The 261339-nt window shown below is 43.9% G+C and overlaps 6 protein-coding genes and 3 long non-coding RNA genes across 28 annotated transcripts in view; 6 read left to right on the forward strand and 3 right to left on the reverse strand.

Annotated features, from left to right (window-relative positions):
- The window catches only part of SERTAD1 (SERTA domain containing 1), a 9464-nt gene extending 1586 nt beyond the window's left edge, over positions 1-7878 (forward strand). For all 4 annotated transcript variants that reach the window (XM_029571103.1, XM_029571104.1, XM_029571105.1 and 1 more), the window contains exon 2: positions 2177-7878. In XM_029571103.1, coding sequence (XP_029426963.1) covers positions 2181-2969 — 789 coding nt within the window. In that variant the 5' untranslated portion in view covers positions 2177-2180 and the 3' untranslated portion in view covers positions 2970-7878. The remainder of the gene's footprint in view (positions 1-2176) is intronic.
- A 12131-nt stretch (positions 7879-20009) lies between these two features.
- LOC115073425 lies at positions 20010-40461 on the reverse strand. The gene is made up of 6 exons (XM_029571837.1): positions 40124-40461; positions 38655-38839; positions 38144-38286; positions 30858-30984; positions 28494-28610; positions 20010-20599 (listed from the first exon to the last, which is right to left on the reverse strand). Exons 1-6 carry the CDS (start codon positions 40374-40376, stop codon positions 20462-20464), a joined length of 963 nt encoding a protein of 320 aa, XP_029427697.1. The 5' UTR covers positions 40377-40461; the 3' UTR covers positions 20010-20461.
- An 8043-nt stretch (positions 40462-48504) lies between these two features.
- On the forward strand, positions 48505-64570 carry LOC115072947. 8 transcript variants are annotated; one of them, XR_003851894.1, is made up of 8 exons: positions 48505-48688; positions 49084-49138; positions 49213-49297; positions 58480-58556; positions 58925-59206; positions 59754-59802; positions 63350-63465; positions 64324-64570. It is a non-coding gene; the product is annotated as an uncharacterized LOC115072947 (long non-coding RNA). The 8 variants fall into 8 exon arrangements; XR_003851898.1 differs by having other exon boundaries at positions 49084-49087; XR_003851895.1 differs by lacking the exon at positions 48505-48688 and adding an exon at positions 48695-48908.
- Positions 64571-70070: 5500 nt separating this feature from the next.
- Positions 70071-118614, forward strand: PRX (periaxin). Of its 4 annotated transcripts, none has more exons than XM_029571668.1 (6): positions 70071-70293; positions 90792-90847; positions 92641-92758; positions 94904-95063; positions 100080-100273; positions 107665-118614. In XM_029571668.1, exons 3-6 carry the CDS (start codon positions 92735-92737, stop codon positions 114562-114564), a joined length of 7278 nt encoding a protein of 2425 aa, XP_029427528.1. In that variant the 5' UTR covers positions 70071-70293; positions 90792-90847; positions 92641-92734; the 3' UTR covers positions 114565-118614. The 4 variants fall into 4 exon arrangements, with proteins under 4 accessions (XP_029427528.1, XP_029427530.1, XP_029427529.1 ...); XM_029571670.1 differs by lacking the exon at positions 70071-70293 and adding an exon at positions 88007-88181; XM_029571669.1 differs by lacking the exon at positions 70071-70293 and adding an exon at positions 89643-89802.
- LOC115073337 lies at positions 81190-124524 on the reverse strand. The gene is made up of 3 exons (XR_003851991.1): positions 124314-124524; positions 122973-123159; positions 81190-82392 (listed from the first exon to the last, which is right to left on the reverse strand). It is a non-coding gene; the product is annotated as an uncharacterized LOC115073337 (long non-coding RNA).
- HIPK4 (homeodomain interacting protein kinase 4) lies at positions 119950-124165 on the forward strand. The gene is made up of 2 exons (XM_029571673.1): positions 119950-121661; positions 123846-124165. The coding sequence occupies exons 1-2, from the start codon at positions 119985-119987 to the stop codon at positions 124014-124016; spliced, it is 1848 nt and encodes a 615-aa protein (XP_029427533.1). The 5' UTR covers positions 119950-119984; the 3' UTR covers positions 124017-124165.
- A 457-nt stretch (positions 124525-124981) lies between the features above and the next one.
- Positions 124982-187159, reverse strand: PLD3 (phospholipase D family member 3). 5 transcript variants are annotated; one of them, XM_029571525.1, is made up of 12 exons: positions 187046-187159; positions 158828-158908; positions 158036-158104; positions 154537-154691; positions 153104-153287; positions 152097-152217; positions 151436-151563; positions 143661-143861; positions 142646-142785; positions 142292-142457; positions 127612-127711; positions 124982-125975 (listed from the first exon to the last, which is right to left on the reverse strand). In XM_029571525.1, exons 2-12 carry the CDS (start codon positions 158852-158854, stop codon positions 125776-125778), a joined length of 1491 nt encoding a protein of 496 aa, XP_029427385.1. In that variant the 5' UTR covers positions 158855-158908; positions 187046-187159; the 3' UTR covers positions 124982-125775. The 5 variants fall into 5 exon arrangements, with proteins under 5 accessions (XP_029427385.1, XP_029427383.1, XP_029427381.1 ...); XM_029571523.1 differs by lacking the exon at positions 187046-187159 and adding an exon at positions 171853-171915; XM_029571521.1 differs by lacking the exon at positions 187046-187159 and adding an exon at positions 171334-171487.
- Positions 174381-177631, forward strand: LOC115073245. Its single transcript, XR_003851955.1, has 2 exons — positions 174381-174439; positions 176431-177631. It is a non-coding gene; the product is annotated as an uncharacterized LOC115073245 (long non-coding RNA).
- C11H19orf47 (chromosome 11 C19orf47 homolog) lies at positions 187156-232696 on the forward strand. Of its 3 annotated transcripts, none has more exons than XM_029571526.1 (10): positions 187156-187431; positions 201398-201483; positions 201763-201845; positions 203407-203494; positions 209787-209901; positions 223040-223121; positions 225085-225219; positions 226154-226300; positions 226390-226460; positions 231929-232696. In XM_029571526.1, exons 3-10 carry the CDS (start codon positions 201827-201829, stop codon positions 232421-232423), a joined length of 1152 nt encoding a protein of 383 aa, XP_029427386.1. In that variant the 5' UTR covers positions 187156-187431; positions 201398-201483; positions 201763-201826; the 3' UTR covers positions 232424-232696. The 3 variants fall into 3 exon arrangements, with proteins under 3 accessions (XP_029427386.1, XP_029427387.1, XP_029427388.1); XM_029571527.1 differs by lacking the exon at positions 187156-187431 and adding an exon at positions 187571-187602; XM_029571528.1 differs by lacking the exon at positions 187156-187431 and adding an exon at positions 188677-188697.
- Positions 232697-261339: the final 28643 nt, after the last annotated feature.

Below are 261339 nucleotides of genomic sequence, written 5' to 3' on the forward strand. Positions count from 1 at the left end.
AGAGGAAGACAAATGGATAGAATGGATGGGCAAATTGGTCCTTTTCTACCATCATCTGTGTTAGGTATGTGAGGTATCCTGGAAGTAGTTACTAGAGGCTGCTAGGAAGCACTTAAATAATCTAGCAACATGTAGAATATGTGAAAATGACCACATTCTGTCTAATCTAGGTGCAATTAATAGTTGCTTTATGATTGAATATCTGTTTGGCGGGTCCTGCTGTTTCCTGACTGCAACATTTGGATGTTGCATTTTGTTACTAAAATCCTGCTTGATGCCAAATACAAAATTCCTGGTTAAACATAAAAACAAAAATGTAGTTGTGCAATTTGATTGTATCCAGTGAGCTGAGATCCCTCGACACATGGGCTGTCCTGTAGTATCCTTCCCCTGAGGACAATCCCTTGGTGGTATAATAAGATCTTGTACAAAATATATGCAGAATCTTGTCAGCCATGTTTTAGAATGGGGTAGGCAAGACCAGTTCTCAAATGCTACAAAAGGGTCTTATTTTCAGGATATCCAGTATGAATATGCATGAGGTTTGCATACACTGCTTCCATCTTAGAACATATTTTTTTCTTGATCAATATCAATATTGTCCCTTTCTAAATACATGAGATAATTCAATATCTTGCTATCTCAGAGTCCAATTTAAGCCAGCAAAATCTAGCACACAAGAATGTGGGTCTCCTGAGAGAGAATACACAGTAACTCTGCTAGCAACACAGCGTAGCCTAGAGATCAGAGCACAGAGATGGGGGAATCTAAAGACCTAGATTCCAATCCCACCGCTGTCACCAATGCATACTGTCACCTTCAGGGAATTGTATAGCTGTCCTGTATTCCAGCCTAGGACTGCAAGCTTCAGGGAGAAGGTACTTTGCGTCTTTATAATTTTGTCCTATTCATCTAGCTCAAAATGAATTGGAATGTCATACAAACTACTGGTTCAATTATTGGACCAGCCTGGTGGCTCAGTGTTAGTGGGCAACCTGGGTTCAATTTCTAGATCAGGTTTCTGACTCCCTGGGTTAGCCGGAGCTGTGGATCCTGGTGGGGAGGGGAGGGAGGGTATCAGTCATGGTTCAATGGTCAGATATAGGGCCCATGAATGCAGGGCTAAAGAAGTCAGAGCTGTTGGTGCATGGTCCCTGACTGAGGACTGCGCGGCAATGATTGGACTAAAGTAAACTGAGAGAGGATATAAAATAGGAGAGGAAGTCCCCGGGTAGTTACAAATGAAGGTTCTTGGCGCCAGATCCCAACCCTTGTTCCAAATGAGATGAAAGCACAAAAGCTAAACTTCCGGGTCAAAAATCACCAAAAACTACAAACCCATTTTGAAAATTGAAAGAAACCTGTCTCCAGTTTTCTGGAGGTGAGATATGGAGCTAATATACTCAAGTGCTGGGTAGTAGTCTTGTGACTATAGCATCCTGGGCCTGAGCACATCATGGATCTCTGAAGAGGAAAGGAATTGTGGTTAGCAAAATATACCACACAATCTTCTGACCTCCAGATTCCCAAGGCTTCCGTTTGCAGCGTCATTATTACTATGTTATTCCATTGTTGTAAAGCTTAGAATGATAGGTGCTTTACAGTTTCTTGTGCTAGGAGTACATCTCTTTACAATGCAGAGCTGAAGGGTTGGACACCTATTGATACAGTTCCATTCTCATTAGTTGAGAACAAACCATGCATCTGTGTCTTATGGTTTGGCAGGCTGGCTATGTTTAATAGCCCTAGAGAGAACGCTTGGCCAAGTGTAACTTGGAGAATCGAGGAGGGGAAAGCAAGGTGAACAAGTCAGTCCTTCCAATGAAAATCTTTGTATGCAGATGGAAATTCAGATTTTCTCCAGAACCATGCAGAACTATTTGTACAGCACAAGGCTGCCTAACTCGTGAAACATTATCACACTTACTTTCATAGCAATGGTGGCTGCAGTGGGATTCTGTCTTATTATATTCAGCAGTACACAGCCAGTCTGCTTTTATTAATATATATATAACTTTTTTAATGAATACATATACTTACTTGAAAATGAATTATACCTTACCTAGCACATTTTCAGATGCTTTTGTAAAAAACATGGAGAACTCTTATTGTATGTGCAACATGAAACTTTTTTTTTTTTTTTAATTTTCTAAATTTCTTTTTTTTCCCCCCCTAGATTCATGTTGGCCAAAGGCATCAAACGGAAGTACGGTGAGCTAAGCGGCAGGATGGATTTTCCTCCAGATGCACTGGGAGTTTGTCGGGACCCAGTGGCCGCTGTGCCTTCACCGTCCTTACTAAACCTTTCCCTACTGAAGCTGCACCGGAGTTTGGGACACGTGGAGCCCAATTTGCGGCACCTGGTCCTGGTGGCAAACACATTGCGCCGCCTGCAAGATGACGTGCGAGTGGAGCAGAATGGCCAGGGGCCCAGCTGGAGAGCAGCCAGTAGCCCAGCACCACTGGGAACCTCACCCAGGGAGGATTCTGATGTCTGCAGGAGGCAAATCCAAGGGGATGACCTCCTGCTGTCCAGCTGTGATACATCCTGGTACGCTTCTGTTTCTACCATGCTGGAAGACTTAAATCAAGTAGAGGGTCTGAGCAGTGATCCTCACCCCATACCACTGGCAGACGACCCCACTGACTCTTTGAGGGTTGGTGGAGGGTGCCTGGAAGAAGCAAAGGAGGGTCCTGTGCCACCTGCTCCTGCCTCACCTGCACCTCTGGACATACTCAGCTCCAGCAGCTATTTGCTGGAGGACAGCTTCCAGGACATTTTTGAGGACATTGACACTTCCATGTACGACTGTGAGCCCTGGTCTCCCACTAGCTTAGTGAATTTTAAAGCATTCTCCAATGCGGAGGACAGTGAAGTAAAGTCTTTGACCAGCGGACAGAATGGGAAACTGGAGCTGACAGAACTGGATTATTTAATGGATGTACTGGTAGGAACCCAGGCCTGCTGATGGGATTAGCAGAGCTGGGAAGCCTCAGGAACAAGAGGGCTAGCAGTATTAAAAGCAGCTTCTTTCACCACCATGCTCTAGACGGTTGTAAATAACAGGGATGGGGGCGGTGGGAGAACTACCCCTAGAGCCTCGTTCTGTAGCTTTTCTTTTTTTGTTTTGTACTGGAAGGGCTGAGCGAACAGTGGTGTTCTTAACCTTGCCACCGTGTTCCTGGAGGCTAACTTGGACTGCACTAGTATAACCATAAGAGAGCCTGGTTTTAGTTATGGCACCCCTTGCACACAACTGTAAACCTGTATGACATTATCATTTTGGATGACACTGAGATTCCACTGGCATCTCAAGAGTATAAATGGTAGCCAAGAATCTGGATCGCCCAGTTCAGCACTGGTGCTACCACCTCTATGGAAAAAGGGTCCAAAATGTTCTTGTGTGCATTTCTCACAGACTGTAATGTTTTTGTTATACATTACCATAAAGAGATTATCAAACCACATGGAAAAGCCATTGCAAGGAATAATCCCATATGATGGATGTATATCACAGATTGCTATATTTTTTAATATATATAACTTATTTAAAGCTTAGTGAATCAAGAATGCCTTAGACACGGTTAGAGGCATAGGTAGCAGTGCACGTTGTCTTGGTTTGATTACAGCAGCTTGTGAAAAATCTTCCAGCTTCCTCACTTTGTACTCTGCAGCAAACTGGGGTCGGAAAGACTTTGTTGCTACAGTAGGAGCTATGTGGACTTTTATCATGTTTGCTAAAATTAGAATTGCAGGCATCCAGCAATGCTTTCTCTGAATTTTTTTTTTTTTTTAATATATATTATGACCTGTAATTTCCTGGTGCAGGAGTCTTGTGGGTCTGCAGTCTCTCTCTATATTAGGAGCGATTATCAATAACTCAGAAACATACAGAAGATGGACCGGGGTGCTGCAGTGGTACAAAAGAGATGGATCAGGACCCCCTCTTCCCTCCCCAGATGTTCTGCATCCAAGGGTGGTGGTGGTGACTTTAAAGTCACTGTAAGGAGGAAGGAAGGCAGGACATAGCGGGCCCGGTGAAGGTAGTGCTTAGCGCTGAGCCGCAGGCCTTGTGCGATTCAATTCAGTATAGTGAAAAGTTTCCCACATCCTGTTCAGGATGTAGAGCTCCTTCATTGTAGAAATTTTGTTCCTATTTGCTGTCTGAAAGGCTCCTCACTGATAATAAATACCAATCCCTGCCTGGCAGAGGCGGGGGCTGCATTTCCAGTGTTCACAAGCAACGTGAGCTGTTTTTGCATGTAACAGCTCCGTAGCCAAAGGCCCAGCCCTTCAAGCTTTAGGATGTAGCATGAAGGGCTGCAGCTGAGAGTGGGATTCAGTCTTGGCTCACCTCCTGTCGCTGTGGGTAAGACTCTTACAAATGCACATTGCACAGTAAGCACTGCTTCGGTGACTGTATAACAAAATCTGTCCCATTGCTTTTACCAGCAGTTCTGCAGCCGGTGCGAGACCGTAGATTGCACTGATATGATTGAAGCAGGGGAAGACACTAAATGCTCTTTGCTTGATGTATTTTCCACTGTTTGCACCATTTCCATAGCTGATATTGGAAGAACAGGTCCACTTGGTCCACCCATTTGTGCAGGTCCTACTCTCTGTACTCCTCTCCTCCTCCCACCACGGCCGTCCCTTTGGGTCTATCCTAGCCAGGCTTGCATGCTGCCATGGTTATGGCTGTTAAAACCTCCACTGGACGTCTTTCAGCTGTCCACCATGCTCTCTGTGGAAAAAGTATTGTCAATTCCTTTTGAGCTTCCCTGCCTTCAGCCTTATCTACTGCTCTTGTGTCCTTCAGCTTTTCTCTCTGTGTAAGCTGCTTCCTTTTGGTGCTTTCATGAAGCCTGCTAGCTATTTGAATGTTTGTACCATATCCCCTCTTTCCCTTTCTTCTGGAGAGTGCAGCTGTAGCTCTTTCTGCCTCTCTGTGCAGGCCAGCCACCATTTTTCTGCCCCCTCCCCCTCTTTTGAATTGGTTTCCTCTTGCCCATGTCATTTTGTGTAATGTTTTTAGAGCTGAACACTGTCCTCAAGGTTGGGGGTCTCACCAGAGCCTTAGAGCTTGGTCGCCAGTCTTCGGTGTGGAATGGGATCGGAGGCTTTACTGAAATTCAGATAGGCCACAGCTACTGCCCCTGCTGTGGTTTCTTCATTGGCTAGCTAAGTTGGATCAACCGCTGTTGTATTGGCTTTATGGCATAGCAGATCCGGTACCTGGGGCCAGAGTGAAGAGGGGGACCGATGTGAAGACTCCCAGGGAACTGCCCAGCTCCTCCTCTAGAAGGTAATGGGAGAAGCTTGGCCGAGGGCTGGGTCGCTAGGTGCACAGATGCTTTTGCCTCTGAACACAGATGGCCGCCTCACTAAGATGAATGCCTGATGTCTGCCCTCTGCCCCTCTGCATGTTTCAGCTTTAGTGGCCTGCTTTTCTTGTTCTGTGCTGGAACATTTTGTCCTAGTTCATACCACATACACATGAGTGCTTTTATTCTCTGATTGCTGTATGATCTGTGGTGCTGATGGACTTTTTTCTTAGTGGAGCTGGGTCATCTCCTGTTCTTACTCTGTCTTTGTCACACCCAAAAACTGCAGATGAGATCCTCCCTCTGCTCCAGTCTGAGTAAGAGCTGGTTCTCAAACTCCACTGGCTATATCCTGCCGAGGCGCACACAGTGCCTTTCTTCCCCAGTGCTCCCCTCCCAATGTGTTGGGGGAGGGAAGGTTAGGTTTATTTCATGCTGATCTTGTCACTGTCCTAGCTGTGTTCCTCTCCACGTCGGGTACTTGGTTCTTCTGCCTGAGTTGTGCCTTTTGCATGCGCCCTTGTGTCCAGGAGTGACAGTCATTAATTGCTAAGTTAACTCAGTGCTGCTTGTATATCTGCCATTTTTACTCCCTGGAGGTAACCATAGTGCAGTACAGTAGTATAGCGTGAATGACAGCAGAAAACAATCAGTGGTTCATGCAATCTGCCCAATTCCCCCCCTTCACATCGGGGCTGAGCACGCTCATAGTCTGCCAGAGTGATGACCTCCACTGTTTGTGCAGGTAGGCCAGTCCATGTCCCTGTCATCTTCAACTTTTGCTTTTCACAAAACCCATTCTCTGGTCTTCCTTTCTATTACCAAGGTTTGCAAGAATCCCCCCAGCCACCAAGGTTAGTGGTGCTGTACTAAAAAAAAGCTCCCAGCTCCGCAGCCTCTTTTGGGGGATTATAACCATAGCCCTTCGGCCTGCTTTCAGGCCCAGTCCTATTCCAGTGCTGTTTAGGGGTGTAATGGCAGCTTCTCATTGGGAAGAAGCTGTTTCTAAAATTGAAAATACGGAGCAGCTAGGAAGCCTGTTTCGGCTGCTGTCATGCAGCACAGTGCTAGATGTTACTGGGCTGGCTCAGGGTTGCTATTTCCATAAGGAAAAGCTGCACCAGGGTGGTGACTTGAGGCTAGCAGAGATCCCAGCCAGTCTTCCTCTCCCCCTCTCCTCCCCCCCCTAAAAAAAAAAAAGAGGAGGATCTCATTTTAGCTTCCTCCCCCAGCCCTTGTATATTTGCCAGGGAGGTACTGGGCTGCTAAAAGCATGGGAGGGGTTCCTTGTGCAGAATGCAGCTGCTGCTACAAACTTTATTTTTCCTTAGTTGGGCAGGGCTCCTGGGAGGCGTGCCTAGGATCAACCAATCATGCTATGCTTCTTAGTGGGAGGCAAACTTATAGTCAAAATGAGACCCAGGCCAGTGCTGGGAAGCAGGAGCGTTGGAGGCCAGCAGTCCACTTTGTCAGATGCAGCCAGTGTTGTGTTCTCTCTACGGACACAGATTCATCTGACAAAGCAAACTCTTATGTTTCAGCTTTAACAAATCAGCTGGCCTGTAAGCTGTCGCCGGCGTCTTTGCTGTTCCAGACTAACCTCTTGGAAGTGTTAGCAGTTTAGGAAATAACTAAGCACCGCGTGGCAGTCGCCTATAAAATGGATTTCTGTATAGCTTTCTGGCTGGTTACTCGCAGTCTGCTTAACAGCAAAACAAGTATTCCAAAGTCTCTTGAAGACTGCACTTTTTATCACTTCCTTTTCCAAGCGGCAGAGTTTGGTCTGGTTCTGGTACAGGGAAGATGAACCACAATGGGAAAAATAATTCCAGCTGAAACCAGGACACGCTGTGGTGTAGCGAGGGAGGGGGTTTTCAAAGCCCCTGCGCACTGGGCTGTAGGCGGTGCGTGGAGGCCTTTTTGCATTTCTTTTTTCAGCCGCACGCAGGTAGAAGGCGAAAAGATGTTGTTTTGAAATGTCCTCTGTTTCTGTGACCTTGAGCATTTCTACAAGGAGGATGGTGGTAAGAAGGTGGGAGGCAACCCCAATGTATTGGGCCCCAGGTGCCAGAGACCCTTGCTGCACCACAGAGGACAACTGCACTTTTAATAATAATAATTTAAGGATTATTCTACAATGTGGAATCCTGGTGCTTTGTCTGGATTTTAAAGTTTTATGGTGCCACATGCTCACCCCCAGACCTTGTGCTTCTGGTCAGTTTCATCACCACTTTATTAAGTAAAAATGACACAAATATTTAATGCACTCCCTACACTTTAGAAATAAAATGGTGAATGCGATACAGGGCCTTATCCAAACCATTCTGTGCCTGCAGGGGAGAAAACTGAGTGAAGCCCACATCCATGAGGTAGGAGTGGCTCATAGGCTGCTGTCAGCGTTATCTCAATGCCAGTGGCCAGAGACTAAAGACAGAAGCTTCACAATTAGGCACGTGGGCTCTGAAATCCCTTTCTCAGGGGTTTGGTTTTATTTTGTAGGTTCTTGGCTTACAAAATCGGTCATTTTGCTTTCAGATGTTTGTGTGTTCAGTCCAAGACTTGTGTTCGTTTAATATTACATACATCAAGTTGTACCATTTTTTTAGATCTTATGCTGTATATTTGATTTTTTTTTTTTTTTTTTAATGATCAAACCTATTTATCCTTTATGATTATTTATAATTAAAAGAAAAAAAAAAGATTCCTGAAATGCAACATCTTGGAGTAAGTTTGTATGCCTCCTTCCCCAGACTGTCAGACCAGCTCCGTTTCCAGCTCTGGTTTTTCTCACATACAGGAAGGTGTCGTTCCCGCTTTTTCTTTAGATGAATGAGAACTAAAAGTCAACAGGACAAAACCAGGAGTGGATCAGTATGACTTGAATAAAACAAAGCCGGCAACCTTTTTGTTAGTGGGGATGGCTAGCAAAACTGCCTTTCACCTTAAAATGCCAGGCTTTTGCTAATTTTCAAAATTAAATTAAACTGAACGGTGGCTACTGGGCTGCGGGGAATAGGACTTCAAACAAAATAACTTGTAGCTAGCACAGTACATGCATTTGGTTCCTTTGTGTTTGTGGAGACTAGGCATGTGGTAGAATTGGAACCAGAGTCCCTCGGTGCTGTACTCCATCCCTTTTAATAGGTAGAACATACCTTAAGGCGAAAGGGCTGGTGCCTGTTCAGTACCAAAGTGTGCTTGGACCTTCTGTCACTGTGCATAATGTTCCTGGAGAATGCTGTGGGCGGCAATGCTGTGATGCCTTGAGGAGGAAGAGGAAACAGCTGTTGGGGTGGGAGAGCACAAACCAAACTGCAAACATGATTTAAAAAATGTGGCTGCAGTTTTTCCACAAATCGCTCTTCTGCTTTTTAAACCTGATGTTGTGTAAAAAAAAAAAAAAAGACTGCTGCTAGGAAGTTGGTGTAATTCTTTTATGGCAAAGAATTAGTTTAGCAGCGGAGCATGAGAGAAGCGTGCGTGGGTGGTTTTCTGTTTTTCATAAGAGTCATGCTTTTGGCACAAGACCTCGATGTGTCTGCAGTTCTTGTGGGAACGTCATTAGCTGTAGGTTGCCATATTCCTGTACAACTGAGCTTCCTTCTGCACAGATGGGCTGAACCCATCCGGCCTGGTCAACTTGATGAGGCCGATGCTCTCTCCCCATAATACAGTAACCCATTCCTTGATTTTTACCAATAAGGCTGAGCTTGGAGTATTATGGCATTCGAAAGCCCCAAACAGCCTACTGCTCCCCCACCCAGGCTCTGCTCATCACCCAATAGGAATGCAGCAGGTTGGCAAACAGTAATTTTCTGCAATTATCCTCTGAATAAGCTCATGTTCTGATTGGCAGCAGAGCAACGCAGGGTGATAATTATCTTCAGCGGCTGTGCCACTGAGAGGAATGGCTCATCCATACAGTGAGACCAGTTTTCATGACTTATAGGGTAATTAATTCCTGTCTCTCTGCCCTAGTGCAGCGGCAGCCTGGGAGCGGGTAGAACATTCAGGGCCTGATTTATCCCAGGCAGGAAGCATTTCTCTTCCATTTTCTAACTTAGCTTTGAACTTCCCGCAGCCTGATTGTGTGTTTGGAAACAGATGTGAGCCAACCAGCCACAGTAGGTGGGAGCCCAAAATCACTGGTATACGTTCGGAGGCAATAATAGTGATTGGGACAAAACTCCATAAGGTCCACAAGAACTCAAAAAGCTGTTCAAAACATGTCTTATTCATATTATAGAATCTAACATAATGAATCATGTACACGGACTGTGTTTCGATTAACCGTGGCGCGAGGGACCAAATCACAGTATAAATTAGTGCAGGGCCTTAGTGGTGAGGGCAGAGCACAGATTACTGACAGCAAAGAAGTTTGATGGGCAGATGCTGTACTGTTCTCATATAACAGTACTGTTAAAACCTTGTTGCAGTCATTGCCTCCCTGAATTTATACGAGAACAGTATAGCACCTGCCCATCAAAGTTCTTTGCTGTCAGTTAGCTGTGCTCTGACCTCACCCATAAGGCCCTGCACTGATTTATACTGTGATCTGGTCCCGACCGACGCAGTTAATCGAAACACGGTTGTATCAAGGGGCTGTGAGCATGATTCATTATGATGTTAGTTTCTATAAATGAGTAAGACAGTTCGTGAACAGCTTTTTTGAGTTCTTGTGGACCTTATGAGTTTTGTCCCAATCACATTGGTTTCCTCCCAAAATGGCACCCTTCTCTGGAACATTCACGGTTCTAGAAGGGGCAGTGAAAGAGAAGTGCAGGACATGAACTTAAAAAGGTGCAGTAATTCCAGCTGAAAGGGAAACCATGTAGTGGGGGTGATTTGAGTGCTTTCCTGTGTGCTTCCCTCCAATTTTTTCCCCCTATTTAAACCCCTCTTTCCTAACTGTATGCCTGGCTCACCACACGATCCCTCCCTGAGGAGCAGAGCGAAGCTTCTTCCAAGACCAAATGTATCTGTATTGCTCTTATGCCAGCAGGTGTTCAGGACAGAATTTAAGGTTACTACATTCGGAGACAGGGGAGTGGAGAGAGGAAGCAGTCGTTCCCCCCACCTCCCTCAGCGGTTGGTGAGCAGGGGCCTCCGGTTTTTTTCAGTGCTTTCAGAATTTGGCACTTACATATAAGATCTATGCCTAATCTGGCCCTGTAAGTGTTGCCATAGTAGCAGTAATCACCGTCTCTTCCACAAGGAGTTGATGTTGCATCCCTTGGTCTCAGACGGCTTTGACCTCTGTGCCTCACCTTTCTTCCTTCTCTCTCCTCAAGCCTTGGGAAGATGGCTGCTGCCACGTCTTCATGCCGCTCTCTCCGATATCCCTGGAACGGCAACGGTGTTCGCCATGAGTTTCCTGAGGGCCTCCTAGGGTGCGCACGCACGCCACCCACGTCAGGGCGGGAACCTCGGGGCCGTCCCCTCCGAGTGACGTCACGACCTCCTAGAATTTAGCCTGCCCTTCGTTTGCTAACAAATAGAGTTAGCAAGGATTGGACTGCCTCCGGTCTAAGCTGTTCTGCCGCTTCCAGCTGCCGCAGGAAGTTCTCTCTGTGCCCTTCGGGGTAATTCATTGCTAACCTGGGTACCCGCACCTTGGGAGCCCTTATGCTCTCTTTCAGGTACCTATCTGGGATATTGGGTACTCGCTTCTCGAGGGCCTGCTCTCCCTACGCTGGTGCCTACTACTTCTGCCTGCCAGGATCTTCATCAACCCAGCTATCTACTTCAGTGAGTACTAACCCTGTCAGTCTGTCTCAGCTTCAGCGCTGCGAGTCTGCATCCAGGACTTCTCTACTACCTTGCGCAGTCTACCAACTACTGGAGCGTGGGACTGGTCTCCTCTGCTGAGGACCCCTGGACTACTTCTACTGGGTTACCTGACTGCTGCCGCTCCTCGGACAGTACCATCAAGCTGTATAATGAATACAAATTCTCTGTGTCTGCGTGTATAGAGTCTAGCCTAGTCCTGCGGTGCCTCACTGGGCTCCTCCCCGTGGGAGTGGCCATCACCGCAGTACCCAAGAATCCACTCCAACACCTCAAAACCATAACACTTGAGTCTTGTTGGACAACATATGTGAACCTCCATCACCTAATCTATGGTCTAAGCACTAGAGAGACACCTGTGTAGAAACAACAGCTGGGCCAATCGGGTGGTACAGCGGTGCTGCATCCTACCTCGCTTTGATTCATGGGCCAAATCTTCTGTAATTGGGGTTGTTTAGGAGTATTAGGCCTGGCTTCAGGGTGATTAACAGCATTTGTTGTAGTGAACCAATGGCTATACAAGGCTGATCAGACCCCTCTTGTAAGACACAACCTGAAATTTTCTTTGGGAATGCTATAATATTCTCCCTTAATGACAAGCAAGATCCCAGTAAAAATAAAATAAAATACATCCCGTATTTGTAGTTCCAAACAAAGGTCTGTTTAGTTAACAGAAGAAAAAGATTTACAGCTCACGCCACAGATCATGTTCCATCAAGACGGTGAGACTAGCAGGGAGCTTCAACCTTAAATCTCACAAGGCATAGTTCTGAGTAAAGTTATGACCAATTACAGACTCAATAGTCCATGGATAATTAACAGTGTAGGCTGAAGCCCTTGACATCTTGATGAACTAATGGACTCTCTCCCTCGCTCTCTAACTTCTTAGCAATTCCAGAAAATGTCACATTCCAGCTTTGGAAGTCTGAACTCTCAGTTCCCATTGCACAGATACCACAGTTCTCATAAATAGGGCACCAACAATGGCTTCTGGAAAGAGGAGATTTCACTGGATGTACAACATCATTCTCCTAGGAGCAAAGAAATGGCCCATTGGGAGACTAAAGTATGAGGCTACAGTCTGCCATGATGTTACAGGAGCTACTGCAGATCACTATTGTGTTTAGGATCTTTTTAAACTCTTTAACATCTTTTATACATGTTCAGTCTCTCATACACTCTCTTTCTCATACACATGCCCATGCTCTCTCATACACACTCCCTTTCTATCTTTCATACACATACAAGCTCTCTCTCCCTCACACACAAACACATACATGCACACTCACAGGTTCACACAGAATGACCTCCACTCACGGTGAAGAAGGAGCAAGCCCAGGTATGCCGCGAATGGCGAAGATGAAGCAGGCCTCGGTGATCCTGATCTGTTAAGATTGGCCAGGGCAGATGAGTTCTGAGTACTACTGTGTTTTTGAATATTTGTGTATAGGGTGCATAAATTACTAATGTCCATTCCAGAGAAGGGCGACCAAAAAGGTGGAAGGTCTTCATCAAATGACTTATGAGGAGAGATTGAAGAATCTAAATATGTACACCCTGGAGGAAAGGAGGAGCAGAGGTGATATGATACAGACTTTCAAATACTTGAAAGGTTTTAATGATCCAAAGACAACGACAAACCTTTTCCGTAGGAAAAAAATCAGCAGAACCAGGGGTCACGATTTGAAGCTCCAGGGAGGAAGATTCAGAACCAATGTCAGGAAGTATTTCTTCACGGAGAGGGTGGTGAATGCCTGGAATGTCCTTCCGGAGGAAGTGGTGAAGACCAGAACTGTGAAGGACTTCAAAGGGGCGTGGGATAAACACTGTGGATCCATAAAATCAAGAGGCCGTCAATAAAGAGTGGGTGGCTCGCCAGAATGACGGCTACTGCCTGGAGATAATACCCTTATTCAATAAACATACACATGGTTACTGTGACTCCAACATCGCTCTAAGCTACAACAGCAAGAGGAAATTTGGAAAAAAGGATTCGCACTCACAAAGCGGGGAGTAGCTGGCTTGTTACGGCGGTTACTACCCCAAACCAAATAAGCCTGATACTTCACTTTCAATGCATATCCAGCATAGCTCTCTGCTTCAACGGCAGGGGAGAAGAAAAACTGATACTTCACGCATATCCAGCATAGCTCTCTGCTTCAACGGCAGGGGAGAAGAAAAACTGATACTTCACGCATATCCAGCATAGCTCTCTGCTTCAACGGCAGGGGAGAAGAAAAACTGATACTTCACGCATATCAAGCATAGCTCTCTGCTTCAATGGCAGGGGAGAAGAAAAACTGATACTTCACACATATCCAGCATAGCTCTCTGCTTCAAAGGCAGGGGAGAAGAAAAAAGGATTTGCACTCACAAAGCGGGGAGTAGCTGGCTTGTTACGGCGGTTATTACCCCAAACCAAATAAGCCTGATACTTCACTTTCAATGCATTTCCAGCATAGCTCTCTGCTTTAATGGCAGGGGAGAAGAAAAACTGATACTTCACGCATATCCAGCATAGCTCTCTGCTTCAACGGCAGGGGAGAAGAAAAAAGGATTCGCACTCACAAAGCGGGGAGTAGCTGGCTTGTTACGGCGGTTATTACCCCAAACCAAATAAGCCTGATACTTCACTTTCAATGCATTTCCAGCATAGCTCTCTGCTTCAACGGCAGGGGAGAAGAAAAACTGATACTACACGCATATCCAGCATAGCTCTCTGCTTCAACGGCAGGGGAGAAGAAAAACTGATACTTCACGCATATCCAGCATAGCTCTCTGCTTAAACGGCAGGGGAGAAGAAAAACTGATACTTCACGCATATCCAGCATAGCTTTCTGCTTCAACGGCAGGGGAGAAGAAAAACTGATACTACACGCATATCCAGCATAGCTCCCTGCTTCAATGGCAGGGGAGAAGAAAAACAACCAATAAGGGCTGAATAACATATTCTGGGTAAAACAAATAAGCATGGGTGTAGCTTGCTTATTGCGGGGTTACTTCCCCTACTACCCCTAACTAATCAAGCTTGATATTTCACTTGGATGCAGCTCCATCACTGCTCTCTACATTAATGGTGGGGGTGGAAGGGAAACATAACCAAAGAGCTAAGAGAAACAGATAAGTATGAGAGAAAAAATGTGTGAAGCTTGCTGGGCAGACTGGATGGGCCGTTTGGTCTCTTCTGCCGTCATTTCTATGTTTCTATGTTTCTATGTTTGCAACTCATTTATTCTTCTGGCTGATGTGACTGCTATCAGAAATAAAGTTATCTATGCCAGGAATTGAATTTCTGTAATAGCCATTGGCTCATATGGCAGCTTCAAAAGCCGTGTCAACATAATATTTAAATCCCATTGAGGTGCTGTTTCCTTTAGCGGAGGTTTAAGGTTGTATAGTCCTTTAATTAATCCAGCTATTAATCATTGCTGAGAAATTGGAAACACAAGAACAGCGGGACGATGGAAACCATGGACAGAAGACACGGACGCAGGAACCACAGCAAGGCAGGAAGCGAAGACAGGAACGCAGGCAATACACTACGCCCCTATGAGTCGACCCATTGCCAAGGAGTCTGTGAAGTGCAGGAGGGAGCCTTAAATACTGCTCCACCTTTGATATCACCAGGATGCGTCCTTGTAGGATTTCCGCCACTGGCCCTTTAAGAGTAGGCATGTGCTCCTAGGGAAGTGGGATCAAGCGCGGTGGTGTCCTGCACCTCTGCTGAGTGCCGGACTGTGCCGGCATTCGGCCGCTACTGCAGAGACTGGGCTGCGGCATGAATGAAAGACTGGAGGTAAGAGCAGCAGTCCGCGGGAGGAACCCGTGGACCAACGAGCACAACAAGCCATTTCTGATTTGTGCTTCTTTTCTATTTTCCTCTCCTCAAAATAAGATGGGCGTTTTAGGTGCTCTCACAACTTCTCTAGTATGGATTGATTTTTTTTTTTTTTTAACAAGGTACAATTATAATTTACATAAACTTTATAACATTCACATATAAAGTATTCCATGCCTTATGAAAACAGTATTAAATGTACAAATGCTGCTTTTCAAAAACATATTAGAAAACATGAGGAATAATCATATAGAAACCGGATAATATCAAAGGAATGCCAGGACTTCTTATAATGAAACTTGAGAAGCTCCTGGAACTCTGCTTTAATATTCATTTTTATTTAAGGTATGTGCCTGTGGCAATATAGTTTGTTTAAAAGTGAAAGCGCTATAAAATGCAATCTAACCAACATAGTAAAAGGTAGAAAATATAAAATAAGAGTAGGACTATGTTGCTCAAATTATAAATCTGAACTCAGATGCAACTTTTACTCTTAAGTAGGATAGAGCCAGAAACAAAAAACACATCCTACCCCATTCATGGTATCTCCCAGGTATTTCCATTTCTTACATATTTAGAGGAAGTGCTAAAAAACAAAAAAAAACAACCCATCCGACAAGTTTATATGAGACTTGCCTCACATAGTCTGTGCCATGATTCACCTTCAGGTAACATTAAGACTCTCAGTGCGGAGCACTTAAAGCCATCCCAGCTTTAATTAGGTACATCCAAATAGGTGGTGGGGCTTGAACTGCACTTCTGCAGGTGGGAAAACTATGGTGTGTCCAAATAAGCTGGAAGTAAAAAAGGAAGGGCATGGAAAACGTCAGCAGGCCCCAGGCTTTAGCAATATTAGTCCATTCCCTAGTAACGCAGTCCCGTCCCCCCAGGGTAAAAGGGAAAGGGGAAAAAAACACTTTTCCCCAGGCCCAGCCTTTAATAGCAATCCCTGGGCGTGGTGCTGGTCCGGGGGCAGGACCGAGGCCTCCGGCACAGCGGCTGTGCCGGGGGATGGCGCGCTGGCAGCTGGCCATGCGCGCAAGATACACCTGCCAGAGGCAGGTGTAAAAAGTGAAACAAGGTAGGGGGTGGGTTAGATAGGGGAAGGGAGAGGAAGGTGGGAGGGAGCGGAAGAAAAGTTCCCTCCTAGGGAACGGGGAAAGCCATTGGGGCTCCCCTAGGGCTCGGCGCACGCAAGGTGCACAAGTGTGCACCCGCTTGTGTGCGCCGACCCTGGATTTTATAACATGCGCGCGGCAGCTCGTGCATGTTATAAAATCGGGTGTACATTTGTGCGTGCCGGGTAGCGCGCATAAATGTACCCTGCGCGTGCCGATTTGAAAATCTGCCTCTTAGTGTATAAGGACAAATGAGAGGGAAAGAGCACGTCTGGATGTGTCAGCACTGACTGAACCTTTATATATATATATATATATATATATATATATATATATATATAGCAATTATCCACAACTAATTCTTCTGTATGATCTGATTCTATTTGTTCTAATCTCTTTTTACTCAAATAAACTTACTTTCTTAAATACCTGGAACCATGATGAACTAAATCAAAGTTTGTGTGCGTGGCTATTTGTGAGGGGAATAAGCTCCTGGGTTCAAGCCCCCAGGTATAATCCCAGTAATTGTGTGTGTTTACATTGGGTGTGCCCCAGAGACATTCCTGTGTGCATGCAGGTGACAAGCCTCTCAGGTAACTCCAGGTGTACACCCCAGTGAGATTAGCCCCTGGGCAGAATGCGTGTGCACGGTCTGAACCCAGAACAAAACTGGTCATGAGGATGGGTTCCAGATGTACTTTAGGTACATTTCTTGAAGGGCAGATTTGTTTATTTTGGGATAATATAGTTTGTGTTAATGATTTTTTTGTAATCTTCAGAATACAAGATAGAACATAAGAAAACCTATTGAGTATAGAATACTGTGTGTATTTAACTTTGCATCATGTGGTCACAGAAGGTGTCATTTGTTAAGAGTCAAAAGGACAGTAAGGTAGAATTAAAAGCAGAAACGAAGGGTAAGCACCTTTTGGAGAGTGCAGCAGCATGAGGGAAGAACCCGTGGGGTCCTAATGTCCCTCCCTGCCCAGACCATGCCCCCCCCCCCTGCCCCTTTCTTTAGGTGCGTATCGGTGGTTACACGCATGGCAGGGCCCTTTAGCCATGTGCGAAACCCCCAAACTTTTACGCGTACAAGGCCTTGCTTAAATTAGCATCCTCGGGCATTTGTCTGCCAAGGCCACAGCTAGAAGAGTCCAGATCAGGCCCTAGGCATTTCAAACAAAGGGAATGTACATCTAGTATGGACCTTGTGTCCACAATGACATTTTCTTAATAGGCTTTTCCCTTTCTTCTCCATAGACATCCTGAAAATTAGCAGGGATGCTTTCCGACTATTTGCTGTAGCAGATGAAAATCAAAATTAGCATAGGAAGGCCCATGCATGCTCAGAAAGCAAAATTGAACTTTCTGGGTTTTGAGAGAAAAGGATCTAACTTGGTGCCGTTGGATGATGTCACCCAACTTGCATGGCAGTTTGTTATGCTTGTCCACGGAGAAAGTATTATTTTTTCACATAATTAAGTAATGGAATTTGTTGCTGGAGGATGCGGTCAAGGCATGTGGCATAGTGAGGATTAAAATGGGTTTGGATAAGTTCCCTGGAAGAGAAGTTTATAAATCTTTATTAGCTAGGCAGACCTGAGAAAGCTACTGCTTATTCCTGAGAGTGAGCAACAAGGAATGACGCTAACGTTAGGTACTTGTGACCTGAATTGGCCATGATCGGAGATAGGATGCTGAGCTTGATGGACCTTTTGTCTGATTCAGCTTGGCACATATTATGTTCTTATGTCTAAATTCTGCCATCATTTTTGCCCTTATTACCTCTGCTGGAAGTCTGCTCCAGGTTCCCTCAGTGAAAAAATATTTTCTCACATTCTTTTGGAGTTTCCCTCCCTTCAGTTTCATACAATGACCCTTGTCCTTGATCCTTTAATTTTATGAAAATTACTACTGCTTATCATTTTTATAACACTACTGGATGTATGTGTTGTACATTGGTGAAGGGCATTCACATATGATGAGTACCTGCCTTAAGGAGCTTATAATTTAGGTGGGTGCATGGGACAATGGGGGATGGAGTGGCTTGTTTAGGGTGATGGAGGATGTTTATAGAAGGGGGGAAATTTGAGCTCTGGCTTTTTTGATTTTCAACCTATTGTGCTAACCATTAAGCTCCTCCTCCTCCTTTATAATACTGTCTTCTTGGACTTTCTCAGAGCCTGTAGATATTTCTGCATCATATCTCCCTTTTTCTTTTTGAGTACATCTTTACGTCCCTCAGTATTTCTGTGTATAGCTTACAGTGCAGTCCATGCACCACTTAGGCGGCCTTGCTTTGAATTGCCTCTATGTAGTCAATGCCCTTTTGTGATGTGGTCTCCAGAACTGAACACAATACGTAAATCAGGGTCTTGCCTCCGACCTCTAGAGAGGTAATATTAATTCTCTTTTTCTACTAATTGCACTTTTAAAACACAGCACAGTAGGACAGGTACAGAGTACCATAATCCAGATCTAAAAAATGTAACAAAAAAAGGCAACAAACCATTCCATATCTTTCATGATATGCAATTACACTAAAGATGAACAATTGCAATTACACTAAAGATGAACAATTGTGTTAAAAAGCAACTTAACCAGAGTGAGTTAAGGCATTCTTGGGAATAATGGCAGCAATTTTATACTCACTTGCAATGAAACATGCCTTTTTAAATGAATGCTTTAGCTCGCTGCCAAACCGACCCTAGTAGGCCTGAATTCTGACCACCTCACCTTTACCTTTTCCCAGAGCTGCATGCATGGATCCAAGACATAGCATTCTTTAAAGGGAAACACTGTGCCAGGTAGTTTGTTGTCCATTCAAGTAAAAGGAGTCTCTGTGTGGTTGAACCCAAGCAGATTCTGCAGTCAGTTGCCTTAAAGAGGGCTCTTTACTGCTGCAGAAGGAATTCATTTTATTCCAGCATCACAGAACAGTCAGTAACACAGAGAGAGTTTCTGACATCACTGTGCTGTGGCTATTAATACAAAAATGGCTGTTCCCTGCCACAGCACAGCACCCTTTAATTCCAGGAGAGCTAGCTCACAATTGCTTCAGTCTGACTATGCAATGTATCTTTCAGGTTGGAATGGATAATGTTTTGAATTGGGTTCTCCATTTAACAGTTCATACTTTCCAGCCTACAGCATCATCTAAAAGATGAAGAAGTACAAATTTAAATCTTAAAATAATAAATGATCATATGGGTATACAAAGAGAGAGTGAGAGAGAACTTTCAGGATTTGTGTCTTTGTGCCTAGGCTACATCAACATCTGTGATCGTAGCCAACCATCTGAAATTGTTTACTGGAAAAGGCAATAGTAATATAAAAAGGTATTCAGACTGAAGTTATTTTTCAAGGTTTCCTCAATATTTTAATATTGAAGCAGGTTAACTTGGAGATAGACATTTTAATAGTGACATCATCCATTGATGCACATCAGGTCTCCCTGAAAGAGGAACCTATCACTTTCTGATGTTTGTGGAACATAATTACAGCTTATAAATGAGAAGGAGCAACATTCTGTGTAGCCTCAGTTCTAGTCCCAATATTTCATATGCCACAAGAGAAGTGGCAACTTACCCCCCTCCTGTGTACCCCAAACATTCTCACCATCTTTCAAAACTCAAACAGTCTGTCTTCCTAATGACTCCATGCTGAGTTTTGTTGAGCTGGGTTTAGCCATTTAAAAGTCAAAAGGGAGAGAAACACACTCTTTCCCCCAGTATGAGTTAATAAGACTTGCTTCCTTTTCAGGACAAGAGCAAGAATTGAAAATAAAACACTGTTTCAGTGGGCTTCTGCTGAAGGGAGACATGATGAGCTCATCAATGACCACTAACCAAATGACTCCTTCCATGATCCAATGGGAATGTGGTAATGTTCTTTTACCAACAACCTCCCCCCCCAAAAAAAAAAGGAGAGAGAGATGGAAATAATTCTAGATTAATTCAGGCTTTATTTACACCAAGATTTTTCCCTTTGTTACAGAACATATTCTAATAGCTGCAGCTCCTCTGCTAAATTACAGAGTACAAGACTACACTCCCCAGAATGCTCTGGAATATAAGGGAAAGGAAAGAAAAGTCACATAGGGTGTCAGAAAAAGATTCCATCTTTCAGGTAATCATTGGGTCACCCTTGCCTACAAATGTGCAGCACCAAGGACATAGGTGTAACCATTTGCAGCCACTCTCTCCAGTATCTATTTTCCTTTTGATGTACAAAAAGGAAGAATTTTCAATTTTCTGCATCACCATGCTGCACTGGGTATCATTTAGTTTCGAAAATATATTTCTTTGAAAAAACAAAAAGTAATAATTTAAAAGAGCAAGTATTTCCAAAAGCTTCTCGTTTTGCTATGTCTCTTCTACATCCTTGAAGCAATTCACACTAACAAGCTTCTGTTAAATTCGTAGGCCAGCTTCAACTTTTTCTTCCCGCTGGACTGCGTCCACTGTTGGAAAAGTGCTTGGAGGTGCTGGGAAGGACTGAAGCCATTCATGTGGACGAAGATTCCTGCCCCCTGAGGATAAAATCATACATTGTGTTAGCTGTTTAATTTGCTTTCTTGTGGTGGGATCCTGCTCAGTGATTACTTAATTAGTCACTTTATAAGGTTGAAGGGAAATAGAGCCAGGAGTGACCTATGGACATATTTCTTCACAGAAGAGGTGGCAGAGGCGTAGAACAGCCTCCCAGTGTGGGTGAAATAAGAATCAGAATTAAATCAGTCATGGAACAAATACAGAGGATCTTCAGAGGTGGGTGAGGGGGAGCAAAGCGTGAAGCTGGAAATTAATGCATACTGTGGCCTTTGTCTACCATTATATTCTATGCATCCTTAATTCACCTCTGGGAGAGGGGTCAATTATCTGAAAAAATCCAAATTATTATCTTATAACTACTATTGTATATTATTTCTAGAGTGCTACCAGTCATAAAAGCAGATAATCAGAAGATTATTTGGGGAAAAAATATATTTGCTGCTACCTGAAAAACCAAACACTTGGTATACTATAAATGCTTCTTTCCCTCAGCCTTGTATCTGCCTCTGAAGAAGGGAACTGTGTGCTCTCCAGTGCTCAGGTATTAGATTTATTTGAATGGTCCAATAAATAATATCACAACTTAGCAGGATGCCTGCATTATTTTAGTATTAAAATAATACAATGCTGTTTTGGGCTGCATTAAGAACTTAAGAAGTACTGTGCTGGCTCAGAGCATCCTGTCTTTTGCCTTGAGGGAAGGACAAATCACAAAAATGAATAAATAAATAACTTAGTACCCTGATGTTCACTCCCAGCAGTAAGAGTATGTGATCCCCCAAATCTACTGGCTAATAATTGCCCAGCTCATTGTGAGAAGATAGCCAGATCCCTGGAAGACTTTGTGACGTGAAGAGGGCTATGGATCAGAACAGACCCCAATGATTGATGATTGTCGCGTCATCATGATCTTATAGATCGGTATAGACGTTTTTGTTAACCGTCTTGATTTCTTTTTTGAGGAAAGTCGGTATATAAAAACATGTAAATAAAATAAATAAATAAACGATTGTGGATCAATATATATATATATATATATCCATATATATGGAAGAAAGACGGTGATAGTGTCAATACAATCATTCTACTTACATTATAGGTAATATATATATATATTACCTATATATATATATATATATAGGTAATATAAAGTCTCAGTAAAGCCTCCTTTACTGAGACTCCTTGGTATCAATGAGCTGATAAAGAGTCAAAATAATCTCAAAAGATATCTGGTGTCTCTTAACAACTGGGAAGATCAAAGACTATTACTGAAATACCTTCCTGGCAAGCTGGATGCAAATCTTTTGTTGAAGTAAAAATTGAAACACCTAACTTGCAGTCACTAGACTAAAGTCAGAGAGAATAAGATATATAAAGCTGTGTGCAACAGTGAGTCGTTAAATGAGCCACAAACAAGAAAGCGATAACTTCTATATGTGGAGTTCCCGGCATCGTACTGTCATTCGTTTTTGAGAATACACAATTCCATATCATGGAGAACCTATGAAGAGAGTATTCTTTGTATAATACCTTTTCTTTATTCTTATGATTGCAATCTTATTTACTTGATTAATCTAAGTAATGCCTATTGTGTTGTGTGCCTGTATTGATATTCATTATGATATTGGTTTTCTTTGCTGACTTCATACCATATATTTACAACATTTAGTAAACTAAGTTTTGCTTTACCAGATTGTGTGGAGTGTTATATGACATAATATACCCTCATATGTGTACATTTGGCATCACAAACAGGATTATATTCATATATCATTGTAACATTTTATTGATAGATTAATGATTGTTTGTTTTCTACACTACACTGGCTCCCAATAAAATTCAGGATAGAGTACAAAATACTATCCATATTACACAAAATAATATACGAAAAGCAAACAAACTGGCTAAGTACATCAATAAAACTCCAATCACCAAACCGAAACCTCCACTCAACTAACAAAGGTCTCTTAAAAATTCCACCTGCTCGATCCAAAAAACTTATCTCAACTCGGAAAAGAGCCATATCCCTAGGAAGTCCCAAACTCTGAAACACTCTCCCAACCGAACTTAGAACACAGCAAAATTTAAAAACCTTCAAAAAAGAACTAAAAACATGGATGTTCACCAAAGCCTACCAAAACTCCCAATGACTCTCTTTTATTACTTCCCTCCCTACCTGACCTATGTAACCATGTGGAACCAATGTAAGCATGTAATATAACCTGTATAGCTCGATATCCGAACTACGTTTATAACTATGTTAACACTCACACGAATCTTTTGAACACTCTGTTAAACATCGAAACTTTGTAAACCGTTGTGATGGCAAAACCGAATGACGGTATATAAAACTCGATAAATAAATAAATAAAATAGAGTATTAGACATATTTAGAAAGTGACAAAAAGAATACATGTCCTTCTTGCTGTTAATACTGGGATCATGTGTAAGTCTAGCAATACTCCTGGTGTTCAGATTTTTGATGTCTGGCTGGACTGGTTACGAACACTTTAATGTTCCAGCATGATTATTGAACCAAACAGATGCTAGATTTAAGGGACCTTATAGTATTAGGACAAAATTCTGATTTGATTTCTGAGATTAACTGTCTTTTCCAGCACCGTTATGGTTTTGATTATCATTGTAGTGAAGAACTGTTGTCTTCCCTATTCCTGGAGCAGAGAACAGCTTCAGATCCAGGAATCACAGCCCAGTCTCAATTTGCGCTTGTAGAAGACAAAAGCAATAGTGTAGGAATTCAGAATTGGATCATGGGGGGTCATGGAAATTCTTCTAGTGACTTTCCATTTACTAGTGTTGACGTTTTAAAACTTGAAAGGACACAGGAAGTTAAAGGGTTAATAGCAGAGAGAAAGGGGGGGATGCAGGAAAGTGTTTTTCATAAGCAAATACAAACGGAGGGGAAAACTCTTTTAAATGAACTGATATTTCTGAATAAAGGTTAATAACAGACTTATGGGGAAACGAGCTGAGTCTTACAGTAAATGAATTTAATTTAGCAAGAATGTTTAATTCCTTTTGGATTTAAGTGAAATCTATAACTTGTCAAAACAGGAAATGAATATCCTTCTTATGGGCTAGCATTGAATTTGTACAGAAACTAATAAGGTTTGGTTTCTTTAAGTATTGGGTGAAATGGATCAGCATTGTTGTTGTGATTCCTGCCCGCGGAGTTCCCCCCATGAGCAGGCCTCTTACCTTTCTGCGCTGCCTTCTCCTACGCGGCTGAGGCCGCCGACTTCCGCGGCATGGAACCACCTTTGATGCCTTGCCCACACGGCCGAGTGCCGCTGATGTCCTCTTCACGGCCCTGCTCATGCCGCCCATGCTCTTCCCAAGCGGCCAGGAGGCCACTGCTGCCGCCGCGCCATCGCGATCCGGACTGCTGCTTCACTCGTGGCAGGGAGCCACGAATCAGCTACTCTTCAGCGGCAGTGAGCTGCTAGCACCTGTCTGAGGCCTGTCCTGCGGCCGCCTCTGAACGATCCCTCGTGGCACAGACGCCGCCGACAGTCTCTTCCTGCTTCAGCCTGCCTCTAGGCGCGAGGCCGCGCCTCTTCACAGCATTTAAAGGGCCCCAGGCCCCACCTGATGATGTCTTCCTGCTAGCCCTATAAAAGGGGCTTCTCCAGCACTCCTGCCTTGCCTTGCATCGGAGTTCTTTGTCCCTGGAGGTTCGTCTTCCAGTGCTCCATCAGGTCTTTGTTCTTCGTTGGAGTTTCATGCCTTGTCTTGATTCCTGAGTCTTCGTGGCTTCCTGATGTTCCATGTCTTCGTGTTCCGAGGTTTCTAGTCCAGGCTTCCTGATGTTCCACTTCCTGATGTTTCGAGGTTCTGCTCCTCCTTCGCTTGTTCCGAGTCCGGAGTTGCGAGTCCTCGTCTGAGTCTCTCAAGTGCTCTGAGTTCCTTCAAGTCTATTGTCCTTCCAGCTCCTCAACTCCTCCAGATGACATCCTGTTGGGTAAATCCATCTCGTCGTTCCTGTTCTCAACACTGGAGTCTCACTGTGGCTGGGTTCCCTTCCTGTGCTTGTCCCGCTCTCCGCATGGTCCTGTGACCAGCCTTCATGGGTTGTGTAGGGCGCGCAGTGGGACAGGGTAGTCCGTGACCAGCCCATTTGGTCCGCCCTGTCGTGGGCTGTGTAGGGCGTCCTGAGAAACAGTGCCAATGTCTGAACCTTCCAAGTTCCTCATCCACGTCCAGAGTCTTTTTGTCTATGTCTTGAGCCTTCTAAGTTCCCAGGCCTCTGTCTGCCCTCATCCTCTGTCCGGCCTGCTGCTTCTTGCCGTTTCCCAGCAACAGGTCTGAAAGGGCTGGGAATGGTTGGAGGTCCATTCAAATACCAACACTGCGTTGTTGGTCTTCCAGAAGCATGCAGGTCTGGTAGAGGGTTTGACCTTCAGTCTTCACCCATGCTTAGACACGCCTCGCCTACCTCGGTGCTGCTCTGGAGTCTTCTGGGGTCGTGCCGAGACCTAAGGGCACACTATCGCCTTAAGATGGGATCACTCTCCTAGCGGTCCCTAACAATTGCTCTATGGTTCTGATCTGGAAATAGAGAAAAAGCAGCTGTCTCTTTTTAAAATATAACTGACTATCATGATGAAATATTTTTATGATACACTTAGTTAATACCTAGTTACATACATACTTGCAGATGCCATTATTTAGTTTCTCACATACATGATCAAGTCTGAATTGATGTAGTTTTATTGGTTCTTAGTTGCTATTCTCTGTGTTCCTGGTATATGCTGTCTGCATGTCCATCCAACATTCAGATAGTACTTTTTCTCTGTAAGAAAGAACTAGGATAGATTTTTGAAACAGGTTTGTTTTTATTTTTTATCTCTTGTACCACCAGCGGGTGAGGGAGTATATGCCACTCCTGAGTTTAACTGTTCCAGATACCTAAAAATAATGATTAGCAGTTTGTACACTGCCAGTGGGAGGTGCTGATGAGCAAGGACCTATGACCATCTTCATCGCAGCGGGGAAAGAGACACTCAAATAACTGCACATCTGGAGCTTTTGTTACGCAGGCTATGCTGAGTGCAGTATGCCTGACATTGAATACACAATGAAAGGTGGCCTATGTATGCTAACAGCAGGTGGCCCCCAAAAGTCAGAATAGGCTAACCATGTGTACAACTACCTGAATGGAGATTGCAATGGACGACAGAAGATACTGAGACCAAGCTGCAGACACTCCTAGTAGATTGGAAGCATGCTTTGCTAAGGTTTTTTTTTTATTTGCTAGATTTCCGGATCAGTTAAACTCCTAGGGCCAGATTTTATAACATGCACGCGGGCGTAGATTTGTTCGCACAACCCGGCACGAACAAATCTATGCCCAATTTTATAACATGCGCAAGCAGCCGCACGCATGTTATAAAATCCAGGGTCGGCGCGCGCAAGGGGGGTGCACAATTGTGCAACTTGCGCGCACCGAGCTGAGCAGCCTTTTTCCGTGCCCTCCGCCCCCCCCCCCCCGCACCTTCCCCTCCCTTTCCCTGTCTAACCCGTCCGCCAGCCCTAACTAAAACCCTCCCCTGACCTTTATCGAAGAAGTTACGCCTGTCTCTCCATCCCCTGGTCCGGTGGCTGTTCTGGAGGCCTCGGTCCCACCCCCGGAACGCCCCATACCGGCGCCCCGCCCGTGGCCCCGCCCCCGGAACGCCCATTTTTTCAAGCCCTGGGACTTACGCGCGTCCCGGGGCTTGCGCGCGCCGCCTAGCCTATGCAAGATAGGCTCGGTGCGTGCAGGGGGAAGCAGGGGTAGGTTTTCGGGGGTTACGCGCATAATCCTTTGAAAATCTACCCCCAGGTGTACTTGAGTTTAGATGGGGTTTTGGTAATAATTGATGAGGGTCATGGGATCTAGTACACAGAGAGAGCAATAGACTAATAGACTGTGCTTTTCCTCTTTAGTGAAGGTACTTTGAACCTTGCAGACAGACATTAAAGGATAAATTTTCAAAGGCCTATGCACATAAAAACGGGTTTACGTGCATGGTTGGGCCTTGCATGCGCAGCGCACATTTTATAATGAACCCGGCCATGTGTGTAAACCCCGATATACACACAAGTACTGGGCCCTGAAAAAGGGGTGGGCTGGAGGCGTGGTCTGGGCAGGGAGGGGTGGGCAGGATGGAGACTGGCCAGAACAGCTGTTCCGGGGAAGTGCGTGCAGGCAGCCGGCGGCGTGCATAACTTGCTTATGCTAGAGGAACAGTAAGTAACAAAATAGAAAATTTAAGGAAAGGTAGGTTAGGTTTAGGGGATGGGGAGGGGAGGGGAAGAGGGAAGAAGTGTAGGTAGGGGGGTAGGGAAGTTCCCTCCCACTCTGCTCCTTAATTGGAGTGGCCTGGGAGGGAAGTGGGGAAGGCCCAATTGCATTGTCTGGCGTATTTTTAAAAAATCTGCATCCCTGTGTGCCACCCCCTTGCGCGCGCACATGCACATGGCCTTCCAATTTTATAACATGCGCGTGCGTCTTTCGCAGTTAAAATAAACGAGCCTTCCCCACCGGGGAGGCAAGCAGAGCAGAGACTCTCCTGTGAGAGCCGCGCGTGCGCATCCCCACAGGCGCAGCAGGCCGCGCCTCGCGGCATTGTGAGAAAAAAATGGTGCGAAGAAAAAGAAAAAAGAATAAAGTACACCCCGGCGAAAAGTAAAAACTACAGCACCGCCGAACACTGCAATACTGAAATAAACCACAATATAAGCTGCCGGCAGAAACAAAAATTAAAAGAATTTTTTTTTTTTTTTAACCTGACCAAATGCTGCGGACCCCAGGAGCTGCTCCAAATAGAGTGAGTGAGCCGGGCCCCCTGGTATCACCCCTGCCAGGAGTGGTTGCTGGGTAAAAAACCTCCCCAACTCCGGCGACCTCAGAACCAGGAGGGATAGTCCCTTCAGGACCTCCCAACTTCCTGGGAGGCAGTGAGGCGGCTGGTAATAAAAGTTAGACTGCAGGGTTAGGCACGTTCATCTCTGCTGGAAGACAGAGAAATACTGATGGACTGCAGGTGGCACCCCAGGGTATACGTCAAAGTCAGTAGAATGTTTCTCTGCCTCCCTCTGCTGGATTGGTGACATAACCCAGGGTCTGGACTGATCCAGGTACGTACAGGGAATCTTATTTACTTGATTAATCTACGTAATGCCTACTGTGTTGTGTGCTTGTATTGATAGTCATTATGATGTCATTTCTCTTTGTTGATTTCATACCATATATTTACAACATTTAGTAAACTAAGTTTTGCTTTACCAGATGGTGTGTAGAGTGTTATATGACATAATATACTAGAAGGACTAGGGGGCATTCCATGAAGTTAGCAAGTAGCACATTTAAGACTAATCAGAGAAAATTCTTTTTCACTCAACGCACAATAAAGCTCTGGAATTTGTTGCCAGAGGATGTGGTTAGTGCAGTTAGTGTAGCTGGGTTCAAAAAAGGTTTGGATAAGTTCTTGGAGGAGAAGTCCATTAATGGCTATTAATCAATTATACTTAGGGAATAGCCACTGCTATTAATTGCACAGTAGCATGGGTTCTTCTTAGTGTTTGGGTAATTGTCAGGTTCCTGTGGCCTGGTTTTGGCCTCTGTTGGAAACAGGATGCTGGGCTTGATGGACCCTTGGTCTGACCCAGCATGGCAATTTCTTATGTTCTTACCCCCATATAGCCACCGTGTACACTCATCAAGGGAGTGGAAGACCCTATTTGGGAATCAAACTGGGGTCCTTCCACATGGCAGTGCACAGTACTACCACTGGGCCGACCCCTACATTTTTATTTAATGCAGTCTGGCTGACGGTTGTCAGATAAGTTGCGTCCATCTTTTGTTACCTTGCTTAGCTTTAATTCCTGCTCACACCTAGAGACAGTGGATAATACATTAGGGTCCTTTCCTTTTTTCCCTGTGATAGGTAAGTCCACTGTTGGGCTTGCATGTACTGGATGAACCTTTAAAAGAAAAAAAATGTATGAACACATCAAATGAATTAATTCAGCATGTGTGTAATTGCCAAACCATCAGTAACCATATGCTGCTCTTGTTTCCTTGTGTGTTTTAAGTTTTTAGGAATACACAGCAATCTGTGGTATATCGTCACAATAAAACTTACAAGAGTGCGAACAGTACATAGTAACATAGTAATGATGGCAGATAAAGACCGAATAATTCAACCAGTCTGCCCAGCAAGTGGCTTATGGTAATAACTGCTGCATTCTGCAGGTTAACCCTATGCTTTTTGTTAAAGAAGACAGAGTGCACTCAAAGGGAATAAATATTGTTTCTGATTATAAAATTGAGGCTAGTCTGAGCCTTCCAGCAGGGATCAACTCACAGAGGAGGTCCAATGGCACAAAACATCTCATTACAGAGGCTCAGGAAGAAACTAAACATTAATTTTTCACTCCTGAACTGTATAAATACACTATGTGTTACGATCCCGGTCACTAGATTAGTGACCGGGCGCTTACCTCTCTTCCCCGCACTGCTAAACGCCAGGTCCAGGGCCCTCCAGTCCGCGTGGCAGCGGCGTCTCCACGAGGGAGACGCTGCCGAAGACTCCTCCCCTCAGCGGGGCAACGCGCGCGCGCGGGGAACGGCGTTTTCAGCTGTCAGCACCCGGATGTGCTGACACGCCCACCATGACGTCAGACGCCGACCGGGAGATTTAAGCAAGGCACTTCTCTTTCCAAAGTGCCTTGCAACGAGGTTCCTTTGTGGAGTGCCGTTGTCTTCGTTCCTGCCGGTTTCTGTTTTGCCTGCCTGCCTGACTCGATCCCTGCCTGGTTCCTGGACTTCCGCTTGCCTTGTGTTTCTGCCTTCGCCTGATGTTTACCTGCCTTGACTCTGGTTTGTGTCTCCGACTCCTGTTTGCCAGCTGCCTGCCTTGACTCCGGTCCGTGACTCCGACTCCTGTTTGCCAGCTGCCTGCCTTGACTCCGGTCCGTGACTCCGACTACTGTTTGCCAGCTGCCTGCCTTGACTCCGGTCCGTGACTCCGACTACTGTTTGCCTGCTGCCTGCCTTGACTCCGGTCCGTGACTCCGTCTACTGTTTGCTTGCTGCCTGCCTTGACTCCAGTCCGTGTCTCCAACTGCTGGTTGCCTGCCGCCTGCCTTCGACTCCGGTTTGTACTCTATTCCTGGGTTTCTTCGTCTTCGCCTAAGTCCCAGCGGTCCGGGTTCCTACGGGCTCCTCCTGGGGGGACCTCGGACTTCCAGGGTGAAGACTCCTAAGTCCTAGCGACCCGGGCTCTTACAGCTCCTCTGGGGGAGTCACGGGTTTCCAGGTGAAGCTCCGTTTGCCCAGTGGGAGTTCTGCCTCCCGACTGTACTCTCGGGTCAGTCGGCCTAAGGATCCACTTCTGGATTTCGCCCACCGTAACACTATGGGGCAGATTTTAAATGTTAGGCGCGCGGGGTACATTTGTGCGCGCTACCCAGCACGCACATATGCACACCCGATTTTATAACATGCGCGTGCTGCCGCGCGCATGTTATAAAATCCGGGGTCAGTGCGCGCAAGGGGGTGCACACTTGTGCACCTTGCGCGCGTTGAGCCCAAGGGGAGCCCCGATGGCTTTCCCTGTTCGATCACCCCCACCTTTCCCTCCCTTCCCCTATCTAACCCACCCCCAGCCCTAACTAAATCCCCCCCTACCTTTTTTCAGGCGTAACCTGTGCGCACCGGCTGCCTGCCGGTGCGCCATGTCCCAGCACAAGCCACTGTGCTGGAGCACTCGGGACCACCCCCGGACCACCGCCATGCCCCCAGACCGCCCCCAGACCACCGCCACACCCCCGGCCCGGACCTCCCATTTTGGAAAGTCCCAGAACATATGCGTGTCCCGGGGCTTGCGTGTGCCGCCGAGCCTATGCAAAATAGGCTCGGCGCACGCAGGGGTAGGTTTTCGTGGGTTATGCGCGTATCTTACGCGAGTAACCCTTTGAAATCTACCCCTATATATACCTAAAGCAAAACACTTAAACACAAGCAGTTTTAGTTCTGTGCTATTACTGGTTTTAAGACTGCCAGGTTATTAAAATCATGACACTAACTTCTCACTGCAGTGTAACATGATAAAGGCCTCAAAGGTAGCACTTTTTAATTAATAGGAGATATGTTTCTCACCATTGTGAAGTGTTTTTTAGGGCAATTTTACATTTTATTCAGAGCATTTTATTAGATCAGATACTCACTGTGTCTGTGGGGTCTATATCCAGTGATGTAAGGTACACTTGTAGAAACTGCGATCCAGGCCAACCATACCCCAGGGTAAGAGTACTTCTTGAGATCCACAGGGATTGCCAGAGATGGACAGCCTGCCTAAAAAGTTATACCTGTTAGGACCGGATCTAAAAAACATGGCCAACCAAAATGAGTTTCTGGCTTTACATCTGTATTGAACGCACACCAGTTTGTTTCCCTTCAGGGCTTTTGTGTTGTTACAGTAGAGTAATCCAAGAAATGCCTACATTACCTGAATGTAATCTGGTGTGAAGTGTCTGAAAAAGAATATTAAAAAAATACACAAAAATAAACAAGAAATGCGATCAGAAACAGGGAAGCCTTAGGGCTTCCCTAACATTTTGGGGAGGCTTCTTTTTTTATTTATTTTATGTATTTAGAAAACATATATCCTACCTCTTCCAATACAATTGTCCAGGGCAGGTTACAAGTTAACACTCATAAAATATCAGTACATAATCAAAATATTAATTATCAATCACTTAAAAATATCCTGACATAATAAAGTTTTCAACTGTTTCCTAAAAATGTTAATATCACACTCCATTCTCCAATCTGCATGAAGGCTGTTCCACATAAAGGTGCCGAAAAAGAAAGGAAAATTTGGTTCTTACCTGCTAATTTTCATTCCTGGAATACCATAGATCAGTCCAGACTCCTGGGATTAGGCCTCACTTCCACCAGATGGAGATAGAGGAAGTTTCACTGGCAGTGGCATATAAACTGTTATGCCACCCGCAGTTCCTCGGTATTGACCAAGCCAAGAATATCCCTATCACAACCTTAACTTAAATAACGTTCCACAAAAGAGCAAGGGGAAAAGGGGTTAAACCCCAACAGAAAACTGTTCACTCAAAAAACTCAACACCAAGAGAACAAACTTTAACTCTTAAGCAGTTCTGCACCCTATATAAACCAGAATCAAGTCAGAAATATGAGCAGACTCTCCCCCACATAGGGTGAGACTCTGGACTGATCCGTGGTATTCCAGGAACAAAAATTAGCAGGTAAGAACCAATGTTCCTTTCCTATTCATAACTGGATCAGTCCAGATTCCTAGGATATATTTAAGCTTCCCTAATTAGGGTGGGACTGTGAGAGTCCGGCTTGAAGAACACTCTTATCAAATCCCATGGTCTCTGGAACTTGGACATTCAACTGACAATGTCAGTTAAAAGTGTGCAACGACTTCCAAGTAGCCACCCAACAGATTTCTTGTTGCATTACCAGCTGACACTAAGCCCAAGCAGTCACCTGAGACCGAACTGAGTGCGCCTTCAACCCTCCAGAACTGGATGCCCCTTACAGATATAAGCCAAGCTTATTGCCTCTTTCAACCATCTCGCTATCATGGACTTTGAAGCCTTTTGTCCCTTCTTAGGACCACTCCAAAGCACAAAGAGATGGTCAGACATCCTGAAGTTACTGGAGACTTTGAGGTAACACAACAAAGTCCACTTCACATCCAAACATTGTAGGTCTTTAGTGTGCACAGCTGACGCATCCAAATCTGGAAAAACTGGAAGTTCCACGGTCTGGGAGAAAGGAGGGTACCATCTTCAAGATATCCCGGAATCTGAGATCTTCAGAAAAAGTTCTGCATGACAAAGGGAACACCATGAACAAGTCCCATAGTGGGCGAGAGAACTCTAATACATAACAGTCTCTTATAACGTTGAGGACCCATCGGTCTGATGTGATTTTGGTCCACTCCTCGTAAAAGAGAGTCAGACGCCCTCCAATAGGAGGAAGAGGGGAGTGGACAGGCCTCACTTCATTGGGTGGACTTGGCTCCGCCAGAGCCCTGGCCAAGACTTTCTCTGCCTGGCTTTTTGCCTCCTCAAAAGGACTGGTTCAAAGACTGCTGCCTCCTGGCACCTTGCCTCTGAACCCCCGCCGAGGGCCTTCCAGGACGAAACCGCCTATTTTCTCAAAACGTGGACCGTCCCACAAAGGACACTTTGTTACCTTTGGGCCTGTCTTCTGGCAGCCTATGCCCTTTGGTCTTCCTGAGAAGCTTTACAAGCTCCTCTTAAGTCCTCACAAATAAGGAGCTTTCCCTTGAACGGTAAGGCTCCCAACCGAGACTTAGACCACACATCCACCAACCAGTTCCTTAACCAAAGGAGCCTTCTGGCCGAAACCACAGACATCATAATCCTCGAAGAAGTTCTGATTAAGTCAAATAGTGCATCCGCCACATAGACTGCTGCTGCCTCCAGACAGTCTACCTGCTTAGCCTCCGATGGAGATAGCGATCTTGTGGCCTGCAACTGCTGAACCCAGTGCAAACTGGCTCTCTGCATGAAGCTACTGCACACAGTAGCCCGAATGCCCAATGCAGACACCTCAAACATGTTTTTGAGATCAATTTCCAACTTCCTGTCCTGCATGGCCTTCAGCACCACTGAACCAGCCACAGGAATAGTGGTCTTTTTACTGCAGACACCAACGTGTCCACCTTAAGAAGTGCCAAAAACTTGAGGGTGTCCTCCGGCAATGGATACAACATAGCCACTGCCTGACCTACCTTCAGGCCCATCTCAAGAGTGTCCCACTCCCTGACTACTAGCTTTTTCAGCAACTTGTGAAAAGGAAAAGCTTTCGCTGGACCCCTCAAACCATCCATGACTGGGTCCACTTCCTCTTGATCGGACTCCAACTGAGGAATCTTGATCTCCAGCTCTTCGAGTACATGTGGAATTAAGGGCCACAACTCCTCTTTCCAGAATAATCGCACCATCTTAGGGTCATCCCCCTCTGCCACAGAACCTGACTCAACCCTCCATCCATATCTGGCCCATCCAGACCTTTATTGGAGGCAGTTGGATTGGTGTCAGCGCCGGAAAAGCTGGAACCTGCGGAGCCCTTTCTACATCGTCGGATTCGACATCCAGGCTGCCCAGTGCAGTCTTCATTCCAAGGATCCTGGATGTCTTGTGCAGAACCAGGCCCCCAGAACTACCAGCTCTCCTAGCTGGCCGCCGAGCACCGGACCCCTGAGCCTAGCCCATCCACCCAGCTGTCTTCCGCATCATAGAAACATAGAAACATAGAAATGACGGCAGAAGAAGACCAAATGGCCCATCCAGTCTGCCCAGCAAGCCTCCCTCTTTTCTTCTCCCATATTTATCTGTTTCTCTTAGCTCTTGGTTCTAATTCCCTTCCACCCCCGCCATTAATGTAGAGAGCGGTGGAGGAGCTGCATCCAAGTGAAATATCTAGCTTGATTAGTTAGAGGTAGTAGGAGTAGTAACCGCCGCAATAAGCAAGCTACACCCATGCTTATTGTTTTTACCCAGATTATGTTATACAGCCCTTATTGGTTGTTTATCTTCTCCCCTGCCGTTAAAGCAGGGAGCTATGCTGGATATGCGTGAGGTATCAGTTTTTTTCTTCTCCCCTGCCGTTGAAGCAGAGAGCTATGCTGGATATGCATCGAAAGTGAAGTATCAGGCACATTTGGTTTGGGGTAGTAACCGCCGTGACAAGCCAGCTACTCCCCGCTTTGTGAGTGTGAATCCTTTTTTCTTCTCCCCTGCCGTTGAAGTTATGCTGGATATGCGTGAAGTATCAGTTTTTCTTTTCCCCTGCCGTTGAAGCAGAGAGCTATGCTGGAAATTCGTGATGTATCAGTCTTTCTCCCATGCCGTTGAAGTAGAGAGCCATGCTGGATATGCGTCGAGAGTGAAGTATCAGGTACATTTGGTTTGGGGTAGTAACCGCCGTAACAAGCCAGCTACTCCCCGCTTTGTGAGTGCGAACCCTTTTTTCTTCTCCCCTGCCGTTTAAGCAGAGAGCTCTGCTGGATGTGTGAAGTAACAGTTTTTCTTCTCCCCTGCTGTTGAAGCAGAGAACTATGCTGGATATGCATTGAAAGTGAAGCATCAAATATGCTTCGTGCATAAGCAGGACAAATTCAGAGGAAAATGGTATGGGAACATCTGACATATCCTCAGAAGAATCCCCTTCCGATTAAAAATGCCCTGTACCACCGGAGACAGTGGAGGGGGGAGATCCTCACTCCCCCAAAGCAGCCGGGAGGCCCTCAGCCCCGGACAACATGACCTACTTTCCCGCACCCAGCGGGGGAGGGGCGGCTGCCTTCAAAGCCGCTCCCGTGCTCAATTTAGCTTTAGCCTGCTCTTCCTGCACAAGCTCCAATGGCCCCGATCTGCCCCCTCCCTCAGAGAGGCATCGAGAGCACAGCCCGGTAAACGAGCCTGCGCATTGCCGCGCGAGCGGCAATGCGCTGTCGCGTGCCATAGAAAAGAAGCCGCGCCAACCTTACAGAGGCCTGACCACCACGACACAACAGCCCCACTGCGCTGCGCCGGCAATTAACACTCTGCCGCTCACACGCTCACCTCCCGCCAGCTGCTCCAAGGCCCCCAATGCAGCCGACCCGGCCGCACAGCCTTGTCACTTCTTTTCTTCCTTTTTTTTTCTCAAAAAGGGAAGTTTTTTTGTTTTTGTTTTGTAAACTTTACTTACAACAGAGGAAGCCTAGAAAGACTTCCCTAAAAGAAGAGCTGCTACAAAGCAATTGTTCTCCTAGGGGAGGAGGGCATTGGCCCCATCAGTTATATCCCCCTCCCCCCCCCCAGCGGTGACCAACCGAGACAGCCCTGGGTCCCCGCCCCCTGCTCGTTTCCCTCAACACCAGGAGGGATAGCCCCACCAGGGCCTCACAACCGCCTGGGAGGATAACTGAAAAGAATTTAAGATCTCTCGCTCCTCGTTTTCTCTTTTTTTTTCAGGCTGAAGGGAGTGCACCTCTATTCATCTGCTGGAGACAGAGAAATACTGAGGAACTGCAGGTGGCACACCAGGTTATATGCCAGTGCCAGTTAAACTTTCTCTGTCTCCATCTGCTGGAAGGGAGGCATAATCCCAGCGGTCTGGACTGATCTGGGTATAAACAGGAAAAAGCTCTTTTCCATAATGTGAGTGATAGTCCCGACTAGGAGGTAAGATGAGCATCTCAGTTCCTTTGGATCTCTGAGATCTCGCTGGCTCATAGCAATGCAACTTTAGTTGCAACCATATATTTATATTCCGAATGAAGCAACTTATGCACGATTACCACCATTTTAAACTGCGAAGGATGACTTAGGGAGCCAATGAAGTTCCTCTAAAACAGGGGTTATATGGTCACATCGTCCACTACCACTAATGACCCTGGCGGCTGCATGTTGTACCAGTTGTAAAACTCAAAGAACTTTATCTGGCAATCCATTACCATAGTCTCTATAACTCAATACTAGAGCTTGTACTTCTGTTCTGAACAAGCTAGGGGGCAACAGTGGTTTTAATGAAATCACCTTCCTAAATTTATAAAACACCACTCTCGCTACATTTTGTATGTGGGGAACCATGGACAACTTAGAATCTAATAATATATCTAAGTTATGGATTTCTGTCAGGATAGGTAACTAAGTACCATTGTAATTTATCTGCAAACCATCGAATGGAGGCTATTTGCCTGCTCACAACAACTTAGAATTGGTTACATTCAAGGAAAGTCCTTTACCTCCTGGCCAAACTCTAATATCATTCAGACATTGCTAAAAGTAAGCTAAAGGGAAGCTATAATTTTCACTTATAGGACAACCCCAAACCCTTAAAAAATACACCAAATTGTCGATAAATATAGAATAAAGGAAAGAGCTGATCCCTGAGGGACTCCTGAATGCAATAGTCACCAAGATGAAAAAGAATTACACAACTGAACTCTTTCCCACCGTCCCTTTAAGAAAGATCTGAACCATTGTAACACTACCCGCCTATGCCAAATTGATGCAGTTTTCAAAGCAACGAGTCTTGGCAGACAGTGTCAAACGCAGCGAAAAAATCCAACTGCACTAGTAATCCTGTTCCTCCTTGTTCCAATCGACAATATAAATCATCTAATAAAGAAAGCATTAAGAGTTCAGAATTATGTTTCTTTTCGAATCCAAATTGGTGATCATCCAATAATTGCTTAAATTCTACATAGGCATCAAGCTTCAGCAGTATATATTTTTCAAGAATCTTAGCTAAATGCAATACCTAATGGTTAGATTTAAAGCCTATAACAATGGGTTCCAGAAAGAGTTCTGGTGTGCAGCTTCCAGCCTCAGGACCATTGCTGCAATGACCAGACCAGAGGGAGGTCTATTGAAATAGGGAAAACCCCTGGATAGTTGTGAATTAAGGCTCAGGGCACCAGACTCCTGATTCCAAGTGAGCTGGAAGAAAAGAGAGAAAGGAGGAACTACCAGCCAAAAAATAAAATAAATGGATAAAATATTGACACACAGTAAACCTGAAGGCTTCCAGGTTAAATGGAATCTAAAAAGGGTAAAAGAAAGAGGTCTTTTTTTTTTATACATAAAATTTAATTTACATGAAGAAAGCCTCATGCACATGAAATCCATCAAGAAGAAAGAGATGACTTTATTTGCTATTCCACTGTGCTGGAGTGAACGAACATTCAGAAGGATGAACATGAACAAATAAAGAAAGCTTTTGGAGAAACAGCCATTTTCTAAAGGGGAGTGCTTTGCCTTGCAGCATGGCTTCCTTCTTGGTGCTCTCATTCATCTAGGCAAGAACAGATGATCTAAATTTATAAGTGAAAGAAATCTCTTTAGCACATCTTGTTCTAATGAGAAAGTGAAGTGGACACTGGATTTAACCTTGGCTTTTCAGTGCATACTCTCACCACCTGGAAGTGGCATTACAATGGCTAGCAAGGGCAGATGTTAAGGATCACAATTCCACTCTTCCCTCTCACCCACACACACCTTACTGAATTGGTAATTATAGGCATGAACTCAAAAAGGTAATCATACCTGACAATATAGAAACATAACCCTTTCTTTATCTTTCATGCTTAGACAGGAGACCCTTTCAGAGAAATAAAAGGGTTCCAAGCAAGGTGACAAAGGCATGTGATTAAGTAGTAACTGCAACACAAAATATAATCACTGGAAAGTTCAGGATGGGATGGGGATTTTCATACTTGCTGCTATACTGGTTTTTCACTTCAGGTTTAGTCTTTACTGTCCACATTTTTTTCAGACTGGACCCACTCAGCTTCTAAACCTTGTGACCATTAATGATGCTTTCTAATATGTTATTCAGCAGAAGGAAATAAATCCAAATAAAGAAAATAAATGTACCTCTCTCGGGCAGCAAAATTCCTCAGTAAGAGTCCCATATACTAAAGGTTTTTTCCTATTTAGTCTCCTACCTGGTGTGTCCTTGATTTTCAGGGTTTCCTGCCACAGTTGATAGTAATTTTTCAAGGGTCTGTACCTCTTCTGAGGGGCAAGTCCTGGAATCGGCCAATGAAGGACCAGGGAAGCATTTCAGAAACAGACCCTCCACATTGCTCTACGGGGAAAATAAAGGAATGTATTAGTTCACTTGGATACGTATAACTAAGGGTCAACAAACAAACTGTAAGTGATCCTTTTATACTGGAGCAACTTAATATGTCTATGATGAGCTTTCAAGAGGTCTGCTCCCTTCATGCAAAAATGTAAGAAAAAGAAAAAACAGGAAAAAGAACAATTGAGATGGCTTTCTTGTAAATCATTGAAATGGATCTCCTGCCTGTTTCAAATGCTGCAATAGGCACACGGGAGCAAAGTTTGGTAAATAACAACTCAAATGCTATTCTAGTCTCACACAGAGCTGCTGCGCAAGTGTCATCTCTAAAGTTGTGAATGTCCAATATCCACGAGGGTGTTTAAACATACGTGACTGCTGGCACTTTCTGACATCTCCAGCCGCTCATCCTCTCTGATGCTGTCCAACCACCAGGGTCCTTCCCCCTGTGACCTGTCCGTTTCTTGTCCAGAGCGGACAGGATCTCCGTAGTCACCCCTCACGGAGGGTCCATGACTGGTACCATCCTCTTCATCAGAGAAGGCTCTCCAGCTATCTGCCAAAAGACACAAGCCACGCCATCTGTGGATCTGCCTTCAGTAGGAGAGGCTACATTAGAAGTGGGCTAAGCAACAGACAGTAGGAGAAAGGAATCAAGGGACTTCCCTGGAACTGATCTTACCAACATCCATCTCTGCAATCCTGTGTCTCAATTCATCCCATTAAAATGTGTACTAATAAGAATAATGTAGTTCCCCATTCTGTTTCCTACCTTGTCATGTGCTCTACATGCAGCCATGTATGACCATCTGTTCCACAGATGCTTTGCATATATTTCCTATGTGCTCTGGGATGCTGCTAACCAGATTAGAGGTGCTGAATTAGATTAAACTGTTTTTACGGAGATCCCACTCCTAAGAACAGTTAGGCAGATATTTGCTATTTTTAGGTTACTTATTTTACTGTCACGATCCCACTCCCTGGCATTTCCCTTCCAATAGCTGTAATCCCTGTTATATAAGAATGTTACCCTTGTCAAAAACATCTGAACTGATTGATTCCACAGGTATTCTTACTAGAAGTTGTTGTTTTTTTTCAAATTGCTTCAGAGTTTTGAATGTGAGATAAAAAGATTTCATTTCTGCAGGGCCAATTTTATAAACCTGTAAAACAGTGACTTTGGAAAACTCATGCAAAAGTCAGACCTTGCTAGTATCATAACCGGTCCTGATCCACCAGCAGGAATGGTCCAATCACTGATATGAGGACTAGAAAAGTGGGACCATGGGTGCAAGAATGCTTCTAAGAAGCCAACTGAAGGGTAAAAAGACTTGCTCAGAACTGCACAGATGATGTATGTAACATAACAGTAACACAGTAATGACGGCAGAAAAGGAACAGATGGCCCATCCAGTCTTCCCAGTATAGTGCATGGCAGATAAGGGTTGTTTAATTACATAAGAAATGCAGATAATTAGAGTTTGGGAAAATTTACACCGTCTCTTGATCAGCAATGGGTAACTGCAGATGTGTATTGACAAAAACATGCCAGAAACCTTCTACAGACCATATTGAAATTTGTAACTTTTGCTAGCCGTTGTTTACCCAAATAATTACATACACATATACATACATACATATATATTGGGGGGAAGCAATGCTTATCATGTTTTAAATGTCTGCGTCCTCAAAAAAGCCATATTGTTGGAAGATGTAATGATGACTAACCTTGCTTCGTAATGACAACATGCAACTGGAAAATTGCTGCACCACAAACCGTCCCCCGGTTTTGTCCCGTTTTATTTTCCGCTCAGAGGGGAGGGGGGGGGGGGGCACTCACCTGCCGAGGACCAGTCGTAGCTGCGCAGCCGCACGCCCCCGCTAGCCTCCTTAGCCCCGTCCCTGTGGCCACCGTCGAGAGGCGTCTGGTCGCCGGATGCCAGAAAGTCTCCCCACTGGAGGGTCTCCTCGCCGACTTCGGCCTCGGTCTTCATGCCGCTCGTCGTCGCCGCCGTCGCGCACCCCTCGCCATGTGAACACGCATGCCCCGCAGGGTCTCCAGCAACGGCAGCCCCGGCTCTCACGGTTGCCATGGTTACTAGGCCCCCTCCTCCCCCGGCTCGAGCGCGGGTGACAGGAGCGAGACGAGTGCGCGGCTCCCTGGTGTGCCCGAGGGCTGGGCTGCGGGCTCGTCAGCATGGTGACGCGGCGCTCGTCTCACCGTCCTACCTTGGCACTAAGAAGGTGCCCCCTTCCCTCCTCGCTGCAGTTGACATCTTCCCGCCGTGGCTTCGGGAGCCCTTTTGACTGCTCTCTTACACACAGACTCTTATACCACATGCACCTGATTAACTAATGCAGCGCTCGGTTTTAGAGCAGTCGACCAAGCTGAAGCTGCACTCCTTTTTTTTTTTTCCGCACATGATCGAAACCCCCCACAGGATTGAACGTGAAAACGATTTCTGCTTATTACATCAAACCTTGTTCTGAAACTGTCTACCAAAATTCCCTTGACACGCCTTTAAAGCTTCAGTATCGCCCCCCCCCCCCTTTCCTAGAGATGAATTTAAGTGTACAGTTGCTGCTCCCTGGGAAATGGATCCAGGCCCCCGGAGCCGCTCTTGGACCAGAACTGAGACCAGTGTACATGCGAAAACAGCGGGAGAGTCTTCTGGCAGGTGGAGGGAAATCTTGTGCCAGCCAGTAGCGGGCTGCATCTACCTGTGCTGTTTGTGATCATTCAAAAGAACATGTGCAGCAATGGATCAGTCACCTAGCACTTCAAAATGTATCTTTGGTGTTGCCAAATGGTTCTTTTTTGCGCATGTTAGGCAAGACTTCCCAAGGGAAGTCTTGCCTAACAAATCTTCATTTTTTTTGAAGGGGTTAATAAACATATGGATAAAGGTGAACCGGTAGATGTAGTGTATTTGGATTTTCAGAAGTCATTTGACAAAGTCCCTCATGAGAGGCTTCTACGAAAACTAAAAAGTCATGGGATAGGAGGCGATGTCCTTTCCTGGATTACAAATTGGTTAAAAGACAGGAAACAGAGAGTAGGATTAAATGGTCAATTTTCTCAGTGAAAAAGGGTAAATAGTGGAGTGCCTCAGGGATCTGTACTCGGACCGGTGCTTTTCAATATATATATAAATGATCTGGAAAGGAATACGAGTGAGGTTATCAAATTTGCGGATGATACAAAATTATTCAGAGTAGTTAAATCACAAGCAGACTGTGATACATTACAGGAGGACCTTGCAAGACTGGAAGACTGGGCATACAAATGGCAGATAAAATTTAATGTGGACAAGTGCAAGGTGATGCATATAGGGAAAAATAACCCTTGCTGTAGTTACACAATGTTAGGTTCTATATTAGGAGCTACCACCCAGGAAAAAGATCTAGGCATCATAGTGGATAATATTTTTAAATCGTCGGCTCAGTGTGCTGCAGCAGTCAAAAAAGCAAACAGAATGTTAGGAATTATTAGGAAGGGAATTTATTTATTTATTTATTTGTTTGTTTGTTTTTATATACCGTCATTCGGTTTAGCCATCACAACGGTTTACAGAATCAAAACAACAATCAGATAAATTATACATAGTTGCAAAAGAAGAAAACAATAACAATAGTGAAATGATAGGTAGAGGGGGATGGTGGGGTGAAAGAGGGGGAGAAGGGAAAGATTAAAGAATGGTTAATAAAACAGAAAACATCATAATGCTCCATGGTGAGACCGCACCTTGAATACTGTGTACAATTCTGGTCGCCGCATCTCAAAAAAGATATAGTTGCGATGGAGAAGGTACAGAGAAGGGCAACCAAAATGATAAAGGGGATGGAACAGCTCCCCTATGAGGAAAGGCTGAAGAGGTTAAGGCTGTTCAGCTTGGAGAAGAGACAGCTGAGGGGGATATGACAGAGGTCTTTAAGATCATGAGAGGTCTTGAACGAGTAGATGTGAATCGGTTATTTACACTTTTGAATAATGGAAGGAGTAGGGGGCATTCCATGAAGTTAGCAAGTAGCACATTTAAGACTAATCGGAGAAAAGTCTTTTTCACTCAACACACAATAAAGGTCTGGAATTTGTTGCCAGAGGATGTGGTTAGTGCAGTTAGTGTAGCTGGGTTAAAAAAAGGTTTGGATAAGTTCTTGGAGGAGAAGTCCATTAAAGCTAATTTCTTAAAGTAAAATGTGCGGCTTGGCTACACATTTTACTTTCTGTATCGCACAGGCATACCTAATAGGGCCATCAACATGCATTTGCGGCGCTATTAGGTGCTGCGGGTTGGACGCACGTTTTCCGCCCCTTACTGAATAAGGGGTAAGGGAAAATGCGCGTCGAAGGGCAGGTTAACAGTGCGCTCCGTCAGAGTGCACTGTACTGTATCGGCCTGTTAGGGAATAGCCACTGCTATAAATTGCATCAGTAGCATGGGATCTTCTTAGTGTTTGGATAATTGCCAGGTTCTTGTGGCCTGGTTTGGCCTCTGTTGGGAAACAGGATGCTGGGCTTGATGGACCCTTGGGCTGACCCAGCATGGCAATTTCTTATGTTCTTATGCCATGATAGTAAAGACTCTCACTCCTAGATAGGTTACGTTGGGTAGAATCTCAGTTTCTCAAATTTGTTGTTAATTCTGAGCTTAATATTTACATTGTACCAAAAAGAACTTTCATCTGGAGTTCATAGGGCCTATTATGTACCAGCAACAGTTTATCAATGTGCACTTGGAAATTTCTTTTCATTAGGCTGCTGGTGCCCCCAATAAAATTGGGCCTTTTCTGTATCTTTCTGCCACGTTTTCTTGGTCTCCAATTATATCTTTTGATACTTGAGGATCTTCTCTTTTCATACCTTGTACAGAATTGTTACTTGGTACTGGCACTTCTATTGGTAATGCTGTTCTTCTTTACCATTCTTGCATCAAGCTTTTTATCAGTTGGAATAGGAATGTCCCATAGGGTTGCGAACTTTCAACTGTTTTGTTTGTTTTTTTTTAATAAATATTTTTGTTAAGATTTTACAATAAACATTGATGATAGTTCACATTTCTTTCAAATTCCAACATCTAGTAACAGATGAAAGAAACTAACATGGGATTCTAATTACCATATCCCCTTCCCCCAAAACATCCCCTTGGGGATACTGTTTAATATCTTTCCTGATGAGGTTTAGGCACATGACGCTTACCTCCTGCTACAGTGCCATAGATCCTAGATGACCTCTGACTTTCCCCTTGCTTCGTTGTAGTTATTAATTCTCTGCATTTGTCCCCTGCTTTCTGGGGCTGTTATTGTTTTTGCCTTTATCACCTCCACTGAGAGGCTCCTCCATGCATCCACAACCCTTTCGGTGAAGCAATATTTACTGATGTTACTCTCAAGTCTACCCCTTTGGAGCCTCATATCATGACCACTACGTCACGAACTTCTTTATGCCAAAAACATTTTTCTTTTACAAGTCCAGGGGCCAAACTACTGTTTAGGCCTCTCATTAAATTGTGTACTAAAGTCCATGCATGTGACACAAAATAAATGTATCCAACACATACCGAATACAGAGTAACTACTAAAGTGCACACTATATTGTATAATCGCAGGAGAGGCTCGGATGCTAACCTGCTGCCGGAGGACTAAATCTGGCACATTTCCAAACATTTTAGCCCTCCCTATTTTTTTCAATACAGTACCTTAAAAATCTGTAGTCAGGAAAAAAAAATCAGGACAGCTGGCCACCATAATGTCCCAGGTGATCACAACTTCATTCTCTATAATTCTGTCAAGATCATGATTCCAGTGGGGGGGGGAAAAAAAAAAAAAAAAAAAAAGAAAATAGAGGTTAAGGGTGGAAGTCCGGCAGGCCTTCTTGTTCTACATTCAGATACTGAGAGGTTGATGTGTTTCTATTGTTGTTCATACTGTCTTCACATGTATGCTGAGTTGTGGTGACACGCTGTTTGCTTGTTTGAGTTGTTTCATAACCCTTGACTCAATAAAAAGTATTTTGCAAAAAAAAAAAAAAAAAGATCATGATTCCACTGTTTTCCTTCTTCCAGTGGATGAGCCATGTCACCTTATTAATATTGTGCCTTTCTGTATACTGTCCTTCTGACATCAGCACATCACACCTGGCGAAATGTGTAACAGTTTTCAGTTCTGTTTTAAAGATCTGCATTTGTCGAGTGAGTGGAATATTTGGACCAGTGACAGCCAGAGTTTAGACAGAACCATAGTACAGAAAGAGTAGTGATGGCATGAGTTTTGAAGAGATTGTCAGCTAGGTTTGGATGGCAATATTGTGCCAATTTGGTATCCATCTATTTTGAAGGATCAAAATCAAAGAGTTGTATTGGATTTAGATCAGACCCACATTTATTACTGTTTGGAGTTTCCCAGGGTCAGTTTTATCACCATTGTTTTTTAACTTGTATTTGAAACCATTAGCCAAATTACTTAGTTTTTCTCTATATATTATAAAAATGTTAGATGCTCAAGGTAACTATTGCGTTGCATCTGTGCATGTGACTTAATGATATCACCCGGAGCAGAGGGAGGAGCGCCGACATGCAAATCGTGGAGTCAGTTGGGCTGATGCAATAAGTCATGCATTTCCAAACAGGAGCACAGCTACATCCCCTGGGTGCCCGATGCAGTATGTAAATGAGGAGCTGCATAAAAAAGGACGCACTAGGGAAGGAAATGTGCAACGCTAGTGCTCACATGCATCAGGCGCCCACAATTACAAAGGTGCTCAATACAAGTGACTATTTTTATCCCACATCTGGGCGATTTTGCTGAGGTTGCTGGATGCCCATAGTAATTTTGCTGCATTAAAAAGTGTACAGTGGGTGCCCAGTGATTTTTTGCATCGGGGAGTAATAACTAATAGCCTCATCTTCTTAACACTCTTGACACCCCCCACTCCTAGAGACCCTCACATATATACCCTCAGTCACTCCCCAACACACCACACCAATCCTATAATGCATTCACAGTACCCTTCCATTCCCTGCCATGCCGGCCCTTCCACACACATATATGAGGGAAAGAAGGGTAGAGGGAGAGTAGGGAGAGGGCAAAGTGAAGAATGTAAGGGGGAGAATGTGCACACACGCGCTCATACACAGACACACACCAGCCCCATAAGAAACACATACACCACTAAAAATGAAGGGGTTGTGTGTGGAGATTGCAAGAGGAGAAGAGTACATCCTCCAACACATACACCCTCATTCTCTCCTCCCCAAAACACACACACCTCTCTATCGCACACATGCACATGGGAGAGGAAGGGGAAAATTTGCACAAGGTAGGGAGGCTGGGCAGAAAATGGGGGTAAGGTCCCCCCCCCCAATACACCCCTCCCGATACTTTCACATTCACAACACATCCACTATTCCCACACAGTTGGAGAGGAGAAGGGGTAGGGGACAGTGCAAGGAGGAAAAAAATGCACACGGAACCCCCACAAAGCAACCCAACAACACATCCCACATACATACATTCTACTTTTACACATCCACTGTAGGCCTTCTGATCCTCACCCTTCCTCACTGAGTGCCCCCCCCCCAGGGCCGGTGCTAGCTTTTTTGCTACTCTGTGTGAACAATTATTTTGCCCCCCCCCCCCTTCATTCATTCTCTGTCTCGGGCCTGCCAAAAAAAAGCCCAGCTCCTTCCAGCAACCTAAACTTTAAAAACTGTCCCCTCTACTCTCCGGGTCTTCACCCCCTCCTCCGGAACCAGAATATTAGGTGCCCTAAGCAAATCTTATACCCTTGCACTCCTGCCGCCTGCTCTCTCCATGTACACAGTTAAAAATTATACATTTATAATAGATTTTACATGAAAAAAAATATTCAAAGTACAGTCTTCTGAGGTTAAAGAAAAATATCATAAGCATTTGCATGCACTTCTTTGGTGCCAACCAGAAAATCCTACAAAAAAAGACACTTGCAATCTATATGGCATTAGGGCTACTGTAGTGCATGTTAGGTGTGGGCTTGGCCCTCAGAAAGCAATCAGTAAATTACAATATAATAAACCTCCCACACCAAAACAGCACTAACTGCCAGAACTTAAAAAAATAACAACCCTACACCAGGCCCTAAAACACTAATACACTTCCTATTAGGAAAATAGAAGAAACCAAGCTGCTATGTATTCCTACATGCTAGCAGAATACCCCTCCTCGATCACACATGCAGATCCTCACCAAATACAGGAAAAAGAAACCATAAAGTATAAATAGAAACATGCAGGCAAAAACTGAATATGAAAACTGCAACAAGTTAGACTGTGCAGTTCAACAATGGAAAAACAGAAATCACCAATCCTCAGACTTTAAACAATACAATCAAGAAATATAATATATTAATCATAATAGTATAAACATACTAATAAAAAGAATATTTCAAAACAGCTGGTGAATGGAAGGTCCAATAATTAAAAATTCATAAACAATTTGTTTTAAATTTCTCAAACACCGAAAAAATATTTCAAAACAGTAGACACATCAAACAGCATCCAAAAATTAAAACTAATAAGAATAAGGATATAATAAAGTCGTGGATTAGTGAGAAAGGGACGCATAAACTTTCTCCTCTCTCTCTCTCATAGATATATATCTATACAAACACATACATGCATATGCTCGCTCCCTCATACACGCACATGTTCCTCTTACATACACATGCTCACATGCACATGCTTCCAGATGCTCCCTCCTACATATACATGTTCACATATTCACACGTTCTCTCTTATATACACACAAGATCCCTCTCACATATACATGCTCAGACACACACACATACTTACAAACACACATGCTTAGACACACACACGAAGAGAACACCTTATGCTTCCATACCTCAGCCTTTCCTGATATAAACTGAAGAATTTACTGCTCAAAAAGAATGTACTATTTAGACCTGTTATTCCATCAGCCCTAGAGCTTGCATGTCTCAGTGTTCCCTCACACATACACATATGCTCCCTCTTTCATCCATATGCCCCCTCTCACATACTCAAGCTCAGACACCCACACACACTCCGCTTCTGCTCAGACATACACACACACACACACATACATGCTCAGACACCCACACACACTCCACTTCTGCTCAGACATACACACACACATACATTCTCAGACACCCACACACACTCCCCTTCTGCTCAGACATACACACACACACACACATACATTCTCAGCCACCCACACACACTCCACTTCTGCTCACTCACACATAAATGCTCAGACACACACAGGTTTCCTCCTGCTCATACATAGCAGCCCTGGCCCTCCACTTCTGCGGGGCAGGTTGGGAGCTGCCTGGTAGCTTGTTTTTATCTTCTGGCCACCTAGTGGGTTGGGAGCCACGTGGTCCTGCAGCTCCTCATCTTGTCTTTGTGGCTCTGCAACTCATCTTTGCCGCGCGGCAGATTGGGAACCGTCACGTGGCCCTATGGCTCCTGCTCTTCTTCAGTGCACAGCCCTGCTAATCTCTCATCTTTGCCATGCGATGGGTTGCGAACTGCCATGCGGCCCTCCGTCGCCGCCTCATCTTTGCTGTTTGGTGGGTTGGGAACCGCTGTGCGGCTCTGTAACTCCCTCCTCTTTGCTGCTGCAGCCCTGCGGCTCATCCTCTTTTTTGTAGCGCGGCAGCGCCAGCAGTTCACTCAACTCGGACGCAGCCCTGAGGCTGCCGCCCCTCCAGGTCGCCGCCCTGTGCAAGTGCACGGCTTGCACAGTGGGTTGTGCTGGCCCTGCCCCCATATACATAGATACCCACCCCCAATAAAGCAAGTACAAAACACTTTTTGATGCAGCCTCCGACCCTCTCTTTTTTTGGGAGTTCCCTTAAGTAAAGGGGGAAAAAAAGGAGGAGGAAAGTTGAGAATTCTCAACTCTCCCCACCCAGCCATTCCTTCCATTTTTCACCTAGGTACAAACATGGAGTCTAGAGTGGAGTTCATTGGTGGGGTTGGTGAGCAGTTGCACAGCCCCTAGTATTTTCTAGTTATTAGTAATAATTTTCCACCCATACTTCGTTTGTGTCTTCTACTCCTAGTCTTAATTGGGGAAAACTGCAAAACGAGTAAAAATGATTGAATAATAATACGATAGTTAATGGTAATTACACGGAGAAGCGGCGGGTGAGGAGACATAAGTGACCATTATTGAACTCTTCACTCCCTCCCCACCGAGATTCAAAACCGGAGCGCGCACTCGTCGGGCGCAAGATTGACAGCAGTGCCTCACCTAGCCCCGTGCCGCGCGCCCCTGCTGTAAAACAGTCAGCGCGCACGCGTGCAAAAACAGCAAGCTGACGCTGAGGGGCGGAGCGGGTTGTCGTGGTGCGTGCGCCTGATAGCCGCAGCGCTTCAGTCAGGTGGGGAGCCGGCGTTAAAGTTCACCTTATTGCTTGCTCTTTTCTTACATTCCGCCTTAAAAACAATAATTAGGCGATGGCTATGAAATGTGTGTACATGTATTTTTTTGCATTTCGTGCGACTCTCGCGTCGATCATATGCAAAGTGGAGACCACAGCTGCTGCTGTCTATATAATCTTTTCGTCTGGGATATTCGGTTTCGTCCAGAATCCAGGCCTGGTAATTCTACTTGTTTAAGTTTTTTTTTTTATTTGTTAAAGTAAAAAAAAAAAAAAAAAAGGGGGTGGACATGAGCCTGAATTGGTCTGAGAAAATTCATAAAGTTCCTTTGGCATGAGCTGGTGAAATTGCTGCCTCTTGCAAGCATTTATGACGCGTGGTTTCTCTCCTTTAGACAGGTACGATGACGGACTGGTCCAGGGCTCGAGGCCCAAACCGGTTGCTTACATGTAAGCTAGCCCCAGGGTTTGGGTTTTGTTTTTTTATTCATCCCGTTGCAATTTTAAAACATTTTCCGTTTCAGTTTTACAGTGTGAGCTGGAGGCATCTCGTTTGAATCCGAACAAACTATGAAAGGGGAGGCGATGAGAAGTGAATCTTCAGCTGAGGTAAAGAAATCTATAAATAATCCTAAGAGAACTACTTCGTGAAAAGGCGGAGATGAGAGGCCCTTAAAGCTGGGCAAGTATGTAATAGGGTGGGTCTTAAAAAAAATAAATAAAACGGGGTGTATACTCATATGAAAAGGTGCTAGTTCTTATTGTAGCAAAAAATTGACCCTCCACTTTAACTGAACACAAACTACAAGAAAAATGGGATACAATGGTAAGAATGTTTTATGTACATGTTGGCCTGGTGACTCAGCAATGCCATTCTGTGCCTTGCAGAGTGTCCTAGGTTTTTTCCTGGGTCGATTGAGGATGTTGTGGAGGCAGCGTGCACAGCTGGTGGGGGTGAGAGCAGGTAGGGAAATTGTATGGTCATCGATATAGGGTAATTCATTGTGATTGGATTCAGAGCCTATGATTGCTGTGCTCAAGAAAAAGCTTTCGTGTGTGGCCCACTTAGAACCATTGTTGCAATGACCAGAATAGACAGATTGGGATGGGGAATACAAAGTAAGGGAGATAATCATGGGATAAGAACATAAAATGCCATACTGGGTCAGACCAAGGGTCCATCAAGCCCAGCATCCTGTTTCCAACAGTGGCCATTCCAAGCCATAAGAACCTGGCAAGTACCCAAAAACTAAGTCTATTCCATGTTACCATTGCTAATGGCAGTGGCTATTCTCTAAGTGAACTTAATAGCAGGTAATGGACTTCTCCTCCAAGAACTTATCCAATCCTTTTTTAAACACAGCTACACTAACTGCAGTAACCACATTCTCTGGCAACAAATTCCAGAGTTTAATTGTGCGTTGAGTAAAAAAGAACTTTCTCTGATTAGTTTTAAATGTGCCCCATGCTAACTTCATGGAGTGCCCCCTAGTCTTTGTATTATCCGAAAGAGTAAATAACCGATAGTTGTGAACGAAGGCTTCTATAAATTGCCTAACCTCTGAGTACATAAGTGTGTGGTGTACTTTCAATACCTGAAAAAAAGGGTATTCTAGGGGCAAAGGAAGAAATGTATGCTTGTCAATGCCTTTTTCCACATCATTAAGATACACACAGTGTACAGGCTAATATTCCCTTTTTTAAGGATAAATTGTATAAGCAAAAACAATTTTCTCATATGTAGTGTATAGTAAGTCCAACCACTGCGGTTACATTTTGGCAATATTACCTCTGTGCCCCTGAAGAAGGAAGAAATGCTATCTTCCGAATACAATGTCAGGTATTTAATTCACAATGCTGTGGAACTGACATTATATAGCATCCCTCTTGTCTTTACAAGGATTACTCTTAAGTGTTTTTGAACTTACTATATGCTGCATATGAGAAATTTTCATTTTGCATATACAGTTCATCCTTTAAAAAAAAAGGGGGGGGGAAATATTGGACTGTACACTGGGTGGTTCTTAATTTCTTCACTCTAGTTTTAGAATGACTAAAACTTGTGCACCTTTTGAGCCCTGTATATGATGTGCCTTTCATTGTTATGAGGGTCATTCTTAATTAGAACTTATATTCTCTCGCACATCTTTATATGGTCAAGTGAGATTTGTTTTTTTTGTTTTATATTCTTACACCCTTGGGTTTTTTATTTACTTGGGCAGCATCATGATAGGAGTATATCTGGAAAACACACTCCTGAGATCATTTGAGCAGTGGGTTTTCATCTGAGGCTCAAATTTTGCAGTTGTGCAAGGATGCGTTCTTGCCAGTAGGTAGCAGCACAAGTCAGGATATCCTTACTGTGCTACAGAGCAATAGACAGGGAATGATTAATCTGGTATGAGTTCAAGATCTGTTGGGAGCATAAGGATTCTGCTGTTGTAGTCATGTTAGGCAATATGCTTGAGTCTACTACTTGACCGTATTTAAAAATATTTATATTCTGCCTATATCAAATCTTGTGTACTAAGTGGATTACAATTTTGAAAAAAAGAAAAAATATGTATTAAATAAAAACACAAACTTTATAATAATGGCAAACATTTCTTGAGCACCCAGTGCATTGTCTTTTTTAAATGTTTAAATGCTAAAGTAAACAAGTGAGCCTTCAACTGCTTCCTGAAAATCTTAATATAGATGTATTTTACACGTCACTGCCCCACCACAGAATAGGTATAGCTTGGGCAACTGCAGTACAACAGAAAGGTAAGAGGCAGACCCACCCCAGCTGTTTAGTGGTCTCACTGTGTACAGTGATGTGGAGTAGGGGTGGGCAAACTATGGTCGGCAGGCCAGAACTGATTTGTTATATCTTAATTTTTTTTGTTGTTGTTGTTGTTGTTGGCTCACATACTTTGGTTGCCGTTATGTCCAGCCATAGATGCTGGATGCAGTGTTGTCATGAGCCCCATTGTTAAAACACATTACTGGGCTTCAATTGATTACATCTGTGCATTAGGAGAGTCTCTTTACATCACACTTAATCCTGGAGCAATTCTATTGTGTGCAAAGCATGGGCAGCAAAACTTTAAGGCTGACCCTGAAGTAGAACTTTTCCATATTGGCTGCATGTCGTCACGTGGGCTGAAGAAATATCGCAGGAGGCTATCAAATTAGCAGCAAAGAGTGGCTGGGCAGGAACTCATTCTTTCCTGGGATAATGTTAGACACAGATGGCATCACACTGGTCTTGTCGTCTTGAGTGGGGCCGATGTGCTGTCATGGTAAGCTGAAGTTGGTGCTGGTGGGAAGTTTGGAAGCTATTGCCACTAATTTGTTGAGGTGACTGTTTCTCCAAACTCATAGCTTTTGTTTGGAGCTCTGTTTTGGTCTGTTCAAGCCACAGGTGATCCTCATGGACTGGCATTTCCCATATCTGTTGTGCCCTCTCCAACCAAGACAGATGCTGTGATGTGACTAATGTGTTGCATAGATTTGCAAAGCAATGCTTTAGTGCCAGTGTTCATTATATCAAAGCAGTATTTAATGAGCAATCGCCTCCATTTTGTTTCTCACATCTTTCCACCTCCTGCTTGATCCTCGGGGTAAGAGGCGCAGTCTCCACAGAGAAACCAGGGGCTTGCTGCTCCCTGTTGTGGTTGCTAGCAGGGGATTCTGATGCTGTAGCAGAACTAAAGTACAGGTAATTGTGGCACCTTGTTTCCCAGATTTCATATCTAGCAAGTTTGTGCTGTGGGCCTCAAGGAATGGAACTGATCCACCTGGCTGATTTCTCCATCCTTGTGCTCATTAGCCTGTTCCAGTCATTAAAAAGGTCAGATTCTGGGATTCTTTGGTGGCACTCTGAATAGAAACTGCCTTGCTCTTGAGTTACCTGCTGCATTTTTAAAGTACTGCTTTCGTGGTGGTTTCTGCTTTGTCATTTTCACTGTGGGTATCATGTTGCTGCTTTGTGGTGTTGGTGCTGCTCTTAAAACATTGCTGGCATTTTCTTGTTTAAGTAATGCTGTATTAACCTCTGCTGTCTTGTTCATCTTGCTCTGTCTTGGGGTGGTATTGCCACTTCAGCAGCTTACTAGCCCATATATATATATTATTTATTTATTTTATTTTTTTTTAATGTCTTTATTAGTTTTTACTAGCCCGTATGTTTGCGGTGTTTATATGAATTCCATGACACCCCCCACCCCAGCCCCTGTTGGGGGGAGCTGGTAATGAAGCCCTGACAGTTTGCCCATGGAGGACTTGGGTTTCGTTAGGGCTACTCCTTTCTGGGTTAGCTGGAGACGCTGCAGAGACAGCACTTGCAGCCTCTTGGGGGAGGGGGTCCAGCCATGTAATAGACATTTTAAGGACCAGGTTTGGACCTGTGGTTGTAGGGTTCCAGATGGTGCCCTAGTGTTTGTTCCCTAGAAAAAAAAACTGTGAATGGGTTGAGAGGGGTCTACAGTAGAGCAAATAATCCCTAGGTAGCTGTGATTGAAGGCTCATGGTGCTGTATCCCAGCCTTGGTTCTGAGTTGGAAGCCCAAGGAACAGGTGGTAGTGGACAGGTTTCCCCCACTCCAAAAAAAAAAAAAAAAAAGCAACCTAAGCATAAGCCCAAGAGCTTGTATAAGAGCTGGGATGTGGCTGTGGTGTAATAGACTACATCATGAAATAGAAGTGCTGTCTATTCTAGCCATCTCAGACTCTTAATTCCTCCTCTTTCTTCTGAACTGACACCCCAGTCAGTTCGACACAGTCTGTCAATTCGCTCCTATTATGTTTCTTAGTCATCTCTCCCATGCGTTCCTCTAAGACGCCATTTTATGTTATGAAATGTCTGGTTATGTTATGTTGTCTCAGTTATTTACGATATGTTAAGTTATACGATAGGATAAGTTACAGTTACCTTATGTTAAGTTATAAATCATTCCATATTTAAATGCCTTCACTGTTCTATGTAACGCTCCTAAGCGAATTTTTGTAGTTACAATGTAAACCGGTGTGATTTGTATTCGGTATAGAGAAATTTAAAAATAAATAAATAAAATACATGCATTGTAACCTGAACAGTTGCTAAACTTGGGGATGCCACTAAGCATTCATCTTTTAATAATTTCTGGGGCTGTGTGTGACTTCAGGAAAATTAAAGCCAAAGTGAGTTAAAGCTGGCATTGTCTGAGACTTTTCAGTGTTTACCAGGCTAAGTATGCCCTTTGTTCCAAACTTCCTGCCCCCTCTGAACAGCCCACATAACAACATTCTTGGCCCTGCCTTGCTGAACACCGGCCTTTCACCGTGGTCCGTTTTTGTTTCACGGCTGTGGAGAATGGTGGCTCAGGCATCCCATCTCCTGTCATTGCTGTGACCGAGCCAGTGGTGCTGCTTCATATTTCTGCTCTTTGTATTCTCTACCACCTTTGAGGAGGATGACTCCGGCTCTCTGCTCACTGTAGGTGCAGCTGCATGAATGCACGCTTCTGTGTGTTCTGTGAAAAGCATGATAGAGCAGACTGGGACAATGTCAGTAAAGTCATCTATAATCTTGGTGACATGGAGGAAAGCTGAGCATAGAGAACTGGTGCCCCAGATGCTGCTGAAATACTGTCGTCATTTTGAAGTCTTTTAAAAGCCTCCCAGATTCAGCTGCTCCCAGCATTTATGAATACTGTGTAAATAAGCAGCCATTGTACTGGTAGCAACTAAAAAAAAAACCTTGTTCAATAATTGCTTATTTTTTTGCATAGCAACAGAATGGAAGAAAACTGATTTTTAAGATCTAAAGCTTGGATGCACCAGGGACAGCTGAAGTGTATGGGGGAGGTTTGCATGAGATTAATCTGAATGGAGGGTTGCTGTAACAGAAGGTGCATGCTGCCCCCCCCCCCCCCCCATACACACACCAGAATAAAACAAATATATAAAACCTGAGCAGTAAATGTGCTGTGCTCTGCCAGGTGCAAGACCTGGGCTTCAGGCCAGGCTTCTGTTCCTCAGCTGAGTGGGGATATTGCAGAGGCAGCACTCATAGCCCTTTTGGGGGGTAGAGAGAAATGGGGGGGGGGGAAAAGGCTCCAATTATTGCACAAAACAAATGCCTAATGACCAAACATACGATGCATGGTTACTGGGTTCCAGAAGGAGCTGTGGCTATAGCTGGGCTGAACTGGGATATTTATTTAAGTTTTTACTATATCGACATTTGTTAGATACACAACATCGGTTTACATTAAAACATAACAGTAGCAAAATTTGCTTTACAGAGAAACAATGGTATTAAACAGTGAGCTGTAGCTATGGGGGGGGGGGGGGAGAAACAAGGGAGTGGGATGTGGGGTAAACTATATACATAACAAATAGAAATTGATGTAGGTTACAAAAATGAAAAGCTTGAAAGTTTTTTGGATTAGCTATATATGTAGTGGGAATTGGGGTAAGCTATATGCACATGAGTTTGGGATCTGTCTGGGTTTATGGATGCAAAACTCTGGATGTGACTTCGGTCCATTTATTACTATCTTCAGTGCTTTAACTGTCCGACCTTGTTCATGGTTTTTTTTTTTTGTTCTTGTGTTTTTGTTTTTTTTTTTTAACTGCCTAGCACTCTAGATTGGTGGGTTATACATTTTTTAAATATGCAAATAGTGTTGGCCAATAGTTTGGTTCTGTTTTAATCTGGAAGCTCAAGGGAAGAAATGAGACCAAAATAATACAATATATATTTCAGCAATCCCCATCCTCAGGTTTTACTGCAGTTGGAAGCCCCTGGTGCTGGTGGTGATTCCCCCCTCCCCCAGGGGGGACTATCACCTCCTTTTTCTTACTGGTTATTCCTCTCTATGCATCCCAGCGTTCTTCTGGCTTTAGCTATTGCCTTGTCACGTTGTTTTGGAATTGCTAAAGCTAGAAGAATGCTGGGCTGCATAGAGGCATAACCAGTAAGAAAAAGGTGATAATGCCCTTGTACTGGTCCTTGGTGAGGCCTTACCTGGAGTATTGTGTTCAGTTCTGGAGACCTCATCTCAAAAGGGATAAACAGGATGGAGGTGGTCCAGAGAAGAGTAACAAAAATGGTGGGGGGGTCTCCATCAAATGACTTATGAGGAGAGGTTGAAGGATCTAAATATGTGTACCCTGGAGAGGAGGAGCAGGGGGAGATAGGATACAGACCTTCAGATATTTGAAAAATTTTAATGATGTACAAACATCACTTTTCCATTGGAAAGAAATTAGAACTAGGGGCCAGAGAGGATGTCTCAGAACAAACGTCAGGAAATATTTCTTCACAGAGAGGTTGGTGGATGCCTGGAATGCCCTTCTGGAGGAGGTGGTGAAGACTAAAAACAGTGAGAAAATTCAAATGGGCATGGGATAAACACTGTGGATCCCTAAAGGCTAAACGATGGAAACAGGCAAATAGAGTATGGGGGTAACTTGATGGGGTGTGGTGGTTACTACCCTTGAGCCTTCGCATTGATGCAACTCCATCATTGCTCTCTGCTTCAATGGCAGGGGGACAAGAAGAAAAGGAAAATTGGGTTTAGATGGCAAACAAGGACCCAGAGTTTTACAGTCAGGGAAAACATAAAGCATGGGGGTAACGTGCTGATGCAGCTGTTACTACCCTAAGCCAAATACTTTAGGTGCAATTCCAACAGCAAGAGGTAATGGAGAATTGGACTCGGCAACTAACAAGGGCCCTGACCTTTACGGTCTGAGAAACTAAGTATGGAGGTAACCTGTACAGCGTGGCAGATACTACCATAAGGTTGCTGGACAGACTGATTGGACTGCTGTTGGTCCTTTTCTGCTGTCGTTTCTGTGTTATGGGATGCAGGGCTTTGCATCAGTGGAGGGGGGGAGGGAAGTAGGAAGGAATTGGAAAACTTCGAAGTTAAAATGTCAAGGGTCCTACCCACACCACCACTACAGCAGCATCTGCAAGTCTCTCATCCAGCTGTGTCCTTTTTCATGAGACGCAGTGCGGGTGGGCGCCAGCAGGGCCAGGTTTTGTCTTTTGGATTCCTTGTTGCATTTGTGTGGGTGGGGTGGAAGGTCATCTGCATGACTTATAACATTTTTTTTTTTTTGGCGTTTGGAAATCTGGGGTGGGGAGAGAGTTTAAATACTTTGCTATTTTGAAGCATCCTCTGATCAGGATGTCCTCTCTTTAATACAATGGCTGTTATGCTTGTCTGTCCCGTGCCTCCTGCCAGACACTGCCCCCCCCCCCCCCCTCCACAGGAAGCATAGCTCAGGGGTGCATTTCACTCAAGGCGACGCATGGTGGCCTGCAGCTTCAAATGTTTATAGATAACCTAAATTTAGCTTCTCCAGTCTTAACCAGACTAAGATCATTTGAAAACAAAGGTTGGCTGACTATAATAAACTAGGTACAGCGCAAATAATCAAGGAATCTAATCTCCTCTTGGCTGAGTTTTGGTATGCGGAAATTGGGAATATGTACCCTCCTGGATGAAATCTATTTTTTTTTTTTTTTTTTTTTGCCTCATTTTCCAAAGTGAAGGACGGTTTGTGATCATGGTACATCCTTCAGTTGACTTTGGTTTGGTGTCCTAGCCAGACCAGTTTTTCAGGACATGTCGAGGGAAGCATGATTCCGGCAGGGGGCGCATATGTGTCTTTTGGATCCATGCAGAGTTGTGGTTTGTTTTTTTTTTTTTGTTTTTTTTTTTTTTAGTGCTGAGTGGCGCTTTGTTCTTTGGTAGTCAAGCTTGTGTGAAACACCTCAGCTTCATGACTACTGAGCAGTGACAACATTGGGCGTGTCCTGTTAGAAACACATGCCATAGAGGATCAGAACAAAAGTCCATCAATCCCAGCCTCCTGTCTGTTGGTGGCTGATTTGGGGGGGGGGGGGGGGGGGTGTGTGTGGGGGTGTGTGTTGTTTAATGGCCTAGAGTTTGCTCATACAAACCTGGGCTGTCTTCCCAGGTTATGGCTGTTTGCATGGTTTTTGATTTGGTCAAGAATGGCTCTTGACCCAATCACCTGTTTGTAGAACTAAAGAAATAAGAGGTTTGTAGCTACTTGTGTTGCCAAAGCCTTTTTCCTTTTAGCATGAAAGGGCGGCAGTTGGTGGCTGAAGAGAGAAGCTTAAATCTGGTAGTGGAGACCCACTACCGGGTTTGGCCACTATGCCACAAGTGGAACGCGCACGCAAAAAGCAGCAGTATATTTTCTAATTTGCCACAATAAATCCTCATGTATTAAGATCATGATCTGTTTACATTTTATTTTTAATCTTGGAGAGGTGAGCAAAGGAGAATGGGTATAGGTGCCCAGACCCACAACCGTTGTGGCCCATGACATGACTTTTGAGCTTTCTCCTATAGAAAGTGCTACTTGTATAGTATGGAAGCCAACCAGATAGGGGAGATGTCTCCAATGGTGGAGTTCTTTTTCTACTATTTGTTTTTGTAAAGAACACAACCTGATCTTTGTTCCATTTTCCCTTTGCAATGTCTGCATTTTTTGTTTTTTAAACAGTTGAGCAGATCTGTGAACATATGGGTATTTTGACCACCTTGATTTCTGTAAAATCCTTTGGGAAGGGCTCCCATCTAAAGTCTTAAACACCTGTACATGCAAAGATCACATTCCTCCATGGTACTGTTGCTAAAGGAGTTGTCTTATTAATGCGTATCTGTTTTAAAATTCCCCTCCCCCCATCCTTTCCTCTTTCTAGCTGACTTGAATGCACTTTGTGGTCTCTCCCATTTATTTTTTTTTTTTTTTTTACAAACTACACTTTGGTTTCATCAGGGAGCCTGATGAGAGAGCTGCTCCATTTGACCTGCATATGGATATTTATCCCGGGCGTGCTAGCATATGACAGCCAGGTAAAAGATGAATTCTAGACATGGTTACCACAGCTTATTTATCGAGTTTTTTATATACGTTTTTTATATACGTTTTTTATATACGATTGTAGAACCGCTTGGTTCTACAATCCATCATACTCCCGAAACTGGACTATTGCAACTCACTCCTTCTGGGCCTTCCCGCCAGCTCCACTAAACCACTCCAGATGGTTCTTAACGCTACAGCAAGAATTCTCACAAACACCAAAAAAAGGGATCATATCACCCCCATCCTCCAGCACCTGCATTGGTTACCGATTAAACACAGGATTCACTTTAAAAGCATCATGATGATACACAAGGCCTTATATAACATCTCTCCTCTCAATTTAACTTTTCAACTACAGCTACACACTTCCAAAAGACCGACGAGAAATGCTTATAAGAACATGCTTGTAACCCAGCCGGCGAAAACCTCCCTGAGGAAACGAGCTCTATCCACTGCGGGTCCCACACTCTGGAACTCGCTCCCACCGGATCTTCGTATAGAACCTTGCCACACTACGTTCAAAAAGAAGCTAAAGACCTGGCTTTTCGCACAAGCATTCCCGGACATCTAAGAGTCGAAAGAATACAATCTCTGTATTCTACCAAAGGATAGACTCTGAACCACCTCCCCCTGTACATAGGTTTGTACATAGTTTTCCCAGCAGCATTATCAAAACAAATTGGACATGCTAAACACATGTCGTTTCTATAGTTTCTTCCTATAATCCCTGTTATGCCCACCTCTTTATCTGTTACCTGTTTGAAGTTTTTTTCTCGTTTCAATGTAAATCGCCCTGCGAGGCGTTAGTTTCATTTCCTTGTAAACCGAGGTGATATGTATTTTATACAGGAACCCCGGTATATAAAAACTAATAAATAAATAAATAAATATACAGTCGTTCAGTTTCGCCATCACAATGGTTTACAAAGTTTCGATGTTTAACAGAGTTTCCAAAAGGTTCGTATGGTAGCTAACATAGAAAATATCATTTTTATAAACTTAGTTTGTAGGTTAATCTATACATATTTCGGTTCTGTTTTATAATATCGTCTTGTATTGGGTTCACCAGTTTGCCTAGTGTTGATAGGAGGCTTAAAAGAAGTCCTTTATGGTTCTAGCAGAAACTTTATTTCTGGATAATTCCTTTTACAGTTGACATGTTGCTTTCTTTTCCTTTTCCATTTTAGAAGATTTTAAAATAAGGATAAATTAAAGGAGTAGAACCATGGGAAATGGGTAAGTTGGCTGTTTTAAGTACTGCTTTATGGGTCATCCCCTCTCCTATCTTGAATAGATTGATAAATCCTTGCACTTTAATTACCATCTTGTGAGACAAACCATTTACAAGGTGGTGACGAGGGTGCATAGAGTAAAACAGGTTTCTTTATCCTGTAGTGCTCCGGTGAGAATTTACCATGGAGTAGCTGGGGGAGAAAAGAGCTCCACACTTCGTACACTAATCTGTTTTTTGAGCTTCCTTTTTGCTTCATTGTGAGGAAATTATGTGTTTTTCTGCATGGTATTTTTTTTTTTTTTTCCCCCCAAGCAACCAGCAAGTGAACAGATCTCCTCCTTTATTTCTTACGCAAGACGTTGCTCTGGGGTGTCTGAATTTTTAGAACTTACTAGGTTCTCTTTCACTTTGAAACCTGAGGTGGGACTGTGATTTGAATGTCGCTGGCTAGGAAATTCCTGCCCCCACCCAAGTTCTCTTCTCAATAAAGGTACAGGCTCTGACCATTTACACTTCTAGAAAGTAGTCTTTGTGCAAGTTTGAGACTTATACATTGTAATTTTTAAAATCCTATTTAAGACTGTTCTGCTCAAACTCTTTATGGACAGACTGTTCAATAAAAATTGAATCTGAGGAGAGGACGTCCCTGTACTCCATTCTAGTTTCTAAAGTACTGTTTCTTAGTAGATAAAGGGAGGAGTCAGGAAAGGAAAGTTTGAAGTGTGCAAATCATTTGATTTAAGAAAATAGCAGGCTTTTTGAGAGACTTTATGGCAGGGATGGCCACCTCTGGTCCTCAAGAGCCATAAATGGGGTTTCGGTTTTCATGGTATCCACAATGAATTTGCATGAGAATTGCACTGCCTCCTCTGTATGCAAATTTCTCATGCATATTGTGGATATCGCAAAAACCAGGCCTACACGTAGCTCTTGAGGACCAGCGTTGACCACACATGCCTTAGGATGCCTTCTAGATTGAGGATGGTGATAAGCTCAGGAAATAATTATCCAGAATTGAATGTACCTTGTCCAAGTTGGTATAAACTCCCACAAAGAAGAAAAAAATCAAGGGTCAAGTGGATTATGGTGGGCTTCAGGTTAGCTAATGACTCTCAAGTCATGACGTCTTCCCCTCTCAAGTACCACTGTAGAACATTTTTATGCTACTGGCAATATATGAGAGGTTTGGGGCATCAGCTCTGGGGAAAACTGAAGGTAGAACTGAAGTGTTTGGTCTTAACCAGAAGCACAGGAAACTGAGAGATTTGTTTGTATTGGTAGACTTAGGGGGCAGGTTTGAAACGAAACCAGATGAAATGCCTACCAGGATCCTCAAGGTAACAAATATACAGCATTTTTTTCTCTTCTGCACTGCACCCCCTCTCCCCAATATACTTTCATGGAATTCAACATTTTTTACCTTTTTTTTTTAATCTAGGGAGCTAGATCAGTGTTAAACTGGTATATTGCATTTTGTAACTGTTAGTGTGAATTACTTTTTTTTGATTTGGAGTTTAGGTGATATTTTAAGCTGAATTACCAAAAATGATGCACAAAATGTATCTGCAGCTGAATCCTTCAGAACAAAGTATAAACTGTAAAAATATATTCTAGAACATTATAGCCCCACAAGTTGCTTTTGCAAGATCTCTGTGGAATGGGTTGAACTTCTTCGTCCTGCTCTTACTATTTCCAAATAGGTCTGTCTACTCCTACCCATCATTTCTACAGCGTTCTTGTGTGCAGTGCTGCACGAACAGAAATCAGAAGTAGTAGACTTGTTCGGAGGAAGTAAGGTCTTTTTGTGGGAAAGGTTGAGCTAGCAGAGTAATCTGCTATTAAACATCATAGGTCTGATTCACCAGTGCCTCTCTCCCATTCTGTCTATGGGGAGGAAAATACCTGAAATCAGGCTTTATACATCACAAGCATCCATTTAAAATTTGCCTCTCCTCTTCCAGTCTCTTACTTTTGGTCTCACCATGTCACTTAGACACTTACGCCTTTACTTTCCTCTCCTTAAGCCTCCATCCATTCATTTAATTTCACGTGTTTTTTTGTAATCATATTCTTCTTGAACTTCTGTGTCCAGATCTACAGAGATCACAAACCAGTAACAATATGCAATACAAGTCCACACAAGGTTTCAGTAATCCCCCCCCCCCCCCCCATAAACACCCCCTCCCACAGTTATAAAGTTGGAAATAATTCCAAAAGAAATCTAAAGCAGTAAAACCCATGCTAAAATGGGATTTAAATTTTAGCATGGGTTTTGCTTGGTGCTTAAAAAAAAAAAAAAAAAAAAATTAAAAGGGGGGAGGGCAGGTGTCCCTCCATAAGATAACTGCATGCAAATGCCCCATGAGAAAATAAAGCATGCATTTTTTTTATACTCGTGGGGCATTGGCATGCCTATTAGAACTGCAAATATGTGCTAGAGCAGTGGAGGGCTGAGCAGTAGGCTGGGTCCTTTCTCAAACCTCCCATACTCACCTTTTAAAAAAACTAAAAAAAAAAACCCCCATCTCAAAACTCCTTCCTACCATGGGACCCACATAATAGCAGCCTGAGCCATCTAAAATACCCCACAGCCAGGCAACGTCTCTAATTGAGCATAAATGATTCAAATCCTACCAATCCATTGTTTTCCTAAGCCTCTCCTACAGGCATACATAACCAGTTAGGTTTTCAGAATTATATTTAATTAAATGACTTATTCACAAATTGGATCCAGTGGAGACCCAGTGAATGCAAATCTATGCTTATTCATTGTGGCAATCCTGAAAACCCAATTGGATAGGTGAGCCTCAGGAGAAGGTTGGGGAAACTCTGTACTAATCAACCTTTCTGAAAGTCCCAAGATGTTGTAAACCTTAATGGGATTTTTAGGAGATTGCACAGTATCCAGGTGGAGTGTGCCCCCGGCAGGACTGCTCAGTGAGGACCCACTGTCTTAACCTTAGCTCCGATCTGCCAGTCTAAAAGCATACAAAGCTTGAGATGCCAAAATATCTAAAACTGGGAACTCCCAGACCTCTTCTATCCTTAGGCAAAGGGAGACCAGATCTCGCCTTGCTCTTAAGCTTCCACACACAACTAAATACTTTTTCTTTAATGACTTTTTAAGACTGTCAGTTTGTAAGGTCTGAAACTCCATTTCGGGAATATTCATTTTGACACTGGCAATATGACTCAGCCAGGACAGTTTTATAGGAAAATCATTTAAGTCAGAGGAGAGAGGAAAGCGACGGCCCATAATTATAATTGAATAGTTCATTAGGATTCACCAAAATATTCACACCTAGACAGACCAGAGATTCTTTAGCCCACTTGAAAGAAAAAAAAGTTTCCCTTTTAAAGGCTCCAAAGATAATTCAAGTCAGTTTTACTCATTTTAAAGCCCTGCAGCCTTCCCATATTGCTGTTTATCTACCTGCACTGGTAAGGAAATAGATTATATTTACTATAGTTTCTTCTGTAAACAAATCTTGCTCTCCATCCCTCTATACAAATAGCTTGGCTATTAATATACCATTTACTTTCTGCTAGGGGTTCCATCACAAGAGCAAACAAGTGAAGACATCGGACAACCCTGTCTTGTCCCTCTACCTAGTGCAAAAGAATCTGAATATCCAGCTTCTGGAGATGGATACAACTCCTATAAGGTAAAAAATGTTTCCCCGTACCTGTTATGTAAAAATGAGATACATAAAGCCCCAATGCACCCTGTCAAAATACTTTTTTTTTTTTCATCATGGCAAGGAATACAGAGGATAAGGTGGGCTTTCTCTTTGCTTAATCGAATCTGGATAAAATCTACACACTGGCTGCCTGCCTACCAGGAATAAAGCCAGACTGGTCACAAGATAGCAGCAAGGCCTGTCAGGCATGTAGTCAAGGTTTTGGCTGAGATCGGGATCTCTAGTAAACAGAGAAAAAAGCTTACATGACTTGCATAGCATTTTCTTTGCCCTCCTTGTCGATCACTAATGGATGCATTAAAGAAAGCAATTCCTAGTCTCCCAACAGTTAACATGAGGGGAGCAACAAGTAGCACCTTCATGAAATTTAGCCATAAACCTATTGAGACTTGGCACTTTGTCAAGTTTGACTCCATAGCCCATAAAACCTCTACCTTGGGTATCTCCCTATCAGGAAATTATTTTTTTCCTGTATCAAAATGGTAGTTGAAGTTCATGCAAATGCTGTCCATATCTGCCTGTAAATCAAGATCTGGAGAATATAACTCAGGAAAACTGTAAATGTGCAAATCTCACTGGCAGTGCCTATTATGACCATTTTTGTCCCTCTTTGTAACAGATTTTAGGGGAGTAGCACTTTTAATTTCAGTGCTAGTAACCTACTTGCCATATTACCAAATTAAATTGTTGTCTGGCATGGGATACATTTATACATAGATTATGATGCCCTTAACTTACTACTTCAGCTTCTAGATCTCTCAGAATATGCTGTGGATTGAATGTTGCACTTCAGTAATACTCCCCTCTTCTTCCTTTTCACAGACCATGATACCAGCCTGTTTCTGATCATTGCCTTCAGTCATAGGAGCTGGGCAGACACATCACCGAAATAAGATTCTTGAATATTCTTTTCAAGACTTGGACAAATTCACGTCACTTATTCAAAAAACTATGGAAATTGTTTAACAGAATTTGCAATCCAGAATAGGTGCATAAACAGGACTTGTGTTATCTATAGCTGCTTGAGATTTTGTATGTATACTTTATCAAATAAACGAATGTGAGAATATGTATTGTAAAAGTTGTAATCATGTTGCTGAAGATGAACTACATCCCAGGCATCCAAACTAGTTTAGAGGCTACCCCTACATCTTGTAGGGCCCACATCTGTCCCCAAGGAATTATCCAGTATGGATGAAAGTGAGCATAAAACCTCCCTCTGCAATCAAGGGGTCCCATAAGTCTGCTATAAGACCTGAAATGTTAAAGTTCCTGGTTCAGAAGTGGGAGCATACACGTTTATCGTGAAAATAGTTTAAGTTCAGTTTCCTAGTGTGTAGCAGATGGACTCAGGAGTTGCTTTGTCTGGAGACTCGTGTGCCTCTTTCCCAGGATGGAAAATGTTCTACGTGTCTCTCTGGGGGGCACTTTGAGGGCAGTAGCGACTTTGTCCAGCAGCTGCCGCAAGCCTGGAAGTCACTCGTGTGCGGTAGCCGGTGGATGGACCCGGCTCAGTGCAGGAAGAGTGGCCATTTTGTCTTCCTTCATGGCTACTTTGCGGGCTGCAGAGGGGGAGGATGTTTCCTCTTCTGTCCTTGGTGCTAGGGGCCTCCAGTGGAGGTTATAACGCTGAGGAACTTCAGACAGTGAGGGAGTCGGATGGTTCCTCTGCTTTTTCTGGCAACGTTGTTTTGCTCTTATTAGCCAGGAAGGCTGTGGGGCAACATAGGGCTGTGCTGGGGAACCCTGGCCCTTCAAAAAGGGGTAGGTCTGCTTAGGCAGAGTGAAAGAATTTTCTCCGATTAGTCTTAAATGTGCTACTTGCTAACTTCATGGAATGCCCCCTAGTCCTATTATTTGAAAGTGTAAATAAGAGTCACATCTACTCGTTCAAGACCTCTCATGATCTTAAAGACCTCTTATCATATCCCCCTCAGCCGTCTCTTCTCCAAGCTGAACAGCCCTAACTCTTCAGCCTTTCCTCATAGGGGAGCTGTTCCATCCCCTTTATCATTTTGGTTACCTTCTCCATCGCAAGTCTATCTTTTTTGAGATGCGGCGACCAGAATTAATCACAGTATTCAAGGTGCGGTCTCACCATGGAGCGATTATAGAGGCATTATGACATTTTCCGTTTTATTAACCATGCCCTTCCTAATAATTCCTAACATTGCTTTTTTGACTGCTGCAGCACACTGAGCTGACGATTTTAAAGTATTATCCACTGATGCCTAGATCTTTTTCCTGGGTGGTAGCTCCTAATATGGAACCTAACATCGTGTAACTACAACAAGTGTTATTTTTCCCTATATGCAGCACCTTGCACTTGTCCACATTAAATTTCATGTGCCATTTGGATGCCAAATCTTCCAGTCTTGCAAGGTCCTCCTGTAATGTATCACAGCCTGCTTGTGATTTAACTACTCTGAATAATTTTGTATCATCCGCAAATTTGATAACCTCACTCATTGTATTCCTTTCCAGATTATATATATATATATGAATATATATATGAGAGAGAGAAAAGCACCAGTCCAAGTACAGATCCCTGAGGCACTCCACTATTTACCCTTTTCCACTGAGAAAATTGACCATCTAATCCTACTGTTTTCTGTCTTTTAACCAGTTTGTAATCCACGAAAAGACATCGCCTCCTATCCCATGACTTTTTAGTTTTCGTAGAAGCCTCTCCTGAGGGACTTTGTCAAACGCCTTCTGAAAATCCAAATACCCTACATTTACTGGTTCACCTTTATCCACATGTTTATTAATCCCTTCAAAAAAATGAAGCAGATTTGTTAGGCAAGACTTCCCTTGGGTAAATCATGTTGACTGTGTTCCATTAAACCATGTCTTTCTATATGCTCTACGATTTTGATCTTGAGAATAGTTTCCACTATGTTTCCCGGCACTGAAGTCAGGCTCACTGGCCTATAGTTACCCGGATGGCCCCTGGAGCCTTTTTTAAATATTGGGGTTACATTGGCCACCTTCCAGTCTTCAGGTACAATGGATGATTTTAATGATGTTACAAATTTTAATTAATGGATCAGAAATTCCATTATTGAGTTCCTTCAGTACCCTAGGGTGCATACCATCTGGTCCAGGTGATTTGTCAATCTGGCCTACTACATCTTCCAGGTTCACAGTGATTTTGTTCAGTTCGTCTGACTCATCACCGCTGAAAACCATCTCTGGAACTGGTATCTCCCCAACATCCTCATTAGTAAATACAGAAGCAAAGAATTCATTTAGTCTTTCTGCAATGGCCTTATCTTCCCTAAGAGCCCCTTTAACCCCCAGGTCATCTAATGGTCCAACCGACTCCCTCACAAGTTTCTTGCTTTGGATATATTTTTAAAAGTTTTTATTATGAGTTTTTGCCTCTAAGGCCAACTTCATTTCAAATATGTTCATCTCTCTTCCTTTAGGTGTGGTTTTTTTTCTTCTTGTATCAAAAAAAATCTGACTAGTTTCTCTGAACCGTATCCGGCTCTTCCTAGGTACATTAGCACTTTTAAACATTTAGGGAGACCATTTGAAGTTGCTGAGATACTCTTGTTTCTGGGGATAACTATTGTGGGCAAATGCTAGCCATGGCCAGAACTCTTAGCACTCCTCCAAGCCTCCCATGCCCTTATCTCCCCCCCCCCCCCCCCCAAAAAAAAAAAAACCACCCCACACTCACATATAAATATTTAACATCCCTGCTCCCTACAATCATTTTCCAAATATAATAATCACCTCTTGCTTCCTATCTCCCCCTTCCCACCAGAAGAGTAGATCTTACCACCACCATAGAAGGTGCTAAGCACAGGACATGTCTGCCACTGAACAGCTTGTGCATAGTTAATTTTGAACTGCTGCCAGAGCTTTAAAAAAAAAAATAAATGGAGTGGAACCATAATTTAAAAAGGTCCCACACTTTACAACCTGGCCAATAAAAAGTATTCTTAAAAAAAAAAAAAAGGTTCCAAAATGCTCTTGTTTCACACACAACTTCACGTGTTACCTTGATTCCACCATCTCAGTTCAAGCTAAGAAATCCTCTTAATTCTTTGGCGCTCACTCAGGGTCAATCACAAGCAGACCCTTCACCTCTTCTTCCTGTTCCCTATACATACACACCCACACTTGGACTGGCCATTTGGAAAAATCAGCCCTGAGCATCCTGCTTGGAGCTCAGCGCGCTGTGGCTTCTTGTAGTGCACGTTGCTTCCTGCTCGTGAAGTCTCTAGAAACAGTAAAGGCAAGACCAAATTGGAAAAAAAAAAGCAACTTCCAAGATGTGCTGTTTAAAAATAGCGGTGATAGTAAAGCCTCTCCTTTTTAAGCGTTAGGGTGATAAAATCATTGAAAATGTCACTTGTGTGATCTTACCAATGAACCCCCGCAGCTAGACTTGGAAGAACGTTTTCACAGGGAAGGCATGGAGCCATACCCCCATATTGTGTGGCAAATTATTTATTTAACAATTTTTCTATACTGACATTTGTGGGAACAGCATATCCGTTTACAGTGAACTAAGAGAAATACATCATAATGGTTTACCAAGAACTGTTGGAAGTACGGTGAACAGGGGGCATGGCAAGAAAAGGGTGGGAAACTTAGGCAGAGGATGTAAGAGAGTAAGGAGAGGCGTTACATTATATAAAGCAGAATATAATAAAGACAAAACATATATACATTATATAGAGCAAAATGTAATAGTCAAACACATAAGTAAAATCATAGTAATAAAGAGCTAGACTGTTCCTCCTAGGAACTCTATGAACTTGATCAATTTTTATTTTCTGTTAATGAAGGTATTAGCTATTATACCCCAGTACTAGGTCCTGCCTTAAAATACTAAGGCCTCATGCAGGTTTTTCTTTTAAGACTGGAAATTTAACTCCTCCGCACTGGTGGAGTAAACGAAGCTCATATTGTTTAGGCTAGTTTTAGTCTATGGAGCTGGGCACTAGTGTGGTCTTGGATTTAGAAGGGGGGGGGGGGGGCTGGACTTGAATTGTATGCATACAACTTTTAGGCTAATGGTTTGTGCTCCTAATTTTTTGGCGCACAAGATTTGCGTGACCAAGTTTTTTTTTGTGTACATTTTTGGGTTAGTGTGGGTTTAAAAATAAATAAATAAATAACTAAATTTTTAACTCCCACTGTATTTGCATACAATTAGCTTACTGCAGGGAGCCTTTACTAAATTCAGTCCACTTTTTTTTTTTTTAACTGGTGTCTTATTACATCGGGCTCTTAGGAGAAATAATGTGAGTGGAAGCTGAAGCCCAAGCAGTTGGCCACTCCCAGCTTAGTGCTGGGAAAATATTCTCCTACCCCATGCCACCTTCTGCATGCAGTAGAAACAGCTGGTTGACTGCTCGCCCTGCTTCGAGGTTATTTTTAATTACACAAGCGACGGAGTTGTGGCTTAAATGCAGGGGTTTCGTGGGAAGTGCTTCTGCCATGGCATATCATATCCTCACCCAAGCCCTTTCGTAAGTTAGGGCTGGGCTGGAAGTGGAACCCAGCCCGTTCCTTACGGGAGATGGCAGCGATCCTGCACTAGCTGCTGCCTACTTAGTTGCCACAATCGGACTAGCCCTGTGCCCCGATCACTTGCTGAGGCTAAAACTGCATCCACGCGTGTGAAAACCCACACCTAGCCTAGGCTCCCTGTTTCCGCTACATTAGCTATTCATGCCTAAACTGCTGTTTGCGTGGGTACATATACTGCAGCCATGGTACAGGCTGGTGGGATCCCTCCGTGCCCTGAGCTACACCACGGACAGTCACGGGGGGAATTACCAAGCATGTGTATTTGCAGGAGGTATCGTGCCTGAGGGGTAAATATCTCCTGCCTGGGTAGTGTCGGGCAGTGAGAAGGAAAACTCGCGTGAAGCGGGGACTCCAGATGGAACTCCACACCGCTGCAATTTTAGCCCGAGGCTGTATTTATTTATTTAAGAGATTAGTAAGGAACTTTTACAGGATCTGTTCTCTTGGAGAGAGCGAAGACACAGGCTGACTCTGTTTCTGCATAAGTGCAGCATGAACGAAATATCCCTTTGCTGATAATTTACCGTGTAAAACGTTTCCCCGATTGCTGGGGGCCGCACGGGGGCCATGTGAATGTCAGGGGTGCGCGAGGCTTTCAAACTGTCCTGAGCGTTTTGGATCACTCATTTAAAACTCACCTTAAAAACCCTTGCTACGTCGAGGAGCTACCATAGGAAGTTCGGGATGTGTGCTTTCTGTAACTGCTCATGGGCAAACAGTTGCCGTCAAACATCTGTCTACCGTGTTTGACAGCTGGGAAAAGGAAAGACGAGCTCTGTTGCCCCTTCTTTGACTGCTTGACAGGGAAAAAAAAACCCAAAACAAAACAGCTGGCCGGAGTTGGTGGTGAGCCCCGCGCTGCCCCTTTAAATCCGAGCTTAGCGTTCGTTCATGAGATCGTTGCGGTGCCATTAGGGGACGAACGTTCCCAAAAAAAAAAAAAAAACACCCAGAGAGCGAGCGCCCGCCGTTCTGTGACGTCAGACGGTATGCGGCCAATGGGCGGAGAGCCCCGCGTCCCTGTGGCTCTGCTGGAAGTGCTTGGTCCCTGGCTCTCTCCCTTCTTCTCCCAGCCACCCCAGATGAGCTTCAGTTTGCCTCGCTGGGCAACTTCCACATCACAGATCGGCAACAAAGCCCGGCGAGGAGGGTCCAGCCTGAATTAACAGGGTTTTTGCAAGAATTGAAGAACAAGAAAGCCGAGGAGAAAGGGTTAAGGAAGCAGCTGCTGGACCGTAGGTAAGTAAAGAGTTTCGGCGCCTGCAGAAGTTTTGCCAAAGTTTGTAAGCGGTGCCCGCCTGCACCAACGTCTCAGACTGAGCTCGCCTCCTGATCATAAGCAAGGTTCTCAAGCCCCTACTCTTTTACTCTTGTCGCAAGGAGGAGGGTCTCCTGCCTGATACAGCGAGGGAGGGTCACCAGGGGCTGCAAATTATTATAAGGGAAGCGTCTACACCTGTTTCGGATTTTAATTTTGACCTCAAAACTACCATCATTTACAAATGAACACAGAGGAAGAAATAAACCTTTAGGATCTTCATTTTTTTTCACGGTAGGGTGTGATATAGTAAGATAGAAGGGATGGTCTTTATTACCTGCACTGTGTGATACAGTTAAACAGAACGAATGTAATGAGCTAGAAGGGATACAACATCTAGGGATGATCTTTATTCCCTGCATAGTGTAATACTGTGAGCTGGAAGGGATACAATATTTGGTGATGGGTTTTACTCCCCCGCATGGTGTGATAAGGTGAGATAAAACGGATACAACATCTGGGGATGATCTTTATTCCCCACATGGTGTGATACAGTGAAATAGATGGGATAGAACATGTGTATGGTCTTTACACCCTACACAGTATCATACAGTGAGATAGAAGGATACAACATCTGGGGATGATCTTTTTTCCCTGCATGGTGTGATATAGGGAGATAGAAGAGATACAACATCTGGGCATGGTCTTTATTCCCCACATGGTGTGATACAGTGAGATAGAAGGAATAGAACATCTGTGTATGATCTTTACACTCTACATATCGTAATACAGTGAGATAGAAAGGATAGAACATCTGTATATGATCTTTATTCCCTGCATGAGAACATAAGAAAATGCCATACTGGGTCAGACCAAGGGTCCATCAAGCCCAGCATCCTGTTTCCAACAGTGGCCAATCCAGGCCATAAGAACCTGGCAAGTACCCAAAAACTAAGTCTATTCCATGTAACCATTACTAATGGCAGTGGCTATTCTCTAAGTGAACTTAATAGCAGGTAATGGACTTCTCCTCCAAGAACTTATCCAATCCTTTTTTAAACACAGCTATACTAACTGCACTAACCACATTCTCTGGCAACAAATTCCAGAGTTTAATTGTGCGTTGAGTAAAAAAGAACTTTCTCCGATTAGTTTTAAATGTGCCCCATGCTAACTTCATGGAGTGCCCCCTAGTCTTTCTACTATCCGAAAGAGTAAATAACCGATTCACATCTACCCATTCTAGACCTCTCATGATTTTAAACACCTCTATCATATCCCCCCTCAGTCGTCTCTTCTCCAAGCTGAAAAGTCCTAACCTCTTTAGTCTTTCCTCATAGGGGAGTTGTTCCATTCCCCTTATCATTTTGGTAGCCCTTCTCTGTACCTTCTCCATCGCAATTATATCTTTTTTGAGATGCGGCGACCAGAATTGTACACAGTATTCAAGGTGCGGTCTCACCATGGAGCGATACAGAGGCATTATGACATTTTCCGTTTTATTCACCATTCCTTTTCTAATAATTCCCAACATTCTGTTTGCTTTTTTGACTGCCGCAGCACACTGAGCCGACGATTTCAATGTGTTATCCACTATGACACCTAGATCTCTTTCTTGGGTTGTAGCACCTAATATGGAACCCAACATTGTGTAATTATAGCATGGGTTATTTTTCCCTATATGCATCACCTTGCACTTATCCACATTAAATTTCATCTGCCATTTGGATGCCCAATTTTCCAGTCTCACAAGGTCTTCCTGCAATTTATCACAATCTGCTTGTGATTTAACTACTCTGAACAATTTTGTGTCATCTGCAAATTTGATTATCTCACTCGTCGTATTTCTTTCCAGATCATTTATAAATATATTGAAAAGTAAGGGTCCCAATACAGATCCCTGAGGCACTCCACTGTCCACTCCCTTCCACTGAGAAAATTGCCCATTTAATCCTACTCTCTGTTTCCTGTCTTTTAGCCAGTTTGCAATCCACGAAAGGACATCGCCACCTATCCCATGACTTTTTACTTTTCCTAGAAGCCTCTCATGAGGAACTTTGTCAAACGCCTTCTGAAAATCTAAGTATACTATATCTACCGGTTCACCTTTATCCACATGTTTATTAACTCCTTCCAAAAAGTGAAGCAGATTTGTGAGGCAAGACTTGCCCTGGGTAAAGCCATGCTGACTTTGTTCCATTAAACCATGTCTTTCTATATGTTCTGTATGGTGTGATATAATGAGATAGAAGGGATACAGCTGTGGATGGTCTTTATTCCCAAAAAACAATATGGAAGACGGTCTATAAAAGCCAGGAAGCAGGTAAAAACATAAACCAGTCGTCTTAGTTCTTGGATTCAGTTTATTAAGGAGATCAACGATGAAACAATCAAGTATGAATAATCCAAGTTGCCCGACTCTGGCTGAGTTTCACCTACAGTTTGGGCTGCATCAGAGGCTCATTGCATTCCAACCAATCAAAATCAATCCTCATGCTGTCTTCAAACTGTTAACATATGAGGATACTTTGGGAGAGTCCAGTCTCTCTCTGAATGTTGATGCTTAAATACCGAAGAGATGTTAACTCGGCTAGAGTCAGGCAATTTGGAGTTATTCATACTTGATTGTTTCATCCTTGGATCTCCTTAATAAATAGAATCTAAGAACTAAGGTCTACAGTTTTTTTTACCTGCTTCCTGGTCTTTATTCCCTACAGTGTGATAGCAGTAAAACAGAAGGGATAATATGCCAGAGGACGGTCTTGATTCCCTGCATTATATTTTGTTTTTTCTTGCTGCTTCTGACATACATTTTGGGATTCTGGGTGCTCTTAAACTAGAGTTTTCTGATGCTTGGGTAATTGGTTAATTGTTTTATTTTTCTGTACAAATCAAAGCTTAAGATTTTCTGCTATGTTTAAATAGCAAAATCTACATATCCATTGAGAAGAAGGAAAACCAGATGGAGTGAAACCATTTACAACATCTCCATCACTAATTATCTCTGTTTATTCATTTATTTTAAAATATTTATTACATGCTCTGTCTACAATAGTAGGCGAATTTCACTCTTACATACATAAAAACATAAAACATACATTTCTTTAAAACAATAAAATTAACAGCTTGTGCTGTGCCCCTGTGTTAAAAATTAGCCTTCTCATATTATGCCCTGTACACTCTCCAGGACTTAGCCCTTGACATCTGGAATACCTGCCTCGCGTCCAGAAGCAGAGGCTTGCAATAGTTTCTACAGTCAGTCTGAGGTTCTTTTAAAACAGCATATGTGTGTTTGCTGACCTCTATTTAGTTTGAGTTATGTTGCCTTTGTATGATGCTTCTTCCCACATCTAGCAGGTCATAGCTGATTCAATAAAAACATGTTTACTGTGTAACACTAATTCATGATTACTCCAGCTGTCCACCTACTGATGTGGCACACTGGTTATTGTTTGTTAGTCAAGTTACCATGACTGAGACTGCACTGTACTTAACTGGGCAGCAGAGATCTCACTCTCGGTCCCTTTTCTTTAGAACACATCTGGATGTGTCTTAATTCTGAGCCACAGGTGTGCTCTCTAGCGTAGGAGCTTGGTGATGGGAAGAATCTGTTTTCTGGCTGTATGTGTAAAGCAGTACAGTAGTCTGCCAGATGTAATTTAGCATCATCCGTGCTGCCCAGAGTAATAGGGGAGATGCCCAGGACTTAAATCCTACCGGCCCACTGACTGTCTGGGGGTAATAGTGCCAGAGACCCCTGCCCGTCTTCAGTCTCCCCTTTCAGTACTCTTGTACAGATCAAGGGTTACAGCTGCCATCCAGGCTCTCCACGCCAGAGGTGGCTGCCCTTCCACCAGAACCAGCACATACTTTTATACAATAACAAATTACAGTTACTCAGACAGCCAAGTACCCGGTTCCAGTTTCTGTTTGAAATCAAGATTTCAAGAGTTTTAGCCTCCATAAGCATTTACAAATAGGATGAAAAATCTGTCAGTCGATCCATATGCAAGAAAGTAATAGAAACAATGAAGAATGCCCTTTTGTATATATATACAGGACCCTTCTTTAGTCATCTCCAGATTGCCTGAGCAAGGCCAGCTCTGTGCACTTCCATGGGCACTAGCTTGCTCTTCTGCTGGCGGGCTCTGAGTGCAAGTGTGCACTCAGCTCTAGGTATATCCCAAGCAGGTGGTGCCTGCACACTCTCCCACCCTCCAAAGCTCAGCACTTGTAATACAGTTACCCTAAAGCAGCTCATAAGGGTCAAAGAGTGAAGGGCTGGGACTGGGAGTGGGGGTTTGCTGAGAAGGAATTTAGGTACAAGGACCCAGAAACTTACCACTTTTTAAAGCAATTGTGCATCTAATGATTTTTTTGTCTAAGTCATTAAATAGTATCTGAGCAACTGGTTGCTTTACATCATAAATACATCACTTTTTGTGTAAGGGAGTGGGCACAGTTTTCAGAAAAAAAAGGCAGACAGGTGTGTGTTTTGTTAAAAAAAAAATTGGTTTCTTAGCATTTTCAAAGGATTCATATATCTTAAGCAGTGCATTGAGCAGCTGTGATCTGGAAAAGACAGAGGTAGCCCTGAAGTTCTCATTTTAACACCCAGTAACTTTAACACTTCCTTTCCCAAAACGTTCCTCATCCTTTACTTCCCTTGTATTTTCCCCTGGAGAGCTTGCTGAAAGGACAAATGGGGCCTGCTGAGCTGGCTTCCTTGCTTCTTTTCTCATGAATCAGCCGCAGACTTAACGTCCACACGGTGGCTTGTGCCAGAGTTGCTTCAGATTCTTGGCCTGGAGAACTGAGATCGGTTTTGTTTGTTTTTTTCTCTACATATATGGTGACTTTCACTGTTCCTTAACTATCTTCTATTTTCACTCTCTGAGTGATACAGCCCCACAAAGGGTCTGCTCTGCCACCACTGTCAGCAAGCTGTGAGCTGGCTGTTACAACCAAGGGGTGGAGCAGAGGAAGGACCACCCAGGATGAAGGATTTAGGAATCTTCTTCTAGCTCAGCTAGGGGAGATGCTCCATTAGCTCAGTGGTAGAGGCCCAGGTTATGGGCTCAAATACAGAAAATCCTCAATTCAAAGACAATTGACTGAGAGAGGGTGCTGCTGTGAGCACTAGGGTGGCAGAGGAGGAGTTTGGGGGACAAATGTTCCTCAGCTCCAGCCACTGGAAGCCCATGCGCCCCTTGAGAACCAACTGCTCAGCTTCTTCAGGTGCACAGCAGAGAGCAATGGGACCAGAAAAGTACAGCTCAGCAGCACGTGCAGAGATGGCCTGGCAGGCGTGTCGTTAACAGAGAGGTACTCCCACTGCACGGTGCCCCGGTACAGGGCTCCCTGACTCTCTACATCGGAAGGCAGCCTGCACGGTGCCCTGGGACGTGTCTCTCACTCCACATCTGGAAGGAAGCGGCCTGCATCCAGGCTCTGAGCCCCCTGGTAGTTTGTTGTTGGCAGAAGTTCTGCTGCCAGAATGCAGATTGTAAGCTCTACTTAGCCTTTCCCTTCCTGTCCCGTTTCTTGATTTCTCTTTAATTTGTTTTCACTCTTGTTCAGAAAATCCCGCCCCTCAGCCTAACCCTGTGTGCGCTCACACAGACTTGCTTGATCTTTGCATTGAGTTTGTTCCAGCTTTGCACAATGGTATAACCGGACCCATTTCTAGAGAGAGACATTCTTATGACTGTTTTCATTTTAAGTAAGTTAGTGGCCAGCTGACCCAAATCATGCCCAGAGAGGCTGAGCCAGTCCTTTCCCCTGTTACATTCACAAACCTTTAGTTCCTGGATTATTTTTAGGGACATTTCCCCCCTGCCTGCAATGTAGGGGAAAACCAGATCCGGCTCAGCTATTCCTGAGAGAAGTGAAACCAGTCAGCAGCCCTCTTACCATTGGTAAAGTTCTGGAACTTCTCTCTTTACCTGCGTAGAAATTCTTGTCTTCTCCATGTTAATAAGTTAGGGGCTGGAGTTTGCCCACTTTCATTCTGGGACTTGTTTTCCTTTTGTTTCTACAACTTGCTCCAGGCATCTTCTCTCTCTCTCTCTCTCTCTCTCTCTCTCTCTGCCATCTTTGCCTATATCGTAAGCTTTTGGAGGTAGGGACCTGTTCATTGTTTTATTGTGTGCAGCAGAACTGCTTTGTGTAGCTTTTGGATTCCATTTTCATGCCTGGTGCTGGGTGTATACCAAGGACACATTGTAATTAAATAATAATTACAGTTGACAAGGACAGATACCAACCGGAGTGCTAAGACATCTTTGAAAGAGGAGATTCAAGAATACCCTGACCATATCAGCATTATTAGCAGCTTCAGGTGAATAGCAGAATCCTTTGACACCTTTAACAGAAGGCATGGAGGTAACCTGCACAGAGCAGCAGTTATTACCTTTAGCAAAAGGCATGGGGGTAACCTACACAGAGTACCTGTTACTATCCTTAGCAGAAGGCATGAGGGTAACCTACACAGAGTACCTGTTACTACCCTTAGCAGAAGGCATGGGGGTAACCTACACAGAGTACCTGTTATTATCCTTAGCAGAAGGCATGAGGGTAACCTACACAGAGTGCCTGTTACTACCCTTAGCAGAAGGCATGGGGTAACCTGCACAGAGTGCCTGTTACCACCCTTAGCAACTTGCTGGGCAGACTGGATGGACCATTTGGTCTTTTTCTGCCGTTATTATTATGTTACTAGACTTCACCTGGAATCTGAGCCTCTGGTTTCATTCAGCAGATTTTTCAATATTCTGCAGCAATTATGCATCACATTTGCTTAAAGATTCACACCTCTGAGTTTGCAAAAGCAGTCACTTGTTTTCCACAACACATCCAGGTCTTTGTAGCTGATGTGTGATTGAAGACACGCAGGTACAAGAACCTTTGTATAAAAATGAAATTCTTCTAAAGGAGCAGTACCTGATAGTGCAAGATACCTTTGTCTACTATCAAAGGAGAGAAGCAAAGTGATGAGTAGAGTCAGTAAAATGCCAGAGTGCTAGAGCAATAGGCAGGACCAGTAGAAGAGAGGTTCCAAATCTTCTGTACAGCTCGTTGGTTCAACTCTGGCCGAGTTTCGCACTAGGCTGCTTCAGGGGCCAAAAATAGCCAAACACAAAATTTAAAACATAAATAATAAAATATGAAATAATTAAAAGATGAATATATAAATAAATAGACACGTATATAAACACAACATACCCCTGATAAAGGTACACCTCATTGTAAACCCCCCCAAATTCCTGCTTTCTGTTATCTCTCCTACTAGTATCATCATGATTCTAAGTATGAGGGACCACAGAAAGCGGAATCAGTTAAAAAAAAAAATTTGCAAAAAAAAAAATAAATAAAATATATATATATATATATATATATATATATATATATATATATATATATATATATATGAGCACCTAATATACACCCACAATATATATTCATGGGCCAGTCATGTATATTGTGGGTGTATATTGTGCTGGTAGTGGGAGAAAATGGACGCTCATATTAAGCGTCCATTTCCTAACTCAAACTGACAACCATCTTTTCTGGGCACCCGATTTCCCCTAGCGCCTCCTTTTTACTGCACCAGCTAATTTAAATATTAAATTGGGCGCCCGGGAGAGTTGGATTGGCGGGTGTTAGGAGAGCGGGCACTCGATCATGAGCGTCTGTTTTACGCGCGCCGATATTGCATCGGCCTGTATGAGATTTAACTTGAAGACCTAAATATGTATGATCTAGAGCAATGCTGCCTAGCCTCCTGTGATTAAATTGCCACATAATTTACAACCTGCCGTACAATCAACATTCCTGAAGCTTTTCCAACTATTAATCATTTGAACAAAGCTGCAGGGCGCCTGCCTGCAGTCTCCGCTATCTCTCTGCTTCTGCTCCAGTCCTTCCTCTGGCAAAAAGCCTGCAGGGAACAGGAGGCAGGGAAGTTTGAGGCTGAGGCTGGGGCAGATAGAGCAGATGAAAGAAGAGAACTCTGTTCTCTAATATTGTCCCCCTCCTCCTGTCCTCAAGGGAACAGGCGGAGGAGGTGTGAAGTTGGAGTGGACAGAAAAAGCAATCAAAATGTTTGGAAAAACGCAAAGATCTCTTAAATCAAATCAAAGATGGTTTTGATATAACTCCTGGGTGGACTGATTTCTTCTTTATGCAAAGTTTCTTGTACCTGCATTTATGGGCTCCTATACACCAGCTACAAAGACCTGGGTGTATTTTTAGAAGTCTGCAACTGCTGATGTCTCACAGCAGGCAGGAAGGGCATTAATTTCATTTCAAGGAAGCCTTGAGGACTGACACTACTGCTGACAAGCTTCAAACTTATATTAATTCAACAGTTTTTGTATCTGCTACCATGTGTCCAATATACATGCATGTATCTTTCAGTCGGGCCGATGCAGTAAAGTGCGCAGGAGAGCCAGAGCTCTGAGGTGAGCGCCCGCTCTCCCGACGCATGTCCAGGCCACTCTCCTGGGCGCGCGATTCACTATGCAAATGAGAGCCTGCGCTTATTGGCAGAAACGGCGGCTGTCAGCGGGTTTGACAGCTGACGCTTAATTTTACCGGTGTCGGTTGTCAAACCTGCTGACAGCCACGGGTTCGGAAAACGGACGCCGGCAAAATTGAGCATCCGTTTTCCAGGCCGCGGGCAGATTTTTTTAAAAGATTTTTTATTTTTTTTTAATTTTTGGGGCCTCTGACTATGATATTAAGTCAGAGGGTGTACAGAAAAGAAGGGTTTTTTTCTGCTTTTCTGTACACTTTCCCAGTGCCTGCCGAAATTAACTCCTGCCTTTGGGTAGGCGTTAATTTCAGAGAGTAAAATGTGAGGCTTGGCTGCACATTTTACTTTCTGAATTGTGCGGGACTATCTAATAGGCTCATCAACATGCATTTGCATGTTCCGGGCGCTATTAGTTTGGGGGGGGGGGGGGGGTTGGCCGCGCGTTTTCGACACGCTATTACCCCTTACTGTATAAGGGGTAAAAATAGCGTGTCGAAAACGCGCGGCCAAACGGGGGCTAACGGTGCGCTCGGCCGAGCGCACCATACTGCATCGGCCCGGATGGAATTAACAGCATGACAAGCTGTTGATACTGAGGGCAGCTTCAACACATAGAAGTTCATGTGCTCAGAAAGACGACAGGGACTTTCTCAAGAAAATATAAAAGAGATCATTGTACTATTTAAATTTAAAACAAAAATGACATTTCACAGTTAAAAGTTTGTAACTTATATGTCTTAAATTGATAAATTGTTGATTTTTCTATTTGGTAGATGCATTTGTATATAGTTAAATATTTAAAAAACAAACAGTGTAAATGGTTTTCAATATAAAAATGTCCTTTTTTTTTTGCATAGTAAGAGGTGTGAATCTTTATGCAGAATTATGCAAATTTGCCATATAATTGTCACAGAATCATGAAAAATGTGCCACAGAAAAGCAGGGGGCTTTGCCCTAGAGGAGAGGAGAGAGATGCAGGGTGTAAACCTGGCACAAGAAACCTTTTCCAGTGGAAAGGAAGTTTTAGAGAATGCGAGGTCATGGCTCCTGTAGGGTCCTCGCGGTTTCTTTGGGCAGAGTAGTGGCAGACTGACAATGCAGGGCTCCCTGTCAGATCGGCCGCTGTCCCGTCCCCCGCCATGGTGCACGCTTCCTGTGTAATCCGGATCATCCAGGGTGAGGAGGAGGGGGGTACGTGCTTGTGCTTACCGTGGCCCCATGCTGCCAGGGAGAAGTGGCAAGGGGATGTCCTGTGCTCTGGGAATGTGTCAGTGGCCACCCCCAGAGGATGAGGGGGAAGGGCAATGAGGATGTGGTTTGCTTCTGGGTCTCTTCTAGGGTAGCCGACCAGCTCCTTGACAGCAGGAACAGGATGAAACAATCTGTTCCCTTATGACTAAGAACTCATTAGCAATCCAAGTCGGTACTGAGCTGCCAAGTAACCCTGTGTGGCTTTGGGTTTTGGCATTTTGATTTTTCCCTATCCCCTCCCTCCTCATGATACATTCTGGTACTTTCAAATGGTAGCAGCAGGAACTACAAATCTGGCAGTGCTTTGGGGGTGCAAGCCTCCTTCTCTGCTTTTTCGGCAACTCAGGTTTCACGTCTTCCAGCCACAGGAGGAACAGCTGCTCATGTGGCTCAGCTGATTTTGCTGCACTGATGCCCGTGAGCGCAGATGAGCCAAGGTGGCTCTTTCCTGTTTGTCATCAGCAGGCAGCATGGGCCGGAAGGAAGTGCTGCTCTCAGTCCCTGGCTTATCTCTGATATTAGGAGGATGTGATTCCCACATTGCCAGATAGCAGGGGGATCGCCCTCCATCAATGGAGGAAGATGGATGACACTTTAGGGATAGGAATAGCCAGATGAGAGGCAGAAGGGAGAGGGTCTAGCACATTGAGAATGGATAGAAGCAGAAGGACGATGGCTGCCAGTGAAGAAATCAATCAAGAACGTGATCCAGTCTTAGTCTTGGACTAATGTCTCCCCCAGGCCCAATAGCAGATCAACATCCAAAGTCACAGCAAGGGTGGCAGTGCTCACACTGCCTCTGAGCTGGGATCAGAGAGCCAGGAGATAAAGTGACTCACCCTGGGGATTAGAACTGAGGCCACATTTAGTGACAGAGCCGGGGATTAGGCCTGAGACAACAGAATATAGCCAACCCCCAAATGATCCTCGTCATCCCCATCCCCTTTCTCGTCTCCCAGCCTCCCCTCCAAACTTTCTCTTGCATTCCCCTCCCCCGGCTGATCTCCTCTCACCACCCAGCTCCTCTTACATCTCCAGTTGATCTGTCATTCCCCCCCTCTCTCACCCTCCACAGCCAATCCCTCTCCAATCTTATCCAACCCTCCAACCCCTCCTGCCTGTCATCCCTCTATCAAATAGCCCCTCCCCAACAAATCCCCCTTGCCAGGGTCAGCAGCAGCATTTTCCTTTGGGCTTTGGACCAAAGGTGGATGGCAACTGGTGGGAAGAGAGAGCAGTCTGGTGAGAGTGGCAACGTTTTGTCTCTTGGGTGGGTGAGGAGGAAGGAACAGTGGCAGTCTCCAGTGGCCCTTGCATACTCGCTCCTCCCCTCCCCTCCTAGCCGGGTCCAAGCCCAGCAGTGATGTGCAGCACCATTCCTCTGAAAGTCGGCGGGCGCAGGGACCGATAGCGCTCGCTGGCTCACACGGGCCCCATGCGGGCCAATGCTGCTGGTGCCTGAAGAGCGCTGCCATTTGAGGCGTTTGTGACCTCTCCTTTGGGGTCCCGACCCAAACGTTTAGGAAGCCCTGTACTAGAGGCTCACACCCTTCTCTCCCCCTCACCCCGTCCCTGTACAAAGAGAGAGATGTTTTTCATTTTGGGGTCATATGGGAAGCCATGTTTCTGTTCTGCAAATATTCACTGCAAACTCTTCTCCTTATTCACATTTTTGAGGCTTCCCTTCTTGTCCCTTTCCCACTGCCACATTCTGCTTTGAGAAGATTCCATCAGACAGCGGGTTATCATCCTTAAAAGATGGCCCCCTGCCTGATTTCCGATAGTATTGGCAGCAGAACACATCCTGATCGTGGGCATTCATGGTATCTCTGCAGTGTCCACCATTGGTTTTTTTGTTTTTTTTTGTTAAAGTTGCTTTTAACTTGTAAACCGAGGGAATCAGAGACAGGAGTAGCAGAGCAGCAATCTACAGGCATTACTCATCATCGTCGTCCATTTATTTCTCTTCCACTTTACCATTTTTCAGTGCCCAAGGAAGATCACAAGAATATATAAAAAATATACTCGGAGAGGTCATCTGCACACAGAGACTTTCATCAGTAGACGGGTGCTCGAGTCTAGCTCGGCAATGTGGATATAGTCTTCCAAAAACTAGGACCGCATGAATCCTGCTGGAATGATATGATATCATAAGGCAGAGCGACGATCTTTGTGTAATTAATGGCATTTTTCTGTTGCTCTGTGTAAAATATGCTTTCAGCTTGCACAGATGCAGAAGCGAACACTTAAAACCGGTTGTAAACATTGTCATTGTTTTTTTTTCAAAGTGAGTCTGTAACCGAAAAAGGAGAAAAAGTCAGAAAAAGAAGTTATGCAATTTGTTTACCACCCACCTGCTCTCAGTTTTAAAGCCACATAATTGGCCAGCTTGCTCCAAATATCTGTTGTCCCTATTCCTAAATCGCCTAATACTTAATGTCTTCTTTCTCTTCCATTTCCTTGGAATAAAGGGCGTGCACATTTTATTGTAGCCTCACTGAATGGTTTGTTTGACTTTTCTTGGAGTTGCATGGATTCCCTTGTTTAAAGGACCAGGATTGGAGAAGTAACCTAGTGCTTAGAACAGGGGGCTAGGAAGCCCGGGTTCAAATCCCATTGACCTTGTGCAAGTCACTTCACCCTCTACCGTATGCATGAGACAGATTCGTATACAATGGAGGGAGACCCGTTAGTGGCTCTCGAGGCCTGGAGTTGGCTCTCCCTGCTCTGTCGCCTGAGGTACAAACTTAGGGGCTCATTCACTAAGCTGCGGTATTTTTCCCTGGGGGGGGGGGGGGGAACTGTTGGGAATCACAAAGCTGCAGTATATGGTCCGTCCGCTTTTATGTTTCCCACGATATTTCTCCTCGTGGTTAAATACCGTGGGAAAAAAATACTGTGGTGGTAAATATCCCCAAACAATGTGCAACTGTGGGGCTGCCATTGCTTAAAGGGGTCAATGGCTCAGAGTAAGCCTCCCCCCCCCCTCCTAACCAAAAATACTCAGAAATCCCTGGGGTCTCCATAGACAGGCAGCCCATTGCAAAATGATTAGAAATATAAAATTGTTATATCTGTGCCAGGCCCTGCCAACTCCCAGCCCCTCCCCTTCATCAAAAAAATCCCCCCCCACCCCCCAGATCCCCCTTTACAAAAATAATCCTGGTGGTCCAGTGGGGGCCTGGAACACCCTCTATGCTCCGAGACCGGCAGCCGCCATTTTTCAAACGGATTGGAATTTTGGGGTGGATTTTTTTTTTTTTTAATGAAGGGGAAGGGTTGGGAGTTGGGGGGCAGTGCCAGGGCTGAAATAAAGTGAGGTATTTGAAATGCCTTGTGCTATCCCCTCATTAGGTCATTTACCATGCGAAAAACAGCGTTTTTCAAGTGGTAAATGTAACGTGCCTTAGTGAGTGAGCCCTTAGATTGCAAACCCTCGGGGGGATAGGGACATTTCTATGGTTCCTGAATGTAATTCGCTTTGAAGTCGCTGACCAATCACAAATGTTGGAATCTTTAAAAAAAAAAAAAAAAAAAAGCATTTCTAGGTAATTCAGCTAACAATGAAGGCAAACACAGGGAATGATTCATCAGAAAAGTTTGTGATAAAATCCCTATGTGACCTCTGTTTCGTTCTGGTATTTATTTTCGGGCCAATACAGTAAAGTGCGCTCCAGTGGAGCGCACTGTTAGCCCAGGTTTGGACGTGCGTTTTTGACGCGCTAGCTTTACCCCTTATACAGTAAGGGGTAATAGAGAGTTGAAAACGCATGGCTAACCCCCCCCCCCCCCCCCCGAAACTAATAGCGCCCGCAACATGGAAATGCATGTTGCAGGCGCTATTAGTTATTCCCGCGCGATACAGAAAGTAAAATGTGCAGCCAAGCCGCACATTTTATTTTCAAAAATTAACGCCTGACCAAAGACAGGCGCTAATTTTGGCCGGCACTGGGGAAGTGTACAGAAAAGCAGAAAAAACTGCTTTTCTGTACGCCCTCCGACTTAATATCATAGCGATGTTAAGTCGGAGGCCCCAAAAATAAAAAAAAATTGAAAAAAAATAATTTTAAATGTGCCCGCGGTCCGCAGGTCGGAAGACAGATGCTCAATTATGCCGGCATCCATTTTCCGAACCCGTGGCTGTCAGCGAGTTCGAGAACCGACACCGGTAAAATTGAGCATCAGCTGTCAAGCCTGCTGACAGCCGCCGCTTCTGTCACAAAGGAGGCGCTAGGGACACGCTAGTGTCCCTAGCACCTCCTTTTACCGCGGGCCCTCATTTGAATATATATATATTTTTTTACTAAATCGCGCGCCCAGAAGAGTGGCCGCTCGCCCGCTCGCCCGCTCTCCCACTCTCCCGCCCTTCTTTCTGATTCGGCCTGTTTGTTTTCTGAGAGGATGTTAGTGTATCAAGTTTTGTTTGAAAGCTTAGCTCGTCCTGCTGTTATGAATCTAAGTAGATCAGCAGGTGCTGCTGTCCTGTTCATCATCCCTGCCCTCCCACCCTCACCTTCACTCCCTCGCAGGTATTACACAGACACAAGTAGAGTGTGAATACAGCACAGAGAGTTGATCTTCCTCAGAGCCTCATGAAGGCAACGCAATGAGAAACATAGAGTATGAACACAGCACTGACAGCTGAGGAGTAGATCTTCATCAGAGCCCCATACAACCATCACACTGAGACACATTAAGAGTGGAATACAGCATGGACAAGCAACAGTGCAGTAACCAAATGTGCGCATGTCCATTCTAAAAAACTGAAAAAATATAAGCAACAAAATGTTAGGCCAATAAAGAAAGATGAGCTAGACCAGTGATGGTGAACTCCAGTCCTCGAGTGCCACAAACAGGCCAGGTTTTCAGGATATCTACAATGAATATGCATGAGAGAGATTTGCATGCACTGCCTCCATGATATGCAAATCTGTCTCATGCATATTCATTGTGGAAATCCTGAAAAGCGGGCCTGTTTGTGGCACTCGGGCACTGGAGTTCGCCATCACTGTGTTACAACGTTAGTCTCGAGTGTCCCTCCCAATAGCGCAATAATAATATTTGTTTTATTTTCCGTGGCTGTTCTCTGGCTTCTGGCCCACTTGGAGCTGGCTTCAGCCCCATTGGCTGCTGTTGATGGCAAGCTGGTCAGTGGGGCGGAGGTCTGAGGGTTCATGGGGCCAGGGCCAGCCAATGCTGCTGCCACTGGGCTATCGGACCAGTCCTGTGTTGTTATAATGAGTAGTTTGAAAGGAAGCCTCCCCTCCCCCCCCCCAAGTGTCCCTCTATAGTGCAGTAGCATGGATCCACTGCTTTCCCTCTGTGTGAGGCGACATCTCCTCGTAATAAGAGGGGCTGCAATATTCAGTCAATCAAACCACCTGATATGTCCAGTTCCTCCTGAGAGCTCCTGTAAGTGGGACTGTGGTTCCAAAATCTGATGCACGAGACCCCCCAACAGATCTGGTTACCATCAATTAGCATTCAAGGGGACAATTTGCATGTGTAGTTACCCTGAGAATTGCATCTATTTGGGGATGCACTCATGTAAGGTACTGACAACAGAAAAAAATAAATAAATAAATAAAATATATATATATATATAACCTCCCCTTGCCATTAAAACACACAACGGTACCATAACAAATCTTGTGCATATTTTTTTTTTGTATTGGTCTGCAGGGCCTTCTGTAGTTTTTGAGGGTCCTGTCCACTGAGGCCCCATTGTTTGTGAGCCGGTCAGTGCTGGGGAAGTTTTTTGTTTTTTTTTTCTTTAAGGAATGTCAGAAATGCATTTGAGGGCTGCGAGAATCCGGACCCTTTGTGTCACTGGACCCGAGAATGCCGAGTATTCATGTCTGACCTTTTACTGGGTGTGTGGGTGCACATCTGTGAGTGGGGGGGGTGCTGCTTAGCTGTGCTGATTTTCTTCTGCCCGTCAGAGAAAGCCAACGGCAAGTTCTCGCCCCGTGCGCACTTAAACTGAGCGCTCGGGCTCCTTCCCTTGGCTCCAGCTTTCCCTGAAAAAGTGTTAAGCATTTTCTTTGAAGCTCCTAAGAGTTCCTTTTCCTTAAAGGAATTTCTGTGGGAGCTGAAGTGTTTTCCCTCTTGCTCTGCCACCAGATCCCCCCCTGATAAACCTTCACCACAAGCCTGAGCTGCATTTCAGGAGAGCCGACCAAGCCTTACCTTGGTGAGAGTGCCAAACGTGCAGTGTCGCGGGCTCTTTGAATTTTGAGGGGTTTGCTGGGTATTTGATTCTGTAGCCTGTGTTTGGAAACGTTTGCTCCTCCTGCTGTCCCTGGGGTCCTCTGTCTGAATCACCCCGCTGGTGGTTATTATGGTGGTTTGACAGCTGATGGGGGGGGGGGGGGGGGGGGTAGGGAAATGTATGGAGGACGTGGTGAAGGCAATAGTTTGACCGGTCATGGTGATGCAGTTGGTTTTAGGGGAGCTCATGGGGGGTGCTGACGTGATTTGTCCATGGTCTCTTTACCCTGCTTTTCCTGATTCGTAGCCCGCTGCTCTAACCACTGACTACTACTGGGAGTGACAGTGGTTTTACTGGTTTATGGCAATGGAAGTAATGCTGGTGGAGGTGAAGGAGATACTGACGGTGGATTTGACTGGGGATGATAGTGGGAGCAATGTTATTGCAGACAGTGGTAGGGGAGCCGCGGAGGGACTGTTGGTGGCTCTGGAGGTGCGACTGGCAATGTTGGTACTAAAGGGGGTGATGTGGTAAAGGACCTTTAAAGAGTTACGGTGGCGATGGTGGTGCAGAGAGTGGTGAGAGAGCTCAGGGAGGTGTTTTTGAAAGTAGTCTGACCGCTTCCGATGGTGATGATGAAGGGGTTCAGTTGGTAAGCATTGTAAAAGAAATGCAATAGCAACTGCTGATGGCCAACTGATGGAGCAAAACGGTGCTGGCGACGGCAGGGGCTGCTGGCAGTGCTCGAAGCAAGGAGACTGCCTGCCTTCGCCAGTAGTGCAGCAGCGGGGGTGGCGTCGTCGTCGATGGAAGTGAGTGTGCCAGATTTCAGTCTCCATAGAAACCTCTCCCCACGCATTTTTTCTTCCAGTCAGGCCGGAGGGGATCCCAAGTGCATCATGGGATGAATATATGGCTGCAGTTCCAGTAGGCAGGTTCCTCTGGCTGTACTTCTCTGCCAAACATTGTAATAGTATTCACCAGTGGGTGGAACGGGCCAGGACCTGGTGTTCTGTTACTAATGATGCTGCCCTTGGCCAGCGAGGTGGGGTAAGATCCCGGGGGGCGGGGTAGGCGACTCGGTGGAGCGGAGAATCCAGGCTAATCTCAGAGAGAACTGCAAGACAGATCTTCATATTAAGGGACCCATGTACCGATCTTCTACTGTATATCAAATCATGCATGCCTTTACGCTTAAGATTGGGAGGAGAGAAGGAGAAGTCTCAAGGATGGAGACTATGGGAGATGTTTACGGCACAATCCGTAATTGCCTACAAGGGAGTCTCTCATCTACACTTTGCCGACTTCATGGATTGACTTTGTTTTCAACTAGTGAGAGAGAGTACCCTGTGCCCCCTTCGTGTCATCCCTCTCCCAAAAATAGCCCTGGTCCTTGGCTGAAAGAGTGAGGGGAGCAGCTGTGCATGTTGCCTCTATAGATCCCTTGGCTGCCCGGTATTGGGTTCCCCGAATGGTTTAGAAAGCTTTCTTAATTTAGCCATTCACGCTTTGGAGCTGGCATGCCCCTGCCCTCCTCTGTGGGATGAGATGGGAGTGTGACATGAAGGTGAGGGAACAGAGGGTCCATGATGCAATGAAGGAAGAACAGTGGCACTGGCCCCCCCCCTCCCCCCCAGCCCATGAGCTGCCGGGACGGTCACTTCTCAGGGAAGAGTGGCTGTGTTATCACTCGGAGAGTTGGAGAAGCCGGCAGGGTGTTCTTTCAGATGTAACCTGCCAGTCGGTGACATTTTCGCTCTCACGTTGGTTGTCGCTACGATTACTACAACTTATCATGTTTAAAGCGCTCCTTGACACGCGTAATGCTGTACAGACGCGCGCATAAGAGAGAGTCCTTGCCGAATAAGTCGGTAAATAACATCGCGCCATGGACCAGTGCCTTTGTATGTTTTTTTTATGTACCTGCTCGTTCCCTCCGCTCATCTAATTCTTGCCTTCCGGAAGTTCCTTTCGCGCGGCTCGTTTGACGGAGGCTCGTGATCGTGCGTTTTCAGTGGCAGGGCCTTTGTTGTGGAACACGCTTCCCGAATTTATTAGAATGATGACGTGTGCCTCTGCGTTTAGAAAAGCTGTAAAACTGTTCCTTTTTAGGCAAGCCTTTTGGGAACGCAAACTTATAGTATATGAGGCTGGATGATAGGACCCACAGGCGCTGTATAATCTGTGCTGTTGTGTAGCTTTATCGCAGCTCTGAATTGGGAGCCTTATAGTTTGAGGTAATCAAATGTTTCTGGCCTGTGTACGGCCTTTTTCTTTTACATTCTTTATTTTAGGTTTTCAGTATTGTGTATATTCTTATTGTAATACTCCTTGAACCTTTGCACGTGAACGGAATATATCTCTTTTCCATAAGATAAATAAGTAAATACAGTCCGGGCAGGACAAACCTATATGACAAACAAGAGTCCGGGGGACATGCAATGGCTAAGAAAACCAATTCTGTTGGGTTTACGCCACCTCACGCTTATATTTTATGCCTCAGCACTCGAGACCAGGATTCAGCAAAAAGCTCCAGCCTGAACTGGAAAATGAGGAGTGGACCTTGGTACAAGTGCAGAATGGACTACAGTGGCAGGACACTTCTTGTGTCCTTGGGCAAGTCATTTCATCTCCTGTTGCCTCAGGAGCCCAGTGAGATTGTAAGCTCTTAGGGGAAGGGACTTATCATGCATGAGTACTTATCACCATTGTACAGGGCTACGCACTATAAAAAGGCTAAGTAGAACTGTACTAGGCCAGAGGAATCCAGGGTAGATGCTGGGCCAGTCTGGCCTTTTCATACCCTCTCACAGCACCTGCAAATGATTACTCCGTGCCACACTCTGTGGAAGCTGATCTTAATATTCAGAACTTCAAAACATTTTTTTTTTGCTTGGCACACTGTTCTTTTAAATGTCTTTGTAACTGCACTTTAAAACTGATTAATGAAAATTTTGGATGCCAAACCAACAGTGGAGTCTGCAGCCTCTGTAGGATTTAAAAGGAAAAGATTTCCGTAGAGAATGTTTTCAGATGAAAACTGTAAAATAAATAGATAAGAATTTAATGGACAGACATTTATTTTGTTTTGTATGGGTTAGTTGTTTTTTTTTCCCACTTTCGAAAGGCTGTAAAATAGATTTGACCAGATCAGTTTGCAAACTGTATCTTAGGGATGGGTAGGAAGGCCAATGCCGGGTTTTGCCCCAGAGCATCATGGACTTGTAGTTCCTGCACTTCTTGTGACTGAGAACTACAAGTCCCTGCCTGCCCTGGTGGAATAAAACCCAGACTGGCTCCCTGTCCCTTAGGTCATATGGAATGGTGGGGAGCCCTAACTAGGCTGGCGGCTTCTTCCAGCTTGGAAGAAACCAAGGCCAACCGTCTTCCAGGCAGAGGGCAGCAGGACGAGAGGGGAAGGAACTGGAAAATAACTGGAAATTTCACCTAGAAATAGTTGGCTGCTGCTATCTCTCTGTCCCCTTTGACCTGGTAAGTTCTCTAAGTAAGTGAGGCGTGAGATCGTTTTGGGAGGGCTGGAATGCATGTTTAAAGGTGACAGGAAGCCGTCTTTTCTTTTTTAATAATTACCTCTCAGGCTGCTGATTGCTTCCAGTGGTGCGCTTTGGATTCTAGCAAGCTTTTTGGTCTTTGCACTATTAAATCCACTGATCACAGTGAGAAATGAGCCATTCCCCAAGCCAGGGAGCAGTATTTCTTTCTTTATGGAGAGAGAGGATATGTTATGGCAGTGACAAAGAGAATGCAGTTTGTAAGGCTCCTGGTTTCTTACACAGAGTAATAACGTTACCCCAGGGGGGAGGGTGATAACCCTGGCTGCTGGGTTTGAAGTGGATTGCACTGGCTTTTGCCTTCTGCTTCACCTGGAGGGAGCCATGTTTTGGCTGCTCAGCAGTGCTGTCCTGCATTAGCCTTGCCTGTAGGTTGTGTGCCCTCCCTGACGTAGTATTCTGCTCACAATCTAAGCTTCAGCTGAAAGCTTTTGAACTAGAAAACAGTGGGGGGGGGGTTTGGTTTGTGTTTTTGTGTAGCCCAGAAGATTTTTTTTTTCAACTGCATAATGAAATAATTCAACTGGAAAGTAATGTTTACAATGTAAAAATCTCCTGTCTGAACCGCAAAGCTTTTTGGCTGTAAAGTATTTGTGCTGGAACTTTTTTTTTTTTCACAGTTGTAAAGTATCTTGCCTGTAAAGTAAAATGTGCTGCAAAGTTTTATTTGTTTTTTTTATTGGGCTGTAAAGTATTTTCAGGGGGAGAAGGGAAGGGGGGAAAAATAAGAGAGGCCTGCAAAGCAAATCGGAACCGGCCCTAGGCCTCCAGCCAGGTGATCAGGGAGACGAGGCCTAAGGCCCTCCGTCCTTCCTCTCCAGGTTCCAGCAGGGACCCATAGCTCAGCCCTTCCTTCCAGCAATGATCTGACATGTGTGTTTTGTTTTTTTATGTTTTTGTGGTTCCCAGGCACAGAGAAAGAATGGCAGGAAAGTCGCCTTTCAGCCAGAGGAAATGAAGCTCCGGTGAGTAGTAACATTCTGCTCTCGGAGAAAGGTCAGCACCCCTGCCAGCCGTGCGCCTTAATGTTAGACCACTCCAGGCCATGGGGGATGGATGAAGCCCCGTCCTGGTTTTGCCGCCGCCTTCATGAACTTGTAATGTCGATCTGATTTCCTTAAAAGAAATTGGAAGTAGGAGCCACTGGGAGCACGGCCATGCCTTGACCTGTCCCTGGTGATGTGGAGCCCTGTGATATTGTTCCAGCAATTTCATACCATCAGGGGCAGGGTCCTCGTTAAGAGGAGTGGGCTGGGAACAGGGAAAATGGGGTCCAAATTCTGCTTTTCCCCACTGACATTCCTCTTAGTGACTGTGGGCAAGTTGCCTTATTTCCTGTTGTCTCAAGTGCCTGCTTAGACCGTAAGCTGCTTGGGACTTATCACGCCCAAATACTGCTCATCACAATCTTAGCAGCATTATACAGCATCACAGATGCCCAGTAGCACTATAAAAATGACAAGTAGTGTTGTTATATAGTTTTTTCCTTAAGGGAATCAGAGCTACAAATTTGTGCATGCGATGGATTAAAACCAGGACCGGATTAGCCTGTTTTGTAGGATATAGACTTGTTCGTGGTCCTCCACTACTGTTGAGTCTCTCCCCATTTCCAGCTCTGATGCTAGGGTCGAACTTGGGAGAGTGCGGGTGGGTTATGAGTGATTTGCAAGGCATTGCAAGGGACAAAAGTCCTTCCACCTGATGCAGCAGGGCACAGCCTGTCTGAGCTCTGCCTTAGCTTTTTTTAATATGCAGAAAGAAATAAGAGGAAAGGCCCTTGGAGTCCCAGCCTATCCCATCCAGCCAGCAGCCCTTATCAGCAGAGAGAGCAGTAAGGATGGGCTGCTTCCTCTGACAAACGCGGGAGAGGGGAGGGCAGGAAACTGATCAGTAAATTAAGTCAAAGCTGTGTATGGGAGCCTGCATCCTGTACGTGGGTACAAGAGGAAGCTGGGAAGGGAAAAGGTCCCGGAGGTCACTTGTTCCTGTGCTAACTCTTTCTGGGACTGGCAGCAGCTCCGGGTCTTAATTCTGCCGCCAACTAGAAATTTAAGCAGGAGAGAGGCAAAAGATTTAAACGTTTAGAATGTGCTTTTTGGGCCCAGTATCTTTCCTCCTCCGGGCTTCCTGCCCAGTCAGAACCAGGCTCCAGGAGCCTTTATTCGCAATTACCTGGGGATGTCCCCCTATCAGCATCAGTGCGATAGGTCTGGCTGAGAGCCAAGCCAGCAGGACGCCTTCAGGAAACCTGCAGCCCCGGGCCATGAATCTGGCCACTAGGTGGTGCTATTGCACGATGACCGGGACTTTCTCCTCCCTGACACCCCCCCCCCCCCCCCCCCCCACCAGGGCGCTGTGACCGCATCCCTGGCCGGTCTGGGGAGTGGCCGAGCTCGACCTGGGAATCGAACCCATGTTCACTGCCTGCCAGGGCAGGTTTTTCATCTCCATTATCACACGGCGGTTTGGCTGAAAAGGAAAACCTTCACATTGCTGCGGGAACACAAGGAGCGGTGTCACAGAAAGCAATGCAGCGGGACTGGGGTTTGATGGCTGGGTCAGCCGGGGATGCTGCAAAAGCAGTGCTCACAGCCCCGGGGAAGGGGAAAAGGGAGATTTCCCCCCCCCCCCCCCCAGCCGTCGTGCAATGGTGACAGCGAGTGGCTGGATTTATCGTCGATGACCTTATCTGTAAGGGGGACGTAAGCGTTTGCTCTTTCGAGTGCTGACTGTTATCTCTTCCTTCCCTCACCCCCAGACTCCAGAGGAGAAAACTTCACGCAGAATTAAAGTAGGGGCTGCTGCGGAAAGGAGCACGCCAGAAGCACTACTCACAGGAAGCCGAAGCTGAGATGGAGAAGGTCAAGATAAGTGAGGTAACGAAAGGGGGCAACCGCAGCATCTCCCAAGAAAGCAGAGCAGAAGGATCACCCGGGCGCAGGCATCAGTAACAGCTTTGTAACCTTCCAGGCTGGGTCCCAGGCATCCCCAAGAAAAAACCCAAACCCCCTTCATCACATCCAGTTTGGTTCCTTCACCCTTGAGTAACCTTTAATTCTGGGGGCCTTTCCACTCAGGGAGTGCTTACCCTTTAACATTTGTAGGCAGGGTCCTGGAAACACACCAGAAGCTCTAAACAGGTCCATATCCCATAAAGGCAAAGACCCAGCTCCAGTGCTATACGTTCAGATTTCAGGCCCCCAAGCAAAACGTTTAGAAAGAAAGCCTCCTCCCATGGCTTCTTTGTGGGGGTGCCCCCTCTGAAGTGATGAGTGCAGGGGAGTCTCCCCCCTTCTTCTCAGTATTCGGAGCTGGCCTGTGATTACCTGCAACCTGAATCACAGAAACATAAGGCCCAGAGGCTTGCAGGCCGGTGCAAGAACAGCAGCGTTCAAGGGACTGGCACGTGGGCCTTCTCCTACCCCTCCCTGCTCAGATCCTCTTCCTCCTGCCCCCCCAACCATGGTCTCTTCCTGGATCCTCTCTAAGAACATAAGAAATGCCATGCTGGGTCAGACTGAGGTCCTTCAAGCCCAGCTTTCTGTCTCTGACAGTGACCCAGCAAATCCCAAAAACTAGATCTCGTTGTTGTAGTTCACTCTCTCTTTCTCCTCCCACCCCCAAGGAGTTTTTCCATTTGAATCTCACACCAGCGCTCTGGTATCAAACAGGAAAACCTCTGATCAGTGTCCAACAGAGAAGAAGGAACCATTCTCCTTCCTCTTCACTTGGGGAGCGTGAGCCCTGCTTTTTCTCCCTACCATCTCCTTTCCTGCTGCCCCTAGTGAGGCTTTGACCACTTATCTTACCAGAAAGGACCCTTCCTGTGGGGCCATCAACAGATACATGCTCCTACTGTTACACTCATCTCCAGAAGTGTCCACATTAGTGAAGGATGTGGATGTGCCTCGTATTAATGAGATTGTGTGGACTATACCTATAAGCACATCTCTCTCTCTATTTGTGTCTGAGTGCGTAGATAGATACAAATTTGGATAAAACCATGCTGTTTGTAGCTTTCTGACCTGATTAGGATGTGAATATATGGTGATTCCCTATTTTCATTCAGAATATTAGCCTCTTCCAGTGTTTCTAGCGGAAGGGCTGGGAAGAAGTTTGAAGGTCATAGGAAGCCATTGTACAGTGCTGTGTACATCTAGTAGTGCTGTAAAAATACATCTTAGCATTGTCACAAAGGGATGGAAGAGTCCTAATGAGATAAGATGGGATTGGAAGGGACTTCAGGGGTCATCCAGTCTAGGATGTGAAACTCATTTTGGTGACTGGCCAGATTGGCTAAAAATATACTTGAAGTGGGCTGATTGTCTGGGGTGGGGGAGAGCAGAAACCCCCCTCCATTGTCGCAGCAGCATTGACGAGGGGGAAGTTCCCCCCTCCAGCATTATGACCAGTGGAGGTAATTGTTGGCTGCATCTAAATCCCAGGGCAGCCTGCGGAAACCCCCACCCACATGGATTGTCTTGGCTCCGCTGGGGGTCTACATCACCTCCCTCCACCGCAGCGTGGTGTGGCCCCCTCATTCTGGTGCTGACAGGATAACGTCATCGGATCAGCACGAGTGCCCTGGGCTCGCTTGCATGGTGGCAGGAAGGCAGGTACTGAGGCCTTGCCAGAGCTGGATTGGGTTGCCTGTCATTGCTTTGGGCTGGAAGCAGCAATGAGTTGGATGAGGTCCTGCAGTTGAATTAATTTGGCGGGCCGGACATGGCCGCGGACTGTATATTTGACTCACCTGATGTTGTCCGTCCTGCCTGGCTGCAGGCAGGATCTGCTCTACCTGTACCATCTTAGACTGACGAGTCTCTAGCCTGCTCTTAAAAACCTCCAGTGACTGAAAGGCCATCGCCTCGCCGCATAACGTGTTCTATTACTTGACCACCTTCACGGAAAGGTCTTCTTAGTAACTAACCTGAATTGTATGATGTAGCCCAAGGCTGACTCTCGAGCTGCCCATTCAGAGGGTAACCTGCTCTCTATGTTTTTGTTCTGAAACCCCTTAGAAGGAAATGAAGAAAGCTGAACTGGTGGAGATCATTGTGGAGACAGAGGCAGAATCTGGAATCGGTGGGATCAATGTTGCTGGTGGAGGAAGAGAAGGGATTTATATTAAAGACTTATCCAAGGATTCACTTGCTGCCAAATCTCTGAGCCTGCAGGAAGGTAGGTGACTGGATTCAGTTGCCCTTTTTTATTTTAAGCAAATATTATTAATTTTATGCCATGCACTGTGTTTTGTTTTTTTTTGTTTTTTTTTGTGTGTTTTTTTCGGGATGGGGCAGCTCCCTGGCCTCTGAACTTCAGCAAGGTGAACAAATTGTCGGCAAAGTCCATCAACACGTCGGAAACACTGCAGGGTGTGAGAAATCGTTGTAAAACAGCCATACATTTTTTAGCATAAAAGCCAAACATTTTTTAGCATGCGAAATGATAAATATTTTAATGTGTGTGGCAGAGAACTATTTACTGTAGTAATAAAGTTTTTGTTTTACCTATTGTATGTAACATTTTTGCTAGCATGGCCTCATTACTGGCATGCATGGTAATTAAAAAAAAAGTCTATACTTTGCACAATAGCAAAATCCCCTCTAAGCAGCGCAAAGCGAAAGGAGAGGTTAGCATGGGGGATTTCCTTTTATTCCAGAACCCTGCCCCCTAGAAGCACACCCTCCCATTCCTGGGGCGTAGCAGCAAATACCACCCTGCCCCTCGTATACCTCTCTGGGGACATTGGTGCCTACCTGCCCATATGGCATCTGCCACTGAATGATGTCTGCGGGAGCTGTTTCACCTTCTATGATGAAGCGCCTCCTAGTGGTGTCATTTGGGAGCAGCTGCAGTGCAGGCAGGAGGGCTGTGAAGTCCTTGCCCTCTGTATGGTAAAAGGCCTGGTTTTGGAGGTGGGGTGGGGAGGAGTGCTCTGGCAGGGGGGATGCCTCTGGAGGAGAAAGTTCACCCAGGGGAGGAGGGAAAGACATTTCTGTAGGGTGAAGGGGGCTGTTCTGCTATGCCCTGGGGGAAGGAGGCAGTTTTGATTTGGTGGGTTCTAGGGGAGAGGTTCTTTCACTGTGGGCCCGTTAGGACAGGGGATTTTGGCAGGTAGCTAGTGTGCACGGCATAGCTTTTTATTTTGTTTTTCTCATTACAGTGCAAGTTTGTGTTGTGGCCACACTAGCGTGGAAACATTTGCCGTGCCATCAGTAAAACTTATTACATACCACGTTAAGTGGTGTTCCGCCGTGCATGTGCATGTTCAAAGCCATTTCTGTGGGTGACCTAGTAAAAGTGCGCTTTACCTGTGGATATGGGCTTTTACAAAAGAGACGCGGATAGGGCCTGTGTAGGCATAGCTTTACCAGCAGTGTGATGAAAAGATGTTCGGGTGGGCGGGGCTTGCAGTTACATCCAGGCTTCTGCCTTTTCAAAGTAGGCGCATATTTTTCCACTGAAAAATTTACGAGGGGAATTTTCAAAAGCCATGTACCGGCATAAGGTGCACTTAAGATGGCTAAAACCCATGGACAATTCAATGGCAAATATTTAGGGACCTTGATTTTCCCAGGAATTTATCAGTGTTGAATGCAACAAGAACAAAAATAATATTTACCTTGAGAAATGAGGAGTCTGTTCTTTCCACTGATTTCTCCTGTCTTTTTGTTCTTGTTATAACCAACACTGCTAAAATTCCCCGGGTAAAATAAAATAAAAACTGAGTACGAAGGTCCCTCCATAAATCTTGGTAATGTTCAAAAGCCCGCTTACATTGGGCATTGACACGTGTAAAACCCAATTTTAACTGTATAAATGCTTTGCAAAATCAAGCCTTGAGTGCACAAATCAACAGATGTGCTGGTACTTTTCTGGTCAGATCGGTTTTGAGGGGGAAAGTTGCACATACATTTTACCCGCAGACCTGTCTGAATTTACCCCAGTGCGGGCCATTACAAAATTACCCTCTAAATTTTTACCAGATGTCCTGCAAAAACAACTTTTAGTGCATAGGTCTTTAAGTAGTATGCTTTAGTTTTATTAAATTTGATATATTGTCTTTCAAAATCAAAGCGGTTTAACAATAAAATAAATGCAATTAAAAATTCACCCAAACAAAATAGAAAAAAATTAAGAACTATGATATTAGCAATTAACATATACTACTTAAAAAGCCATGCTTTGTTTTGCAGAATTTAGAATAGTTTGGTTCCGATCGAATATCGGATGGCAACAGACTTCACAGCAATGGAGTCTGGTAAGCAAAGGAAGAGCGTCTTGTCCCTTCTAGTTTAATATAAAAAGGAGCTGTCAAAAGGCCATTGCTGAGATAAGAGTCATGCTCTAGTCGGGGAATAGTAGCTTAGCAAAGAGGCAAGAGAACATGGTTGATTCCTGCGCAGTAGTTTAAAACTCATACATAACAGTTTGAAGTTACCGCAAGGGTGAGTTGGAAGTCTATGAAGCTCTTCCAGTGCAGAAGCCACATGAACACATTTTTGAAAATTTCATATCGCTCCATCCAGTGCATTCTGAACTAGCTGAAAATGTTTCATTGGACTAACTGGCAAACCTAGGTATATGCAAGAGTACAATAATCAAATCTTGGAAAAAATTAAGGCATGAACTGATGTCTTCAGATCGCATTCAGCAAGAAAAGGTCTTAATTGATGGATAACGTGAAGGAAATAAAAACAAGCCCTCATTATCAAAGACAGTTGTGGAGTCATTGCTAACTTTGCATTAATGCAAGTAGCTAAAAGAGACACTCTCTTTTAATGGAATTATGACCCAGTTCATCTATGGAGGATGTTCCAAAGAATTGCATCTACGGATAATCCAAAGCACCTCTGACTTACTCGGATTAATTTTTTATTTATGGGAGATGAGCCAATCAGTGAAACAGTCCAAACATTTATCCAAATTCCTTAAACTTTCTATAGATCCCACTTTTCCATAAGCAACAACCTGTATTTCATCTGTTTGAAACAATGTACTATATCCTAAATTTTTAATTAGATTAGCCAGTGGCGCAAGGAACAAATTGAAGAGGAATGGTGCCAAACACAGATCCTTGTGGAGACCACAAGATAAAGGCCTTATTCCTTTGTCCCAGCCAACTTGAAAAGACTATCCGTTGTAAAAACAGTATCAGCAAAGGCAAGTTGGGACAATAAATTATGATCCACCAGATCAAAGGTTGTACTCATGTCAATGCAGACAAGCAAGGCACCATAGCCATTGTCTGGTTTGACTCTAATTTCATTTAAGAATGCTCAAGGGCTGATTCCATGCTATAACCTGACCCGAAACCTATATGAAAAACATTTGAAGCCTCCGAAAAAATTCTGGACCTAGGAATTCACAACCTCTTCTATGACTTTACTGACAAAAGGCAAGTTTGCAATAGACCAATAAGATTTTAAATCAAGAGGATCGAGGGAATTCTTTTTTAGCAAAGGTCATATTCTGGCTGTTTTTAATGACGGTGGTAGAAGACGCAGAGAAAGGGTTAATGGTAAGTCAGCTGTTGCTCTAATAGCAGAGTAAAGACCTGGGTTTGATTCCCAGCCTGGCCGGGTTTGGGATGCTGCAGAAACCGTGCTCATGGTCTCTGAGGGGAGGGAGTCCCAGCCATTGCTCAATGGTGACTCTTCCTGGCTGAAACTTGTCATGCTGGCTGGAGTCGGGAAACACCCCCTCAGGAGCAGGGCTGGACTGGGGTTTATCTTCTGCCTAGCAAGCCCCCTCCCCACAGCTTGAGCCCTTGGGTTATGGGGGCCAGTAGGGCTTGACTTTTTCAGCAGAACATCATGGTTGAAGGTAAGTCAGGCTGGACAAGGCAGTAACAAATCAAGCACAGGCTGGATGTTGTGGCAGAGACAGGCTGGAAGCTGAGGACTGGATACTGGAGTAGGCTGGACAGGCTAGACAAACACAAGCTGGAACTGAAGGCTGGGCACATGCTAGGATTGGATATAGATACAGGCTGGGCAGGATACTGAGCGGGGACTGGGACTGGATATTAGGAACTGGACTGGGTAGGACAGGACAGGACTAGACCAAGACAACAGAGAACACTGAGGCCTGAAGGCAGCATAAGACCCAAAGGCCACTAGCAAGAGGAGGCCTGGATAGGCCTCCTCGCAAGGGACAAGGTGAGAGGAGGCCCAGAGGCTACAAGGCAAGTAAAGGCCTGAGTAAGCCACAGAGCAAGGTACAAGGCAACAGCTGGCCTAGAGGCCCCAAGACAAGGAACAAGGTAAGCGTGGCAGATCAGAGAGCCAAGGGTGACACCGTGAAGAGCCATTGATGGACTGGATAGGCTGGTTTAAGTAGAGCAGGAACTGCTGCCTCAGATAAGTGAGAAGGTGGCTTGGATAGCTGGAAACAGAGCTCACTGGAGGCCTCTGCTGGTGAGGAGGCATCATTGCAGGTAGAAGCAGGGCACAGTGAGGCTGCATGGTAGGCAAAACCATGACAGAAGTAGGGTGTACAGGTACTGGGGTTCCAGAGTGACGAAAACTTCGAGAGGAGTAACTGTATTAGTCTGCAGCAGCAAAAAAGACAGTGAAGCTTGTAACATTTTACAAAGTAACTGATAAAAGTATTGAGAGAATCCTGGCGTGAGCTGTCAGAGACAAGAATCCACTTCGCCAGATACCAGAGAGAATCGCAGTTTGACTCCCCGTCAGGGATCGTCACTGCAGTGCCTGGGCTAGGGAATGTTTTTTAAAAGTGAGGCTAGTTCTGATTGAGCTGCAAGCTCAAAACAAGCAGGAGGAAACTGCTGGGCCAGAAGTATAATTTGAAAAAAACCCAAACCAAGTTTATATTTAAGGGCATCGGCTACCTGACCCCTTCTCTAAGGGGTCAGGTAGCCGACAGTTCTGAGCAATGAATGTTGAAATCCTTGAGTTCAAATCTTGCGTCTGCTCCCCACTGATTCTTTGTAACCTCTGAAAAAGCATTTTATCCTCCCCCGTGTTTCTGTGGGGAGGGGAAACAATGATTTATACTGTTCTCTTTTTATCCCGCTTCCCTTGGGAAACGCTCATACACTTCAAGCACTGAAACTGTTAGACTTTCCACTCCAGAAGTGGCCCCATGCCCTCCTCGGAGTCACGCAGTGCAGTGAGGATGTGAAAGCTGGAAGGCCTCTGCCGCTCAGCCTCTCTCTTGCCGTTCCAGGGGATCAGCTGCTGAGTGCCAAGGTCTACTTTGAGAACGTGAAGTGCGAGGATGCGTTGAGGCTGCTGCAGTGTGCCGAAGCTCACAAGGTCTCCTTCTGCCTCAAGAGGACAGTCGAAGCCTCGCATGTCAGTGTCTCACCTGGGGCTGGGGGCTTTGAACTTAAAGGACCCAAGGCCAAGATGCCAAAGATGGTACTTCCGATTTTTTTTTTTTTTTTTTGCAAATTTGTCACGAAGAGCTGAATTTGTATGTTTTTTTTTGGGGGGGGGGGGGGTGTTTGTGCTTTGTTAAAAATCATAAATACTAAACTAGAGCAGTAGCATTGGAGGCCAAAATCCTATATACAAACGTGCACACAGCCCCACTATAGCACAGACTGAACATAGGAATGAGAGAAAAGAGCACTAATATAAATGATAAAGTATCTATTAAAAATCAATCTTTATTCTGAAACAAAATAAATAAGCACTTTTATATTGCTAAATATGGTATAAAAGGTCAACTTTACATATATCCTTATATAAAATAAACATAAACCAGTCCCTGCCTATACAAATCTTATTTAGTAAATGCCAGCTCTGTTATAAAATAAGTGTTTACAAGTAGAAAACCTCAGCTGATTATCAATGATACCAATATACAATGCATGGCAGCACAAAGATCACCCAGAAATCTTTCATGGGCTCCTCACGTAAAAAAGGGGAGGAGCCAAGAATATACCCAAACTTTAAACCTAGACTGGCTTGTTACGTAGTCAAAATGTAAATTTGAAAAACTCAAACCCCACTATGAAAAAAAAAGCAGCATTTGCTAATTGTGGAGTCCATGTCCGTGGGAGAGGCCTTCACAAGTGTACTAGTGTCATGGGCTAACAAACTCAAAAGCCCTGAGTATTTGTTTGTGACGGCCAGAAATAAAGTACTTGACTTGGCAAGAAAAAAACAAATTTGTATGCATGGGAGCGCCTCCCTATCAGGCGGCTGCACGACTGAAATTTTGATTGGAATTACTTAAATACCGTCCACAGCCATACCTTCCTCCCGGATTTCACTCAAGCCAGCGGGAACTCAGAACGAGTCTTTTGAGTTCATTAGCCCATGACACTAGTACACTTGTGAAGGCCTCTCCCACGGACATCGACGCCACAATTAGCAAATGCTGCTTTTTTTTCATAGTGGGGTTTGAGTTTTTCACATTTACATTTTGACTGCGTAACAAGCCAGTCGAGGTTTAAAGTTTGGGTATATTCTTGACTCTTCCCCTTTTTTACGTGAGGAGCCCATAAAAGAATTTCGGGTGGTCTTTATGTCAGGGGTTCCAGGCTACTGGCGAAAGAAGGGCCTTGTCAGGGCAGTTGACACCATACCCAGGAGGAACACCACACTGTTACAGTTCCACATCTAGTTTATATACATTTCTTGCATCAGACATTTGGTCTTGAAGATTTTTTGAGTAGTGTTGTTTATGATTAGCATTCTGTATGTTTAATTTTTAATTATAAACAGTTTTATACTGTCATGGATTATGCTGCAATGCATTGTATATTGATAATCAATTGATGTTTTCTACATGTAAATACTTATTTTATAACATTGAGCTGGCATTTACTGAACAAGATTTGTACAGGTAGGGACTGGTTTATGTTTATTTTATATAATGATATATGTAAGGTTGATCTTTGCTACCATATTTATCAATATAAAAGTGCTCATTTATTTTGTTTCAAAATAATAGCTAATAAAGATTGATTTTTTTTAATAGATACTTTATCATTTACATTAGGGCTCGTTTCTCTCATTCGCCTGTTTGTTGAGCACTTCATATGATTCACCTATTGCCTGGTTTTTGTATCTATCTGTCTTCCCACTCTTTGTGCATTTTTCACATTTTGCTGTCTAGAAAATATGAATCTAAATGAATTAAAGTAGGAGTTTCACTGATCTACAGAACATACTCTGCTCTTTCATCTTGAAAGACTGTAGAAATAACCCATACGTAATTAGGAATAAAACACCAAAAAGTTTTGATTGCATAAGTCTTCACATTCCTTGACTCAGTATTTAGTGGAAGCCCATTTTTAAAGCAGAAACAGCCATGAGTCATTTAGGATAAGCGTCTAGCAACTTTACCCAGTGGCACAGTATGTTTCTTTTGCCCATATTTCTTGGCAGAAGACCTGAAGCTGGGGATCAAGACTTGCCTCGGGTTTTCCGTTGGATTTTGATCTGGGCCACTCAAGGACATTCGCTTTCTTCATGCTGAGCCACTTCGCTGTTGCTTTTTGCTTTGTGCTTTAGAGATACCAAATCCACCTGCAGAAAGGTAAATCTTCTCCCTGGTCCTAGAGCTATGGCAGACTGGAACAGGTTTTCCACCAGGATCTGCCTGTTCTTTGCACCATCCATCTTTCCTGTCCCCCCCCGGCTGCTGCAAAGCAGCCTCACGACATAACGCTGCCGCCGCCGTGTGTTACTGTAGGGGATGATGGTAGCAGGTGACGTGCTGTGGCCTTTCTTCAGCAGCCTCCCACACAGGCCACGTTTGTGGAGTAATTATTTGAAATTGTTGAATACTCAGCACTTTCCCCAGTCTCAGCCAGAGTATCTTAGGCCTCACAGTGACCAACCTATGGAGGGCTGACCTAATTGTGGCAGTATCTTGGTGGTGCCAAACTGTTTCCCCTTTACAATGATGGATCTGACAGGTCCCCAAGGGATATTCAAAGACGCTGAACGTCTCTTACAGCCTCCTCCCCCAATCTGTATGTTTTGAATAAAAGTTATCAGCAGCTCCTTATTTGCTGTGTTTTGCTTCAGATTAACATCGTACAACAAACAGGTGGATTCTTCATCCAGGAGCATTCAAATCAGATCAACTACTGTGACTGAACACAAGTGGGCTCTGTTTAAAATATTATGGCCTTGTTAACCCAAGCTTTTGAATAGCAGCTAATTTGGGTTTGCTATGATAGGGGGTGAAAACTTATATAATCAAGATCTTTTTTTTGTTTTTTTCATTCTTAATTGCTTTTGGAATAAGATAAGTTGCCATACTGAGTCAGACTAAGGTGCCATCAAGCCCAGCATCCTGGACAATCCAGGTTATAAATTCCTGGCAAGTACCTAAACACTAAGTAGATCCCAAACCACTGCAGCCAGTAACAGCAGTGGCTATTCCCTAAGTCAACTTGATTAATAGCAGTTAATGGACTTCTCCAAGAACTTATCCAAACCTTTTTTTAAACTCAGCTACACTAACTGCCCTAAACAAATCCTCTGGCAACATATTCCAGAGTTTAATTGTGCATTGAGTGAAAAAGAACTTTCTCTGATTAGTCTTAAATGTGCTACTTGCTAACTTCATGGAGTGCCCCTAGTCCTTCTATTACCCGAAAGAGTAAATAACAGATTTCTCCAAGCTGAACAGCCCTAACCTCTTTATCCTTTCCTCATAGGGGAGCTGTTCCATCCCTTTTATCATTTTGCATGCCCTTCTCTGTATATTCTCTAGTGCAACTATATCTTTTTTGAGATGTGGCGACCAGAACTCTACACAATACTCAAGGTGTGGTTTCACCATGGATCGATAGAAATGCATTAAGACTTTTTCCATTTTATTTACCTTCCTAATAATTCCTAACATTGTTTGCTTTTTTTGACTGCCACAGCACACTGAGCTGACTAATTCAATGTATTATTCCTGGGTGGTAACTCCTAAAATGGAACCTAACATTGTGTTATTTTTCCCTATATGCAACACCTTGCACTTGTCCACATTAAATTTCATCTGCCATTTGGATGCCCAATCTTCCAGTCTTGCAAGGTCCTCTTACAATTTATCACAATTCGCTTGTGATTTAACTACTCTGAATAATTTTGTATCATCTGCAAATTTGATTACCTCATTTGTCGTATCCCTTTCCAGATCATTTATAAATATATTGAAAAGCACCGGTCCAAGTACAGATCCCTGAGGCACTCCACTGTTTATCCTTTTCCACTGGGAAAATTGACCATTTAATCCTACTCTGTTTCCTGTCTTTTTAACCAGTTTGTAATCCACGAAAGGACATCGCCTGCTATCCCATGCCTTTTTTGTTTTCTTAGAAGCCTCTAATGATTTTGTCAAATCCCTTCTGAAAATCCAAATATACTACATCTACCGGTTCACCTTTTATTCACATGTTTATCAACCCCTTAGAAAAAATGAAGATGTGTGAGGCAAGACTTCCCTTGGGTAAATCCATGCCAACTGTTCCATTAACCCATGTCTTTCTATATGCTCTGTGATTTTGATCTTTAGAATAGTTTCCACAATTTTTCCCAGCACTGAAGTCAGACTCACCGGTCTATAGTTTCCTGGATCACCCCTGGAGCTCTTTTTAAACATTGTAGTTACATTGGCAACCCTCTAGGCTTCAGGTACAATGGATGACTTCAATGATAGGTCACAGATTTTAACTAATACATCTGAAATTTCATTTTTTAGTTCCCTCAGAACCCTGGGGTGTATACCATCTGGTCCAGGTGTTTGCTACTCTTTAATTTGTCAATCTGGCCTACTATATCTTCAAGGTTCACAGTGATTTGATTCAGTTCATCTGACTCATCACCCTTGGAAAACATCTCCGGAGCCAGTATCTCCCCAGCATCCTCTTTAGTAAACACAGAAGCAAAGAATTAATTTACTCTTTCTGTAATGGCCTTATCTTCCCTAAGAACCTCTTTAGCTCCGCGGTCATCTAAAGGTCCAACCAACTCCCTCGCAGGTTTCCTGCTTCTGATATATTTTAAAAAGTTTTTATTATGAGTTATTTCCTCTATGGCCACCTTCATTTCAAATTCTCTCTTAGCCTGTCTTATCGATGTTTTACATTTAACTTGACAATGCTTATGCTTTTTCCTATTTTCTTCAGCTAGATTCTTATTGCAATTTTTGAAGGATTTTTTTGGCCAAAATAGCCTCTCTTTCACATCACCTTTTTACCATGCCAGTAATAGTTTTGCCTTCCTTCCACCATTCTTAATGGGTGGAATACATCGGGACTTCACTTCTAAGATGGTATTTTTAAACAGTGTCTATAAGAACATAAGAAAATGCCATACTGGGTCAGACCAAGGGTCCATCAAGCCCAGTATCTGGTTTCCAATAGTGGCCAATCCAAGTCACAAGTACCTAGGAAGGTCCCAAACATTAGATAGATCACAAGCTACTATTGCTTTTTAATTACCATAATAGCAGTTTATGGATTTTTTAATCTAGGAAATTATCCCAACCATTTTTAAACTCAGTTACACTAACTGCTGTAACCACATCCTCTGGCAATGAATTCCAGTGCTTAACTATGCATTGAGTGAAAAAGAATTGTCTTTGATTTGTTTTAAATGAGCTACTTGCTAACTTCATGGCGTGCCCCCTGGTCCTTCTGTTATCTGAGAGATTAAATAACCAATTTACATTAACTTTTTGAAGAGCTTTCATGATTTTGTAGACCTCTATCATATCCCCCATCAGCCGTCTCTTCTCCAAACTGAACAGCACTAACTTCTTTAGCCTTTCCTCATAGGGCAGCCATTCCATGCCCCTTATCATTTTGGTCACCCTTCTCTGCATTTTTTCCAGCGCAGCTATATCCTTTTTGAGATGTGATGACCAGAATTGCACACAGTATTCAAGGTGCGGTCTCACCATAGGTCAATACACTGTTGTACACGTTTAACCTTTGCAGCTGCACCTTTAATTTTTTTTTCTATTTTCCTCATTTTATCAAAGTTTCCCTTTTAAAAATATAGTGTTAGAGCTGTAGATTTACATATTCTTCCCTTTCCAGTCATTAGATCAAATTTGATCATGTATCTGTGTTCCACTAAGACTGCCACCAAATCCTGTGTTCCACTAAGACTTAGATCTAAAATAGCTCCCTCTCTCATTGGTTCCTATACCAATTGCTCCATGAAGTGGTCGTTTATTCCATCCAGGAACTTTATATTTCTAGCATGTCCTGATGTTACATTTACCCAGTCAATATTGGGGTGATTGAAATCTATATAGAAACACGTGGTATTTAGAAATTTTAAACAATCACAACGCTGTAGAACTTTATCATGTATGTTTAAGGACCATCATACCACCCACAGTGCTCACAAGTCAAACTTGCATCTCATGCACTTTCACAGGGTCACATTTAATCAATTGGTCCAGATGGAAAGCATCAAAGTTCAATTTTGTATACTTTTTTTAGTTTTTTACTATATATTTAAAAAAGACGACTTCCCTTGTTTCTGGGTTATCGGGGTTGCTCATCCCGTAGCTGTCGGGGTAACTTGGATCAGGAGAGTTTGAATACGGATGTCTCTGAAGCAGCTTGTGTGGCGAAACTCGCGCGAAAGGACAAGTTACCCCGACAGCTACGGGATGAGCAACCCCGATAACCCAGAAACAAGGGAAGTCGTCTTTTTTAAATATATAGTAAAAAACTAAAAAAAGTATACAAAATTGAACTTTGATGCTTTCCATCTGGACCAATTGATTAAATGTGACCCTGTGAAAGTGCATGAGATGCAAGTTTGACTTGTGAGCACTGTGGGTGGTATGATGGTCCTTAAACATACATGATAAAGTTCTACAGCATTGTGATTGTTTAAAATTTCTAAATACCACGTGTTTCTATATAGTTCATTTCAATCGTGGGATTTCCTATTAAGAGAATTTGTGTGTTTGGTGATTGAAATCTCCCATTATTATTTATTTATTTTTATTTCTTTAACATTTTTATATACCGATAGCCGTTTACACATCGTACTGGTTTACATGGAACAAAATGAGGAGGCCACAAAAGGGCATATCCTTTACATAAAACATAGAACAGTGATAAACAATATAAATAGTGATAAACAGAAATAAACACAGATAAACAAAATAAAAATAAAAACATCAAATGCTAACTTAGATTCATCATATTACTGCACCGCCAAATTAGTTAGCTTCCCTGATTTATCTTAGCATTTCATCGTCCATCTCATCATTTTGTCCAGGTGGACGGTAGTATACTCCTATCACTATACTCTTACCCAACACACACGGGATTTCTACCCATATAGATTCTACTGTGCATTTAGTCTCTTGTATGATCTTTATCCTGTTGGACTCTATGCCGTTCCGGACATAAAGCTCCACTCTCACCACGTTGATCCTCCCTACCATTGCGATAAAATTTGTACCCTGATATAGCACTGTCCCATTGGTTATCCTCTTTCCATCAGGTCTCTGAGATGCCAATTATGTGAATCTCATCTTTTACTGCTATACACTCTAACTCTCCCATCTTCTTAGACTTCTGGCATTGGCATACAGACATTTCAAAGTGTGTTTTTTGTTTGTATTAACAACCTGCTTTTCATTTGATAGGGATAATTTGTAATCCTTTAGCTCAAGTGATTCTTTACTTATAGGCACTTGGACTACTTTTGCTTTTATTGGGATGGGTGTTACCTTAAGGGATACAGATATCATAAATCACTTGCTTCATATTGTATATCTTTGATACTGGCCAGGCTAAGATAGTCTTTTCATCTGTTTTCAGACTGTCCAAAGTCTCATGCCTGTGAAAAAGAAGAAAGTGAAAAGCCCTGCAGATGTGTCAGGAGAAGGGACTTTTGAAGATGGGGGAAACTTGGATGTGGAGATCTCGCCTGGCATGATGGAGATTCCACCAGTTGATGTTGAATTTGCTCTACCGAGGTTCCCTGGGCTCATGAAGGCCAAAGGTGAGGTGGGAGCTGGAGTTACCATGAAAGGTCCAGATGCCTTGGAGGATCGCTCCCCTACAGAAAAGAAACATAGGAAGTTGAAATTACCGAGGCTGAGAGTGAAGGAGGCGGCAGCTGTGAAAAGCCTTAATGTGGGAATCCAGGAGCCTAGTAGCCAGATAGATGTGGCACCCCCACGAAGTAACATGGAAATGCAAGTTTCTGAAGGAAAGGCTAAAGTTAAAACTCCAAAATTTGGAATATTGTTTCCAAGAACCAAGAAGCCCAAAGTGGATGTGATGCTGGCGAAGAAAGAAGTTGAAATCTCTGTTCCTGAGGCAGGTATAGAAATTCAAAAGGACATAAATTTCAAGCCCCCTGAAGTGGAACTCGATATGTCACTGATACCAGGGAAGTCTGAGGTCACTGTACTGAAACCTAAGATTGATGGCAGAAGTGTGGATTTCAAAGCTGAAGTGGAGGCAACAGATGACTTTAATCAAGGAGAAGGCCTTTTAGTTAAACTGCCCAAATTTGGCTTATCTCCCAAGAAATTGGACATTAAGGTCAAAGGAGGTCTGCCAGTCGCTCAAGGTGATGTTGAAGTGGGAGGCCTAGAAGGCAAGCTGAAGATGCCCCAAATTCCCAAAGTTGATATTTCTTTACCAAGAGTAGAAGGTGAAAGCAGATCTGGAATAGACTTTGGCTTAGAAGCAGAAGGGTTTGAGGGATTGTCTAAGCCTGGAATACAACTTCCATCTGTTGACATAGACATCCCAAAAATAGATGTTGACATAAGTTTGCCAAAAGTTGAAGGGGATGCTGAAATGATAGGAAGCATAGAAACTCCAGATACCAGCCTGAAAGAGGAAAGTTTTAAAGTGAAAATGCCAACATTTGGTGTCTCTGCCCAAATGCCCGATGTTGACTTGCATGTGCCTCGACCTCAAGCTTTAGGAGACGTTAAAGTGGAAGGTCCAGAGGTAGAGTTAAAAATGCCTAAAATGAAGGCCCCAAAATTTGGAATTTCTTTGTCCAAAGACAAAACAGAAGGAGACATGGATGTTTCACTAGTCCAGCCCAAGGTGCATGCTGATAACCTGGATGAGAAATACAAGCCTGGATTCAAAATGCCCTCTCTTAACATAGCAGTACCTACAGTAGACTTGGACATAACTGTCCCAAAGGGACAGATGGAAGTCACTGGTGAAGTGTCTAAGGATATTGTTGGACACCCTACTGAAGCCAGCATTGAAATTCCAGATGTGACTATGAAAATGCCAAAGATAAAGCTCCCAAAATTTGGAGCCAGAGGTAAAGAAGGTGATGTGGATTCCCATTTATTGCCTCCAAATGTTGAAGGGGAGATGAAGGTTCCCCAGGCCAAAGTTAAAGTTGGCAAAATTGAAAGCCCTGATATCAAAGCAAAAGGCCGTAAGATTAAATTGCCAACCTTTGGCATCTCTTTGACAAAAGACAAGCATGATGTGGCCATACCTAAAGTGGATATAAAGGCGGAAGAATCTGAAATTAGTACCAAGGGGCAATTACAGTTTCCTGAAGTTAAAATGCCATCAATTGATATTTCTACCCCAAAACTGCCAGATGTACAACTACCACAGGCTAAACTAGAGATTTCAGGACCTGCAGTTGCCAGGGATATTAAAGCACCTGAAATGGAAGGTGTTGAAGGTTCAGACTATAAATTGAAAATACCCAAAGTTGATTTTTTGGTCAAAGCAGATAAGCCTGACTTAGACATCCAAGTATCTCCCCCCAAAATTGGATTACCAAAATTAGAAATGGAAATTGGAGAAAGGGACCTGGAACTAAAAGGTGGCAAAATGTCTGTCCCAAAGTTGGATCTCTCTTTGCCTGAAATGAAACCTATTGAACCGTACATTTCCCCACCGAAAGCTGAGTTGGAAATTTCTGTGGGAAAACCAAAAGTTGACCTAAGAGTCCCCAGAGTTGAAGCTAATGTAAAAGGACCTAAGATGGAAATAGACAGCTCTGAAACAAAGTTGAGTTTTCCTTCTGTCAAATTGCCCTCCCTTGATGTTGATCTATCCAAAGTTGATGTTGACCTTAACTTGCCAAAGCCCAAGGCTGAAGTCCTTGCTTCTCATTTGGAAGAAACTGATGTCAAATTGAAGATGCCAAAAATACCTCTTTCAAAGTTTAGTGGGAAGGATATGGATGTTGAAATTGATGTGCCAACTCCAAAGCTTATGGTTGATGTCAAAATGCCACATATTGAGGCAGATCTTAAGGGAGCAGATGTTGAATTTCCACATCTGACTGACAAGGGTCTAAAGATCTCCATACCTAAACCAATTATTTCAGTAGGAAAAAAGGAGCTCACTGGTAAAGAAATGGAAACTGAGCAGAAACTAAAGGCCAAAATAAACAGTATGATTCCTCAAGTGGAGATAGAAGCTCCTGATATGGCATCAAGCTTGGAAGCCAAACTAAAACTTCCTACAGTTGAGGTTCCTTCTGTCAAAATGTCTGCACCTAAGGTTCCAGATGTTGATATTGATGCCCATATTCCCATAGTTTCTGCAGAACTAATGGGGAAAGCAGATACTAATCTTGGCTTTGCTGGTGACGCTGAAGCCAAAGGCAAAATGGCAAAGTTTTCATTCCCGAAATTTGGAATTTCTGGAAGTAAAACAAAGAAAGGGGATGTGGAGGTAGAAGCAGACAGTACTGATGCTGTGACAAAAGAGTCTAAATTGAAAATGCCAAAGTTTGGAATATCTTTGACAAAAAACAAGCATGAAGCTGACATAGGGGGTGTAGCAGCTATTTCTAAACCAGCTCTTGAGTTAGAGGTAAAGGCGCCTAAAGGGAAGATTGAAGTGGCAAGGCCCCATATAGAAATAGATTCATCCAAAGCAAAAGTAAGACTCCCAGTGGTTCAAATTCCCAAAGTTGACATCTCAGCACCCAAAGTTGATGTAGACATTAACCTGCCAGAGGGCAAGTTAGATGTCTCTGATGAAGGAAATACAGACTTGCCCAGGGCTGTCATTGATAGGCCATCTGAAATAAACATTGAGGTTCCAGATGTGAAGCTAAAGATGCCAAAGTTTTCATTTCCAAGATTTGGGACTAAGGGCAAGGAGCATGAACTAGGTATAGATCTGGAAGGGTCTCGTGCATCTGCCAAAAGAGGAGACAGCCTTGAAATTGTATCTGGGGGCCTTGACATCAGCCTAACAGATAGTAAAACAAAAGATAAAGAGGTTAAAATGAAGATGCCAAAATTTAAGATCCCTTCATTTGGAATTTCAAAGAAAGATGTTGATGTTTCAAAACCCAGGGTGGAAGCTGGTATTGCCATTCCAACAATTGATGTGACAGTAAAGAAAGACCGAGCAGAAGTCATGGAGGCTGAGATGAGTGCAGAAAGTCCAGATGGAAAACTTAAGACACCCTTCATTAAAATGCCAAAGTTTAAAATGCCCTCACCTAAAGGGAAAGCCTCTGAAGGTGAAGTAAAAATGGATACTGGAGTGGACATCCAAGGCCCAGATGTTCAAATAAAAATGCCTACTATTGCATTCCCCAAGTTTGGAATGAAAGATGCCATTATTGATTCAGGGACTGATATTTCTTTGCCTAATGCCAAAGTAGGGTTAGTAGGAGGGCTGGAGACATCCCAGGGGACAAGAAAAACTGGCAAAGTTGAAATACCAGCATTAGAAGTTTCTGCACCCCATACAATGCCATCACTACAGATTTCTGTGCCAGGTGTTCAGATTGGGAGTGAAGTCTCGGTACCAAAGCCAGTAGTAGATATTTCTGCTACAGAGTTTAAAGGCCCTCAAGGGGACTTGAGAATACCCCACATGCCATCCATTGACATTTCTTCCCCAAAAGTGGAACTTGACATCAGCTTGCCCAAAACTAAAGCTGACACTGCAGTGGAGCTTGGGGCTGGAGATGAGATTGGCTTAAGCAAGTCAGAAACAAAATTAAAAATGCCTAAAGTGGAACTGCCAAAGTTTGGGACATTGGAAGATAAGGACCAGGATGCTAATGTGGAAGTGAATGGCAAAAAGATTAAAGCCCCTGCCATTAATGTCACAGGTCAGAAGGTAATGTTAGATATTAAAGGGCCTTTGTATGGAACTGAAGATACAGAAGAAACTTTAAAGGGAGCCAAAATTAGGATGCCTAAGCTTGACATTTCTTTGCCTAAAGTCAGGACATCTGATTCAGATTTACCATTTGCAGAAAGAGAGATTGGAATGGAAGGACATGGATTTAGAGAGGAGGAGATGGAAAGCAAATTTGCCCTACCATCAGTGGAATTACCCAAAATATCTACTCCCAAGCTCAGAGCTCCTGATGTAGAACTGGACATCAGCCTAGGCACAGAAAGAGACTATTCTCTGGGCAGCAATTCTGGTAGATCGGATGTCCAAATGAAGACACACCAAGTTGAAACGCATGGGCCAGACATTGAAGACTCCAGTTTCAAACTTAAGATGCACAAAATTAAAATGCCTAAATTTGGTGGCCCCAGTGCTGAAGTGAAAGGTATGGAAGGAGACGTCGATTTGGGTCTCTCCAAGATAGGAATCATGAACATTATGCCATCCAAAGTGGAGGGAAGATTTGAAGCACCAAGTGCTGAAGGGGGAATAAAAGGTGTTAAAATAAAAATACCTAGGCTTCAAATTGGTTCTTCCAAGGAAAAAACAGAAGAAGATATCTTGTTGGGCACAGAAGGTGAAGCTGTCACAGCAACAACAGATATGAAACCACAAGAAGTAGAAGCTCATGGTGACAGCAGGAAATTTAAAATAAAAATGCCCACATTTGGAATTTCAAGGAGCAGTGTAGATACCAAGGAAGTAGAAGCAGGTACTCGGCCTTCCCATCTGGTCACAGATGAAGCAGAATTCAGATTAAAACTGCCCCACATTTCAATTCCTGATGTTGGGTTTTCAGCAGGTGAGGGGGGAGAGGGAGAGGTAGCTTTGGATAGAGGCCAAGCAAAAGCTGGTTATAGTGTGGATGCAAAGTTCAAGGGTCCCAAGGTGGAGTTAGAGCAATCAGCAAGTACTGAAGATCTAGGGGTGGGCTTGGGAGTGCTGGATACCAAGCTGAAAATGCCTAGAATAAAAATGCCTGCCATTGAGATTTCAGGATGGAAGGATAAGACAGATGATGACATGACAGTCGCCCTGGAGGGTAAAAAGGAATTTCAGATGGAGGATCCAGAGGGTAACACACCTCAGTTCAAAATGCCAGGCATAGAAATAGCAGCCCCTAAGATCAAAATGCAGGCAGAATATGCAGCAGATGGGACCAAGTTTGAATCAGGTGTGTCAGGAGACGCAGAAATAGCAGTAAGTGGAAAAGTTAAAATGACTGATAAAGCCCATCAAAAAGGAGACTTTTCTGGTGATGAGGTGGGGAAGATATCGAAAGTCAAGCTGCCAAAATTTGAAATTGACTTGCCAGAAGTTGACCTAGATATTTCATCACCAAAACTCAACGTGGAGACTAAGGATGCTCAAATGAAAGCGGAGCATGAACTCAAAAGCCAAGAAGGAAAAGTGAAGGTACCCAAGGTGAAGAAAGCAGTTTTTGTCCTAGCAAAACCCAAAAAGAAAGAAGCAGACACCTCTTTTGGCCTTCTAAAATCTGATGTAGATGCTGCAGCTGGTTCCATGGAAGGCAAGGTGCACACATCAGAGGTTAAGCTAAAAATGCCAAAGATAAAGATGAAGCCATCATTTGGCATTTCTCGATCCAAGCCAAAAGGGACCCAAGTAAATGGCGAGTTTGATGTCTCTCTGAGAGAAGAAGGCAATGCAGAATTAAGCCTTGAGGACAAAGGGAAATTGTCAAAGCTGAAATTTCCAAAGTTGGGTTTTGCTACTTCCAAACCAGAATCCCTTGATATAAATGTCAATGGCACTGGTCCTTCTAGTTCTTCTGCGCAGATCAATGGAGAACACAACTTATCCTTGCAGGATAACAAAGTGAAGCTTGGGAAACTCAAGTTCCCCAATGTGGAGTTCTCTTCCCCATACAAGACCAAAGAAGTGGATACTGAAATGAGCCAAAACCTGGTCAAAACAGAAGAACCAGCATCCAAAGATGAAACTTTTGGTAGCACCTTCACTGCTGTCAAGGCCCCAAAATTTAAATCCCCCAAAATATCTTTCTCTGGTTTCAAAAAGAAGGTAGAGAAGGGTGAAGAGTTGGATGCATCAGGAAATCTGGTGACATCACCTGCAAGAACTGAAATGGCCACACTGGAGAAAGGAGGGGATGGAGAAAGCAAGGCAGGAATAGCTAAGATATCCCTTGGGTTTATCACCAGCAAATCGAAAGGAGAATACATAGTAGACAATAGTGAAATCTCTTTGGCCTCTGGAACCAGCAAGGAGGCCACGTCGGCCAAAGCTGTTGACCCAAGTGAAGCAGAGAGCAAAGACAAGTCAGCCAAGTTCAAATTACCAAAATTCTCGCTGAGCCCCAAATCCAGAGGGGTGCTGGAGATAAGGTCTCAGGAGCAGGAAAAGAGGGGCTACTTCCAAGAGATGGAGGAGGAAGGGCCTTCGGGTGGATTCAAGATCAGTATGCCCCAAGTAGGGTTTACAGCCGAAGAGCAGATCATTGAACAGAAGGGGGGGAGCAGCACGAGAATGTACAAGACAAAGAAATTAAATTCAGAGACAGTGAATGAAAAGTCCACCTCCATCTGAGGGACTTCTGAAAGACTTTAGAGACATTTCACAGAAAGCCACAGCTGCCCCTGGCTGACGTCTGTTCAAGCCGTTTTGGCTAAGCATTGGTACCAAGTTTTGGTAGCTCTCAAGCGGGAAACCTTGGAGTGGCATGAAGAGGGAGGCATCTTCTCCTCATCCCCAAATGAAATGTATTTTTGTAAGGGAGATACTTCTTGTAAGATGGTAACATTTGTGACCATGAAAAAATGTCTGTCTCCTGCAGACAGAGTTTGAGCAATTGGTTTAAGTGAGGCACTCATATCAGCAGCAAGAAGTGAATAAGATCACATTTATTTTCTGCATTATGATCTTAACGACAATACTTATGGCTTTTAAGGACACTATGACTTTTGGTGAAACCTTTTTTATTTTTTTCAGGTGCCCTCACTCCCTTGCCTCCTCCCAAAATGAAATAATGTGAATAACTTGTTGACTTACAGTATACTTATTTTTTAAATAGTTTTTGATCTATTTAATTAGCTGCTTTCATTTACATGTGCTTTAAAAGAAAACTGTTATGTACCATATACTCTGCTGTAGTCCCTGGGTACACACGGAATACAATCAACTGACGACGCCTTGCTAATTGGACTGTGATGGCACTCTTGAAAACCTTCATGGGCAATGCAACCAGCTTAGCAGCCTGAGTACAGGAAGACGCTCTAATCTGAATTGCACGCGTTGAAGTATGTTGCTTATCGCACTAGATTTTGGTGCCACTGAATACGTTGAGGTACGGGAGGCGGTTTGTATAATGCTGGCCTCAAGCAGTAACTTCATTCGACTCTAGGGAACAAAATGGCATGCACGACAGAGCAGGATTTGTTTCTAGTGAAAAGGTTTTTTATCAGACTGGAAGAGCTCTGCGAGCATGGTGAAAAGGCTGAGCAAAATTTGCATGCAGACAGTCTTCCAGGCCGATTAGCAATAAACAGATTTGGTCTAGAACATTTGAAGAGGCTTCAGCTTGCAGGCTCCCTGCCCCCAAATTTTGTTGGACACGCACGCTGCGCTGGAATACAGGGACAGCGCCATAAACTCATGTGTCTTAGCTATTCAGTGACACCAGAACCCAAGATGTATGTAAGTAACATACATCAATAAAAGCAGGACGCCTTTTTGTGAGCACCTTGTCTTTTCTGTTAAGATTTTACTTGACACTAACGGATTACCACAGCTATCGTGGAGGGGAGTCCATTTTGGGTGCCAGCGATGTCTTCGATGGCGTGCCTTGTACACATACCCCAAAATGGCATCCCTTCTTGTTACCCTGGCTGAACGATAAAGCGCTAATGGAAATTTTTTGAAAATGGAAGCTGTGTTTTTGTGTGACTGCATGGACTTGCTGTTGTAATTAGAGCAATGATTCCCAAACCTGTCCTAGTGACCTTGCAGCCATTGGGTTTTCAAGCTAGCCACTGTGACTATGTATGAGCTATATTTGCATACTTTGGAGACCCAAGATATGGAAAGTACCTTCTGCATATTCCTTTTTGGATATCCTGAATACTCCCAACTGGAGGTGGGGTCAGCAGGATAGGTTTGGGAACCACTAGATTAGAGGTTTAGTCGGCAGCAGTTCCTTAACTTGCTTCCCTGAACTTCCTCTCCACTGCCTAGGGTGGTGCCTTGTTTGATTAAAAAGTCATTAACGACCACCTCCCACCAAACTGGTTTGTAGTGGTGATAAAGTCATAAATGAAATAACCTGCCTTACATGAGCCAATCGGATGCCAGTGTGCATGTGGGGGTCATTTCTGATTTGCCTTCTACGTGCTTAACCCGCCTCTGCTGGGGGCTGTGGCGCCATGAGCAGCCATTCACAATCACCTGGGCCTTCCCCTCCCTATCCAACTCCATTTTTGTCCTCTCACTGGTCTCCCTCTGTAACTCAGCCATGGCAGTGCCAGACCATGGCTTTCTCCAGCAAGCCCTGAATCTACCCAAAAGTGTCACAGTTGGGCCCTGGGTTTGAATGTCCAGCTCTGGTGGGCAGGGGGAGCAGCTTTAGAGAATCTGAAAAAATGAGAATCAAAGACGAAAATGTGGGTATAGTTGTGCCAGTGCTGATGCACGTTTGAAGTCCTGCCTGGTCCAGATAGAGTTTTCTTTTAATGCTGCTGTGTTTTTGCCGCGCCCTGAACTGTCAGAATACTCTGTAAAATATGGATCAGGGATAAGAGCAATTGTTCATCTTTTCCGCGGCAGAGACACGACAGTTTCAATCTCTATTTTTTTTTTTTTTTTTTGTGGGGGGGAGGGGATGGTGGTGAAGAAGGGTCGACGTGGGAAGTGGACAGACGGATGCTTGCTTGGTACCTGTTTTGCAGGGCTGCTGGCACAATGTCATTTCTATGAATACTATTCATTGTGCCCTTGCTGGCGCATACGTGGCAGTTTGGGATTTCTTCCAGCCACAAGCACAGCCCAAATTAAACAATGGTAAAGTACAGCAAGAGGCTGTAATTTTGGTTTCCCTACAAAAAGCAGGGACTGTGATTCTGTGTGTGCACCCTGGGAACAGAATCAGAACCGAGTATCTCAAATGGAGTAGGCTAGCCAGCTGCCTCTACTTCTGTAGTACATGCAGAGCCAATTCTCGTTTTACCTGTAGTTGAAGGCTTGATTTTTCCTTAAGAAAAAGCAGTGAACTACTCGTCCCTGCGTGCACTGGGGGTAAAAGAATTGGATCAGTCTGGCCTGCGAAAAAATAGAGCCAGCCGGTCCGGGGAATTTCTGACGAGAATTGGCTGAACCTTGCCCAAGGAGCAAATAACAGAATTTAAGCTGATCGGCTAGCTTCAGGTGTGGAGAAACTAGAAGCTGTTTTGTGCACTGTTGCTGTCTTGGCACACTGAATTACACTGAGTTGGTTTAAACTAAACTGCACTCTGAAACACTGTAGCACGCATGGTGAGAACGAAGGCTGTCACCCATTCCTGTGTGAATGAATACATCTTGCAATTTGGTTGTTGCTTATTTTTTTGCCATTCTTTGGTGTTGCTCCTGTGCCCTGAGGCATAGCAGTGTTGGGAGAAGAAAAGGCAATGTGCATGTTGGCATCTGATTGGTTCATAGTGGCTCTGATGGTGCTCCCTAATGATGACATTTGCACACACACAGATGCAGCCTGGGCCAGTGAAAACCCAGCTCTACTTTAAGATTGCTACTTACACACAGTCCTGAGAGGGGAGAGGCAAGGTAGTTAATTCTTTTCAGGCTGAAGTACGGCCAAAGCTAAAATGTAATTTTATTTTTATGTAACACCAAAGATAAAAAGCAAATAGCCCTTTATAAAATTGCAGCCTTTGGATTGGACAAGGAGGAAAACAAGGCTGATGACTTGGTTCTGGGTCAGTAGGGGTGGGCTAAGCCAGACCTGATTTTAAGTGCATGCATGGAACATAGTTACCACTTTTCTTAAGGAAAAACCATAAATGCAAGGCTGGGAAGAGAAAAGGGTGTACAAACCCAGGAGTGAGGTTGCCCACCCCTGATGGCTCAGAGCCATCGACTCATCCTACAGCTATAGAGCAGCAGCTAGGACTGTGATCCCTGCAAATTTTGCATGAATTTGGGACATGGAGTTTTCAGATTGGATAACTGAGATCAGATCAGCCTGGTGGAAGCCTTCCTCTGGTAGGTCACACTTCTAAACATCCACATGAGATCCTTGCAACAAATTACTCTTTAGTGGCAATCATGTGTTAGTCCTATATACTCTAAAATAGAAAATTCCTGTGACATAAGAGATGCCAGGGAAAGAAATGTGGTTTTTGATGATGCATAGCTATTCTGGATTCACAGGAATTCAGAAGTTCTCTGCTGTATCTTGAAAGGGCTATCTAGGGAATACTGTACATATTATATTTATTAACAAAGTCATAAGACAGATTGTAATCCTGTCTCATTAACAAGCACCAGGCTTATTATGTATTTAAAAAAACATATTTTCATTCCTTTATTTTTGCTTCTATTTTTTTTTCCAGGATTGACTTATTAACAATAAATTGTGTACTAAAGACATTTGTATTGCAAAGGCTTTCTTCTTTTTTTGTTATGAATATTAAGTTTGTATTTCTTGGTGGCCTCACATTTCTGGTTCCTTGACTAATTTGTTGCTAATGCCCTTCTTCTGTTGCAGAGGAGTTTTGCTGATATATTTTGCATTAATCAAAAACAGAATAAGCTGGCCTCTGGCTATACCAGGGGTTCCCAAACCTGTCCTTGGGGGGGGGGGGGGGGGCAGTATGGTTTTCAGGATAGCCACAATGAATGTGCATGAGAGAAAATGCGCATGCAAAATTATCTCATGCATATTCATTGTGGCTATCCTGAAAACCCTCCATATGGGAACTCCGGGTGTACATCATTTACCCAATTGTAGTTGAATGATGGAATTTTATTAGCTGCTTGGGTCCTGCAGAAAATTGAATACTGCAAGTTGTTCTTCATTGACCCAGCCAAAGAATTATCTGAAGATGATGGTGTTCTCAAGTTTTATATTACAAATAAAAGCTTAAAAAAGATAACCAGCTTGGTGGCAGTTGTGTGCTTCATGCATATAGTCCCCAGTTTGATTCCTGCACTCTGGGTTGATGGAGGCTTAGGAGCAGTGGAATTAGTATTCACAGCCCTTGGGGGTAGGGACCCATGGTCATCAAAAAGGGGGACAGCTGGTGTCTGGATTTAGAGCTTATGATAGGGGGTGCATGGCTCCAGCCTCAGAAGGGTCTATTAAAATAGGGAAAAAATCCCTGGGTAAAGGTGAATGATGGCTCATGAAACCAGAATCCCAGCCTTCGTTCTGAAGAGATAAGAACTGCCACATCAAAAAAAAAAAAAGAGACGTTTGAGAAATGGAAGAAAGGCATTCTGGAGAATAAATGAAAAGGAGACAGAGAAAGCTAGAGCATGAGAGAGATACAGAAAGATAGGGATATGGAGTGAGAAATACAGACAAAGATGCACATTTAATGTTATCTATTTGTAAACCTGTGGTTCATGGGTTCAGATCCTGGCACCGTGGACTCTGGTCAAGTCATCCTTCGGAGTCAAATAAGATGAATAAAACAGTAGCAATGCAATCTGTGTAAGCTTCTCCGTTCTCCATGCTTAAAGATTTCTGAATTGTAAGCCCACTATTAGTGTACTTTAATGCCTTGTTGGGTTGTGGGAAAGTAGTAGACAGGATATCTGGCATCCATAATAGAACCCTCCCTCCTTGGAAACAGTGGAATCTTAGCAATTATTACATAAATCACAGTTCTATAGATGCACAGAATCTTTGTCTATCAGATAAGATCACACTTCCTTAAAACCACTTGGTAATTCAATTTCCTGGTGGGGGGTGGGGGTGGGGCTCCTTACAAAGATCCATAAGGGATCAGGTGAACATGGAGATCCTCCAATCAGAAACTGACTGCTATGACGTTATCGAAATCCTAGGAAAAGGCACTTTTGGGGAAGTGGCTAAAAGTTGGAAAAGAGGGACTGGTGAAATGGTAGCCATCAAAATCCTCAAAAATGATGCTTACCGCAGCAGGATCATCAAGAATGAACTAAAGCTGTTGAAAGCCATGCAAGGGGTAGATCCTGAGGAGTCCCACATTGTCCAGTTTTATGAGTTCTTCCACGATGAATCAAAGTTCTACCTGGTTTTTGAGCTCCTGGAAGAAAATCTTTTTGAGTATCAGAAGGAGAACAATTTTTCTCCCCTACCCATCAGGCACATAAGGACTATTACTACCCAGGTGCTAAAGGCTTTGTCCAAACTGAAGGAGCTGTCCATTATCCATGCTGACCTGAAGCCGGAGAACATAATGATTGTCAACCAAGCTAAATTTCCTTTCAGAGTTAAGGTCATCGACTTTGGATCTGCCAGCATTTTCAATGAAGTGCGTTTTGTCAAGGAGCCCTATATCCAATCACGTTTCTATAGATCCCCCGAGATCCTGCTTGGTTTGCCTTTCTGTGAGAAGGTGGACATGTGGTCCCTGGGCTGTGTGATGGCTGAGCTGCAGCTTGGGTGGCCCCTTTACCCAGGAAGCAACGAATATGACCAAATCAGGTACATCTGTGAGACCCAAGGGATGCCCAAAACCCAACTACTGAATGCAGCCAGCAAAACCCACCACTTCTTTAAGAGGAACCCGCACCCTCAGCTTGTGCATCAGTGGCAATTAAAATCATTAGCGGAGTACCAAGCCGAAACAAAGGTGAAGCCCCTGGAGAGGAGGAAGTACATCCTCAAATGTCTGGATCAAATTGAGTTTGTGAACAACAGTAGGTCTGTCTTCCCAGACAATGAAGTGCTGGCCGAGTACTATGATCTAAAGAACATGGTAGAATTGATAAAGAGGATGTTGACGTGGGACTCCCATGAGAGGATCAACCCCAATGCCGCCATGAAGCATCCCTTCATCTCAATGCAGCAGCTGAAGATGAACTATGAGCCCACCAAGTACTATCAGCTGTCCCTGCAATGTATTCATGACTGCATAAGGGACAACAGGATCCTGGAGGGTGCCCAGTACTACAACATCATGGGTGAAAGCTATTATAATCAGGAGGAACAGGACCACTTCAGGGATGAGAAAGGTCAGGCCATTCCCACTGTGATCTCTGTACAAAGGACCATTGACCAAATGGATGATTTAACCATCGAAGAACCAATGAAGGAAGTCAGTATGAACTTGTGGGGGGAAGGGACTATGGTGAGAGGTCACCAACCCTCAACCTCCATGGAGAATGCCTCTGTTTATCCAGATCATGCCTACCTCCACATCCCATCTTACCAGGCTAACCGCTCACTCCAAGAACACTGGAGGGAACCCATACTTGTTTACTATGGGAATCGTTATGGGACCAAGCAGCGCAAAGTCCCTCGCCCTTTCAAGTCTGACACCACCTTTGTGAATTTAATCCCATTACGGCAACATTCCCCTCAGGATGCTATAAGTTGGGAGGATGAGGAGAGCGGTTCCTTGTCTAACACAACATCTTCCATTCAAGAATCCAGTGGGACAGAAGAGCAGATGGTGTTTCAAAAGCCCCATCCGTCTACGGTAGAGGTAAGGCACAGTGGAAAGTTATGGGGAATGCATGCTATTATTTTTCATTAAATACATGGCCACGTGATCAATCTTTGCCAGACATATTTATTGGTTTAAAGGAACTTGTATCAAATACCCACACCTCCAAACAACTAAGCTGTCATCCAAGCTATAAAAGATCAAATGTTTCTTAGATATAGCATAGCCTGCACCCCTGCTATTCAGTAATACAGGAACAGATCTCATAAAAAGGATCAGTCAGCATTTCCATTTCCCCCTACCTACATGGAATTAAAGTGGTGTAGTGGGGATTACACTGTAGGGCTGGGGGGGGGGGGGGGGCAGGGGGTGGAAGAGGTAGAGTTGTCAATTAAATTGGAGCCAGTAAGTCAGATTTCAGGCTACCCAAAATGAATATGCTTAATATATATTTGCGTATATTGGAGATCCAATATATGCAAATTTCTCATGTATATTCAGTGTGGCTATCCTAAAACTCAGCTTGGCTCTTGATTCACAGCAGCAGGTTGGGGAAGTTCAGCTTAAGCCAATACAAGGCTAAGAACTGAGTCAGATAAATCAGAGTCATTCACTGCTAGATCCAGCTCTCCATTGTCTCCTGGTTCAGTTGCTTTCCATCTGACATAACCTGCAAATCCTTTGCAGATATATTATACATTTTTGACCATTCATACAAATCCAAACTGATCAGATTAAATCCCAGTTTGCAAGGAGGGGAGCAATACATTAAAAAAAAAAAAATACATGAGCCGATTTAAACCAGGTCAAAGGTGAGAGTAAAGTTGAGTCAAACATTCCCTCAATGCAGGCTGAGGGAGGTCTACCCCATCCCTATCTCAGGTGAAGATGGGTGCATGGGGCACCAGACACACATGCTCACTCCCACCCAGAAAAGCCAGCCCCACGGTTCTTGCACACTGTAGAACCTCACCCCATCCCCAAGAACAGAAATGGGGCAGCAGTATATAGAAGGAGGGGGGTGTCACATCATCCCGCAGCACCCAAAAGGCTAATCCCATCACCCAAAGCTACAGGGAATGGATTCATCATGCTCTTCCGGCAGGCTCTGCTTGGCTATCGCTACAGCGAAGCAGGCCCACTCGGCCAAATGGCTGCAGAACCACAGTCTCTTTGCTATATATATATATTAAAAGTTATTTTGTTGAAATCTCTCATATCCACTCATGTAGTTTCTTCATTTAGTAGAAGATGATGCAGACATATAATCACTCACATAAAAAGCATGAACATTAAACTGATGAAAGGTGGTCAGGATGCATGCCTGTCCTGTGCTCAATAGAGACTGACCTTTTCACAACATGAAGACCTTCATAGATTGCCTTCAGCATGGCCCCTTCTTTTTTTCTTCAGCCCCCAATTATTTTTCCTGCTGTCCCTCTCTCAAAAACGCCTCTGCTTCCAATGCAGTCCGTTGAAGGATTCAAATAGCCCTTGTCTCTTTCAGTCACCACATCTCTCCCCTAAGGGTCTTCCACTGTTGGCGTGTAGAAAAGACTTCCATTAAAAAGACCAAGGGCTGCCAGGAAGGACTCCTGCTAAAAATCTTCCTTCATATCTAATGCACTACGAAAGAGATCCACTGGCATCACTCATGGCCCCCTTGTCAACCAAAAGCAGCTGCACCTATGAATTCAGCACCCGTACACTGATAACAGCTATCAACCTCTTGGCCTGCTCTGTTGCTCCTTCCCACTATGCTGCCACAGGCCCTTTTCCATCTCCAGTTACCTCTCCTTCCCACTGACCCAGGCATGCTTGACTACTCTCCCTGTTTCGGTTACCAGCTCTGCTAGTAACGATTCCACAACTCTTGGTACCCAAAAGAAAAATCATTAAAATCCACCATTTTTATTCCAATTTATTTTATTTCCGAGAAGAATAATTTTTGAATGTTTCTTCTGCCAAGTTGCCTCCAAGGTTATAAATGTAGGTAAACTGGGGGAGGGAGGAGCTATTGGGCCTCCTGCAGGCACCACACTGATACACGTAAAATATGAATCCAGCACAGACAGCTGAAGAGCAGATCTCCTTCAGAGGCCCATGCCGGTATCATACTGGTACATGTGCAGCATTGGGACCTAGGTGCGTTGTTGTCTCTCATCCCACTGAATGCCAATAACCTCCCCTGTCCTTTTCTCTCGTTTCCCTTCCTTGCCCCAGAGAGCCCAGACTGAGCCATGTGAGTCTGAGACGTACCGCAGCAGCGACTGGCCGAGTGGCAGCGAGTGGACCACTGATGGCAAGAAGAGGGAAGGCCCACCGCCGAGGGTGACCACGCACCATGGTCCAAACCAGCACCAGCATTACCTGCACACAGCCAGCCAGCACTAGGCGTGCGATGCCCCCACCTCGAGAGTGGCGAGCTCCAAAACACCAGAACCTCCCCCAATGGAGTCTCAGGAGTCAGATTAAAGCTTGGCAAAGTGCAGGAGACTCCTGTCGATTTTTCCTGTCGGCAGCCAAAAAAAAAAAAAAAAAAAGTGCACTAACCCCTATCTCTCTTTGATGCTGGTCTAGACTCAAGAGAGTCCCATAGAAAGCTTGGAGGGGGCGGGGGTGGGGATATAACACATACACTTGCGCACACACACACACATACATACATATACATATACACACAGTATCTACCTCCATGCTTCTCAAGTTGCCCGCAGTCCAGGCAGGCTGGAATGTCGCACAATAAGAGAAAGATCACGTCCCAGCCAGCGAGCATGCGACCAAACCTGCTGTAGCGATACCGCACACAACAATAAAATTATTTTTAAAATGCTGCCGTGTTTACTCCACTATGTGTCAGGGGAAGAGCAAGACACAGTCAGAAGCATAACCAAAGCGTACTCTGCCACCCCCCCCCAGGCGTTGTGATGCTGAATCCTAAATCTTCACAAGACTGAAAACAGCCTCTAATCTCCCACGCCAGCTGACTCTGGCTGTGATCCCAGAGTGAGTCGCTACCTCCCTGTGCCTTTGTTCTAATTTCTGGCTCTGCCAAGGACTCTTTGTGTGTGAGATTTGGGGGGGGGGGGGGGGGGGGGAAGGATAAGTCACTGACTCTGTCTTTCCTGGGGGAGAGTCATTTTACCTCCCTATTTCTGGGCTGGTTAGGATCAGCTGGTAGTAATGATAATGGGATCCTGCTCCCCTCCATGCCCTGCAAGCATCGGAAACGTGCTGCCCCCCCCCCCCCCCCCCATCCACTCCAGAGCTGGCTGTGTGCATGCTTTCTGAGACAGCGAGCTGTGAGGAGAGCTCCCTCCCAGGGGCGGTTCATACTCTTGCCCTTTATATCAGTCACTTGAAAACACAACAGGTTATTCCATAGCCACACCACTTTTATTTAGAAATAGTAATATTTGCCCTGCATTACTATTTTTATTTCTTTTATTTATTTAAACATTCTTATGCCACACTATCTAAAATAGAGGTGGCTTACAATGGAGCGCATACCTTAAAATATCCCTGTCCACATATTTACACTCTGATCTCATAGCCTCTGCTCTCCTGCCCAAGAATGTAAACAGACCCACTCACCCCCCCCCCCCCTCTATAAGGCTACTGCACCCTATTATAATTCCCCTTGCTAAAAGAGCATCTCCCTCTGCTTCCCAACTACTGCAAGCAGCCGTAGATCAGTCCCTCGCATGTGTAATGTATACACACACACACACATATTGCAATATTCTTTAACGGAAGGCTCAGGTCCACGTCTCTGATTTTCTTTTGGTTAGAAAAATTGAAAGAAAAAAATAAATTTTCGGGTGTGTTTTCTTTCCTGGTTGGTTTGCTTTGTGGGAGAGATGAACTCTGTTTTCTCCTTAGCCCTTTTTTTACATTTTTAACGGTAAAACACAGACAGATCACTGCCATCGCGTGCTGCTGTCCATCGCAAGGTGTCCAGTGGAACGGAAACATTGCTTTGCCTTAAAGGGACAGGCCCAAGGAGCAGGTGGAGGCCTGGAATAGGTGCACTTCTGCACACAGTGAAAAAATGTCAGAAACCCCACCATCCCCCAGCGATGAGCTCTTGATCTCTTACCGGGGGGACTCTAGCCGGCTATAGGCCCCACGGCAAGGCCCAGACGTGCTCCTGTCACTGCGCCTTGCACTTGTTGTGCTGAAAGCTGCCGATCTCCCTGCTGTACTCCGAGTTCCAGTCCCTTTCAAAAATGCCCTTCAGCTGCGTCTGTGCTGTCAGCTGGCCTTCCTCGGCTGCCGCCTCACCTGTCTGGTTCACAATCAGGGCGGATCCTGCCGTTTGAAGGAAGTAGTCCCCGGACCAGTTGGAGGTGCCTACAAGAAAAGGGATGTTAGGATCCTGCTTGGTTATGGTAAAGTCTCACCTCTCTTCCTCCCCCCACCCCTGAAGCCCTGACCAAAAGTGATGGTAAAAAAAATAAAGGTCTTAAAGAAAACAAAAGACAGACACAAAGGGGGGGGGGGGGGTTTCTAGTAAAAAAATAACAGGCATTTACCAAACAAAAATATGGATAGTGTGAATAGGGAAAATGAAGCAGTGATGCGCTCTGTTTCAATAAACGACATGGGTTCCATTCCCAGCTTGGGCTCCTTCTCCCTTAGCTGCTGCAGCAGCAGCACTCAGCGGCAAAAGCTGAGTAGAGCACGCTGAAACCCACACCACCAAAGGCAAGGCTTCAGATTGTCCCTTTGCTGACAGGTACGGAGTACAAAGGACCTTTCTGCAATGTCACTTTCTCAGCTGAGAGCAGCAGGCGTAGGCTCCACACTCACAATTAATGCAACTGGCCTCTCGACCCCCCCCCCCAGACTCCCACTACCCATCACAGCCTCTTTAAATGTCGAGTAGTGCTTGCATTTCTGTAACAGCAAAAGAGATGGCATGGCATTAATACTCCAAGGATTGCTGGAGGGGGATGAGCAAACCTGATTCACTTTCCACAAGTTTCAAAAAGGAGAAAAATATAATAGGGGTTATGGACACATCCAGTACCCGGCTTGACCAACCGAGGCCACTGCTGTGCCATAACTTGTCTGAGGGCAGAACTCCCACTGCGCACACCATCACTGTAGGAGCAGACATCCCCCACTCGGGGCTAGTACTTCCATTAGGTGAACTGGGCAATCACCAAGGGTGCCAAAAGTTTGGAGGAGGGGGGGCTACGACAAAATACCCGGAAACCCCCAGCTACCATCTATTCACTTTTTACAGCATAGCAGTACAAGAGAAGGGACTGGACATTGGGTGGAGACAGAGGAAACCGGATAGATGGGGGGAGTTGTGGAGAAAAGGTGCTGGGCAGAGTGAAGGGAGAGAGAGAGAGAGGGTTCTGGGCAGGTAGAGGGTGGTGAGAGAGAGGAGGCAGGGTACTGAAAAAAGGAGGCAAAGAGTTTGGGGTGATGCTAGTGTGCTGAGTTGGGAGTGAAGGGGAGAAAGAGGAAGATGCCGGGAGGAGAGAGGAGAGAGACTGCACCAGGGGGCAGAGAGAAGGGATACTGGTCACTATGAACAGGGGGGCAAAGGAAGAGGGGGGATACAGGAGTCACCAGAGGGTGAGAGGTGGATGCCGTCCCAGAGCTGCCATCAATAGGCAGGTATATAAGGGGGGGGGGGATACAAGTCTGAAGATTCACCTAGGGCATTTAATATCCTTGCAGCAGCCCTGCCCTCACCTGAAAGCTCCCATCAAATAGCTGCGAGATGGATAACACACACCCACTGGGTGGAGACAGAGCGGATGGAGCTTCACTGGGGGTGTCATTTCTGCTAACACCCCATAAGGTTAATTGCCCCTTTCCAGTCTCAGACCATTTGAGGAATGTCCTCTTTACAGATCCACTGACTCCAGCTTTTGGGATCTTTACGAAGATGACACGAGCCAGTTATGGCCCAGTGAATTACCAGCTCACAAGAGCCCCTCCACTTGGTTTATCCACCGGGCCTACTCACCGATGTAAGCCACCTTATCCGTAACTAGGTACTTGTTGTGGTTAACCCTGGCGTATGGTATCTTGGCTTGTGCTGCAGTCGCAGGGACTATGAAGAGTTTCTTCAAGAAAACCAGAAAAGAACAGGTCATAGATGGGCAGATGAAGAATTAAACCTGAAAAAGAAATGCCTCCATCCAATGTATGATATCCTTTGGCTAAAAGGCCTCACACTTTGATATCATGTTTGCCATTCATCCGCTGTGTGCAATTATTATATACAGTTGTGCTCATAAGTTCACATACCCCTGGTATAATTTGTTAAGATATGTAGCATTTTAAGAAAACATGAGTGATCAGACAAAACACATGTTATTTTTAATGTATTTCAAATTAAACAATTGTGCATCATAGAATAGCACAATCATTAAACAAACTATAGCAAAAAAGGAAATAATAAAATGATGTGGAGAGTATTGAGGGAGTGCCATACTGGGTCAGACCGAGGGTCCATCAAGCCCAGTATTCTGCTTCTTACAGTGGCCAGTCCAGGTCATAAGTACCTAGCAAGATCCCAAACAGTAGCTAGAACCCATTCTGCTACTGCTCAGGGATAAGTAGTTTCCCCAAGTCTACCTAGTTAATAACAATTTATGAATTTCTCCAGGATCTGCAATTTTCATTTTCATTTTAAACCTAGCTATACTAACTGCCTTTATCACATCCACTAGCAAAGAATTACAGAGCTTAAATATGCATTCAGTGAAAAAGAATTTTTTCCGATTTGTTTAAAATGTGCTACTTACCAATGTCATGAAGTGTCCTCATAACCGATTCATATTCATCCATTCTATGAATTTATAGACCTCTATCATATCCCCCCTCAGTCGTCTCTTCTGCAAACTGAACAGCCCTATCCTCGTCAGTCTTTTCTCATAGGGGAGCTGTTCCATCCCCTTTATCATATTGGTCGCCCTTGTCTGTACCTTTTCCAGTTTAACTATCTTTTTTGAGATGTGGTGACCAGAATTGCATTCAGTACTTTAGGTGCAGTCTCAGCATGGAGTGATACAGAGGTATGACAGCTGGAGCGAAGGAGTAACCTAGTAATTAGAGCAGCGGGCCACGACCCAAGGAAACCAGCATTCAAATCCCACTGCTGCTCCTTGTGACCTTGGGAAAGTCTCTTACAATCTTAGATTGTAAGGCCTCTGGGGCCAGAGCAATACTTACAGTACCTGAATGTAATCCACTTTGAAGTGCAAAAAAGCAGAATGAATTAAATAAATCAATCTGCATTTTATTCTCCAATCCTTTCCTAATAATCCCTAATACTCTGTTTGCTTTTATAACCACCACCACCACCACCACCACCGCACACTTGAGCCAAGGATTCCAAAGTATTGTCCTCGATGCCAGGCAGATCCTGTTCCCGGATGGTAACTCATAATACAGAACCCACCATCGTGTAACTGCACTGTGGGATACTTTTCTCTCTGTGCATCACTTTGCACTTATCCACATTAAATTTCATCTGCCATTTGGATGCTTATCCTTCCAGTCTTGCAAAGTCCTCCTGCAATTTATCATAATCCGCTTGTGATTTAAACTACTCCGAATAATTTTGTGTCATCTCCAAAGCTGATCACCTCACTCATTATTTCCTTTTTACAGATTATTTATAAATATGTTAAAAAGCACAGTCCCAACCAAAGCATATTACAGCATGGGAAAGAGATTTTTTGGATCAAACAGAAGGTGCTGACTGGTATATGTGTTTCCAGTTCACAGGGAAAAGCTTGGTAACTGCTTTGGTTCTGGAAAATGGCTATAAGATACTATATAGGTGGTATCTTACCCCAGTTAAGCTAGCTAAGATGGATCCTGGCGGATCTGACAGCTGCTAGCATAATTGTGGTTGGTGGACTAGTTTTTTCCATATTTGGTGGAATTGCTTTAAGGTGATAAGGTACTGGGAGATGGTTATTGATCTCATTGAAGAGATTACAGAAGTTAGAGTTCAGAGAATCCTAAACGATTTCTGGTTGCCATAGGTCTGGATGGTATTGATAAATGGTTTCAATGTCTGATATTCCATATTATTGTGGGGGCAAGCTGTGAACTTGTAGCTTGGTGGCACAAAATGGATGTTTCCAGGGAAAACGCATTTACAAATGAGGCTGACTCGTTTTTTCACTCTGTATAAACTAAATGCACACCTGCAAGATTGTATTCCAAAGGTTAAAACAACTTGGGGTCCTTTTATTCGGTGGCAGGAGGCTCTGGCTACTGGTTCTAGGGTACTAGATCCAGGATATCAGTGAGCTTGAGTAATATTATGGCACGGCTAATGTTTGAAGAGGGAGTGGGGATAGGTGGGAGTGAAGAGGGAGGAGTGGCAAGAATGGGATATATGCTGTGGTATGGTTTTGGAATTTGAGAAATCGGTAAGGACGTTGAGGGAACTGGATAACGAAAAGTTGGATACTGGGTACTCTGTATATATACTATCTGTAGCTGACCTTGTTTATGTTGATCTTGTATTAACAAGTTTTTATAGGAAAATTAGGTTCTTACCTTTGCTAATTTTCATTCCAGTAGTACCATGGATCAGTCCAGACAGCTGGGTTATGCCTCCCCTCCAGCAGATGGAGTCAGAGAGAAAACTGAAAGCACCCCCTAGATATACTGGTGTGCTACCTGCGATCCTTCAGTATATGTGATATCAAAGCAGAAATAAAGAATTGAGCACAGTCAAAACTGCCCCCAAGAAACTCCTTTGTATTAACTTCTTATTAACTAGGTGACCAGATCAAGTAGAAACATCCTTGAGAACAGATAAAACCAGACACAACAAATAGAACACCAAGAGTGTACAGTAACACACGATACACTGGAATAACTATAAAGGGAACCTTAAACATGTGGTAACCGTCACAATACCACTGAAATGGAAAACTCAGAGAATACGAGCGGACTCCCAGAACACCGTGGGCGGGCGTCTGGACTGATCCATGGTACTACTGGAATGAAAATTAGCAAAGGTAAGAACCTAATTTTCCTTTCCCAGTACGTACCAGGATCAGTCCAGACAGCTGGGATGTACCCAAGCCGCCTTAACTGGGGTGGGACCTTGAGAGTCCCGCTCGAATCACACTGCTCCCAAAGGACTCTGCAGGAGGTCCCCGGACATCCAGGCGATAATGCCTGGAAAAAGTATGCCATGATTTCCATGTGGCCGCCCTGCATATCTCTTGGCAAGAAACCAAGTGATTCTCTGCCCATGAAGTCGCTTGAGAACGCAGAGAATGAGCCTTAAGCCCAGGGGGAACAGGCTTACCGCAGCCAACATACGTGGCCGCAATAGCACCTTTTAACCAGCGTGCAATCGTAGCTTTGGACGCTTGAAGACCCTTCCTGGGTCCATTCCACAAGACGAAAAGGTGATCCGACTTTCTAAAGTCATTCGTAACCTCCAAATAGCGTAAGATAATCCGACGGACATCCAAACGCCTCAAGTCCCGGCCCTGAACCGACTGTAGCTCCTCGTCCGAAAAGGAAGGTAATTCCACCGTTTGGTTGACATGAAACGGGGAGACCACCTTAGGTAGAAAGGAAGGAACAGTTCGGAGGGAAACTCCTGACGCCGAAATGCGCAAAAACGGTTCCCTGCAAGAGAGAGCCTGAAGCTCCGACACCCGACGAGCCGAGGAAATGGCGACAAGGAAAACAGTCTTGAGCGTGAGATCCTTCAAAGAAGCCGCCTTAAGAGGTTCAAACGGAGCCGCACACAATCCACGGAGAACCAAGTTCAAGTTCCAAGACGGACAGGGAAGCCTGACGGGAGGATGCAAGTTTCTAACCCCTCGCAAAAACCGAGCCACGTCTGGATGACTCGCAAGGGAAGAGCCTTCGACCTTACCCCTCAGGCAGCCCAAAGCCGCCACCTGAACTCGGAGTGAATTATATGCCAACCCCTTCTTTAAGCCATCCTGTAAGAACATAAGGATATCCGCCACTGACGAACGTCCGGCCGAAGTCCCTGCCGTGTCACACCAATCATGGAAAACCTTCCAACCCTCGTGTAGGCGAGCGTAGTGGAAGACCGACGCGCCCGGAGGAGAGTAGACACTACCGCGTCCGAATAACCTCTCTTCTTCAAACCGCTTCCTCTCAAAAGCCAAGCCGCCAGACAAAAACGATCCGCCCGATCGAAAAATACTGGACCCTGCCGAAGAAGATTGGGAAGATGACCGAGACGTAGTGGGCCGTCGACTGCCAGGTTGACCAGATCCGCGAACCACGGGCGCCGCGGCCATTCCGGAGCCACGAGAATCACTGGACCGTAATGGGACTCTATGCGCCTTAACACCTTCCCCACCAGCGGCCACGGAGGGAACACATAAAGAAGAATGTGACGAGGCCACGGAAGGGCTAGCGCGTCCACCCCTTCCGACGCGTGCTCTCTTCTCCGACTGAAGAAGCGTACCGCCTTTGCATTTTGGCGAGTCGCCATGAGGTCCAAGCGCGGAGTCCCCCAACGCTGCGCGATGAGAGCCATCGCCTCCAACGAGATCTCCCATTCTCCTGGATCTAGGTGCTGCCGGCTGAGGTAATCCGCCTGAACATTGTCCACGCCGGCAATGTGGGTGGCCGCGAGACGCTCTAAGTGCCTTTCCGCCCAGGACATCAACAGCGCCGCCTCGATCGCTACTGCTTGGCTTTTTGTGCCTCCTTGTCGATTTATGTACGCCACTGTGGTCGCATTGTCCGACAGAACTCTTACTGCTCGACCACGTACCAGTGGAAGGAGACAACGCAGGGCCAGGCGGACCGCTCTGGTCTCCAATCGGTTGATGGACCAAGTTGCTTGGAGTGCCGACCAGTTGCCCTGGACCGCATGGGACTGGCAGACCGCACCCCAGCCCGACAGGCTGGCATCCGTCGTTACCACCAACCAAGACGGGGGTTCTAGGTCCACCCCCTGTAGGAGATTGGCTGGGGTCAACCACCAAGAGAGACTGGAGCGAGCCGGTTCCAGCAAGGGCAATTCCATCCCGTACTCCTCCGAGCGGGGATCCCAACGAGATAGAAGTGCTCTTTGTAACGGACGCATATGCGCAAAAGCCCATTGTACCATTTCCATAGTAGACACCATATGACCAATGACTTGTAAATAATCCCAGACCGTGGGAATCTCGAGCTCTAACAGGCGCCGTACCTGAGTCATGAGATTGAGCATGCGTTGCTGCGAAAGAAAAACCTTGCCCACCAAGGTGTCGAACCGGGCTCCCAGGAACTCTAGCTGTTGGGTCGGTTCGAGTCTGCTCTTCGCGAAGTTGACTACCCAACCCAACCGCTGCAGCTGGCGCACCACTAAGGAGACCGCCCGGTTGCATGCCGCGTGCGACTTCGCCCGAATGAGCCAATCGTCGAGATAGGGATGTACCAGGACGCCTTGCCGGCGGAGGGAAGCCGCTACCACCACGAGAACTTTGGTGAATACCCTCGGCGCGGTGGCCAACCCGAAGGGGAGGGCGCAAAACTGGTAGTGGTCCCCCATCACCATGAACCTCAAGAACCTTTGATGCCGTTCTCTTATTCCGATGTGCAGATAGGCCTCTGTCAGGTCCAAAGAAGCCAAAAATTCTCCCTTGTGGACGGCCGCAATAACAGACCGGAGGGTCTCCATCCGGAAGCGGGGCACACGCAACGCCTTGTTTACTCCTTTGAGATCCAGAATGGGTCGGAAGGTGCCCTCCTTCTTGGGCACCAGGAAATATATGGAATACCGACCCGTCCTGAGCTGGTCCCGGGGAACCGGAACTACCGCCCCCAGAGCCTGTAGATGGGCGACCGTTTGGGCTATAGCTACTTGTTTTTCTACGGGGCCGCACGGCGATATCAGGAAGAGATCCCGGAGGGGACGTACAAAATCCAACTCGTAGCCGTACCGAACCACATCGAGGACCCATTGATCCGAAGTAATTGCGGCCCACTCCTCCCAGAACCGGGACAACCGACCTCCGATAACGGGCACGGAGGAGTGGGCCCGCGCACCTTCATTGTGCGGGCTTGATGGCAGGAAAACCTTGGGAAGATCCCCGCGTATAGGCCTCCTGCCGCGAAAGGAAGAAGAAGACCAGGCCTGGGATCTCGTCACCTGCTGCCGCTGGGGAAGGGAACCCCCTCTTCCCCCACGGAACCGCCGTTGCCCCCGAAAGCGAGCCCTAGCGTTACCAAACGACCGAGGCTGCCGAGGCTTATCCTCGGGCAACTTGTAAACCTTGTTGTCACCCAGGTCCTTAAAGCTTGCCCTTAAAGGGGAAGGAACCTAACCTCGCCTTAGAGTTGGCATCCGCCGACCAACGACGGAGCCAGAGCAACCTCCTGGCCGAGACCGCCGAGGACATAATGCGAGCCGATGTGCGCAACAAGTCATACAAGGCATCCGCTGTATAAGCGACCGCCGCCTCAACACAATTCGCCTGCTCAGCCTCGCCCGGAGGGAGCTCCTGCATGGTCAGCAGCTGCTGAACCCAGTGGAGGTTGGCCCTCTGTACAAGGCTGCTGCAAGCCGCCGCTCGGACCCCCAGTGCCGCCACGTCAAAAATGCGTTTTAATAAAACCTCAAGCTTGCGGTCTTGGAGGTCCTTTAACGCTATACCCCCCGTCACTGGGATAGTTGTATGCTTCACCACCGCCGTGACAGCCGAATCTACCGCGGGTGTCTTCAAAAGCTCCAGGGAATCCTTGGGTAAGGGATATAGCCTTTCCATGGCTCGATTTACCCGCAGAGAAGCCTCTGGGAGCTCCCATTCCTTTGAAACGATCTGTAAGACCTTGTGGTGAAAAGGAAAGGTCTGCGGAGGAGCTCGAATCCCTGCCATTGCGATATCCCCTGTAGACGTGTCCGCCTCCTGAGGCGGAGTCGTCAACTCTAGCTCCTGCAACACGTGGAGAATAAGGGAGCTTAATTCTTCTTTCCCAAACAAGCGGAGTACCTGGGGATCATCCCCAGCTACAGCCCCCGGATCGTCGGCCATCAGCAAGTCCGGAGCCCCCGGGGATTCCGGAGCGGCTCCTGTGTCTCCCAGGTCCTCAGCCCCACCCCCCCTCGGGCGGGGACCCTTGATCCCGGAGGACCCCACGTCCGGTGGACTCCCCCCCGAGACGGGGGCGGTCTTGGGAACCTTCGGGGGAGCGGGAGCCTCCGCCTCCCAGCCGGATTCTGCCTGTAAAAAGGCTTTGTGCATTAACAGCACAAAATCAGAAGAAAATGGCACTGACCGTTTCAGACTCTTCTTCTGACCACCCGATGCAGGGGGGCCCCGAGGAGACCCCGAATCGGCCTGGGAGCACGGGCTCTGTGCCTCAGGAGAGGGAGGAGGGGAGATCTCCTCCTCTGACGCTGAACAGGCAGCCTGCCGCGTGTTCAAAATGGCCGCCGCACTCCTCCCCGGTGGAGGAGGGGCCGAAGGACGACTGCCTGAGGCGCTGCTGTGCCGCTCCGGAGAAAGGCGAGACGATCGGCTGCGGGCAGCGCTCGGCCCCCCCGAGGGTCCCTCGCCCCCGGGAACACATCGGGGGCAGAGACCCCCGCGGGAGAGTCGCGCCCCCGCCTCTCCACAGGTCAGGCAGACCGAAGATCGCGGCATCAGCACCGCGAACGGAGCAGCACGACCAAATGGCGCCAAAAAAATCTCCGAGAGGAGAGCCTCACAGAAAACGCGCGCCGGGTGAGCTAGCCACCCCCTCCGGGGTCCGAGCAGGCACGGGCAGGCCGGGGCAGTAGAAAAACGAGCACACTGCCTGTCTCCAACAGGACTTAAACTGCTCTGCAAGTAAAAACTTTTTTTTTTTTTTTTTTTTTTTTTAAACCCCCTTCAGGACTAAAGCCTGGAATTTGGGGGGGGGAGGGTGACCGGCCCACCGGTAAGCTCTCCCCCAGGCTGCGGACACACTAACCCGGGAATATCAGAAGGGTACTACCCTCCGAGCCTGCCTCACACTAATGCCTAGCTACGCAGCGCAATACACTCACACAGACATTCACACAGACCGACAGGCAGACAGAGGAGAGAAAAGGAAGCATCCAATGATCTTGCCCCCTGTCCTACCTTACTTTTTATAGTGTATTTTATTGTTTTAATTTTTTTACCCCGACCGATAGATAGAAACGACCGGAGCAGGACCGCAGGTTATGCCTCTCAATCTGCTGGAGTCAGAGATTATACTGAAGGATCGCAGGTAGCACACCAGTATATCTAGGGGGTGCTTTCAGTTTTCTCTCTGACTCCATCTGCTGGAGGGGAGGCATAACCCAGCTGTCTGGACTGATCCTGGTACGTACTGGGAATGAGTGTTATCTTTATCATCTCTTTAATAGTCAGGGTAATGAGAGGATCAATTTGAAGAGAACATGTTCAGTTATTGAAATTTTGTCAATAGAGAGTAAATTATAAAAAAAAAAAAAAAAAAAAAAAAAAAGCACAGTCCCAGTGCAGCAACAAACCACTTACCTTTCCCCACTGAGAAAACTGAGCATGTAGTCCTACTCTCTGTTGTCTATCTTTTAACTAATTTGTAATTCACAACACATAGACTCCTATCCCATGACTATCGCAGGAATCTCTTATGGGGGATTTTGTCAAATGTCTTCTGAAAATGCAAATACACTATATGCACCAGCTCACCACTACCCACAAGTTAAGGCGCCAGAGAATCGATTTTGATAATATTGGCTTTTTAAGCCAAATCATTGTTAATGCAGAATTGTCTACTGTTGGATGTATGTTTATGTTATTATGAATGTTTTATTGTACATCATAGTGGGCAAATGCTTGTAGACTGCTGTATATAACATTTTTAATAAATGTTTCTTAACCCTTTCAAAACAATGTAGACTGGTGACACAAGACTTCCCTTGTGTAAATCCATGCTGGCCATATCCCATTAAACCATGTTTTTTTTTATATGTTCTGTGATTTTGTTCTTTAGAATAGTTTCTACGATTTTTCCCAGCCCTGAAGTCAGACTTGCCAGCCTATGGTTTCCCAGACCACTCCTGGTGCCTATTTTAAAAGATCATCGAATCCGGTACATTACCCAGGTACAGTGATGGAATTAGGATTTTGTCACCCTTAGGCGCTGATGATGTTCATTGACATGGGTCTTAGAAATCCCTTAAGGGTCTGGCTGGTTCTTTCCATCTGCCCATTACTCTGTGGGTAGTAAGCGGACAAGAAATCTGAGAAAATCCCCATGTTTTTACAGAGGCTTCTCCAGAAGCGAGCTGTGAATTGCACTCCCAGGTCCGAGGATATGCTCTGGTAACCCATGGACTCTGAAGATATGTTGAAAAAAAGACAAGCCAATTCTTGTACAGATGGAAGTCAAGGAAGTGGTGTGAAGTGAGCCATCTTGAACCGGTCCACCACTACCCAAAAGAGAAATACAGACGTTAGAGAGGTAGGTCTGTGGCGAAGTCCATCACCACATGGGGCCAGGATGTCTCAGGGGCTGGCAATGGCTGTAACAGCCCCCAAGGGCAAGCGTGAGAACTCTTATGAATAGCACAATTGGGACAGAATTCCACGTAGTGCTGTACATCTCGCTTTACTTGAGGCCACCAGCAGTGGTGAAGAAGCAGTTCCAAGGTCCTGGCGACTGCTGGGTGGGCCTGCTAGGCAGGAATCATAGGCCCATGACAACACTTTCTCTCGCAGGTGTTTTGGAACCACCGTCTTTCCTGGTGGGACAAATACCACTGCCATGATTGTGATTCTGGCCAGATCGATGTGGCAGGAGGTTCCTGGGAGGCCTCAGTTTCAAAGGATCATGAAAGAGCATCAGCTCATTGGTTTTTCTCTGCCGGCCAGTGCCTGAGCTCAAAATCAAGGGTGATTAAAAAATAAAGACCATGGGGCCTGCTGTAGATTCAGTTGCTGAGCCTGTGGAAGATCTTCCAGATTTTTATGGTCCGGGAAGACTGGGATTGGATTCTAGTCCCTTCCAGGAGATAACACCATTCCTCCAGGGTCAATTTCATGGCCAGGAATTCTCTGTCCCTAATAGTATAGTTCCTTTCTGTGAAGGTGAACGTTTTGGAAAGAAAAAAGCATGGCATGAGGGTCCCTTGATCACTGTTTTGAGTGAGGACAGCCCTACCCCAATGGCAGAAGCATCTACCTCCACAATGAAGGGTCTAGAAGGAACCGGATGCTGAAGACAGGGGTCTCTGAGAAATGCCTGCTTGAGGAAGTGGAAGGCTTTTACTGCTTCTTTGGACCAATGTCTGGTGTTGGCATCCTTTTAAGTAAGAGCGTCAAGTGGGGCCGCTGAGGAGGACTATTCATACACAAACTGTCGCTAATAACTGGCAAAGCTGAGAAACCTTTGCAGAGCTTTGAACCTGACAAATTGGGGCCAGTCTTGGATAGTTTTTACTTTCTCCGGGTCATATGCAGACCATGGCGAGAGATGATGTAACCGAAGAAGGGCAGTTCATCCTGCTCAAAAGTGCACTTTTCAAGTGTCGCATATAAGCTGTTCTCCCAGAGCCTCTGCAATACTCGTTTCATGTGCTGGCAGTGAGAGAAGATGGGGATGTTGTCCAGACAATGACAAGAGAATACAGAAGGTCCCTGAAGATCTCAGTGACTGTATTTTGGAAGACATTGCACAAGCTAAATGTCATGACCAGATACTCATAGTGCCATCAAGGATGTTAAATGCTGTTTTCCCATTTGTCTCCCTCCCATATTCAAATAAGATTATAGGCTCCTCTGAGATCACGTTTGGTGAAGAGTTGGGTTGCATTCAGGCAGTCGAATAGTTATGTGATGAGGGGTTCTTCCAGATTATGGAGTTGAGGCCTCTTTAATCTATGCACAGCCAGAGTATGTCATTTTTCTTGCCCACAAAGAAACCTGCCCCTGCAGGAGACAAGGAAGGGCAGATGAAGCCTTGCTCCAGGTTCTCCTAAATGTAGGTGGACATGGCTGAGATTTTGGGACCTGAGAGCAGACAGATCCTACCCCTAGGGAGCACCTAGGCAGTCAAAGTACCTGTGAGGAAGCAGGGTCTCTGCTTGCTGCTTACTGAAAACATCCACAAACTTTACATATGGAACAGGAAGGCCCAGAAGGTCTGAGATCGGGTTTAAAATCTGGCTAGTTGCAGAAGGGCCCCATGACTGCTCACAATCACCCCCCCCCACCCTTCTTTGTGGCTGCACACCACTGACCAGCCCAGACACTGCCATTGCTCCAGTTTCTGCGCTATGCTGCCTCCTAGTATGCGCATGCTCACCTGCAGCACTCAAAGGCTTCTAAGGAAACAGCCCTTGGAGTAGCCTGATGTCAGGACCTTCCTCCTACTTAAGCTGGCCAGCCTGTTGGATCCCTGCCTCAGCAATGGGTTTCCTGTCTTTGCAGTATGTGTTGCCAGCTTCCTGTCTCTTCAGCCCAGCCTTGCTTTGTCTTTGTCCAGCCTCACCTCATCCAGCCTGCCCTGCCTCATCAGTCCCTCTTGCCTCGCTCCTGTCTTCTTCTTGGCCTGACTTCTGGGTCTGACCCTTGCCCAGACCTTGCCTATTCTTACTTGCTGCCGGCCACTGACCTTTGCCTGAACCTTGACAATTCTAGTTTGCTGACTACTGCGAACTCTTGCCTGGACATTGACTACCCTTGCCTAGCCCTGGACTTGCTATCACTCTATACCCTGAGAGACTCTCACCTAAGTCCTGCTGGCCTCCAGATCCCAAGGACTCAGCCTATGGGAAAAGGGACTGAAAAACGTGAAGCTTCTGATCAAACTCACCCTGGGGTACATCCACCAGCTGCCAGCGTAGGCCTAGAGGGTTTGCTCCCTAGGCTGCGCCAACCACACCACAGCAACAAGGACCCACTTCAATTACATCAAGCTAGGGTTACCAGAGACATAACCCGAGAGAAAGATGCCCCAATAGGCAATCTGTATGGCTTCCCAATCAATAGATGGGTTATGAAACATGAGCCACAGCAGACCCAAGATGATGGGGGTTGACTGCTTTGGACAGGACATAAAAGAAGATACTCTCCCAGAGCAGGAGTCCTATCTGGAGCATGAGAGGAATGGTAGCCATCGATAGATGGCCAGGGAGAGATTCACCATATACAGAAGATATGGCCACTGCTTTGTCCAAGGCCGTTGTAAGAAGGCTGTCTTGGTGGACCAAAGCAGCATCTATAAAGTGGCCTCCAACCCCAGAACCCAAAAAGGCCTTGGTTTGCACCATGGTATCTTGGAAGATAAGGCGAACTGGTACCAGTAGTTGTAGAGAGGACGAAGGCCAGCCTTGGGTTGCCTCTCTGACTAACCCTGGGTTCTGAAGTTGCCCATCTTTTCTGGGAAATGGCTGGCAAAGTGCCCCTCAGCTGCACACTAGAGGCAAAGGTTGAGTCACCTATGCTTCTGTTTCTCTTCTTTGGAGACACGGGATCTCTCATTAAATGGACTCTTCCGAAGAAGCAGTGGCTGGTGCATCTACCGTGATTACCAGAGGCCGCTGGAACTTGGGTGCCAGTTTGAAATGCTGACGGAATGCCTCCCTCTCACAGGCTTGCTCTAGGAACTTGGCTTCCACCTGTATGGCCAAGGTGATGAGGTCCTCTAATGTGCGCCGCAAGTCCCAACCCAACTCTATTTTTATGTGCTCCACCAGGCCCTGCCAAAAGATGACAGTCAGACCATTTTCACCCACAACGAAGCTCTGAAGCCAGGAATCGAATGGCATAGTCGCCCATGGTGCATCTACCCTGCCTGATGCAGAGCAGTTCTGTAGCAGTGGACAAGGCCCAACTAAACTTGTTGAAAACTTGTGAGAACTGTTAGAGGAAGCTATCCAGGTTTCTCATCAAGGTACCATCCCACTCTCATAGTGGTGATGCCCAGGCCAGTGCAGGACCACCCAGTAGAGACAGCAAGAAAGTCACTTTGGTACAATTCGAGGGAAAACTGGTAGCCTGCAGGTCAAAGTGCATTCTGCACTGGTTGATGAAACCTGGGCAGCCTAGGCAGTGGCGTGAGATGAAGTATAGGTTCCAGTAGTCAAGCCAGGGTTGCTGGGGGAGGTGCCAGTGCAGGTGCTAGGTCATGAACCTGCATGGACTCCATTTGAGCTGTAAAGCCTTGAAGAATGCCTGTCATGTTGTTGAGCTGGTCTTGCTGTTGATGGATCTAGAGAGCCAACCTGGAAATAACCTGAGCTAGGGACAAGTCCACCGAGCTCATGGCCTCAGCAAACTGTCACAAATGTGAGCCCTTGGGCTGTGGCATGGTTGGTGCAGCCTAGCAGGCAAACCTGCTAGGCCCATGCTGCAGCTGGTGAACTTGCCCTTACTGGGACAGGAGCTGGAGCTTCACCTGTACTAACCTCATTCCTCGTAGATTGAGCCATTGGGTTCCAGGGGCTGGCAGGGTTTAGGTGGAAGTCCCATAAGAACATAAGAAAATGCCATACTGGGTCAGACCAAGGGTCCATCAAGCCCAGCATCCTGTTTCCAACAGTGGCCAATCCAGGCCATAAGAACCTGGCAATTACCCAAAAACTAAGTCTATTCCATGTAACCATTGCTAATGGCAGTGGCTATTCTCTAAGTGAACTTAATAGCAGGTAATGGACTTCTCCTCCAAGAACTTATCCAATCCTTTTTTAAACACAGCTATACTAACTGCACTAACCACATCCTCTGGCAACAAATTCCAGAGTTTAATTGTGCGTTGAGTAAAAAAGAACTTTCTCCGATTAGTTTTAAATGTGCCCCATGCTAACTTCATGGAGTGAAGAAGTGGTCAGACGAAGTCACAATTCAGGCAGCAGTCAGGGCAGGCAGCGAGCAGATGATTTCTGAGTCCAGGTCAAAGACCAGAGCTGGCAGTAGCTAGTAGATGATATCTGGGTCCAGACCATAAGTCAGGGCAGGCAGCGATCCAAGAGTGGTCAGAATTGGAGAATTAGGCCAAGACAGACGAAGGCAGAGACAAGACACTAAGGATCAAGACAAGACAAGACTCCGAAGACCAGAACAAGGCAGCGAATAGAGCAAGGCAAAACAGGACACATACTGCAGACAAGGCAAAGGACCTGTTGCTGAGGCGTCAGAAAGAGCGCAACTAGGCCTTAAGTACCCAGCCTTTCTGACATCATCACCCGTCACCATCGTAGTTTTCCCACCGCAAGGCCTTTAACTCTGAGGCTGTGGCGCGCACACACCTAAGGCCAGCACATGCGTGAGAGGGAGAGGTATCATGGCAGCGTTCCTGCTGCTGAAGAACTTTGCGGCATCCGGGGTGAATCAGTCGGTCGCGAGGGTCATCCAAAGACCAGCCCATCATTACAGTAGACTTGGGAAAGCCATCGCTATTCCTGGAAGTGTGCCACAAGAAAAGGATCTACTTAACTTTCTGGAATCTACTGGATACTTCCTTCTGAGCCGGACTGCCCACCTTCGGAGACTGGATGCTGTGCTTGATGGCCCTTGGTTTGAGCCAGCATGATATATCTTTTGAGCTGCATATATGGCTGTAATACTGGGGAACACTATGGGGAGAGTGGCAGCCTCAGCAGTGCTGGAGGGAGTGCTACAGCCATGTGATTGAGACAGCCTCACATACAACTGGCATACTGGGGAGCACAGTGGGAAGCTTGGGACTCTTACCACATCAATATCGTAATGAGTCTTGTTATCTCTCATAGCGGCCAGAGACCTCAGGAAGGGGAACATGAACGGCTGTGTGTGGTGCCAGCAGCTGATCAGAAGCCGTACTTTCACTCGCCTCTCATATACTGCCTTACGCAAGTGGTCGTCAATCTCTGGCCAATACCTGAGAGGAGAGACAGAGAGAGAGAGAGAGAGAGAGAGAGACAGTGCCTCAAAATGCAGGTGACCCAAAATTCGGAGCTCCAGAAAACATTTCCACTTACTTCAGATTAGAATTATTCAGAGAGGGGCTGCAGCCGGCTGCTGCAACTATTGTGGGGGGGACAGAGAGTGAGAGAGAGGAAAACTTACTTCCTAGGGTGCGAAAACTCCAAGGTCGGAACATAATCCATCACTGCCACGTAGACAAACAATTTGGCATCGTCGATGATGCTGACAATGGCCTGAAGATCCTCTGTTCGCCCCTGGGCACAAAGGGCTGGTGGGGCACTCTGGAAGGTAGCAGAGAGAATTCTGGGGTGAAACTTTCCTTCCTTAGTTCCCTGCATTGCTCACTAACCGCACACTCATTGCTAGTTTGTTATTTTTTATGTATGTATTTATTATGAATGTTTTTAATTTTTGTACATCGCTTAGGCCCTATTTGTGTTAAGCAATTCATACATTTGATAAATGAAAATGAAATTTTCTGTTTCTTTTCGAATAGGGAAGCCAAATTTATTTTTTAAATCTGCAATATTCATTATGTCTTGTACTTCAACTGAAAAATCTCTCACAATTTAGGGTTTTTTTAACCTGGCAGCAGCTTCTAAGCATTCTGTTTTTAAAAAAACAGAAAAGATATATATATATATATATATTTTTTTAAACATTAAAGAGCATGTGTGAATCTGCAGCAGGCAAACAAAGCAGCGTCAATGTCCACGCAACTTTTCAGATAGGATGCCCAGGAGTAGACAATTTTTATTTTCTAAATTATTTGTGAAACTACACAGAGAGGATCTCTTTATGTTTTCTATGGAGGAAAAAGGGCATAAAAGAAGGAACTGCAAGTAGATCCAAGCGAGGGTGAGAAGTTACAGCACCAGACTAGGTAGCAAACTTAAGATTTCTGCTCTGCCCCTGACTGTGTGTGTGTGTGACCTTGGTGTAAGTCATTATCTCCATGTACTTCCGTTCTAATCCCCAGCTATCACTAAAACTTGCTGTATGTGACCTTGGGGGTTTGACTTTATCTCTCTATTTGTCCAGGAGGCATATTTCAACATGGCTTTCTTGGCCAACCAATAAAGAAACAACATTTTAAATCTCACACACAGAACAGTGATTGCCGAAAATCGAGCTGACCAGTAGCCCTATAACTTACTGAAAGGTAGACGTGGGAGGGGGTGTTATTCAGTGCCACTGCCAGGGGAGTGTCCTTGTTGTATGTTGTCGAGTAGTTCTCTGGCCATGGGTATGGAATGGAGGCGTTGGGCACGCCCAGGGCCCAGTAGGCCTCAAAAACCTTCTGAAGATCACATGCCAGGCAGCTGCAGTTGTAGATGGCGGCTCCCAGCTCCTTCACCTGTGAAGTCCCCACAGAGAAAGGCAAATTGGTTCTTACCTACTAGGTTTTGTTCCTGGACTATCACAGATCTATCCAGACAAGTGGGTTTTGCATCCCTACCAGCAGATGGAGGCAGAGAATGAAAACTTTTCAGGCACTGCTACTTAACCAAAAGAGCCACCTGCAGTCCCTCAGTACTGACCTGTACCCAAGGCACCATGACTACCTCCCAAACTCCAAGGATTTCTCCCTCTAGAGCGAGCTGAGGAATAAGTTGAAATCCCCAACCAAACTGAGCCCTCAACTTAGGGGTAATGAAAAAAACTTCCAGTCTCATAATAACTGAGAACTATGTACAATCTCATTCACAATTCTATTGTACAAACTTAAATTCTGCATCACCAGCTGCATCCAGAAGCAGGATAGGCTTTCGTAAAAAATAATCATAATCGGGCTGATACAGTAAAGTGCACTCCGGCAGAGCACACTGTTAGCCCCGGTTGGACATGCGTTTTCGAAGCGCTATTTTTACCCCTTTTACAGTACGGGATAATAAAGTGTGGAAAATGTACGTCCAACCCCCCTCCCTTCCCCCCCCCCGAAAATAATAGCGCCCGCAACATGCAAATGCATGTTGATGGGCCTATTAATTATTCCCGCGCGATACAGAAAGTAAAATGTGCAGCCAAGCCGCACATTTTAATTTCTGCCAGCACCGGGACAGTGCACAGAAAAGCAGAAAAAACTGCTTTTCTGTGCACCCTCCGACTTAATATCATAGTGATATTAAGTTGGAGGCTCCAAAACTAAAAAATAGTTAAAAATTTTAAAAAAAAAATAAAATTTAAATCTGCCCGTGGCGCGCGGGTTGGAAGACGGACGCTCAATTATGTCGGCGTCCGTTTTCCGAACCCGTGGCTGTCAGTGGGTTCGAGAACCGACACCAGTAAAATTGAGCGTCGGCTGTCAAACCCGCTGACAGCCGCCGCTCCTGTCAAAAAAGAGGCGCTAGGGTCTCGATAGTGTCCCTAGCGCCTCTTTTTACCGCGGGCCCTCAGTTGAAAATTTTTTTTCTGAATCGCGCGCCCAGGAGAGTGGCCTGGGCGTGTGTCGGGAGAGCGGGCGCTCGCCGGCTCTCCCGCGGGGTTTTCTGGATCGGCCTAAATGGAAGTCTGGACTGAGGCAAGAACCAATTTTCCTTTCCTGTTCATACCCCAGATCAGTCCAGAGGAGTGGGATATACCCAAGCCTCTCTACACTGGGTGGGATCCCGAAAGACCTGCACACAGCACACTTTCACCAAAGGAGGCCTCCTCCGGGGCCCTGACATCCAGACGGTAATATCTAGTAAAAGTGTGCAAAGAGAACCAAACTCTGATATACATCAAAGAAGTAAAGGATCTTCTCACCTGTAGAAGAGTAGTAATCACCGGCTCCAAATACCCCTTCAAACAGAAACGTCGCCCCTCAAAAGCCAAGCCCTAGATGGAAGCGATCCGCCTGCTCCAAAAAGATGGGTCCTCAGATGCCTTAACCAGATGGATTTATTCATTTAGAACATTTTTATACCGACCCTCATGTAAAATGGATCCAGTGTTGAGTGCTCAGAATTCACATAGAAAACAGATATACTGCACAGGTTTAGTGTTTGATACAGGGACGGGGCTTGTTTAAAAAAAATAAATAAATGCTTGATTACAGACAGGGAATAAGAGGGTTAATTCAAAGTAGGAGAAAGTGTGATATTCTCCTGCAGTTTTGTTTCCTGCTGCAAGAGGCTCTGTGACCAGGGCTATGTAAACAGATACCAGTGCTGACTTTAAAATGCTTAATGCAAAGCAATGTATATCTTAAGCTGCTGTGAGCTTTTTCCTTTGTTTACAGTGATTAATTAGAGCTGATATCCTGCAGCTTTTAAAAAGGCTTGGCAGGGAACTGCTGCTATGCAATACAGGCATTGTATCCCTTTTAAAACAATACATTCTAATGCTGTAAACAACAAAAGGGGGGGGGGCAGGAGAGAGAAAACATGTTTTCGTACTTTTAAACTGTGAATAATTGTACCAGAGTGGTTAAAGATGGTGATTTCAAAAAGACAGATGGAGGGGAGGGGGATGTGCCAGACGGAAAAGGAGACATGTCACTGTGTGACACAACCAATAAGAGGGGCAACGAAGGAATTGTAATGTGAGAAGGATAGAATGCAAAGACCAGAGTGGCACCTCCAGCCCGTAAAAAGGTTGGAGACCAACCATAGGAAATTAAGTGCAGACTGGCCATCGAAAATGAAGACACTGCTGGACTGGTCAGGTGAAGCACTTCCAGCTGGTTTCCCTGATTTCTGGTTCCCATGCAAGTTATTCCATTGCCTAGAGATCCTGTCTGCAGTTAACTCTTTGACTGCCCAGAGACTCAGCCTGAGGGATCACCTCCTAGAGCTGATTTTCTCAGGGAAGTAGTATCCCACCGATTTGTACATAGCTTAGCTTAATTCTCTATTCAATATGCTCTTTATTACCATTTGTATTTTATGTTGTGCTCCGTTGTAATGTATTTTATTATTGCTAGAAGAAATATATTATATTATAGCTAAGAGAAAATATAACCACTTTTTACCTATAATTACCCTCTCTGAATATTTATAGAGGAATATAACAGACAGGAAATGGGAGGGTAGATGAATGCTTGGTCAGTTCTTATAAGCTGATCATTTAGATGGTTGCAAGGGCATATTCAGGACCCCCCCCCCCCCCTCACCACATAGGTATTCAAGATTGGGCAAAACGTGAGGGATCTTTGAACTCAAGCATACAACATCTGTCTACCGCCAGCTGAACCGGACCTGCAAACCACGGATGGCACAGCCACTCTGGAGCTACCAGGATCACTCTTCCCCACTGTGTCGCAACACTCGACCTATGAGCGGCCACAGGGAGAAACATATAGCAGGAGTCTCCCAGGCCATGGCTGAACCAGAGCATCGATCTCTGAGGAGCCAAACTCTCTCCAACGGCTGAAAAACCTGGCTGCCTTGGCATTCTTCCGCATTGCCATGAGATAGAACTGGGGCTCACCCCACCTGCACCGAATGAGGGCAAACGCCTCCGCTCACAGCTCCCATTCCCGGGTCCAGCTGTTATCTGCTGAGATAATTCACACCTGCCACGTGGGAAGCTGCTACTGCTGCTAGAAGAAGTTCCGCCCAGGGAAAGAGTTCCGGAACCCCCTGAGCCACCAAACGACTCTTCATTCCGCCCTGCCGATTGATATAGGCCACCATCATTTCATTGTATGAGAACACACCTCACGTCCCTGAATCTAGGAAAGAAAGAACAACGCCCTCTGGACAGTTCTTGTTTCCAGATGGTTGATTGACCAGGATGCTTCCACCGGTGACCACTGCCCTTGGGCTGCAGATCCCCGACATATCACTCCCCAACTGCTGAGATTGGCATCCATGGTCACTACCACCCAGTCTGGAACTTCCAGATCCATTCCTTTCTCCAAATTGAGACGCAACAGCCATCATGAGAGACTGGACCTGGATTCCACCTGGAGCAGCAACGGTAGCTGAAATTCCTCATACAATGGATTCCATTGAGACAGGAGCACCTTCTGAAGAGGACGCATGTGAGCAAAGGCCCATGGCACCAAATCCAGTGCAGAGGCCATGGAACCTAGCACTTGTAAATAATCCCAGACTTTGGGGACCAGCAGATCCCACAGATGAACCACTTGCGACTGCAACTTGATCACCCTTACCGGAGTAAGAAACATGCTGCCTAACTGGGTGTCAAATTGCACACCCAGATAATCCAAGGACTGGGACGGCTCCAGGTGGCTCTTTGCCAGGTTTATTATCCAGCCCAGGGACCTTAGATGTTCCATCACTTGTCAAATGGAACAGTGACACTCTACCTCCGATTCTGCCCAAATGAGCCAATCATCCATGTATGGATGTACTAGTATCCCTTCCCTTCTGAGCGCTGCTGCCACCACCACCATCACCTTTGTGAACGTTCTTGATGCAATAACCAGCCCGAAGGGAAGAGCTCGAAACTGAAAATGCTCTACTAGCACTGTGAAGTGAAGAAACTTCTGTTGGTCTGCTTGGATGGGAATGTGGAGAAATGTCTCAGTTAGAGCCAAGGAAGCAAGAAACTCCCCTTTGTACACCGCTGCAATCACCGTCCACAACGTCTCCATCCGAAAGCACAGCACTCATAAGGCCGCATTGACCTTTTGCAGATCTAGAGTGGGCCGAAAAGAGCCCTCCTTTTTGGGAACCACAAAGTACACAGAATATCTTTCTCAACCTTGCTCCTCCTGCGGCACCGTAATGATGGCTTTCAATTGCTGTAGCCGTAGAAAGGTGTCCCTCACCACCGCTCACTTGCCAGGCAAAGCCCAACAGGACACTACAAAAGCCTTTTTCATGGGGGCGTGAAAATTCTAAGGCATAGCTGTACCTTATTACTTCCAGAATCCACTGGTCGGAAGTGACTGATCCACTCCTCGTAAAAACGGGACAGCCTTCCTCTAACAGTTTCTAAAGAGGAATGGACCAGCCCGCCTTCATTGGTCGGGTTTCACACGTCTGGAACCCTGTCCAGAACTATCTCTGGCCAGCCTATGGGTCCCTTGAAAGGACTACTGTCTTCCTGAACCCTGCTCCTGCATGGCCACAGAAGAACTTCTGTTGGAGCGAAATCTTCTCATCGCACGGAAGGGAGCACGCAGCAGAAAGGTCTTCTTACTTCCTTTATCATCTTCAGGCAATCTATTCCCTTTAGAATCCACCAAATGCTTCATCAGCTTCTCCAGGTTTTCCCCAAACAACAACTTTCCTTTGGAGGGGAGATTATAAAGCTGCGCCTTTGACCACACATCCATCAACCAATTATGCAACCACAGGAGTCTTTGAGCGGCCACTGCGGACACCATATTCCTGGCCGAAGTCCAAAGCATATCATAGAGGGCATTTGCCACATAGGCCACCCCCACCTCCAAATGAGCATCCTGGCCAGAATCAGCAGAGGTCCTCGATGTCTTCTCCTATGCCTTCTGCACCCAACAAACAAGATCTTTACATTATATTAGCGCAGACCGCCACTCTAAGGCTCATCACCAACACCTCAAACAGCCTCTTTAATAGGATCTCTAGTTTCTGGTCTTGGACATCTTTCGATACCGCCGACCCTGCCATAAGGATGGTCATCGTCTTCATCACCGCTGCATCCACCTTTGGAACCTTCCAAAGCTCTAAGGTGTCCTCCAGCAGGGGATACAACCTGGCCATAGCCCTGGCCACTTTCAGTCCTGCCTCCGAGAAATCCCATTACCGGTCAATCAACTTGTTCACCTAGTCGGCAAAGGGAAGGCCTTTGGCAGTCCACGCAGTCCAACACTGGGTTTACCCCCTCATTGTCGGAATCTTTCCGCGCAACCTTGATCCCCAATTCTTCCAGGATCTGGGGGATGAGAAGGTTTAGAAAGAAGAAAGAAAGAATTGAAGACGGTGCTCCCAGAGGTGCTAGGTTCCTTCATGGGCCACCCTAGGGGCATCCCCTTCCACAAGAGGAACATCCTTAAACATCTGGGTCACCACCCACCAGCCCAGCCGCAGGATCTGCGCCCTGACCAGCGCCCTGGTCAATATGCGGATCCCCCTGAGGATAGTTGCCAGAGTCTTCAGAGGAATTCTCCACTCACGATCAATCCAGGCCCAAGAGACAAAGAATGCCCCCTGACCTTGGAGGCACCCCAGCTCAAGGCTTCTTAGCCGTGCTTCGAGACTTCTGGGTGGCAGACCACTTACCTGTCACTTTCTTTTTGGCAAGGTAGGCTTCATGCAATAACAATATAAATTCCGCAGAAAATCCATTGTGCTCCCCATCTTCTGCAACTGCTAGATCCTCCCCTGGTTCCGCTGGCACCTCTTCATTTTCTCCAGACTCTTGTTGTAGTGGAGAAAGAGGGGGAGGGGAGTCCCTGCACTCCCTATCCATGGCAGGCCTCCTGCCACATGCAGCCAAAATGGCCACCGTCTCCTTCACACAACCCCCCCCCCCCCCCCGGGCCTTCTGGGCAGGACCTGCAGAATGAGTGCAGCGTCTGCCTGCTGATCCCTCTGCTGAGGCTTCTTTGCCTCCAGAGGCACAGCTGGTGCAGAGAAGGGCTGCACTGAGGCTGGATCACTGCCCCCCACAGGCCCGACAGACTTTTCTGCGTTCCACAGGAGGCGGCATGACAAGCGAAGCAGCCCATGGCTAAAAATAACCCCAGGCAGGAGAGACAAGCCGACGCTGTCCCGGCCCCGGGTGCTGAAGAAAACAAAACAGCAAGAACTGCATGCGCTTCCCTACTCACCATGATGCGGAGTTGACTGCCAACTGACGCTGCCAAGAGAAGGCCTACCTGACACCTTTTTCTTTAAAAAAAATAAACCAGACCCCTAGCAGCCCAGAAAAAAAACAAAAAAAAAACCAAAGGAAAGGAAAGTTATACTTTCCTTCTGGGTGCTCCTGGCTGTTGCAGACGGCTGGACTGGGTAAGAAGGCCTCAGAGGGAGCGAGGGAACCAGGACCCCTGGCTTTCTCTCCCCCTGAAAATCAAGGGTTGAGCCTGGCAAGGAATTTCCAACCCCCCGCTCGCCCTGCCCAACCAGAGGGTTGGCCCACGAAGGAACCTAACACCTCTGGGAGCTCCATCTTCACTTCTTCTGTCTTCTTTCTAAATCTATTCTATACTAAAGCTATATTTTTTTTTTAAACTAAGTTCACCTCTACCATCTGCTGGAGACAGAAAAATACTGAGGGACTGCAGGTGGCACTCTCAGTTATGAGGCAGTGCCTGAAGAGTTTTTATTCTCTGCCTCCATCTGCTGGTAAGGATGCAAAACTCACTTGTCTGGACTGACCTAGGGTATGAACAGGAACAAAGATTTACTGCTGTCACAAGAGAGGGAGAGAAAGTCAGTCATGTGAGGCAGAAGGGGGCTTGAAAAAGGCTGTCCACTTCATTTTCAAAAAGCAAAAATAAAATGTAATTTAAAAAAATTTCTTAAAGCAATTTCATCACAATCCAGGAAAACAGATATGTTAAGATGAACGGTGAACTATATTGCACACCCCCTGGCATATGACTTGTCATTTGAGCTGCGACCTCATGAACATCACACATATCATATAAACTAATCAGATGGCATTTGGTAAGAGGCAGTTTATGACATAATTTTGAATGTGGCTGGTTCCTGGAGGAGTCGCAGAGTGACAGCTTAAAAAAGATCTCCCTTCCTATGGACTTGAGTCAATATTTTTAAATGGCACAGGCCCCCATCATGTGCTGGGTGAGCTCTAGAAAGTCTTGGATAGTCAGTTTGGGTCCTCAGGGGCCACAATGTTCTCTGACTTTTCAGGACAACCCAGATATGAACCTATTATTCATTTTGGTCAGCCTAAAAATCAGTTCCATTTGTGGCCTTGGAAGGACTGGGGTTGGCCACCCCTACATTGACAGCAACATGCTCCTCCCTCTCTCTCTCTGTACCAGCCGCACAGACCCTCAGAATAAGAGGCCCAGACTCCCCTGACCTGTGTTAGGGACCGCCAGTCCATGTTTGCACTTCCAATGAACAAATGCTTCCTGTCCACCACATGGAACTTGGTGTGGAGAACGCCGCCAGTCAGCTTCGGCAAATCCACCACGCGGACCAGAGCCCCTGCAGGGATGGCAAATAGAAAAACCACTGAAAAACTTCATCAGAACTCTGATCCACTTGCTGCAGCTGGTTTTTTTGTTTTTGTAACTATTCTGGGAAACAAACAGAAAACTCTTAAAAACAGAGCAAGCATAGGCAGGAACAGAGGTGAAAACATCTTCATTTCATTGGAAGCAGCCATCTCTGCACCTTCCCACACTCACCATTTACAAAAAGATGGGATGGCAGAAGCTGAGACAATGTGGGCTCTCAACAACAGCTACCGGGGCTTTTTTTTCCCTGATTAAGCCTCACCCTCTTCCCTGTATGGCTCAGTCATCAGTGACAATCCTAGATAGGAGGTCACAGACCATAACCCTCCCAGGAACCCATCATAGATGCAACCTGAATCCTCACGACGGATGTTGATGCTGTGTGATGACTGGGATCCCCTCCCCTGCCTCTGTAGCACCCTAGCCTTCGCCGATCCAAGGACCCAAGCTTGGGTCTCTCATCAGGCCTGCCCATACAATCCCATCTGATGATGATCTCACCGCTCTGGGCCAGAGCTTGAATATCATTCTTCTGCTGCGGAGAGCTGGGAGGATTGACCGCAATCCTTAGCACGACTCCACGCTGGGGCAGCCTCAGCAGCTCCTGGAGAATCTCTTCCCCCTATTTAAACAGAAAGACAGATTGTGAGGGGTGAAAAGGGAAGCCAAGATGGAAAAATAAGCCACTGGCTCCCTTTTAAAAACAGTAAACGTTGTCTTGTGGAAGTTTTTCTGGCTCTTTCGCCTCCTTCAGAATACGGCAAAGAATTTGGCCTAAAATGCCGGTGGCCACACACCCTTCTACAGTAGTTGGAGTCAGAGTCTAGGCTGGGTCATGGATTTTTTGGGGATGAGCAAAGCAGTTTCTTTCTGCTCCAATCAGAACCAACTTCTACTAGGTTTCCATGCTAGGCATCTTCAGTCACAGCTAGCTGAGGTTCCCCCTCCGTTTTTATGGTTAAATATTTTTTACTTGTATAATACAACCAAAATGACAATGTAACCACAACCGGTATTGCCAACAGTTTTTCCATTATACCCCCCCGACATTCCCCAACCATTCCACATCATCAACCAGGAGAGTACTACATCACCCAGAAGCACATTTCTATTTTCCCCTGAATCTCAAAACACACATCTATATTGCTGGAAAGATTCTTCAAGGCGTCAACGTGTTCTTGGAAGTCCTCCAGAAGCTTATCAATGAAACGAATCCTAATCCGACATGAAAAGAGCATCCCCTCTATTTTTAACCCTTTCACAGCAACAGCCCTTGGGAAAAGGGCTACAGACCACAGATCCCTCCAAAACCTGGCCTGCATGCACCAGACCTGCCCATTTGGTACTACCGCAGCACAATAGCAGAGATACCTTTCTTCCCAGGAAGCATCCTCAGCCCGAGGAGCACAGGCCGGGCTCAGGAATCAAACCCACATCACATGTACGGGAGCACGCTCAGGAATCACAAAACCAGGAACGTGACCATTTAGGGGTTAGCGAGAGCTCACCTGAGAGGCTGAGGGCTCAGATGTTCCCGTGTCCTGGTTGGTCAGGGTCCAGTAGAAGGAGGCGATGTCCATGCTACTGTTGGCACTCCTGACGAGGTCCAGCCATGCCTGGAAGATGGAAGGGTTACTGGTGCTGCTCTGGTTGTAGACCAGCCCCTCAGGAATACTCTCAACCAGCACAAACCTAGGAGAAAACATGCACTTTTTGTCAAGGTGACTCTCTTATCCAGAATGCTTCAGGGTTTTCACATGCAGACCGGAAAGGAACCCTATCAGATGTCCCTCATTCATGGGCCATCAATGCTAGAGGGAAGATATGGTTTGTGAGTGACAATCCTTTTAATGACTCTGTGCGAAGGGGCCAGATGTGGGACAGCTGCTCTGCAGACTATGTTGCAAAACCTGCAGGCGGTGGCTGTATTTACGAAAATGGCTGCCATTCCTGCACTGGACGGGGAAAGCCGTCACCTGAAAGGCTCGTTTATCTGCCAGTCTGGGGCTGGGATGCACACAGAATACAAGCTGTCTGAATTTAGGCACAACCTCGAGTTTGCGCACACGAACAGCACAGTCTGCCACGCAGCCTGAGCAGCGCACTGCTATCGCCACCCCGCTTACCTGAACCTCAGGAAACCCTCAGGTGACCAGTTCCTGAAGCAGCGATCAAGACGCTGTGCTGGTCACTCGGGGATTTCACTGCCTCCTGGTTGCTCTTGCTACTTTTTTTTTTTTTTAATTTTTAAAAGAAGCTTTAAAAAACTGCATTCACTGCTGTAACTAGCCCCGGTACAAAAAGGAACAGAAATTCAATACTTCCCTGCTCAGACGGGACCCCCAAATGCAGAGCCACCAGCGGAACAAACCCTGCTTTGTTGGGGAATGAGGGATCTGGACCACCAAATGTACACCCCTATGGAATCACCAACCCCCTGCTCGTCTGTCTCAAACCAGGGGGGGATGGCCCCACCAGGACCTAACAACCCCCCCGAGAGGAACTGGAGATCTTCTCTTTTTCTGTTTTTTTTTTAATTATTTAAATAAACTACAGACTGCAGGTTTTAACACCATCTACCATCTGCTGGGGTTAGAAAAATACTGAGGGACTGCAGGAGGCACACTGGGTTATGTACAGTGTCAGTGAAACTCTCTCTGTCTCCATCTGCTGGCAGGGAGACAAAAACCCAGGAATCTGGACTGATCTCGGTACATACAGGGAAATAAATTTATTGAAAATCTCGTTTGCGCAAAAATGAAAACAAAAAAAGAAGTCAAAACAAAACAATACAATCGCAAGGACGAAACCAGAACACCGGACAAACACGGAATCAGGTCATCCAGGACCCTTTATGCATGAGCCCCTAGTTCTGATTTCTCGAACAGAAGCAGGACTACGAGGTCTAGCTCCGCTACTCCTAGGAATCCTACACACTTACCTGCAGGGGTCATCACATCTTTTGTTCTGGTACAGAGTGGCTTCCGTCTTCCCCAAGGGGGCTGAGATGAGAAGGGGAAAAACCAGGAGCTGGCAGAGCATGGTGCAGAAGAGCATGGTGACCAATACAGCAACGAGGATTGCACACCGGTAATACTGGGGGAGGCAGTGAGAGAAACAATCATTCACACCCAACTGCAGCTTCTCTGACATTTGCCATCAACCAGGGCAGAAAGAGGGAGGAGCAAACTTCAGGGGCACAGGCTGTGAGCAGAGCCCTTATCCTCCCAGAAATTCCTCCTCCTTGGTGTTCTTAGTACTGTAAAGGAACATTCTGCAAACTAAGTGCCAGTGACCATTTGATCCTTTAATGCAATATCACACATAGAGATCAGTGCAAGTGACAGCCCTGTTTCTTTCACTTCCTGATAACTTGGGGTGGGATAGGAGGAGGTACTAACAAAGTCATGCAATCACAGTATCAATTGCACTTAATAGCCCTACCTCCCCCCCCCCGTTATGGACTGCAGTACCCAGAGGAGATGTTAACAAATACACACTGTAAGTTTTTTTTACAGAAGGGAAAACTGCAGCTTCTCATTCTTGCTTATTGCTAATTCTCCATATGCACCCCCAGACTGGGCGTTATTGCATTAAATCCCAACTCCAACATATTCTTTATGAACATAAGAACATAAGAAATTGCCATGCTGGGTCAGACCAAGGGTCCATCAAGCCCAGCATCCTGTTTCCAACAGAGGCCAAACCAGGCCACAAGAACCTGGCAATTACCCAAACACCTAGAAGATCCCATGCTACTGATGCAATTAATAGCAGTGACTATTCCCTAAGTAAACTTGATTAATAGCAGTTAATGGACTTCTCTTCCAAGAACTTATCCAAACCTTTTTTGAACCCAGCTACACTAACTGCACTAACCACATCCTCTGGCAACAAATTCCAGAGATTTATTGTGCGTTGAGTGAAAAAGAATTTTCTCCGATTAGTCTTAAATGTGCTACTTGCTAACTTCATGGAATGCCCCCTAGTCCTTCTATTATTCGAAAGTGTAAATAACCGAGTCACATCTACTCGTTCAAGACCTCTCATGATCTTAAAGACCTCTATGATATCCCCCCTCAGCCGTCTCTTCTCCAAGCTGAACAGCCCTAACCTCTTCAGCCTTTCCTCATAGGGGAGCTGTTCCATCCCCTTTATCATTTTGGTTGCCCTTCTCTGTACCTTCTCCATTGCAACTATATCTTTTTTGAGATACGGCGACCAGAATTGTACACAGTATTCAAGGTGTGGTCTCACCATGGAGCGATATAGAGGCATTATGACATTTTCCGTTTTATTAACCATTCCCTTCCTAATAATTCCTAACATTTTATTTGCTTTTTTGACTGCTGCAGCACACTGAGCTGACGATTTCAATGTATTATCTACTATGACGCCTAGATCTCTTTCTTGGGTGGTAGCTCCTAATATGGAACCTAACATCGTGTAACTACAGCTAGGGTTATTTTTCCCTATATGCAACACCTTGCACTTGTCCACATTAAATTTCATCTGCCATTTGGATGCCCAATCTTCCAGTCTTGCAAGGTCCTCCTGTAATGTATCACAGTCTGCTTGTGATTTAACTACTCTGAATAATTTTGTATCATCTGCAAATTTGATAACATCACTCATCGTATTCCTTTCCAGATCATTGATATATATATTGAAAAGCACCGGTCCAAGTACAGATCCCTGAGGCACTCCACTGTTTACCCTTTTCCACTGAGAAAATTGACCATTTAGTCCTACTCTCTGTTTCCTGTCTTTTAACCAGTTTGTAATCCACGAAAGGACATCGCCTCCTATCCCATGACTTTTTAGTTTTCGTAGAAGCCTCTCATGAGGGACTTTGTCAAACGCCTTCTGAAAATCCAAATACACTACATCTACCGGTTCACCTTTATCCACATGTTTATTAACCCCTTCAAAAAAATGAAGCAGGTTTGTTAGGCAAGACTTCCCTTGGGTAAATCCATGTTGACTGTGTCCCATTAAATCATGTCTTTCTATATGCTCTACAATTTTGATCTTGAGGATAGTTTCCACTATTTTTCCCGGCACTGAAGTTAGGCTCACTGGTCTATAGTTACCCGGATCACCCCTGGAGCCTTTTTTAAATATTGGGGTTACATTGGCCACCCTCCAGTCTTCAGGTACAATGGATGATTTTAATGATAGGTTACAAATTTTAACTAATAGGTCAGAAATTTCATTTTTGAGTTCCTTTAGTACCCTGGGATGCATACCATCCGGTCCAGGTGACTTGCTACTCTTTAGTTTGTCAATCTGGCCTACTACATCTTCCAGGTTGACAGTGATTTCGTTCAGTTCGTCTGACTCATCACCCCTGAAAACCAACTCCGGAACTGGTATCTCCCCAACATCCTCACTAGTAAACACAGAAGCAAAGAATTCATTTAGTCTTTCTGCAATGGCCTTATCTTCCCTAAGAGCCCCTTTAACCCCTCGGTCATCTAATGGTCCAACCGACTCCCTCACAGGTTTCTTGCTTTGGATATATTTAAAAAAGTTTTTATTATGAGTTTTTGCTTCTATGGCCAACTTCATTTCAAATTCTCTCTTCGCTTGTTTTATCAATGTTTTACACTTAACTTGACAATGCTTATGTTTTATCCTATTTTCTTCAGATGGATCTTTCTTCCAATTTTTGAAGGATGATTTTTTGGCTAAAATAGCCTCTTTCACCTCACCTTTTAACCATGACGGTAATCGTTTTGCCTTCCTTCCTCCTTTCTTAATGCGTGGAATACATATGGACTGCGCCTCTAGGATTGTATTTTTAAACAATGTCCAAGCCTGTTGAACACTTTTAACCTTTGCAGCTGCACCTTTCAGTTTTTTTCTGACTATTTTCCTCATTTTATCAAAGTTTCCCTTTTGAAAGTTTAGTGTTAGAGCTGCAGATTTACTTATTGTCCCCCTACCAGTTATTAGTTTAAATTTGATCATGTTATGATCACTGTTGCCAAGTGGCCCCACCACCGTTACCTCTCTCACCAAATCCTGTGTTCCACTAAGAATTAAATCTAAAATAGCTCCCTCTCTTGTTGGTTCCTGAACCAATTGCTCCATGAAACAATCATTTATTACATCCAGGAACTTTATATCTCTAGCAAACATCTCTAGCAAACATCTCTAGCAAACATCTCTAGCAAACATTTATTACATCCAGGAACTTTATATCTCTAGCAAGTCCTGATGTTACACTTTATATCTCTAGCAAGTCCAAATGTTACACCATTTCGTGCTCTCTGAGCCTCTCCCTTAAATGCCGATTCGCACTGTTGTGGAAGAACACATGCTACCTGTGGATGTGAAATCAAACAGCAGCAGCAGCGTATCCTCACTATTCCCTCCTCCCTTCCCCCAACTTGCTCTGCAGCCCTGGCTCCTCCCCCACCTGTGATGTCACTCACCCTCCGGGCAGACACGTGCTGCTGGACAGACCACGTAACTTGCTCCTCTGGGTGCTCTGACGCCTTCAGCTGTGATAGACACACCAAATGGGAGCAGGAAGGAGAAATTAATTCATGCTAGAGCCAAGTTCAGTTTTTGCTACATGGAACGGTGGCCTTCGTAGCCTGAAATGCGCTAAAGAACAGCTGATCATGATCCTTGCAGAAGGGAAAAATCCTCCATCCTGAGTTAACTGCACATCGTGCGGGTATACATTTTTTTTAAATAAATACGTACATATGCGTAAACAATCGTATTCCTCACGTTAGGCATCCCATCTGCCTCCACTACATTACTAGGTGCCAGGGGGTGGTTGCTACTCCATAGAACATCCCAGTTACATTACATGACGCCTTTCTGTAACTACCATTCAGAATAACCCCCTCCGCTTTCAGATCTTAGTTTCCTCCCATGCAACGGGAATATACACAACAGAAATCTTACTGGAAGACCTGGAGCATGAGGCCCCCTCTAATCAGGACAATAGCTAAGGCTAAAAGGTGAAAACAGCCCTTATTTATTTAAAGGATTTCTAACGCAATCTATCGTATTGTAGAAATCCATGCAGATCAATCTACTCACAGATTCGGTAGTGGCGGGTTTGAAGAAAGTTGCCGAAGGTCACACCGTGAGTTCACAAAGAAGGGCCCAGAAGTCAGAATTTACTGACTTATGGACTCTGCCACACGCCACTGGGATACACTACCAGAACATCAGATTTAAAAGGCAAGAGAGTAGCTCATAAGCTATACCTGCATGTACGGTATCTGGGGTTTCATGTCTTCATCCAGAAGATCCAGGTCCCGTCAAGAAGAGAGTTATGAAGGGATGATCTGTCCCATGAAACACAAAGAAACAGGACATGATCTGATTTAGAATATTCTGATATAGGGGTCTTGACTTTGATGAGCTGGAAGCATGTGTTTAAAAACAAATCAGATCCTATCAGTTCATTTCTTGGGACTAAAGCAGTATCACCACATTGAAAAATAACTAGGGCAAAGTGTTTTGACAGTGTTCATATAAAAACACGAAATCTATTTGACAGTCCTTGTGTACCCCCCTCTAACATTCCTTACTCCCCCCACAACTCTTCATCTCTTTGATTTCAAGCACTCCACTTCTCTGCCTCTCACATTCTCTCTTCCCTAACCCTCGCCCATATTTATTAGGCTCTCTTTTTGCTTCAAACCCTGGCAGCAAAACGTTGGGCTCATAATGATCAACTTCTGTCAGGGCAGAGCTGTGCATAACCGGCTGCACACATGACCTTGATTAGAAAGAACTGGTCCCATTGTCACTGGTTCTGGTTATTAAGGATAATATAACTTCCCACCCGCCACGTTTCATCAGGTCAGCAGATCCTGAAGACAGTGAATCCAAGGCTGCGATTCTTCTCTGACCAAAAATTACCTTTTTTTTTTTTATGAGGGCAGAGAGGGTTGTTTACATTTTCTGCAAAAAAACGTAAACCCTGCCTGTGAAAAGGGACAGAAGATGATGAGAGTCCAAGCTGACCACACAGTTAGTTGTTTTAGTTAGTTTTATTATACCACCTTTCCAATAAAATCAACCACAAATAAAGGAGAAATTATCATTTACCTGATAATTTCCTTTTCGTTAATAAATCCACCCCAATGGGTTATGCACATCTACCAGCAGATGGAGACGGAGCAAAGCTGACGTCACAGTATATATATATACACCTGTACTGACATCAGCCTGCCAGTATTCTCTGCAAAATCCACCATCATCCAACATCATCCAACATCATATCACTCCCATCCTTCAATCTTTACATTGGCTCCCCATAAAATTCAGGATAAAATATAAAATTCTTTCCACTATTCATAGCCTAATTCATAACCCAACTTCCACCTGGCTCTGCTCATTACTACGGATTTACAAACCAACAAGACACTTAAGATCACTTACCCAAAATCTTTTAGACATTCCCTCACCAAAACAAGCTAGATTAGACGTCACCAGAAAGAGAGCTTTCTCGGTAGCTGGCCCCATCCTTTGGAACTCACTCCCAAATCCTCTCCGATCTATATCAAATCCATCTCATTTCAAAAAATCACTCAAAACACATTTGTTCCAACTCGCATTTCAAACATCCACTCAAGAACAAGTTTAATGCTCACTCATTTTCATTTCCACATCCATCAGATTCATCTCACTCCTTCCCCTTTTACCTTTTCCCTATTCCCCTCTTATTAGCTACACTTCCATTTTTTCATACCCCTCCCCCTTCCCCTGATAAGTAGTCCAAGGCAACATATTTTATTATTTTGTTTTTGAGTAATTAATTTGATTTATCTTTAAGCTAAATTTTAGCTATTAACTAATTTTTGTATATTTTAATTTATTTTAATTTGATTTTCTTTGAATAATTTTATTTTAATCATGTAAACCGTTTTGACAAAAACTCATTTTATAAAACGGTATATAAATTTTTTAAATAAATAAATAAAACTGTGGATAACTAAACAATACATGATAGGAAAATTGGTTCTTAATTGCTAATTTTCGTTCCTGTAGTATCAAAGATCAGTCCAGACTCCTGGGTTTTGCCTCCCTTCCAGCAGATGGAGACAGAGAAAGTTTCACTGACACTACATAACCCAGTGTGCCACCTGCAGTCCCTCAGTATTGACCTGTACCCAAGCCAAGACGGACGGCAACAACCATAAAGTTCTAAGCAAACTTCTAAACAAACTCGTTCCCCTCCAATGAGCCAGAAGAAAGTGAAGTTGCCCAAAAAGAAATTTGGGAAACACATTTTCCATTGTAACATAAGCCTTCACTAAAAAACCAACATGCACTATATACAAAGCAACAGTACGAATGGCAGACTCTTCTCCCCAGTAAATGGGTAGGTCTCTGGACTGATCTATGGTACTATAGGAATGAAAATAAGCAGGTAAGAACCAATTTTCCTTTCTCTATATGTACCCAGATCAGTCCAGACTCCTGAGATGTATCTAAGCTCACCTTAACTCGGGTGGGACGTGGAGAGTTCCGCTCGTAGAACACTCTCACTAAAGCACATGGAAGCCGGAGTCCCAACATCCAAGCGATAGTGCCTAGCAAAAGTGTGCAACAACTTCCCAGTAGCTGCCTAGCAAATTTTTTGTGGAGACACCTGTTGCGACCCAGCCCAGGAAGTCACCTGAGAACGTGTCAAGTGTGCCCCTAAACCCCCTCCCTCCCCCTGCACTGGGCACCCTTGAGTACTGTGTACAATTCTGGTTGCCGCATCTCAAAAAAGATATAGTTGTGATGGAGAAGGTACAGAGAAGGGCTACCAAAATGATAAAGGAGATGGAACAGCTCCCCTATGAGGAAAGACTAAAGAGGTTAGGACTTTTCAGCTTGGAGAAGAGACGACTGAGGGGGGATATGATAGAGGTGTTTAAAATCATGAGAGGTCTAGAACGGGTAGATGTGAATTGGTTATTTACTCTTTCAGATAATAGAAAAACTAGGGGGCACTCCATGAAGTTAGCATGGGGCACATTTAAAACTAATCGGAGAAAGTTCTTTTTTACTCAACACACAATTAAACTCTGGAATTTGTTGCCAGAGGATGTGGTTAGTGCAGTTAGTATAGCTGTGTTTAAAAAAGGATTGGATAAGTCCATTACCTGCTATTACTTAAGTTGACTTAGAAAATAGCCACTGCTATTACTAGCAACAGTAGCATGGGATAGACTTGGTTTTTGGGTACTTGCCAGGTTCTTATGGCCTGGATTGGCCACTGTTGGAAACAGGATGCTGGGCTTGATGGATCCTTGGTCTGACCCACTCCAGAGATACCATAGGCCGAGAGGATGTCCAACATGGGCAAAAACTGTAATAGTCAAACTGCTTTGAGCTTCTAAACAGCGCTGACAAATAGAGAGAGAACACAAGGATTAAATTGCTATCAGATGGCAAGCCTCACAGATAGCAAAGCGTTGCACCTGTTAGTCACCAGTGTCTAGCTCTCCTGAACTTCGGCTCTAGGTGGCCTCCTATGCACACAACAATGCCACCAGGGCATACATACACACCCCTCCAGGACACGAGCAAATACGCACTCAAGACTAGGTTGCGGTTGTATGTGCACAAGTACATACGCAAATACGCGCTCGTATAGGCTACGGTCGGCCGTGCACTAGAACCCGCGCAAATACATGCTCCAGTCTAGGTTGCTGCCTCACACACACACACACACAAGTACCTGTGCAAATATGCGATCAAGTCTAGGTCACAGACGTATGCGCTCAAGTCTAGACCTCTGCCTTATGTGCACAGGACCCTGCACATGTAACTGCCACACGGTGAGAATGTATGCACACACCTACGAACGCAGGAAAAGAACCGCTGCTGCAGCCTACACATAGCTAAGCAAAGCCTGCCTTCACCTTCAGCGCGTTTAGGCCCAGATCCATTTAACATCTAGCTCCGAAAATCATTGGCCTGAAGAGCTTCTCAACAGCTCAGGCCTCTTGACTGGCGAAAAATCCATGGAAACTGGGGCCAAGAGCCAGCATCCCGCTAAACATGTTTCGCGTATAAGCAAATTAAAACCCGCAGACGACCTCTACCAGAACCAGAGACTCATCCTCAGTGCAAGCGCCTCTCTGCACCTCTGTGGGACAGAAAACTGCTGGCAATAGTTGAGGAGGGGATTCCCCTGCCTCTCCCGCTGATGCTGCTAGGGAATCGAAAGTGGCTGCTGTTTCTGCGCTGCTGGGGAAAGCGTCAGCCCTAGACCCCATCACCTGCGAGGCTTGTTCTACCAGTGCAGTCATGCTCGACACAGACCCCCCCATCCCCCGAACGCCATGCCATTTTTGCTGCACGTACAAGCTGTTCCTCCCCGCACCTGCGACACCACCAGCACCTCAGCGCCAAGCAGGGGAACAGCCCCTCAGCGCCATGGAGCGAACACCCGGTCTCCTCCATAGGCAGAGAGGCTATGGAAAAACCCCATTGCTGAGCTCCCCAAGCTGTTATGGTAGCTCCCCCCAGGAACCCTTTGCTGCATAGATTCCTCTAATTCGTTCCCTGTTTTCTCTCTCTCTCTCTCTCTTTTTTTTTTTTAAACTCTCTGAGAACAAATAAAGATGCATAGAAACCGATACTTTCCTTTAGTGCAGAGGTTCTGGTTCCAGGAGTGCAGGCCTCATAGCAGATCAGAAAAGATCCAGACCACTGGCCAAAGCTGTCTCCGTTCGCCAAACTTTAGTGACTCAGAGATCATCTTCGGCGAAAGAGACTGAAGAGTTCGCAGCTGAACCACCCCCGGAGTCACTCGCAGGAACGGTTCCCGGCAAGACAGAGCCCGCAGTTCGTAACTCTACGCACAGAACACAGTCCTCTAATAAGAAACCTTGAGGAGAGGCTACACAGTGGTCGAAAGGTGGAACCCGCCAGAAAATCCAGAACTAGATTAAGACTCCACAAGGGCACCAGCAACCACAAGGAGGGACAAAGATGCTTCACCCCTTTCAAGAACCGAGCCACATCTGGATGGGCCAATAAGGGTTCACCAATTTCCCATGACACTTGCTGCCTCTTGGTTCCTCCCTGGAAATTGATGTAAGCCACTGTTGTCGCATTATCTGACATTATTCAGATAATGTGGTTGATGAATCACAAGCATGCCAACAGAATGGCACAGGCTTCCAGCCAATTGATGCTCCAGAGACACTCTTCTGTGTTCCAGCACCCCTGTGCTGTCAACTCCTGACAGTGAGCCCCCATCCCTGGAGGCGCGCAACTGTCATGAGTACTAGCCAGTCACGTGTTCGAAGGGGATCCGCTTGCAACCCCCAATGCAGTTGGATACTGATCTCCACTGGTTAAATAAAGTCACATTGAGTAGTCCTGACACTGTGGACTCCAATGTGCAAGCAACGTGAGCTGAAGAGGATGCATTTGCACCCTTGCCCACGGAATACCTCTTAGGTGGCTGCCATCAACCTGAGCACCTATAGGTAAGACCATACTACCGAGCGTATTGATTCAGTCAACAGCCGCACCTGCATCATCAGTTTCTGAAAGCAGCTCTCCGGTAGGAACACCCTGTCTTGCTTTGTGTTGAAACAAACACAGAGATACTCCAGTGTCTGGGATGGCTGTAGATTGCTCTTGGCCAAGTTCATTTTCCTGTAGCAAAGAGATTACCTTGCGCGAGATCTGAAGGCTCTCTTTCATATTCTTGGCCCGACTTAGCCAATCGTCTAAGTACGGGTGGACCAGAATACCATCCTTTCTCAACACTGCCGGTGGCCAAACCGAAGGGTAGTGCTCGAAACTGATAATGTTGCCCCAAAACAGTGAAACACAAACTGATGTTTCAGTTGGATGGGAATATGCAGGGATGCTTTGTCAAATTCAGAGATGTAAGAAACTCCCCCAACTATACTGCTATTATCACAGAGAGTAAGGTTTCCATGCGGGACCGAGTCACTCACAAATAACAGTTGCCTCCCTTGAGATCCAGGATGGGTACAACGAAATAAACGGAATATCGGCCCGGATTTACTTGTGACATGGACACTGAGATTATGGCCCGCAGGCAGAGAAGCCTTGACAAAGTATACTCTGCTGCCTGTCTCTTCTGCAGAGAGCTGCAGGGAGACAACATAAAAATGTCCCGAGGAACGCTAGGAAAACTCCAGAGCATGGCCATCTCTTATCACCTCCAGAACCCACTGGTTTGACATGATCTCAACCCACCTCTGATAAAAAAAAAAAAAAAAGGAGGCAACCCTCTATCATCTGTTTCCATGGGTGGGTCGGCACCCCTTCTGGGCTGCCTGAGACAAAAGGACCGAGACCTACCCAAAGGTCGAGCCCTCTGAGAAGCTGCTCCTTTGTAGAGTCGAAAGTGTTTGAAACCTCTAACACGACCTCCCACACCGAGCGAGCACAGCACCTGCTTTTTATCCTCTGGTAACTGAGAAACCTGGGACTCAACCCACTTATTGGCCATTTTTTCGAACTCACTCCCAAACAAGAGTAATCCTTTAAAGGGCAATTTCATAAGATTAGACTTTGAAACTGTATTGACCGATTAATTCCTCAGCCCACCTGAGTGCCCACCTGAGTGTACAAATGGGAACCAATGTCAGACACTGTTTTGTGGCAAACTTGCTCATAGAAAAGCGTGCGAATGCTGCCATGGCCTACCACACGGCATCTGAGCAAAGCCTGAGAGCGGGGCCTAGCCAAAAGGCTACTCAATCCCCCAAGCTGCCATGATGCCCCAAGCTCTTGCAGAGGCAGGAACAGACGTTGGATCGGCATACTGAGACTCAGAGACCAGAAGAGGAATGGAATCCCTCGCTCCTCTTTTTTTTTTATATTTACTCTTTACCTGAGCTCAACCCATCCTGGCCGATGGTCGATCTCCAGCTGTGGGGAGAGGGCAAAGGCCTTCACCACCGCGCTCGGTTTCCTGCACCTGCTAGCCTCTCAGCTGTTTCTCTCTCTACAGTTAACTCCATAACAGAAACCAGCTACCAGACCAAGGTACTCTACTGAGGAAGGGATCTGCAGACACCACCTCAGGAAAACTCGACTGAGGGAGGGACCATAAAAGGTATCACCACAGGAGAGTGGGGTGAATTAATTTCCTTCTTCTTTTTCCTAAAATTTTTTTTAAGCAATCCCCAGTAGGGAGATGCATGTCCACCATCTGCTTGAGATGGAGAATACTGGTGGGCTGATGTCAGTGCAGGGGCATATATATACCATGACATCAACTTTGCTCCGTCTCCATCTGCTGGTAGAGCTGCATAACCCACTGGTGTGGATTAACCTGTCTGAATGCTAAGAAAACATCAATTACTTGATCTCAATATAAAGGAAGTCCAAGAAGTCCACCCACATTTAATTTAAACAAGGTATTAGGCAGGTTAGATCATGTGCGGAAAAGCGGTCCATTAACACCAGAGGATTATGTATAAACACTGTTAATACTCATGGCAGAGAAGACTCTAGAAGGCACCCAGGCACTCCCAGTTGCCAGGCTGTAGCCTCCAGATTCTCCCGACATGGTTAAGCAGCTTGAAATTATAAATCCAGAAATTCTGTACAGGACAGCAGGAAGGCACGTCCGGGTTCCAGATTCTTATAGTAGCTTATGCTACCCTTTTTTTGCCTTGATTTTTCCCTCTTTCACTCCAATAGCTTTCATTTATTTATTGTACACTTGTTGTTATAAATCTAGCAATCCAACTTTTCCCCATTATTAAATAAATAAAACATATATATCTGAATTTTTAGCCCATCTTTCCAAGTGGCTTTCAACATTTTTTGTAATTCAGATACACTAATTCCCTGACCCAAAGAGCTTACAACCTAAGTGGATACACAGAGTTAGACAAAAAAATATTGCTCAGCCTATCTTGGCTAGATTATAAATAAAATTGTGTAATAGGATATTCTTTTGAAACGTGCTTTTTATTAAGTACATACAAAAATCAGAACATAGACTGCAACCAGATATTTTTAAAGACCTGAACTTTTGTTTGCTGGGGGATTGCATTGTTTTGACACTGTTGTTCCCAGTTCACAACATGAGCATCTATGCAGGTCTCCTTTAGTCCACTCAGTTCTGCTAAAACCTTCTGGGGAATAGAAACCAATACATCAGATTCCAAGGTGGCCAGATGATGTCCGTTTTATGAAAAAAGAAAATGAAAGGTAGGGATGTCTGTAATACTGTCTACTCTAAACTTACCAACATTGCTGAATGTCACCCAAAGAATGTGCCAGGTGAATCTTTTATTTGATCTTTCTTGGTGCTTTTATTAACTGGGACTTCTTTGTTTGTCAGAGAACAAACTGGTACTATTAAGTTATCAGAAAATAAACAAACACTGCAATCACAAAAATAACAACCCTGCCAAAAAACGGGTATGTCACTATACATATAGATATATATATAGAGAGAGAGAGGACCAAACCTGTGTACGGTACATGTTAAGAGCATGCACAGAGGGGCGGATTTTAAGAGCCCTGCTCGCGTAAATCCGCCCGGATTTACGCGAGCAGGGTCTTGTGCGCCTATTTTACATAGGCCTGCCGGCGCGCGCAGAGCCCTGGGACTCGCGTAAGTCCTGGGGTTTTTCAAGGGGGGCGGGGCCGATCGGCGCGGCGTTTTCGGGGCGGGATGCGGTGTTTTGGGGGCGGGCCCGGGGGCGTGGTTTCGGCCTGGGGCGGTCCGGGGGCGTGGCCGCGCCCTCCGGAACCGCCCCCGGGTCGCGTCTAGGCGCGCCAGTGGCCCGCTGGCGCGCAGGGATTTACTTCTCCCTCTGGGAGGCGTAAATCCCCCGACAAAGGTGGGGGGGGGGTGGGTTAGGTAGAGGAAGGGAGGGGAAGGTGAGGGGAGGACGAAAGCGAATTCCCTCCGAGGCCGCTCCGATTTCGGAGCGGCCTCAGAGGGAACGGAGGTAGGCTGCGCGACTCGGCGCGCGCCGGCTACACGAAATCGGCAGCCTTGCGCGCGCCGATCCGGGATTTTAGCGGCTACGCGCGTATCTACTAAAATCCAGCGTACTTTTGTTTGCGCCTACAAAAGTACGCGAGGGCGCCCTTTTTTAAAATCTACCCCAGAGTTTATAACTATGCAAGTACTTGAAAACTGACCCGTCTCTATACCAAGACAATCAGCTCAGTAAAAAAAAAAAAAGCTATGTTTTTGTATATAATGAACAGGTATATGAAGCTCACTGTAAGTATCACTACTTAAGAACATAGAAATTGCCATACTGGGTCAGAGCAAGGGTCCATCGAGCCCAGCATCTCGTTTCCAACAGTGGCCAATCCAGGCAACAATTACCTGGCAAGTACTTGTACCAATATTTAAAAAGGGATCCAGGGGTGATCCAGGAAACTACAGACTGGTAAGCCTGACTTCAGTGCCCAGGAAAAATCGTGGAAACTGCTATAAAGAATAAAATCACAAAACATTTAGATAGACATGGTTTGATGGGACACAGCCAGCATGGATTTACCCAAAGGATGTCTTGCCTCACAAATCTCCTACATTTTTTTGAAGGAGTGAACACGTGGACAAAGGTGAACCGATAGATGTGGTGTATTTGGATTTTTAGAAGGCATTCGACAAAGTCCCACATGAGAAGCTTCTAAGAAAACTAAAAAGTCATGGGATAGGAGGTGATGCCCTTTTGTGGACTGCAAATTAGTTAAAAGACAGGAAACAGAGAGTAGGATTAAATGGTCTGTTTTCTCAGTGGAAAAAAGTAAACGGTGGAGTGCTCCAGGGATCTGTACTTGGAATGGTGCTTTTTAATATATTTATAAATGATCTGGAAAAGGGTGATCAAATTTGCAGATGACAGAAAATTATGCAGAATAGTTAAATCTCAAGTGGTTGTTATGAATTGCAGGAAGATCGGACTTCCAAATGGCAGATGGAATTTAACGTGGACAAGTGCAAAGTGATGCATATAGGGAAAAATAACCCTTGTTGTAGTCACGCAATGTTAAGTTCATATCTAAGGAGTTACCACCCAGGAAAGAGATCTAGGCATTATAGTGAATAATACATTGAAATTGTCAGCTCAGTGTGCGGTGGCAATCAAAAAAGCAAACAGAATATTAGGAATTATTAGGAAGGGAATAGCAAATAAAACAGAGGATGTCATGATGCCTCTGTATCGCTCCATAGTGAGACCGCACCTTGAATACTATGTTCTGTTCTGGTCACCGCATCTCAAAAAGGATATAGCTGCGCTGGAAAAAATGTAGAGAAGGGTGACCAAAATGATAAGGGGCATGGAATGGCTGCCCTGTGAGGAAAGGCTAATCAAGTTAGGGTTGTTCAGTTTGGAGAAGAGACTACTGAGGGGGGATATGACAGAAATCTACAAAGTCATGAAAGGACTTGATGAACAGGATCATGTAAATCGGTTATTTCCTCTCTCAGATAATAAAAGGACCAGGGGACACTCCATGAAGTTAACAAGTAGCTCATTTAAAACAAATTGAAGAAAATTCTTTTTCACTCAGCACATAGTTAAGCTCTAGAATTCAGTGCCAGAGGATGTGGTTACAGCAGTTAGTGTAACTGGGTTTAAAAAAGGTTAGGATAAGTTCCTAGAGGATACATCCATAAACTGCTTTGACAGTAATTAATAAGCAATAGTAGCTTGTGATCTATCTAATGTTTGGGTACTTGCCAGGTACTTGTAACTTGGATTGCCACTGTTGGAAACAGGATACTGGGCTTGATGGACCCTTAGAGTCTGACCCAGTATGGCCTATCTTATGTTCTTATGTACCCAAACACTAAGTAGATCCCATGCTACTGATGCCAGTAATAGCAATGGCTATTCTCTAAGACAACTTGATTAATTAATCCTCTGGCAACAAATCCTAGAGCTCAATTGTGTGTTGAGTGAAAAAGAATTTTCTCCTATTAGTTTTAAATGTGCTACTTGCTCACATTAGATATACAAAGAACTAATGCATATATATTAGCTGTAAAGGCGCATCAAAAATGACAGACGGGTAGAGAGAGAAGGCTCTTTCTGCCATGCATTCCGTGTCTAACTGTGGTCACACTCTTGCTCATAGAAAGTCACTCTCCCACAGATATGCATTTAGGGCCCGATTCTCAAAAGCATTTACAGTCTTATAACTGGGTTTCACATTTGTAAATGCACTTTACCTATGCAAATTGGCATTTGAAAATTGCTACTATATATGCCATTGAATTGTAAAAAGGTTTTACTTTTTTACAATTCAATTTTTGTTGCCAGAGGATGTGGTTAGTGCAGTTAGTGTAGCTGGGTTTAAAAAAGGTTTGGATAAGTTCATGCAGAAGAAGTCCATTAACTGCTATTAATCAATGGCTTTTGAAAATTGCTACAATAGTATGTTGCATTCACATGAGTAATTCCTTTGAAAATTCACCTGTTATTGTTTGTCACACAAACTCTCCATTTCTCCCACATATACCTACTCCATCACACAGTCAGTTTTCTATGCCCACAGTCTCTCTGTCCCATGCTGCTATATTATGTGTGTGTAGCAAGAGATGGGTCTGCACTGCATGCTACTTGAGTTGTCTGGGCCTACTATGCACATTACTGGTCAGTAGCTTGTTTGTGCTCCTAGCCAGTTACATGCGCTTGAACCCAGGGGAAATGCGTTAACTCTGAGAATTCTTCAAACATCATCTTCAAGCTCCATATCAATTCCCACAGATCCAATTTGGCTGTAAAATGGTAATGTCATCCGAAGGATGCCAAAGTCATCAACTTCTGCTTATTATCAGCATAACTAACAAGAGTGACAAACACCCACATGCTAAATAATTATATATTGAATATACATGAAGAGGTCAATATTTGAAAGTGATTTAGATGGATAACTTTGGACCTGCTTCAAAGCAGGTCTAAATTTATTTGGCTTTGTGTGGCCGGATGACTAATTACTGTACTTAAAGGGATATCTTCAGAAGATGTCCAGCTAAGTAGCACTCTGCGCCCTGAAAGATAAGTCTTTTCCCCCCACCAAAAAAGAATCCTGACCCTGAGGGAAAGAGAAAATGGGAAAGAGCTAGCCAGAGCAGTTTCAGCCCTGAAGAGACAAAATCTTTTATGGCTCCATCGGAGTGCAATCATCTCCCCGGGAAGGGATTACATAAGAAAAGCAGAAGAAAAATGTCTTCCTTCTTTGTTCATTAAACGCTGATAAATTCCTCAGAAAAATAAAAACTGAAAATATAGGTCCTCACTTATGATACTAGACAGAAAAACTTGAGAAATCAGGACGTATTTATTAAGAAGCTTGAAGGACAAAGTGCAAAGTTAACTATTACTTCCTCACTGTTGCAAGGAACTTCTGATCCCACCCATGGCCTCGCTGTTTTAACTCGGTCGCTTTTTTTATTTTCTGTCCGGACCCAAATTGCGTTGATTATATTGAACGGTCCAACGAGCAGAATTGTTTCTTATGTGTCAGTACAGCGAGTAGCACTATACAGATTCCCTCATCCCTCACTCAACAACCTTCTTACCTGGATACTATCCTTGCTCCATATCTTTTGCACTCCCAATAAAGTTACGCGATACAAAATAAAACCCCGGCATCTTCCTGAGGCGCATGCGCTTTCGTGATTGTTGGGTTTCAAGCCTCTTTCTAATCTACCAGATGCTGAGACTGGATAAACAAAGGCGATAAAGGGGGCAGGACTTCTGCCGAGCAAGAGTCTGCTAGTACCCACCTATCTTGTTTTTCAAGTTTGCTAGACGTACACTCATAATAGTGTTTGTACGACAGTCGAACCCATCGTACAATAAACTATCAATAAAGCCTAAACGACAAAATTGTGCGCTATGTTTTCCTCACTGATGATTCATTCTTGCATTTTGCGGCAATGGTCTACAGTTGGTGGGGGGACCTATTTTTCAAGGGGAGGTCGGGGGCGGGGCGGCCGGCCGCCCCTTAAAGGGGAAAGAGTTGTTATCTTCTGTAATAGGGTTGGGAAGAAGGGGAAGAGCCTTGAAAACTAAAAGACCGCAGGTTGCCCCGCGGCCCAGCCTTCCTCCCAATTTCCCCAGTTTGCTGCCTTCAACAATGGGGGGAGGGTGGCTATAATCCGCCATTAAAAAAAAAGGGGCGGGGGTCGCTGACTATTTTTAAAGGGGGAGAATAGGTAAACTAGGGCGAAGCCGGAAGAGCTTATTTTTGAACTTAAATCGAGCTTGCAGCCTGAGGCTAATCAGCTGAGCCAGAGTGATACCTTTTTGCCTCTTCCTGCTAGTAGTAGAGTTCTTTTCGGGGCCGTCCCTCCAGGAGAGGAGGAGCCGGAGCAGCCGCAGACTGTCTTCTATTTCCTTCCTGCCCCGGCCCGTGCTGTTTTCACTCACCTCTCTTGCGGCTGCCTGTCTGCCGTGATTAGGCGGAGGGGAGCAGGAATTGTTTGAATACGGTTTCATTGGCACTCAGTTTCCAGTGCTTCTTTTTGGAAGTCTGCTAGTCTTTCACGCGGCTGCCCCAGTGATCAAACCCAGTTTCCGATCTGTTCTTTTACAGGGCATTGGATTTTTTTTTTTTTTTAAATGTAATTGCTTTGTCCGCCTGGAGCAGGGCAGTGGGATCCTGGGCCAAAGGGAGAGAAGTTGGCGGTTTGCGCAGTACCTACAGCCGCAGCTGTGTGTTGGGGAGCGAGCAGCCACCGTGTTTCACGGCTAGAGTGGAAAGCGGAAGAGCCTTCGCTGTAGTAGCCGACCGGAGCTATAATGCTGTGGGTAGAGGCTAGAGCAGGGGCTGCAATCTTTCAAAAGATTCATTTCATGTTTTTTTTTTCTACAAAAAAAGCCGTAAACGTCATAAATCGGGACACTCATGTAAATTACCTCCTCCATCTCTCTGACATTCTCATTTCCCCGGTCTCTACCAGCTATTCTCTCAATCTCCTCATACCCAACATGTCTCTACCCGCCGCCTCTAAGACTCAGCAGTAACTCTCAATCCTCCCCAGTCTCAGTAGTCACACTACCTTTTTCAATACTTTTTCGTCCCCAGCAGTCCCCCCATATCCAGCAGTAGCTCTCTCTCTCAATCCTCATCAGCCAGCAGTTGCTCTTTCTGTTCTCTCTATCCTATAGTTTCACTTTTCAATCCTCCCCATCCTCAGTCTCCCCTTCATACCCAACAGTCTCTGTCCTCGGTAGCCCACAGTAACTCTCTCATCACCCACCCCTTCAATCCTTCCTCATTCCTAAGAAGTCTCTTAATCCCCCTCATCCCCAGCACTCTCTCAGTCCTGTGCCTGCTCCCTTTCTTCTCCCCCCCCCATCATCCTCAACTGTGAATTTCACAATCAAGCACCATCCTTTTTTTTTCTTTGGCTTATGCCATTGTGCCCATTCCAGAGCCACATTCAGGTCTTCAAAGAGCTGCATGTGGCTCAGAAGCCATATTTTGAAGACCCCTGGGCTACTGGAAGGGAAGTTGCTTGAGAAGAGAGAGGAGAAGCTGGAGGTATGAAAGAAGAGGTAAAAGCTGAAGGAATTGGAGGAATGAAGAATAAAAAGGAAAATAAGGAACACAAGTCTAGAACTGAGTGACATCTTAAAGCATGTTTTATGGAAAATATTTTTTAGAACTGCAGTAGGAGTGGGGCTGGCTCGCATGCAACTTCTTCACCTTGGCCCAGGACTCTGTCCATCAAGGAATAGTATCAATCAGAATAACTTTTCTCTTTATAAAGCATGCTGTAAGTACCATGAAGTTACTGTCTGTAATGCAGATTTGCCATTTTTGCAACACAGGAAAATTTAAAATATATATATAATTGAGGTTCCCATATGATTTTGTATTTCAGATCTGGCAGCACTGCTTTTACTTTCTACAGCTTTCTCACAGTGACCTAAGGAAGCAGCAGTGACCAAGGAATTATTTTTTTTATATTCTTTAAAACTTTACTGGCATGGTTAAAAGGTGAGGCTATTTTAGCCAAAAGACCTTCATTCAAAAGTTGGAAGAAACATAGGAATGACGGCAGAAGAAGACCAAACGGCCCATCCAGTCTGCCCAGCAAGCTTTCGCACTTTTTTTTTCTCATACTTATGTTACTCTTGGCCCTTAGTAACCTTTTGGTTCTATTTCCCTTCCACCCCTGCCATTAATGTAGAGAGCAGTGTTGAAACGGCATCTGTGAAATATGTAGCTTAATTAGTCAGGGGTAGTAACTGCTGCAATAAGCAAGCTACACCCATGCTTATTTGTTTACCCAGACTATGTAATTAGTCCTTTTTGGCTGTTTGTGTATAGATCCACTTTTCTTCATTCCCCCCTGCCTTTGAAGCAGAGAGCTATGCTGGATATGCGTAAAGTATCAGACTTTCTCCCCTGCCGTTGAAGCAGAGAGCTATGCTGGATATGCATTGAAAGTGAAATATCAGGCTTATTTGGTTTGGGGTAGTAACCGCTGTAACAAGCAAGCTACTCCCCGCTTTTTTTGTGAATGCAAATCCTTTTTTCCACATTTCCTCTTGCCGTTGAAGCTTAGAGCAATGTTGGAGTCGCATTAACTGTGTGTATGTTTATTGAATAAGGGTATTATCTCCAGGTAGTAGCCTTCATTCCCGCGAGCCACCCACTCTTCATTCACATCCTCTAGACTTTATGGATCCACAGTATTTATCACATGCCCCTTTGAAGTCCTTCACAGTTCTGATCTTCACCACTTCGTCCGGAAGGGCATTCCAGGCATCCACCACCCTCTCCGTGAAGAAATACTTCCTGACATTGGTTCTGAGTCTTCCTCCCTGGAGTTTTAAATCGTGACCCCTGGTTCTGCTGATTTTTTTCCAACGGAAAAGGTTTGTCGTTATCTTTGGATCACTAAAACCTTTCAAGTATCTGAAAGTCTGTATCAATCACCTCTGCTCCTCCTTTCCTCCAGGGTGTACATATTTAGGATCCATCAGAAGAAAATAGGATAAAGCATAAGCATTGGCAAGTTAAATGTAAGACATTGATAAGACAGGCTAAGAGAAAATTTGGCCATAGAGGCAAAAACTCACAATTAAAAACTTTTTAAAATGTATCCATAGCAGAAAGCCTGCTAGGGAGTCGGTTGGACCGTTGGATGGGGCACTAAGAGAAGATAAGGCCATCGCGGAAAGATTAAACAATTTCTTTGCTTTGGTGTTTACTGAAGAGGATGTGGGAGAGATACTCGTTCTAGAGAAGGTTTTCATGGGTGATGATTATGATCAACTAAACCAAATCACTGTGAACCTGGAAAATGTGGTAGACCTGAATGACAAACTGAAGAGTAGTAAATCACCTGGACTGGATGGTATATACCCCAGGGTTTTGAAAGAACTAAAAAAATGAAATTTCAGATGTACTTCCATTTGTAGCTTATTAAAATCATCCATTGCATCTGAAGACTGGAGGGTGACCAATGTAACCCCAATATTTAAAAAGGGATCCAGGGGTGATCTAGGAAACTATAGACTGATGAGCTTGACTTCAGTGCTGGGAAAAATCATGGAAACTGTTATAAAGAATAAAATCACAAAACATTTAGATAGTCATGGTTTGATGGGACACAACCAACATGGATTTACCCGAGGGAAATCTTGCCTCACAAATTTACATTTTTTTTGAAGGGGTGAATAAACATGTGGACAAAGGTGAACCGGTAGATGTGGTGTATTTGGATTTTCAGAAGGCATTTGACAAAGTCCTGCATGAGAGGCATCTAAAAACTAAAAAGTAATGGGATAGGAGGCAATATCCTTTTATGGATTGCAAACTGGTTAAAAGACAGGAAACAGAGTAGGAATAAATGGTCAATTTTCACAGTGGAAAAAGGTATTCCATGGAGTACCACAGGGATCTGTACTTGGACCAGTGCTTTTTAATATATTTATAAATGATCTGGAAAGGGGTAAGACAAGTGAGGTGATCAAATTTGCAGATGACACACATATTATGCAGAACAGTTAAATCTCAAGAGGAATGTGATGAATTGCATGAGGACCTTGCAAGACTGGAAGATTGGTCTTCCAAATGGCAGATGAAATTTAATGTGGACAAGTGCAAAGTGATGCATGTAGTTACACTATGTTAGGTTCTTAGGAGTTTCCACCCAGTATAGAGATCTAGGCATCATAGTGGCTAATACACTGAAATCGTTGGCTCAGCGTTCTGTGGCAATCAAAAAAGCGAACAAAATGTTAGGAATAATTAGGAAGGGAATGGCAAATAAAATGCCTCTGTATCGCTCCATGGTGAGACTGCACCTTGTATACTGTGTACTGTTCTGGTCAAAGCATCTCAAAAAGGATATAGATGCACTGGAGAAAGTGCAGAGAAGGGTGACCAAAATGATAGGGCAGCTGGTCCATACCCCTTATGAGGAAAGGCTAAAGAGGTTAGGTCTGTTCAGTTTGGAGAAGAGACGACTGAGGGCAGATATGAGAGTAGATTGTGATTTATGTAATGTTTGGGTATTTGACTAGAATTTGCCACTGTTGGAAACTGAATACTGGGCTTGATGGACCCTTGGTCTGACCCAGTATGGCATATCTTATGTTCTTTATGTTCTTATTTACAAAAACAGAAAATTGCATCAAGTAATATGGACAAACAGCTGGCACCTACATACTTGACATACACTATAGTGTATGATATATATATTAACTTATTTATGGATATGACATAAAATTAATTATTCTTACTGTTACAAAGGTTTTAAGCTCTGGAATGTGAAAAATGAAATCTCTTCCTAATGTTAAAGTAGTCTGGATATTTCTGGAGGCCAAAATAATAATGAAAACATTTTTTTTTGGCCTGGCAGGTCCCACTGTTTCCTCCTGCATGGTTGTGCTTCCAGCTCAATTGGAGTCATTCTCTATTGGGCAATTACACCGGAGTGACCTACTGACCTCCAACATAGATGGAAGAATCTGGTTGATATCCAAAAGATGGAAATGAAGGGCAAGGTGGTGTTTGTGGTAGTTTTTAACCTGCAGATGTGGATTGGAGTATCCCATCTTCAGAATCATTCAGAAGTAGAGAGGTCCCGGACTCCCTTCAAGCGGCAATCCTCAGACAAATGGTAATGGAACCCATAAGGGAAGCAGAAATACCAGATTTAATTCTTATGAATGGATGTTGGGGTAGGTGCCAATGATAAATATATGGTTTGATATAGCAGCCAAGGTGATACAAAATCATTCATAAAAGTCCCTTAAGAATGTGGTGGGAGGATGTAAGTGAAGTGGAGGAACAGTGGGCTAAACTAAAAGAAGCTATGGAAAAGTAACCCTAAATAAAAAGATGATGATAAAGGGATCAATTTGGTTTTCGAAAAAGGTGGCAAAAGATTAGCCTTCAAACATACAAGGGATCTTGGAAAGAGGAGAATATAAAGTCACTGTTTACACGTATCACTTCTTGTGAAAGAGAGAAATACACTGTGGAATCCTTACAGATAGAAATTCCATGTACAAGGTAAGAGTATAGCAGTGGGTGTATACTACTGGCCAGCTGGTCAAAATGAAGAAACAGATTTTGAAATGCTAGCTTAAGACAAAGCTGGGCTATACATGTCTGCAGCTTAGGATTGCTTGAGACAAATCTAAAATGAGCATGTCTGTGTACTGCATACTATAAATTCTAGCTCCCAGCCTCAAATTCCTCAGAACAGATGGAAGACAGCTAGATGCAGATTTGTTCTCCTGCACAGTATCACTCTCACACTTCTGTTGGAGAATTTCTATCTCCTTGCTGGGATAACACCAGGTTTTACTGCTTATCTCTCAGAAGTGAGATAAGGAATAGAGAGACCTATGGTTTAGTATGTTGTATTATAGTATCTTATCTCTCTCTCTCTCTGCTGCTCTGTACATGAGTGTTGCTAGCAATAGTTTTGTTTTACTCTTATTTTCTTATTGCACATATACTATAGTCTCTGATGTGTTGCCTATGTCACATATATTTTTGCCAGACTACTTTTGTACTACAATACTGTTTTATAAAGTAAACTTTTCTACTGATCTCCAGTGTCAGTGTTATCTCCTTCCCCACACAATTTATGATCAGTCACATGCCCATTACACAGAGGAACATCTTCTGAAACTAGAACTGGTTCCTGCAGTGTAATAGGTGGTGGATTTGAGGACAGCAACACTACTGAAAAGATAGGGTCTAGTGTTTGTAATGGAAGACTTTCCGTTACCAATCTTTAAGGTGTTAGTGGTCTCACCAGTGGAGGAGGTAAGAGTGCACTTTCTTCTTCTCTTGCAGATCTTGGATGGCTAGTATGTTTTTGAGTAGGTAATCCTCTTGGGTCCCAGAATCTCTGGATGATGTTGAGAATGGTGAATTTCTTTTAGAATGTATGCTCAAGGAAGGTCCAGGGACTTCATGGAGCAAAATATGAGTTAAATGCATCGGGTATACCGGAACATGATGTGGAGAAGATATTGCTGCATCAGAAGAGTTCAGATGCATTGGGTGCATCAGCACAACTTGCATTGGTGCATTGTGTGCCGTAGGGTATGTTGATGTACCTTGTGTTGGGTGTGTCAATGTATCACGCTTTGCAGCATAGATGCGCATGGATGCATCGATCTTTTGGTGCTTTGCTGCACCATTTTAGGATGAGGCCTGCACCGGTGGCATGAAAGACAGATGGCCTGATGATTCCGGCACCAATATGCCTCATGAGGATTGTTTTTATGCTGCTTTGTAAACAGGGCTGGCTCAAGGGAGTGATGCCTCTTATGCGTCAATGGTGTATGGGCAGCTGAACTCAACCCCTTAGCCAGAGACCTCATGGATTGGAGGGGGGGGGTTGGAAAGATTGACTTAAAAGGCTTTCCCAAGGAGGCACAGGGTGCTGCACTGCGGGAGGAAGATCTGCTGCCACTCCTGAGATATTCAGGGCCTTCCTTGTGGAAGGCCCTGAAGTGCTGTGAGCAAGAGGACATCACATGGCTTCACATGTCTTTTGGTCATGGTCTGGTCCCAGGCAGCGGTAGCATAACTCATGGCTGTCAGTGAAGGTCATGACTTTTCTGCACTGGCAATTTTTGAGTCCACTCACTGTTGTAGATATTTTCTTGTAGCTCGACATTCTGCGAGAGAAAACAGTTTCTGATTTTGTTTGTAGCACTTAAAAGTGCTGTTTGTGTGGCTGCAGAAGCAGCAAGGCAAACCAGAATAAGAATTTTGAAGGAAAGTTGCAATTTTTATGTAAAAAAAAATAGAGAGACAAAGTACATGTCCTTCAGCTCGGACAAAAAAAATGACGGACTGAGAAGGCTCACGAGGTAACACCCACATGTGCTCAGTAGAACTAAAAGCCCTACAGCTTGGAGGGACAAGTCTGTTCAGTGATGCCAGATAATGTCACCCATATGTAATGACTTTTATCCTTCTCATCAAAGGAAAAAGTGGAGGAACTGGAGGAAGAGAGTTTTGGTCCTGGAAGATGTGGACACAAGCAGGGCCTGTGTCAACGCCTCGATCAAATGTTCAATCGGATGCTAGACTTGGAGTGCAGATTCAGAAGAAACGATATTTGGATTGCTGGAGTCACAGAAGATCTTGGTAATTGGGATATCAAAACCCCTTAAACAATTTTGAGTGATGTACTTGATAAAACTGATCCTGTAATAGCATTTAAGCTGGAGAAGTCTCTATAAACATTGAGCCTCCTCCACCGGCCGACCAAGGAGTAGAATCCATTTCAGACTACAGTGCACTTTTTGTCTTCCTCTGCACCTAAGGTCTTGAGAGCATCTCATAGACTTAAAAAGTAACACTGCAGGAAAGGAAGATCTTTTTCCAAGATCTGGCATATGAAATCTTTCAACACAGAGGTTTTGATTTTTAAAAAATGGAATAAAATATGCTAGAGATCAGAAAGGAACGTGCTTGGATATTTGTTCTATTAAGGGATGATATGGAGTCTGAATGTAGTTTTTAGATGGGGTGTTAAAGGTGGGTAATGGGATTAAGGTTAATTTCTCAGGGAGGTCTCAGGTTTGGTAAAAACAGAATGTCACACAAGTTTTCAATACTTTAATAGATATGGGCTGGGTGATCTTTAATTAAAATATGAATATGATATGCTATAGTATTGTTTCCTAGAATATTAATGATTTTTTTTATATTCCTCCTTTTGGCACGTCAAAGTAGATTACATTCAGGTACTGTAGGTATTTCCCTATCCCTAGTGGGCTTACAGATTAGCCTTATTTACTAAGCATTTTTCCCAGAGACACAGAATGGGAGAAAAGCCTTAGTAAATCAGGCTCTTAGTTTGTTCCTGAGGCAGTGGAGGGTAAAGTGACTTGCCCAAGTTCACAAGAAGTGGCAGTGGGACTTGAATGCTGATTTCCCTGGTTCGCAGCCATTACGCTACTCCACTATGCAAAACTCCAGCTGAAGGAACCAAAGTATTAATATATCTGAATTTTGCTCTTTGTAGATATTGCTTTACTATGAGAGACAGATCCTATGGAAGAACGTAAGAGCTAAAAGTATAAATGGTTGGGTTAGGGATTCAGGGGCTCCATTTTTAGAGAAAAAGATTTGAAACTACTGGTGAGAGAGGTATCCCATTTCACTTTCAGAAAATATTTGCTCATCTGGAAGGTTGCTTGGTAGCAGTTCTGTCTATGATTTTAGTCTCATGTTTTGTCCCAAATAGTAACCTTTGAACCCATGAGAGAGGTCTCTGTGATGCTTGGGAATTTAGCTTATAAAAATGTAATACTTGGAAGGGAGGAGACCGTCTGATCCTTTTTTTTTTTTTCTGTAAAAGTCTGACATGGTAGATAAAAGTTCATCTCTGCATATTAATATTCCTTGGATTCTCTGCAGGGAGAACTGTACCATCAACTGGTAACAGAACCCACATGGGACAGGGGGATAGGAGGAAGTGCAAAAGTGAGTGGCATTTTGAGACTGTAAGAGGAAGGGGAGGTTTTCTAGAAGTTGGATTTTACCTACTCTGAATGAACTATTGAATGCTGAAAATGGCAAGGAGATCCCAACAAAATGCAAAGAGTGCAGGGACTGAAAATTCCAGAGTGGACTTCAGCAGAATGCGGAGAGCACAGGGGCTATAAATACCAGCGGGAGACTCCAGTACAAAGGGGGGGAGGAGGGTTTGAAAATGTTGGCATCTGGGAAAGCTTGCTCCTATGTTGTGAAAACAAGGTCAGCTTTAAACAGATCTACTGTACGAACTGCAAAATGCAGATCTTTTTTTTTTAATTTATTTTATAAGATAGGAAATTCTACAAAGCTCTGTCTTGTACAATATTTTCCTCAAGAGGAAAATTACAGGCAAAGGCCACCCTGTGCTATTTAAAGCTCCTTCTGGAATCTGGCAGGTGTCAGATTTCAGCCATGGATTTGCTTTCCGCCAGTCAGTCGGGCTTCCCTCCATGCAGAGGGTAGTAAATGAGAGGAGGCTTAATGCATTCCTTTAAAGGCACATCAGCAACATAGTCTTTCACTTGGGGATTTCTTTGCCAGCAGACGGCGCTCAAACTTTGACGACTGCCGTCTGGGAATATATTGAGATACAATTGTTCAACGCTTTGGAATTGTCTGTCCAAGGCAAATCATAGACTTTTCTCCTTTGTATGTCTCATCTCCATCTCCTGTGAGGGCAATATCATATTTATTGTATTATTTTCATGCTTTGTGAACTGCTTTGGGTTGGACTATGTCTAAGGAAGGTGATATAAAAAATATAACAGGTTGGGGATTTTCAACTAGGAAAAGAGGCGAGAGGGGGGATTTGATAGAGGTCTACAAAATCATGAATAAGGTACAACAGGTAAATAAGGAATAATTATTTGCCTTTTCAGATAGTAGCTCCATGAAACTAGGAGGTGTAGCAGGTTTAGATTTAAATTGGAGAAAGCGCTTTTTCGCTCCATGCACAATTAAGCTGTGGAATTTGTTGTCAGAGGATACAGCCAAGACATCTTTGTAGCTGAATTTAGGAGTTTGGACAAATTCCTGGAGGAAAAATCCATAAACAATTATTAGCCAGGTGGACTTGGGAAACCTAGTGCTTAACAAAGAATTGGGATCTGCGAGGCACTTTCTAATAACCTGGATTAGCCACCATCGGAGATAGACTGCTGGGCTCAATGGAACTTTGGTCTGACCATCATGGGACATCTTATGTTCCCTCAGGTTCTGTTGGTGCAGTACTATGGCAGAGGAGTGGCAGACCAGCAGGGTGGGTACACAGTAGGTGAGTGTTGCCTGTCCCCTCTGTTGCTCTTCTCTCTTGGGGTGGGGGTTTTTTTTTTTGTAATCAGAAAATATAGGATGACGAGGAGGAGCAGTCACAAAGACTGCCAGTATTTGGTATGACAAGGGGAATGCCTTGTATTCTGGTGCTGCTTCAGTTATCAATCTATTCTCAAACCTTACATTAAGCAAGTTATATTATGACATCACATTTAAAGACCTGTAATACTGAGGAATGGGAGAGGAATGGGAGAGCTGCAGGGGAACACTAGGGATGCAGTCTAAGGTGAGATCCTGAAGATGGAGCAGACATGAATATTATCTAATCGTGTCAAACTCGTGAAAGAATTATCAAGTCCAGATGTTATTATATTGTACAGGGACTGAATCTGAAAAAAATTAAGATTGCAACGTGATGCATCAGGGAGAGAGGGCTTAAGCAGAGTTCTATTGAGTCTATGGTGTGGACAAACTACTGTAGAATATAGTCATTTGGTACAAAATTTAGAATTGCAGTGTTAACTGAGACAAGTCTTTGGCAACAGCCGCACTTTCTGGACTGACTGTGGGGCTTCCAGCGTTCTCTGGCCACTCACCTGCACCAGTTGCTTGCTCCTCTGAAGCCTCACATAGGGCCTCCGCACCGCCACCCTCTGCGATTCCTTCCTCTGGGTTCTCCTCCACAGCTTCATTTGCTGGGGGTCTTCACAGTGCCATCCTCTGGGCACTTCCTACTTGGCATCTTTTGTCCTCTCTCACAAGGGAGTTTGCTCTCTGCTCCCGGCAGTGTTTGGGACATGAAAATCCGGCGTACACACGAGTGCAGGACCTGTATTTTATAACGTGCACGTGCCAACGTGCACGTTATAAAATGACTGCGGCCATGTGTGCATGCCGGAAACCACGTGCACGTGGACATGTAGCTTTGAAAATCGACCCATTTACACACGCGGGCCTTTTAAAATTTGGACGATTAAATTTACTTTGGAAATGGTATTTATAATATTTTGACCACATTTAGTAACACTACTAGAAATTAACCTCTTGGGTAGGAACAATTAAAACCCAAATACAAAAATAATCCTCAAAATTAGAGCTACATCAAAAACATGAAAAGAAATGATGGTCAAATGTTAGATACACACCATTGCACTCTTTTGTGCCACACTTGACATCTTGTAACATCATAGGTTAGACAAAAACATAACTTTTTATATTTTATAATGCATTTAAAAATGTCCCATAAATAACATCTCTATGCAGCACCCAAACTCTGACCCTTGTAGTAAGGACGTCTTCCTAAGGACAAAACCTGTGTAGCTAAAAAGGAGTTTGGGAAGATTTTTTTTTCCCTGGAGGATTTTTTTTTTAATTTAAGAGTGACCTCTTCCTATCTATTCTGATATAGTCAATTCTAAATGTCGTGCTGTTGAAGATATGCATGTATGCCTATAAATAGATCTTTACTCTGTTCTGAATAATGATGCTTGACGCATCCTGTCTTCGCATTTCAGACATGTGCAGCTGTTAGCTGCTAGCACACGCTGTGTTCGCTCCTGCCAGCACAGGGTGAACAGAAAAGGTTTTTCTATTTCAAACTTAATATCCTGCCCTTTCAGTCTAGCAAGACTGTGCAAAGAGGCTGACAAACAAATAATTCAAAATACATAGTGACATAAAGTGACATAGTAAATGATGGCAGATAAAGACCAAAAAGGTCCATCCAGTCTGCCCAGCAAGGTGTCTAGGGTTAAAACTAATACCAGGGCTTAAATTGTAGGGGCAAGGCCTGGAACAGTTCCGGCACTTCTTTTCAGACTTAGGAAGCAGGGAAGCAGGGGTGTTCTGCTCCAGTTCCTCTCATCCAGGCAGCATTCAAGGGAGAGGAGAAGAGAGGAGGGGTATGAACCCGGAGCAGCCCATGCAGAGAAAAGTCACTCTGCCCACTAATCCTACCCCCCTTTTCCCTTATACTCCCTTTGTTGTTCCCCCTTTCTTCCTATTTTGTAGGGAATAGGGGGGGAAAGGTGTTCTTGAGGCAGACACAAAAAAGGTGTGAATTAGTACAATTTTGAAATTTATGAGCAATATGGCTAGTTGTCAAGGCTTCAACTCTGGTCTTGATGATTGGCACCACTGCTCACATCTTTCAAACGTGCTAAATTCAATGCCCTTTTGTGTCTGTTACCCAAGTCTTAATTTCTGGCAGAATGACCCAGAACAATGTTCTGCCACCTTTTTTCTGGGACCCAAGGAAACAGAGTAGAGCCAGCAATGTTAACCAGTTCCTTTTCCTCCATGGAAATGTAGCAGAGCTAGTAGTGGCATCGATCATTTCTGAACTGCAGCTCCTACAGGATGCAGAACAGAGTGAGTTGGAGCTGCTTAGCTTGAGACAGGAGCAGCCACATGACCTGGAATTTTATGCAATTTCCCAGCACAATTAAGGCAGCTGTGAGGGAAAACGGACAAAGTCGAAGACACATGGGGTGAGTGCCTATCATCCCCATTGCTTCTACCACCACTGTGTGTTGGTTGATTGGCCCCATTGCTGCTTATCATGCTGGCTTCCTGGGACCCATCCTTTCTGCTCTTGGTTAGTGATCAAGGAGTGAGACAGATTTTTGCTTGAAATGTAAAACCGTAAAGGTTACTTTTTTTTCGCTGTTTTTGGGAATGTAATCAGATTTTGGGATTAAGTTACATATGAAGTGGATAATGGCTGAAAGTGCTTATTCCAAAAGAGCCTAAAACTTGTCTCTTAAGACTTTTTAGTGGGGTACTAAAAGAACTGTCCGAGCATAAGAAGATGTTTCTGCATAAGGTTTTCCTGTTGGTGATTCAAACGATTTTGACTGTTTGGATCTCTTCGGACCAGCCGAGGAAAGACCAATAGAAGCTACAACTATACAAAGTGTTGCATTTTGAGTATATGACTGCGAGAAGCACGTCAATTGACTCTTCGTCCATCTGTCTTTCAATTTTGAGCGGTTTCTGGGACTTTCCAATTCTATGTGAGACTACATCACAGGTTCTTAAATATCATATCTCCCTGTCTGATTTTCTTTGTATTGCATTTGGTTGGAAATGAGTTGGCATTATTGCCATCTTTTGTGTGGGTTTACTTTGTGTTTGGTGAGTGATATTTAATATCCCTATGTTTTTATTATGCTTTATAGAATTGTTCCTAATATCTAGGGGGGGGGGGGGTTGGTAGGGAGAGGGTTTCTTCTGGGAAATTGGATGGTAAAAAGAGAGCAGATATTTGGAGATGTCTGTTTACTTCTAAACTGTTCATTTTATTAGGGTGAAAAGTGAATAAAGAAATGAATGGAAAAAAAAAAAAGGGGTCCAGGGGTGATCCGGGAAACTATGGACCAATGAGCCTGACTTCAATGCTGGCAAAAATAGTGGAAACTATTCTAAAGAACAAAATCACAGAACAAAAAGACATGGTTTAATGGAATACAACCAGCATGGATTTACCCAAGGGAGGCCTTGCCTCACAAACCTGCTACATATTTTTGAAGGGGTTAATAACCATATGGATAATGGTGAACTAATAGATAAAGTGTATTTGAATTTTCAGAAAGCATTTGACAAAGTCCCTTCTAAGAAAACTAAAAAGTCATGGGATAGGAGGTGATGTCCTTTCGTACATTGCAAACCAATTAAAAAAAGACAGAAAACAGAGTAGGATTAAATGGTCAGTTTTCTTAGTGGAAAAAGATAAACAGTGGAATGCCTTAGGGATAGGTACTTGGACCAGTGCTTTTCAGTCATTTTAAAAATGATCTGGAAAGGGTTATGATGAGTGAGGTGATCAAATTTGCAGATGACACAAAATGATTCAGAGTAATTAAATCACATGTGGATTGTGCTAAATTGCAGGAGGACCTTGTGAGACTGGAAGATTGAGCATCCAAATGGCAGATGAAATTTAATGTAGACAAGTGCAAGGTGATGCATATAGGGAAAAAAACCTGTGCTATAGTTACACAATTATAGGAGTTACCACCCAGGATAATATATTTAAATTGTTGTCTCAGTGTGCTGCCGTGGTCAAGAAAGCAAACAATGTTAGGAATTAGGAAAGGAATGGTGAATAAAATGGAGAATGTCATAATGCCTTTCTATCGCTCCATGATGAGACCACACCTAGAGAACTATGTGCAATTCTGGTTGCTGCATCTCAAAAAAGATATAGTTACACTGGAGATGGTACAGCGAAGGTTGACCAAAATGACAAAGAGCATGGAATGGCTTCCCTTTGAGGAAAGGCTAAAGAGGTTTGGGCTGTTCAGCTTGGAGAAGAGACTGCTGATGGGGGATATGATAGATGTCTATAAAATCATGAAAGGATTAGAACGGATAAATGTGAATCTGTTATTTACGCTTGGATAACAGAAGGACTAGGGGCACTCCATGAAGTTTGTAGCACATTTAAAACAAATCAGATCTTTTTTTCGCCCAACGCACAATTAAACTCTGGAATTTGTTGCTGGCGGATGTGGTTAGGGTAGTTTGGCTTGGTTTAAAAAAGGTTTGGAGGAAAAGTCCATAAATGCTATTAACCAAGTTGATTTAGGAAATAGCCACTGCTATTACTGGATTTAGTTGCATGGGATGTAGTTAATGTTTGGGGACTTGCCAAGTACTTGTAAACTGGATTGGCCACTGTTGAAAACAGGCTGTTGGGCTTGATGGACCTTCGGTCTGATCCAGTATGGCAATTTCTTATGTTCTTAATTCTGTCACCTTATCGTTCTCTTATCAGCAAAGTAATGTAATCTGTGCTTCACTTGCTTATTCAGGTAATATCATACCCAGGTTTTTGTTTGTTTTACCATAGCTCATGTTATTTAGGACTGATGAAAAGAAATGTGGCCTCAAAAGCTAGTCACGAAACACAATGATAGTCTTACAGAAAGGTATCGCCTTACCCTTTTCTTTTGTTTATTGCCTTTATTTCCCCATATTCATATAAACTACTCTGGGCACCATCCTATTTATCCCAAATAGTTAAATAATTATATAATTTATGGATTCCAGTCTGCTCCCCCCAAACAACAATTCGCTATTGATGAACCTTACATAGGGCGCATAAAAGACTTAGTTCATTAAAACATGCGTCACTTCCGCTTTGAAGTCCACGTTCTTTTCTGAGCCCCCACTTCCACCTTTACCTTGTCAACCCTCAACCAATGGCTGAGGAACCGGATGGACTGGGTGGCGGCAGCAGACACCAAGGCGCCTCGCTCTCTGAGGGGAGGTGGGCCGCGTGCTGAGTGCGCAGGCGCAGCGAGCGGATGCGAGCGCTTCGGAAATTAAGGAGGCTCGAGACAGTTCCGGGCGGCTAGCCGGCCGGGTGCTCGCGTTCACCGCCGGTGCGAGTGGTGGCGGCGGCGGCTGTTGTAACGGAGTCAGTGTGAAGAGTCTCCTGGTGACGGGAGAGTCGTGAGATCTCGCAGCCCCTCACAGAGGCGCCCCTCCCCCCAGCCACCGAGCGACGGGAAGGCAGACAAGACTGGAGGGGAAGTGTTGGACCAGGCCGCGGCAAGAACTGCTGTAGGTAAGAGAAGGAAGGCAAGGGACCGAGGACTGGCGGCCCTTTGACGAGGTGACTCGCTGCGCGGTTTAGCACATTAAGCTCCCCTTTTCACATTCATAGATGCCTATGCAATATATTCACACATGTGTAAAGTGAACGGACACATCATGAATTAATTTCTTATTCATAAAGGTGGGTAATAAATCCAAGTAACAAATAAACATAGTGTGTATAGATTATATATGTATATACATCACACACTATATAAAACTAAATATACAAATGCAGTTGTGTGTGCATATAAATAAACATATATAGGTTGTGTTATGCTTTTTTTTTCTTCCTAAAAGTTTGTTTTTTAAGTGCACGTAAATGGCGAGATATGAAAGAGTGCAGTTTCCTTTGCTGGCCCAATATTGTTTTCCATTGCCTTGGTTTCATTATTCTGCATGTGGATTTTTGTGCCTGGATTTGTTGGCTTTTGCACACTGCTTTGATAGTTCGAGATTCGTTTATGTGTGCTTTTGTATGAGCTTGTGATTTTTGGGGGTGAGGGGGAGAGAGATTTTGTTCTTACTGATGAGTGTTATCCATAACTCAGAAGGGGCAAAAAAAAAAGTGAGTTTGGGAAACCTTGTTTCTTAGACATGAACAGGGAGAGCGAACTAGACCTAATCTTGTCAGATAACACCGTGTAAGTAGCTGTTTTGTGTGTATACTGTCATGAGTGGCCTATAGACAAAATGGTAAAAGCATGCCTAATGTCTGTTTGCATGTATTGGTTTGTCTTGAGCCCACCCTTCTTTGTAATATTAGCCTTAATTATTTGAGATGGACAGCTAAAAGACTCCATGCTGGCCTGAACTTTAAGCATACCTTCTCTTTCATAATCACATTTGGGAACTTTCTCCCAACAGTGGCCAAACTAATACCTGACATGCTGTGCTGATCCCTCTTAACGTTTGTTCTAGCAGGCTGAAACACACCTCGCACCTCTGACCTCCCTCTACTGTTTTTAATCACCTGTATTGATGTGTTGTGTATCATTCTTATCTGTTATGTACTAAGTTTGAGTATATTATTTATACTATGGTTATGTATCTTATTTCAGTTATCTACCATTTCCTCTTTATCCAGACAAGTGGGATATGCTCACCAACCAGCAGATGATTCTCTGCTGACACCAGCCTCCCAGTATTCTGTCTTACAGAGATGGTAGGCAAGCATCATGGGTTATGTACTAAGGTCTGGTAGACTGAAAAGGAAAAACTTGGAGTTACTCCTGAGGTGAAAGACTAGTTCTCATGCTGTCCTTTAAGCAGGATATTTGGGTTTGATTAAACGCAAACAAAATGTATTTGCTCCAGAGATGACAGCCTTGCGCTCCTTTCCTCTGAGTGAACCAGCACCAGGGGCTTCCAGGTGGTCTAGTTTCGGATCCCTTTTCTTTCCCCTCTCCCCTCCAGTTTACTCCCTTCTCTTCCTGTCTCTATCCTTTGCCCTTTTTAAATATTCATGCTGTTTGTGAGAGCCAGCAATAAAGTACAAAAAATAAATCAGATTGACCTGTTCAGCAGGTGAGGCTGTGGCAGCAGAAGGAGGGCTTGTCTGGACTGTGCTGCCTCAGTGAATCTCCAGAATTTGGAGTTTTTGTTGGGGCTGTTTCTCTTTGCTACAAGAGCAAGCATGAGCACGGTGGAATAGGCGACAGAGCAAAGGAGAGAAACCATAGTCTGTACAGCCTGTAATCTTAGAAAGATGCAGATGGAAAGCATTTCAGAGCTCTGTTGCAAGCAAGCATTCTACGGCTTGGGAAGAAGCTGGACAGCAGCAGAGGATCCGAAATAGGGAACACTGCTTTCCAGAAGTTTCCAGTGGGATGACTCATTTCAGAGGAAGCTCCAGTGGCCATGTGGTGGTTGTGGAACAGCAAAGGGGACTTGAGGCCTTAATGCTGAACATCAGAATGTAAATGCAGCGGTGGGCTCTCGGTCAACAGCTGCTCCTGTTCCACCTGTGCCAGCTTCTCCTGTGTTCAAAATCCTGGGCCGTCATTTCAAAATAATTTTTTAAGGGTTTGCAGGCATTTTGTATGGGCAAGGAGCAGCCCCAGAGGCGGTTTCAGCTCTCCCATTGCCTTCTGGCTCTTCAAATTCTCAGGAGAGAAAGAGAGGGCCAGGGCATTGGAGGAAAAGAGGTTGGCAGATTTGTCTGGAACAGTGGTAAAATTGCATCATAACTAAAAAAAACAAAAAAAACCAAACCATGACGGTAACTACACTTTATGTAGTGGCATTAAAATCCAGTACGATGATATAACTTTTATTAGGACTCAAAAGTATAGTGAGGCCTACAGTATAATGACCATGTGATGGCTTTGGCTATGCTTGGGACCAATTTATGAGAAGAGGGTTGAGAGATCAGTGGAACTCCCAAGGAGGGAGTTGATGAGTCTCATTTGGGAATTTTATGTGCACGTCTACCAAAAGATGATGAATCTCAGCTGGGCAGACTGGATGGGCCATTTTGGTCTTTATTTACCACCATTTACTGTTACTTTATTGCAGTACACTGTTACTTATATATATATATATATATATATACATATATATCTCCACATACACCAGGAGCTCAACCACCAACTCCTCAATATCATGCAACATGGCCACTGGAGCTTCCTCTGAAATGAGTCATCCCACGGGAAACCACCAACTCCTCAATATCATGGTCTCTTCCCTCCTCATTCTCCTTTTCTGACCTGTCTTATGCTGTTCTCGTTCTCCTGTACTACACTTCTATGCAGGTTTTGGCCTTGATATTACTTATGTTTACCCAAATTAGCTGGACCATACGAGAGATTATTTTGGGTGTCAGGGCTAATTTGGGTAAACATAAGTATACGTCTAGTATTTGTTTGCAAGTGTTAAGAATTGTGTGTGTTTAGATATAGGACTTTAGGTTAATTTTGTGAACTAGTATATTTGTTTGCCGGTATTTAGGAATTGTGTGAGTTTAGAGATAATAGCCTTTGAGTTCATTGTGAGCTAATATAAGTTAGTATTTGTTTGTAAGTATTAGAATTGAGTTTATAAAGGTTACTCGATGTGAAAAAATGAGTACTGGTTCCTAGCAACTAGTTACTAGTGTTTGATGTGAAAAAGGAAATTGACCAAGAAGACCAATTAATCTTACTTACATTCTGGGGAAGGGGGAGTCTATTCCGATGGGATAGGCTCCACCTTAACCAGAGTGGAATCGGGCTGTTGGTGCTAACATTTATAAAAGTGAGAGACCAGATTTTAAACTAGACCAGTGGTCCTCAACCTTCTTTTCTGTTGGGACACACCTGATAGCTGATGCTCACTTGCATGATTCACTGAACACATTACTGTCATGGGGATAAATGTAAATGCATACTCTGTATCCACAGGAACCTCCCGGACACCCAGTAATGGGTGCAGAGCAGAACTAGGACATTTCCCTATACAAATCACCATACAAAAAAGATATTCTGATGTCATCTCAGTAATAGCAACACAAACTCCCTCTACTACTAGGCCTGTTATAAAATATGAAACCTGAAGAAAAAAATAAATCCACTTAGCATGTGTAGCAAACCTGCCATACCATAACAGTACTAACTCCAAGGACTTGAACAGAAATATGAAAAGATAGCAGTGCTTCAATGCATGTTCTATTAAGAAAACACAGCAAATAAGACTGATACAAATGCCTATATGCTAGCAAAATACATCACCTTAGTCACAAACACAGAACTGACCTTCGCCATATACAGAATAAAAGACCACAAATTACAAATGTGGAAATAGACTGGAATGGAAACCCCAAAAAGCCACTCTGCATACAGTAGAAAACTGGAGAACTAGAAACAAATATATTTCCTCCCATTCTAAGCAAAGTACAACAATAAAAGAAATGAACATTCCCAAAACTAACACATTATGGTTCTTGCACCCTGTCATCCCCCTCTGTGCCCCTCAGCTTTCCTCACTTCTTCCATCTATTCCCTTTCAATCATCCCTGCCCAGCATTTCACATGCTCTGCATCCTTTTCCCTGTGTTCCCCTCTCTCTGCCCCCTTCCTGCTCAGCAGCACCAGCAGTTTTGCTCTTTTCCACCTCTCTGTGCCCAGCATTCCCTCCACAGGATAAAGAGAGCACGAGCAGCATCATTCCAGACCCAGCGGGTGAAGATAAAATTGGTGTCTTGTCAGGCCCAGAAAAGCAGGAGTTGCCAATGTCTTGCTCTGATCTGGGTGAAGGAGGAAACAGCTCCCACTGCGCCAGAAAGAGGAGAAGAAAGCAAGAATAATCTTGCCAGGCCCGATTTAAAAGAGAAAGTCAACTGACTCCCACCCGGGTTGATGAGAGAGCAGCATCTCGCTGGCCCTGTGTTGCAGAAATGTATCCCAACACACCTGTTGAACCACTGAAGTAGACCATTGGTTCCCAGTCCTTTTTTTTTTTTTTAGGGCACACCTGGCTTAGGGGTCACTTTGTGGCTCACCATCCACTTCCCCATCATCACTTTCTCTTCTCTTCCTTCTCCTCCCACCTCTTGGCATCATCTCCTCCTCCCTTCCTTTTCCCACAGCAACATAATCATGCCTCTCCCAGGGCATCATCTTCCCTTCCCCTTCCCTCGCTCCCTGGCATCAACATCATCCTCTCTCTCCACCTCCTTACCCTGGAATCAGTACCACCTTCCCTTTCCTTTTACCTCTCTCCCCCACCCCCGGCATCATCCTCTCTCTCTCCACTTCCTTACCCCTGGAATCAGTACCACCTTCCCTTTCCTTTTACCTCTCTCCCCCACCCCCGGCATCATCTTCCATCTCCCACCACCTCAGTCACCATCTTCCTTCTCTTCCATCACCTCTTTTACACCCCCTCACATCATCCCTTTCACTCTCTCCTGATATCATCTCCTTCCCTGTGATTCCATCCTTCTCCCTCCATCCCCTGGCATCAAGTTTCCCCTCTTGCTAACCCCTGGCATCATCGCTTTCTTCCCTCTCCCTACACACCCCATGCCATTCACAGTCTTTCCTTTTCTCTTCACCCCCTGGGATCACTATCATCACCTTCCTTTTCTTTTCTCTCCTCCACCCAACTGACATCAGTCATTTGTCTCTCCCACCCCCTGGTATCACCTTCCCCCAGCCTCACTCCCTGGCATCATCATCTTTCCTCCCCACCTCCTTGAATCATCATAATCTTCCCTGTCCCTCCACCCTTCTCCCCCAACCCCTGGCATCATCACTTTCTCTTCTATCTATCTGGCCAAAATGAAGAATCACAGTGAAATACTAGCTGAAATTATAAAAGCAAATACATTTGGCATACGTAATGAGATATCAATTACCCTCGTCAGTGTCTCATTGGGACGTGCTAGAGAGTTTTCTAGATGCCATAAATAACTGCTTCATGGAGCAGCTGTTCCTATAACCATTGAGAGGGGCAGCAACTTTAGATCTAGTCCTAAATGGAGCATACAACCTGGTATGAGGAGTTACTGTGTTGGGCCACTAAGCAATAGCAATCAAATTTGATGTAATCATTGGAGAGAGGACATTAAGTAAAATTACTACAGTAGGACATAACTTTATAAAGGGAGCATGATAGAATGAGAAAATTAATTAGAAAATAAATACTAAAGAGTAGTTGCAAGTATTAAGTTTGCATGAGGCCTGGACACTTCTGAAAAACATAATTTTGGAAGCCCAGATAAAATGTATTCTTTGGTCTTTTTTTTGACATTTTATAATGCAAACTACCTGCAGGATTTAATTTGAGGTAAAGGAGGCAGTTAAAGCTAAAAGGGCATAGTTAAAAAAAAAAAAAAAAAAAAAAAAAAAAAAAAAAAGGAAAGCAGATGAATGATGAAAATAGGCAAGAGCATTAGCACTGGCAAGTCAATGTAAACAGTAGTTAGGCAGTCCAAGAGAGAATTTGAGAAAAATCTTGCTAGTGAGGCAAAGCTAATTAAAAGTTTTTCAATTACATTTGAAGCAAAAAGTCTGTAAGGGAGTCATTTGGACTGCTAGATGACCAAAGGGCGAAAGAGATGCTCAGGGAGGACAAGGAAATAGCAAAAAAACCTGAATGAATTCCTTGCCTCAGTCTTTAGAGGAGAATGTTGACAGCATACCCACATCTGTAACATTAATGGTGGAGATTCTGAGCAGCAACAACAAATATCTGTGACAGTGAAGAGTATAATCGATCAGATTAACAAACTAAAGGTTTTTGGGTACCTGCCAGGTTCTTATGGCCTGGATTGGCCACTGTTGGAAACAGGATGCTGGGCTTGATGGGCCCTTGGTCTGACCCAGTGTGGCATTTTCTTATGTTCTTATGAGAAACAAATCACTGGGACCAGATGGCACCCACCCCAGAGTTCTAAAAACTAAAATATGAAATAATTAACCTGTTACTAGTAACCTTTCATTTAAAACAGCCACATTTCCTAAAGACTGGATGGTGGCTATGGTGATGCCAATTTTCAAAAAAGGATCCAGGGATGATCTGGGAAACTATAGACTGGTGAGCCTGTCGGTGCCTGGCAAACTAGTAGAAGCCATTCTTAAAAACGAAATCACTGTCCATATAGATAGACAGGGCTTAATGGAAAAGTTAATATGGTTTTAGCAAGGGGAAGTCTTGTCTTAACAATCTTTGAGGATTTTTTTGAAGGTGTAAATAAACATGTAGATAAAGGTGAGCTGGTTGATTTAGTAAAATTGGATTTTCAAAAGGCATTTAACAAAGTCCCCATGAGAGACTGCTCCTGGGGGGAATCTTACACAATGCATAATTTCTGCATGGTGCAGAGTCTATCTGATTCTGCACAGAATTGACTCTCAAGTTGGCAAGAGACTATAGGAGAAGGAGCAGCTGCTGCTGCCATTTTCTGCACCATGGCTTCTCAGTATGAGATGCGATGCCAGAACTCTCATGCTGTTCTCATGAGATTGAGAACAGCACAAGAATTCGGGCACTGTGAGCCATGGGGGTGCAGGAAGACTGCTGTGGTGTTGGTCGCTGGGAGAGGTAGTGAGAGGCAATGGGGAGAGGGGACCTGTTTGAGGTGGGGAGACAAGCTAGTCGAGGGATGTGAGCTGGTGACAAGAGTATTGGAGGGGACAACTGAGGGGGGGGGGCGGGGAGAGTTGGAAGGGATGATCTGGGGAGAAAGTATTTGAAGGGAGGAGTTGGAGAAGGAGGGGGAAAGAATGATGGGAGGAATAAGCTGGGGAAAAATGCGTTGGGGGGAGAGAGTATTGCAAAGGATGAACTGGGAGAGATTGTTGACAGGCGCAAGCTGGGAAGAGTGTTGGAGAGCATGAACTGGTTGGAGAGAACAAAAGGGGGGGGGGGAGACAGTGTTTGGGAGATGAGCTGTGGGAGGGATTGTGTGTTTAGAGGAAGTGACTACTGCTTTATGGCTAGAGCTGCTTGATTTCAGAGATTTTTATTTGGATGTTGTTGGAGCCCAAGAAGAGCTGCTTGCGGCATGACTTCTTTAACTGCTGACACTTTTAGCTACAACCACAAAGACTGCAACACTGCCACAAGCATTGGCAGCTGTAATGAACTGGCACTGCCTGCAGCTCTAAGCTCCCCTTGGGTTCTGTAGATTGCTAAAGTAAAATCCCCAAAAACCAGAGGCCCTAGATATGGTGTAGTAAGCTTGGTTATTTTAACCCATGAACCTTCGTGCTTTTGGGATTACTTTTTTGCTTTTTAGTGAGCTATGTTTTGATGAATGATTTTATGTTGGTGTATTTTAATGATTTTGTATCTTGTTGTGCTGTTATATTTTTTAGGTTATTGTATACCGCTCTGATCTCACTTGTTCTGATTTAGCAGTTTAAAAGAACTGATAAATTGTACTCCTGGAAGAATTTGGCACCAAAAACATATTTTGCATCTTTGAGTAAAAACCTTTTTCTGTTTTAAAATTTAAATTACTACTCTCACAGTGATTACTTTGTATTAATTTAATAAATATAATATACAGGATTTTAAAATATCATATGCAGAATTTTTTATTTTTTTTTTTCGCACAGAATTTAAAAATTGTGTGCAGAATTCCCCCAGGAGTAAGACACGTCAGGAAATTACAAAGTCATGGGATAGGCAGCATTCTGTTGTGGGTAGGTAAGTGGTTAAAAGGGCAGAAATAGAGGTAGAACTAAATGGAGAAAGGTCATTAGTGGAGTTCAACAGGGATTGCTACTGGGACTGGTGCTATTTTAACACATTCATAAATGATCTGGAAAAGGGAACAAGTGAGGTGATCAGATTTGCAGGTGACATACCGTAGTTATTCAAAGTACCGGTAGTTAAAATGGCAGCGGATTGCGAGGAACTGCAGAAAGACTGGGCAAGTGAATGGCAAATGTAATTTAATATAGAAAAGTGCAAAGTGATGCACAGAGGAAAAAAAAATCCCAACTACATGTATATGATGCTGGGTTCTGTATTAGGAATCCCGATCCAGGAAGCGGACCTTGGAGTCCTTGTGGACAGTACATCGATGTCCTCTGCTCAGAGCATGGTGGCTGTCAAAAAAGCAATTAGAACGTTAGGAATTATCTGAGAAGGAATGGAGAGTAAAACAGAAAATATATTGCCTCAGTTTTCGAGCCATGGTGTGACCGCCCCTGAGTATTGTGTGCAGTTCTGGTCAATCCATCTCAAGAAGGACATAGTGGAACTAGACAAAGTGCAGAGGAGTGCGACCCATATGATAAAGGGGATGTAACATCTCCTGTGGCTATGCAGCCTAGGACTCTTCAGCTTGGAAAAGAGATGGCTGAGAGAGGATATGAGAAGTTCATAAAATCACTAGGATTGCACCCCTCCTCGCTTCACTCACCAACCTTGCCAGTAGGCTCCATAAACTCCATAGTCATGCCTAAGTGGAAAATGCAAGGAATGGCTGGGTGGGACAAGTGACTTTGATGAAAGGAGAGGGGTGGGGAGAGAGCTACAGAATTCTTAACTTTACCTTTCATTCCCCCCACCCCCCCTTTGACTGAGTGAGCATGGATGTTAACACTTTCGCTTTGGGGGTTCCCTTAAGTGCATCAGAAGTGTTTTATGACTCTTTGACCTGGATGTGCACATACAGGCCGATGCAATAGTGTGCTCAGGCTAACGCACCGGGTAACACTATTGGATGTGTGTTTTGGACATGCTAAAATATCTCCCAATGCAATACGGGGATTAGCGTGTTCAAAATACGTGTCCAATTGAGTGCTTAGCTAATAGTGCTCATCACATGCAAATTCCTTATAGATGAGGCTATTGGCTACTACCAAAAATTGCTGTGAGGCCAAGGTGCCCATTTTAGTGCAGCAAATTTACCGTATTTTTTGCTCCATAAGACGCACCTAGGATTCAGAGGGGGGAAAAAAAAAAAAAAATTGTGCTAAACCGGCTCTGCGTCTGGGCATCTTATGGAGCAAATTAGGGGAGTGCATAGCTTTTTTTTTTTTTTTTCTCCCCATTTTGTTTTTGGGTCTGGGGAGGGCCATTTCGGTCCACTCCCCAGATCAAAAAACTTTTCTTTCTCTGGGAACCCCTCCCCCCCAAACCCCCCCCCCATCCCAACCCTTTAAATTAATTAACAACCCCCACCCTCCTGATCCACCTCCAAGACCTGCCGACTTAATTTACTACAACCCCCCACCCTCCTGACCCCCCACCCAAGACCTGCCAAAAGTCCCTGGTGGTCCAGCGGGGGTCCAGGAGCGGTCCGGGAGCGATCTCTTCGGCCGTCAGCTGCCAGTAAACAAAATGGCGCCGACGGCCCTTTGCCCTCTCCATGTCACTGAGACCGACCAATAGCAGCGGTCGGTCCCAGTGACATAGTGAGGGCAAAGGGCCGTCTGTGCCATTTTGATTACTGGCAGCCGACGGCCCAAGCCCAGGAGATCGCTCTCGGACCGCTCCTGGACCCCCGCTGGACCACCAGGGACGTTTGGCAGGTCTTGGGGGAGTCGAGGGGGGGGGTTTAGATTTTTAGGGTTTTTTTTATATTCGCTCCATAAGACGCACATACATTTTCCCCCCACTTTTGGGAGAAAAAAAGTGCGTCTTATGGAGCGAAAAATACGGTAATACCTGCCCAGGAGTTGGTGTTTAAAACATGCTGTGCTCAAGGGCTCACCAGGAAAAAAACAAAACCAAAAGGTTCTGCTTTCTGTGATTCCTATTAGTATAATTGCGATACTAAGTAGGAGAAACCACAGAAAGTAGAAACGTGCTTCTCAACCAAAAAAAAAAAAAAAAAAATCCTGCTTAAACTTAATCCTTTGAGAAACAGACAACCAATGTAAGACCACTAAATGTTCCCTCCAGGGCAAATCAATACAGTCTGTATGGCAGCACTTCGGATCAATTGTAAACATGAAGTAAATATTTAGGTAATCCTATATATAAAGAATTACAATAATCCATATGGTTTAAAACAATAGTCTGCACAGCTAATCTAAAATCCACCGAAGAGAGATTGTTCTACACAATCTAAAATGTTTTCTATTTATGCACCTGAACCGTGGAATACTCTGTCTTTAGATATCCGCAATGAGACTATTTTAAAATTCGGAAAGTTGTTTAAAAACTTTTTTTTTCTTTTTAAGCAAGCTTTTAATATTTATAATTTGTTTATATTTGTATTTATGTATTTTTATGTATGTTTCATTGTAATCCACAATGATTATTTTAGAATTGCGGGATATAAGTGTGCTAAATACGTTGATGACAAATAAGGTGGCTGTAGTCAGGCCATGTGATTTATTTTATATAGTACTGGGGAATGGGGGTATTTGGTTTTACTGGCTCTGCACTCTATTTAAACTTGTAGATAATTTTTCTTTATAGTGAGGAGGCAAAGTTGTGACTTCACTTGCTTTTGTCCTGACAGTGTGTTTGGATGGCCAGTGAGTTGCTGGCCCCTTTATACTTTATTTCCATCAGTGTTTGCTTCCCTGTGACACCGACCAGATAGAAGTACCAGGTATTTAGTTCTGTGTCTGAAATAAATTTGCATTATATACCATGAAGAAAAGAATAGGTCTGAAGTGTGGTTTTTTTTTTTTTCCTGTTGGTTTAAAAAAAAGTGTTTGGGGGTTCACCCTTTGAATTATTTTATGTGTAATGTACATAAACACGCGAGGGATAGGAAGATGGGCTTATGTCTTCACCGTGCCTTGTAGTGATGCATTTCTGCTTGTGTTCGCATTCTCTGACACGTCAGAGGTTCTGGTGCTTGAGCAGGGGTGGTGACTGAAATAAAATTGCATTTTAGGGAATGGTGGAGGAATAATGTGGAAACTGTAACCCCCCCCCCCCCAACTCCCAAGAAAATAGAATTTAAAATATTTAAACTTTTAATATTTTACATGTTTGCATATGTAAAACAGTTGTGATGAGAAGATCAAGTTTTTGGATTTTTTTTTTTTAAGCAATTTTAAAGTGTGAGTGCATGTGTGAATTCAGGCAGCCTACCCTGCTTCCTGTGGGTGTTGTATCGTATTGTGTTTACATAATTCTCCAGAACAGTACATGGGGTCCATGTCTGGGTGCTAGGGATGTGCATTCATTTGAAACATTAAGATCCATGGTGTTGGATTCTGATATAGATAACTCCCCCCCCCCCCCAGGTCTTGTTAGTTGACCCGAAGTATCTTAATGTTCCTAAAGATGCAGTACCTGATGAAATAGACCTGCTAGTGTAAGAAGTACAAATGATGATGTGGAAAACCCCACTTACTACTATCTTTAGACTTAAACCTGGACACACAACTCTAAGTACAAGTAGCTCCCAGTTTAAAAGACTCAATTGTCTCATTTTATAGTGCTATTCAGCTGTAAAGAAATCTAAAAAGTCAAGAACTCATTATTCTGTTCCTCCAGGCAGTGATTCACAAACATTGGCTCTTGTTGGCAGGAGACTATTTCAAAGCAGCATGCTATCTGCTTACATATATTGTTGCCACCTTTGTATAGTAAATATATATGTATTCTGGTATAGAGAAATTAAAACATATGGACTTCCTACAGAGAAGCAAGATGACTTAGCAGGAGATGAATATGATAAACATCTTTTATAATCCATATGAAATGCAGCTCCAGACCCTTCATAGACTGCCTGGAGGATCCAGCCATTCTCCCTAAAATGCAGGTTTCTTTTCCCCCTTGGAACATTATCTCCAAAAGTTACTGTCTTGCCCTCCTCAAAGGTCATGACCACATGACCAGACTTGGCATCACAATCAGTCAAGCTTTTTTTTTAAATTTCTTACAGCAGTGTGTTTCAGCCTTTTCAAATCGAGGGCAAACCTACATTAACAAAAATCCTCTACAGAACAGGCAGTGCAGACATGGAGAAGACTCGTGGCCAAAAAGGAGCTGTGTGTGTGTCTTCTGCCTGCAATGGGCTGTAGATAGACTCATAAGCAAGCATCTCTTACCAAATCTTCTACCACTATTAGATTGCTTTTATTTATATATATATATAATATATAATATATACTTTTTGTGCAATTTAAAAACATTTTTAGAACATCTGAAGAAAATATATTCCACTACACCTTTAGTAAAAACAAACATGATTTGTAGGGGCTTCTGCCAGTTATGGCATCTATTACATTGGGTAAATGTGAGTGGATCAACTTCTGAATTTTAGTGAAGGAGTAATTTCAAAATAAGTATTATGAGTTTTTGTTACTAAGGTGTACATGTTTTCTTTAGAAATTAAAAAAAATTAATTGTACAAACTGAAAATTTATATGTGTAAATAAGCACTCTGATAGGTGCCTTGTTTTCTGGCAATGTCAGTTGCCACCTTATTCTCAAACTTTACATTAAGCAAGATATATTATGACATATTATGATATATTAAGAATCCAGTATAAAACCCTCACCCTTCTTCACAAAAAAATAAACAACAACAGAATGGTCTGGCTAAACAACAACATCCAACCATATTTCACACAAAGAAATCTCAGATCCACCAACTCAGGTCTCCTCTCCATCCCAACTCTTAAAAATGCTCACCTCAATACAACACGCAAACGAGCCATTACAATAGCTGGCCCTACCCTCTGGAACTCCCTCCCCCCACAGCTCAGAAACGAACCCTCACCGCAAGTCTTTAAAAAACAGCTCAAAACATGGCTGTTCTTGAAAGCATTCCCTCCTGAACCCCAACATCCTATAATAAACGCTCTTGAAAGCCTTACCGCATAACTTCTACTCTGCATGAACACATAACCCCTCCCCCCTTCTCTATCCTCCCTTTTCCCTGTCCCCCACCCTTCTCGTAACCTCCCTTTTCCCTGTCCCCCACCCTACTCATAACCAAGTCATATTGTACATATTGTATATAGGCTATATGCCATTTCTATATACCCACATCTAATATTTAATTTTAATTTTATTCATATGTTACAATGTTCCTTATATTTATTGTTTAATCAACTGTTCTCTTGTTACAATGTAAAATAGGGCAGTTCCGGCTCTATTCAACCTGTTTTCTGGAAACCGATGTGATATCTCGATCGAATGTCGGTATACAAAAGAAATAAATAAATAAAATAAATAAATATATTATGACATCACATTTAATGACCTATAGTACTATGGAGTGGGAGGGCTGCAGGGGAACGTCATGGGCTGCAGTCTATGATGAGCTCCTGAAGATTACGGTATATGTGGAGATGAAATGAGGAAGTAGGCAGGTTTTTATATTGCCTAATTGTATCAAGCTTCTGAAAATTAATCAGATTTTATACTGTACAGGGATATATTATGACATCATATTTCTCAATATGTAAAACAAATGTCATTAAGTTTTTAAATGTTTTTCTGAACCTGGGTTTACCAGTGATGCAATATCAAAGTAACTTTCATTTAAGAGTCCAATTGTAATTAAACCTTTGTGTTCTATGCAGTTTTTTTCACTGAGATGAATCATTGGCAGAAAAGCAGGATTACTTTTTCACAGTGAAAAGTAACAGCACTGGCATGCTGAGAACAGGTAAGAGCACATTTAGTAAACATAACGCCTATTTATTGCCTTTCTAGGGATCTGATTGGGCATTTCTAAGTGATCCGGAGAGAGAGGATGCTGTGCTCTATGCATCTATTGTCTCACCCAGCTTGGCACTTGTATTCTTGAATGTGAACCAAGGGACAGATATGCTATAGCCATGTATCATCTTATATTGATAATTCTACATAAACGAATTTCTGCTAAAGATGTCTGTCACAATCCTGCTAACATAGTGTCTCACTCAACATAGACTCTCGTTTACAGGCTTCTCACAGAGGTAACATCACACAAGCCCTGCGTGATTAATTTGTAGAGGCTCTTGCCAGTTATGGCATCCGTTACACTGGGTAAGTGTGAGTGGGTTTCAGCTTCTGAATTTTTGTGAAAGGGCCACTAGTTTACCCTTGCTGGGGCTTTTCTTGCTTGAGCATTTCTGTTAAAAAGAAAATTACATAAGAACCCTTACTGTTCACCCTGTGCTGGCAAGAATGAACACGTGCATGTGTCTGGTATGCAAGGTCAGGATGATTCAAGCATCGTTACCCAGAAAAGACTTATGCTTGTGTGTCTATAAACAGATCTTGTCTTCTCTAAAACTACATTTAGCATTAACCATATCAGGACAGGAATAGGTCACTCCCTTAAACTTAAAGAAATCCTGATTTATTATTATATTTTTTTTTTACTTCCAGAGAAAAAAATCTTCCCAAACCATGCTGTTCTTTATGTTGTATTCTTAGAGTACTGTAAATCAGCCTTTAAAGATAGGGGGGAAAATCTGAAACCTAAAAATGTAACAGATATATGCTTAGAGACTGCTTTTGTTTTATGCTCTGGGAAATATGCTTATTGCACTTTTCCTGTAGAGTAGTTGTAGGCAGATAATGGCAATTAGACTGATTAGCTCATCCAATCTTCCCAAGTATAAGAATGCTGAGATGCAATGAGTATCTCTTCTCCATTATAAAAAAAAAAAAAAAGCTTAAATTTAAATGTAAGGAAAACGAAGGAATGAGCGAGTGAGCAAGTTGGTGTGGCTGGACAGACTAGATAGGCAGGGGCCGGATTAAGGCCAACTGATGCCCTAAGCATAGCCTAACAATGCTGCCCTTTCAGCCTTTCAATTGCTTAACTGACAAGACTTTAAGACTCAATAAGTGCTGAAGGTAAAATAAGAAATTAAAAATTCAGCTTTCTTCCAGCCATCCCCCAGGCCAGACCCCACAACTATATTACACTTTTTTTTTAAATTTATTTAACACTAAATAGCAGTAAGCAATATAAGCAAATTATTTACTTATAACTAGGGGGCAACAGTTAAAAAATGCAAATTTTCAGCACTCTGTGGTGCTCCCTTTCCCCTTGTTGCCCTATGCATGTGCTTATTTTGCTTAATACAGGGCTGAGATAGCCATATGGTCTTTTTCTGCCACCATGTGTACAGTACAAGAGGTAATTCCCAGCTAGACTTCCACTGCACACTGGCATCCCCTGCCTGCCCTCCCCCTCCCCCCCACCCGAACTGTGATGGTCGTCTTCCAAAGAAACTGTACTGAATCTGTAGCACTCACATTCTACCAGTAATGCGTCATCTTTGACAGATCTCTTGGCCTACAGCCTTTCATAGGGAAGGATCATTGTATATTTTTCAAACACTTTTTAGCGTCCCAAAAATCTCCTGACTTGGAGATACAGGCATGTTAGCAAGTATGTCAGAAATGACATTAATCAACTGGTGGTATGCTGGTGAATGCTTTGTAATGTGACACCTGCCAACAAGCCTTTAAGTCTTTATTCTCTGACATAGGTTAAGATGTCATCCCCTACCCCCAGCTGACCTTTACCTTGTTTCTTACTCATCATGGAATATCTAGTGCAACATATTCACATTCATCTCTTTTGTTTTAGCAACTTCTGAATGGATTCACTTTTTTAAGGAAGCTGGTATCCCACCAGGGCCAGCCGTGAACTATGCAGTGATGTTTGTGGATAATAGGTAAGAGCAGACTGAGTGTTAGCAGGAAATTTATTATTATTATTTTTTTAAATTTAATAGTATCCAGTTCATTCAGATCTGGTTTACATTGGGCCTGTTTGTTAACAATGCTGAGACCATGTAATATTCTGTTTTGAATGCAAATGTTTGTTAGGGCATCGATTTAAGCCCAAATTATTCTGTAGATCAGACTGCTTGTTTTCCTTTGTGCACCTGCTGTGCAATTCTTGATCTTGCGTTCAACCCCTAAGATAAGGATCTATTGAGTGGTGTTCAGGTTTGGAGGCCTTATCTGGCTTTTTGGGGTAGCGTGACCTCAATTGGCTCCTCACTTCCTGCCACAGCCAGTTTGATTGGATGTTCGGCTTATAAAGCTTATATTCTGGTACCCTTTCATATCTGGCCATCTCTTAATACCTTATGTTACAGGATGTGCACTTTGCTCTTCCCAACATGATTTAGTTTGAATCCCCACTTTCAAAGACATTGTTTACGAGGGCACCTGTGAAATGTCCTTTGCTTTTCTGGTTCCCTGTATTGTGGAACTCTTTACCTCTCACAATTTGATTTGAGAAACAGTATCTTAGATTTAGAAAACTTTTGAAGTCCTTTCTGTTTTGCAAGGCCTTTCCTGTTTGAGTTTCTTATCTTTTCCATAAACTTTTATCCTTTTTATAATTGTTTTTATAATGTATTGTTTATATTTCAAGTCTTATGTTTTAATTAATGTTTTTATGAAGGTTTTTTAGTTTGCTCATCTTGATTTTATTGTAAATCACTTTGATTTTTCTTAAAAGCGATCCATCAAATGCAATTAACTAATTTTTTTCTGTAGTCTAGAAGTTTGAAATAATGTGATATAACATGAAGTCAGCACTGTAATTTAAAAGTTCAGGGGGGAAGAAATGATTGAATATGGTTTTTGGAGCTGAGTGTTGAAGTGACATGGCAGTGAATGTTTGGCTACTGCAGGACCAGTCTGGAAAAATACCGCTCATAATGGTGAAACCTGCTGACCAAAGCAAGCTGCAGTGTTTAAAACAGTTTGAATAATCACCCTCTACTCTTGCCCACAGCACTTGGTTCATGTGTAGTGGAGAAAAAGTGAAAAGCAAGGAATGAGTACTATCTTTCTTTGAAGATCACATGCGCTCCTTTCTAGCTAGTAGGTGTTATTAGGACAATGTGATTACTACATGGGTCGGTATCTGGTTGCTAATAAAATATAATTAGGCTTAGGTAGGTATCTAAATGAAGGTTAGATATATTTGAAGAGAATGGATAAAGTAAAACTGTTTCAGTGCTTATAATCAGTTCTAAACCTACTTTGATTTGGGTGCAAGATATTATGATCGTGCAAGTAATCTTTCAGTTGCCTAAAAACAGCTTTCTCTATTAATTTCCCTAATGATGTCAAATTTGGAAATTGGTCTAAAATTTTCCAAATCCCCAGAACAAGTAATTCCTTTCTTTTAAAATTGGATGAATCACAGTAGCTATAAGAACCTCTGGAAAAGTCTCCGCAGTCAAAGATTAACCAGTTTGGTGGTAATCTTCAAAAAATTATTACAGAGAAACCCCAAAACCCACATTGGGCAAAGGGTAACTTGGAGTGGGGGTAGGAGAGCATCAGCAGATGCATTTGGGCTAGAGCTGAATGTGGAAGTGAATAGGGAAAGTGTTGTGGCTCATCTAACAGCACAATGAAAAAACTCGCAAAAAATTAAACCACCACCTATAAAATCTAAAGCAGGTGTGGGAGGAAGAAAAGGACGTCAAGGAAAATGGAGAGGGAGGTAGAGAGGAGCACGAGGAAAGACAGATGGAAACATTACTGCTAACACCACCTCTTTTGTTAAAATTTGATTTTCACTTTATTTAAAATCTTTTCTATACCGTCGTTAAGTTTATATACCATCACAACGGTTTACATACAGGCACATAAATTAAAATTGTTTAAATGTGTACGGTAGTACATTCTAAGAAGTGCCAATAGATACGGTTACATCGGGTCGTGAAAACTTTTTATTTGTTGAATGAGGTAAATCTTGACCATATGTACATGTAAGTTACTTACTTACAGGTATAATTCTCGTGCTGTTTAATTCTATTAAGTTAGCCGTGAGATAAACTAGTAAGTTACTACAATGCACACGTTGAGAACAGTGCTGTGTGCTGGTGATCTTCTGCCTGATCCTGCATACTTTCTAGTCTCCTTTCTCTTTGTAAAAAGCTTGTTTAAAAAGCCAGGTTTTTAAACTCTTTTTGAAGGTTTTGAGGTCTTTTTGTAATCTGACCTCTAGTGGCATTGTGTTCCACAGTGTAGGGCCTGCTAATGATAATGCCCTTTCTCTAACTTGGGTTAGTCACGCTGTCCTAACTGAAGGAATGGTTAGGAGTACTACTTTGGCTGATCTCAGGTTTCTGTGTGGGACATGTCCCCGTAGAGCTGTGTTCAGCCAGTCTGCCTTTTCGTCGTGTATTAGTTTATGTATTGTACATAGGGTTATGTATTGTATTCTGTGTTCTATTGGTAACCAGTGTAACTCTGCTAGAGTTTTAGTGATATGGTCCCTCCTTCTTTTACCAGTCAATATTCTTGCTGCAGAGTTTTGTAGTATTTGAAGTGGTCTTAACGTTGTGTGTGGGAGTCCTAGTAAGAGGGCATTACAGTAGTCAGTGCTAGAGAATATTAGTGCCTGGAGCACTGTTCGAAAATTTACAGGTGTTAGTAAGGAGTTTAGTTTTCTGAGAATCATGAGTTTTGCGTAACCTTCTTTTACTTTTAGTGATATGTGCTGTTTTAAACTGAGTTCTGTGTCCATTATTATTCCGAGGTTCCATACCTTTTCGGCTAGTTCAATTTTCTGGTTGTTTTTGAGTATAATTGTGGTTTGGATGACCTCAATGTTTTTCTGTACTAAGTAGAAATTCTGTTTTCTCGATGTTAATAATAACTAGTTCCATTTGGTTTAACAGCTGTTTGATAATATCTAGGTACATATTAGCTAGATTTAATGTTTTCTCAATTGTATCATCAATTGGTAGAATTAGTTGAATGTCATCTGCATATATGTAGTGTGTAATTCCCAGTCCTGCTAATAGATGGCATAGAGGCAGCATGTAAATGTAAGAGAGTTGTGGACAAGGCTGATCCTTGCAGTACTCCTGTTTCAAGATTAAATTTGTCTGATATTACGTCTTTTATCTGAACTTGAAAGAATCTATGGTTTAGATATGAACTGAACCATTTTATTGTTTTGCTGTGTAATCCTATTTCTTTTAGTCTTTTTAATAGTATTTTGTGATTTACTGTATCGAAGGCTGCTGATAAGTCTAGCATTATAAGAATGTAATGTTTTCCGCTGTCGAATCCTCTTAGAATATTGTCAGTTAGTGAGAACAGCAATGTCTCTGTGCTATAGTGTTTGCAAAAACCATGCTGCCACGGATACAGTATATTGTTATTGTCTAAGTGTTCCGCTAGTTGTTTCTGTACGGTTTTTTCTATTAATTTAGCTATTAAGGGTAGATTTGAGACTGGGCGATAGTTGCTCAGAATAAGGGGATCACTGGTTTTTTTTTCTTTATAATTGCTTCTTTCAATATATCTGGCACTGTATCTTCTTCTAAGGATAGGTTTATTATTTTAGCTAATATTGGGGAGACAGTGTTAGCTGCTTTTTTTATGTCAAAGTTGGTAGTGAGTCAATTATATGTGGCGCCGGGTTTAAGTTTTTTAGTATGGATTCTACTTCCAGGTCTGATATTTCATTAAATGAAGACCATTGTGTTACATCTCTTTTTTACATTTTAATTTCTTGCTTGGTGGTATTTGGAATTTTGACACTGAAGAATTTTGCTATTTCATTGCATCTTTGTTCTGGCAGGTTTTGAAGTGATTCTGCTTTATGATTGGTGAGATTTGATACTATGGTGAATAAGGTTCTTGGATTATTAGCAAACTTTTCTATTTTATTGCTGTAATATATATATATATATATATATATTTTTTTTTTTTTTTTTTTTTTTCGTCAAAGATTGTTTGTAAAATGCTAGGTGTTTTCTAAATTTAGTTAGTGTTTTGGTTGTTTTGTACTTTCTCCATTCTTTTTCTTTTTTTCTGAGGTTTCTCTTTGCATCTTTTATCTTTTCGTTGTGCCAAGGATTATTTTGTTTTGTTTCTTTGTTACGTATTAATTTGATGGGGTTTATTTCATCTGCTATTTTGCTGGTTGTGTCTAACCATGCTTCCGTTGCGGAACTGCAGTCTTTGTAATCAAGATCTGTACTTTTTTTCTTCTAGTTTGTCTTTTAGCTATTCTATATTGTACGGTGGTTGATACTTGGATTCTGTAGGTTTTAAGTTATGTTTTATTTGTGGTTCAAGAAATTCGATGTTGGACTAGATGAGGAAGTGGTCTGACCAAGGAATTTGAGTGTAATCGGTTTTAACATGTTCTGAACAGTTGTGGTTGATGAAAGTTAGATCAAGAGAGTGTCCTGCTTTGTGTGTTGATTTGTCAGTTATTAGTAAGAATCCTAGTGCTGTCATTGTGTCCATAAGAGTCTGGCAGGTATTTGATAAAGGTTGAACATCCATGTGAAGGTTAAAATCTCCTAACACTATGATAGGTTTAGAGATATTTAAGTGTGTTAGGAACTCAATTAGCAGGGAGATGTTTAGTTCAAGGAGGCTTAGTGGACAGTAAATAAGGCATATTTGTAGACTGTCTCGAAAATTGCAATTTTGTGATTTATTGGGGGTGTTATTGGAATTATTTTACATTTGAAGGCTTTTTCAATAATAGTAGTAGTCCGCCCCCCTCTTTTATTTATTCTGGGAATTGAAAGAACATCATAATTTCTATGTGCTATTTGATTTTTTAGAACTGTATTTAGATTTTTTTTTAACCATGATTCAGTAATTGCAGTGAAGTTTGGTTTATTGTCATATAGTAGGTCTGTGACTATTGGAAACATTTTTGTGATTGAGTGTGCGTTTACTAGAAAGAATGTTATCATTAGTAGATTGTTTATGGATGTGTTTTTTATGTTCCTTTTTATCAGTACAAGGTTACTTTGGATTATTTTTTTAGATTCTTTAGTTATGTAGCTTGCTCTGTTTCTCTTTAAATATTCTTCCCCATATTTACCTTTATTTAGGCAGACTTTTATTGATTGTGTCGGGTCTTCTTTTACCTTGTCCATGTTTCTTGTTGTCCAGATTCACAATGTGGTTTCATGTAAGGTATTAGGCAGACAGGATCAGTGCTGGAAATTTTACTTCATCTCTGATCAGGAGTAAAGTTTTCACTGCTACGAAAACCTGGATTAGGCCAGCACAACTCTCTGCATTTGGGGGTAATGCTTAATGCCCTCATTTGCATGAGATTTTCAATGTGAGGGCGCTAAGCAAGATGCACATTTTGTGCATGTAAAACTCCTTACTGCATCAGCAATAAGATTTATGGGCACACAATACATGCACAACTACAGATAAAACTGCGTTCTGCTGAAAGCACCTTTTTGCATCAGCCAGTCTGGACAGTTTGACTGATTCAGACAAGCAGTTTTGCATAGCCTCTTCATCCAGTAATGTAGTCTTCACAATGGGGTTCAGGTTGCTTATTCAGTAAACGCTCCACTGCAACCCTCAACTTGGGACTCCCCATATGTTGTGGCTAATTCAGCCCTGTTTTTCAACAGAGAAAGGACGTTTGCTTACCGTAATCGGTGTTCTCTGTAGACAGCAAGTTGAATTAGCCATGCTTGTTACCCACCTGCCTCTCTACAGAGTCAACTACCTAGCTAGAATTAGCTCTAAAATCGACTGAGGAAACTCACGAGGCCACGCATGTTTGGGAATTTCCGCACATGGTCAAGAGAGCGAAAAGCTCCATGAGGTTGGAGAGAAGGGTCTGTTTGGTGCCGCTGAACGTCACCCGCGTGTCATGGCTAATTCATCCTGCTGTTTATGATAAGCAAATTTGTTTTCCTCTGTCCTTCATTTCTCTCAGAACCAAGGTATATGTTTAAACAAAATTCCTCATGGTTGCTCATGATGTCACTTGGACATGAAAGGGTAAGGAAATGGTAATTTTAAAGAATGTCCTGATGTGGAGGTTGTCAGGACGCTGCCCTGGCATAGCGTTCATCAGATTACAGATTCAAAGCAGAGGTTTTGCTTTTAAGATTAGCATACAAGTCAGGATGGAACAGCACTGGTTTCAGGCCCTGGCAATAGACTTTTCAACATGGTGATACTTCTTATTATTTTTCCCCTCTGGAGGATTCAGAAGAATATGCTGATGGACCTAAACAAGGAGATCATGAACGAGCTGGGGATTACAGTTGTGGGAGATATCATTGCCATCCTCAAACACGCGAAGGTTGTGCACAGACAGGTGAGACTGATTTTGAGGTTTTCTGTATGCATTTTTTTAATTTATATTTTTGGTATGCTAGAAGTTCATGGTTCCTGGCGAAAAACTATTTTTTTTGTAGACTGTGAAATGTATTGAACTGGCATTATACAGAGAGCATATGGTACATGAACTTCCAAGATCACAGAAAATCCATTCGTACGGTGGTGTGGCCTTAAAAGCTGATTGACATTTTTTAAACTAAATGCAATGCACCTGAATTTCATACCAGGTATTTGGAATAAATAGAAAAGACCAATAAAACAAGCAATCTTACCATAGTAAAGGTTTTATTGTCCTATAGCGGAAGCCAGCTCTGAACCATGGTCATAAAATCCCCTCCAAATCAGTTGGATTGATCAGTGTAAGCTTGCAGCTGGGAAAAATCTCCTTTTGTAAAAGTGTGTGTTCCTGACAGTCTTTTTTTTTCTCATTTTGCTGAACTTATGCCTGAGTAATGACTTTGGAGCCTTGAAATAATGAACAGGTTAAGCATGTACTGTAGCATTCTATTCAGGGAAGACTTATCGTAATGCTTACTTTAGTAACTGCCCGGGGAGGATCCCTATTGGGAAAAGTACATAAGAACATGAGGTGTCATGTTGGGTCAAACCAAGGGTCCATTTAATCCAGCATTCTGTCTTGGATGGTGAATAGTCCAGCTGTCCAGGAAATACTTGGCAGATTCCAAAATAAATTCATTTCTTATTGTCCACTCACATGGATAAGCTTTGGCTTTCCTCAGGTATATCTGGCCAATAATTGATTATGGACTTTTCTTCCAGAAACTTGTCCAAACCAGTTTTAAACTCTGCTATGCTAGCTTCCTTGGCCGCATCCTCTGGTAACAAATTCCATAGCTTAATTGTGTGTTGAGTGATAAAATACGTTCTTAGTTTGTTTTAAATGTTAGTTTCATGGAGTGTTCCCTAGTCCTTGACTATTTTGAAAGAGTAAATTTAGGGGCCTGTAGTTATGTTGCACCCCACTCACAATTTATAAACTTTTATCATATCCCATCTCTTCTCCAAGATGAAACGCTGTAACCTGTTTAGCGTCTCTTCATGATGGGAGCAGTTCATTCCTTTTATTTTTGTTGCCCTTCTCTGTATCTTTTTTTCCTCTCAATATCTTTGTTTATTACAACATATATATCCAAATACAGAACACCAACTATTACAAAAACTTTCAACCACTCCTTCCCCATCCCATTCAACAAATATTACCATTGAAACAATTTATAAATACATGCACTTGGTGTCACAGATGTGAGCCCTTGGGCTGTGGCGAAGTTGGCGCAGCCTAGCAAGCTAACCTACTAGGCCATGCCAACAACAGGTGGACTCGCTTTTACTGTGACTAGTACTGGGCTTTATCTATACCAGCCCCGTTCCCCGCAGGTTGAATCCTTCGGCTCCAGGGGCCAGCAGGTCTTAGGCGAGGATCCTGGAGGAAGTCATGCAGTGGTCAGGGGAGACAGCAAACAGACAGTATCAGGTTCCAGGCCAGGGCAGGTGACGGTCAAGAGTGTTCTGTGTCTAAGCCTGGGGTCAGAACCAAGAATCAGAGACGGACAGACTAAACTAAGACAAGACTCTGAGGGACCAGGAGGGCAAGGCAGGACTAGGTAATAGCAAGACAGGGCAACAGGTAGGCAAGGAGAGCACACAGATATGACTATAAAGGATTCAGAGTTTGAGACCGGTTGCAATCAAACCTTATTCGATCAGCAGTATCTTAAGAAATTGCAGTGATATTCATAATACAGGCAGTTCCTGTAACATTATTGGTTTAAAAAAAAAAAAAGTCAAATACACATCCCATCCATCCTCTAACTGCTAAGTTTCCTGTAAAAGAACATCTACATTCTGCTTCTTAAGATGAATAAAGATTTGTAATACATTGCTCTTTGGTTACGTTTTAAACGTTTTATTGAACCAAGCTAAAAATACAAATAGAATAAAATACAGAAACAACCGTAATCTGGAGCATTATGCAAAAACTGCACAAACACTATCTTTAGACATTCTTTTCTCTGACAATTCTAAATGAAACAAAACTAACCCAAGAAATCAAGAAAATACCCCTTCTCTAAAATTTAACAAATCTAATAGTGGGACCATATCTATCTATAAAACAAAAAATACAAATCAAACAAATAGCCATTGCAGAAAGCTGAGCATAATAACTACACTGAAATTCAGTACATAATTTCCTAATGCACAAGCTAATTTTTTTTTTCACTCCCAATGCAGAAAGCTAATATGCTAATATATCTGAAATTAAAAACTGCACAGACTGGAAAATGTGTGCTTAGCACAGGATCCACCAAGATCCTTCCATCTTCCAAATGTTTACTTTCCCAATTCCACATCGCTGACCAGCAAGAAAAGTGGCAGAAACCAGCAGGCTCTCTGATCTTGGGGAGGTGGTGGGGTTGGGAAGTGCCCCTTACTCCCCCCCCTTTTCCGGGATCATTGGCTCATCCCAAACTGGCTGCAAATAACACATGTTTCAGGAGTTTTCAGACAGCTTTTGTTGCTCGCTTTCTAGATATCAGACTTCCCTCTCTGAAAGCTAAGTATGCCATGGTTTCAAACTTCACAGTTTCTTTTTTACTTCTATAAACTTGTTTCTTTTGAACATCCAGAGAATAATCAGAAAAGAGAGCCATCTTTGCCAAGTTATAATATAGCTGCCCTTTTTCTTCCTTGCAAGATTCATAAACTTCACTTTATCTTAAAAACTGAGGATTCTGACCATAATTACCTTTGGTTGAGCCCCAGATGATGGTGCTTTTGCTGGGATTCTGTGATCTCTTTCCACTATCAATTTATTATAGACTTTGTGGTCTCCAAAGACATTTTTACCCACTCAAGGTCAAACATTTCCATTTCTGAATCTGCCACTTCTTGGCATGCCCATAATTTTGAGGTTATTCCTCCTTGATCTATTTTCTAAATCATCTAACTTGGCAGCTTGCAGTTCCAATTGTCTTAGGAATTTTTAAGTTAACTTTTCCATGTTGGTAACTTATCTTCTACAGAACTGACTTTCTCAGCAACTCCCATTCTTACTGTAATTCTTGATATCTTATCTTGTAAATAATATATCTGCTGTTAAGCTGTCTATTTTTCTTCTAACTTCTTTTGACAATATCTTGTAGACAAGATCAAATTTCTCCACCCTGCTCGGCCAGCTCTGCATTGCCTTTTCCTTAGCAGGACAAGATGGCAATACTACCTCTTCCAGCTTAGTGTTTGCCATTTTTGCAAGCATATTTCTACGGGGCTTCCAGAAGTGCAGACTTCTTCACCTGTACTTTGGGGACTCATCCCCCTGTCTCCCCAATTGGATATGCATCATGTAACCAATAATTTTATTCTTAGCAATAACTTTCACCATTTAACCCAGCACTGATAGAGGACTCACTGGTCTACAGTAAATCTGGCCACCCCTAAAGCTGTTTTTGAAAATTGACACATTGGCTACCCTCCAGTCCTGAGGTACAGAGGTAGATTGGAATGGTAATTTATTGATTACCTGTAGCAGGTCTGCAGTTTTATATTTGAGTTCCTTTATAACATTGAGATGAATACATCTGGTCCTGGTGACTTGTTACTGTTTAGTGTTGTCAGTTGCTCCAGCCTCTCTTTGAGATCCATATTTGTTTCAGTTCTTTCTGATTCATCCCCTACAAAGAGTGATTCTGGTATGGCTATGATTTTTTTTTTTTACTTCTAAAGTTTCAAATTTGGTTGCAAATTTTCCATATGTTCTGCTTTGGTACCTTGATATGCCTTTATTCCCTTCTTCAGGCTAGGAATTGTTTGATTATGTGTCCGCCATTGAAGTGAAGGGATGTATTTTCATTGTCAACCTTTCCTTTTGTCCATTGAACATATGTAATGTTTCTGTTCCGAAAGCCTCCAGAGAGAGTGCTGCTCCCTTTCTGATGACAACCATTAATCTCTCTCTGTCTGAAAGTGTGATCCCCTCTTCCTTAAAAAGGGCCTCTATTAGATTCCTCTTGAAGAAAGATGGTTTGAACCCCCTTGATTTGTTAAACTATAGGACAATCTCTTTGGCTTTTTTTTTTTTACCCAAGTTGCTTGAACTGGTAGTATTACATTAACTGATTTTGAATGTCAGATTCTTGACCTTTGTCAGTTCAGCTTCAGAAGAGCTCTAAGCACAGAAACCCTTTTGGTTTCCTTGGTTGACACCTTCAGAAGGGGGTTTTGACAGTGGGAACAGCTAAATCCTTGTTTTGTTGGATATATCAGTGTTTGACACGTTGGACCACATCTTTACCGTTCAACAGAATGGAGTGTCTCAGGTGTACCGCTTTCTTGGTTCCGCTCTTATTTGACTAATTATCTTTTGCTGAGTATTGGTCAGTGTCATTTTCAATGATCTATTTCGACTGATGTCTTGTAAGGCTCCATGCTTTCTGCAATACTTTTAAATATCTATATCACACCAATTTGCAAAATTCTAGCAGGCTTCTTCAAAGGATATCGGGTGTACGCAGACAATATTCAATTCTTTATCTGTGTACAACCCACTTGGCAAGACATAGTCGTTATTTGTCACTATTCTTCCAAAATCCATTACCATTGACAATTTTGCATGTCCAATCCTATCCCTGTGTTTAAAACTTAGGTTTTTGGATGGATTTGCATTTTATCGTGTAAACTGCACATGAACATTGTTATTCTCTAAGCTCTGTGTTGTACAAGACCTGAAGGTCCTGTTAGAATGTCATGACTTCCGCACAATAATTCCAAGCGTCCATTTTTAACTTTTCTAGATGCTCTGTAAGTGAACCTTCTAAACCGCACATAAAGGGCCCTGCAATTATTGCAAAACACAGCTGCTCACTTTTCAGGGGAGAATCATAGAGATCACATCACACCTGTCCTGAGCAACCTTTATTCGCTTAATATTCAAAATAGTGTTATTTATAAAGTGGCAATGATGGCACATAAATTACTAAAGCTAGACTCCCTGTCTTGGGCTAATGCCTTGAGGGTTTACAACCCAACACATTCTCTCACGTCATCACAAAGAGGCCTTTTGATTATTCCCTCTCCCGAGTAAGCTAGACTGGTGATGACAAGAGTGTGCACTCTTTGATTGCGATTCTCATTCATTGGAATTCTCTTTCTAAGGCTTTGTGACTTAGAGTGCACAAAAATATTTAAGGCAATGTTAAAAACATTTCTGTTCTGGCAAGCTTATTGCTGAGTTCATGTGTCATATTGGTATTTGTGTTATTTTAGCAGCATCTATGTAATCTTTCATACTTGTGCTAATTTAACTTTTGTTCTTTTTAAGTATGCTGTTATGTATTTTATTGGGTTCTTGTTTATTGCTTAGGGCCTTGGTGTAAGCAATTCATAAAAAAAAAAAAAATCTTTCACAGTAAAGACCAAAGCAAATAATTTTTTTTCTATTATGGTCTTATCCTCCCTCATTTACTTGAAAAAGCTTTTTATGATTAGTTATTGCCCCCTTGAGTCATTCCTCAAATTCTCTTGACCTGCTTTATTAAGGTTTTACATCTAACTTGCCAGTGCTTATGTACCTTTTCTAATTTCTGTTAGGTCTTGCTTTCCAGTTTTAAAGGATGCCCTTTTGACATTTAATGGCCTCTTTCACAGCACCATTTAGACATTGTGGAAGATGTTGGTTTTGAACTCTAATTTAGGGAATGCATTTTATTTGGGCTTCCAAAATTGTACTTTTTACAGTCCCACATGCCTCCTGCAGACTTTTAACCCTTGCAATGGCTCCTTTTAATTTCTAACTACTCCCCTCATTTTCATAGTTTCCCTTTTAAAGTCATAGAGAACATAGAAATGACCGCAGAAAAGGACCACATGAAGAGATCCAAGATGGCTCGCTAGAGAGAAGCTGTGCTGAGTCTCTCTCCTCTCACTTACCTCATTACGATTTCCAAATGCCTCACTCGGGGCGCAAGCAGAGGGCCTGCGAAGGGCTGAATTCGGAAGCCTTGTCGACGGGCCAGATAAGAGGGCCGATGGATGCGCACATTACAAGAAGGAATGGAGAGCCGGGGGAGGAATCGCAGGAGGAACACCGAAGAGACGCGTTGGCAGCCAGCGCCCTCCATGATTCGATAACATCGCTATCACTGGCTGAAAGGACTACCCCTGAGAACCCAGCGGCGAGTAGAACTGCTAACCTGACCCGGATGGAATTGTTCCCGGATGATGCCAGGGAGGGGGTCTTGCGAAGGTCTGAGGAAGAGCCGGCCAGAGCGATTCAACCAGGAGCCCTCTGGTCCGAAGGTGGAGAAACACATGAAGGAGAATTGCAGTCTCTGGAGGAGCTGGTCTCATGGCACAGCGGAGGAGACTTAGAGGAAGGAGATTTGCAGGAATATGAAGTAACATTAACACCTCTGGTAAGACCTGAAGTATTTACATTGGAGGCAATTTGGTTAGCTGTTGAGGCACTGAATAAAAATATGACTGTACAGATTAGCCCAACAGTAAAGAAAGTGGGACAGTTACAAAAGCAAGTAAATAAATTAAAAGAAGCAAACCGGAGCTAAACAGGAAATAGATGTTTTGAAGCTGGAGACGGGAGATATGAAAAAATATTGTCAAAATTTGGTAAAAGACAATTTATATTTCCTAAGAAAATTGGAAAATATGGAAAATAATCAGCGGAATAAAAACTTAAGAGTAATTTCCCTAAGAAATTAACTGTTTCACCGAATGAGATGTGGCTAAAGTTTGCTTTGGAAGTTTTAAAAATACCACAAGCCACATTACCTCCTTTATCGAAGATCTATTATCTCCCTTCTAAGAAAAAGATCCCTATAGAAGGTGGAGAAATGCAACAGTTATCATCACTGAATATTTCTGAGATTTTGGAAACATCTACTGAAGAAGTGGCCCAACCATCTACACTTAGAATCCAATAGAAAGGATATTATGATCGTGATTGGGTCCTCAGAATGTATTTCAGAAATCAGCAGCAAATGTTTCTTGGTATGAATGTTCAAATATTCCCAGACTTAGCCAAGGAAATTCAATTGAGGAGGAAGCAGTTCCTTGAATTAAAACATAGAGTACTACAGCTTGGAGCATTATTCTTCCTCAAGTTTCCTTGCAAGTGTGTCATTAAATTTAAAGAATTGACACATACTTACTTTTATTTCAGCCTGACCAGTTATGTAAATTTCTTACTGATAAATTACCTACTGTTCTCACAGGACAAGCAGGATGGTAGTCCTCCCATATGGGTGACATCACAGGATGGAGCCCAATCACGGAAAACTTCTGTCAAAGTTTCCAGAACTTTGACTGGCCCCTACTGGGCATGCCCAGCATGGCACTAACCCTGCAGCCAGCAGGGGTCCCCCTTCAGTCTTCTTTTTTCTGCACAGCAGTAGCCTCGCGGTAAAGGAGCTCTGCAGAGATTCCTGACAGGAATTTTCCTCACAGAATTACTAAAAATTAATTTGCTCCACAGGGGTCTCTCCTCTAACTTTTTTCAGACCGCGGTACTCCGGTAAGTTTTTACCCGTTTTCTATCGATTACCGCCCAGATTGTACCCGCACCATGTCTATCACAGATCCCCATAAAGTCTGTGTAATGTGTCTAGGACATGAGCATGATGTCTTGACCTGCACCAAATGTGCCCTAATGACACCAAAAGGTCGCAAGGCCAGAATGGAGAAGATGGAACTTCTCTTCCGTACTCAAACCCCGACTCCGTCCATTGCATCGACGTCATCAGAGCCGGCACAGTCAACTTCATGCCAGCATCGACCACCGGCTGGTGACTGCCCGGCATCGACACCCTCTACTCCCCCCTCAGGACCGAGGGGATCGCAGGGACAAACATCGCCATCCACACCGTAAATCTCGGACCATCGAGGGAGCGAAATCATTGACCTAGCCATCGTCCGAGCCGCTGTCGAAGAAACCCCGTCCAGAAAAGGCACTGACCGTTTCTGCGACCAGGTCACCGAGGCAACCCTCACCCGACAGGGGATCAGGAGCCGCGACTCTGCCTTTAATGGTGGTCCCTCCGGCTATGCCTCTGCCTCCCTCTTCTGTTCTGAAGCCGGGGCTGCTTGCTCCAGGTCTCAGAGAAGAACTGGACCGGATGGTTCAGGAGGCCATCGACAAGGCAATGCAACGACTTCAGGTTCCTCCGGCACCAACACCAGTACCGATTGCGGAACCGATTATCGACCCGATTCCGGCAGCGCTGGCACTGCTGTTCTCCAGGATGGAAGTGCTCATGGCCGCTTTTCCACCAATGGATCCCAGGTCTCTGATGGTTCCGGTGCCCTCCCCACTTAGTGTCATCGGGAGGAGAAACACCGTTCCGCATCCCTCCATCTGGAGTTCTGCCTCAGCCATCGATGCCGATAAGTCCCTCGCCACCAATCCAACCATCGATGCCGAGACATCCATCGATGCCTTCGATGCCTTCATCGGTGCCTCCGATAATTCCTCAGATTCCTTCGGAGCCTAGACCAGGACCTTCAGGTATTCCACCACCCTGTCCCCCTCTAATTCCTAGAGGGACAGGTGCTTATCCCTACAACACCTGGACAGATTATTCCTCTCCAGACACCGATTTACCTTCACCACCTTCGCCCACTGAAAGTAGGAAGCGTTCTTCTCCAGAGGACCTCTCCTTTATAAATTTTGTGAAGGAAATGTCTGACTTGGTTCCCTTCCAATTACAGACTGAACAGGATGATAGGCACCAGATGATGGAGTTGCTCCAATTCATGGATGCCCCTAAAGTAATCACCTCTATCCCTATCCACCAGGTTCTTCTGGATCTCCTGAAGAAGAACTGGGAACATCCTGGTTCCATTACTCCAGTCCACAGGAAAGCTGACACTACCTATTTGTTGCAGTCAGCTCCAGGCTTTCAGAAATCACAGTTAGATCACCACTCTGTAGTGGTGAAGTCTGCACAAAAGAGAGCAAAAAAGTCGAAGCCTCACTCTTCTGTTCCACCTGGCATCGGTCGCCAAGTCTTCCAAGGGTCCATGCTCATCTCCCGAATTGCCGCCTATCAGCTTTATATGACCCAATATAATAGGATCATTTTAAGCAGATACAAGACTTCTCGGACTCCCTGTCTCAGCAATTTCAAGAACAATTACAAACCCTAGTAAACAAGGGTTTTGAGGCAGGCAAACGTGAGATCAGAACATCTTTGATAGTTCTACTAGAATATCTGCAGCTGCTATTTCGACGAGAAGGTGGGCCTGGCTCAAGTCTTCTGACCTTTGCCCGGAAGTACAAGACAGGTTATCTGACCTGCCTTGTGTCGGAGATAATCTGTTTGGCGAACAGATTCAACGGACGGTGGTGGAACTAAAGGACCATCATGAGACCCTAAGACAGCTCTCTCTGATGCCTTCTGACTTCCCTTCAGGAAGGACTCTAAGAAGTCCTTCTTCCGTCCGAAGAAGTCCTACCTGCCACCAACCAGATCCCGTGCCATGAGACCTTATCAAAAACCGCAGTCTCATCAAACACATAAACAAAAGCCACAAGCAGCTCCTCAACCAGGGCCTGCTTCAGATTTTTGACTTCCACCTAGAGAGCAGCAGCCAGATTCCACTGCCTCACATACCAGTGGGAGGTCAGTTGTGCCACTTCCACAACATATGACACTCAATCACCTCAGACCAATGGGTATTGGCAATAATTGCTCAGGGTTACCATCTGAACTTTCTCTCCGTGCCTCCAGACTCCCCACCTCTACCGATGTGGAGAACATCCGATCACTCCATTGTTCTGGATCAAGAGGTCTCCCTCCTTCTCCAGTCCAAAGCAATAGAACCCGTACCATACTCTCAGCACGGCCTAGGGTTTTATTCCCGGTACTTTCTAATCCCCAAAAAATCAGGAGGCGTTCGTCCTATTCTGGACCTACAGGCCCTCAACAAGTACCTCCAGCGTGAAAAGTTCAAGATGGTCACCTTGGGCTCGCTTCTACCTCTTCTACAAAGAGGAGACTGGCTCTGCTCTCTGGAGCTCCAGGACGCATACACTCATATTGCGATAACTCCATCTCATCGCAAATACCTGAGGTTTCTAGTAGGCCCCAAGCACTATCAATATCGAGTGCTTCCATTCGGCCTAGTGTCTGCACCATGAGTCTTTACAAAATGCCTCGTAGTCGTCGCAGCCTTCCTCAGAACCCAAGGTGTTCATGTCTACCCCTACCTGGACGATTGGTTAATCAGGGCTCCCACTCAGCAAGCTGCTCTGTCGTCCCTCAATCTAACCTTACACACTCTAATTTCATTAGGATTTCTCGTCAACTACGACAAATCCTACTTAGTCCCATCTCAAACCTTGTCGTTCATTGGGGCAGACTTGGACACCTTGCATGCAAAGGCTTTCCTGCCTCGACAACGAGCACTAACTCTTGTGTCTCTTGCTCACCAGCTGCAGTCTCAACACTCTGCGACTGCATGCCAATTTCTCGTCGTCCTGGGACACATGGCATCCTCAGTCCATGTCACACCAATGGCCCGCTTGGCCATTAGACTCATACACTGGACTCTAAGGTCACAATGGACTCAATCCATTCAGCCCCTGTTGACCGTTGTTCACGTCACCGACTCTCTCCGTCTGTCTCTCACCTGGTGGAAAAATCAGATCAATCTCCTCCAGGGCTTGCCACTCCAGACCCTCAAATTACTCTCACCACTGACGCTTCCAACCTCGGCTGGGGAGCCCATGTGGCCAATCTGCAGACACAAGGATTTTGGTCTCCAGAGGAAGCTAAAAACCAAATAAATTTCCTGGAGCTTTGAGCAATCAGATATGCTCTCAGGGCTTTTCAGGTTTGCCTCTCAAATCAAGTCATCCTGATTCAGACGGACAACCAGGTGGCCATGTGGTACATCAACAAGCAGGGAGGCACAGGCTCCTTCCTTCTGTGTCAGGAAGCTGTGCAGATTTGGGCGGAAGCTCTCTCCCATTCGATGTACCTCAGGGCCACCCTACTTGCTGGGAGTGGACAATGTGCTGGCAGACAAGCTGAGTCGCGTCTCTCAACCCCTCGGTAGCGAACTCCATCTTCCAACAATGGGGATATCCTCGAATAGACCACTTTGCTTCCCCACAAAACCGCAAAGTGGAGAACTACTGCTCTCTCATTCGCAGCAAACACTCTTCAACCCAGAGACGCATTCTCCCTCTCATGGGCAACCGGTCTGCTGTATGCATTCCCTCCACTTCCTCTTCTCTCGAAGACTCTCGTAAAGTTACGTCAGGACAAGGGAACCATGATCCTGATAGCACCTCACTGGCCACGCCAAGTGAGGTTTCCAATACTTCAGGATCTCTCCATCCGCAGGCACATTCCCTTGGGAAAGGACCCGCTTCTGATCACTCAAAACGACAGGTGCCTACGCCATCCCAATCTTCAAGCCTTATCCCTGACGGCATGGATGTTGAAAGGTTAATCCATCAGCCACTTAACCTCTGAACCAGTTTTCCGTATCTTGATTGCTTCACGGAAGCCTTCCACGAGAAAATCTTACTCTTACAAATGGAAAAGGTTCACGTCATGGTGCTCTTCTCAGTCCCTTGACCCCTTTTCCTGTCCAAACCCGAAGTTTCTGGACTATCTCTGGCATCTATCAGTCAGGCCTTAAGACTTCTTCCATCAGAATGCATGTCAGTGCGGTAGCCACCATCCATAAAGGTGATGGGGATGTCCCTATATCAGTACAACCCCTTGTAACACGTTTTTTGAAGGGCTTGCTCCATATCAAGCATCCACTACGTCCTCCGGCCCCTTCTTGGGACCGTAATCTGGTTTTGGGTCGGCTCATGAAACCACCATTTCAGCCTCTTCACTCTTGTGAACTTCGATATCTCACATGGAAAGTGATTTTCCTTTTGGCTATCACTTCAGCTCACAGAGTTAGTGAATTGCAGGCCCTAGTTACCTGTCCGCCTTACACTAAACATTTGCAGGACCGGGCGGGACTCCGCACTCACCCTAAATTCTTACTTAAGGTAGTTTCGGATTTTCATCTCAATCAATCCATTATACTACCTATCTTTTTTCCCAGGCCCCATGCCAATCCAGGAGAACAGGCTCTGCATACCCTTGACTGTAAATGGGCTCTAGCATTCTACCTAGACCGAACAGCTGCCCACAGGAAAAGCACTCAATTGTTTGTCTCTTTCCATCCTAACAAGTTAGGGAAGCCTGTGGGTAAGCAGACTCTCTCCTCCTGGTTGGCGGACTGCATATCGTTTTACTATCAGCAAGCGGGCATTCCATTTCAAGACCGTGTTAAAGCACACTCTGTGAGGGCCATGGCGACTTCAGTAGCACACCTGCGATCGGTGCCGTTTCCTGACATTTGCAGGGCTGCCACCTGGAGTTCTCTCCACACCTTTGCAGCCCACTATTGCTTGGACAAAGCCGGAAGACCAGATTCCATCTTTGGCCAGTCTGTCCTTCGTAATCTATTTACAACGTGACATACCTACACCCTTCCGCCTGCCCGGTAGGGTTCAGGATGCCCTCTACCAAATTCCACCCCAGTTGTTGTGCCTATTGCACGCCTTTGGGTACATTTGGTGCATGTTAGGACATCTTCAGCTCAGTACTCACCCATATGTGAGGACTACCATCCTGCTTGTCCTGTGAGAAAGCAAATGTTGCTTACCTGTAACAGGTGTTCTCACAGGACAGCAGGATGTTAGTCCTCACGAAACCTGCCCGCCGCCCCGCGGTGTTGGGTTCGTAACATTTTATTATTTTATTTTTGGCACTGCCTGTAGCTTTTAAATAAGATTGAAGGGGGACCCCTGCTGGCTGCAGGGTTAGTGCCATGCTGGGCATGCCCAGTATGGGCCAGTCAAAGTTCTGGAACTTTGATAGAAGTTTTCCGTGATTGGGTTCCATCCTGTGATGTCACCCATATGTGAGGACTAACATCCTGCTGTCCTGTGAGAACACCTGTTACAGGTAAGCAACATTTGCTTTCTCTGCCTTGTACTTGCATATGGAAGTGTTTTTTACTCATTTGCAGTGTGAAGCTGCCGCTAAACTTCTGTTCTTGTCTATTTTCAGGATATGTGCAAAGCCATCACAGAATCTGTTTCTTCTGTCCAGTCAACCCTTCAGTCTGAACTTCGCAGGAATGCTAATAGTCGTAAGATACACTTTAAGATTTTCTCCTGCTATGTAGGACTTTCCACTTACTTGGAACCTACCTCCACTGGGGCTTCTGTTTTGTCACAGGATTTGCATCACTCTTCCTCAGTTTTGGTTTTTGGGGGGCCCAGTAATTTCCTCCTGCTGCTTTGGGCTTCCAGCTGAATCACAACCTGTTTGGGTTTTGTGGGGTTTTTTTTGCCTTAGCCCAGTCATTGTAGTGACAATACTCAGATGGAGCCAAGCACTAAGACTCATCTTTTCTGGACCCCTGCAATCATAGGCCACTAGATTGCACAATGGTGATTTGATTGGGACTGACTTCACTTCCCCCCAACATGGGAGCTATGAATACTACCTTAGTGGTATCTCCTGGCCAGCCCAGGGAAAGGTAGACCTGAGTCAATTTTTAAGAAAAATAATTTTCCAGTCCGTGCACAATTAAGTTGTGGACTTTGCAGTTGGAGGATATAGTTACAATGAATAATGTAGATGGGTTTAAAAAGTTTGGACAAGTTTCTAAAGGACAGGTCCATTAGTAATTATTAGCCAGGTACACATGAGTATTGCTCATCAATTAGGATCTACTGGGTGCTTCCAAATGAACTGGATTGGGCACTGTCCAAAATGAAATATTGGGTTTGTGGCCTATTAGTCTGACTTTAGCGTGGCACTTCCTATGTTTTAAAGAATCAAACTCAGGTCTTCTGTATGGCAGTGCCAGCCCTAGACAGTACTTTTTTTTTTTTTTTTTAATAGATGAATTTCCAAAGGAGGCGGGAAGAGGAACTGTGGTACCCAGTTTTAATTAAGAGTATGGTACAAGGAAATAAGGCTACTACAATATTTACCCATGAACTGTTAATAAGCAATTTATATCTTCATAATACAAGATTTTTAAAGGACCACATACATGTACAGTGCAAGTCCCTCATATAATGAATGTGTATTACAATTCAAAATTCCCAAAGATGATCCTTATGTAGCACTCCTTAAACCATATAATAAATGCTTATTAGTGGATCACACAAATGATAAATACTTGACCACAGATTATGTGGACAAGGGTTCCTTGTTTCCACTTTAATGATCTTCCTCAGGGGGAGTTATTCTAAAAGCAAATTCCACCTATAACAAACCACAAACTTCTCCTTCATATTATGTGTGCAAAGAAATAAGGATAATATGCCCAAAGCCACACAGTGTTGTCTCCTCAGAGTCTTAAGCCCTGGCTAGCCTAGAGGATCTGACTGGGAATTGAGCCTAGCCTGCCACTGGACAATAAGGCCAGCTTCCCCCCCCCCCCCCCCCCACCCCCAAGTAAATCCTTGCCTTTTTTCCTGCTATTCCCCTTTCCAAATATATTGCAGCCATTGCAGTAACAGTCCTTGGCCAGGAACCTTAGCAGCTCCATTCAGGAGGCCCCCTGTGTGCATCCTGAGTCTGGTTGCTTGGTTGTTACTATTGTACAAAGGCTGTGACACCATTCTAGTGAACACTATCTACCTAGTATTTCCAGCACTGATCAGCCCATGGAGCCAGAAGCCAGGCCTGGGAATAAAATGCAGATGATCTCCATGGCAGTGCACAGCTGCTGAACCAGGAAATATTTTGCAGAGGATTGTAGCATGAAACTGAGCCATTAGGCTAGTTCAGGACATCTCTGCTTGAGATTAGAATGTTATTCTTTCTGAAAACTGGAGTTCTACTAAATGAGTATTTGCCTGAATGATTATTTCAGTTGAAGGCTTGGAGAGAAGATGGGAAAACCAGTAGGTGTTGATTTTATTAGATGTTAGAAACCCAAAAATAAAAATGCAAATCTTGTTTGGGGGTTTTTTTTGTTTACTTGAAAATCTGAACAGCCTAAAACTGCTTTAATCACTTACCAATCTCAAGTCTTTTTTTTTTTTTGTTGAGCAATGATATTAATCAGAAATATATTGCTCCTTTCTGTCTAGCCGCCACTAGAATGATTGCAAACAGTTTAAGCCGTGACTCGCCACCGTCCACACCCGTCCGAAGACCTGACACCAGTACGTCCAAAATATCAGTCACAGTCTCCAACAAAATGGCTGTGAAGAATGCACAAGCAGGTACAGAGTAGAAACTACTTGCTTGGCTTCTAAAGCAATTATATCTCTGATGCACAACACATGAAAACTACATTTAATGTATTACAAAACACCCAGCCTTTCCTTGGGAATGGGATGCGTATAGTCTCTTGCCACAGTTGGCAGTCTAACCTCAGAATGTGAGACAAAACATACTTTTTGAAGTTTCAGTATGCAATTCCTTATTGCTGAGAGAGAAGGCAAAGTCTAACAGAAAACGTTATATAAAAATGTTTAGTTCTGGGTCCCTCTTCAGGATGTTTTCAGTCCCTCCTAATGCACATTTTGTGGCTCACATCATTAAAATGTTGTTCTTTAAGCCAGAGTTTAACTTTTCTGGGTTCACTTATGTGGTCTCCGTCAGCTGTTAGATTGACTTTGAGCTTTCTTGGTACATTGGGTATATTCACAGACATGTGAATACTTTAGGTGTGGTCAGTAGCGCCTGACGCTTTGTGCTGTTCTAGCTGGTGTAGACGGGGTTCCTGTGGGCAGACAGGGTCCTAAAAAGCGCAAATCCTGGGATTTTCCTGTGAGTAAATCAGGACTAGATTCTTGGTTATGTGGTCTTAGGGGAGGCAGATATTGTAAGGCTTGTTGTATATGTTCTCGGGGAAGGTTACATTTGTATGGGTTCTTGTTGTAGGTTCTGAGTAATATTGTGGGGCAGTTTTGTGTTTACTATTTATGCAATTTCTGTTAAGAGTACTTATCTTTCACTCATCATTCTCAAAATAAATAAATAAATACAGGCCCAGTATTTCTATTTCCGTGGTGAATTGCAATGAGCAGTGTCTCGCATGTGAGCGTGGTCTGTCAGGTGTGTCACGATGGGGGGGGGCGGAAGGTTGGGGATGTCTGATTTAGACCACTCTCTGGGCTCTTTCCTCCTAAACTGCTCTTCCTGATCCCGCAGCATTGGACGAAGTCTCTGATGAAAGCTCTGCAGTTCCTGTGAAGCGCCGCAGAGTAACAGCAGAAATGGAGGGCAAGTACATTATCAACATGCCAAAGGGAACCACCCCCAGGACCAAGAAAATTCTGGAGCAGCAGGCCGCAAAAGGTATCTGACAAAGGCTTATCTGCAGCTGCTGCAGGGAGTTGATTTGGTTTAGTTATCTATCATTTTATGCTTCATTATGGCTCTTCTAGGTATACAGCGGACATCTGTGTTTGACCGGCTTGGGGCTGAAACTAAGGTAGACACTACTACAGGAAACAAGGTGAGCTGTTGTGATTTTTTTGTTCTGTTTGCCAGCTCCTCTCACTTTCCACATTCTGCCTAGCAATCACAGCCTTAAGAATTTTTTTTTTCCTAATTGGGCATAGAAATCACTTTGATCTGTGTCCTTGTTTTATCAACCAAATAATGCTTTATTAGGTTTTCTGATTATTCTTCACAAAGCAGAATTTTCAGGTGCCTAAAAATTAGCACATGGGCACCTGGAGTGGGCCCAGACCCCAGGGGGAACATCTGGCTATCCCTAGCCAGCACAAGAGAGGGAGGGAGGAAAGAGGCTAGGGAAGAGAAAATGAAGGAAAAAGCCAAAACAAAATTTACTAGGATAAATAAACAAGACTTCCAAGTAAAAAGAGAGATCCAAAAATGACAAAAAAAACAAAGTGCAAAAAAAGATAAGATTAAAAATAAAAACATTTTGAAAAAGTCAACAGGAAATAGCTAAAAGGCAATAAAAGTTGAAAAAAGACAAAAATGAACAAAGAGCAAAATCTTTGCCCTGGCTCCTAAAGTAAGTTTTTAACTGGTATTTGTTTTTGGGCCTAGCAGTTTCTTTCTGCTTCCAGCTCTTTTGGAACCAGGAAAAGAAAAACCAACACCATGAGCCTTTATTGGCATCTACCTGGGGATATTTTCCTCTTAATTCCCCTCTCAATTTGCCCAATCATTACAGCAACTGTCCTTGGCCAGGGGGTCATGTGCCAGGGCTCCCTTCCAACATCCTTTAATCATGGGCCTTAAATCCAGCCACAAAGTGTCAAATGTTAAAGTCTCCCAGGGCTTGGAACGCAGGCTGCCTTCATAGCATCTCCATGTTGGTCAACCTAGGGAGCAGAAGACTTGACCCAAGAATCAAGTATTCTGTCCATTGGCATGGCATTGCAAAGCTTTATTACAGAGCCATCAGACCCAAGTTAAAAAAAATTTTTTTTTCTTTGCCCCATGTAAACATTTTCTTGGATGTAGATTTGTACATTAGCATATCTCTGCTAAAAACCCACCCTGTTGGTGCTCTGGAATATTTATTTTTAGTTGCTTTTATCCAAGGCCCAGTTTTTCTTGGACCTATTTTAATGATCGAGCAAAGCGAGTGGTTTAATTCGAAAACTTAAGGCTTATGAACCTTGTAAAGCTTCTTTTAAATATGATTCTGTCTGTGAGGGAGACAGAAAAGTTGCTTCCCTCTTGCAGATGTTTTCCCTGAACAAAACAAAACTGCCACACAAGATGGCTGATGTCAACCAATGGTAACGAGTTGGGTGGTGGTTCTCTCAAAGCTCAGAAAGTTCAACTATGCTTTCTGAGCACGTGCGGGTCTTCCTGTACTAGTGTCACTGTGCAGAAGTTTCCTCTGTCTTTTTCCAAGCTATGTGAACTTCCTAGGGAGGAATTGTATAGCTGTTTGCTTTTCTGTCCACAGTTAACGACTGTTACAGGTAAGCACCTTCGCTTTCTCTGTGGACAAGCACAAAAAAACTGCCATACAGGATGGGATTCCCCAGCTGAGGGCTGCTCTGACATAGGTTACAAAGCAACCATTCAAAAGTTAAACTATCTTGCATGTTGCAGGAAGCTTGATTATTTAAAAATACTTTTTAGCACTGCTTGTCCAAATACACTATCTTTATACAAGTTCTTATTGAGACAGTAACGTTTTGTAAAAGTATCTATAATTGACCACCCTGGATTGTTGCCAAATTGTGATGATATGGCTGTTGCTCTGACCTGATTCACTTTTACAGTGTGGTATATTTCCAAACCGATGGTTGTATAACAATGAGAGAGATGTAGAATAAAAGGGCTCTTCTGCAGTCTAGTATATGCAATACCTGCTCCTCAGTTGTATGTGGGTTAGGAAACATTGTTGGTATTTCTTGAATCAGGTGGAATTGATACTACTTTAAGAAACAATTTTGGATGTCTGAGGAGTACTTTGTTTTTGAATATCTGTTGTATAGGTTACTAAGGCCTATAACTCACTCTTCGTGCTAATGTGACTGCTATTAGAAATAGTTTTCCATGCCAGGAACTTCGGCTCTGAAGTAGCCATTGATTTGTTTGGTGATTTCATAAGCTGGGTCAGGATAGTATTTTAAGTCCCATTGAGGTGCTGGTTTCTTAGAGGTTTAAGGTTAAATAGTCCTTTTATGAACCTAGCTACTAGTGGTTGTTGCAAAATTGGTTTTCCGTCAACAATGCTGTGATAAGCCACTATTGTGCTCAAATGTACTCTGGAATTTGTTTTTAATCAGAAGTTCATAAGATGAAGCAAGTATTGGAGTATTTTAGAAGCTGGACATACGGAAGCTTGTTCTCTTTGTGTACATCAATTAGCAAATCTCCTCCATTTGAAATTATAGGATTTCCTTTGAAACGTTTTCTAGATGCAAGCAAAATTTCATTTACTTTTTGTGACAATTGAAATTTTCATTATGTTGCTTTCAATAACCATGCTGTTAATGCTAGAAATTGGAATGTAGGACCATTCTGTCATCCTAGTTTCCCGGTTTGGAATTGTTGGTAACCTTACAGGTGTATCTGCTACTAGTCTGCTTTACCACAGAAACCAATTTTGTCGTGGCCAGTTGGGGGGATATCAGGATCATTTTTCCCTTGTCCTGTCTCATCTTTAGAATGCTTTTCACTATTGGTGGGGAAAGTGAATACCATGACTTGGTTCCATGGAATTAGAAAGGCATCCTTCAGTACTGCAACTTGTCATGGCCTTTTTTAACAGTATCTTGATAGTTTGATTGAATGGAGATGCGAATGTCTATTCCTGCTATGCCCCATCTCCCGAAAAGGGCTTTCAGTATACAGTATGATCGAGAGACCACTCGTGCAGTTGTAGTTGACAACTTACTCTGTCTGCTGTTATGATAATCTTCCCTGGAAGATATATTGCTGGAATCAGTATTTTCCATTTGACTGCTTAGTTCCACATCACTATAGACTCCTTGTAGAGCTAGTAAGAACCTGCTCCTTCCTGTTCATTTATATAGAACATAACCACTTGGTTTGTATCTGTAGCGTTCTATTTTTCAACCAGGCTTGAATACGTTTAGAGAATTGAACATCACTCTTTTAGAAGATTAATGTGAAGCATGGATTCGTCTTGCAACCATTTCTCTTCAGTACATTTATTGTTGAGATGTGCTTCCCACCTGTTATGGGATGCATCAATTAATATAGTTTGTATAGATGCTGGGTAAAAATTCTAACCACTTAGCAAGTTTCTCTTCATTGTCCATGTGAGTGAATCCTTTCCTTCTTTGTTTATATGGACTTTGTAACTTAGTGCAGTGTTCCCATGCATTTTCATTGTGGCTTTCTTGAAAACCTGTCTGGATAGGTATGCCTCCAGGACAGGGTTGGGAAATGCTGACTTAGTTGGTTCCACTTGCTCTTTAGATACCATTGTGCTTGCATAATTTTCAGTTATGCTAATGGAGTTACATATACTGTTGAAGCCATGTGTCCTTGTAATCTCATGAATGGCTTGGCTGCCATCCATTTCCTCAGTTTCACCTGTGCTAAGCTGTTTCTTCATTCTCTTCATTGGAAGATATGCTTTTGATTTAATCATTCAGCTGTGTGCCTATGAATTCCAGATGCTCCCTTGGCCTGTATGGGTTGGTTTTTTTTAATGTAATTAATCTAGGAATCAGAGGTAGTGCATTGTTCCTAAGGTAGGATGGGCTCCATATTAGCCACTTGTTTAAGTACAGAAATACTAGTATGCTCTGTTTTCTCAAATGAGCTGCTACAACTGCTAGGCATTTGGTGAATACGCTGAGGACTGCAGCAAGTCCAAAAGGTAGTACTCTGTATTGGTAATGTTTGCCTTCTAGGGCAAATCTTACATATTTCTAGTGAGACCTGTTGATTGGAATGCACCATAGGAGTCTTTTGGATCCAAGGACGTTAGCCAGTCCCTTTGTTGTAGGAGTGGTAATATCGTACCTATTGAATTAATCTTGAACTTAAAAATGTTCAAATCTCTGTGATTTAGTATTGGGTGAAGATCACCCCTGGTTTGGTTTTTTCTTTTTTTTTGGAATTAGGAAGTATTTTGAATAGAATCCCCAAATCACAGGAAAATGGAACAGGTTGAACTGCTTCTGATTGGAGAAGTGATTGCAACTCTTTCTGTAATATGGAGAGTTGTTCTTGTGAGTGTCGCTGGTAAGTGGTGGCTTTGGCAGTGGCAGGCTCTGGAAATTTAGAAAGCATCTTGTTTCTTACTTCAAAACTCATTTGTTTTTCAAGACTGGCTGGAGTTGAACAAAAAATGTTTTGAAAATAATAAAGGATACTTTCTAAACTTCAAAACATCGCCGCTGGCAAACTATAGCCTTCCCCCTACTTCCACTTCCAGAAATGGGTTTTGTTGGCAGGTCGGATTGGAGTCGAGAGGAAAGAATGGATCTCTATGGAGGCTGTTCGCTCTGTCTTTCTGATTTTGTCTTGTTTGTGGTTGCTGACCTTGTTACTGTGGCTGGTGTTGCTGCGATTGGGCATTGCCTATAAGAGTAGTAGAGAATGATATCTTCTCCTTTGGGAATAGAAATATGGCTGCTCATAAGGGTCTTGCTTGAACCTTCTCATGTTGGATTCTTGATGAGAAGCGAGACTGAAGAGCTGTATTTTGATTCTTTCATCGCTTCTATTGTTTCCTTCACATTACACCATGTGCAGCAGAGAACTTATCTGAGGATATCTGCCAGTTTTTGTGGAAATCATCCCTGAGACCTGTTGCCCTTAGCCATGCTGCTATGGCTGTTGCAGATAGCCTTGTAGCTATGTCAGTTATAAATTAACCATGTCACAGGTTTCGCATAATCCTTTGTGTCTGCCATAATTTTGTTGAAAGAATGTTATGGCAACTTTTTAGCATGCTCCTGTTGATGACTCAGCTTCTCTGGCCAGGAAATGTTTTAAAATTGATTTTCAGTTTGAGTTCATATCTGCGCGTGAGTTCTTAGTAAATTTAGCACCTTTGGGGACCCATGTCTGCAGGGGTCAGAGCTCGAAGAGTCATGATCTGGTCCTAAGTGTTTCAGACAAAGGGAATATAAATCTAGTATGGACATTTTGTGTCCACACTGCCATTTTTTGAAAGGACTTTCTCCTTTTCTATAGATTTTCTCAGAAATAGCGGTGATGCTGAAAGAGACTATTTCAGACCATTTGCAGTAGCAAATGAAAATAGATTGAGGAGACATGCAAGGGGGGCACTAACACAAGACAACCCATGCATGCTCAGAAAGCAAAGTTAAACTTTTTGGGCTTTGAGAGAAAAATCCAATTTGGTGCCATAGGATGACTTGCTGTTTGTTGTGCTTGTCCATGGAGAATATATGCTAATCAGGAATGCTGTTGTTTTACCAGTATACCAGTACATTGCACTTTTTTAATGTGTTTTTGGTTGTTTTTTTTAATGCGTAATAGCCCACAGGTGTATTTAGCCGTCTGGGAGATGCTATGGAGGAGGAAGATAAAGCCTTGGAGAGTGATGATGATAGTTCAGTGCTGCAGTATGCTGGAGTACTAAAAAGGATCACCAAGCCCCCTGGTAAGGAAACTGCCAAATCAGGAATAACCATCAAGGCAAAAGCCACCAGTACAAAACCCAGGCTGGCTGTGTCCACCATTAAACTGCTTGGCAGCAAGACTGCTGCGGCAGGTCTTACGAAAAGTACGAAGGCTGCCTCAGGAGCGAAGGTCAGCATTACCCAGAGACTGGGAAAATCCCCACTGCCTCTAGTGGCACAGGACAGCAAAGTCACCAGCAGCAGGAGCAAGGCAGAACCTGCCTTCCGCATCACCATCAAAAGGACTGTAGGCAGCACAAAAGTGAGCAGCACCAGCGAGAGCCATAGTGCTCAGATGGACAATACTGGGCCAGTGAGTGTCTTCAAAAGGCTGGGCACAAAGAAGAAATGAATATGATGTGGGAGGGGCCGTGAGTTGTTTTTTTTCTGTTAAATTGTAAAATTGCTGATGTTCAAGCCACTTTGCCAATATATGTTCTTGTCACTTTTTTGGCTGAAATCAGGCTTGAATTTTAATTTTGAGAATTCAGGGTAGATTGTTCTACTTTTTTTCTCTGAATGTTGGTGTTTTTTTGTGGCCGGCTGTTAGAGCCTTGCCTAGTTCTATTCAACCTGGAAAAGTTCAGAGGAAGCCCAATTAAATCTGGGTACATTTTATTAGAAATATTTTACCAAAACTGTCTCCTGTTCTTGTGTGGTAATTCTTTTCCCATGTTTGGTTTTGTTAGAGATTTTGTTTGTAACATGCACTCTTACCTACTCCATTTTCTTCCTGTTTGATCTTTTGCAATGTCACACAATCCTTTTTCTGACAGCATTCACGGTGGTGATCCCAGTCGCATAAGGAATGTGTGGCATCACTGAAGGAGTTATGAAGTGGCAAAAGGCAGAGAATATTGGAGAAATTCAGTTCTTACACATCAGCAACACCAGAGGAAAAACAGAAGGAACCTGTGCTAGGGTATCATAGGCCTTTGCCATTTAAAAAAAAAAAAAAAAAAGTAGCTGGTATATTACTTGTGGGTTGGTTTTTTTTTTTTTTTTTTTGCATGGGTTAGAGAACACTATTCTCCTTACAAAAAAGGTTTTTTCTTTATTTACAAAAGTGTAACTTTTTTAATTTAAAGCCCCTTGATATACAATAATTAGGAATTAGGGAAGTTCTGCTTTCTGCCTGGCCCTCAGAAGCTGTGGGAAGGCCTATTTCACCAGCAAAACGGACTCCCTTGCTTTGCTGGCACTAGACATTTGTCTGTAATGCTCAATGGTAAAGCCTTTGCTGTGAATGTACTTTGACAACATAGTGAGCTTTTGAAAGACCATCTGAATATTAAAAGCAACACACGTCACATCACACCACACACTTACTTCTGAGCATTGATATCCATTCCACATATTCTGAAGCCACAAACATTTCAATGTGATCCATCTGACCTATAGTGTGATAAGATTCCCTCCATTTTTTAAGCTTTTTTTTTTTTTCTGACATTTATAGGATATAATTGGAGATTTTATCCATGACTGGGTCTCTCACTATTCAAGTTTGGGTCTTTTCTTACTGATGAGTTGGCCACTGTTTATCTGAAGATAAGCAGTTCATGTCAGTTACACATGTGAATAATGTCATCCATGACCACATTAAACAGACCCTCTTTTAGAGCTTTCTACAGAAGCTTCATCATGCCTTCTGGGAATATGCAGTAACACATGTGCCTTCTGCATACTTCTGGTTTTTTTTTCTCTCCACCATTCTCATCAGACTCTCAGAGCTGCACACTCAGATTTTTGGTGATTCTACCCTATTTTTTTTTTTTTTTTAGTGTTTTCAGAATGAGCCACTTTCACAGTTCCTACAGCCTTACATTGACACCATTTTTAGTATCCACAGCCATTTTGGCTTTCATTTATATTTCTCCTTTTGTGACACTTCAAGTGGATTGTAGGTATTTTTTGATTTCATGTCTTATTTTTCTTGCATGGCTTTGAGAGATGTCTAGACTGCAGCCAAAAGCTGTCCTTTATGGATTATCACGTAGCCTGTTTCAAAACAAGGCAGCCCTCAGCAAATACTGGAGTAGATACCGCAATTCACATCATCATGGTCCTCCCCAACACATTTGTAAGATAAATCCAGTTCCTCTGAATTGACCTCCGTCTGTGAAGCAAAATGGCCATAGCATAACACCAGCTGCTGGAAGCAAGGAGTTGCTGAAGGGATCCCTTGATTCATTTGGTGCCAAAGTGTGTTTCTAGGCCCAAAGAGACTATAGCCCTGCTCTCCCAGTTCATGTCAACCTCTGGTCTTTGAGTGCTTAAGCAGTGAGCCAAGAAGACCTAGCATGGAAAGGCTGTCGAATGGCAAGGATCATGAACACACCTTTGATGTACAGTTCAGAGCAGGAGGATTCTAGAGTGCCTCATTAGACCCCTAATATTTCTTGGCTCAAAGAAACTACTTGCATTTCTTTGAGCCACGTATCTTCAAGGAGGAACTGAAGAGGCATAGTGCAGAGGTAGTCACCCAATACATTAAGAGCATTGTCTTACCTGTATTGATGGGCTCAACTGCCATTGACACATTGAGAAACCTGCTTCCTGCATCACCCCTTCGTATGCTGAGCATTCATGTGCCAGCAGCCAAAGATGAGCATTTACCTTCAACATCAGCACATGTTGCAAGCCTGTTTCAGAAAGGGAAACTTCTCCTGTCTTTGAACAGTCGGAGATCTTGTCCAATGAGTTGACCTTTAGTACAGAAAAGTGGTCAACTCGTGGTTCCATGCAGATTTGTTAGACTCCACATGAAAAGGAGAATGCTGAGTCAGAATATTGGTGGTGGTGGTCCTGTTGATCAGAGGAATACTTGTTTGTCCATATCAGTGATCTTTCTCCTCCACAGCTTAGGAGTAATTCCCTTCCTTGAAGACCTTTCTCAGACATTATACAAGTAATGGCTAAGGCCATCTCCAAATACCGGGGTGCCCCAATAAAGATGGTGGTGGCAGTGCTACTTTATCAGCATATTCTGAGAGTAAGAAGGCAGATATGAAATATTGCATTCAGGCAGCAGAGGGCTTTAACAAAGCTTATTTCTCCATGAAAGAACATGGACAAATTCAACCACACAAGTGAGCGATATAGTCATATGGTGCCGATGTGGCATGTGCTTCCTCAGAGCTCAGAAAACCTTAGAAGTCTTCCTAAGCATATGCAGATCTTCCTACACATCTACCACCATGTTAATCTTCTCAGTTATTTTTTGCTGACGTGTGAAGACAATTTTGCTTTTGTGGCTGCCGCCATGATTTTGTTGTCTTGTTTCATCTTTCAGTATTTAATTTTTCCCTCTTATTTTTGAGCTTCCTAAAAAAATGTTTAACCGTTTCTCATTCTACTACAACAGAAAGTCTAAATCAAGAAAGAAGCCTTTTAAGCTATGTATAGAGACCTTTTGTTTTCAGTTTTTTTATATTTTCCGCCCCCAAGAGTTTCAGTATTTACTATAACCAAAAAATGCAGGAGAAAATTGTTGAACGGGAAAAAGGAGTCACTTTTTTCCACTTATTTTCTTCTGTTAGTTGTACTAAACGCTGATAAATTCACAGGGAAAATAAAAACTGAAAATAATGGTCCCTAGCTATGTACCAAATGCAGGCACACAATATCTTGCCTTCATGCAATTGTCTATGCTGCTTGGGATCCTTGCATAACCTGTCCATCTGCTGTGCATGTTGGAGGATGCTGCCTAGGGCACTCTAAGAGACAAAGAAGGGTGGCATGTAGGGAAAGGGCATAGTTTCGGAAGTGCAAGAACCACTAGTTCCCTTCTGTTAGTGCCAGACAAAAAGGGAAAGGAAGAGATCCCCTTTGATGCTGTCATTGTCTTATCGGTGCAAGAGACAACAGTGCCATTTACCTCCAGCACCAACAAATCCTGTTCCATTCATGTCAGCCTCTTTGACACCAAGAGTTGTTGATGCCGAGTTGTCAACGCCGATATAACTTGACAATGTGGCAAGTACCTTTCAAAGCCCACTATGGAAAGAGATATCACTGGGCTTGGAACTAAAATCTGACCCTTCCTCAGACACTTCAGCTTCCTGTTTCTGAGTACCATCCTTTTCATGCAGCAGTTATGCCAGGAGTTTGAGTTATATGAAAAAAGTCCCTTCCATTCCTCCACCTCCATTAGTGTTGGGACCCATCTTGGAGAGATTTTATGCTGAGCTACATACACTCAATTTCCAGGTCCTCCATAACAGAAGATTCCACAGTTATAGGAGGAAAAGTTTAGATGGGGGCTCAATTAAATGAACTTCACACCCAAAGCCCTTGGTTCCCTTCAAGAGAGGGTTCCACAACAACCTTCTGGAACAGTGAGCTATTTTTAGAGATCATGGCCAATCAAAATATACTCAAACTTATAAACAGCAATATTTATACCTGAAGAAGCAGAAAGGGTCAGGTTCTCTCTGTTAGGAAGCTGTCAAGTTATGGCTTTGGAGATCTGCATGGGGATATCTGTCTGGGCTGTATACTAATCAGAGAAGGAAAATGTCATGGCAGATGAGCTGAGGCACAATATGGACCCCCATAAGTGTTCTTGGGATCCAATGTGTGGTGAGCAAGATATTCTGTTGGTGGTGAACTCCTGAGAGAGACATATGTCACCACTGCTCAAAACAGGAAGGTGCTAGTTTTTGTGTTCCCAAAGATGATCAAGAGTGTAGTTTAGAGGCAGATTCCTTCTCCCTTGATTGGGGGATAAGACTGCTGAATGCTTTTCCTCCTATTCCACTAGTAGAAAGAACCTTAAAACTCAGACTTGGGAACTGATTCTTATAGCTCCTTTTTGGCCAAGACACATTTGGTTTCTGCCTCTTTGGGATCTGTCCGTTCAGAAACTGATCAAGTTGGCGACCTTTCCAGCTCTCACATAACTGAGGAATACTGCTTCATCCCAACCTCCAGACCCTCCACCTCATAGCTTGGATGTTGAGTAATCTGTTCCTTTGCTCTCTCTGATCCTGTTCTCAAATTCTTTTGGTTTCTAGTAGTTGTATCACAATCCTCTTGTGATTTATTACAGGAGGACCTTGCAAGACTGGAAGATTGGGCATCCAAATGGCAGATGAAATTTAATGTGGACAAGTGAAAGGTGTTGCACATAGGGAAAAGTAACCCTTGCTGTAGTTACATGATATTAGGTTCCATATTAGGAACTACCACCCAGGAAAAAGATCTAGGCATCATAGTGGATAATACTTTAAAATTGTCTGCTCAGTGTGCTGCAGCAGTCAAAAAAGCAAACAATGTTAGGAATTATTAGGAAGGGAATGGTTAATAAAACAGAAAATGTCATAATGCCTCTGTATCACTTCATGGTGAGACCGCACCTTGAATACTGTGTACAATTCTGGTTGCCGCATCTCAAAAAAGATATAGTTGCAATGGAGAAAGTTCAGAGAAGGACAACCAAATGATAAAGGGGATGGAGTAGCTCCCCTATGAGGAAAGACTGAAGAGGTTAGGGTTGTTCAGCTTAGAGAAGAGACGGCTGAGGGGGGGATATGATAGACGTCTTGAACGAGTAGATGTGAATCTGTTATTTATACTTTCAGATAATAGAAGGACTAGGGGGCATTCCATGAAGTTAGCAAATAGCACATTTAAGACTAATTTGAGAAAATTATTTTTCACTCAACGCAGAATTAAGCTCTGGAATTTGTTGCCAGAGGATGTGGTTCAGCTAGTGTAGCTGGGTTCAAAAAAGGTTTGGAGAAGTCCATCAACTGCTAATAATCAAGTTTACTAAGGGAATAGCCACTGCTATTAATTGCATCAGTAGCATGGGATCTACTTGGTGTTTGGGTAATTGCCAGGTCCTTCTGGCCTGGTTTGGCCTCTGTTCGAAACAGGATGCTGGGCTTGATGGACCCTTGGTCTGACCCAGCATGGCAATTTCTTATGTTCTTAGGAAGGGTTCCACTAGAAGGTCTTATCTCTGTGTCGAAAAGATTTACAATCTGTGAGGGCAAAGCCCTAGATCCATTTTCCTATCCTGCTCAAACATCTGCTTGAGTACCTTCTACATATTTAAGAGTCTGGTCTCAAAACCAATTCTTCTCAGAGTTCATCTTGGTGCAATTGGTGCATATCACCATCATGTAGAAGGAAAACCAGTGTCTGTTCAACCCTTAGTTGTGTTTTATCCTAGGTTTGTTTCATATAAAACCCTGCATCAAACTTCCTGAAATGGTTTGGGACCTTTAATGTGGTTCTTACCCAACTGATGAAGTACCCATTTCAGCATCTGCCCTTCTGAGGGCTGAAATACCTGACCTAGAAAGTTGATTTTTAGAAGTGGTTAAATCAGTATGCAGAATTGGAATGTGCCAAGCCTCAGTGACTTATCCACCCTGCACTGTTTTACAGTAATATGGTGGTGCTTTGCATGCATCCAAAGTTTCTACCTAAGGTCATATCAGATTTTCAACTTGTCTGTCTTAGAAACATTTTTCCCAGACCCCATGACAACAAAGGCATTTCATACTTTGGATTTCAAAAGATCTTACTTTCTACCTGGAGCAGACTAAAGACCTTAGTCTACCCAGCTTTTTGTTTTGTTTTGCCCAGGTAAGACTGAGAGATGCCCAAGTAAAACCTGGGAATGTAATTTGACTTTGTGTGTGTGGTGGTGTACTTTGCTTTAAGTTCTTTGACTGTAGGCATGCAGCAAATAAACTTGTAAACTATATCTAACTGGAAAGCAGGTTGGATATCCTTCACTTATTCCCAAGCAGATTTTACTTTGCAGGGTAATGTTTAAAGCTTATAATAGCGCATTGGCTGTGTCTGACCCATTTTAAAAGTGATACTTTTTCCACATTGGACACTTCACTTGGATATGTTGGCAAATAATGGGGTAATCAAGAAGGCTCAAACAGAAATGGTTTGTTTCTGCTTCTAGATTGTTGATGCCACCCAACATATTTTCTAATTATATAGTTTGGTTTAGAGTGATATCACAGTACAGATTTATGAAGTTTAAAGTTTTATGCTTTAAAAATACTTCTTTAAAATTAATTTTCAAAATATACACAAGTCTAACAGCAATCAGTACTAAAGTAAACCAATAAAAAGAAAAATTACAACAAACAAGGATAATATTAAACAACTGTCATCAGAGTCCTCAATAAGAGATCCAATTTAGGTTCTAAGCTAAAACATCAAAGGGGAAAAAAAATAAAACTGAAAACAGCGCAAGAAAAACAGGCCCCAATAATAAGCACCAAAGCAGACTATAACAACTATGTTCTCTGAGGAGATAAAAAGCATAAGCTTTGTCATACTGGTTCAGAGGTAGGGTCCATCAAGCCAGTATCCTGTTTCCAGGTCATAAGTACCTGGCAAAATCCTAAACAATAAGTAGATTCCATGCTACTATCACGTAGTGAGAAGTGGCTATATCCTAAGACTACTTTTTTAATCACAGTTTTTCTCCTTCAGGACTTTGTCCAGTCCTTTTTTTTAAACCCAGCTACACAAACTGCTTTACCACATTCTCCAGTACTGTATTCCAAAGCTTAATTATGTGTTGAGTGAAAACTGTTTTTCTTTTGTTTTGAATGTGCAACTTACTAAATTGATGGAGTGCCCTCTAGTCTGTAACTTTTTTTTTTTTTTTATAGAGTAAATAACTGATTTACTTACCCATTCTGTTCCACTCATTTTCTAGACCTCTATCATCATCATCCCCCCTCAGACATCTGTTCTCCAGGCTGCACCAGCCCCATCCTCTTTAGCCTTTTTGCATAGAGGCGCTGTTTCATCCCTTTTATCATTTTGGTTGCCCTTCTCTGTACCAGTCCTAATGCAGCTCTCTTTTTTGAGATGCAGCAATGATAGCTGCACACAATAACTCTTAAATGTGGCCTTACCATGGTGTGATACAGGGGCATCGTGATTCTCACTATTTATTCTCCATTCCTTTCCTAATAATTCCTAACAGTCTGTTAGCTTTTTTGACCGCTGCCCCATACTTGAACCGATGATTTCAAAGTATTGTTCACTGTGACATCAGGTCCTTTGCCTGGGTAGTAACTCTTAATATGGAGCTTAACCCATACTATAGTTTCATAATGTTATTTTCCCCATGTGCCATCACTTTTTCACTTGTCCACAGTAAATTTAATCTGCCATTTAAATGCCTAGCCTGCCAGTCTCACAAGATCCTCATCCAATTTTTCACAAATCTGCTTGTGTTTTCACTTGTCTTTCCCTTTTCCAGATCATTTATAAATATATTAAAAAGCACTGGTCCCAGTACAGATCCCTGAGGCACTCCACTAGAATCTGGAATGGCATAATTGAAAGGTTTCAAAGAAGATGATATTTAACATTGTTTAACTGCAGTAAACATTTACAAGGAAATCAAATCACAAATGAAATGGCAAGTGACAACTTCTTGGTGCATACTTAGAAATTTCTTTCTTTAAACTTGAGTAGCTCTCAAAATACCTAGAAAAATCCAAATGTTGTGGTCATAAAGCCAACTTAGGTCTGAAAATAATTTTTGTAGTAGAAGCTCAATCTTGAGAAAAAGCAAAAGTCACTACTTATGTTCCTGTGGATGCAACCTCAAGATCAGTTGATCTCTCCAAAAAAATCAGTAACATCTAAAGTAACAGACTATTCCTCATTTTGAACTGCAGCTGGTTTCTCCTCTTCTTCCCTTATTAATTGCTTAAATAAATAAAAGTTTTAGTAATAGAGTATCTGATATTGACAGAATCTTCAAGAGATATTCTTTAAAAATAACTGTTGGAGGATTCAAAGGCAACTTTAGAAAATTAAGTACACACATAATTTATAAATACTTTTAAATCTGGAGATACTCACTTGTTATGCCAATTGGTTTAAATTGTAAGTTGGTATACTAGTTTTTGTGTTAATGTATTTTACTTCCAGGTCATGGGGTGGCAAAAGGTAAACATTTGGAAGAGGTTGTAAACTTTTTTTTATAACTATGGTATATATGTATGTGTCACACAACTACCCACACACCAACTGTGTATTCCAGTACACCACAATGTAAACAAACCAACCAATGTACTGGTCCCAAAAATTAGGCGGGTTGAAATTCAGCCCGCATTCAGAAAAAGGAATTGCACGGATGTAATCACCGTGTCGGATTGAGTTGAGCAAAAGATGGATTGATGAACTGGTTTCTGCTATTCCCATGAAGCAGGACTACGGTCCGAAACATGGCCATTTCGGGATATTTGGGACCTTTTCACCGTAGATCAGTATCTTTATTAATATTACCCGTGTGACTTGACTAGTTGGGAGTTTTTCCCTATAATTTTCGTGAAGATATTTTTTAAAAAATTTAACAAAACAGACGTAGGATTTACAATTAAAGTAATTCAGACCCCTATGACAAACGAGATGGAAGTATACATGCCTGCTCGTGAATAGAGGGTCTTACATAAGTTTATTGGTGACAGTGTGCTATATAAAGATAGACCAGTACATTGGTTGGTTGGTATATATGTATGTGTTCCATATAGCTTAGAGATACATAATTGCTTTCAAAAGCTCACACCAAATGAACTAGCCCCCCAAGAGTGTTATATCATCAACTCGATGAGTGCAATATGACAAATTCAGCAGTTCATTTGAAAGCAACGACCCACGTTTGACCATCCAGGAGCTGTCAAAAGCTCTGGCACAATGTTTTGGAAAAGCTCTGATGCTGAAATAAAAACTGTAAAGTCTGTGACTATCCCTCTGAGCATGGTTAGAATGATTACAAAAAAAAAAGAGGAAGGTGTATGACACCACAAAGACCCTGCCTGGATCAGGTAGTCCCTAAAACTGGCACAAGGAGGAAGGCTGATTCGGGAGGCAAAGGGCAACTCTCAAAGAGCTACAGCCTTCTGTGCCCAAGACATGTGCATGCGCTGACAATATTTCAGGCACTTGAAAAATCTGGTCTGTATGCGAGGATGGCAAGAAGGGAGCATTACTTAAGAGAGCCAATCTGAATACCATTTTAGCTATGCAAAGGGACACTGTAACTAATGACAACATTTTGTGGCCTGAGCAAACTAAAATAGAATTATTTTTTTTTTAGCTTGAATGTAAATAATTACAAACCCACCACAGTACATTCCCTATAAAACATCATCTCTGCTATAAAGCATGGTAGTGACAGCCTCTTATTCTAAGGATGTTTCTCATAGACTGAGACGGGGGACTTGTCAATAGAAAGGCCAATGAGTGGAGAAAAAAGACAGACAAGTCCTTGAGGAATACCTGCTGCCCTCTACAAGAAAGCTGACATTGGGACAGATGTTCACCCTTCAGCATGACAACTACCCAAAGTACAGAGCCAAAAGTACACTGGAGAGGATTAAAAAAAAAAAAAAAAAAAAAAGAAGTTAAGTCTTGAAGTGACGCGGAGGCCCAACCTCAATCCAGTCAAAAATCTATGGCATGGCATGATGATTGTTGTCTCTGAGTTTTGTAAAGGAAGAATGGTTGAATATTGACAAATCTAGGTGTGCAAAGTTATTGAAGATCTATCCCAACAGACTTGGCTGTAATTGTCAATGGTGCTTCCACCAAGAATTGACTTGGGGGTGGAGACTTATTCAATTTGATTTGGAGTTTGGGTTTTAATTTTTTTTGATATGCACAATATATTCTTTGTTCCCTAATCTAAACTGTTTTTGGCCCTAAAAGATGTAGAGCATGGTATTTAATAGAAAAAAAAATCCTAATTTAAATGCATGAAGTCTGATACACTCACACAAGAAAATGTGAAAAGTTGAAGGAGGTGTAGATGTTTTATAGAAAAGCCTGTCAAAAATTGTGAGGTAAAAGGCAGTGGATGCATATCCTCCACCTTGTATCTCTTCCCCCCTGCCCCCTATTATTCCCACCTTCACTCCTTGACATTCCTGCAGTGAATGTCTGCCACTTCCTAAATCCCTCACTCCAAAGCTCCCTACCACACAAAGCATTCCACCAGATCCTTAGTTACTGGGGACTTAAGGGTAGGTGCGGTGGAATATCTGTGTATATGGAGTATGGGTTCAGGGGTGGAGGGGGGGGGGGGGGCAGGTGGAGGTGGGATCTGTGTGTGTATATATATAAGTTGGGTCTCTGCAAATGACTGCATGGGATGGTTGAGAGTGAACTAGTGTCCTGAGGATAGCAGTTTTCCAGCCATCCGCCTCTGCTCTGGAGCTGAGTGTATTAGCTTGATGACAGGACTGAGGTACACAGATGTTATTGAGCATGCCCTGAAGACATGTAGAAACTTATGTAGAAAGCTCTGGAAGAGGGTCCGTTTGCCATCATGGATGATGTCATCCATATGTGTGACTGATGAATTGCTCCAAACATCTATTACAGGTAAGTAATTTTATCTATTACAACTTCTCAACCACTTTCCTGATTTTAAAATAAATTGTCGAATATAACATGCCATACTGGGTCAGACCAAGGGTCCATCAAGTCCAGCATACTGTTTCAATCAGGGGCCAATCCAGGCTATAAGTACCTGACAAATACCCCAAAACTGTCTATCCCATGCTACTGATGCTAGTACTGATGCTAGTATACCATCTCTAACTTCCCCTATTTCTACTCCTACTATAATGATCTTACCATATAATTGCTCCTAATCTAAGATTAGCACAATCTCTCCCCTCTTACCACTTCTAATTTACAACTCCATCACCTTCTAACCATCTCCCTTAGCTTTTACCTATTCCCCTTGAACCCTTTTACTCTATAGTATTGTTTTTAATTCAGCACAGTTAAGTTACAACTAAATGATAGTTCTGTTTTTTTTAAAAAGACTCTACTTGTTTTACGTTCAAATATTTATATACTTACCTTTTTTATTTGTATAACGCTTATATATCTCTGTTAAATGTAAAACGCTCCGGCGTAAGTTCCTGTTTACTGTACACCGACGTGATATCTTTGATGAGCGGTGGTATATAAAAACTTATAAATAAATAAATAAATAAGAGCAGTGGCTATATTCTAAGTCAACTTGATTAATAGCAGGTAATGGACTTCTCTAAGAACTTATCCAACCTTTTTTAAACCCAGCTACACTAACTGCACTAATCACAGCCCCTGGCAACAAATTCCAGAGTTTGTGTGTTGAGTGAAAAAGAACTTGCTCCAATTTGTTTTAAATGTGCTACATGCTAACTTCATAGAGTGCTCCCTAGTCCTTCTATTATCCGAAAGAGTAAATAACCAATTCACATTTACCTGTTCCAGACCTCTCATGATTTTAAACATCTCTATCATATCTCCCCTCAGCCATCTCTTCTCCATGCTGAAAAGTCCTAACCTCTTTAGTCTTTCCTCATAGGGGAGCTGTTCCATCCCTTTTATCATTTTGGTTGCCTTTCTCTGTACCTTCTCTATCGCAACTATATCTCTTTTGAGATGCGGCGACCAGAATTGTACACAGTATTCAAGGTGCGGTCTCACCATGGAGGCATTATGACATTTTCCGTTTTATTCACCATTCCCTTCCTAATAATTCCTAAGCGATGTACAAGTAATATCTTCCTGCCTCTACTTATTGTGCTTCTCTGGAAGTGGGGTGATAGAGCATGATTGCCTTGAATAGTGCCACCTTGTAGTACGGTGGGGGTATGAAAGTTTTCTCTTTTCATGGAAATTTCATTTTTGGAGGTGGTCCAGAGAAGGGTGACAAAAATGGTGTGGGGGGGTCTCCATCAAATGACTTATGAGGAGAGGTAGAAGGCCTGAAATATGTATACCCTGGAGGAGAGGAGGAGCAGGGGTGGTATGATACAGACATTCAGATATCTGAAAGGTTTTAATGATGCACAATTAACAAATCTTCTCCTTTGGTTATGTAATGAAACTCCAGGGAGAGTGACTCAGAACCAATATCAGGAAATATTTGTTCACAGAGAGGGTGATGGTTGCCTGGCATGCTCTTCCGGAGGAGGTGGTGAATACAAAAACGGTAAAAAATTTCAAAAGTGCATGGGCTAAACATTGTGGATCGGGAAACTGATTATGGTGTATGGTGCAGCAGATGCTACCATAAGCTTGCTGGGCAGACTGGATGGACCATTTGGTCCTTTTGTGCTGTCATTTCAATGTTTCTATATGTATGTTTCTTTCTTGAGTATTTTGCTTACTTTTTGCAATGAAGCTGACAAGGGATTTTAATAGAAAAGTTAGTTTAGAGAGCATTGTAATTTTGATTGATGCTATTTTGTCCAACCAGGTCACTGATAGTGTTCTTTGTCTGCTAATTCTTGTCTGATATTTAGGAGTACTAATTTATGGAAGAAACTATTCTGATAAATTGCTGGGAATGCGGATATTTTATTGATTCCTTCCTTACCGCGTTTGCCATTAGAGGTACTTCACTCGAGCAGCATACTTAAAGCACTTACAAAACTCTTTTATCCATTAATGTGTTCACAATTTAAAAGGAGTAGAGGGAAGCTTTCCCCCTGCTTTCTCTTGCTTGGATATGGAGTCTGAGAGAAAGAAGCCATATACTGAGACCCAGCAGCATCCTGACAGGTAAGAGCCAAGATGTAATAAAAAGGCAACTAACTGTTCCATAACCTGTAGTTCTGGTAAACTCATCCCTGGGTACTTCAGTTCAAACAAACTTTAGAATTAATGGTGACTGGGACATGCAACAATGAGGATTTCTATTATACCATGACAATGCCACCCATACACTATACATGAAAAAAAAAATTAAAAAATCAGTTTTGATAATATTTTCCCCCAGTTCATTACACTGAGGAGCAGTAATAAAGAACAAAAGGTGAATGTTAAATTTACATAATTTGTTAAATTTATGCTGTTAGAGGGAAAGCAGATTGGGCTGCAGCCTGGATTTTTGTAGTTATGTGAACAGTATACTAAAACAGTCGTGATCTCTGCGCCATGTTTAAGAAACAGAGTTTTAAATGCCCTCAGCACTTAACTACTAGGGCTGAAGTGTACTTTTTTTTTTTTTAATTTTGGTGGGGAGCAGGGGTATCGGTTTTCAGTAGAGGCAGTATAGGGTGGGAAGACAAGAAGGAAAGTATGATCTGTTTCTGCTGTTACGTTTCTATATTTTTCTTGGAACTGCACAGTCCTACCCAGTCCCTGTGGGCCTGGGCCCCCCCTCCCCCCATATCCCCCAATTCCTTCTCCCTCATTGTGTTAGTTCTCCTAGGCCCCAAGAAGGACTGAACATACATCTTCTACCCCCTCAACCCCAGTCCACGGCCCCACTTGGGGGTCAAAGATGCTGATGACAGTTGTACTCAGGCCTACCAGCTGCGAAAACCCACTCTCACTAGATAAGCAGGCAAGTGCATTTTCAGATATGAGTATTTCAGCTCTTCATCTTGTCTGATGCATTGAAGTGGTGCAAAGCGAAAAATCAGCTGTTAGTCATAGCATCCTAATCTGCACCCTACTACCCCAGCAGGGGGCGATAGTGCTTTGGCTTGATTGGTTGGTGAATAGTCAGAAGTTAGCAAGTTTGGATCTTATCCTTTCTGTGCCTTTAAGTGGACCTGAATGGACTCTAATCTGCTTTGCTATAAATCAGATAAATATAAAAAGAATAAATAAAGAAGAGGGAGAAGAACACTGCTTTGTTCATTGGCGCCTCTAGCGTTCTGCCAGGGACCAGGCATCATCTTTACAGCTGGAGATCACTGCTGAAAGGTTGGACCTACATAATCTTCTCCTCTAACAGTGACCTTGAGTGTAAAAGCATGGCTGCTCTGACTGTCATGGTATCTGATTGTGGCAGAGCCACTGCAACTCTCGTGGTGATTTGTTAATGGCCAAATCTAATAAGTCTTTCCCTCCCCCAAGTTGTCAACAGCCTAAAGAACGGGTGGCACTGTGTTTCCAGAAGGAGAGGAATGAACTGTTGACAGCACTGGGATAGAAAATCTTCCTGTTTATTCTCACTGCTTACTGAAACACATCCCTTCATTCACAATCACATAGCTTTATTTCATTTAATACAGTGGTTCTTAATAAAATTAAAAAAATGATGTGCTAGAACTTCTACTTCAATGGTTGGAAGATAGTTAGGTTGCCTTAAATTTTGTATTTCCAATTTCAGTTGTTTTTCTCTGTTTTATGTGTCTGCTATCAACAAAAGACAAATGGCCTTAAGTTATGTACAACCAACTGTCAGGAAAACACCATAAGTGCTGACAGGAAAATAGTGTGGAGGATGGCTGACAGAACAAGGCTCAAATACTGGGTAAAGTGTCTATTAACTATTTTCACATCATCCTGTCTTTTTTCTCTCTTACCTCAGTTGTCAGTTAGTTTAACTATAATCTTATAACCCTAACTCCCCCCCCCCCCATCCACCTCCTGTATTACACTTCCTGCAGCTAAGGAAGTGACTGTTTCAATAAATTGGTTAGTGTATAAAAGGCCACCTGCTTCTGTCATTTTTGCTAAAGCAGAGTAATGGCTACCCCTTCTAAAGATTATAGTTTATATTGTAAATTTCTCTCTATATTAGGGGCTCTGGGTAATCATTGCCCTTTGCACATGCATGATGCAATGACTTCCCCTAGAGCAGGGAGGGTGACGTCTGCACTGTAGACCCAGCCCAGGCAGGGGCGGCATCAGCACCAGAAAGGTTAGTGGTGTTCCAAGACCCCACCAGCATAACTGAGAACGAGGAACAGCAGCTGCAGAAGAGCTGGGGCATTTCCTAGGCCCCACCAGCCAAAGGAAACAAAAACAAAATCAGACTCTCTGGCAGAAGAGCTTGTGGGATTTCCTTGGCCCCCACCCCTGCAGGAAGAGAAGTCATGGCAGGCAGCAGAAGGGCTGGTGGCCGTTCTCAGGCCCCATCAACTGCACAATGATGATGTCAGAGGCGGAGTTGGGAGGGGACTAGGGGAGGAGAGGGGAGCGCCTGAGTAGGAAAAGGAAGAAGAATAAGGAAAGGCCAGAGAAGGTGGAGGAGGAGTAGTGGGAGAATAAGGAACAGAAGGGAGCTGGGCAGGTGGGAGAGGGGGCTTCAGGGGCAAACCAGTGGGTGAATGAAGAGGAGGGGGCTGCAGGAAAGGATTTGTGGGAGACACTTGCACATGCCTGCTCTCCTCGAACACATGCCTGTCACTTGCCCACACACCAACCCCCACCCCCAATCAGTCCTCACACGCATACACGTGCCCAGCCACTCCCCAAACACACACCTTTGGTAATTCCCCAACACAAATTGTCACTCACACCAAACGCTCCCTCCACCCAAGATAGACACCCCTGGGGGAAGAGTGGACGCACATACCACCCAGCTCATTCTCTCCACATACACAATTCATCCCTAATATCACATCAGCCCCATAACAAAACACACACATGGGAGGAGGTTTGCAAGGGGGAAAGAGTCCATCCCCCAACACAGACACATCCTCACTCTCACCTTCCCACCACATACGCATTCCCTCCCAAAACACACACACGGAGGAGAAGGGAGGAAATGGGGAATACAATGGAAGAGAGGGTAAAAGTGCACATGCAAACACACAAGGAAGGGAGAGTAAGTGGAAAATGCAGGTGGTTCTCCCCCCCACACACACACACACACTCTCCCCCCCCCCCCCCCAATATCACTTACACACCAGCCACAATACACCATTCCCATGCAGGTGAGAAGAAGAGGGTTAGGGGGAATGTGGAGAGTGCAAGGTGGAAAAGTGCACACACCATACACAACTCTCACCCCTACATCAACCCAACACATACCACCAACACCACCACATATATTTTCACCCCACCCATCACCATATACTCCCCCACACCTTCTAACCTACACCCTTACCCAGTGGATACTCCCCCAACCCACAGACATCTACCCCCATTCCTCCATCCCCAACAGAGCAAGTACAAGACACTGACAACATGCACATCCAGCTAATGGAGTCATAAAACCCACTTTTTTACATTGTCATGCAATTATCACTTTCCCTTTTTGGGGGGATTCCCTTAACATCCATGCATACTCAATCAAGGGGGAAAAAGGGAGGGGTGGAATGGAGAATTCTTTCTCTGCCCTTCCTTTCATTAGAATCACTTTCTCTACCCAACCATTCCTTGTATTTTTCACCTAAGCACAAAGTTGGAGTCTAGTGCAGAGAGCCCACTGGCAGGGTTGATGAGCGAAGCAAGCAGGAGTGCAGACCTTAGTTGTATATTTTTGTATTTTAATATGATGACATAAGCTGTCATGGGTCGTCTTCTTGGAGGAGGGTAGGATAGAAATTAAAAATATAATGTAAAGTACAGGTTTCTAGTATCATGCACAAAGAGGCATATTTCATAGTTTTCTTGGTACTGCTCTCTTGGGACAGCTGTCAGGAATTTTTCCCATGGATGAATCTGGCCCAGATTAGATAGGCATTTTCAATCCCAGCAACGTATTTGTCCACAAAATTTCAGCCATAGCCATACACCAGGAATAGTCTCTGATTTACACACAAAGACAAATCGCCTAGTACAACCTTCCCTATAAATGTCACAGCTTATGCACCCCCCTCTAGACCCCAAAAACTTTAATAGACTCCTCCTCCCTCTAATCATCATCTACTGCTTCCTAGCTCCTTCTCTACCCCCCCACCAATCAACATCTCCTTTTCTCCTAGTTCCACCCCCCCTTTTATTAATTATCATCTTTTTGTCATCAACCCACATGTATATTTTTTTGCATACATATTGTACATAGAATTTTTATTTATAACCTCAATGTTAACCTGGTAGTATAGATAATTTCTCTAACCTTCTCTTATTACTCATTTATTTCACTGTTATCATACTCCTGTACATAAGTTACCTATCTTTTATTTAACTTGGTTCATTGTAAAGGCTATGCCAAACTGACAGCTCCCTGTCAGATTTTCAAGTTATGTGTAAACTGATACGATGTGCAAACGGATGTCTGTATATAAAAATGCAGAAATAAAGAAAAATGGATAGAATTGGTCAATAATAGGCATTCAGCACTGGTGAAATATGCCTACAAAATGTAGGGAGTTTTACTACAAATCAAAATAATTTCTTTGATTTATCTAGATTAAAATTAATTTATAAGAACATAAAAACAAGAATTGCCATACTGGGTCAGACCAAGGGTCCATCAAGCCTAGTATCCTGCTTCCAACAGTGGCCAAGCTAAGTCACAAGTACCTGGTAAGTACCCAAACATTAAATACATCTCAAGCTACTATTGCTTAATAATTAATAGCAGTTTATGGATTTTTCCTCTAGGAACATATTCAAACCTTTTTTAAACCCAGCTACACTAACTGCTGTAACCACATCCTCTGGCAATGAATTCCAGAGCTTGACTATGCGCTGAGTGAAAAAGAATTTTCTTCAATTTGTTTTAAATGAGCTACTTGCTAACTTCATGGAATGCCCCCTAGTCCTTCTATTATCTGAGAGAGTAAATAACCGATTTATATTTATTTATTTTAAAACTTTTTTATTCTGACATTCATTTGCATATCACATCGGTTTACATAAAACGGGGATAAGAACAAAAAACCGGGAAAGTGAAAAATAAGTTACATTAAACAGGGAGGCGAAGGAACAAGGTGGGGCTGTAGAGGAAGAATATATGAACTTGATCAAGTCCTTTCATGATTTTATAGACCTCTATCATATCCTTCTTCAGTTGTCTTTCGTCTCCAAACTGAACAGCCCTAACTTCCTTAGCCTTACCTCATAAGGCAGTGGTTCCATGCCACTTGTCATTTTGGTCACCCTTCTCTGCATTTTCTCCAGTGCAATTATATCTTTTTTTGAGATGCGGTGACCAGAATTGCACACAGTATTCAAGATGCAGTCTCACCATGGAGCAATACAGAGGCATTATGACATCCATAGTTTTATTTGCCATTCCCTTCTTAATAATTCCTAACATTCTGTTTGCTTTCTTGATCGCCACAGCAGGCTTTGTATCAAACATAACTGATTAGGTACTACATATATAGCAACTGCTTTAGCCATTCAACAGATACTTTTTCACAGTTTCTAAATTAGCACAATAGATCATTGACTATCATGCCCGGCGCCACCTGGTGTGCAAATTGTGGAATTGCACAGGGCAGCACACCTGGTGGGGTAGCGTCGGGAGCAAGGAGAAGCCCGTGGTGCCACAAGTGAACCTGATCCCACGGCAGCAAAAGAGGAGGCCTGTGCTGCCAGTGGACCCGATCCCACTGACGGCAGAGGAATAGGCCCTGTAGAAGACCCTTCCTGTATTCTCATCTCACCCCTTGCCTCAGGCAGCAGATTGCCTTGGGCCACCTCTGCTCGTGAGAATTCAGAATGTGCTGGCAGACTGCCTCAGCAGGGTATTATATCTTCACATGTAATCCTTGGACTGAAGAGTTGCAAACAATTTTTTCATTTGCTGGGGAAAGCCAGAGCTTGACCTGTTTGCCTCAGACCAGAAAGCTGAAAGCATTCTGCTCCATGCATCTGAGCAGGCCTGGATTTGTCAATGGGCACACTAGGCCTTTGCCTAGGGTGGCAAACATTTTGGGGGAGGGGGGGGGGCAGCAGGCTGGCTGAAGATTTATTGCTTTCCACCTGTGCTGAATCTCACTCAGCAGAGTACAGCCTTCTGCTTCCAGATCCAACCTCTTCCTTCCCAGGCAGCATGCAGGGTACAAATTGGGAGGGGCTGAGCCTGGAGCACAGAGCAAAGGGGGATCATTGGGGTAAGAAGAGAGGCTGAGGAATGAGAGCGTGGATCAGATTGGGGGAAGGGGACAGTGTTTGTGTGTGAAAGAGAAGGGGTTAATGCTTGTGTGTGTGTGCCAGATTGAGAGGTTAGAGAGGAGTTGTAAGGGGGAGCAGAACCAGAACCCAGTAGGGATACCTAGTCTCCTTCCCCGTCCCTCACCCATTGCAATTCAGGTTCTCTCTCCCTTCATCTCAGATTCTATCCCCCAGATCCTGGAACCTCCCTTCTTTTTTCTCTGGATCCAGGAACCCCCCCCCCCCCCCCCCCAATCCTACTCCCTTTCCCCACTCCTCTCATCTCAGATTCCTGATTTCCCCCTTTCCTCTACCTTCACCATATCCCACCCTCCCCATCCCCACTCCTTTCTACTTCTCTTCCCCCCCCCCCCCCACCCTGTCCTCTTTCCTTCTCATACTCCTTCCTATCCCCTTTCTTTTCTCCATCCCTGGTCATCTCATCATCTCTTCTTTTGCCCATCCCTAAGATCTCATCTCTATACTGATACTTGATTCCTTTTCCTCACCCAATAAAAAAAACAGGTTGGAAAATTACTTAATTTTTTAATATGAAAGATGGAAATGCTTGCTAATGTGCTTCAGATTTTTCCAGTTTTTGCCACAGAATCTATGCCTGCACTGCCACAGCAAACTGGGGGACTGTGCCTTATACCTCCTGCTCCTCGACCTTACCCAGGAGTTGGGGGTGATGGAAGAGAGTGTGCAACGGTGCCTAGGGGTGGCAAATTCCTAAATCTGTCTCTGCATCTAAGAAAGTATAGGAAATCTCCTGCTACTTTTCTGCTAAATTGAAATGTTGGTTTACTTTATGTGTACCCTCTGCTTCCTCTAGTTGCTGGCACAAGTTAAGACTGATCCTCCTTGCACCAGCCTGGTCACAAATGTAGTTTCCATATTTGTCCATCTATCAGTGTGGTCTCCAGTCCAGTTGGGGATATCTTTGACCCTCTTCTCTCAGGAGAAAAGCAGAAACTGCCATCTGCATCTGACATAGTTGGCCCTCACAGCTTGGATGCTGAATGTAAAGTATCCCCTTTGTTTCTTCAGAAGGATATTGAGGATGAGGATTTTGACTTGAGAGCCTTCAATGAGGATGTCCTAGAATTTCAAGTGGAAGAGTTTTTTTTTTGCTTGGTGTAAGACCAGCCATCTGCATCTCTTTTTCTGAGGCCTGAGGGATTTTTGTTTTCATTTGTCCTCAGGCCTTAGTAGTTCTTTATTTTATCATATAATTTATTAAATTTTATACATTATAAACACAGCATCCACTTTGTACAAGAAACATAATGTAGCAATCAATATAAATAAATTAAAAAAAACTACACCCAATAGTCCCCAAATATGGAGAGGGGAGGAGAAAGGGAAATAAAGGAGAAAATAAGAAAAAAAAATTCTTAAGGAAATAACATAGCCTGAAAGACCTGTGATCCAACTATTAATTTGATGACAAATTAGACATACCAATAGGAATCAGCATTTTCTTAGAATCAAAGGCTTTTAACTGTTCTGGTATGAAAAAACCCCCAAACAATCATATCTAACAATGCAGTTGTAGGGATATCTCTGGAAAAAAGCTGCACCAATATCTCAGGTTTCCTAGCACAAGGCTAGGAATCCTTTCCTTCATTCCTGAGTGATTCTAGAGAGATCTGGAAATATCCTCATCTTCTCACCCATAAACAAAGCATTTGCATTTTTTAAATAACTCTTTTTACTACTCTTTAGTGAAAGTTCATCTTGGTGCTTTTGCTGTGTATCAGGTCTCCGATCTCCTGACATCCTTTAGTTTCCAAGTTCATGAAAGGGTTGTGTTATTCTAGATATCTAGTCAGTGGCCTTGGGACCACAAGATAGCACTTCTTCCAGAAGAGCTGCTACGGGCGAGGTGTTCGTTGCAATGGCTCTGCAAAAGTGGAGCTGCTATGACCAATACCACTCGCATTTTTGGGGTGATAGGCCAATCCGCACCTGCCCACTACTATCTGGTCAGCATGACCCAAATTGACAGTAAGTGTGGGTAAGTAGTTAGATTCTCCCAGTAATCTACTCCCTACCTGGTGAGCTTGTGTTAAATAAGTGTTTCTGCTGTGTAACTTGCAGGTTGGGACTCCCTATGCGGTATCGCTTAACCATGGAGAAAATTACTACTGACCTGATAACTTCCTTTTTTTTAATGAAGACAGGCTAATCCACAGCCAGTGGGTTATGCACGTCTACTAGCAGATGGAGACAGAGCAAAGCTGATGTCACAGTATAAATACACCCCACGCTGACAGCCTGCCAGTAGTCTCTGCAAAAGCCAACTGTGGACAACTAAACAATACATGATCATAACTATTAATGATGGTACCTAACTTAATGACGGTATAGAAAACTTTTTAAATAAATAAAATAAATTAATTAACAGACAATCATTCAAACACTCAGTTAACAGGAAACTTTGAGCTCAGAGAAGGAGGGTAATATTACTTATCTAGGGGTTGGATCTGACACCAGTAATCCCTGGAAACGCAACCACTCAGGAGGACAACAGCACTACCACCCAGCAGCCAAGGGTGGGAAGGTGGATTAGCCTGTTTTCAAAAAGAAAAGGAAATTATGAGATAAGTAGTAGTAATTTCTCCTTTCTTAGCATTCAGACAGGTTAATCCATGATCAGCAGGATGTTCCAAAGCTACTCCCATATGGGAGGCTGGCTGTGGTCTGATCAACACTGCCCATGCCAAGGCTGCATCCTCCCGGGCCTTCACATCCAGGTAGTAGTGCCTGGAAAAGGTGAGAAAGGAGGACCACGTCGCAGCTTGGCAAATCTTGACAGGAGGCAACAATATAATCTCCGCCCATGACACTGCCTGAGCCCTAGTGCAACGAACCCTAAACTGACTAGGCAACGGCTGCTCAGCATCCACATACGCGGCCGTGTTAGCCTGCTGGATTAAGGAGGAGGTTATCATAGCCCGTGGCACTGGCTCACCTTGTTTACTCCACCGTGGAGTATAAAAGGCAGTCCCATCTTCCTGAGAGGTTTAGAAGCCTCCAAATATCTCATGATTTGCTGCTTGATATCCAAGGTATGTAACAGACTATATTCATCCACATCTCTCTCCCTGTCCAATGTTGGAAGGGAAATCGATTGATTCAAGTGAAAATCTGAGACCACCTTTGGTAAAAAGGACTGAACAGTTCACAGCTGCACTACCCCTGGAGTCACTTGCAGGAACAGTTCCCAGTAAGACAGAGCTCGCATTTTGGAAAATCTACGCACCGAACACTGTTCTCAAGTAAGTAACCTCAAGGAGAGGCTACGCTGTGGTTGAAAGGTGGCACCCACCAGAAAATCCAAAAACAGATAAAGACTCCACAAGGAACTGGCTACCGCAAGGGGGAAAGAACATGCTTCACCCCTTTCAAGAACCAGGCCACATCCGGATGGGCTGACAAGGGTTCACCAGTCACCTGACATCGGATACAGGTGAGGGCCACCACCTGTACGTTCAAGGAATTAAGGGCCAAGCCATCCTGCTAAAAAAAACAAAAAAAAAAAACTGAGCGGGATCTTAACCAAATGAGGATGAACCCCTCGTTCCTCACACCAAGCCTCAAGCACTCACCAAACCCGAACATAAGCTAAGGAAGTGGAGAACTTTTGTGCTTGAAGCAAGATGGAAATCACAGCAGTGGAATATTCATGCTTCAGCAACCGTAAGACAAAAAAAGTCAGATATTTGGGAAGAATATGTCCCTGCCATAGCAGATCCCTGTGGACTGGTAATCAGAGAGGAGAATACACCAGGAGCCTCTGCAGATCTGCATACCATGGCCGCCTGGGCCAATGTGGTGCCACCAGAAGCATCAACCCCGTGTCTCTCGATTCTCCAAATCATTCTGCCCAACATGGGTAATGGTGGGTGGGGGGGAGGCATATAGAAGCTTGCCTTCTGGCCACTCCTGCATGAGTGCATCAATACCCAAAGACTTCAGATCTCTCCTGCAACTGAAGAAGCGAGGAACCTTCACATTGTGTGATATCACCAGCAAGTCTAGAAATGGGAGGCCCCAGTAGCCCACTATGAGCTGGAATGCTTTGTTGACAATTCCCATTCTCCTGGATCCAGATGCTGTCTGCTGAGAAAGTCGGCTCTTACATTGTTTTTTCCTGCAATGTGTGAGGCTGAGATCTCCTGAAGATGTACTTCTGCTCATTCCATGAGTTGGGCTATTTCCTGCGTCACTTGCTGGCTCTTGGTTCCTCCCTGGCGATTGATGTAATCTACTGTCGTCGCATTGTCAAACATCATTCAGACCACTCGACCCTGCAAACTGTCAACGAATCGCAAGCATGCCAACCGCACGCCACGGGCTTCCAGCCAATTGATGCTCCAGAGAGACTCCTCTATACTCCAGCCCCCTGTGCTGTCAACTCCTGACAGTGAGTCCCCCAACCCTGGAGACTTGCATCCATCGTACTAGCCAGTCCAGTATTCATAGGGGAACGCCCTTCCTTAAATCCGCTTGCAACCACCACTGCAGTTGGATGCTGATCTCCACTGGTAACTGAAACCATAATCAAGCAGTCCTGAGACTGTGGACGCCAATATACAAGCAGTGTGCGCTGAAGAGGATGCATATGTGCCCTTGCCAATGGAACCACCTCTAGGGTGGTCGCCAACAACCCAAGTACCTGTAGATAAGACCACACCCTCAGGCGTATTGTTTCTGTCACGTCGTACCTGCACCATCAGTTTCTGAATGCGGATCTCTGGCAGGAACTCCCTGCCTTGCTTCGTGTTGAAAACGAACCCTGAAATACTCCAGTGTCTGGGATAGTTACAGATTGCTCTTGGCCAAGTTCACCACCCAACCTAGTTCTTGTAGCAAGGAGATCACTTGCGCGAGGCCTGAAGACTCTCTCATGCTTTTGGGCCGACTTAGCCAATCGTCTAAGTACGAGTGGACCAGAATGCTATCCTTTCTCAACACTGCTGTTACCATCACCATGACCTTGGAGAAGGTTCTGGGTGCTGTGGCCAAACCGAAGGGTAGTGCTTGAAACTGATAATGTCACCCCAATGCAGAAACTGTTGATGCTCCAGCTGCATGGGAATATGCAGATCTGCCTCTGACAAATCCAGACATAAGAATCTCCCCCAACTATACTGCTATTATCATCAAATGTAAGCTTTCTATGCAGGAACAAGTCACTCGCAAAAGACAGTTGCCTCCCTTGAGATCCAAGATGGGGCGAAAGAAACCTTTCTTCTTGGGTACAATAAAATAAATGGAATATTGGCCCATATTCTCGTGAGATGGGCACTGGGATCATGGTCCATAGGCTAAAGAGCCTTGACAATGTACACTCACTGCTTTTCTCTTCTGGGGAGAGCTGCAGGGAGGCCCCATGAAAACATCCCGAGGAATGCTGAGAAGGGATGGTTATGCTGTAGAGTTTATCATCTCTAGAACCCACTGGTCTGACATGATCTCAACCCACCTCTGATAAAAACAAGAGATAGATGATTCCCCCCCTCTCCTGTTCCCGGGAGTGGGTTGGCATATCCTCATTGAAGGGGGTCAAGGGGCACCACCATTCAAGCCCATACCCTGTCTGGGTTGCTTGGGACGAAGGACTGGGTTGCGTCCGGTCTTCTACAGCTTCACCTCGCCTACCTCTCTCTACTCTCGGCTCCTCCCACTCACCTTTCTGCTTACCATTCTCTCCGGCGTCCCCAGACCAGCTTTGGTGCTGCCTCTCGCCATTCTCCTTCAAGGTTCCTCTAGGGCGCGCGCGCCGCCCTTATCTTTAACTCTACGTTGGCGTGAACCTAGGGGGCATCCCCCTGTTCTGACGTCTCGACTTCCAAAGGTATATCTGCCTACAATATTTGCTAGCTCGTCGACTTAGCAACAGGATTCATACAGATGGGATTCGTTCTCCGTTCCTAAGCTACCCTGCCACTCCAGCACTATCTGGAACTCTTACTACCCTTCGGGGTTCTCTAACTGGGTACCTGCTCCTCGGGGGCCTCTCTGCTTCTTTCAGGTGCTATCAGGAAACTGGTACTCACTCCTTGAGGGCCCATGTTCCCTGTGTCGCTGTCTGCAACCTCTACCCTTCTACTTGGAAGAACTAACTTACAGTTACCATCAGTGAGTACAGATACCATCTCTCTCCACAGTACTTTTTCACTGGAATCAGGTACTCATTCCTCGAGGGCCTGCTCTCTTCTCCGGTGCCAGACCTCTCGCCTAGTGGAATCTCTGTTACTGCTAAGTGAGTACAACGCTTCCACGTCTCTCTGCTCTAAGGGACCAGGTACTCACTCCTCGAGGGCCTGCTCTCCCTGTATTGGAGCTTTTCCTATTTCTACATTTGGGACTCTGAATGTTAATCTTATTGTGTGCTCATAACTCTCAGTCTCTTTCCACTACAGCACTGCCTTGCAGAAGATCCGCTGTTCCAGCGTTCTGTGTGAGATGCACCCAGCCACTACTCACTACTGCCACCTCTGGTGGTCACCTAAACTGTCTAATAAAAGATTCAAATCTGTGTGTATCTGTTTGGAGTCTAGCCTGACACAGTGGTCCCTCATGGGACTGCCTCCTGTGGGTGTGTTCAGCTGCCACAGTGTCCAAGGATCCACCCAAATGCCATTAACCACAACAGACTGAGACCTACCCAAAGGTCAAGCCCTCTGAGAAGCCACTCTGCTGTAGGGTCAAAAAAGTTTGAAACCCCTAGCATGACCTCTTACGCCGAATGAGCGCAATGCTTGCTTTTTATCCTCTGGTAACTGAGGAATCTGGGACTCGCCCCACTTATTGGCCATTTTTCCAACTTGCTCCCAAACAAGAGTCATCCTTTAAAAGCCAATTTTGTAAGATTAGACTTTGAAATTATATCGTACCATCAATTCCTCAGCCACAGCTGATGCCAGGCTGCTATCACCGCAGCCACCCCTCTTGCAGAAATGTGGACCAGGTCGCAGCCTGCAACCGTCAAAAAAGTGGTTGCTGGTTCCATCACTGCCCTGTAATTCAAACCAGACTCATTGACTTCCTGAGAGAGAAGCAAGCAAGAGTGAGCCACCAGGGAGCAGCAAGAGGCTACCTGCAAATTCATTGCTACCACCTGAAAGGCCTGCTTAAGGATAGCCTCAATTCTTCTATCCTGCGCATCCTTCAATGCTGCTCCCCCTTCTACAGGGTTAGTCGTCCGCTTGGTGACTGCACACACCACAGCATCCACTTTCAGAAAGCACAACTGCTCTCTTGCTGCCAGATCCAGGGAGTACAGCGCTTCCATGGCTTGTCCCCCTTTAAAATTAGCTGGCGGGGCACCCCATTGAAGATCAATCAATTCTTGAATAGCATCCACAATGCTTTACGCAAAAAAACTATAAGGGGATTCTTCTTTGGCTCAGACATGAAATCAGACCCTGGCATTCCACCATCTTCAGTGTCTGGGAGATTGGAGCCAGCAACTCATCTTTATCAAAGAAACACAACATTGTTCTATATGGCTCCAACGCTGGAGGAATTTCCAAATCCTCAAGGGAGTAAGGATCACCTTCATCATCCATACCATCTGAGTCCCTATCAGGGTGACCTGCAGTAGGTCTAGACATACTCTGCTGCTTACCTGTGGCACCAGGTGTGCAGCGATCCACAGTCTGCAATCATAAACTCTTAGGTTTGGCCGATTCCACCCCTGTGCCTGAAAGACTGCAGCCCTTGAAAAAATTCCACCCAAGAAAGGGCAGAAGGATCCATACCAAAACCAAGGAACACCGATCCTGCACCCACCGAGTTGCATTCCCCTGCTGATGAAGCAAAACCAGTGAGCGGAACCCAAAAACCAGGTGCAAACTCTGACAGGCCCCCCTCTGATCCCATTCCCATGCTAGGAAGGGCCGGGCTCAGCACAATCAGCTGCAGACACCTCTCCCTGAGCCTTCAAGCAGTGCTGACACAAGTTAGAGAGGATGCCAGGTTGAGATGCCAGAATATGGCAAGAAGCACAAAGGGTAAGGCGCTTAGGCTTTTTACTACCAGTGCCATGAATAAACATCCTCTAGCAGCAGGCTCCCAAACGTGTCTGACAATTGTGCACTCAACTATATGTCTGCACAAGCCTGGTCAGGGTCCCCAAAAACAAGCTCTGTCCTATACGGATGCCCAAAATTTAGGCACCGAATACATGGTGCAGGTAGGCACCCACCTGAGCATGCAAGTGCAAACTATCAGACCTATCATTAAAATCATCCATTGTACCTGAAGATTGGAGGATAGCTAATATAACCCCAATATTTAAAAAGGGCTCCAGGGAAGATCCGGGAAACTACAGACCGGTTAGCCTGACTTCAGTGCCAGGAAAAATAGTGGAGTTCTAAACATCAAAATCACAGAACATATAGAAAGACATGGTTTAATGGAACAAAGTCAGCATGGCTTTACTCAAGGCAAGTCTTGCCTCACAAATCTGCTTCACTTTTTTGAAGGAGTTAATAAATGTGGATAAAGGTGAACCGATAGATGTAGTGTACTTGGATTTTCAGAAGGCGTTTGACAAAGTTCCTTATGAGAGGCTTCTAGGAAAAGTTAAAAAAAAAAAGTCATGGGATAGGTGGCAATTCCTTTTGTGGATTACAAACCGGCTAAAAGACAGAATAGGATTAAATAGACAGTTTTCTCAGTGGAAGGGAGTGGGCAGTGGAGTGCCTCAGGGATCTGTATTGGGACCTTTACTTTTCAATATATTTATAAATGATCTGGAAAGAAATAAGATGAGTGAGGTAATCAAATTTGCAGATGATACAAAATTGTTCAGAGTAGTTAAATCACAAGCAGATTGTGATAAATTGCAGGAAGACCTTGTGAGACTGGAAAATTGGGCATCGAAATGGCAGATGAAATTTATTGTGGATAAGTGCAAGGTGATGCATATAGAGAAAAATAACCCATGCTATAGTTACACAATGTTAGGTTCCATAGGTGCTACCACCAAGAAAGAGATCTAGGCATCACAGTGGATAACATATTGAAATCATCGGTTCAGTGTGCTGCGGCAGTCAATAAAGCAAACAGAATGTTGGGAATTATTAGAAAGGGAATGGTGAATAAAACGGAAAATGTCATAATGCCTCTGTATCACTCCATGGTGAGACTGCACTTGAATACTGTGTACAATTCTGGTCGCCGCATCTCAAAAAAGATATAATTGCGATGGAGAAGGTACAGAGAAGGGCGACCAAAATAATAAAGGGAATGGAACAGCTCCCCTATGAGGAAAGACTAAAGAGATTAGAACTTTTCAGCTTGGAGAAGAGATGGCTGAGGTGGATATGATAGAGGTCTTTAAAATCATGAGAGGTCTAGAATAGGTAGATGTGAATTGGTTTAGTCTTTCAGATAATAGAAAGACTAGGGGGCACTCCATGAAGTTAGCATGTGGCACATTTAAAACGAATTGGA

Source organism: Rhinatrema bivittatum, chromosome 11 (assembly GCF_901001135.1).
Source record: "Rhinatrema bivittatum chromosome 11, aRhiBiv1.1, whole genome shotgun sequence".
In the NCBI taxonomy this organism is placed as follows: domain Eukaryota; kingdom Metazoa; phylum Chordata; class Amphibia; order Gymnophiona; family Rhinatrematidae; genus Rhinatrema; species Rhinatrema bivittatum.

What these genes read in the sequence shown, in the direction of transcription:
- LOC115073425 (XM_029571837.1), bottom strand. Translation starts at nt 40,376, where the DNA reads ATGGCAACCGTGAGAGCCGGGGCTGCCGTTGCTGGAGACCCTGCGGGG. An exon ending in CTACGACTGGTCCTCGGCAG is followed by an intron (nt 38,840 to 40,123) that starts GTGAGTGCCCCC and finishes GTCTTTTGGCAG; the next exon opens with ATAGCTGGAGAGCCTTCTCT. An exon ending in ATATAGACCCCACAGACACA is followed by an intron (nt 28,611 to 30,857) that starts GTGAGTATCTGA and finishes TTTCTTTTAAAG; the next exon opens with GTTCATCCAGTACATGCAAG.
- PRX (XM_029571668.1), top strand. Translation starts at nt 92,735, where the DNA reads ATGGAGAAGGTCAAGATAAGTGAG. An exon ending in ATCTCTGAGCCTGCAGGAAG is followed by an intron (nt 95,064 to 100,079) that starts GTAGGTGACTGG and finishes TTGCCGTTCCAG; the next exon opens with GGGATCAGCTGCTGAGTGCC. An exon ending in AGGCCAAGATGCCAAAGATG is followed by an intron (nt 100,274 to 107,664) that starts GTACTTCCGATT and finishes ATCTGTTTTCAG; the next exon opens with ACTGTCCAAAGTCTCATGCC.
- HIPK4 (XM_029571673.1), top strand. Translation starts at nt 119,985, where the DNA reads ATGGAGATCCTCCAATCAGAAACTGACTGCTATGACGTTATCGAAATC. An exon ending in CCCATCCGTCTACGGTAGAG is followed by an intron (nt 121,662 to 123,845) that starts GTAAGGCACAGT and finishes TCCTTGCCCCAG; the next exon opens with AGAGCCCAGACTGAGCCATG.
- PLD3 (XM_029571525.1), bottom strand. Translation starts at nt 158,854, where the DNA reads ATGAAACCCCAGATACCGTACATGCAG. An exon ending in CCCAGATACCGTACATGCAG is followed by an intron (nt 158,105 to 158,827) that starts GTATAGCTTATG and finishes TGTCTATCACAG; the next exon opens with CTGAAGGCGTCAGAGCACCC. An exon ending in CTCATTACGATATTGATGTG is followed by an intron (nt 127,712 to 142,291) that starts GTAAGAGTCCCA and finishes GTTTTCTTGAAG; the next exon opens with AAACTCTTCATAGTCCCTGC.
- C11H19orf47 (XM_029571526.1), top strand. An exon ending in CGAAGGTTGTGCACAGACAG is followed by an intron (nt 209,902 to 223,039) that starts GTGAGACTGATT and finishes GTCTATTTTCAG; the next exon opens with GATATGTGCAAAGCCATCAC. An exon ending in GGAGCAGCAGGCCGCAAAAG is followed by an intron (nt 226,301 to 226,389) that starts GTATCTGACAAA and finishes TGGCTCTTCTAG; the next exon opens with GTATACAGCGGACATCTGTG.